General features: G+C 32.1%; 5 protein-coding genes and 1 pseudogene across 5 annotated transcripts; 1 reads left to right on the top strand and 5 right to left on the bottom strand.

Moving 5' to 3' along the window:
• Positions 1–30848: 30848 nt before the first annotated feature.
• LOC135952386 (putative nuclease HARBI1) lies at positions 30849–33293 on the bottom strand. The gene is made up of 5 exons (XM_065502295.1): positions 33209–33293; positions 32882–33156; positions 32176–32391; positions 31938–32104; positions 30849–31140 (listed from the first exon to the last, which is right to left on the bottom strand). Exons 2-4 carry the CDS (start codon positions 33140–33142, stop codon positions 32096–32098), a joined length of 486 nt encoding a protein of 161 aa, XP_065358367.1. The 5' UTR covers positions 33143–33156; positions 33209–33293; the 3' UTR covers positions 30849–31140; positions 31938–32095.
• A 3909-nt stretch (positions 33294–37202) lies between these two features.
• On the top strand, positions 37203–52318 carry Rab30 (RAS oncogene family member Rab30). The gene is made up of 3 exons (XM_065501526.1): positions 37203–37382; positions 51319–51493; positions 51554–52318. The coding sequence occupies exons 2-3, from the start codon at positions 51323–51325 to the stop codon at positions 52043–52045; spliced, it is 663 nt and encodes a 220-aa protein (XP_065357598.1). The 5' UTR covers positions 37203–37382; positions 51319–51322; the 3' UTR covers positions 52046–52318.
• LOC135950688 (uncharacterized) lies at positions 39998–44691 on the bottom strand. Its single transcript, XM_065500219.1, has 6 exons — positions 44225–44691; positions 43615–43929; positions 43426–43560; positions 41505–43310; positions 40409–40847; positions 39998–40285 (listed from the first exon to the last, which is right to left on the bottom strand). The coding sequence occupies exons 1-6, from the start codon at positions 44689–44691 to the stop codon at positions 39998–40000; spliced, it is 3450 nt and encodes a 1149-aa protein (XP_065356291.1).
• Positions 52319–73353: 21035 nt separating the features above from the next.
• LOC135950687 (uncharacterized) lies at positions 73354–81719 on the bottom strand (annotated as a pseudogene).
• Positions 81720–159015: 77296 nt separating this feature from the next.
• Positions 159016–278615, bottom strand: cta (Guanine nucleotide-binding protein subunit alpha cta). The gene is made up of 7 exons (XM_065501200.1): positions 278521–278615; positions 277922–278429; positions 277684–277822; positions 177823–178028; positions 177636–177767; positions 160979–161118; positions 159016–160058 (listed from the first exon to the last, which is right to left on the bottom strand). The coding sequence occupies exons 2-7, from the start codon at positions 278219–278221 to the stop codon at positions 159701–159703; spliced, it is 1275 nt and encodes a 424-aa protein (XP_065357272.1). The 5' UTR covers positions 278222–278429; positions 278521–278615; the 3' UTR covers positions 159016–159700.
• On the bottom strand, positions 237970–238554 carry LOC135950299 (uncharacterized protein DDB_G0287625-like; the record flags this gene model as incomplete). Its single annotated transcript, XM_065499845.1, has 1 exon — positions 237970–238554. A coding segment is annotated over one exon (585 nt), but the record flags the coding sequence as incomplete, so codon positions are not given.
• Positions 278616–288358: the final 9743 nt, after the last annotated feature.

Genomic DNA, 288358 nt, shown 5'->3' with positions numbered 1-288358 from the left:
TAAAAAAAAAATTGTGGAACCTTCACATGGACAACATTTCTTAGGTTTTGGCGCCATTTATTCCACATCGCTTGTAATGACGCGGGCAACATCTCGTCCCAAAGTACACCAGACTTCTCTCATCAAAAGTTTGGCAGTTATCATAAAATGGCACAAAAAACCAAGTGGATCAAAAATGGACATTACGACACATAATAACTCACGCTTTGTGGGACACCTTTTACCAAGGATGACGTCAGACGAGAAACTGACGTCACCTGAGAAACTAACCTGATGATCTGAACATCCTTCTAGAGCCACAACCACCTCCGATGAATTCGATGTAAATTTACGCATTTCAAAACCAGCAGCTTTATGTATTTCACGAACTTGTATGGCTATTTCAATGGCTTTTGACGGATTTACAAAACTGTCTACAAAGTCATCTACGTAATGATGGTCCAAAATTGACTTCACGGCTCTAGGGAAACGATTTCGATGCTCCATTGCATTTGTTTCCTTCACATAATGGGCAATACAGGGCGAACAGGCAGCTCCAAACGTCATCACAAGCATTTCATACACTTCCGGTGGACCACTAGCATCATCTCGCCACAAGAACCTCTGCGAACACCTGTCTTCCTCAGCAACAACAACTTGATGAAACATTTCCTTTATGTCCCCACAAACAGCTACGGAACCGATTCTAAAATTAAATAAAACTGATGGCAACGGTTTGTATTGCTGAGGGCCTTTCAATAACTTTGAATTCAACGAGACACCTTCCACCTTTGCTGCTGCATCGAACACCATACGAATCTTCCCTGGCTTATTAGGGTTTACGACACCAAAGTGGGGCAAGTACCATGTTCTCGGATGAAACGTATCGACTTCACTCAATGATAATTTGCGTACATACCGCTTCTGCAAATATTCACTCATTATTTGTTTATAGGCCGCACCAAATTCAGGATTATTTTTCATTTTTCTTTCCATTCCAAAAAATCTATTAAGGGCCATGGAATAGCTATCCGGCAGGACTACGTCATCATTACACCATAGTAGTCTGGATTCAAATCTACCGGCAACCCTCTTCGTCGAATTTCTCAATATCTCTCGTGCACGTAAATCATCTCTTGACTCAATCACTGGTAGAGCCTTAACACCAAAATTTTCAGTTTCAAAATAATTTGCCACCAAATTATTTAAATTATCCAACTGTGTCAGCAAACATGTTTGGGTTCCAGGGCGAGCTCCTTTCACGTTTCCAAAAACAACCCATCCAAGAGGAGTATTGGCAGCATATGGACCAGCATCTTCCAAAGGGACTATTTCATCGGGCAATCCTAAATGGCAATGGTCCAATCCAATTAGTACCTTTGGAGCCACACATTCATATGAGTTTAAACGCACACCATGATTCTTTACTAAATTCGCATTAAAACTCTGACTAGGCAACTTCAAATTCGAGACACCATACACATTTTTCAAAGCATATTTCCTCTTCTTATTAACACCGCTCACATGAAGATCCACCACCATAACTGGTTCTTGTGCCGATTTACCACCATACCAACTCAAATTCAATTGACTGTTGAATTTGTCTCAAGCTGAAAGAGCTATCCATCATCGTGACCGAAGAACCTTCATCTAGGAGTGCATAAGTTTCAATACCACAATTTGGTCCATAAAGAACCACTGGGAGCACTCTGAACAACAAATCACTTCTTTCACTAGCACTTGAAACACAACTAAGCACTGGTTCGACTGTTGAAGCTCTCTCTGTTGGCGGCACATTTACGGATCGTTCACTTGGTTCATTAGGTTTAGTTTCATGCAATAATTTATTGTGATTTCTTTGGCACTTTTCCATTGGACACTGCTTACACCGACGACAATCTTTACTTGAATGGCCACCACTGAGACACGAAAAACATAACTTCAATCTCTTCACTTCACTCCATCTATTAGGCAGACTCAATTCTAAAAATTTCTTACAATCAAAAATTTTATGTGGGCCAACACAATAAAAACATTTTAACTGACGTTCTGGGCCATCAGAAGCATATAAAACCACTTTTCGTTTTGGATCACTGTTAGATCTATTGCCACCTGAACTGCTTATTTGCACACTTCTTACCAAATTTGCAACACGCTGGAGCCAGGTACTATAATCCAAAATAGTCGGCAACTGAGGTAAAGTTGAAGCAAACTGGGCCCAATCCAAACGTTTGCTCATTGGCAGCTTCTGTACTAACTCCTCCATGAGTGTTGGATTCGACAAATGTTGATAACCATTGGCAGATTCCAAAAATGTTGCTAAATTTCTGACCTTAATGGAATACGGCACCAATTTATCGATCGCGTTTTCTGCTATGGGCTGAACTTCCTTCATCTGTTGCAATTGGCATCGAATAATCAACTCTGGGCGACCATATTGTAGCTTTAATTGCTCTATAACTGTTGGCACATTATTTGGGTGGATGAGCAACGACTTCACGCACTCTCTGGCTTCACCTTTCAAAGCCTTCTGCAATCTCAAACAATTTTCAAAATTATTGTACGAATATGCCGCTGTCGAATGTTCAAGGGCAGACAAAAACATTGGCCAGTCCTCGGGAGTACCACAAAATTCGGGCAGATCATAAAGTTTGCGTTGTACTGGCATGGGCACTGTAGCAGGGGAAACAATAAGAGGCTGAGATGTCATCAACTGGTCTGACTGACTAACATAGGAATATGGCGTTGGATTCCGGCGATCAACCATGTTCTCAGGGCCACTGCTAATACTTTGGATGACTGGCGCATTATGTCCAATAACATTCGGCGTATTTAAATTTTGATTTGCTCTTAAAGCACGTTGAGCGTTTGCCAATTGAGCTTGCAGGATATCAATTTGTCGTTGCAGGTTCTCATTATCAGACGATATGGTTTGTGGTGGCTGGGTTCTCACATTAGGACCGGGCACTAACGTCGGCAGACTAAAGGGCTCTTCACTTGTTGAACTGAAAATGTTTTGCGTTGATACAGCAGGTGTCGGTTCTCTAGGGGCACTTATAAAGGCACTAGTTACGGTTGTTGTCGTTCCGAGGGCAACAGAACTGACATTTTGTATCGACGGCATTTGAGAAACATTTGCTGAATTATCTGTTCCGGCAGGCGTGGAACTTTTCACATTTTGGCTCGTTGCTGTCTGCAAACGAGAGCTTTTTCTAGATGGCGACCGTTGCATCTTGAATCACAAATATTTTCAAAGGGCACACAAATTCACAAATATTTAACAGCAACACACTCCAAATATTTTACAAAAAATTAATTTGTTCCGGCAGGCTTGGGGCTTCACACAAATTCACAACTTAATTGCTATTCACTGCAGATTAAAATTTAATTGCTCCGGCAGCCAAGGAACTACACAATTTATCACAAATAAAAAACACAATTTGTTCCAGCAGGACAGGTTACAATACACACAAATTCAGCTTAAAGTTTTACTCGTTCCGGCGTGTAAGGAACCACAAAAATTTCATACTTTAGTTTAAACACTTGTACCGGCAGGCATGGGACGGCTTCACAATTATTTCTATTTGTTCCGGCAGCTTGGAACCACAAATTCACATAAAGTACAAGTAAAATGTTCCGGCAGGCAAGGAACCACAAGTTCGCTCAAAGGTTGCGAAATATAATTTGTTCCGACGGGCAAGGAACCACAAGATCGCTCAAAAAATTGCGAAATAAAATTTGTTCCGGCAGGCAAGGAACCACAAGTTCGCTCATAGAGTGCGAAATAAAATTTGTCGCTGGCTGCGACCTGAGCCTATATGTTGAGGACAGCGAATTTAACCAGTCTCAAATAAATGAACCACAAATTTACAATTAATGATGCATATACTTGAGCACCGTTTATTTCTAAAAAAAGAACTTATTACAAAAAAATAACTTATAAATATATTAAGCGACTTACCGCAGTCTTTATCCCCAACAAACTAAATTTTAATTCTAAAGCCAGTTATTACTGAGCCTACAAATTTCTTTTTGTTTATGTACTATTACAACAGTTCATTTCCAAATAAATAAACTGAACGAAAATACTGCAGTATAATTTAGGGACAAAAAGTGCGAGTAGTTCGTAAACAAATATGAACAAAAGGGAATACAAAACAATATAAAAAAATCCTAACGGACAAATGAACCAAACAACAATGATCATACAATTGGTAAATAAGACAATTTAAGTAAACATTAAGGTAGCTCACAAACAATAAATATAAGCAAACCGAAATAATTAAAATTAATAAAAATAAAAATCGTAATAAATTTAAATAAATAAATATATGAGCCATCGGCGACAATAAGTTTGTCATTCCGTTTGTAATTTCTACATTTTTCATTTCCGACCCTATAAAGTATATATATTCTGGATCCTTATAGATAGCGGAGTCGATTAAGCCATGTCTGTCTGTCCGTCTGTCTGTTGAAATCAATTTTCTGAAGGCCCCAGATATCTTCGGGATCCAAATCTTCAATAATTCTGTCAGACATGCTTTCGAGAATTCTGCTATTTAAAATCAGCAAAATCGGTCCACAAATGGCTGAGATATGAGGAAAAAACCAAGACAACATCGATTTTTGACCTATTTTTTTACATATATCTGGATTACTAAGACATTAATATAGACAATATGGATATCTAATGATAGATATTTCAAAGACATTTGCAACGACGTATATAAGACCATAATAAGTTGGACCTACAATGGGTCAAAATCGGGAGAAAAAAAAACAATTTTAAAATTTAAAAAAAAAATTTTAAAATTTAAAAAAAAAAAAATTTAAATTTAAAAAAAAAAAAAAATTAAATTTAAAAAACAACTGGAAAAAAAATTAAATTTTGTTTACCTAAAAATATTTAAAATTTTGAAGTATAATTTGGTGAAGGGTATATAAGATTCGACACAGCCGAATATAGCACTCTTACTTGTTTTTAATAAATTTGTTGCAATTGAATATTTTTTGCAGTCTTAATGAAAATTTAATGAAGAAACTTTTTTAGTTTAAAAAAGTAGTTGTTAGTAATTAAAATATTTTATTTAAGTTTGAAAGCAAATTTTTAATTAGGCTTAAGTTCATTTTTATTATAATTTATTTGTAATAATTCAAAGAATATCACTGAATACTAAAATTTTAGACAATTGGCAAATTGGAATGCATTTTCTACCCTGCCAAGGACGTCATCAACAATCTTCATTGTCAAGGTCTTATTGTAAATTTTACACTAATAAAATAATAAATTTGTAATAATAAGAATACACATATATAATAAAAAATATTTCAAATTTCGTCTAATTTACAAATAATATAAATATGAATTTGGCTTCCCATATTCTAATTCCTAATAATAGTAAGTTAAAAAGATGAAATTTACAATAAGACCTTGACAATATAGATTGTTGTTGTTGTTGATGCTTTGAAAAAATTATTTTTTTTTTTCATAAAATACAAGGCGAATTTATTTTACAGGTGGCGTTAAACTGATCTACTTTTTTTCGCCTTGGGGATTGACTTGTCAAAAGTTGTTTATAAGGCGAATTTATTTTACGTCAAAAGTTGATTTTTCAATTACAAAAATCAGTTATTTTCAAAATTTAATTATTTTAAATTTGATTTTAGTTTTTGTGAAAATAAAATGAAACATTGTTGTATATGCAGAAAAAAACAAAAACCGGGAAACGTAAGCTTTTTGCGGGTACCTAACGATGACCGCCGGCTTAAGTAGAGCAAAATTTGCAGTCTGGACTTCTCCCGACAAGCCCTAGTTTGTTCGGACCACTTTGCGCCATCACACATGTTGAAACTGGAAAAAAGTATTTCCTTGTTGCCATCATTCAACCTGCACCCCTAACAGCACCCATGTTATCTTTTTTAGATGCCAAATACAACTACCCATGACAACCAATTGCCCTTTTCAGGGCTACCAAATAATTTAAAAAAGAGATAAATTTCAACAAAATAATAACCGATGTAGTCAAGTGAAAGTCCAAAATCATTTTATTAAGTTATTATAGTGAAGAATTTACAAAATATTATAAGTTACAATATATTAATTAACTCCATTCTTGTAATAAAAAACCTTATGTAATACAAACTGTTATCTAAAACATAATTGGTATTTATAACATGCAAAAATGTTAACACTATGCGACAAATGGAAAGGTCAGTGATCGGCAGGGTTTCTGCCCACCGGGAAATGTTTGATCGGTAACATAACTTTGCGATATTTGGACATTTAGATGATCAAAAAGTATAATAAAAGGCAAAATTTACAATTTTTCCTATACGATACATACTAATTTCAAATCGAAATACGCCTTGATATATTTCTAGAGCAGAGCCCGGCAACACAATAGGGTTCTATAAAGGTAGGATCACACGATTGCCGCAATGCACCAATTATTGGTCTATTTTATACGTCAATCGTGTGATTTCACAACTCATTGGCTCATATGTCAAACCACAACAATATTGTGCTTATTTGGCCCAATCAAATGCAACACTGGTGCGGCAATCATGTGAATGCTTGATAGGCAACATGCACCAATAAAAAAGTTAAAAATACAACAATATTTATTGTGTTCTAGTGCGGCAATCAAAGGAGACAATTAGCGCCAATATTAATTTTTGTAAAAGAAATATTCTTTTTGTGAGCCACTCTTTGACCCACATACATCTTTTAACATTTCTTTATTAATTTTTTATACGATAATTAAGGCCGACGCAATTTTCTTTTTTTTATTTAACAAATAATTTTTTCACAATTAGATTTTTTTACATTTATGTAAACAAAACAAAATTTAACATCTAGACAACAGCTGTTTCTCTGAGTTGCCGCAAACTAGAACAATCGTGTGACTGGAATGCGACAATTATTGCCACTATATCGCTTTGCGCCAATTAACGACAATCAAATTTATATAAAATGAGGCAATCATGTGACTGCAGAGAATTTGATTGGGACAATTTCTTTATTGGGCCCCAATTCAGCACAATAAAAATTTTATTAAATTGGTGCATTGCGGCAATCGTGTGATCCTACCTTAAGTCGATTGTTCGAACTATCGACTTTTTGCTGAAAAAAGTTGAAAAGTCGAAATCGACTTTTGGTCAGAAAAAAGTCGAACAATCGATTATGTTATCTCAAAAGTCGAATAGTCGATAAAAGTCGAAAATAGTCGATAAAAGTCGAAAAATTCGAATAGTCGATAAAAGTCGAAAATAGTCGATAAAAGTCGAATAGTCGATAAAAGTCGACTTTTTAGATTGTTAAAAAAAAATTTAATTGCAACATTATACTAAAACTATAGCAATTTGGTACACTTGCATTTTTTGTAGTATATGCTAATATAAATAATAAATAAATGTTTATAAATTAAAGCTTTTTTCTACACAACATTCTTCTAACTATTATCGCCTTGATAAATTTCATTTTTATTGCTAAACATTACAAAAGGCGCATCAATAAATGTAGAAACTATATATTTTTAACAAGAAATGGCAAAAAGTCGGAAAGTCGAAAATAGTCTGAAAAAGTCGATTTAACTAAAAAGTCGAAAGTTCGAAAAGTCGACTTTATAAAAAACGAAAAAAGTCGAAAGTTCGAAAAGTCGACTTTTTAAAAAACGGAAAAAGTCGAAAGGTCGACTTTTTGTTTCAGCTATAGAACACTACAACACATGTGATTGGTCAGTTCAAGGCGAATTTATACAAGGTGGTGGTAGTTCTACAAAAACAACAAATGGTCTTAACAAATGTTAAAAAACAGAAATTAAAAATTAAACAAATATTTATTAAAACTAAATATAGTGTAGATAATTGAATAGTGAGGGCTTTACTTATTTATGCAAAATATAAATATTTTGTTAATTAGCTTAGAATATGTAGATATTGAAGTATAAAAACAAGCTTTGACAGGTGTTAGAACTAAACAAGCGAAAAAAGAGTAATCAGCTGATTGACTGACTCCACCTTGTATAAATTCGCCTTGGGTCAGTTGTTGCAAGAGCGAAAAATAAGAAAAGAGAAAAATGTATACTCTCATATTCACTACAACACAGACATGGACATTTTAATTTTCAAAAGGGTGGTATTTTAATTAAAAATAATATTTGTTAATTTAAAATTTCTGTTAGACTTCTTTATTTATATCGATTTAAGAAAGCAATTAGATTAAAATTCGTTAAAAATAAGTTTATTTAGCAAAAGTTTATAATTCTAAAAACGTATACCATTCTTTGATGTTAAAAAATATTGTTTTCCATCCCTGGAGTAGTAAAAAGCACAACCTTCTTTAATGAACTAGGGTTCTACAGATGAAACAAAAAGTCGACTTTTCGACCTTGCGACTTTTTCCGTTTTATAAAAAGTCGACTTTTCGAACTTTCGATTTTTTTCGTTTTTTAAAAAGTCGACTTTTCGAACTTTCGACTTTTGGTAATTTATAAAAATCGACTTTTCGAACTTTCGACTTTTTAATTAAATCAACTTTTTTCGACTTTTTTAGACTATTTTCAACTTTTTTAGACTATTTTCGACTTTTTTCAACTTTTTACCATTTGTTGTAAAAAATACATACATGATGCTCCTTTTGTAATGTTTAGCAATAAAAATGAAATTTATCAAGGCGATAATAGTTAGAAGGATGTTGTGTAGAAAAAAGCTTTAATTTATAAACATTTATTTATTATTTATATTAGCACATACTACAAAAAATGCAAGTGTACCAAATTGCAATAGTTTTAGTATAATGTTGCAATTAAATTTTTTTTTAACAATCTAAAAAGACGACTTTTATCGACTATTCGACTTTTATCGACTATTTTCCAATTTTATCGACTATTCGACTTTTTTCGACTTTTATCGACTATTTTCGACTTTTATCGACTATTCGACTTTTGAGATAACATAATCAATTGTTCGACTTTTTTCCGACCAAATGAATTTCGACTTTTCGACTTTTTTCAGCAAAAAGTCAATTGTTCGAACAATCGAACAATCAACTTATAGAACCCTAGCTTGTACTAGGGTTCTATAAGTCGATTGTTCGAACATTCGACTATTTCCTGAAAAAAGTCGAAATCAACGTTTTGGTCGGAAAAAGTCGAACAATCGCTTTTGTTATCTCAAAAGTCGAATAGTCGATAAAAGTATAAAAAAGTCGAATAGTCGATAAAAGTCGACTTTTTAGATTGTTAAAAAAAATATTGCACTTGCATTTTTTGTAGTGTATGTAATAATAAATATGTAAATAATAAATAAATGTTTATAAAATAAAGCTTTTTTCTACACAAAATTCTTACAACATTATTCTAACTATTATCACCTTGATAAATTTCATTTTTATTGCTAAACATTACAAAACGCGCAGCAATAAATGTAGAAACCATGTATTTTTTACAAGAAATGGTAAAAAGTTGAAAAAAGTCAAAAATAGTCGGAAAGTCGAAAATAGTCGAAAAAAGTCGGTTAACTAAAAAGTCTAAAGTTCGAAAGTCGACTTTTCATAAACTACCAAAGTCGAAAGTTCGAACAGTCGACTTTTTAAAAAACGGAAAAAGTCGAAAGGTCGACTTTTTGTTTCAGCTATAGAACCCTAGCTTGTACTGAGCCACTTCCCACGTTTCCCGTAATAAATCAGAAACGATTTTTTTTGGCCATTTTGGAGAAAAAAATCACACGTATTTTAGCACGATTGGCACATTTTGTTCCAAAAACGGTCTACTTTCATAATATATACGGCTTGAACCAAGCCACTACCCATATTATTTATAAATGTGTATTTTTACTTCCCGATTTTCTTAATTCGACGCAGAGTTAAAAATACCCATTAATTGGGTATTTTTACTTCCCGGTTTTTTAAATACCCAAAATCGATACTATCTCGTCGACGCTATCTTGGCTCACGTAACATGAGTAGAGCAAAAGACAGTCAGCTGGCCATGGCGTAATGATTATAAGGTGTATGCGTTACGGCAACAAATACAACAATACAAAAACAAATAACTTTTATAGTGTCAAAAACAACTGACATAATGTATACAAACTAAAGCAAAAAAAAATTTTGACAAGATTGAAGTTGTAAACAAACTCGAGCAAAAAAATAATCAGCTGTTTGATTAATGTCACCTTGTATATCATTACACCATGCAGCTGTCGTTACGCCGCCAACTGGTTAAATACGCCTTGATTTGTTGTGTTTTGCAACTAACTTCACTATTAACCCATTTCTTAATAATAAAATGTATGAGGCGTTTATATTAAGGTTTGGTCTCTTACCAACAATAAAATATTTTTGGAAAATTTTCTCAAGCCTGGCAAGTGGCATAGATGGTGGTAGTGCACTAATTTTGCAGTTTGCACTAATACTTAGTGATAGTGCAAAATTAGTGCAATCATTTTGTTCACTAAACATTAGTGATAGTGAGTTAAAAAATTTTTTCCCCTCAAAATTAAATTAGTTGATTTAAAAAATGCAATCATCAGTTTATTGCAACTTTTTTGTATGTACTAATTTGAGTGCAACTTCAAATTGTGCACTAAATTTTTAAGTTCAAAATGGTTTACGTTTATTTCTGTGCACTAATTTAAAACTTAAAACTAAAAGACCCATCAGCCTATTGTCTAATATATCAAAGCTATTTGAGAAGATACTTATGAACAAGTTGTACCCGATGTTAACTGAAAACAATTGTATTCCGAATCATCAATTTGGATTTAGAAGAAAACACAGTACTATCGAACAAACCCATAGACTTGTAAATATGGTGAGAAAAGCGTTTGAAGAAAAGAAATACTGTTCTGCACTCTTCATCGACATCTCTCAAGCGTTTGATAAGATATGGCATGCTGGATTAATATACAAATTGAGTCAAAATTTACCGGCAAACACACATAAGCTGTTGGAAAGCTATTTAACTGGTCGAACATTTAAGGTTAAAGAGGGAAACTTTTTAAGTACTGCACAACCCATTGAAGCTGGAGTCCCCCAAGGCAGTATCCTGGGACCTTTTTTATATTTGATGTATTCGTCTGATATGCCAACTAACAATCGCACTCATACATCAACATTTGCTGATGATACTGCTATTCTAAGCATTCATGAGAACCCTCAAGAAGCGTCTCGTTACTTACAAAACCACATATTTGAATTAGAAAAATGGTTAAAACAATGGAAAATTAAAGTCAACGAGCAAAAATGTACACACATTACATTTACATTGCGTAGAGAATCATGCCCCCTATTCATATCAATAACCAAACAATAATTCAACAATCGGAAGTGTAATACCTCGGAATACATCTCGATCGTCGCCTTACATGGAAAAGTCATATAGATGCAAAGTTGACTCAAATGAAATTGAAATCAATTCAAATTAATTGGCTTATTGGCAGAAACTCCACGCTTAGTTTAGATTGTAAACTTCTACTTTATAACATGATCATAAAACCGATATGATGTTATGGCATACAGTTATGAGGCACGGCCTCAGCGTCAAATGTAGAAAAGATCCAAAGACGCCAAAACAAGTTTCTAAGAATGATCACAGTTGCCCCCTGGTATATCAAAAACGCGAATATACACAAAGATCTAAACGTGCCCATTGTAAAAACTGAAATCTCGAAAAACGTACAAAGATATTTAAAAAAAACTTGAAGTTCACCCAAACCCGCTGGCCCGCAACATATTAGATAACCGTGGCCACACTCGATTAAGAAGGAGGGACACAGCAGACCTAATCTAGAAGGAAGAATGCCAATTTAACCAAAACAACCATGAACACAAAATTTTTTCGTCCGGCACTGGCTGGACTAATTAAATAATAATATTAGATATAAGATTTGAACCACTTATTGTTAGTTCATTAAATAATGAAGATACAATAAATAAATGATGAAAAAAAAAAAAAAAAAAAAAAAAAAAAAACTTATATTTCATTAAAAATAATAAAAAAATTTTAAAATTTTTATTTTTCGATTTAACAATTTCATGACTACTCATTTTTGAAAATTTAGTGATAGTATGTTTAATGCAGCCTTTTTTGATTTCATTATCACTAAAAGCCTAGTACTCTGTTCATATTTGCGAAAAATTATGGTTTTTTCATTCGAAAAAATTTATATGCTGTTTGACAGCTAGCTGTTAGTTTTAATTTCGTGCGAAAGAAGTGCTGCATATGTTATTTCGTGTGGAAAAATAAGGTTGCCAGATGTATTTCACATGTTTTCCACAATAAAAACAGAGTACTGCTTTTGCGAAATTATATCGCATATATTTCATTCCAAATATTTTATATGTAGTTTGACAGCATTTCGCACGCAATTTTGAACAGAGTACCTAGCTAAAGCTGATAAAATAGTGCAAACTAAATTTTTTGCAATTTTAGTGAGTGATAGTGCAATGCTGATTTCAATCAACATTTAGTGAACTACCACCAAATATGATAAGTGGTGATTGAAAAAGGGTCCAAAAATGGACTCTTTTTAAATTAATTATATAATATATATAAAACAAGTAAGAGTGCTATATTCGGCTATGCCGAATCTTATATACCCTTCACCTTTGTTGTGGATGCATTATTATTTATTATAATTAGTATATATTGTTACGTTTTAACCTTTTCAAAACGTTTGGTTTATTTCCTTTAAATAAACCGGATACTTTTGATTGCAAATAAAAGCCGTTTAGTAGTTTACAAATTGTAACAACTCTTTATTTATTTAAAATGTACAACAACCACAGAATTAAATAGCCACTCAATGTTTTTTATACAGGTTTATAAATTCTCAGAATTACAGACACAATTTATAATGTACACTTGAAATACACAACACACTTTAAGGCACTCAGATGATGTTTATTCGAAAATCGTCTCTGATCAACTCACTCACGACTGCAACCTCTGCTACTATTTATAACACTGCATTACCATATAGAAAGCTCTTTAACTGTCTAGAGGTTTCTAATACATACGCCATCTGTGGTGTACTTTCTACAATGTTCTTTAACTGAATATTCGAAATCGAATACAGCGTTGCCAACTTACGATCAAATCAACTGAAAGCTTTTATTTAATAATGCCCACAGATATGTTACAGTTCTACAGCACTGTTATTTGAAAGCATTATGCTACTTTTAAATCAGCCGTTAAAATCGTTATATTTGAATTCAAGTACAATTTCGTAACAATATGTGTGTACATTGCCCACTTTCAGCGTACAGCATCCTAAATTTATCAAGAACACAAAAAATAACAACAACGCCAAACGAAACAAAACACCAAAAGAAAAAACAAAATACGCAAGGCAATGAAACCAACACACATCCAAACATACGTTTAATTGTATAAAAAACAACAACAACGCCAAAAGAAACAAAACACAAAAGAAAAACAAAATACGCAAAGCATGCACATTAGGGTGGGTCAATTTTTTTGAGTACTAAGCGTATAGCAAATTCCTAATCTACGAAAAATTCTAAGAACTTTTCCAGAAGAAACCATGGTTCTAAAATCAAAATCGAGCTTCCGGTTTTTTACGAGAAGATTTGGAGCTCAAGACCTCTTTTGCTAGGAGACCTCGGGTATGTTCAATTTTAAAAATAATAATATTTCTTCGTTTGTGTTCCGATTTCAAAAAATTACATATATATAGAATCTTCTCGTCGAGTACTATATATAACACCTCGTAGCTATCAATTATCTCTTATAGCGTAAGAGATATTGGCATTTGAATAATACATTTTTAACATTTTTACCCACCCTACTCCAGTTTTTTGATGACCGCGGTTTCAAATATTTTCCGATTTTCTCTATTTTTAATTTATAGGACTAACAAGAAATGTATATATAACATGAAGAAAAAATTGATTAAAAATCATGACTGAGTCCAAAGTTATGCTTAAATTTCAAACAAATTAAAAAAGGCGATTTTTCGTTATTTTTTTGGGAAAAAGGTGCTTTTATTCTTTTTAAGTTATCTAAAAAAATTTCTAAGAAGATGTATAAAGAATATATAGCTACGAGATGTTATATGTAGTACTCGACGAGAAGATTCTATATATATGTAATTTTTTTGAAATCGGAACACAAACGAAGAAATATTATTATTTTTAAAATTGCACATACCCGAGGTCTCCTAGCAAAAGAGGTCTTGAGCTCCAAATCTTCTCGTAAAAAACCGGAAGCTCGATTTTGATTTTAGAACCATGGTTTCTTCTGAAAAAGTTCATAGAATTTTCCGTAGATTACGAATTTGCTATACGCTTTACAACGTTTTTTGGGCCCGAACAAATTGACCCACCCTAATGCACATCCAAACATACGTTTTGTTGCTTTTTTGTCAAAAAAACCAACACATAACCAAACAAACGTTTAGTTGTATAAAAAACAACAACAACGCCAAAAGAAACAAAACACAAAAAAACAAAATACGCAAAGCATGCACATCCAAACATACGTTTTGTTGCTTTTTTTGTCAAAGCATGCAATACATTGTGTTTTTTGATGAAATTTTCAGAGGTTGTCTCGGATTTTTGCTCATATCTCCGTTATTTATGGACGGATTTTGCTGATTTTAAATAGCAAAATTCTCGAAAGTATGTCTGACAGAATTGTTGAAGATTTGGATCCCGGAGATATCTGGGGCCTTCAGAAAATTGATTTCAACAGACAGACGGACAGACAGACAGACATGGCTTAATCGACTCCGCTATCTATAAGGATCCAGAATATATATACTTTATAGGGTCGGAAAATTATATTGTGGAAATTACAAACGGAATGACAAACTTATATATACCCTTTTCACGAAGGTGAAGGGTATAAAAATCAGAATTATTATATATGTATTGCCGTGTGTTACTAAATCTCCAAAAAGGAACCTAAAGCCATTTACCCAGCGTACTGGTGAATATACAAGCCGCTAGGTGGCAGCAAATACCGGCGTGTGTTTCACCACACGTTGGTACTGATAGTGACATTGGTAATTAAATATTTTTTGTAATTACGACACAATCGATCTAATGGTAACCTTGGTTTACTTCTAACTACTTTGAAACATTAATTTCTAATATACTTTCCAAAATACATACCATAAACAACATAAATAACTAAAAAAATTGTACCGAACAAATGATTTCAAAACACTTAACAGTACCAACGTGTGGTCAAACACACGGCAAAAACTATGCGTCAAAAACAAAATTTTTTTTCCAAAATTGGATTTTCCAATTTCAAAGCGTTGCCATAGCGTTGCCGCCGCGTTATTTCGGTATGGTACATACAAATTGTATGGGCATAAAAATTTTTGACAACTAAAAAACGCTTGCCGCCCGTGTTTAGATATGCCAGTAAAGAAAAAAAGCAAATTGTGGTGGAAAAATGGAAAAAAAAATTAATATCATAATTAGGATATTTTGGGTCTAATTTTATTGATAACTGTTCAACAATTGTAAAATCTCTGCCAATATCTTGCATCATAAACATTTTTGACTTTTTGTCGAACTTTTTTATTTGGTGATGCTGTTGTTAAATGAGGTAAAAACAGCTTCAGCTAGTTTTATATTTACAGTCGACTTTAACGTCAAAAGTATATTATATCTTGTCTATGGTAGACCTAAAGTCCACTCTTAATTAAAGACGACTTTATTTCTCTTAAAATATACTTTATTTCTGACTATGATTATGGGCCATAGTAATTATTTTACCATAATCCAGGAAATTTTTATTGGACAACTCTGTTTCTTTTTTTCATTCTTTATTGCAGAAAGTGTAATAAATTTAAAAAAAATTATTATTTTTAATGTATAATCAAATTGAGAGTAGGTAGGATTCTGTAACGGAATGAATAAATAAAATAAAATCACTGTACAGCTAAATCCACTAGACAGTGAGCTGCAGGTGGCTGCATATGTGATTGGGTTAGTATTAATGTTATGATTTTTTCCAACTGTTACTTGCTTGTGTAAAGTTCCCTTTTACAATGCAGAAATTGAAAGGACATATTTCTCATCCTCTTTTGAACTAACCTAAACCTGTGCAATTTACATTAAGACTTTTCAGACGTCTGTTTTATCGAATTCCCTTTTGAGAATCTTCCAAAAAATCATGAAATTGGCGCATATTCATAAACGATCACCAAGTGTTAACTTTTTTAAGTACCTATTTAAGTTATTCACAATTGGTTACTTTCAGCACAATTAGTTAGCACTTAATCATGGGTAAAGTTGTAACTAAATGCCAACTAACTAACTAATCCATTAAAAAAAACAGCTGATTGATTTCATTTTAATACATCTATACAAAAAGAAAATAATCTAGAGATGTGTTTTTTTTTTGTCAACAACATTCTATTGAAAAATTTAATTTTACATGCCCTTATTTTAATTGATTTGCATACATACTATAACTATACATTTTGTATGTACTTTTTATACCCTCCACCACCATAAGTGGTAAATGAGGGTATATATAAGTTTGTCATTCCGTGTGTAACATTGAGAAATATTCATCTGAGACCCAACAATGTATATATATTATTGATCCTTATGAAATTTTAAGTCGATTGAGCTATGTCCGTCTGTCTGTCCATCTGTCCGTCTGTCTGTCTGTGTAAAACACGCTCACGTTCAAAATAGACAAACAAAATGGTTTAACTTGCAAGAAAAATGTTTATTGCTAAGCAGTTTGGTATTGAAAATCAGCAAAATCGGTTCAGTGAAACCAGAGTTATGAACCTAAATGTGAGACAACCTAAAAAAAACCATAGCCCCCATATAAAGTTCAATTCCGAAAATCACTTAAATAAGTATAAATGTCTTGTTAATATCGCTATTAAGTTTAAATTCGTCATAAATAGTCCCAATATATACCAAAATCGATATACCTAATTCTATGAAGATCGGCCAATAATTGGTTATAGTTCCCATATATATGTACATAAATATCTGAAAAATATCAATATCAAAACAAAATTTTATACAAATCTCTAATTTATATTTTGAAATCATACTACGGGATTTTGTGAATATCGGTCCATATTTGACCATAGCTCCCATATAAGGTCCACTTCTTAAAATCAGTTCAGTACTCATAAGTCTCTTATAAATAGCTTTATCATGCTAAAATTCGACAAAAATAATAAGCATATATATATAGAAATTACTGTACCAAATTTTACACAGATTGGCCGATAATTGGTCATAGCTCCCTATAAGGCCCATTTCCGAAAATGATATTAACCTTAATAAATATTTAAAACAAATTGATATCAAAATGAAATTACGCACAGATCAGTAATTTGTATCCAGCAATCATACTACTAGATTTTGTGAATATCGGTCCATATTTAACCATATAAGGTCCACTCCCGAAAATCACAAAACTCCTCATAAATTTCTTACAAACATAGTTATCAGGTTGAAATTCGAAACAAATTTGTTCTATATATGCAAAAATCGATGTACCAAATTTTATGATGATAGGCCCATAATTGGTCATAGCCTTCATATAAGAATCACTTCAGGAAAACACATTAACCTGCACAAATATCCAAAAAAATCTATACTGAACCAAAATAGTACACAGATCAGTAATTTTTAAAATGATACTACAGAATTGTGTGAATATCGGTCCATATTTGGCAACAGCTCCCATATAAATACATAAAAATCACGTTAAAATATTTTATGACAATCGACTCATAATAGGTCATATCTTCCATACAAGTCCCACAACCCAATATCTTGAAATTTGTCTAAATATATTTGTATACCCTTTTTATACCCTCCACCACCATAAGTGGTGAATGAGGGTATATATAAGTTTGTCATTCCGTGTGTAACATTGAGAAATATTCATCTGAGACCCAACAAAGTATATATATTATTGATCCTTATGAAATTCTAAGTCGATTGAGCAATGTCCGTCTGTCTGTCTGTCTGTGTAAAACACGCTCACGTCCAAAATACGCAAACAAACTTAGTAGAGTTGCAAGAAAAATGTTTATTATTGTCCTAAGCAGTTTGGTATTGAAAATCAGCGAAATCGGTATAGTGGAACCAAAGTTATGAATGAAAATGTGGGACAACCTCAAAAAAAATTTATAATTTTCACATATTTTTGGACATTTTTTGTAAATATATTGCAGCTAATATCATAAAATTTTGCACTCGTTACTTTTATGATAAAAGGGGTTACTCTGGTGAAAATATTAAGAATCGGTTCATGATTTCTCCTAGCCCCCATACAAATTTCTTCCCGAAATATGGTTCTATGGTCTATAAATGCCTACAGAATAGGAATATCCACATAAAATTCAGCAAAAATAAGTTTCGTGGTAAAAGAAAATATATTGCAAAATTTTTCGTGGATCGGCCCATATTTGACCCCCATATAAAGCACACTTCCGAAAATCTCTTAAATAAGCATAAATGTCTTATAAATATCACTATCAAGTTGAAATTCGACTTGAATAATCCCAATATATACCAAAATCGCTGTACCTAATTCTATGAAGATCGGCCGATAATTGTTTATAGCTCCCATATAAGGACCACTTCCGAAAAACACAATAACCTACATAAATATCTAAAAAATATCAATATCAAAACAAAATTTCACACACATCCGTAGTTTATATTTAGAAATCATACTACTGGATTTTGTGAATATCGGTTTATATTTGACCATAGCTCCCATATAAGGTCCACTTCCAAAAATCAGTTAAGTACTCATAAATCTCTTACAAATACATTTATTATGCTAAAATTCGACAAAAATTATACTCCTATATATAGATATCACTGTACCAAATTTTATGGAGATTGGCCGGTAATTGGTCATAGCTCCCCTTAAGGCCCATTTCCGATAAAAGATATTAACCTTAAAAAATATTAAAAACATATCGATATCAAAATGAAATTATGCACAGATCAGTAATTTGTATCCAGTAATCATACTTTTGGATTTTGTGAATATTGGTCCATATTTAACAATAGCTCCCATAAAAGGTCCACTCCCGAAAATCACTAAAATCCTCATAAATTTCTTACAAATATAGTTATCAGGTTGAAATTCAAAACAAATTTATTCAATATATACAAAAATCGATGTACCAAATTTTATGATGATAGGGCCATAATTGGTCATAGCCTCCATATAAGACCACTTCAGGAAGACACTTTAACCTGCACAAATATCCAAAAAAATCTGTACTGAACCAAAATTTTACACCGATCAGTAATTTGTATCCAGGAATCGTACTAAAAGATTTTTTAAATATTGGTCCATAATTTGGAATAGCTCCCATATAAGGTCCACTCTTGTTAATGGCGTTGTTTATATTAACTTCTACAAAAATAGCCCTCAAATACTTAGGACCATAATAGGTCATAGCTTCCATATATTGAACCAAAATAGTACACAGATCAGTAATTTGTATTCATAATACTGAATTTTGTGAATATCGGTCCATAATTGGCCACAGCTCCCATATAAATACATAAAAATCACGTTAAAATGTTTTATGATAATCGAATCATAATAGGTCATAGCTCCCATATAAGTCCCACAACCATTTTTATACTCTGTTTCTTCAGTTGAAGTTAAAAGGGAAAAATGTTGATCCAAACGTATTAACTAATTACACTATGAGACAATAAAAACTAAAGTAGAAATACCTGGTAAGTAATACAATTTTTCTGATAGGCTTTATCGAGTACAATAAGAATATGTTTTTGAATTTGCAAAACACCTCCAAAATCTTGAGTTACGGGTAAAAAACCGATTTTTCATACCTTTAAGCACTTATAAGCCATTAACTAAGCTGATTCTCAATTGATTTTATTTTAAAGAAGGAAACGTGGCCTTTCCAATGGAATATATATAGTATTTCGTTTTAAATATTCATTTATTTATTAAAATTACATTTCTGGCTCAATTAAAATAAAAGGTATTAATACAAATTTAGTGGATGGTAGATTTTGTCGCGCACCTACAATGTTGATCGGACTAAACTGCGTACAAGACTAACGTTCTGAGGGAGTTACTTGCAACATCCGCTCTCCCTTCAATAAAGCTTTCTACAGAAGCTGCAAGTTCGCTCCCACATCTCGGCCATCCTGCGGGTTATCAAAATCATAATCATCATAGCACTCATTAGGCCAAGGCTTCATGTACTCAGCACAAGTGGTTGTTCGTTTTGGACCCTCACAATCACCATACTTTAGCACATCGTAAGTGTCATTTGGCTTCATCTTGACAACTTTATAGGGTCCTAGATATTTGGCCTTTAGTTTCAGTCCTCCTCCAAGCTGGGTTCTTTTAATGGCTACAAGGTCGTCAATTTTGTACTTCAAGGCAGGTTTCCTCCTTCGATTAAAAGTTTTGCAATTCTCGGACTGGACCTTCAAAATCTGTTGCTTGGCTGCGTCTCGTAGCTCATTACGCCGGTCATCAAAATTAGCTATCAACTCCCTTTCAAGTAAATCTTTCAATTGGATGTCATCCTTACTTCGCATCTTCGAACCGACCAATAGCTGAAATGGCGTCGTGTTGATACTTCGATGATACGTCGAATTAATCATCTGCTGAACCTTGTTGACATATCTGTACCATTTGCTGGGTTCCTCAATACTCAATTTAGCTAAAACGGAAATTATGGAACTGTTGAGTCTTTCGACCTGTCCGTTAGCTCGTGGTAAACCGGTAGTGATCAATATGTGGTTAATGTTCTCATCCTCACAATAAGTTCTGAAGTCATCACTGGTGAACGCCGATCCACGATCAGAAACTATTTGGAACGGGTTCCCAAATATGGCACTTTGCATCTGCAAGCGTGTAATAGCGTCCTTAGCTGAGGTTGTCTTAGTTGGGTATAGCCAGCAAAACTTCGTAAATGAATCTATTGCCGCAAAAATGTGCCTATAAATTTTACTCGTCGATTCAAGTGGACCCAGATAGTCCACATGGTAAGTATGTAGGGGTACGTCCTCCTTCGGTATGGGGTGAAGTTCTCCCTCTTGCTTACCCCTCTTACGATTGGCTATAACACAAGGAATACAATTTGCAATGCACCTGTTGATTTTCACATCTAATTTGGCTATAAAATATTGGCTGCAAATTAACTCTGCAATCGGTAAATAACTTTACAAACTCAATGAGTAACATGATGCAAGAAATGCTTAAGATGCAATCAATGTTATTGCAGGCTGTGCTTAACAGACCATGAACTGCCTAAGAATATGTTTTTGGAATGCAAACGGCATACGCCAATACAAAAACGAACTCGAATATTTTTTAAGAAACCAACAAATTGATGTAATGCTGGTTTCTGAAACTCATTTGACGTCCAGAAGTTCCTTTCGAATAAATGGATATGTAATATATGACACCAAAGATCCCAGAGGTAGAGCATGCGGAGGCTCGGCAATTTTAATAAAAGCTCGGATAAAACACTACTTAATGTGTGATTTTTGCGAAGATTATCTTCAAGCTACTACAATCTGTCTTGAAGATTTTCATCGAAACTTAGTGATTTCATCGATATACTCACCCCCAAGATTCTCAATTACAGAAAGTCAATATAATCGATTTTTTAAATCACTAGGCCCCCGTTTCCTGGCTGCTGGCGATTATAATGCTAAGCACACATTCTGGGGATCACGACTGATTACCCCTAAAGGTCGTGTTTTGTTCGACTCAATTTCTAAAATGGGTTTGCATGTGCTTTCGAGCGGCCAACCTACTTACTGGCCTACTGACCCACGAAAAATACCGGATGTTATTGATTTTAGCGTGATGAAAAATATCCCTAGAGAAATGATTCAAATTGAATCCTCGCTGGAACTATCTTCAGATCACTCACCCACTATTATTACTTTATTGAGCCCCCTAGAAATTGTATCCCCGACTGGTAATTTAGCGATGGCAGGCACAAGAATAAATTGGCTCAAATATAAAAAATACCTCAGTACACATTGCTCGGAAAACATACCGCTAAGAACACCAGAAAACATCGATCACTCTCTTATCAATTTCGATAAAAATCTCAGAATGGCTGCTCAACATGCTACCCAAACACCCCGACAACTCAGATATAATAGAATTAATTCTGCAGATGTCGAACGGCTCTTAAATGAAAAAAGAAGATTTCGAAGAGAGTGGCAATTGCACAGATCCCCCCAACTAAAATCGAAGCTTAAATATTGTATAAAAAGACTTAAAAAGCTCTTGGAATTTCGAAAAATGGAATCATTGAATAAATATTTAGAAAGCCTGGACGCAACCCCGCAATCGGATTACTCATTATGGCGAGCAACAAAAAATCTTAAAAGACCCGTTATATGTAAGTCCCCCTTGCGAAATTCAAGTGGTGGTTGGGCAAGAAATGATACTGAAAAAGGGAATCTGTTTGTTAATCATTTAAAAAAAGTATTTACACCGAACACATCAAACGAAGCAATTGAGTTGCCACCTGTTGCACCCTATTTTGGAGCAGCCGTACCCCTACGTTTTGAGATTCGAGAGATCGAAAATGCTATTGCTGATTTAAATCCCAAGAAAGCGCCTGGTATGGATAAGATCAGCAACAAGATGCTTATGGAGCTACCCCGGATAGCAATAAAAATAATTCTTTTTATTTTTAATGCTATATTACGACTTGAATATTATCCTCCAGAATGGAAGGTTTCACTGGTTACCATGATACCCAAGCCGGGAAAAGATCACACAAAAGTAGAATCATTCAGACCCATCAGCCTATTGTCTAATATATCAAAGCTATTTGAGAAGATACTTATGAACAAGTTGTACCCGATGTTAACTGAAAACAATTGTATTCCGAATCATCAATTTGGATTTAGAAGAAAACACAGTACTATCGAACAAACCCATAGACTTGTAAATATGGTGAGAAAAGCGTTTGAAGAAAAGAAATACTGTTCTGCACTCTTCATCGACATCTCTCAAGCGTTTGATAAGGTATGGCATGCTGGATTAATATACAAATTGAGTCAAAATTTACCGGCAAACACACATAAGCTGTTGGAAAGCTATTTAACTGGTCGAACATTTAAGGTTAAAGAGGGAAACTTTTTAAGTACTGCACAACCCATTGAAGCTGGAGTCCCCCAAGGCAGTATCCTGGGACCTTTTTTATATTTGATGTATTCGTCTGATATGCCAACTAACAATCGCACTCATACATCAACATTTGCTGATGATACTGCTATTCTAAGCATTCATGAAAACCCTCAAGAAGCGTCTCGTTACTTACAAAACCACATATTTGAATTAGAAAAATGGTTAAAACAATGGAAAATTAAAGTCAACGAGCAAAAATGTACACACATTACATTTACATTGCGTAGAGAATCATGCCCCCCTATTCATATCAATAACCAAACAATAATTCAACAATCGGAAGTGAAATACCTCGGAATACATCTCGATCGTCGCCTTACATGGAAAAGTCATATAGATGCAAAGTTGACTCAAATGAAATTGAAATCAATTCAAATTAATTGGCTTATTGGCAGAAACTCCACGCTTAGTTTAGATTGTAAACTTCTACTTTATAACATGATCATAAAACCGATATGGTGTTATGGCATACAGTTATGGGGCACGGCCTCAGCGTCAAATGTAGAAAAGATCCAAAGACACCAAAACAAGTTTCTAAGAATGATCACAGTTGCCCCCTGGTATATCAAAAACGCGAATATACACAAAGATCTAAACGTGCCCATTGTAAAAACTGAAATCTCGAAAAACGTACAAAAATATTTAAAAAAACTTGAAGTTCACCCAAACCCGCTGGCCCGCAACATATTAGATAACCGTGGCCACACTCGATTAAGAAGGAGGGACACAGCAGACCTAATCTAGAAGGAAGAATGTCAATTTAACCAAAACAAAAACAACCATGAACACAAAATTTTTTCGTCCGGCACTGGCTGGACTAATTAAATAATAATATTAGATATAAGATTTGAACCACTTATTGTTAGTTCATTAAATAATGAAGATACAATAAATAAATGATGAAAAAAAAAAAAAATTAACTCTTTTGTCTTCTTCGTAGAAAAGTGACCTTTCTCATGGGCCTTTCGGATCATCTCGTTCTGCATACCCTTAGGTACGACCAACAATTCACAGTCATCAACAATTCTATACAAAACATCAGACTTCAATAAATAATCCTTGTATGTTGACTTTTCCTTCAAAATTTCCTTGATGGTGTTTAACTCTTCGTCCTGGTCTTGCAATCTTACAATTTTGGGAGGCAAGTCGTCCTGCGTTATCATCATTATTGGGTTTCGACTTAGAGCATCGACGTGCCGCATCTGTGTTCCGGGACGATGTTCAACAACATAATCGTACTCCTGCAGGAACAATATCCATCTTGCCACTCTCGTGGAAAGATCCTTTTTATCCAATGTTTTGGTAAAAGCATTACAATCCGTAACTAATTTAAACTTAACACCAATAAGATAAACACGAAACTTCTTAAGGGCTTCTATGACTGCCAAAACCTCAAGTTCGTAGCTGGTATACTTTCGTTCAGGATCTGTTGTCTTTCTACTCATATAATTAATGGGGTGTAATAGGGTGTCATCTGGGATTTTCTGTATCCGTATCCGTGAATTGAGGCGTCTGTGTGCACTTCTCGTAATTCGGGTTGTAAATTCCCAAAACTGGGTTCTTACTCATGGTCGTCTTCAAAGCATCAAACGAAATCATCTGCTCATCTCCGAATTTAAACTTAGCGTCCTTCTTCTTCAAATCGGTAAGTGGCTTCGCAATTATAGAAAAGTTTGGGATAAATTTCCTGAAGTATCCGGCCAAACCAAGAAAACTTTCCAACTGCTTCATATTTCGCGGTACAGGGTATTTTATCATAGCTGTCGTCTTATCCGGTGATGGGGATATTTTCTGGTCTTCTATTACGTGGCCTAAGAATTGAATTCTTCTTTTCAAAAAATGGCACTTCTTCACATTGATGTCAAGACCATAGTCTCTACATAGCACCAAAACCTTTTGTAAATTATTTAGCGCGTCGTTCTCGTTTTCAGCTGGTATTATGACGTCGTCAACATAAGGTAAGGCTATACCTTCTCGTGTCAGGTCTCTAAAAATCGCATTCACGTGCCGTTGAAATACGCCTGGAGAATTTGAAAGACCGAAAAGTACTTTCTTAAATTGGTACTGTCCATTATGGGTTACGAAGGATGTATATTTCCTACTATCCTCGTGCACGGAAACATGGAAAAATCCATTACGTAGATCTATCGTACTAAAAATCTTCGCCTTCTGTAAACGATCTAACTGGTCCTCAATTAATGGAAGCGGGTAACGATCCTTCACTATGACCTTATTCATTCGTCTGAAATCTACACAGAGTCTAGCTGTTAAATCTCGTTTCCTCGCCAAAACAATCGGACTGCAGAATTCGGATTCTGACGGTTCAATAACGTCTTCACTTAACCATTGCTCGATCTGATCCTCAACAATTGTCCTCTCCTTTAACGGTAGACGTCGTGGATTGCAATAGATCTTTAAGGACTATACGCATTTCCACATTCGTAGTCCTAGTCCTAGCCGGTTCATAATTTTCAATCACTAGCTGTCCCGTCAATATCCAATTCAGGTTTTTCTACGAGGTCTATTTTCATAATCGTGTGTACTTCGTCATCCTTGGTGAATTTCGTAATACTGAGACCTTCGGGTGTAATTCGTACGTCGGCTAATAGACAAAGTGGTTTGCCTAACACTACACTAACATCCATGCAATCATCGGGTACGACATGAAACGTTAGGTCGAAGTCTTCCTCACCAATTGTCACCAAAAAATCAGTATTGCCGATAGGTTTAATCAAATTATCCTTTCTGTCGTGACCAAAACCGCTCAAATAAAAATTAGATTCCGCCAAGGTACAGTCCGGTGATGATCTCTCTAATTCGCTGAATATCGATTTTCGGATAACGTTAAATTTACTGCCGGTGTCGAAAAGAGATTTCGTCGTTACGTCGCCAATTCTAATTATCTTCATCATGATGTCATCGCCGTAATCATTTAATAATCGAATATTACTGGACTCACCTTTTTTCCGCGGACAATCTTTGGAGATATGGCCAAATTTTTCACAATTAAAACATTTGGTACCTTTGGATTTACTATCACAATTATTAGACTTATGTCCTTTTCCGCCGCAGTTAAAACATTTTATTTCGGTATCTTTGTCCTTGGGTAAATCTTTCTCGTTCTTCTTAGTATAAATCGGACGCTTCGTGGATCTGTTCATTGTCTCGTTACACCGCAACTTATCCTTAAAATCCTTGGAATTATCTGCACCATACAAAATCATCTTATTCACGTCGCTATCGTTTATGCCGTCGATCACGTACTGTATCAGTGACATGTAGTCAATATTGCCCCTAGCAGCTAATTCCCTCATTTTCAGGTAGTACTCATGAACATTTTCATCTTTTCCCATCTTGCGTTCGGTTTCGAATTCATCAAGCAATGCGTTCTTCAATATATCGTATGTTGTTATTCCCTTTTCACTTGAGATAAATAATTTTGCCACACCTTTCAAAGATTTCTTCGCAAATACAAATCGTTGTAATTCATCCCATCCCATTACAGCTGCTGTTTCCTCGAACTCTTCTATCCAGGCATGAATTGGTAGAACACTAGTTCCATCAAAACTACGTATAGAATCTTCTATATCCCTAAACTCATAGTAAAACCTCGTCGGGTAGTTTGTTGCATATAGCCGTCGTTATAATCATAGAAATTATTATGGCGTCGTAAAGTCTGTCGCCCGTCGTCGTCGTTGTAATCATTCAGATTACTCACACGTCGTTGTTTCATATTGCCGTCGTTAAAATCATTATTGCGTCGTTGTTGCATATAGCCGTCGTTATAATCATTATTGCGTCGTTGTTGCATATAGCCGTCGTTATAATCATTATTGCGTCGTTGTTGCATATAGCCGTCGTTATAATCATTATTGCGTCGTTGTTGCATATAGCCGTCGTTATAATCATTATTGCGTCGTTGTTGCATATTGCCGTCGTTATAATTAATCAAATCATCCTTGCGTCGTAAAACATTCCTTGAGTATAAGCAGTACTCTTCATTTGGTATCGCCTGTCGTTTGCCGCCGTCGTTGTGTTGATAAGCATCAACAGTCAAACCACTTGTACCACCTGCACACATTTCCAACATATTATTTGCTGCCGTCGTTTGTCTATTGTTGTTCTGCACAATCGTGTTCTCTAAAGCATCATTATCACCGTCGTCATGATCATCATCTTCGTCGTCAACGTCATCAACACTTCTCGTACATAACAACTGTCCCACACGCAAATTCATATATATGTGTTCAAACAAGTTGTCTGCGTTGTAGTCTATGACAAGCAAATTACATATACAAACCAAATCTGCTGCACTCAAATTCTCCTCAACATACTTTTTCTTGGTCTTGTACTTCTCATCATTGTCTGCAAACCCGTCAAATTCACGCAGACGTTGTCTGTTGCCACGATCACCCTCGCCTTCAAATATAAACTTATGCAGAGCAACCACTGCTGCACGACCATTTGTTCTCAATTTCTCACGCACACAATCAAAATCATTTAAACACGTCATTGTCTCTACTTTATTTTCTTTTTCTTCCACGCTTAGTTACCGAAATATACGTTACAGTCTTTTCAATGTTCAAACAGTCACTTCCAACGTTCATGAAAAATACGTTAAACTTCTTTCCCCTTTTTCCTTTTCCTCAACAACAATGAATGTGTTTTTTGCAAATGTTCTATATCGAAAGCTCAGTCTCTCTCACTGGGGTTGTCCTCATACATGCAACATGTGTGTTCATCAAAGTTCTTCCCCCTTTTTACACATATACAATAACAAGAGCTTTCGTTTCATACACAATCAAACACAATGAGACGATCAAGAGAGTATTCCCCTCATGCACTTTCCTGCTCACAAACACAATCACTTTTTTCGTATAATTTTTGTTCCGTTTTTTTTCTTTTTTGCACGTAAAAGAAGTTTCTATTTTCACTATTTTGGTTGAGTCCCCAATTTTATGGTATTTCGTTTTAAATATTCATTTATTTATTAAAATTACATTTCTGGCTCAATTAAAATAAAAGGTATTAATACAAATTTAGTGGATGGTAGATTTTGTCGCGCACCTACAATGTTGATCGGACTAAACTGCGTACAAGACTAACGTTCTGAGGGAGTTACTTGCAACATCCGCTCTCCCTTCAATAAAGCTTTCTACAGAAGCTGCAAGTTCGCTCCCACATATATATATTATTTAAGTATTTTCACAAAATTTGTGTGCATTTCATCAGCAAACATATTTATGTTTTTATTTGTTCACCATTTGCCATATTCGGCCGTGCCGAATGTTTATCTATGTTTGTTTTATATATATATCGTTTCCATAAAGGGAAACACGTGTAACTTACAAAAAAAAGGATGTATATATATATATATATATATACATATATATATATCGTTTCCATAAAGGGAAACACGTGTAACTTACAAAAAAAAGGATTTTTAGAACAAATTTCAATACAAAATTTGTTTTGTAAATTTTTTTTTAATAAAATTGTTTATTAAAACAAACATTTCTTTATGAATAAGAGCTTTAATTATTACGTGCTTTCCCTTACACGTAAAATTTTAAAGTTTTTTTCGTTTAGTCTGACGATATGTAGATATAATGCTCGTAATTTCAACAAATATATATCTACGGTGTAAAATACCTGGTAGATAACTTTAGCTAACAGGTAACTATTTATATTTACCCCATATATATATATATATATATATATATATATATATATATATATATATATATATATATATATATATATATATATATATATATATATATATATATATATATATATATATATATATATACTATATATATACTATATATATATATATATACTATATAATTTGGTGGCATGTCACACTGTCCATTGACATAATGTCCATGGACATTATGTCACTCCAAAAGATGACATTATGTCCATGGACATTATGTCATTTTGGTAGTGTCATAATGTCCATGTATAAAGTGTCGTAAAGTCCATGGACATAATGACAATTTTGGAGTGACATAATGTCCATGATATTTAAAAAATAATTTAAGTATTTATGTTTTAATTTAATTTCTATCGAATTTACCGTTGTAAATTTAAAGTAATAATAATACGATAGCTGCGATTTTTAGTTATCTGAATTTTGTGGAGTTCAGACGTCACAAATTTAAAGTTTAAAAAAGTAAAAGTTTTAAAGTGTTAAAATGGGTAATGTAAAATATAAATATGAATTTAGGAATAAATTTGACAAAAAAAGAGAGTTCAATAAAAAATTTAAGAACTTTCACTTCAAAAAAATACTTTTTAATAATTTATTTACAAGAAAGGCTTTATTTAGCGAAGCCGCCTTCCGCGTTATATGGAGAAGAAAGTCCCTAAGAGCGACCGTAGGCAGCCACGTAGAAAAACTTTATTTACAAAGACAAGTTTTTTGCACTCAGTATCCTGGCGAGCAACTATTCGGTATCGCAGAAAAAGGTATTTCTTATTGGCAGCCTGCGGCCGCTTTTAGGGGCTTTCTCCTCCATGGAACGCGGCAGGCGGCTTCGCTACATGAAGTTTTCTAATATATGAAAATATAAACTGTTACTAGGATCAAAAATTTTATAAAAATTAGTTTTTCTGAACAAAATTTGGACATTATGACACTTTCAAAAGTGTCATAATATCCATAAGCAAAGTGACATAGTGTCCATGGACATTATGACACTACCGAAATGACATAATGTCCATGGACATAATGTCACTTTATGGGGTGTCATAATGTCCATGGACATTATGTCAATGGACACTGTGACATGCCACCTATAATTTCAACAAAGTACAAACGCATTTCAAATGAATTATACTATAGTTTTTAAAAAATCAATAAGGGTACTCATTTAAACGCTTAAGTTTCCCATTTGTGCAAATGGGCAAATTTGCGCGACATGTTTCATGAACCCACCTTTTCAATTTTGTGCAAGTTTATACAGAAAATTTATATTTGTCAAATAAAAATACAAAAATTCAACAAAAGCTTTAATAATTTTTTTTCAAATTGTATAAATTTTAATTTTAAAATGTTGAATGAAAGTTAAATCTTTGGAACAAACGGTGGTATACATAGTTTGGAGGACTTTGTTTATGTTCTAGCTGTTGGTTAATGTTTTCATACACAATGTCATTTAATACAATCATTCTGTTCCAAAGTTACACAATTTTCACATGCACAAAATTTTTATATTTTATTTGATTTTTATTTCTTATAAATAAAAGTAAACAAAAGCAACTGATTCATCAAATGCACAATAAATTCAAGTTTGCGAGTCTAAATTGTCGCGCAAACTTATCGGAGTTGTGCAAACGAATTTCCATACATTTTTTGACATTTCATTTGCGAGAGTGTAAAAATGCACAGATTGCACAGTTTGCGAGGCTTTTAAGCGTTTACATGAGGACCCTTAATATAAATTTAAATTTGTTCAAAGTGCAAAAGCATTTACAGTGAATTATTTAAAAAATAATTCTATTAGATGTGTAAATTAATTTATTTTTATTGAATTAATATATATTTATTTTTTATTACATCTGTAAATTTTTTTTTTGTTTTTTACTAAATTAGATATTTTATATTAAATTTAACGAGTTAAGATTTACCAAATGAAGTGTTAACTCCACTATTGATTTAAAGTACAAAACTAATTTAATGAATTACAATATATTAGTATATATGTATTTTATTTAATTAATGTATTGATTTCTTTTTTTAATAAATATACATAAATAACACGAATAGTTAAAAGAAATACAAGTACAGAATTAATGAAATACTCCACTTTGTGTAGTACGAAATAATCTCTAGAAATAAGCATTAATGAAAGCTGTCCTATATGCATTTCCTGAATTTGTTCTGTTATCAGTTTGATTTGAAACGTTGCTGTTTCAAAATTCGAAATATGTGATTCTGGTATATCAGCAGGAAATGAAGCCGAAACTGTAAAAGTAAAAATATACAAATAAATTAGATAAAATAACAAGTAAGAGTTCTATACCAAATTTTTCAATTTGTTACAAACGAAATGACAAAATTAATATACTATATGGTGCTATCAGCGCACCTTATGTAATACCAGAACAGCAACCAAAAATAAGTAAGAAAGTATATGGTCGGTCAAGCCCGACCATATGATACTCTACACCGAGTATATGATTATAAACAGTTTTCTTTTGATATGAAACTTATTTGTATTGAATCTTATTTAAATAGCAAATTTTTAAGAGATTTATTCTCGTCAAAGTCAGCTTCAAAAGTGGGCCTTATATGGGAGCTATGACTAATTATGGACCGATCGGTACTAACTTTGGTAGTGTGAGTTCATCTTATAAAAAACTTATTTGTGCTGAATTTGGTTTGGATATTATCATCTTATAAAAAACTTATTTGTGCTGAATTTGGTTTGGATATTAAGATATTTATGAGAGCTTAATTATTTTCAGATAGATATGGGGGCTAGGAAAAATAATGGACCGATTTAAACCAAATTCAATAGGTTTCCTCCTTTGAAATTGCGACCTGTAGTTTAATTACAAGGTTTACATGGACGGACGGACATCGCTTAATCGACTCAGAAAGTGATCCTGAACAGATTGGTATACTTTTAGGTGGGTGTTGGGACAATATTTTTGTACGTTACAAACGTTTGCGCAGATGGCCTCATATAACTTTTTTGGTGGTGAGTATAACAATAAAACGGTTTGAAATTTTAAAATGTTCTATTTTACTAAACTTACATGAAAAATTTCTTTCTTTTGCAACATTGTGAAGTACAGCAACTACAATATTTTTTGCAGTATCCAGGTCAACACGAAGCCTTTCGAATATAGAACGAAATTTTGATTTTAACTGCCCATTTAAACATTCAATTTTGCTTCTAGTTGCGATTTGACTTTTATTGTACCTATAAAGGATTTATTTAAATATATGATAACAATAGGTCCTGCATTGCATCGATTTTTTACAAAAACTCACTTTTCTTCTTTGGGTGTAGAGGGATTTCGAACCGGGTGTTAATAAAATTGGTGACAAAGGGTAACCACCATCCCCCAGTAGAACTCCATTGTGTTGCCTTTTACTGAGCTCTAACTTATTTTTGAGTTGACACTCACCCCAAATTCTAGCATCGTGCTTAGAGCCTCTAGATCTTGCTACAATATCTATTATTTTGCAGTCTGCATCGCATACGATCTGATGTAGGTACATATCGATGGCTTAATATAACAAGTAAGAGTGCTATATTCGGCTGTGCCGAATCTTATATACCCTTCACCAAATTATACTTCAAAATTTTAAATATTTTTAGGTAAACAAAATTTATTTTTTTTACAGTAGAACTCCATTGTGTTGCCTTTTACTGAGCTCTAACTTATTTTTGAGTTGACACTCACCCCAAATTCTATCATCGTGCTTAGAGCCTCTAGATTTTGCTACAATATCTATTATTTTGCAGTCTGCATCGCATACGATCTGATGTAGGTACATATCGATGGCTTAATATAAAAAAGGCGTAACTAATTTTATTTTATTATAAAATTTTAAGGATATTATAAAGTTTTTTCCTTCTCCTGTAAAGTAACACAAAATCGAGTTATGCCTTTTTTATATTAAGCCATCGATATATAAGAATTTATTTAAAGTATAATAATATCGAAACTTAAAAAATCACACAATAACTTACCTGAATATTCAAGGAATAAAAACCTTTTCTGTTAAGAAAGTGACCTGCCATTTCTTGACCCACATTTTTTGCGGGACATTTTATGCGAACGTGCGTGCAGTCGATAGCTCCAATTACTCTTGGAAATCCAGCCAACTGATAAAATTTCCTCTTAACTTCAGCGAGTTCAGAATTATATGGAAATTTGATAAAGTGTGGGAGCAATAAAGCAATTTTTTTTGGAATGCTTTTGATTATTCTTCCTACAGTGGCCTGAGACATACCATGCAGATCCGCTAAAAAAGCATTTTTAAGATTTCATATGTAATGGGTAATAAATTTACTTACCAATGTCACTTTGATGAGCATTTCTTCCAAGAAATCGTAGTGTTGTTAATACTTGGAGGCTTATTGGAATTGGTAATCCTCTGTTGTTTTTTGGTTCCTCTGTTGTTTTTTGGTTGGCTTATTAAAAAGCGAGTAGTGATTTTGTCGAATCTATATCTGGAAAAAAACTCCCCGTCATCAAGACAAAACGGACTAAACCTCTCTTTGTATATTTTAGATTTTCTTTCTTCCTGTAGCAAAAACAGCTGATGAGATAACTTTAAGTAACTTAAAACCAACTTCAACTAGTTTTAAATTTAAAACAGGTTTTTACGCATAAAGTATATTTTTGCTTGTCTATAGTAGACCTAAAGTGTGAATTTTTCAAAAGTACATTTTAAAATTCTTAAAGTATATTTTGTAGTTGACTATGATTATGGGCCAATATCTTTTGCGAAAACTAGTCTTTCTAACAATTGTTATATTATTTCAGTTGTTATACCATCATATTTAGGTGGAGGGTATTTAAGATTCGGCACGGCCGAATATAGTACTCTTACTTGTTTATAATCTGTTTCTTCAGTGAAGAATCTTCACTTGAGGTTAAAAAGGAAAAATGTTGATTAAAACGTATTAACTTATTATTAAGTATATAAATTGTTAAATTTCATACGTTCTAATAGGAATTTCAATTATAAATTGCTGAATTAGAGCTGCGTAAACTAGTCTTACTATCAATTCTTTTATTATTTCAGTTATTATACCATCATATTTAGGTGGAGGGTATTTAAGATCCGGTACGGCCGAATATAGTACTCTTACTTGTTAAGAACAAAATTAGTTTTTAATAGCTTTATAAGCCTTTTAATTAATTACAGTACATATCGATCAAAATATTATCGACATTTTGTTTTCTCTACTTGTGAAAGCAGTAACTAATTTAGTTATGAATTGTGAATAAGATCTACAACTATCTATGAACTATTTTTTAGTTTCTGTTTTACTAGTTCCGACTTTAGTTATGATTTATGAATATGCGCCATATGCTTGTCTTGTTTTTGACATTTAATTGTTGATTCTCTTTAATTGTTTATTCGTAATATTTTTTTTTAACGAAAACATCTTATTTGATAATGGAAAATAAATTGGACAATTTTTTAAATTTTTAAAGTAAATTCAAAATGTGTGATGAAATAATTGAAGAAATGTTTGATTTAACTTTAAAACAAATTTCTCTTTTAATATAAATGATGTTTTCACTTCAACAAACGAAAAATTATAAAACATAATAAGAAGAATACGAATGAGTGTAAAGAGGAATGTCAAAAAGAAACATGAAATACCGAAATCATGTTTGTTCTTCTCTACCCGCGCACCAGCAATCATCGACAAACATGAAAACATACGTCTGGGCAAACATGAAAAAAATCATCATGAAAATTGCGTGTATACATACTCTACCTCTTCAACCCCTCGCAAACAAACTTCGTCCGTCTGTATGCCTTTCAATTTCTACATTGTTAAAGGCGACAAAGTAAATTACCAAAAGTCGAAGGTTCGAAAAGTGGACTTTTTAAAAGTCGAAATGTTGAAAAGTCTACAGTGAAGGCCATTTAAAAAATAAGACGTGGTAACACTACACCTGATTAAAAATTGTTATCAAAGTAAATTAATAAAGTAGCGACAGTACTACAACAAATACAACATTTACAAAAACAACAAGCAATTTTGTTTTTGGTTTAAGGTCTGAGCCAAGGTGCATTTAATAAGGTGCCATCGGCAGCACAGCTGATTATAGAAATAGCACGCACAAATGTCAAACTACATATATAAAAAATATCCGCCCGTACGCCCGTATGTCAAACTCTATATATAAAAAATAAGTGAATTCGCCTGAATTTATTTCAATTCGCCACTGCTGTCACCTTGTTAAATACGCCTTGGTCTGAGCTGTAAAAGTTGCCTGTTGTTGTTTTTGCTTTTGGGCTTGTTGTATTTTTCGCCACAACAACCACAAGTGAATTGACAGTTCAGACTGAATAAAAAAATAGTCAGCTGTTCTACTGCGTCAACTTTATTAATTTACTTTGATTGTTATTTTTATTTAGTGTTTATATTTGGCCAAATTTAATTATTTTAAAGTTGTTGAGTTTCTTATACCATGTTCACACGACGGCATTATTCGTCATTCAACCCCCAATTACGAACTGAATTACATGATTCGCCATACAAAATTTCAAGTGCGAATTACCTTGTTCGTACGTAATTCAGTTTGAATTATAGGGTTTTTACACTAGCGCACATCTAACATCTACCATCAATTTGCAAAGATGTTAACATCTTCCTATAAGAATTATAGGCTTTTTACACTGAGCTTCATCTTTCATCTCTCATCAATTGGCAAGATGACAACATCTTTCCATAAGAAATATACAGAGCAAAAAAGCGTCATCTTTCATCATCTTCACAAGATGTTCCTATCTCATTTTGTTCCAATCATCATCTTTCGATAATTTTAGTGTCATCACTAAAAAAATGACATTTGTTTATATGTATAAAAAATTAAACGTCACTGTGGAAACCCCAAATCTTCGAATCCTTGGACGCACTCTTCAACCTTCGCAGCTGTTAGAAAATTTGTTGGAAGGAAATCATTTGCCAGATTTTCAATCACTGCCCTACAAAACTCATGCAAAATAATGCAAACACTACTAGTGGAAATACCAAAAAGTCTCCCTATAGTGCGATACTCAGATGAAGACCCCAGCGTATATAGAGCTATGGCCACACGTTTTTCTAATGGAATAGATTTCCGACAGTTTGTGTCCTTTTTTCTTAAACACTCCAACCGATTGACCAGTAATAAAAATGTTGTCTTATCAACCCGAAAGCTTTCTTTAAAAAATTCTGGACTACTATTTGGAACGTCTTTCTCCCAGAAAGTTCCATACCGAATCTAAAGTTATAAAAATATATGTGTATTTAAAAACAAATTTAAGAATTGCAGATATAAAAAAAATTATTACAAATGACCAAAAACTTCGTCGATTTGAGGCACGTGCAATTGGTAAGATTTCTTCATCTTCCATAATAAAGTCATTGTCCATAATAACATCAAGCAGATCTATATATTGTTTTAATAATTGATTTTGCTCTTCAAGTGCAATTATTAATCCGATAATTGAAGAATTTTCCATTTTATTTTTTTTCATTAATTATAAGCAGATTTTATGTATTTAAAATGAAAGATGAGAGATGATACAAGTGTAAACAACTTTTTTCATTTTCATCATCTTCCACTCATTCCTCTAATACCATGTTCACACGACGGCATTATTCGTCATTCACGCTCTCATTCGTCATTCAACCCCCAATTACGAACTGAATTACATGATTCGCCATACAAAATTTCAAGTGCGAATTACCTTGTTCGTACGTAATTCAGTTTGAATTACCTTATGAATTACGAACGAATGACTGTCATCTCTAATTTTTATCGATTATTTATGTATCAATATCAGCTGTCCAAACAAAAATGTCAATACAAAACAAAATAAAGTAAAAGATTTTTGTATTAAATAAATAAATTAAAAGAAATAAAAAGTCTGATTAAAGTTAAATTCATTTGTAGAAGTAGCAGCTCTGCCATTCTTTCAGCTCACACCTCTAATAAAGCCCGCTCGCTGCCCTGGTCCCACTTGCTTGCACTTTTCTTTTTTCTAATAATGAAAAAAAACAAAACGTGTAAACAGAAGAAAAAAACAAGAAGAAGAAATAAATGTCAAACTGTATTACGAATGTTGTCGTGTAAACAGGTTGATTCGCAATCGTAATTCAAAACGCGAATTAAGTAATTCAGACTGCCGTGGAAACATGGCATTAAGGGCCTGAATTTCCTTAATGTAAATAATTTTTGTTCATACATTTCTCTATGTGTATCGGACAATTACCAAGTTATCGTCAATTACATCAAAATAATACCATCTCGAATTATTTGTCATTAAAAGTTTTTGTTTACCAATAGACGAAAGTGTATGGTGCTGTATCTTATAATTTTATATATTATTGTAATGTAACAATATTATTAGAAAAAAAAGCTAAGAAGTCGAATTGAAAACAATTATTTAAAATAATATTGAAAAAGGGAGACTTATTAGATTGATTGTGTTGATATCATCATTGCCTACGGTTATAAGTGAGTCATAAACCATTTGTATTTTAGATGTAAAACTATTTATCTTCCTGAAAGTTAAAATTGTTTGGAGTTCATAATATAATAAAACCCTCTGCGCAATAAAAAGGTGCGACTATAAAGAGTAGATGGCGTAATTCCTTTTTGGGGAGCATCATAGTTAATTTTTAATTAACATGCATGAGCGAATATGAACTGGATTTCAACAAAAACGAATGTGTCTTCAGTGTACTTCAGTTTGGCTTTATATTACTAAAATTAATAAAATGCTTACATATATAAAGATAGCTTATAATTTAAAATAATTTGTATAAAATTCAGATTTTATTTTTGTCGTAAAATGTTTGTTCATTTAAACATATGTATGTATGTGTAGGTATTTGCTCATATATTTGTTTGTTTATTACATGTTTAGATTTAATAGTCCAATATATAATTAATGAATGTGTTCTTATTGTTTGCAATAATTTAAAGTATTGGCTTTGCCAGGCACAAGGCGAATTCATATATGAATTCGCCTTGGCCAGGCACTTGTTAGTCGTCATTAAAACTCCAGTCAATATTGTCGGATTTGCCGATTGTAATCATAATTTAAGAACATACTTAAGGTAGGGTCTCACATGAGAAATATTTGACGAACAAGACGTAACCACTAAATTAAATACATTTGAAGTCATTTATTTATTTCAAAAATTTATTTTACTTAGGATGACTCAAAACAAAATATTTTGTTTTATTTGATGCTGTTTGATCTTACAAAACATTTGTAAGAGTAAACACGTCAAACAAATTTGTGATAAAAAAGTGGTTACGCTTTTTTGAGCAAATATTTGCCATGTGTGAACCTACCTTTAGCCTTTTTATACCCTCCACCACCATAAGTGGTGAATGAGGGTATATATAAGTTTGTCATTCCGTGTGTAACATTGAGAAATATTCATCTGAGACCCAACAAAGTATATATATTATTGATCCTTATGAAATTCTAAGTCGATTGAGCCATGTCCGTCTGTCCGTCCGTCTGTCTGTCTGTGTAAAACACGCTCACGTCCAAAATAGGCAAACAAAATTGGTAGACTTGCAAAAAAAATGTTTATTGTTCTCCTAAGCAGTTTGGTATTGTAAATCAGCAAAATCGGTTCAGTGGAACCAGAGTTATGAACCAAAATGTGAGACAACCTAAAAAAAAACTTGATAATTTTAACATAGTTTTCGTTATTTGTACAAATATATTGGAGATACCATAAAATTGTACACACGTTATTTTTATGTTAAAGGGACTATCTCTGGCGAAAATTATAAGAATCGGTCCATGATTTCTTCTAGCCCCCATACTAATTTCTTCCCGAAATATGGTTATATGGTCTGTAAATGCCTACAAAATTGCAGTATCCGCACAAAATTCAGGAAAAATAGCCCCCAATATAAAGTTCATTTCCGAAAATCACTTAAATAAGCATAAATGTCTTATAAATGTCGCTATTAAGTTGAAATTCGCCATAAATAGTCCCCATATATACCAAAATCACTGTACCTAATTCTATGAAGATCGGCCGATAATTGGTTATAGCTTCCATATAAGGACCACTTCCAAAAAACACATTAACCTACATAAATATCTAAAAAATATCAAAACAAAATTTTACATATGTAGATCCATAATTTATACTTAGAAATCATACTACAGGATTTTGTGAATATCGGTTCATATTTGACCATAACTCCCATATAAAGTCCACTTCCGAAAATCAGTTAAGTACTCATAAATTTTTTATAAATATCTTTATCATGCTAAAATTCGACAAAAACAATACTCATATACATAGAAATCACTGTACTAAATTGTATGCAGATTTTCCGATAATTGGTCATAGCTCCCCTATAAGGCCCATTTCCGAAAAAGATATTAACCTTAAAAATATTTAAAACATATCGATATCAAAATGAAATAACGCACAGATCAGTAATTTGTATCCAGTAATCATACTTCTGAATTTTTTGAATATCGGTCCATATTTAACCATAGCTACCAAAAATCACTAAAATCCTCGTAAATTTGTTACAAATATAGTTATCAGGTTGAAATTCGAAACAAATTTATTCAATATATACAAAAATCAAATTTTATGATGGTAGGCCCATTATTGGTCATAGCCTCCTGTTATCGCTGGCTGCGATGGTCGTCCATAAGGGGCGAATTTAACAACACCAAAAAAGAGACACAAACAATTTTCAATAATTTGCAGTAATGTGCGGTGCGACACGGTGCGTTTATTTCTATTAAAAAAAATTAATTAAAAGAAATACAAATAATGTTCAACTACTTTAGGCCTTCTAAAAGGCATATTTACTCATTCTAAAAGATCCGATACTCATTCCACACTGCCTGCTCTTAGAAGGCGTTCAAGAAGCCCTATGAATTCCCTTCTAATAACAAGTGAGTAAATGAAAAATTTAAATGATTTTGCATGCGGCTAGAAGTCCTTGTGTCTGCAAAATGAGGCATTTAGGAAGGCCTCTTTACTGCATATTTTTATTACAAAAACAATTAATAACATTTCTGCTCGATTATGAGCCATTCGGCGACATCCCCACCCCCGTGGATTGGCTACGATTCACTACTCCAAATCAAGGACAGCAAGTTTGGAAACAGGGCGCTTTAGTATTCCTGTACAGGTACGTACATCAGCACGACGAATAACACCATCTCTACCTTTAAACACCTCTTCCACTCTGCCTCGCTTCCAATCTCTACGGAACACGGCTGGATCACAAATTAGAACCAAATCACCAATAGCAATAGGCTTCGTACGTTGACACCATTTGGAGCGTCTAGTCAACGTGGGCAAATATTCTTTTATCCACCAGTTCCAGAAGTGATCGCGTAGCTGACGGGAAATGAGCCACTGCTTTTTTAGTACAACAGGCTGTTCTTTTTTTGCTCCGAGTTTGCAGGAGTTTGTGTTGTATTAGGGCAACCCAACAAAAAATGTGTGTGTTCACGAGGGGCGGATTCTTTCACATTGTACCATCCGTTCCCATATACCACCTTCTGCAGGATTATGTGGACAATTAAACTGCCAGTCTATACCTTTAGATGTAAGTTCATCTTGAATTTGAGCCACATCAAATACTTCATTGAACCTCTTGGCAACTTTATCAGCACCAACAAAATTTGTACCATTATCGCTCCTCAGTCTTGTAGGCAGGCCTCGTCGATTTATAAAATTGCGTATGGCAAGAATACACGCATCGGTTGACAAATCGAAAGCGACTTCCAAATGAATGGCCCTTATGGTCAGGCAAGTAAATAAGGCCACCCACCGTTTTTCATGGCGACGACCAACGGTTACAATAAGTGGACCAAAATAGTCCAATACAGTGTAGGAAAATGGACGAATATATGGCGTCAATCTGTCTTTTGGCAAAGAACCCATAAGTGGTGGCACCGGCAATGTACGACGAAATCTGCAAATATAACAATTAGAAACACGTTTACGTAAAATTTTTCAATTTTAATCATTTCAATTTCAGGGCTAAATTGATCTCGTTGGGCTTGACGACAAATGTAAATTTCAGCAGTTTCTAATTCTGCATCAGTTAAACCATTTCCTTCTTCAGGACCAATCTTCTTTTGGCAACGATTTATAAAACGTAACACCCAGGCAATCGTACGTTTTAATTTCAAATATGATGAAAATCTATTGAATTCAAAAACAACAGGGATATTTACCAGCAATGCAAATTTCGGGCGAAGTTCTTCTGTATCTAGGCTACAAGTAGGTATTTCCTTCGTTTTTGGCCATTCATCTTCAAAATCGTATAGAAATTTAGGTCCCTTAAACCAGCGACAATCATCTGAAAAATCAACCTGGCTTTTCATTCTGGTAGTTTCATCGGCAACATTAAGATTTGTTGGCAGCCATCTCCAATCTGCTGGGCTATTAGAATCAAGAATCTCAGTAATTCTATGGGCAACAAAAGGTTTATATCTTCGACTTTCAGATCCAATCCAACTAACTACGGTGGTTGAATCACTCCAGCAAACGATTCTTGATACCTTAATGGAATGTTCCTTCCGTTATCATATAGTAGCTCAGGAAACCAAGTGGATCGAAAACAGACATAACCACACTTAACAGCTCGCGTTTTGTTGGACACTTCATACCTTCTATAACATCAGCATTCACATTGTGGAACTTCAAATTGAACCTGAAAGTATCATCTTTAGGTTGCCAATACATACCAAGTATCTTCTCTGATTGTAGCTGGTTGACATCGCTGGAAAAATTCACCGGACTTTTCACTGTACCTTTAAGAGCCACAATTACTTTTGAAGAGTTCGACGAAAAATTACGTAGTTCAAACCCAGCTGCTTTATGAATGTCGCGCACTTGTTTGGCAATCTCAATGGCCCTTGCTGGCGTCGGAAAACTATCCACAAAATCATCTACATAATGATGATCAACAATCGACTTCACTGCACGAGGATATTTATCACGATAGCTTAGGGCATTTGTTTCTTTCATATAATGGGCTACGTAAGGCGAGCAAGCAGCACCGAAAGTCATGACGAGCATTTCATAAGAAATAGGTGGTTCTCTAGTGTCTTCGCGCCAAAGGAATCTTTGAGAGCATCTATCTTCAGGAGCTACAATAACCTGGTGAAACATTTCTTTGATGTCCCCACACACTGCTACAGCACCAACTCGAAAATTAAATAAAACCGATGGCAGAGGCTTATATTGCTGCGGGCCTTTTAGCAGTTTAGAATTCACGGAAACACCTTCAACAGTTGCGGCAACATCAAACACTAAACGAATTTTTCCTGGCTTATTAGGATTAATCACTCCAAAATGCGGAAGATACCAAGTCCTGGGGCACAAATCAGCAGCTTCAATAGGCGACAATTTACATACATATCTCTTGGACAAATAATCCTTTATAATGGATTTGTAGGCAGCACCAAATTCAGGACTTCTTTTCATCTTTCGCTCAATACCAACAAGTCTATTTAGAGCCATGGAGTAGCTATCAGGCAACACAACATCATCTGCACGCCACAAGAGCCGAGTTTGGAATCTACCATCAATCTTAACTGTAGTTTCGTTCAATATTTTTCGAGCCCGTAAGTCATCCTTTGATTCTATGACCGGCAATAATTTCACACCAAAATTCTGCGTTTCAAAATAATTTGCCACTAAGTCATAGAGGCTTTGCTCTGGCTGAACTGACAAAAGACACAAATTTTCGATAGATTGCTTACACATCATTTTCCCAAATACGACCCATCGTAATGGGGTGTTAGCAGCATATGGACCATTTTCATCCAGAGACACAATTTCATCAGGAAGTCCCAGAAGACAATGATCTAATCCAATCAGAACTTTGGGAACAACATCATTATATAATTTAATGAGCAAACCAGGATGGCGACTTAAATCCATATTGAAGCTTTGGGCCGGCAATTTTAAATTTGAAACTCCATAAACGTTTCGCAAGGCATATTTTCTCTGCTTACCAATTCCACTTACGTGCTTATCAACCACTGTTGCCGTTTCTTGTGATGCCTTACCAGCATACCAATTTAAATTCAATTGACTTTGATGCCCCTGAAGACCAAGTTTCTTCACCAAGGAGCTGTCCACCATAGTAACCGACGAACCTTCATCCAACAACGCATAGGTTTCAATTTTGTAACTGGGACCATAAAGCACAATTGGCACCACTCGGAACAACAACACACCTTTATCTGCAGCTTTAGACACACAGCTAAGAACAGACTCATTTTCATTTGTGGAACCACTTGGAGAAGGCGACTCAGACGAAAGCTCATTTTTTCCACCATCATTAATCTTGACATCATGTAATAATTTGTTGTGTTTTCTTAGGCAACCATCTACGGGACACGTCTTTCGATAACGGCAAAATCTACTCGAATGTCCACTACCGAGATTAACCTCATTTTTTCACTTCACTCCAACGATTAGGCACACTTAATGAACCAAATTTTCTACACTCAAATATTTTATGATTTGCCTGGCACATAGGGCATTCTTGTTGTTTACGTTGGCCATCAGCAGTATGAAGGACAACTTTTCTTTTTGGTTCATTATTTTGACGATTTCCACTTGTAGTTTGCACCATTCTTACCAAATCAGCAACATCTTTGAGCCATTTGCTAAAATCCAAAACGGTTGGGCATGGCTTTATTGTTGAGGCATAACGGGCTCACTCCATTCGTTTGCTCATTGGAAGCTTTCCGACCAATTCTTCCATTAATGTTGGATTAGCTAAATGCTGTTGTCCATTAGCAGTTTCCAAAAAGGCGGCAAGATTCCACACTTTAACAGCAAAGGGCAGAAGTTTATCCACAGCACTTTCACTAATGGACGCAATTTCTTTCACTGGTTGTAGCTGGCAACGAATAAGCATCTCTGGGCGACCATATTGAAAACACAATTGTTCCATAACCATACCCACGTTATCTGAATGGATCAGCAACGACTTCACACATTCACGGGCATCACCCTTCAAAGCTTTTTGGAGCCTTAAACAATTTTCAAAATTATTATAATTATAAACAGCAGTCGATTGGTTAAAAGCCGTTGAGAACATGGGCCAATCTTCAGGCGAGCCACTAAAATCCGGTAAATCATAAATTTTTCGATGCATCAATAACGAACCACCATTTTGAGACAATCGGAAATTTGGCGGTAACGGTTGACTTCCACACAAATTCGAAAAATTATTTTCATTGCAGCTTACCGAAGAAAATGGCGTACGACGTTCAGTGCAGTCAACGTTGGCTAAGGCAGAATTGTCAACGTTGACTTCGCTGGTACCCGTTGGATGGCTGTGGCATGGCGGCTGAAGAACTCGGCGTCGAATTAGCGTTTGTGGCAATCGACAACGCTCGCTGAGCATTTAACAACTGGGCCTTAAGAATGTTGATCTGACTTTGAAGGCCTTCCAAATTAAGCTGTGCAGAAGAGCTTAAATTATTTTCAGCAAAATGTTGTTGGTTATGTTGAACATTGGCAACTGTGGTAGCTATGGCATAAGTTGTTCCGGCGGCGGTGGAACTTGTAGGCACTCCGGCGACAGAAGGAGCAATTACAATTGGTTGATTTGTTGTGACGTCAATGGTACTTACGTTTTGTGGAGGCACTACAGCGGCGGAGGGAGTCAAAGATGTTCCGGCGATATGGGAACTGGCAGGCAAAGAAGAAACTCCGGCGACCGAGGGAGCCACTTCTTGAGAAACAATTTTTGTTCCGGCAGGCGAGGAACCACTACTAGGCTGGCTCATTGTTGACTGTAATCGCTGGCTTTTTCTTGCTGGGGAGCGATGCATTATGAACCACAAATAATCACAAGCGTTTCTCAAAGAGCACACAAAAATCACAGCAAATAAGCACCAAAATGTTTTAAATATATTTTTATTTGTTCCGGCAGAAAAGGAACCACTTAAAAATATTTCAGATTTAATTTTATTTGTTCCGGCAGACAAGGAACCACTTTAAATATTTTTAAAAAATGTATTTTATGTTCCGGCAGGCTAAGAACATCTTTAGGAAATTTTTAAAAAAATTATTTTATGTTCCGGCAGACAAGGAACCACTTTTGGAAATCTTCAATTCAATTTTCCAAATTTCCAAATTAATTTGTATTTGTTCCGGCAGACAAGGAACCACTTTGCACAAAAATCTGCAAACTTTGTTTTATTCCGGCAGACAAGGAACCACAAAAATTTAGCAAATATCAGCTCAAAAAGTGCGAAATAAAATTTGTTATCGCTGGCTGCGATGGTAGTCCATAAGGGGCGAATTTAACAACGCCAAAAAAGAGACACAAACAATTTTAAATAATTTGCAGTAATGTGCGGTGTAGACTTGCCAACCGTCCAGTTTTCGTCGGGACAGACCAGTTTTAGAGTCGAATGTCCCGTGTCCCGGCGATACTCTGGACGGGACTCCATTTGTCCCGTTTAAAAAAAACATAACTTTTTCATTAATTTCCACAAAAAATATAAAAAGTCAAAAATTGGAAATACCGACAAGGATGCTTTATTTTCTGAAATATAGTATTTTCTAAAAACTGAATATCACTATTTAACAATATAAGTACATAGGTACTTAGTGCATTAACTTCTATGAGTTTCAATAAACTCATTAGTAAACATTATTTAACTTTCATGAAAAATAAATGGCACGATACTCGCTCTAGGATGCTTGTACCTTTAGTTAAAGGTGGGTTGTTGGTCCATTGAAATGGACTGAGTTTGTTGAATTTATTACTTCAAATAATAATAATAAAAAAGCTGATAAATGCGATTAAAAATATAAATTTTAAATTAGGGACTGAAATAGGTAAACTTTATTAAATAACCCGTTGCGCTTCGTTACCCCTACGTAGTAAAATAAAAAAATGTTAAAGATTTTATAAACTATTTTTTAATGAGGTGAAACAAATTAGTTAAAATTATAAAAAATAAATTTTCAGACAAAGTTTGAAGAATCTCGCAATTTTAATTATCCGGATATTCAAAATTTGCTATGTACTTTGAATGGAAAGTTTCAAACCCACTGTTCCGATCTAGACCATTTTAGCTAAACTCATTACAGTGATAAGAATTTGATTCATACAAAGTTTAAATACATTACAATTATAGTACTCCAGATATTCGAAATTATCTATATACTTTGTATGGGAGGTGTCACTCCCACTAATCCAATCCCGACCATTTTACAGCCAAAATATGTAAAATGATAAGTGAGCTAACGGACAAAGTTTGAGGAATCTCGCACTTATAGTTCTGAAAATATTTATTTTCCTTTGTTTGGTAGGTGACTTAAACCTTGTTCCGATTCTTCCCAATTTGGTTAAACTTCATGTCGTGATATGAAATTGATTCATGTAAAGTTTGAAGAATTTCACAATTATAGTACACACACATTTTCCTCGCACATTTTCCGACAATCCACGATGGGGCCAATGACCAGTTTTTGAGGCAATAAATCACAGGAAACAGCTAGACCTTTCAAATTTCGTACAGATGATAATAAGAAGTTTCTAAATCTTCAGTAAAAAATGTAAGTCAATCGGACACGCCCATTTCCAGTAGGTGGATTAAAGTGCAACTGCGGATGCAGATCACTGGAAAATAATGAGTTTCTGACTTTCAATTAGGTCACATAAATGCTCACCAAAGACTTTAGTAATCATTTCAAGTCAATCTGTCTACTGCCACACCCACTCTCCTGACAGGAGATATATGCATGGCGATAGGCGGATCTTGAAATTAAGCGAGAAGCTATCACTAGTTATGGACAAATCGCCCTAAAATTAGGTGGCATGTTTTCTGTGTATATGAAACTTATTTGTGTTGAATTTTATTTTAATACGAACATCTTTAAGAAATCTATGCTCTTTAAAATGATTTTTGGAAGTGGGCCTTATATGGGAGCTATGATTAATTATGGACCGATCGTTATAAAATTTGGTGACATGATTTTGTATCTATAAAACTTATTTGTATTGAATTTTAATGGAATACCCACATTTTTAAGAGATGTATGCTGGTTAAAGTGATTTTCGGAAGTGGGTCTTATATGGGAGCTATGACTAATTAAGGACCGATCGTCACAAAATTTGGTGGTGCGATTTCGGCTTATATAAAACTTATTTGTGCTGAATTTGGTTTGGATAGATATCCAACTGAGATTTTTATGAGAGCCTAACTATTTTCAGATAGGGCAATCGTATGGGGGCTAGGAGAAATAATGGACCGATTCTAACCATATTCAATAGGCTTTGTCCATGGGACAAGAGAAAAGCTTGTACCAAATTTTGTCCAATTAGCTTTATAATTACAACCTGTAGTTTGATTACAAGGTATACATTAACAGAAGGACAGACGGACGGACGGACATCGCTTAATCGACTCAGAAAGTGATCCTGAGCAGATTGGTATACCATAAGGTGGGTGTTGGGACAATATTTTTGCGCGTTATAAACATCAGCACTAACCCAATATATCCTCTCCACTATGGAGGTTTTGGGTATAAATATCCAAATTTTTAAGTTATACGCTATCTGGAAATAAATTTTTATAAACAGCGGCAGATGGCGGCAGATGTTTTTTCCAAAAAATTATAGTAGACATTAGTACCTTTCTCCACATATAAATTGTTTCACGGATACGCTCGGATAAACAAAGTTCTATTCCAAAGAATATATGGTTGACAAGTTGACACAAAAAATTATTTACCACATCTAACTTATTTTTAAAATTTTTATAACATTTTAATTTACATACATTTACAAGTGTTTTCCATTTTACAAAATTTTTATAAACTTAAAAGTTTTTGTTTGACGACTAAAATTCCTTTGTTTTTTCATTAGCTCTGTTCAATAACTAAAAGTTGTTACTAGTTAGTAACAATTCTCACTGGAAAAGCGTTCATTAACTCAAAAACTTGCAAGTAGAGAAAAAATCAAGAGCGTATAAATTTTAGAGAGTGTTCTCTCGTTGCAAACTATTACAAGCAGGGCTGCCAGATGAATTTGGGAAAAATCGTCAATATCCCGATAAAAAAGAAAAAAATCGTCATTTCGAATTTTAAAAATCGTCAAAAAAATCGGAAAATTAAAATGGTCGAGATTTCTAACAAGAATTTTACATTTCTATATAAATAGTGAACCAAAACATCACATTTATCAAAAAACATTTCTTAAAATTGAAGTTTATAAATAAGGGATTACTAAAATAAAAAAGTAAATCTCAATTTAATTATAATATAAGGTTTCATTCAGAATTTTTTTTTAAATAAAACATACATATAAAATAGAATTTAACGTCTAAATCTTTATTATGACCCGAAAGAACAATCTCTGACATTACTTTTTAAAGATAATTTCATTAAAATATAGCAGTACGCTGTAGGTGGTCCATTCGGAAGGTAATAATGTCTGAGATTAAAGCATAAATTCGAGCTTGGCGGCTTCAATTGAATGGGGTAATGTCATTATATTCTGAATAAATTTTGTCAAAATAGAAAAAGTAGCTTTAGAATTTTTCCGTTTTATTTCAGTAATTTATTTACAAAAATTGATTTAAAATCTAAAAATTTTAATAGACAAAATTCAAAATCTAAATATTCACTAACAAAATGAGAAAATTCTTTACTATTCATAAAATAGTACCATATTTTCATAATGCAGAAAATCGTCATTTTCGAGAAAGAAATCGTCAAATCGTCAAATTGCTATTTTTGAAACCAAAAATCGTCAAAATGACGATAAATCGTCAAATCTGGCAGCTATGATTACAAGTTCTATTTTGAACTCGTAATAGTTAGCAGCTTATATCTTATATGTTTTGTGTTATTGTTTATTTATTTAAAATTTTATTTTTGTGGTGAAAAAATGCCAAAACAAAAGAATTTTCAATAAAATTAAAGAAAATGTGAGTATTTATACATTTTAAAAGGAATAAAATAAGAAAATTGTGTGTATAAAACAATTGTTACTGGAAAAGCGTTCATTTACTTTTTACTATTTTTGAGAAATTAAGAGAGTAATTTTGTAAATTTTGATTTTATTCTCTCGTTTCAAGTATTTACTGGGAAAGTAAATGAACAGACCTATTATGATTGAATGTCAGAAAATGTAGCAAAGCAAAAATTGGCAACTTTGGCAGCTCGGCATGTCGTCATGAGTTGCCACCTGACTTTAATTTTTTAATATTTGTGTGTTTCAAAGTGTTAAATATGAAATTCCGTTATTATTTTTTTAAATGGTTGACATGAAAAAAGGACTTTTTGCCTCAAAACCTGTCATTGGCCCCATCGTGCAATCTCCGTATAGTGACAAGAATTTGATTCATACAAAGTTTAAATACTTTACAATTATAGTACTCCAGATATTCGAAATGCCTAGGTGAGGACATGCTAAAACCGTTTTCAAAGATTTTGAACACCCTCAAAATTTTGAGTTATTTTGAAACAAGTGTTTTAGGGTAGGTAGTACTTCAATACCTCTAACTCAGACATTTTGAAACCGATTTCAAAATTTTAAAAAATTATGGATAGGTAAAAAATTAAGCTTTCATGCTATGCATGCTAGAGATGAGCGATCCCGTAATTTTTGAAGAACGTCGTTCTCAGTGAACGTGATTTATAAATCACTGTTCTTTTAAACCGTGATCACGTTTTGTCTATTTTAAGCATTCTTAAATCTGCTCGTATGTTAACCAAAAATTAATATTTGCTGACATAAAAACGTTTTTTTAAAAAAAATTGGAAAATAACAGAATTAAGCAAATGCAACACAATTTTAAGAGAATTAACTGATATGGTACTTAACATTTTATTTTATACACTGTGTTGGAGATAAATAAAATTATGCGCCTAAAAATAGGTTGTTGTTACCAGTGAATGTTGAAAAATATAAAGGAACGACATTTAACAGTTTGTTGAAATACGTAAAAGAACGATATTAAACGTACCTGTTACTTTCTGGTTTTGTTACCAGTGATTTTTTAAAAACGTTGCCAATGAATGTTGAAAGATATAAAAGAACGACATTTAACAGTATGTTGAAAAATATTAAAAGTGCCTGTTACTACAGTTGTTCCAGTGATTTTTCTAAAACGTTATCAGTGAATGTTGAAAAATATAAAAGAACAACATATAACAGTATGTTGAAAAATATAAAAGAACGATTTAAATGTACCTGTTACTTGCAATATTCAGTAACTGTTGTTACCAGTGATCACAGTGATTAAATCACAGGTATGGAAATATCGCTCATCTCTAATGCATGCATACAATGCATAATCTAAGAAATTGTTTAAGTTATTAAAAAAGTTAAATTTTTTTCGTAATTTTTCAAATTCAACAATAGTTATTTTAATTTTTGCTATGAAAACCAAATTTTTTGGCACAGTGCTTTAAAGACAATTTTATATAGACAAAAAAAATCGGTTTATATTTGCAAAAGTTATTAAACTTTTTCGAAAAAAGTTCGAAAATATTTACCCTGTTTTTTTTACATTTATATGCGTTGGGGGAGAAAATACTCAAAAAGGTATTAATGAAAAGTTGAATAACTTTTCATTAACGAAAAAAACGACTCAAATCAAAAAAGATCGTAACAAAAACAATACTTATAAGTTATAAGTATTGTAATTTAAATTTAAAGGCCCCGAGAGGTATTTTTTGATGATATTTTATATAAATATAAAGACACTTCTTCAATTAAGGTTATTATTTTCAAATAAAAAAAGTTTTCAAAAAAAAAAAAAAGGTTTTTCATTAAAAAAAAAAAAACGAAAATTACACTCTGATTTTTTTTACACTTTTACACCACAAAAACATATTTTGTTCATGTTTTTGTTGTGTAAAAGTGTAAAAAAAATCAGAGTGTAATTTTCCTTTCCACAAAAAAAAATACAATTTATTTTTGAATTTTTTTCTTGTGTTTGTTTTTTGAAATGTAAAAAAATCAGAAAAACAAAAATACAAAATTTTTAATATGTACTTTTTTCCGAAATCTAAAACTTTTTTGACTTTTTTTTCTCTGAATAAAGCTTAGGTATATTCCTTTAAGAGCTTTTTGGTCTTGTAGTGGGATGCGAGTGGGATATATATCAAAATAAATGTTTTAACTCAAAAATTGTATGCAAGGATATCATTAAAGAATCTGAGATGGATTTTATGATATTCGTGTTGGAACTAGCGATTTCAGAAAAGTTTCAAAAATTATAATTATGTACTTTAAAATTGAATCAAATAATTATTTTATATAAATTGTTTATTTTTATTAAAATGGCAGCATCAGCATTTATACTGATTTATTGCCATATTTAAGCCACAATTCGAAAAATTCAAAATTAAAATCAATTAACTCAATCAATTCTATTTTTTGTTTTCAGCGATATGGAGGACTATAAATTCCTATTTAAAATTGTGCTTGTTGGTAATGCTGGGGTGGGTAAAACATGTCTAGTTAGACGTTTTACGCAAGGTCTTTTTCCTCCTGGCCAAGGGGCTACGATTGGGGTTGATTTTATGATAAAGACAGTTGAAGTCGATGGTGATAAAATAAAGGTATTAATGTTAAATAAAATATTCCCGCCAATTGAACTTTAATATAATTCCTAATTTCAGTTACAAATTTGGGACACTGCTGGACAAGAGCGATTTCGATCTATTACGCAAAGTTATTACAGATCAGCGCACGCTTTGATTCTAGTTTACGACATCAGTTGCCAGCCTACATTTGATTGCCTTCCAGATTGGTTACGAGAAATTCAGGAGTATGCCAACTCTAAAGTATTAAAGATTCTAGTGGGTAATAAAACTGATAGAGACGACCGGGAAATTCCAACACAGATTGGTGAAGAATTTGCCAAACAACACGACATGTATTTTTTAGAGACATCGGCAAAAGAAGCTGAAAATGTTGAAAGATTATTTTATGAAATTGCTGCTGAATTAATTGATCAGGCCCGATGTAAAGACGGTTCATCTATCACTAATAAAAATTCTGGTGATTCTATAGGTTTGTCTTCTCTAGGTGCTAAGGCGTCTCAAAGCAGCTGTTGTAGCGGTTTTACCAATAACTCTAACGTCAATAATGTACCAAATAATATAACATAAAATATTAACAATTAATTCATTTTTACATTGTTCACTAATCACACTGTGAAAACGGGGAATCGCAATAACACATAGTAACTACATTATGTTAATTTTATTTAATTTTTATTGTTAAATACACTCCAGATTATTTTATGCGGTAGATGAGTTCGAAGAAAATCGTATAAATAAAATCTGCTTAAAAACTCAATCAGCATACACAAAAATCATCAGCATTCCAAATGCTAAATAAAAAAACGGATAACTGGAAAGCAATATGTCAAATTTCAAAAATATTTTTTTTTCTTTAACTATTCAATTATTTTTAATACCTACATATGAAAAATATGTTATTTTCACAAAGCATGTATCCTCGTTCTAGTTTAGTGCTAAGACCAGTGATTTTAGTTTAATATTGTAGCCATAGAATAAACACATAGAACTGAAGGAGAGAGTAATATATATGGAAAAATTACTCTCTTTTCACACATACGGGTGATACAATAACAAAATACATGGAATACATTCTCATGAATTAGGTTTTTGACAACAGACTTAGGTTTTTGGCTCTCAGTTACCTATCTAGTTGTTGTCTATGATTGTAGCCTTCAAAAGTACTTCTAGAGAAGCAAAACTGGAAAATTTACATAGCAAACACATATTTGGAACTAGTTCATTTATAAGTGATGATTTGTATTATTTATTTTCTTCAATCATAGACTTATTTTTAGATGATACATTAGTATGTATATTAGAGTTCGTTTGTGACCAGGTCAATTCATTTGTTTTTCGGGTATCATCATTTTTCTGAAGGTTTTTGCGCAAATAAATTTTATTTTTTTTTAATATTTTATTTGTATCTTCACAAAATAATGTGAACTATCAATAATTTGTTCAAATCTTAAATCTAAATATTAATTTTTATTTGCGTCCCACCACAGTTGGACGTAAAATTATGTTTAATTTATAGATCCTATCATCAGCGCAGGTCTGTTGGATTCCTTCTTATTAGTCGGATGTAGCCATTACTTCTCATTAATGTTCGTGCAAGTGGGTTTGGGTGAACTTCTAACTTTTTCAAATATGACTCCGCTTGTTTTTTTATTTCATTTTTCACCAGGGAGGCACCTAGGTCCTTATGAATGTTAATATTTCTCAAATACCAAGGCACTGCTGTTATCATTCGTAATATTTTATTTTGTAATCTTTGAATATTTTCAATATTAGAAGCTGAGGCCGTGCCCCATAATTGAATTCCATAGCACCATATGGGTTTTATTATTGAGCTGTACAGCAAAAGTTTGCAATCTAAACTCAATCTCGAGTTTTTACCAATTAGCCAGTAAATTTGTAGTAATTTTAACTTCATTTGAGTGAATTTCGTATCTATATGCTTTTTCCAGGTAAGACGTCGGTCTAGATGCAGACCTAGATATTTAACTTCAGTTTGTTGAGGTATTATATGATTATTTATTAGGATTGGAGAGCACGATTCTCTACGCAATGTGAATGTAAGCTGTATACATTTTTGCTCGTTTACTTTTATTCTCCATTGTTTTAACCACCTTTCTATGTCGAGTATATGGTCTTGTAAAAGTACAGATGCTTCTTGGGGGTTTTCATGAATGGCTAGTATAGCTGTGTCATCAGCAAAAGTAGATATGTGGGTTCGACTGTTTGTAGGCATATCACAAGTATATAGCAAATATAGGAAGGGACCCAGTATACTTCCTTGGGGTACGCCTGCTGGTAAATATTGTTTTATTTTTATCGATAATCCTTCATGCCATACTTTGTCGAAGGCTTGCGAAACGTCGATGAAGAGTGCAGAACAATATTTATTTCTTCAAATGTCTTGGATATGATTTCTACCAACCTGTGAGTTTGTTCTATGGTGTTATGTTTTTTTTCGAAATCCGAATTGATGAGTTGGAATATAATCAAAATGATTCACTATCGGCTTTAACTTGTGCATTAACAGTTTTTCGAATAGCTTTGATATATTTGACAATAGGCTAATGGGTCTATATGATTCTACTTTACTGTGATCTTTTCCCGGCTTAGGTATCATTGTAACTAAAGAAACCTTCCATTCTGGTGGATAATATTCAAGGCGTAATATAGCATTAAAAATAAATAGGATTATTCTTAATGCAATTTGGGGTAGCTCGAGTAGCATCTTGTTACTGATTTTATCAATACCAGGTGATTTTTTGGAGTTTAAATCAACAATAGCCTTGTCAATCTCTGAAATCTCAAAACGAAGTGGGTCAGCTGCAGTAATATGGGGTAAAGTAAGTGGTAACTCTATTATGTCGTTTGACTCGTTTGGGGAAAATACATACTTTAGATGACTAACAAATACGTTTCCTTTTTCAGTATCGTTTCTCGCCCAGCCTCCACTAGTATTACGTAGAAGGAGATCTGCTCAAAACAGGTCTTTTTAATTTTTTTGTAGCTCGCCATAGAGAGTAATTTGTGTACTGGGGCGTTTGCGACATTTTCTAAGCTCAGTTTTAAGTTGAGGTCATCTGTATAGTTGCCACTCTCGACAAACTCTTCTTTTTTCAGCTAATAACTGTTCAATGTCTGCAGAATAGAGTCTATTGTATCTTATTTGTTGGGTTATTTGAGTGGCGTGTTCAACAGCAATTTTTAAGTTTTGTTCAAAATTGTTGAGTGAGATATCGATATCTTCTGGTGTTCTTAGCGATATATTGGCGTCCTTTTTTTTTGGAAAATTTTCACTCCTTGTGGTGGTTCAACGCACCTAAAGACGCGCATTTTGAGCACATTTTTCTGTAGAGCAAAAATCTGATTTCACCAGTCGATTGTGCATCAAAAATTAATACAATTGATGTTTTTTGAATCCTTAAAAATAATTCCAAACCCCACAACAGGAGGCGCAAATTTCATAAACAAAATAAAAAAAGTATTTTAGATTTTTTAAATATACACGATGAAAGGGCGTTTTAAGCTTAAAATGGCTTTGCATCGTACATGTTTAAAAAAACTAAAATTCTTTTTATAATTTTTTATGAGATTTGCGCCCCCTGTTGTGGGTTTTTGGAATTATTTTAAGGATTCAGTTGTATTAATTTTTGATTCAGAATCGACTGGTGAAATCAGATTTGCAATATATTCAACCGTTTTTGCTCTACAGAAAATTGTGCTCAAAATGCGCGTCTTTATGTGCGTTGAACCACCACAAGGAGTGAAAATTTTCCAAAAAAAGGACGCCATTATTTTTATTTACGCTAAAACCTTCAGAAAAATCATGATACCCGCAGATCAAATTTTTTAAATTAACTCTAATGTATATATGTTTTTAACAAAAAACATACAGTCTAACTACAAGGGTCTAACTACTTTCCGAACATCGTTCATCGGCGTCTATGTCAAAACTTCAACCACAAAGTATACAGAGGCGTCACGAGACAGAAAATAATCTCGTTTTTTATAAACTGCCCTTTTCAACGTTTTGTTTTGTTTATTTCTTTGTTTTAATTTCATTACATAGTCTACTATATTCGCGTTGTGTATAGCGTTTTGCTTTAACACATCACTGATATTGTAGTACAAAATAGTTGCTATCCCTTTTTAAGAGAACTGCCCTATCATATGATTTTGAATTTTTGAAAGGTCAAATTTGGCATCTCTGTATACCTTGTGCTTCAACTAAACTAAAACATTCAATTGCCTACCGCACTTGTCTGTCTGTTCTCAAATTCTCACTCAACCCAAAACCACTCAATCGTACGCTCAATCATCTGCACGCCTGACTGATCTTCTTAACCCTTGCACGACCGATCCTACATATATAAAAATGGATGGACCGATTTTAATGTAATTTTCAGGGAATCTTCAGAATAGCCTGGCGGGTAACAATTTAAAATCAGATTTTTGATTTTCGGTCTGTGGGTTGAGGGGCGTGGTAAAATCAAATTGTAACATTATACCGCTATGCCATCTATATACACCGTCTCAAAAATTTGTCCGTACCACATACAGCTGAAAATATATTTGATTATACAAATTGCCAATTAATAGTAAAATACAAAAAGGTTCACATTTATTTTTAACAACAAAATTAAAACTAGTTCAAAATATTAACTCAAAAAATTGTCCGTACCCTATAAATAAATTTACATATCTATTTATAAAATGCATATTATAATAATGTATGATGTCCTTAATATTAAATGTGCCGCAATTACGTCTTCTAAGTGATTTTTCATCGACAAAGCCAGTTTTTCTGTAGTTTTTCCACCAATATTCCACAATTCTTGAACGATGACATCTTTCAGCATTTGCTTATTAGTTATTTTATGCTGGCGAATTTTCTTCTCCAAAATAACTCATAGATGTTCTATGGGGTTTAAATCTGGGCTATGGGGAGGGTGATGCACCACTTCCTGAACGTTGTAGAGGATCCATTCTCGCATAACCATAGAAGTGGGCTTTATGTCGTTGTCGTGCAAGAACTGATAGTGATAACACTGTAAAGTCAGATTTTTTATATTCGGTCTGTGGGCGTAGGGTCGTGTAAAAATCAAATTTTTACATTATACCGCTAATGGCATACATTTCATAAAAATGGATGTGTGTATGTTCCTAATGGTGCCGTGAAATAAGGCCATAGGTAATAAGGCCATATGGCCTTATTACATATTGTGTTGAGAAATAAGACCATATGACTTTATTACCACCGATGGAGTGAAATAAAGTCATATTCAATTATTGGTTAAAGTGGAAATAAAGCCATATCAGTGCAAAGTAGCTTGTTATAATTACATACATACATATGTATAGTTATTATAGTGACAGGCTTCATTTAGCGAAGCCGCCTGCCGCGTTCCATGTAGGAGAAAGCCCCAAAGAGCGGCCGCAGGCCGCCAATAAAAAAACCCTTTCCTGCGAAACCGAATAGTTGCAAGCCATACTACTGAGTGCAAAAAACTTGTCTTCGCAAATAACGCTTTTCTGCATAGCGGCCTGCTGCCGATCTTAGGGACTTTCTCCTCCATGGAACGCGGCAGGCGGCTTCGCTAAATAAAGCCTTTCTTGTAAATAAATTATTAAAAAATACTTTTTTTTGGAGTGATCTTCTTTAATTTTTTATTGAACTTTCTTTTTTTGTCAAATTAAATAAATCATTTAGCCAAACAAAAAATTTTCTACGATGCAATAATGCCATAATGGCTTTATTTCGCTCCTACCATGGGAAATAAGGCCATATGGTCTTATTTCCCAACTAGTTGAGCAATAGAGCCATATGGTCTTATTGCCTATGGCCTTATTTCACTGCACCGTTCCTAATGGACTCTGTTATGTTTTCAGTAATTCAATATATATACATATTCACTTATTAAACTATAGTATACATCAAGAAAGCTAACTGTGTAATAACGTATTTGTTATAACTAGCAAAGAATAAGAATAAGAGAATACAAAGGAAAGAAAGATAATGAGCTTTGGTGTTGCCAGATGGTTGACTTCGTAACCATTGTTAGGGTTATCGTAACATCTCCCTTCTCAAGTTGAAGGCGGGCTCCCGGATTGAGTCTCCACTGGTTGTCTTCTAACAGTAATGCGTTTCGGAATGAAGTTTGTAGCAGGAGTAGATGGTGGTGTCAAAAAGGTTTCCTCAAGTGGTGAAGTAGATATATTAAATTCTCCCAGCAGTATATCCAGAGCTAAATTATCACTGGTCATTGTTCGCTGGTCGACATCATTCGGAACTCTTGGTCGTAATTGGTTGGCGTGTGCTCTGATAAGTTAGCGGTGGTCTTTAAGCTGGATACTGGTGTTATAAATGACATTTCCCACTCTTTCTATGATCTCACCAGGCACCCAAAAACTCTTGTTGTTTCTAAATTCCTTGACGAAAACAGTATCGCCATTTCTAAAGTTCTTCGACTTCGTTCCATGTTTCCTATTGTATTGAAGCTCCATTTGTTCATTTCCCCTGGTCGATGATGGTTGAGGTTTCTTTATAGAGTCCATGATGATGAATTATTCGGCTGGTGGGGCTCCATTTGGAGAATTTGTATTCGGGGTGGAACGATACACCTCCAGGAAAGTGTTAAGTATTTCTGTCATTGTACCTTCTCCCTCACATTTTTTTAAAGCTCGTTTCAATGTATCTACGAACCGCTCGGCCTGACCATTTGAGCTTGGATGGAAACGGACGGTTCTCGTGTGTTGTATTTCACGACTGTTACAGCAATTTTCAATATTCTCGGAACAAAATTGGGTTCTGTTGTCAGATACGAGCTGCTCGGGGTTCCCAAATTGACTGCAGTACTCATTAAGAAATTTCAGAGTGGCGAATGTCGTTATGGTCTTAGTTTCATATATTGCCGGGTACTTAGAATATGCGTCTATAATGATCAGGTAATAAGTACCCTTTACTGGGCCTGCATAGTCTATATGAACCCTTTCGATGCTTCGGACTGCGACTGGCCAGGAGTGTAAATCCGTCTTAACGGGCATGACTATACCAGTGTTAAGAAGTAAACAACCATCAACGAACGATAAGGAGTCCTTTCGATTAAAATATGGTGCGATTCCTGGATCAAAATTACTAGATTTATGTGGCCAACCAAAATTCATGTGATGTAAAATCTTCTGAAGAATTTCGTCGTTCTTTGTAGATTGAACAATCATGTTGTGCGTAATAGGAAGTGTCGATAAAGATTCGTTGAGATTATCCTGAAAATCTTTTTCCAGATTAATGGATTCGATAATGTAATCATCAGATGGCTTTTCGTGAGAGCTTATGAGTCGCGATAGGACGTCTACATGTCCAAAATCCAGAGTGTTTGCATATTTGATATCGAAATCGTACGCCAATAGTGTTAGCGCCCATCTCTGTAGACGATTTGCTGTATATACAGGAATACCATTTTTCGAACCGAAAATCGTCAGTAGGGGCTTATGGTCGGTATGTAAAGTGAATTTACGGCCCAGAATCATGCGGTGAAATTTCTTGACAGCAAATATAAGGGCAAGACCTTCCTTCTCTATCTGGCTATAATTTTTCTCTGGAGCAGTTAATGATCTTGACACATGGTATATGGCTTTAAAACTTCCGTCTGGAAATGTGTGATAAATAATTGCGCCAATCCCGTGGCTGGAAGCGTCGGCTGCTACGTGTATGGGCAGGGCAGGATTATAATGAGTAAGAAGCAATTCCGAAGTGAGAAGATTTTTAAACTCGTTAAGAGCTTTTTCGCATTCTGGTGTCCACTTAAAAGCATTATCCTTTTTAAGAAGATCGTCCAACGGTTCTCGCAACTTTCTCATGTTAGGTACGTATTTTCCATAATTATTAATGGATCCCAACAGTGATCTTACTTCTGAAATATTTTCAGGTATTTTTAGATCCTGAATGGCCTTAATCTTCTCTGGGTCTGGAGGAATACCAAATGTGTCTATTATTTGACCAAGATATCTAATTTGGTCTTTAAAAAATTTACATTTCTCAAATTTAAGTCGAAAACCAAATTCGTGAATGCGCTGGAGTAACTTCATTAAATTCGCCTTATGATCAGATAAGTTCTTGCTGACCAACATGATGTCATCGATGTAAGCTCTTGCCCCTTCTATGCCTGCACATAACTGATCCATGATGCGCTGAAAAGCACCAGGTGCAGATTTTATCCCGGGTGTTGGACGGTTGAATCGGAATAACCCCTTGTGTGTATTGACGGTTAATAACTCCTTGCTCTCGTCATCAATTTCTGCTTGTAAATAAGCGTCGGATAGATCCAGATGGGTGAAAATCTTGCAGTCATGTACTTCAGAAAGTATTTCGTCAGGTGTCGGTAGTGGATATTGATTTGACTAAATAACGTTGTTTAGACCTGTGGAGTAGTCTCCACATATTCTTATTTTACCATTACGCTTACTGACGACAATAGGTGCTGCCCATTTAGATGTGTCTACTGGAGTAATGATACCAGCGTTTTGTAGACGGTGTAGCTCTTCTTCAATTTCTGCCCGCGCAGCGTATGGGACTGGTCGTTTTGGAATAAAAATCTCCTTGGCTTGTGGTAGCAATTGGATGTGTACCTTTGTCTTGGTGCAAAGGCCTAAAGACGAGTTGTCAAAAATTGTACTGAAACTGGTTTTCAGTATTGCTATGTCGTCCTCAAAATTTATTTGACGGCACCACGAGGTTATAGGAGTGTCCCATAAATTGAATGCTTGAATCCAATCAATACCCATAATGTTGAGTTCGCTGACGTTGGAAATATAACAGCGGAGTGATTTGACAGAATCTCCAATAGATACTTCCGATGTAAATTCTGCTACAAGTTGAATTGAGTTTGAGTTAGCATCGTTGGCCGTATCCTTTGTGTCCATGATCTGAGGTTGGCCAATACGTTTCCACGTTTGTGTTGAAATTATTGTTATGTCGGATGCCGTGTCGACTTGTAATTGGACAGAATGATTATTAATTGAAACTTTGACGTACTTACGCAATTCCTTAAAATTTATAGCATTCGTAGAAAATACTGTCTTTGTGTGATAGTTCTTTTGTTGTTTAAACGATTTCTTCCTTGAATTGGTTGGTTTCCGTTGATATGAGGCAGCACAGTACCCATCCTTATGACCTGTTTGCTTGCAGTTGGTACATGTGTGATTAGAATACGGACAATCTCTGACGTAGTGAAGGTCGCCGCAAAACCAACATGGTGTCTTCGGAATCCTTTTGTGTTGTTCGGGAGGCTGAGCTATAGCATGAATAGCGTGTGGTTGTTGTTCGATCATCGTTGTGTCGCTTTTTAAATCTAGAATTTTCTGTGTCTCGTCAACCAGATTATCTAAATTTGTTGTATCATTTCCATCGTTGAGATATCTTAACAAACGTGTGCGAATGTCATTGTCCTTGATGGATTTCAATCCCAACACAAAAATCAAGCACTTGAATTGATCAACATTGAATTGACCTAGTTTGAATAGTTCGCATTGAAGGTTAACGCGGCTGGCGTATTCCTTAAAATCCTCGGCGTCTGATTTTGTGAGTTGGAGGCACTTGTAACGTTGGCTGACTTCAGTTTCCGTTCTGCCGAAAAGTTTGGTTAACTTTGCAATTGTCTCCGCGAGCGGTATGTCCTTCGGTTGTTTGGGCAAAACGTAGTTTTTGAAACGCTCATGCACTTGGTTCGACATCTTCCTCCATAGCAAAGATACCTTATTCGACTCATCGAGTGTATCTGCTTCCCGGTCAAATACATGATTGTATCGATTGTACCACGATTCAAAAACTAGGCCGCTTTCTGGTTCATATATGAAATCAGTCATTGAATTCGCCAGAGAATTACATGTGTCATTTTTGGGAGTCATTGCTCCTTGTGCAACGTAAAGTTGAGTAAGTTGAAACAGCAATTCCGTTTGTCTGTCCATAGCCGTTTGTTGGTCGGCGAGCAATTTCACAATTTTCTCATCAGACATTGCAATAACTTATTTTACGTGTGTTCATTAATGAAAAATTCGACTGGAATTTTATTCATTCACTATCCTCGTCGCCACAATTGTTATGTTTTCAGTAATTCAATATATTTATTCACTTATTAAACTATAGTGTACATCAAGAAAGCTAACTGTGTAATAACGTATTTGTTATAACTAGCAAAGAATAAGAATACAAAGGAAAGAAAGATAATGTGCTTTGGTGTTGCCAGATGGTTGACTTCGTAGCCATTGTTAGGGTTATCGTAACAGACTCAAAAATGGCTGGACCGATTTTGATGAAATTTTCACGATATCTTCAGAACAGCCTTTTGTGTAAGAGTATAAAGTCAGATTTTTGATTTTTGGTCTGTGATAAACAATTTTGTTTACTCTTGCATATTTGGTGCATGAATAAGAAATTTCAATATGAAATCTATTAAAACAAACAATATTTTAAATAACTCTCCGCATTTAATAAAAAACAAGCTCAATGATCAAATACAAATGAAAGTGCCTGGCGAAACAATAAACTCGATTGACACAGTAATGAACGAAGAACAAGCCGTTAATTATCATATTGAATTTTTGAATTCATTGGATCCACCCGGAATGCCACCACATGTATTAACATTGAAGGTTGGATCACCGACTTTGACCGACACTGTATATTAAAATCGAGATCGAGATGCAATATAAAACATATGTTTTCTATGGGTCAGGAATGCGGACCGGGTTCAGCTAGTTGAATATAAATTCGTTGTTGTTTTCCTTTGAGAATTGCCAATGAAGATCACGAAATGTAAGATCTCTCAGTCTTTCGGATCTTCAACTGTATTGCGAATGTTTGAAGATAGATTGACATGAAGGGGGTATACTATAAGAAATCCACTCGGAACTCAATGAGTAACATGATGCAAGAAATGCTTAAGATGCAATCAATGTTATTGCAGGCTGTGATTAACAGACCATGAACTGCCCATGTTCTGAAAAGCGCGTAAGAATATGTTTTTGGAACGCTAACGGCATTCGCCAACATAAAAACGAACTCGAGTATTTTCTTAAAAGTCATGAAGTTGATATAATGTTAGGTTCGGAAACCTATTTGACGTCAATAAGTTTATTTAAGATAAATGGATATGTTTTTTATGGCACAAATTATCCAAGAGATAGAGCATGTGGAGGCTCTGGAATTTTAATCAAAACCCGTATCAAACACCATTCAATGTGTGATATTTTCGATGATTGTCTTCAAGCTACGACAATCTGTATGGATGATTGCTATATAAACCTCTTAATTTCGTCGATATATTCACCTCCAAGGTTTTCGATTACTGAAAAGAATGGAACTAATTCAGGTTAAATCTTCATTAGAATTATCCTCGGATCACTCACCCACCTTCGTTACTCTATTGAACTCCCGAGAAATAGTATCTCCGACTGGTCACTCTGCAATATCAAGCACGCAAAATAAATTGTTCGAAATATAGAAAATATATTAGCATACACAGCATACCATACCTAATCTGGAGAGCTTAGATGCCACCCAGTACTCAAATTACTCTCAATGGCGAGCTACAAAAAAATTAAAAATACCTTCTCTACAGACCTTCTCTACGTAATTCAAGTGGAGGCTGGGCGAGAAACGATACTGAAAAAGGAAACCTGTTTGTTAGTCATCTAAAGAATTTATTTTCCCCAAATGAGTCAAACGACTTAATAGAGTTACCACTTACTTTACCCCATATTACTGCAGCTGAACCACTTCTTTTGAGATTTCAGAGATCAACAAGGCTATTGTTGATTTAAACTTCAAAAAAGCACCTGGTATTGATAAAATCAGTAACAAAATGCTCCTCGAGCTACCTCAAATTGCATTACGAATAATCCTATTTTTAATGCTATATTAAGCCTTGAATATTATCCACCAGAATGAAAGGTTTCTTTAGTTACAATGATACCTAAGCCGGGAAAAGATCACACTAAAGTAGAATCATATAGACCCATTAGCCTATTGTCAACTATATCAAAGCTATTCGAAAAACTCTTACCCCCATATGCATAAACAGTTTATAAATTTATCAAAAGTGCGTTCTTAAAGAGGGGGACTTCATAAGTTCACTACAACTGGGTCCCTTCCTATATTTGCTATATACTTGTGATATGCCAACTAACAGTCGAATCCACATATCAACATTTACTGATGACACAGCTATTCTAGCCATTAATGAAAACTACCAAGAAGCATCTGTACTTTTACAAGACCATATACCTCAGGTCTCGTTTTATGCGGATTCAAATTTATGCGATTTTTAAATTTTTTTAGAATTTATTTTTTTTTAATTCTTCATTTACATAACCGAGCCCTTAAGGTCCTTACCTTTTTACCATTTTAAACCAATTTTGCATCACTGATATAATGGTTATAAAATTCTTCGATTTCGTCCCCTACTCACTAGATTAATTCTAGTGATGAAAATGATATTTTACCATATGATGACAATATGATTATATCATCTAGTGATGAAAGTGACGTTGAACCAATTCCAAACCGATGCAGACAATTATTCAGTGATTCAGATTAATCAAGCATATTTACAGAATTTCCTTAAAAATGTGTTAGCTCATTTTTTTTGGATAATTTTCACCTTTTCTGTAATTATAAATGTTTTTGTTTATTTTTTTTAACGTATTTTGTTTTTATTGTTTAAGTAAATTAAATAAATATATTTTTGTTGATTTTTTTTATGCGACTTTGTTCTGATTTTTTAATTAAAATTTGAATTTATGCGGTTTTTCAGAATTTTGGAACGAATCATTAGTTTTTATATGAAGCTAGAGTATCGTTTTATGCGAATTAAATTTATGCGATTTTTTTGGGAACGCATCTATCGCATAAAACGAGACCTGAGTGTACTCGACATAGAAATGTGGTTAAAACAATGGAGAATAAAAGTAAACGAGCAAAAAGATATACATCTTACTTTCACATTGCGTAGAGAATCGTGACCCCCAATCCTAATAAGTAATCATATAATATCTCAACAAACTGAAGTTTAATATTTAGGTCTGCATCTAGACGAGGGATGCCACATTCAGATTCGCAAAAAGCTGGACATTGGGTTTTAAAAAGCTGGACAAATCAAAAAAAAAAAACTGGACATTAGAAATATGACCGAGAAAATGTTAATTTTGGTTTTGTGTAAATATTATTTTTTAATATCGAGGGTTTGTATTCAAATAGTGCTATACGACATTTTCTCGAAAATGAGTTTTTATAGCAACGTATTCCCTGACTAATTTGTCATCTGTCATTTTAATTTAAATAAAAAAAAATATTTCCAATGGTTTTTTTTATAAAATTTGTATTGTGCTATCTAACACACAATTTCTTTTGTTAGTAAAAAAGTGTTATATGCATATTGTTACGAAATTGTACTTGAATTCAAATGTAACGATTTTAACGGCTGATTTAAAAGTAGCAGAATGGTTTCAAATATCAATGCTGTAATAGCAAACTGTAACATATCTGTGCGCATTATTAAAATTGAATAAAAGCTTTCAGTTGACCATTGATCGTAAGTTGGCAACGCTGTTTGCTGCGGCCGTATATTCGAATTCGAATATTCAGTTAAAGAACATTGTAGAAAGTACACCACAGATGGCGGATGTATTAGAAAACTCTAGACAGTTAAAGATAAATCTAGAGTGCAGTCGTTGTGAGTTTATCAGAGACGCTTTTCGAATAAACATCAACTGAGTGCTGTGTTTTTTTCAAGTGAATTCGTGTACATTATAAAGTGTGTTTGTATTTCTGCGAATTTATAAACGTGTATAAAAGACATTGAGTGACTATTTAATTCTGTTGTTGTACATTTTAAATAAATAAAGAGTGGTTACAATTTTCAAACTACTAAACAGCTTTTATTTACAATCAAAAGTATCCGGTTTATTTAAAGGAAATAAACCAGCGTTTTAAAAAGGTTAAAACGTAACAATTGGTGTCAGAAGTGGGATTGCAAAGGTAATAAGGCAGAATTGCAGAGAAGGCTAATAGATAAATTTAAGCGGCGTGATATTGACATTGGAGCTTATGAATTCGAGTATAGAGAAGAAATGGAAGTTTCTGCACGTATAACAACAAGCAGCATGGATTTAAGCCCAATGTTTGCTGCTATGATGGAAAAATTTAAGGAAATTAAAGCTAAAGTTCAGGAAAATTCTAGAGAAGTTCAAGAAACTTCTAGAGTCAACAATGAGAAACTTCTTGCCGACAACGAGAAACTTCGTGCTGAGGTTAAAGCTGAAGCAAAGAAACTATCAAACACTTAGCTGAAATGGAAGCTAAACTTCAAGAATCCTCTCGAGCTACAGATGAGAAAATTCAGGAAATGTCTGAGGTTATTAACAGCAGAGTGGATATCATTGACAAAAAGGTGTCAGATTTAGAAAATGGTGTTGATCAAAAACTGCATGACCTAGAAACAAAGGTTAATAATCTTCAATGCCAAGATGTTATATCAGAAATATCGAGTAGAATAAAGGCTCCTAGTTTTGATGGCACCACACCATTTAATGTGTTCAGGTTCCAGTTTGATACAGTTGCCATTAGAAACATGTGGAACAATGAAGAAAAAGCTATAGAATTGATATTAGCCTTAAAAGGGAATGCTGTAGTAGTTCTTGAAAGCGTGCCAGCAAGCAACAGAAATTGTTATGATGACATAATGGAGGCGCTACAACGTAAGTACGGTGGCGAACATAAAAAAGAATTATACCGAATGGAATTGCGTGGTAGAGTGCAGAAGGCTAATGAGACACTACAAGATTTTGCGTTGGAAATCGAGCGTTTGCTACAGCTCACTTATCCAGGGAAAACAATCCATTTTTGGACCATAACAAGATAGATGCATTCGTGATCCTGAAATAAAACATGCGGTTTGTACTACACCTAAACCATCGTTTGCTGAAACAGTCTCATTTGCACAGGCGCAAGAAACGACGAAGATAATTTCAAAGCCCCAGATGTGTAATGTGCGGAAAATCGAGGTTGTCGCTGAAAATGATATAAGTATGGTCAACGAATTAAAGGAATTAAAAGAAGCAGTTTTAAAGGCTTTAAGTAAGAGACAAACGAAAGACAAAGTTAAATGTTATAACTGAAAGAAATCGATGGAACCAATTTGCAATGTAAGTCTACGCACCGCTACTGGAGAGCCTGCCGCTGTCCATGGTAAAGTTAATGTGAAACTAACTATTGGTGGTATTAGCGTAAATCATGTCTTTGTTGTTGCCGTTATTGTCCACGAAGTAATCATTGGTGCAGACTTCATGATTAGTCACAGCATTACTTTGGATATGGGACAAAAAGTCATATGACGTCGGATATGAGAGAAAGTCTAAAGTAAGAAAGTTAGTTTATGTTGAGCACAAACGGTTGCCACCGCAGTCAGAGGATTTGATTTGAACATGGTTTATAGAATACGGAAATGTGGAAGACCAATATCGGGAATTAAGGTTGAACATCTAAAACGACTAGCTGCCTATGAGAGAAGTGAATCTATGCCTATTCGGGACGAACAGGCTTAAGCGGGGGGCAGTGTTACGAAATTGTACTTGAATTCAAATGTAACGATTTTAACGGCTGATTTAAAAGTTGTTAGAAATATACTTTAAATATAAAACACTTCATAATTCAACATATATATTTTTAGTTTACTTTGAAATTTATGATATTGTAATTTGAAAACGTTTGAAAATTTTCTTCACACAACTTTTAAACTTTGTTCAGAATAGTTTTAACTTTATTAAATAAATATAATTTTGTATAAAAGAAAATTTCTTGAGAGGATTTTCATCAGGTTATGGGCCCAGACAGAGCGTTTGGGATAGAAAACTATTTGCTGAAATTATAAATTAAAATAAAGAAGTTGTACGAGATTCTTAAGATGGCATCGTCATCATTATACCAGATAGAAAAGCTGGACGACAAGAATTATGAAACATTCCGGTTTTTGGAAATACGTGAATGGTGAAGAACAAATAGATTCAACATGGAGTCCCGATAAAATATTGGAATGGGAAAACAATGATGAAAAAGCCTTGGCAACGATCATGTTAAGTGTGAAGTCCTCACAGCTGAATTATATCAAGAATTTAAGAAAATCCAAGGAAGCTTGGAACAAACTTAAAGAAGTCTATAAACCTAGTGGCCCAATGCAGAAGGTTTCCTTATACAAAAAATTGTTGAACCTGAATATGAAGGAAAATAAAGATATGGCTGAATACTTAAATATTTTTTGTGATACTACTGAAAAACTCGCTGATGTTGGAATTCTCCTACAAGACGAATTACTAGTCATCATTTTATTATCAAGCCTGCCGAAAGAATTCGAAAATTTTGTTGTAGCAATGGAAACAAGAGATGCCTTGCCTGTATTAGGAACATTAAAACTTAAATTATTAGAAGAGTACGAGCGTCGAAATCAACAAAATGAACCATCAACAGTGCAGCAAGCTTTCGGTGCTACTAAAAAGGAAGTAGGAAACAAGAATTTTAAAAATAATGAATCTGCAAAGGTAACAAAAGGAAAATGTTTCATATGTGGTAAGAAGGGTCATTACGCCAATAAGTGTAACTCAAAACGGGATCATCAAAAATCTTACTCCTTAATTGCAATGGCAAAATCTGAAAATGTAAGTACACCATTATCCTGGTACATTGATAGTGGAGCTACTAGTCATATGTGTGCAAATCGCAAATTATTTACGAAATTAGAAAAATACAATGACAATATAATGTTAGCAAATAAAAAATCAATGGTTGCCGAAGGAATTGGAACTGTTAATATTTTTGTTAATAATAGCACAGTTGAATTAAAAGATGTTTTTTATTCTCCAGATTTGAATGGGAATTTTCTGTCCGTCAGCAAAATTGTTCAATATGGTGGTAAAATAATGTTTAATGAAAATGGTGCAGTTTTTACTGATGTTCATAATGATTTAGTTCTAATAGCTAGAAAAGAAGACAACCTATTTGTTTTTGATGTTAAAGAACCAAAGGAGAAAATATGTGCAGTAAGTTCAAGCAATGAAATTTGGCATCGTCGGTATGGACATCTAAACTATCAAAGTCTGTATGAATTATCCAAGAAAAATATGATAAACGGTATGAATATAAATAAACAATCTGGAGAATCATGCCAAACATGTATGGTTAGCAAAATTCATGCAATTAAATTCCCAAAACAGTCAGAAAGTAAATCTGGTGAGTTATAAGAATTAATACACTCGGACGTGTGTGGTCCAATGAATATAGATTCAATTGGTGGTTCAAAATATTTCCTGATATTCATAGATGACAAATCCAGAAAAATTTTTGTATATTTTCTAAAACACAAAAGCGAAGTTTTCGAAAAATTTAAAAATTTTAAAGAAATGGTAGAGCGACAAACAAATCGTAAAATAAAATGCATTCGCAGTGATAACGGTGGAGAATACGTTAGTAATGAATTTAGTCAGTATTTAGTACAATATGGAATACAACGTCAACTAACTGTACCTTATACGCCACAACAAAACGGTGTGGCTGAAAGGGCTAATCGCACTATAGTAGAAATGGCTCGTTGTATGTTGGTAGATTCTGGACTTAATCAAAATCTTTGGGCTGAAGCAGTGGCAACAGCAGTTTATTTACGTAATAGATCTCCATCAAAATCTCTAGATGACAAAACGCCATATGAAATATGGACTGGTCGAAAACCAAGTGTCAATCATTTAAAAGTTTTTGGTTCGAATGTAGTTGTTATGAATAATAAAAAGAAAGGTAAATTTGACCCCAAAGGTTCACCTATGGTGATGGTAGGATATTCACGTGTATCCAAAGCATATCGAGTATATGATACGAAAAATCGTGAAGTAATTGAACGTCGCAACGTTTTGTTCGATGAACTAAATTTACCTGGTGAAGAAATTAAAAACAATAATGAATGTTTTGTTAATTTCGAAGAAATTTTAAATAATAAAAACACCAATAAAGCAGAACAACAGACACAGAATATTGATTGTTTAGAAACATACGATAGTTCTGATGAAGAAGACTTGTTATATTTTGAAGCAGAAGATAGAGATAGCGATAGTTCCATCGGTGAAGTGTCAAATGGTACAGTTAAACGTGGTCCAGGTAGACCAAAAATTGACAGAAATGGTAGACCAGGAAGACCTCGAAAAATTTTTCAAACACTGAATAATGCGGTGGAGGAACTGGTTCCAAAAACATTTGAGGAGGCATTATCCAGTCCAAACAATGAAAAATGGAAAGAAGCTATGGCAAAAGAAATACAATCTCTAGAACAGAAGGGAACTTGGTCATTGGAAGAGTTACCAAAAGGTGTAAAAGCAATCAAGAACAAATGGGTATATACTTTGAAGAAAAACAGTGAAGGCAAAATTGAACGATATAAGGCAAGACTGGTAGCTAAAGGGTGCAGTCAGAGGTATGGTTTAAATTACAAGGAAACATTTTCACCTGTTGTCAGATACGAGACAATAAGAATGGTTTTGGCCTTAGCTGTTGAACACAAGATGCACTTACACCAGTTAGATGTTGTTACGGCATACTTAAATGGTGATTTACATGATGTAGTTTATATGCAACAACCAGAGGGATTCGAGAATGAACAATATCCAAAGAAAGTTTTACGTCTGCATAAATCACTATACGGTTTAAAGCAAGCTGGTAGGGAATGGAACTTTAAATTAAACGAAGTTTTGTGTCAAATCGGATTTAAAAGTTGCATAATTTAATTATTGTTGCAGTTTACGTGGACGATATAATTGTTGGATGTAAAGATAAGAATGAAATCTTAACTTTTAAATCACAAATAAGCAAAGTGTTTGAAGTGACAGACAAAGGTTTAATGGAACATTTTTTGGGTATGAAGGTTAATCGCGATGGTGAAACTGGAAATATTGAAATCAGCCAAGAACTTTACATCAAAGATTTGTTGCAAGAATACAATATGGAAAATTGTAAGCCGTCATCAGTACCCTTAGATCCTAATTATCAAATTAAATGTGACGAAAAATGTGAAAAAGTCGATAGCACTTTATATCAATCTCTTATTGGAGCTTTATTATATTTGGGATTAACCACAAGGCCAGATATATTACATTCTGTATCGAAGTTAGCTCAAAGAAATGTAGATCCACATGTAGAACATTTTAAAGCTGCGAAAAATATACTACGATATCTAAAAGCAACACAAAAATTCAAATTAAAGTTTTGTAAAGGTAGCAGTAAATTGATTGGTTATGCAGATGCTGATTGGGGTGGATGTACAACCGATAGAAGATCGTATTCTGGATATATATTTTATCTAGGAAACTGTGCAATATCTTGGGAATCGAAGAAACAAACCACAACAGCTTTAAGCAGCACTGAAGCTGAATATATGTCAATTTCTAACGCGTCCAAAGACGCAGTCTACTTGAGAAGATTGTTACAAGAACTTGGATTTTTAAATGAGGATAGTATTGAATTAAACGTTGATAATCAAGGTGCCTTAAAATTAGCAACGAATCCAGTATTTCATAATCGTAGCAAACACATAGACATAAAACACCATCACATTAGAGAAGTTGTAAACAGGAAAGAGATCAGTTTGAAATATTGTCCAACAGAAGAAATGGTTGCAGATATTTTTACGAAAAATTTAGCTAAAGCTAAACATAATAAATTTATTAATTTGTTAAATTTGAAAGATTAATACTAATTTGTAAAGAATATACATGTTGAGGAGGAGTGTTAGAAATATACTTCAAATATAAAACACTTCATAATTCAACATATATATTTTTAGTTTACTTTGAAATTTATGATATTGTAATTTGAAAACGTTTGAAAATTTTCTTCACACAACTTTTAAACTTTGTTCAGAATAGTTTTAACTTTATTAAATAAATATAATTTTGTATAAAAGAAAATTTCTTGAGAGGATTTTCATCAAAAGTAGCAGAATGCTTTCAAAGAGCAGTGCTGTAATAGCAAACTGTAACATATCTGTGGGCATTATTAACATTGAATAAAAGCTTTCAGTTGACAATTGATCGTATGTTGGCAACGCTGTTTGCTACGACCGTATATTCGAATATTCAGTTAAAGAACATTGTAGAAAGTACACCACAGATGGGGTATGTATTAGAAACCTCTAGACAGTTAAAGAGAAATCTAGAGTGCAGATGGCAGTGTTATAAATAATGGCAGAGGTTGCATTCGTTAGTGAGTTTATCGGAGACGCTTTTCGAATAAACATCAACTGAGTGCTGTGTTTTTTTTTCAAGTGAATTCGTATACATTATTTCTGCGAATTTATAAACGTGTATAACAAACATTGAGTGGCTATTTAATTCTGTTGTACATTTTAAATAAATATATGGTCAATTCACAAGGTCTCTTAATTTGTCATATTGTCATAATGTCCTAATATTTCACAATGGTTTTTATTGTTTTTCAAGCAAAAAATGTTCTAATATAATACTACTCTGTATGCTATGTTTATTGTGTTATCGTAACTAACCAGCAGATACATTCGCCGAATGCCTAAGAGTCAGTTAAGCCAAGCTGCCGAGTCGTGATATATTAGGACATTATGACAATATGACTGATAAAAGACCTTGTGAATTGACCAATAGAGTTGTTACAATTTTCTACTATTTGCAATCAAAAGTATCCGGTTTATTTAAAGGAAATAAACCAGCGGTTTAAAAAGGTTAAAACGTAACAATAAGAACTACTCGTGTATATAATAAAATATTAAAAGTGTTTTTTATAAAATATAATATATATTACACCGTACGACACTCAATGCTAGACACGAACCGGTTGATATACATACGTCTAAAACTATAAATTAAATGGAGAAAAACTGTGTTTTCAGTTTTTAATTTCGTGATCCTGTTTCTTTTTAAAAGGATTTAAAATTTTCAGAGCAGTAAATTATTGAAAACATGTTTTAAAATACTTCTGATCATCCTACAATACCAAATTTGATGTCAAATGATCAAAAAGGGTTGTAAAATATTTCATATTATTTTGATTTTATCCTGTCAGGATCAAAAGATGTTAGAAATGTCCTTTCAAATTTTTATCCTTGAATATCCCTTTAGATTTCCAATAATTTTTTTCCAAAAAATAGTGAGTTAAAGATCCAAATATTGAATACCACATGACAAAATTTCATTAAAAATTTTCTATATTCACTACTTAGATGTTAAATAATATTTTAAATTTGCATTTGATTTTTTATATTTTACTAGTTGATCGCCCCGGCTTCGCCCGGTAGTATTTACTAATGTTAGTTCTTCAAGTTTCTCCAACCCACTCACACCAGCCAGTTCTTATTTATTTGCTAATAAAATATCTAAATTTTTATAGTTGACTGGACTTACAAAAAAAGAATTTGCGAGTTTTACCTGGAATTTTTGAATTTTTTTTCTTTACAAACCATCTCCTGAAAATTTCGAATCGAATAAAAAAAATCAGCCAAATCGCTCCAGCCGTTCTCACGTGATGACATTACATGTCAAAATTTCATTAAAAATTTTCTATATTCACTACTTAGGTGTTAAATAATATTTTAAATTTGCATTATTTGATTTTTTATATTTTACTAGCTGAACGCGGTCCGCGTTGCTGGCCCTTAGAAAACATCTCTTTTATATTGCATCTCGAATTTAATATACAGTTTCGGACAAAGTCAGTGATTCAATGAATTCAAAAATTCAGTAGGATAATCGACGGCTTGTTCTTCGTTCATTACTGTGTCAATCTATTTGTATTTTATTGTTTTGCTAGGCAGTTTCAATTGTATTTACTTATTGATCTTGTTAACATCATTATTTGTTGGTGTCAAAATTGTATGTTCCCACAGACAATGCGAATTGTTGTAGTTCGTTGTAAGACTTGGGAATACTTTGTTGACAACGTCTTGAATATTCATTTGCATTTGGCAGAATTCCGGAAATGAAATCTCATTTGTGGAGGGATCAATTGGAATTTTTCGTATCGTCATTGGAAAGCAATGATCCAAATCTGTGGTACATTTGGTCTTGAACTTTAAAGGTGGGCATGAAGCCGACATCATTTGAATGCATGTGTTGTACTTTTGGATAATTTGAAGGAAGTGTTTGGAAATAGGATTGGCGCCAGAATCGAGTCATTCGGGAGCAAACAACTATATGCTGTTGAGGTGTTTCTGCAGCACTCGATGAAGATGTACTGCGACGCATTTGCTGAAGCCGTCAATCTCGTTCTCTTCCCGTTTCTGCGACTCTAGACGTATATGCCCTTTCGAAAACAAATTTTATTTGAATAAAACCGTTATTTTTTAATAAAAGTGATATGCGGAGAGTTGTTCAAAATATTATTTTTTTAATAGATTTCATATGGAAATTTTTTAATCATGCACCTAATTTGCAAGAGTAAACAAAATTGTTTATCATCGATTGATAATATAAAAGAACTTCTATAGTACCGGACATGTGTTGGAATGTATTCCTTTTTTCTTTTACACCAAATCATTAATTTTTAGAATGATGTTAAGCAACAAAATTAAAATTGTCATTGTTTGAACGTTGGAAATAAAAAAAAGTATTTATGTATATGTGTTACAGTGTTACCCGCTATGCTTTTCTGAAGATTCCGTAAAAATTTTATCAAAATCGGTCCAGCCGTTGAGTCCATATGGAACATACATACGCACATCTGTTTTTATATATAATGGCATTAACGGTATAATGTAAAAATTAGATTTGTACACACCTCTCCGCCCACAGACCGAATATCAAAAATCTGACTTTACAGTGTTACCCGCTGAGTTATTCTGAAGATTCCCTGAAAATTTCATCAAAATCGGTCCAGAAGTTTTTTATACATATAGATGGTATTAGCGGTATAATGTAAAAATTTGATAATGGCACGCTCCTCCGCCCACAGACCGAAAATAAAAAATCTGATTTTACAGTGTTACCCGACAGGCTATTCTGAAGATTCCCTGAAAATTTCATCAAAATCGGTGGAGCCGTTTTTGAGTTCATTCGGAACATACATACACACATACATACCCACATACAAACATCCATTTTTATATATATAGACTAGCTGAACCCGGTCCGCGTTTCTGGCCCTTAGAAAACATATATTTTATATTGCATCTCGATTTTAATATACAGTTTCGGACAAAGTCGGTGATCCAATGAATTCAAAAATTCAGTAGGATAATCGACGGCTTGTTCTTCGTTCATTACTGTGTCAATCTATTTGTATTTTATTGTTTTGCCAGGCAGTTTCAATTGTATTTGCTATTGATCTTGTTAACATCATAATTTATTGGTGCCAAAATTGCATGTTCCCACTGACAATCCGAATTGTTGTAGTTCGTTGTAAGACTTGGGAATACTTTGTCGACAACGTCTTGAATATTCATTTGCATTTGGCAGAAGTCCGGAAATAAAATCTCATTTGTGAAGGGATCAATTGGAATTTTTCGTATCGCCATTGGGAAGCGTGAGCAATGATCCAAATCTGTGGTACATTTGGCCTTGAACTTTAAAGGTGGACATGAAGCCGACGTCATTTGAAAGCATGTGTTGTACTTTTGGATATTTTGAAGGAAGTGTTTGGAAATAGGATTGGCGCCGGAAATGTAACTTAGTAGCAACTCAGACGGCTCCATAACTGGTGGCAGAATAATTTTACCGTTCGAACAGCACATTCCCGGGAATTCCTTAGGGAACTTCAAAATGCTGCAATGTAAGTAATGTTTGTTCATTGCGCCAATTAGTACATCCTTGTGATGCCTGTAGCCATCATACTTATTTTAATAAAACCCGGGCAACTTTAAATCGATTCTTTCTCTTGATCGAGTCATTCGGGAGCGAACAACTATATGCTGTTGAGGTGTTTCTGCAGCACTCGATGATGCATTTGCTGAAGCCGTGATTCTCGTTCTCTTCTCGTTTCTGCGACTCTAGGCTTAGATGCCCTTTCGAAAACAAATTTTATTTGAATAAAACCGTTATTTTTTATTAAAAGTGATATGCGGAGAGTTATTCAAAATATTATTTTTTTAATAGATTTCATATGGACATTTTTTAATCATGCACCTAATTTGCAAGAGTAAACAAAATTGTTTATCATCGATTGATAATATAAAAGAATGGAATGTATTCCTTTTTTCGCTTACACCAAATCATTAATTTTTAGAATGATGTTAAGCAACAAAATGAAAATTGTCATTGTTTGAACGTTGGAAATAAAAAAAAAGTATTTATGTATATGACTTTACAGTGTTACCTTTTCTGAAGATTCAGTGAAAATTTTATCAAAATCGGTCCAGCAGTTTCTGAGTCCATATGGAACATACATACACACATCTGTTTTTATATATAATGGCATTAACGGTATAATGTAAAAATTAGATTTTTACACGCCCCTCCGCCCACAGACCGAATATCAAAAATCTGACTATATAGTGTTACCCTCTGGGTTATTCTGAAGATTCCCTGAAAATTTCATCAAAATCGGCAGAGCCGTTTTTTATATATATAGATGGAATTAGCGGTATAATGTAAAAATTTGATTTTGTCACACCCCTCCGCCCATAGACTGAAATTTAAAAATCTGACTTTACAGTGTTACCCGCTAGACTATTCTGAAGATTCCCTGAAAATTTCATTAAAATCGGTCCAGCCGTTTTTGAGTTCATTCGGAACATACATACCCACATACAAACATCCATTTTTATATATATAGATGGCATTAACGGTATAATGTAAAAATTCCCTGAAAATTTCATCAAAATCGGTCCAGCCGTTTTTGAGTTCATTCGGAACATACATACATACCCACATACAAACATCCATTTTTATATATATACAGTGAGTGTCACTCAAAATCGTACAACATATTTTTTTTTAAATGTTATGAAATTATACAGGCAATAATAGGTGATTATATAAAAAATTAAAAGTCATTTTATTAATTGGAACAAAAAATATGTATTTCAACAAAAAAGTTAACAAAACCTCAATTCGTTAAAAAAATATTGATGAAAATTAAAGAACATCACAAAATTCATATTTCACTTAAATTCGTACAATTATAATAAAAACTTTAAAAATTAAAAAAAATGTTAATATTAAATAATCCTAATACTTTGTAGGGTATCATTTGCTATTTTTTAGTGCCTTTACGGTTTTAAATGAAGCGTTGATATTCTGATTGTACCAGTATGATTGAATCGAGTGTTGTAAAATTTCCTCATAAAAGTTAAATAAAACCTAGATTTCCTTTGTTTTCTAGCAATTCCTTCATCCAAACGCGTTTTGTTTACTACTTTTTCGTTTTAGGATAATAGCAATAATAAATGCATTACAAATTTTATCGTTATTCATTACAACCTTTTTCACACAATTTTTGGTAAAAAATTTATTTTGTACCAGCTGGCTGGTGTTGTTGTTGTAGCAGCATGAACAATTTACAATAATCAATCTGGATGTTCTGGTGGTTCTGCATGTTGTTCAAGTCCAAGAAATTGAGCTACTTCAACAGGATGAGTCCATAAATCCATTGGACTGAGTGAAGTAGGGTTGGCTGAACAGTTAAATATGTGGAGGGTGTCATGAGGACCTTGACCACATGCTGGGCATAAGTTAAGGACGGCACGGTTTATGCGGGATCAAAAGGCATTAAGCCTGTTGCTCCATCCTGATCTAAGTTGTGCCAGAACGACTCTTCTCGGCGTCTGCTATGGGTGGTGGGCGACCTCCAAGTACGACATTCATACGGTATCCTGCTACCGCGGAATTGATGGCGTCTCTGTGAATGTCGTTCAAAGCTGTCATATACGAGCGGCGATCAAATGGATCCTGCACATACCTCTGTATGTTCTCCTCGTATTTCCGAAGGTCCTGTCGGACATGCCTCGGGGGAGATTCCAACTGTGTGATGTTGAAGTTTGGATGACTCCTCCGATGACATCCCAGAAGGAACTGTTGCGTCAACATGACATTGTGTTCCTTGACCGGTAGAACCTTGGTTTCCTCGTGAAGGTGGTGTTCGGAGGTTATTTGAAGGCAGCCTGTGACGGTCCTTAAGGCTGCGTTTTGACAGCTTTGAATATTTCTCCACTGAGTATCACTCAACGAAGGCGACCACACTGGAGCAGCATAATTGACCACTGACCGGCCAATCGTCTTGTAGGTAGCATGCAAGGTTTCTTTGTCCATACCCCAAGTACTGCCGGCTAGTGCTTTGAGGACCTTGTTCCTATTTCGCAGTTTATGCGTGATTGCAGTGGCGTGTGCTGAGGAGGTAAAAAGGCTATCAAAAGTGACACCCAAGATTTTCGGGTGGTTCACTGTCGGAATTTGTACGCCGTCGACCATGATGCCTAAATTCAGTTTTACCTTCTTCGTCCAGGTGGTGAAGAGTGTTGCTGATGACTTCGTTGGTGATAACTGCAGGTTACGTGCAGTGAAGAAATTGTGGATTTCATTGAGATAACCATTTACCATACCGCAAAGCTCATCAACGTTGTGACCTGTTGCCAATATAGTGCAGTCGTCCGCATACGAGATTATCTCTACGCCCTGTGGGGGCACTGGGAGTTTAGAGAGGTAGAAGTTAAACAGGAGCGGCGACAGGACCCCGGCCTGAGGGACTCCTTGTTTAACTCTACTGGGTTTTGAACATTTGTCTCTAAACTCCACGAACGACTGCTTGCCACTCAGATAGTTCACTATCCATCTCTTCGTGTTGTTGGGCATTGTGGACTGCAGGATGTCCTGGAAGAGTGTGGCGTGACTGACAGTGTCGAAGGCTTTCGACAGGTCAAGTGCCACTAGGATAGTTCGTTCACAAGGCCTCTGCTGGTTTAAGCCCTGTGAGATCTGAGTGACTATGGCGGATAATGCTGTGGTGGTACTGTGCATTTTACGAAATCCATGCTGGTGACGAGCAGCTGGTAGTTGACGGGTCAGCTGGGGGAGGAGAAGAGCTTCGAGTGTCTTCGCTACAGGTGACAGGAGGGAAATCGGCCTGTACGATTGTCCCTCATTCGCGATTTTCCCAGGTTTTAGCAATGGGATCACTCGACCCATTTTCCAGACATCGGGTATTGTTAAGCTCCTCACTGACAGATTAAAAACCATTGTCAGGTACTCGACTCCCCGCTCGCCTATTGTCCCTCATTCGCGATTTTCCCAGGTTTTAGCAATGGGATCACTCGACCCATTTTCCAGACATCGGGTATTGTTAAGCTCCTCACTGACAGATTAAAAACCATTGTCAGGTACTCGACTCCCCGCTCGCCTAGGTGTTTTAGCATCAGCATGGATATCCCTTCAGGTCCTATTGCCTGTGAAGGCTTAGCTGTGTTGATGGCTTCTGCAACTTCAGTTGGCGTGTAAAGTTGTGGTGTGTCCGAGACTGGAAGATCGTGTAGTTTGCGGACAATACTTCTTTTCGCCTTGTCTCTCTCGGGGTGCTCAATGAGTTGTCGGCAAAAAGCTCGCGCGCACCGTTTAGGGTCGGATATGGTGGTATCTGCAAACTTAATCGCGACCCTATCATCCTTCTTAGTCGGATTGGAGAGAGACCGAACTGTGGACCACAACTTGCCAACTCCAGAACTTAAGTTGCAGTTCTTCAAATGATCCAACCATTTGTTTCGCTTGTCCTCATTTACCAACCTGCTGATATCGCGGTTCATCCTAGGGTCGTCATGGTTGGTACTTCGGATGTCATCACGCTCATCTGCGAGTCCCGCTGCTTCTGCTGGGAAGTGCGGTCGCACTACGGATATTCTACCAGCGGGAATGAAGCGAGCGGCTGCTGCTGTGATGGTTTCGCGAAACTTCCTCTCTGCTTTGTGTACGTTGGAGGGAATCGGTAGACCATTGAAGATACGGTCGGTAAATTCTCTGAAGCCGTGCCAGTCTGCTTTCTTTTGGTTGATGTAAGTTCGGCACTCAGAGACGATGAAATCGTTGGGTCTATCCAGACAAACGATTATGGGTAAATGGTCTGATCCTAGAGAAATAACCTCACGCCAGGTTGTGCAGTTAATCAGACCAGGACTCGCTATGGTGATGTCTGGCGAACTTGCGCAATTGCCCATACTCCGTGTGGGGGCATCATCATTTAGTGTGCAGAAGGTGGATTCGTCAATCTGTTCCGCCAGTGACGCTCATCTCTGGTCTTCCCCAAGACTTGAGTGCCAGAGCTGATGGTGAGCGTTAAAATCCCCTAGGACCAAACGAGTATCACCATCTAGTAAGGTCCTAATGTCGGGATGGTAGCCTGTTGGACAACTGGCTACTGGCCAAATATACAACAACAGAATTAAATAGTCACTCAATGTTTTTTATACACGTTTGTAAATTCTTGAAAAACGCAACACACTTTAAGGCACTCAGTTGATGTTTATTCGAAAAGCGTCTCTGATAAACTGACTCCCGACTGCAACCTCTGCCACTATTTATAACACTGCCATCTGCACTCTAGATTGTTCTTTAACTGTCAAAATTCGAATATTCTAGATCTTACTAATACATACGCCAACTCGGCCGAAGAAATAGGATCGTTTTAAAAATTCCCTTCTTTAGGGAACCCTGACCGCACACCTCGTGGGCCAATGCGGTCAAAATTCAAAACTTAAACTCGACATCACTTCTTCTTTGCGCCTGTCAAATTTCATTTAAATTAGACTAAGAGCCAGTTTTTGACTTCGTATTTAAATATGAATTATATTTAAGTTCTATTTAAATACGAAAACGAGTTTATCAGTGCTTTTTTAAATGATACTTAAATGGCCAACGTTGGCCATTTAAATTCTATTTAAGTTTCATAAACTACCATATGTTTTTGACAGCTGACTTTTGTTGTTTGGTTTTTTTTCACTCTATTGTAGTAAAAAAAAAAACAAACAACAGCGTCTTGCTAAAAAAAGCGTCTTGCAAAAACTACAATTCCGATGCGGGGCAATTGGAGCTTCTTTTGTGCATTTTCCTACCAATAATTTTATTGTTTAATAAACTTTTATTTCTTATTGAGCAAAATGTATCAATTTTTGTTTTGGTTGAACAGCTGTTTTAAGCAAAACTATCGATAAATTTTTGATATTTAGTAGTGCTACCATACTTTTATCTTATTTAAATAAGACAAATTATGTAGCACTGAAAAACTCAAACTGTATTTAAATACAACTTAATTTTAAGTTAAAATTAACTAAATACGTATTTAAATAACAAGTCAAAAACTGGGCATAAGGGTATAGAAGTTACAGAAGTTCTTTGCGCCTGTCAAATTTCATATAAATTGGACTAAGGGTATAGAAGTTACAGATTTATTTCCCTTTTTTTTTCGTACCACTGTGTGGTGCTAATAAATATTGTTACGAAATTGTACTTGAATTCAAATATAACGATTTTAACGGCTGATTTAAAAGTAGCCTAATGCTTTCAAATAATATTGAATAAAAGCTTTCAGTTGACCATTGATCGTAAGTTGACAACGCTGTTTGCTGCGACCGTATATTCGAATTCGAATATTCAGTTAAAGAACATTGTAGAGTAGTACACCACAGATGGCGTATGTATTATAAAGCTCTATACAGTTAAAGATAAATCAGATGGCAGTGTTATAAATAGTGGCAGAGGTTGCAGTCGTTAGTGAGTTTATCAGAGACGCTTTTTGAACATACATCAACTGAGTGCTGTTTTTTCAATTGAATTCGTGTACATTATAAAGTGTGCCTGTATTTATGCGAATTTATAAACGTGTATAAAAAACATTGAGTGACTATTTAATTCTATGGTTGTTGTACATTTTAAATAAATAAAAATTGTTACAATTTTTAAACTACTAAACGGCTTTTATTTGCAATCAAAAGAATCCGGTTTATTTAAAGGAAATAAACCAACGTTTTGAAAAGGTTAAAACGTAACAATTGGTGTCAGAAGTGGGATTGCAAATTAATAAGCATGAAGTTTGAGGAAATAAAAGTTGAACAACTCTAGAAAGAACTGAGTAAGTTGGAGCTACCAACAGCAGGTAATAAGGCGGAATTGCAGAAGAGGCTCATGAATTCAAGCGGCGTAATATTGACATCGGTACTTACGAATTTGAGTACAAAGAAGAAGCTGAGATATGTACCCGTTCAAAAACGAGCAACATGGACTTAAACACAATGTTTGCCGCCATGATGGAGAAAATGAACGAAAACTCGAAGCTTCTAGCTGAAGTTCGAGAAACTTATAAAGTAAATAACGAGAAGCTTCTAGCTGAACTTCGAGTAAACAACGAGAAGCTGTTAGCTGAAGTTAAAGAAACTTTCAGAGTAAACAACGATAAACTTCTAACAAAACTTCAAGTATCTTCTAGAGCCACAAATAAGAAAATTCAGAAAGTGTCTGATGTTATTAACAACAGAGTGGATGGCGTTGATAAAAAGGTGTCGGACTTGAATAATGTCCAATGTCAAGAAGAGGCAGTTGTAGAGGCTTTAAATGAGAAACAATGTAAAACCAAAATTAAATGTTATAACTGTGGTAAAATTGGTCATATTTAGAGAAACTGTAGAGCACCAAGAAAGCGAACCAGATATGTTTCACCATCAAGAAATAACCAAGAAATAAGCCACCTTTAAAAAGAGCTAGCACTGAGGCAGAGGATTTGGTATGAGCCCGTGAGGAAGTGGAGGATTGTATAGACAATGATTTGTTGGTGTTGGAACCAGCGGATGTGAGAAGTAGCCATGTAACAATGGAGGCCCTCGTTGAAGAGTGTAACGACAGAATGGTTCCTGTTGGAGTGCTTGGTCTGCCCCGCAAGGAAAAGATCATCAGGTCGGGTTCCAAGATGGGTGAAGGTGCTTCAGCAGAAAAAGAAATGCATGAACTCGTTCGGAGACGAATTAAAATGACAAATGACCAAATGAAAACCAGATATAGCTCACAACGTAATAAGGACCACATAGGGTAGTTAAGAAATTGGACGACATGGTTTATAGAATACGGAAATGTGGATGACCGATATCGGGAATTAAGGTTGAACATCTAGAACGACTAGCTGCCTATGGGAGAAGTGAATCTATGCCTATTCGGGACGAACAGGCTTAAGCGGGGGCCAGTGTTACGTTATATTGTCAAATATAACGATTTTAACGGCTGATTTAAAAGTAGCCTAATGCTTTCAAATAACAGTGCTGTAATAGCAAACTGTAACATATCTGTGGGCATTATTAACATTGAAATAAAAGCTTTCAGTTGACCATTGATCGTAAGTTGGCAACGCATTTTGCTGCGACCGTATATTCGAATTCGAATATTCAGTTAAAGAATATTGTAGAAAGTACACCACAGATGACGTATGTATTAGAAAGCTCTAGACCATTGGTAGGCAAAAAGAGGCATTTAATTTGTGTGCTCTTTTGGGTAAAAAATAAAATATCCACAACAACATCAAGAAACTGAATGAATTGTGTGTATTTTTACGCTCTATTACGCTCTTTTGTTCACATTCGGGTTGTTTGACGAAAATCATCATAACCTGAACAATATGAACGCATACTGTGACTCTAGACAGTTAAAGAGAAATCTAGAGTGCAGATAAGATAAATAGTGGCAGAGGTTGCAGTCCTTAGAGAGTTTATCAGAGACGCTTTTTGAACAAACTTCAACTGAGTGATGTGTTTTTCAAGTGAATTCGTATACATTATAAAGAGTGCCTGTATTTCTGCGAATTTATAAACGTGTATAAAAAACATTGAGTGACTATTTAATTCTGTGGTTGTTGTACATTTTAGGTTAGGTTACGTGGGTTGATCGCAATTTAGCGAGTTCACTCGGAGGCCGTGTGGCCCATTGTGGTACCCTTAGAAATACTATACCTTTATGTTGAAATTTCGTACATAAAGTGAGAATAGTTTCCCTCCCTAATTTGGTTGACTATGTGATTCCTGTGGTCCCCGTGGGAACCAACCGGTACTTCTAATAAATCTGATCATATTTACTAGTGACACATCTCTGAGACAGTCCAGATCATGGAAAAGAGCTCTACCAAGATGTAGTAGTCTATGCTCTTGTAAGGCTGGGCATTCACATAGAAGGTGCTGTACCGATTCCTCCTTCTCTTCATCTAAACAACTTCTACAATAGCTATAACGTGGGTAGCCCATACGTTCCGACATATGTCCAATCATACAGTGCCCAGTAACTATACCCGTAAGAAGCCTAATCGAATTCCTGCTAAGAGACAAAATAGTCATAGTTCTATCCTCTGTCAGATTGGGTCAGAGCATTCTGGATATTCTACAAGTGATGATATTTGACCACCTGAGTTCCGTCTCGCTCAAAGCCCATTCATCTATCAATTTCGATACTGTCACCAGGGGAGTGTGAATATCCCTTTGCTCTAGAGATACGTCCAGGGACGATCCTCATTTCCCCGGATGCCCTCGTGTCCTGGAACCCAAATCAACTCGACGTGATGTTGTGTCAGTTGTGCCAGTGATTTGATATAATTGAGAAGACATTTTGACCTTTGGAGTTAAGAGCCTTGATTGATGCAAGGCTGTCAAAGTAGATATGTATGGTCGAATTTTCGAGATTGAGTTCCCGGATTCTTCTCGCGGCTGTATCGATGGCATAAATCTCTGCCTGGAAAACCGTGCAGGTATCGGGTAATCGAATAGACATCAAAAGGTCCAGCTCATCTGAGAAGATTCCCGAGCCCGTGCCTCTTTCTGTCTTTGAACCATCAGTGTAGATTGAGATCACGTCATCCCTTAGGACAGAGTTCGCGGCCCAATCATCCCTTGTCGGTATTCTGATCTTAAATGTTCTGTCAACATTCGGTGTAGGTATTATGTAGTACGTTTCCCGCCCTATGAATGGCCTGCCTATCTTTTTTAGGATGGTGCCATGACCAATACGATCATGCTTCAGTCCGCTCGACTGTTTAAGTCGTAGAGCAGACCTAGCAGAAATGCATTTGATATATACATATATCAAGGGGAGTTATATTTAGCATCGTCTCTAGACTGGCCTGAGGGGTGGAATTCATAGAGCCAGTAATTGCAAGACATGCTAATCTTTGCACCTTGTTTAGAATAGAAAGGTGAGTCTTAGTGTCTACCAATCTCCACCAAATAAGAGCCCCATAGGTCAAAATAGGTCTTATGACCGCGGTGTACATCCAGTGTACAATGTATGGTTTAAGACCCCATCTCTTCCCAAAGGTTTTCTTGCATATATAGAAGGCACATAAAGCCTTCATCATTCGACTCTCAGCATTACGTTTCCAAGAGAGCTTAGAGTCCAAAATTACGCCAAGGTATTTGGCTTCGCTTGAAAACTTCAGAAAAGTACCATCCAGTCGTGGAGGTCTGAATTCTGGAGTTTTATATCTCCTGGTGAAAAGAACCAGTTCGGTCTTGGCAGGGTTAACTCCTAGACCGTTTTCCTTGGCCCATGATAGCAGAACGCTGAGAGCTGATTCCATGAGTTCACTTATTGTGGGAAGAAACTTCCCTTGAATAAGAAGCACAACGTCGTCAGCATATGCACTACTTTGGTATCTAACCTGCTGAGCCTGAAAAGGATTTTATTTACGACGAGATTCCACAGAAGTGGAGAGATGACACCACCTTGTGGTGTGCCTCTTGTCACAACTTCCCTTGTCCTACCAATGCCCATATTAGAGTTAAAGGCCCTGCTCCTAAGCAATTTCTTATCCGCTGATCAACACCTAAGTCACCCAAAGCATCAACTATTGCGGATATGTTCACATTATTAAACGCACCCTCTATATCCAAGAAAGATGCCATAACATACTCCTTTTTGTCAAGTGTCCCCTCTATAGTTCCGACAACGTCATGCAAGGCAGTCTCGTGCTGTGCCCTACAGAAATTATCAGGGGAGAGGATGTTCCTGACATGGATATCGACCAATCTTTCCAGTGTTTTCAATAAAAAACGATGACAGACTGATCGGTCTATAGTCCTTGGCGGTACTGTGGTTTACCTTTCCCTCTTTGGGGATAAATACCACTGTAACCTCTCTCCATTCTTTAGGAATATATCCTGTTTCCAGGCTGTACCTAAATATAAGCCATGGCATGATGGTTAAAATCGATTTTTGGAGTAACGATGGGAATATGCCATCTGGCCCGGAGATTTATAGGCCTTAAAAGATGACACCGCCCACGAAATTTTCTCCACGCTAACAATGGAGCTAACTAATTCACTTATGTAGATTTGAGAAGCTGCAAGGTGCTCTGAAGCGGAGCCCTCATTTTCATCATCCCTGCAACCTGGAAAGAGAATGTCTCCATAAGCAGTGCCAAAGTTTCGGTACTACTTTCAGTAAAGTTACCATCCGGCTTCATCAGGAATCCAGGCGTACCAGGATCTTTGGATAGTACCTTTGGTAGACGCGATGCCTCCGTGGTATTCTACAGTTCCTCACAGAAACGCTCCCAAGATTCCTTCTTTGCCGTCTGGTTTCCCTCTTGAAAGTGTTGAAGCTTTGACGATAATCGTCCCAACTCAACAAGTCTTGGTCCCTCTTCGCCTTATTAAAAAGTTTTCTACATTCCTTCCTTAGCTGCGTTAGTCTAGGATTCCACCATGGTTGCCGGAATTTCCTAGGTCCTTGCCGCTCCCTACACGAAGCATAGTAGGCTTCCCTTAATGACCTGGATAGAAAATCTCCAAGTCCCGTGTGCCATTTAGTCCATCCATTGCTGGAGGTGGTATGGTGTCACTAAGATTACTGAATTTGACCCAGTCGGTTTTCCTAGGATTTCTAAAGGGTTTTTCCCTATCCAGTGTAAGCTGTATCGTAAAAACTATCCTGTGGTGATCGGAGAATGAGCACTCGAGTGAAACTCTCCAATCAAGAATTCTAACTGAGTCAGTGTTCCCTACCAAAGTAATATCAATGACCTGCTCCCTGATCCTATTGAAGAACGTTGCACAGTGGTATGAGAATAAAAAAAGAGGGAAATAAATCTGTAACTTCTAAACCCTTACGCCGATTTTAATGAAATTTCACATGCGCAAAGAGGAAGTGGTTCCCAAAGTAGGACGCCTCGGGTATGTTCAATTTTTAAAATGATCCTATTTCTTCGTTTGTGTTACGATTTAAAAAAAATTACACATATACAATCTCTTCGTCGAGCACTACATAAAGCTATCAATTATCTCTTATAGCTTAGGAGATATTCGCATTTGAAAATTTAATTTTCAACATTTTTACCCACCCTACTCCAGTTTTTTGGTGACCGCGGTTCCAAATATTCCCCGATTTTATCCATTTTTCTTTTATAGGATTAACAATAGATCTATATATCAAATAAAGAAAGAGAAATCATGGCTGAGTCCAAAGTTATATTCATTTGAATTTAAAAAAATTAAAAAAGGCGATTTTTCTCAATTTTATTGGGAAAAAAGTACTTTTATTCTTTTTAAGTTATCTAAAAAATTTCTAAGAGGATGTATAATGAATTTGTACTTTTTGAAAAGCTAACTTTACGCCAAATATTTTGAATGTAAAAAACATTTATAATTTTTGATACCGACGCGATCAGGTCCATTCAAAAAATGCATATTTTTTATGTAAAATTCAACTTTAGGGCAAAAATTCTCAAATCGCATACCCGATATCAAAATATAGTAACCTATTTTACATGGCCCAATAAGTTCTTAATTATTTTGTAAAGGGTTCCGATAACCCCGCCCCTGGTATGGATATTGTAGCCAAAAAGCGAAAAAATCCCATTTTTGGGATTTTTCAAGAATTTTTGGGGAATTGCGGGATACTTGATAACAAATTTCAAAATTTGTTTTCATTTTGAATAGAAAAATCTACATAACTGTGAAATTTTATTAAAAAATATTCATAAATAAAAATTATATTTCAAATTTGAAAAATTTGTATCTATGCAAAATTCAATAAAAAGCATTTTTTGTCATATTTTTCAAAAAAGTATTCCATGAATTTTTTAATTGTCAAAATATATATAATTTTTTGAAAAGTAGACAAAATCCTCTATCCATTGATATATAATAGACATCTGCAGCGAGTAAGTTTTTTTCTTCATGTGTGAAATTCGCCGTCGAATGTAGTATTTATTTGTACTCTTACTCAGAGCACAAGTAGGGAAGTGAAGAGGATGTTTGCTTATTAAATACGAATAAGTAAGTAGCCGAAGTTAATAGAGTACCGAAAAAAAAGAACATATGATATGTGAACAACAAAAAAAGAAGTACCTTAAAATTCATGTTCTCTTCATGTGGTACTGCAAGTATTTTTGTGTATTATACAGTAGAGATTATAGTAATGTATTAATGTAATTAACGGCATTTACATTTGTATATTGTGCATTAGAAATAAAACAATCCAAATTTCATTAAAATCATCAGATAAATACATATTTTATTCTTGATAAAGTAAAAATAAAAAAGAAACAATTCATTTGTAATTCACACGTCACAAAAGTTTCTACTTCTATTCCGCTGTCATCTAAAATTCCTGCGAATACCTCCCACACCTTACTTTTTCCGTTTTTATTAAAAGTTGTGTATTCACCTTCATATTAAATAAACCTCTGCATGAATGGATTTGTAGTTAAGTAGTATATGTGTACTTGTAAAGTATGTGCTCTTACTCGAACTATATTTAAAAATAATGTTCATATTTTTGGGAACAACAAAATTATCGAATATGTGTTTGTTTACTAGTTAATTACAGGTTTGTTTTACACTCGCACTCTCCACATACAAGAAGAGAACATATCGAGTATCAAGCTACAACCAAACTTCTCGAGGTACTTGCAGTACTACGTGAAGTTTGGCAAATACAATTTAAATTTATTATTTTGTTTACAGTGCAGTCTTCTTCATAAGAAATGGAAATAAATGAGGCAAGTTTATAATCTATTTAGTTATTTATTCACTTATGCATATTTTAAAATTGTTATTTATTAAAATTATAGAAATAAATATATTTATAAATCTGTAATATTTTTGATTTACATTTTTTTAACTAACGGGGTGTATATGTATGTATACATTTTTTTAATATTAGACATCTGCATATTAGACATATATAACATGTCTACCTTATGTTTTTTACGTATCAAATAAATTAGGGAAAACTAAACAACTGGCTGAGAATTAATTTTTTTTAAATTCAAATGAATATAACTTTGAACTCTGCCATGATTTTTAAACACTTCTTTCTTTATTTGATATATAGATCTATTGTTAATTCTATAAAAGAAAAATGGATAAAATCGGGGAATATTTGGAACCGCTGGAGTAGGGTAGATAAAAATGTTGAAAATTAAATTTTCAAATGCGAATATCTCCTAAGCTATAAGAGATAATTGATAGCTACGACGAGGTTTTATGTAGTGCTCGAGGAGATTCTAAATGTGCAATTTTTTTAAATCGTAACACAAACGAAGAAATAGGATAATTTTAAAAATTGAACATACCCGAAGTGTCCTACTTTGGGAACCCCTGGTCCCGCTCCTGGTGGGCTCATGAGGTCCAAATTCAAAACTTAAATTCGACTACACTACCTCTTTGCGCATTCAAATCGGCGTCACCGGTTGTACCAAGCTATATCCAGAAACCCTGTGGTAGATGGACTCTGAATAGTAAGGAAACACTTGAGGTCCTATTAGATACTCATTTTCCAGGTTGCCTTCCAGTCGATGATGAGACTATGAATGGGGCTGCCGATTCTGTTGCTCCGGGTGATAACTCTGTTCCGATAAACAGGGATAGAATCCAATGGGCAATCAAAAGCTTCGACCCGTTTAAATCTCCTGGGCCGGATGGCATTATTCCTGCTGATCTTCAAAAGAACGAAGAAATAGTTGTACCATGGCTCATTAGCATATACACAGCGTGTATTAGATGGACCTATATCCCCACATGGTGGACGAGATGCAGAGTAGTCTTCATTCCTAAAGGTGGTAAGGCGACTCACACTAAACCAAAGGATTATAGGCCAATTAGCCTTGCATCCTTCCTGCTGAAAACCCTAGAAAGGGTGATTGACGTATATCTGAGAATGACCATTCCGTCGGAACTCATCTCTAAATCCCAACATGCCTACACCAAAGGCAGATCTGTGGAAACAGCTCTACATTCGCTAGTTGGCTCCATTGAGGAGTCGCTAATACATAAGGAGTATTCACTTGTTGCCTTTCTCGATATTGAAGGAGCTTTTAATAATGTCAGGCCCGATGCCATCCTATCTGCGATGGATGAACTGGGAATTGATCTATGTGTTCGCCGACTAGTCGAAAAGATACTCGGTTATAGAGTCATTTGTGCTACTTTAGGTGGTGTAAGTGTTTTAAAAGTGGCCAATCGTGGAACCCCGCAGGGGGGTGTTTTATCACCACTTCTGTGGAATTTGGCTATGAATTCCCTGTTGATCAGGATGGACAACAGAAGGATCAAGACAGTCGCATATGCTGACGATGTTGCAGTTTTTATATCTGGTAAATTTCTGGATACAATATCCAGTTGTATGGAATCAGCATTAAGTACACTGAGTGAGTGGAGTATTTCATGTGGACTTAGTGTGAACCCACAAAAAACGGAACTGGTTCTCTTCACTAGGAGGTATAAGATCGATGACTTCAGACCACCTAGACTGAATGGAATCAGTCTTGAGATTAGAGATAATGCGAAGTATCTTGGCATCATTCTAGATAAAAGATTGTCCTGGAATTTGAATATTCAAAACAGGATTAACAAGGCTTATGTAGCCATCTACTCCTGTAAGAAGGCAATTGGTACAAAATGGGGTATTATGCCGAAGGGTATCAGTTGGATCTTCAAAGCAGTTGTTAAACCCATCTTGTTCTATGGAGTGTTGGTGTGGTAGCACGCCTTGGATAATGCTACTCACCGTAAGGCTGTGGAACGAGTTCTCAGGACTATTGCGATACTGATTACAGGCGCTATAAGGACTACCCCCTCTAAGGCACTTTTTACTATCCTGAACTGGTTACCAGTTGATTTGATGGTGATACAAATGGCTCTCAACTCTGCTGTGAGACTAAATGCTGGATGTTCGTGGTATGGTAAAGATCATGGGCACTCTAAGATACTGAACTACTATGGGTACTTACATAGTAATGTCGATTACTGCATCGCAAAACCATTTTTCGATATGCATTTCCATATTAAGATCCCGAATAGGGATTCATGGCAGCGCGGACTCTTACCCCCTGATGATGTCATAAGGGTATTCACTGATGGCTCAAAGAGGGGCAATAGGGTCGGTGGTGGTTTCTTTATTGAGAACTATGGGATTAAATCCTATTTCAGGCTACCTAACTTCTGTACGGCTCTTCAGGCGGAAATTACGGCCATTAAACGTGCATCCAACTGGCTGAGGTTTTATCAAATATCTGGTGATATATGTATATTTACCGATAGCAAGGCTGCCGTTAAAGGAATAGCGGGTGTCTTTACGACATCTAGGTTAACCGAGGAATGCCGGGTATCCCTTAATGAGATAGCGAGACATTCTAGGATAACGCTTATATGGGTCCCTGGCCACGATGGTAATCAGGGTAATTGTATAGCTGACGAACTGGCCAAAATGGGGGCGATGATGGATGATGATGAGATCGACCCCTTTTCTGGTATCTCCCTTGCTATATGCAAGATGGCTGTTCAGCGGACACTATATGAATCTGCACAAAGCAGGTGGACCAATGAGTCTTCCTGTGTTACAACGAGGTCTACTTGGCCCGTATATGATGCCAGCAGGACGAATCTACTTATGGAATTTCGTCGTGAGCAAATAAGGCTAATTGTCTCCTTCATTACAGGACACTGTATAATTGGGACACATGCTAGGAGATTGGGCCTACGGTATAATGACTACTGTAGGAGCTGCCATAATGAAGAAGAGGATGAGACGGTGTCACACCTATTCTGTCAATGCCCGGCTCTGATAAATCTGAGGGAACGTATCTTCGGAACACCATTCCTATCATGCTTAGATGAGCTATCAAGGATAAGTCTTAGACGAATCTACTCTTTCATCAGAGAATCTGGTTGGTTTAGCCTGGAAACAACGGACGTATAATTAATACCAAGATGTTTACCCCTTGGGTATCACAATGGGATCAGTTTTGAATGGACCCAAGTGAGCTGCTTGAAGAGTGGCTACCCATGGAACCTAACCTAACCTAACCTAACCTAAGGGTTTAGAAGTTACAGATTTACAGATAACAGACCACTGTGCGTTGGTCTGTTACCCCTATTGCAAACACTTAGGTTAGTAGATAAAAGATATTGAAGTAAACACTCACCCCTGTCATTTATATCCGAGCTCCCCCACAGAGTATGATGGGCATTAGCATCGCATCCTATGATGAGATCATGGCCCCTTGTGTTACACCAGTCTACAAGTGTGCGTACGGCACGTGAGGGCGGATTTACTTCGTCGTATGGTAGGTACGCAGATGATATGATTAGGGTTGGTAACCCTTGTCGCTCTAGTACAACTACCGTTAAATCACCAGAACTGTGAGTTGACTAAAATACAGCTCCTTACTTTACCTTCAGGGGTCGGAGAAAGGAGCACATAGTTTCGTGACCGGACGCCTCGAACTTTACTGGCTACAAGCCAGGGTTCTTGGATTAAGGCCACGTGGATAGCTTCCTTCTTCATGAAGCGCAGCAAATCGTCCGATGCTGCTTCGGAGTGGTGCAGATTAATCTGTACCACTCTCAGGCCGCTTGGGTTCATCACTGCGCTTCACCGCCCGTACTTAATGACACCTTGCGAAGAACGCAGGAGTCGGAGGGATTCTGAACCGATTTTGATCCAGAGATCCTTGCCTTCTCCTTTGTCCCTCGAGCGTCCTCGTTCGATCGTCCAGTCCTCTGTGCCAAATTCTTTGTTCTGACGCTTTATAAGTGTTAGCGCGGCTTCGTCCTCCAAAAGATTAGGAGGAACCCACACTCTCATCGTCGTACGAAAAGGTACTTGATCTCCAGTGGGACGATTTCGATTCTTGCATTGGGCCAGAGTTCGCCAACTCCTCGGATACAGTTTTTGAGAAAGCCTAGAGCCTTCTCGTTACCACACCCAATGATCTTGACACCCTTTAACCATTTGGCGCCGTCGAATGCAGTGAAGGAATCATCCTTACTGCATGCGAGTTCGTCAACTAGTGCCGGCAAGAACTTCTCCTCCAGAAGCAGCCATCTGTCCGTAGTCATTTTCCCATCAGGTTGACTACGATCTATGATGGCTACTTGTAGCTAAGGTGCTGATGTTAAGCTAGTTGATGGTTTCAGCCGCTTACCCTCAGACACCTGCGTTTCACCTGACCTTTGCCGCTTAATACTAGGCCTGCTTGCTGGACCTTTGGCAACCGCCGCGGTTACTCAAGTAGAGGAGATTGCGGACAGCACCTTCGGTGTTGTGCTAGCAGACTTCGTCGTGCCGCATTGGTCATCACCTCTCTTTGGTCCAGACGTGACTCTCTTTGATGTAGATGGGCGTACGTCAAGATCCTCCGAGACGGTGATCGTGTTCGGTCCAGTGCTGGCATGGGGCACATGTTTAGATGTGGTCACCTGCCTGCTCTCGTTTGGTTCGGTCGTAGTCTTGGCTGGCCTGACCTCCACAACAGTAGTTTTTAGATTAACTTCTTACTTCTGTATGTGGTAGGTATGTTTACGCCGTAAACGTTTTCCCTGGTGGTCAAAGACGCTGGATATCGTGAGTCCAACGTCCTGACATACCGGAGAGAGCGTTTGTAGCCCGCCAACTTTTTCCGTTCGTCCTGTTCTGAGTCCTGTTTCTTGTTTTTCTGTTCTGTGTCTCCCTTTGCAGGGTCATGGGCCTCCGGATTATGTTCACCTTCCTTCGCTTTTAGCGGCTCGGAGGACACGATGAGTAAGTCCTCCTCATCAGTCTCATAAAGGTTTAACCCTTTCAGACCTGAGAGGTTGTCGTCGCTGTCGTCCAAAGTCACTCTTTCCTGTCTTGTCAAAAAACGGTACGGTTTGTTGACCCCAGTAGCATCACCGACTACCTGACCCGGGGTATTCGTCTGATTCGTCGCAGTCACAGTAGCTCCAGTGGCACTCAGACCTGTGGCTTCCGCCTGAGTACTCACGTTACCCTTGGAGATTTTAGCACCCTCGACCAAGGACATAGGGCCGTCTTTTTTGTCTGACATTTCATGGGGGGGTCTACTATAGGTAGAGGTATAACCTCTACCGAAGATGGTCATATACCCAACAGCTGCTCTTAACATAGAGGACAGACGCTGTGAGGTATGGGGAGGGTAGTTCTTAGATCACATCCTTAGGATGCTTAAGCCCCTGCACCGTGCCTGAAGACTCAAGGTGACTACCCACAGCAGGGGCATTTTAAATAAATATAAATTGTTACAATTTTTAAACTACTAAACGGCTATTATTTGCAATCAAAAGTATCCGGTTTAAATAAACAAACGTTTTGAAAAGGTTAAAACGTAACAATATTTTAAGCAAGTTGAAAGTTTTATTTTTGGAATTAGGCGTTAATAGTTTGGACAAAATTAAATTCGTGACAGATAGGTGATCGAACGTTGTAAAGGCGTTAGAAAATATTGTACGTTTAAACTCTAGCAGCCACTTGTTCGCAAACGTTTAAAAGAAATTGTAGAAGCGTGCAAAAAAATTGTTAAATACTTTAAAAAAGCAAATTTACAGCACCACTTAGCAACATCTTTAAAAAATGAATGTCCCACAAGATGGAATTCAAACTTCAATATGTTCAAATCAATCGTGATTAATTGGTTTCAAATCAATGAAATTCTAAAAAAAGAAGAAAGTCAGAGATTGCTACTAATAAGTATTTCCACTCTTAAGCAACTAGTGGACTTATGTGGTGATTTTGATATCATATTTAAGAAATTACAACTTTGTAGCACACCTTCTATGTGTTTTATAATACATTCAATTACAAAAATAAAAAGACTATAGTAGTGTTCGCGTACTTGATAATTTGTAATAATTTGTACAAATTATCAGTGGATGTTACGGGATTCCATTCGTTTACTTTTAAAAACTTGTAACGAGAGATCAAGAGAGTGTTAAAAGTGACAGTTCATAGATAGAGAACATGATATTTTTTACTGGACATTTTTTGTCCAGTAAAAACATATTGTTACGTTTTAACCTTTTCAAAACGCTGGTTTATTTCCTTTAAATAAACCGGATACTTTTGATTGCAAATAAAAGTCGTTTAGTAGTTTGAAAATTGTAACAACTCTTTATTTATTTAAAATGTATAACAACCACAGAATTAAATAGTCACTCAATGTTTGTTTATACACGTTTATAAATTCTCAGAAATACAGACACTTTATAATGTACACGAATTCACTTGAAAAATACAGCACACTTTAAGGCACTCAGTTGATGTTTATTCGAATAACGTCTCTGATAAACTGACTTACGACTGCAACCTCTGCCACTATTATAACACTGCCATCTGCACTCTAGATTTCTCTTTAACTGTCTAGAGGTTTATAATACATACGCCATCTGTGGTGAACTTTCTACAATGTCCTTTAACGGAATATTCGAATTCGAATATACGGTCGCAGCAAACAGCGTTGCCAACTTACGATCAATGGTCAACTGAAAGCTTTTATTCAATTTTAATAATGCCCACAGATATGTTACAGTTTGCTATTACAGCACAGTTATTTGAAAGCATTAGGCTACTTTTAAATCAGCCGTTAAAATCGTTATATTTGAATTCAAGTACAATTTCGTAACACTGCCCCCCGCTTAAGCCTGTTCGTCCCGAATAGGCATAGATTCACTTCTCCCATAGGCAGCTAGTCGTTTCAGATGTTCAACTTTAATTCCCGATATCGGTCTTCCACATATCCGTATTCTATAAACCATGTCGTCTAATTTCTTAACTACCCTATGTGGTCCTTTGCAGTGATTCCTTAATTTGGATGACAAACCCTTATTACGTTGTGAGCTATATCTGGTTGTCCTTTGTCATTTTAATTCGTCTCCGAACGAGTTCATGCATTTATTTTTCTGCTGAAGCACCTTCACCCATCTTGGTACCCGTCCTGATCATATTTTCTCTGCGGGACAGACCAAGCACTCCAACAGGAACCATTCTGTCGTTGCACTGTTCAACGGAGGCCTCCATTGTTACATGGCCACTTCCCACATCCGCTGGTTCCAACACCAACAAACCATTGTCTATACAATCCTCCACTTCCTCACGGGCCCATACCAAATCCTCTGCCTCAGTGCTAGCTCTTTTTAAAGGTGGCTTATTTCTTGGTTATTTCTTGATGGTGAAACATATCTGGTTCGCTTTCTTGGTGCTCTACAGTTTCGCTGAATATGACCAATTTTACCACAGTTATAACATTTAATTTTGGTTTTACATTGTTTCTCATTTAAAGCCTCTACAACTGCCTCTTCTTGACATTGGACATTATTCAAGTCCGACACATTTTTATCAATGCCATCCACTCTGTTGTTAATAACATCAGACACTTTATGAATTTTCTTATTTGTGGCTCTAGAAGATTCTTGAAGTTTTGTTAGAAGTTTATCGTTGTTTACTCTGAAAGTTTCTTTAACTTCAGCTAACAGCTTCTCGTTGTTTACTCGAAGTTCAGCTAGAAGCTTCTCGTTATTTACTTTAAAAATTTCTCGAACTTCTTTAAATTGTGCCATCATAGCAGCAAACATTGTGCTTAAATCCATGCTGCTCGTTGTTGAACGTGTAGAAACTTCCATTTCTTCCTTATACTCGAATTCGTAAGCATCGATGTCAATATCACGCCGCTTAAATTCGTCTATCAGCCTCTTCTGCAATTCTGCCTTATTACCTGCTGTTGGTAGCTCCAACTTACTCAATTCTTTCTTGAGTTGTTCAACTTCTAGTTCCTCAAACTTCATGCTTATTATTTTTCAATCCTACTTCTGACACCAATTGTTACATTTTAACCTTTTCAAAACGTTGGTTTATTTCCTTTAAATAAACCGGATACTTTTGATTGCAAATAAAAGTCGTTTAGTAGTTTAAAAATTGTAACAACTCTTTATTTATTTAAAATGTACAACAAACACAGAATTAAATAGTCATTCAATGTGTTTTATACACGTTTATAAATTCTCAGAAATACTGACACTTTATAATGTACACGAATTTACTTGAAAAATACAGCACTCTTTAAGGCACTCAGTTGATGTTTATTCGAATAGCGTCTCTGATATACTGACTTACCACTGCAACCTCTGCCACTATTTATAACACTGCCATCTGCACTCTATATTTCTCTTTAATTGTCTAGAGGTTTCTAATACATACGCCATATGTGGTGTACTTTCTACAATGTTCTTTAACTGAATATTCGAATTCGAATACACGGTCGCAGCAAACAGCGTTGCCAACTTACGATCAATGGTCAACTGAAAGCATTTATTTCAATGTTAATAATGCCCACAGATATGTTACAGTTTGCTATTACAGCACTGTTATTTGAAAGCATTAGGCTAATTTTAAATCACTAATTGAATATTTTAATGAAGAAACTCCTATACCAATATCAACAAACACTGTGTCTGATCCTGTACCTTTTCGGAAATGCATCACTGCACTGCATTTGATGCGTATCTGTGTTTGCGATGCTGATGCAAATCAGCTGATGCTGTTGCACAGACAATGCATCAGCAATTTTTGTGATGCTTGTTTGATGTTTTTTTTGCGCATCATCTAATTCTCTGTTGCTTTTTAGAACTCAAGACATTTGCAGTGTTACCAACTTTTGCATTTTAGAACGTACTGCGCATCAGATGCAGCGCTGTGATGCATTTCCTAAAAGGCCCTAATTTCCAATTGTCATTGACCGATGACAATATTTCATCAGATTCCGAAGCAGAATCTACCAAAAAATCATTAAAAATATGTAGATACCCAGTTTTTTCCCTGATTTATTTAAAAAACCAATATCGAGTATTATAAAAACACCTGCAGAGGAGATAAATAGATATTCACCCTTATCGTGGTTGGCGTAAACGTCTTACGCCTACGACTGTTTCGTACTAGAATAAAGACAAAATGCAAACTGTGTCTTTAATCTAGTACGAAACTGTCGTAGGCGTATGACGTTTACGCCAACCACGATAAAGGTGATTACAATGAAACTGTTGATATTTCTGAGGACTTTGATGTACTTAATTTATTATCTAAACTTCCATACAAATCCATTCTATTCCTTCCAGCAGTGCAGCCGCCGAACGAGCTTTTTCATTGGCAGGATACATAATTGAGAAAAGAAACCGACTTGGACCAAAATCTGTTGACAGTTTGTTATTTTTGATGTACTTAATTTATTATCTAAACTTGCATACAAATCCATTCTATTCCTGCCAGCAGTGCAGCCGCCGAACGAGCTTTTTCATTGGCAGGAAACATAATAACTGAGAAAAGAAACCGACTTGGACCAAAATCTGTTGACAGTTTATTTTTTGTGCACTCATATTCTAAAAATTTCTAAAAATATTAATTTTGTTTGCCATGAATACATTTTTTTGTCATTTTATTTTTTGGATGAATATTCGTTGTCAGAAATAGAACACTTGTGAATATAAAAATTTACACAAATTTGCTGAAATTTTAAGGTTAGCCCTTAAATGCATTATTTTTAATTTTATTTTTCTATAAAGTATCAAATATTTACTTGTTCTAAAAATTCGAACTCATGTTCGAAAATATTTTAAAGCTGCTGAAAACTTTTTTTCGCAATATTCAAACTAATGTTCTATAATTTGTTAAGCTCCCAATTGTGTGTATACCATTATGTTAAAACATTAAATTTCAAATCATATACATATTTATATAATACTTTTGTATAGTATGTAAATTCCCAGCAAAAAAAAGCAGTGGTGTAGTGAGTAGAACAGCAGACTAGCAAACGGCTAGTTCTTTGTTCGACTCTTGGCAGCGACTTATTTTTTTATTTTTTGTTTGCAATTACAAAATTCTATAAATAACTCTACAACAAAACAACTTATTCAACTGCCTATTTCTAAGCGAGGGTGGTAAGTACTTGCCTCCAATGACATCACCGTGTTAAAATAATGAGTTAAAAAGCTATTGTGTAAGTAGTGAATAGTAGGTATATTAGCTTTTCAACTCATTACTTTTCATTGTAAGTTTTTGCTGGGTTGTTTTGCATTTTCTTTATAAAAGCAAAATGTCATACCAGTTGGTTATTGTCTTTTTTGAGTTTTTTTAATCAAAATAATCATTTTTGAATCGAACGAACCAAAGCCCAAAATAATTAGAATAAAGCCATGGTAGGCGTTCATATTGTTCAGGTTACGATGATTTTCGTCAAATATCCCGAATGTGAACAAAAGAGCGTAATAGAGCGTAAAAATACACACATTTCATTCATTTGCTTGATGTTGTTGCGAATATTTTATTTTTTACCTAAACATGCACACAAATTAAATGCCTCTATTTGCCTACCAATGGAATAAAGCATGATATAAAAAAATTACAAGGTAGTTTCATTTATAATTTTTTGACAAGAAAGGGGATTTTTGAAGTCTATTTTAATTGTAAATATTCAGGGAATCGTTGCCACATTTAGATAAAGGTTACAATACTCCGAGAAATTTTCAATGAAATATGTGTAGTATGTAACAATTCTCAATACTGTGTAATTTATCTTTAAAATAAATAAAAAACTGATTAATATCACATAGGCCATTAAAATGAAGAGCTGCCCGATGACAATGAAAGCTTTTTCCATCAGACTTTAAAAAAATGTATGGTTTTAAATTTATCCGAGGAATACTCATTGTAACGTTGCCCCAATTGTTGCATGAAAAGGATTATGTAGTCGACTTACTTTTATAAAACTAGCCTGTGCTAAAAACTTGTCACTGCTGTCTTTGCTGAAACTACATTATCTGTTGGCTAGAGATTTTAAACTTAGAATCTAAAGCCAGGGCACACTTAGAAAGGTGACTGCATCACTACAACAATACAAAAACAACAGGTACTTTGTTTTTGTTAAAAGGTAGATGAACTGTCAAAGTTGCCTGTTGTTGTTTTTGCTTTTGCGTTTGTTGTATTTTTCGCCACAACAACCACAAGTGAATTGACAATTCAAACTGAATAAAAAAAAATAATCAGCTGTTTCATCGCAGTCACCTTTCTAAGTGTGCCCTGTCTAAAGCCTTATTTGAAACGCAATATAGGCGCTGTCTTCAATTGTATACTACCCTTGCTGGGCGAAAGACGTTAGAACATGTTAGTTTATATGGAAACTATAGAGCGTGAACATGTTGATAGTGTGCAGGGCTGTGGACGTTTATTGATCGAGATAATGCGCTGCGTAAAGGGACAATTCCATTACCGGAGACTTTTTGCAGTTTATTTTCGAATCTTTGGTGAAGGATAAGAAAAAATCACAACAGAGCCAGCTGATGAATGATATAGGTTTGTTGCCGATATAACCAGAATCAAGCATAAACAAAATCCTTCTGCTAACGATACCCAATTTTATTTATGTTTGAAGTATCTTTACTTCAATAAAGGCAAAAATGGGATTAATTTTTATTAATATGGTAGCTTTATTTTATACATAAACTTTAAATCTCCTTTATTGTCAAATGCTTGAAAAAATTAAACTACCTTGTATTTGTTTATATCATGGAATAAAGTATGCAATGATTTTAATCAGAGAGCCAACAAAATGTACATGGCACAGTGGGGTAGAATTGAAATTTTTTGGAAATAAACTTGGCATTTATAAACGGCTAAAATTTGACGTGACCGTAGCCAAGGAGTATTCGAGTTTAAGTTATTAAAATGGATCCTACAAATGGTCCCAGTACGGCGTTATGGGAGCTCAAAGTATGGTACCTTCGACATGTAAAATTTTTAAACACGTGCCATTTTTTTGTTTCACATCCTATTTCAAAGATTTTTATATTTTTGGAAAGCGCTTTTATATTTAGGTCTCAATTATATTCAAAAATATGCCACTTTAAAATTAAGTCTATCAAAAATATTGCACTTTTTCATACTAAAGAATTTTTATAAATTTTCTTAATATTTTAATCAACACAAGTCATTGGTTCTGACTCAGTCACATTAAGAAAATTTATACAAATTTTTATACCCTACACCACCATAGTGAGGAGGGTATAATGCGTTTGTGCAGATGTTTGTAACGCCCAAAAATATTAGTCTAACACCCACCTTAAAGTATACCGATCGACAATCACTTTCTGAGTCGATTAAACGATGTCCGTCCGTCCGACTGGCTGGCTGGCTGTCCATGTAAACCTTGTGCGCAGAGTACAGGTCGCAATTTTGAAGATATTTTGATGAAATTTGGTACATATTGTTACGAAATTGTACTTGAATTCAAATATGACGATTTTCATGGCTGATTAAAAGTAGCATAATGCTTTCAAATAGCACTGCTGTAATAGCAAACTGTAACATATCTGTGGGCATTATTAACATTGAATAAAAGATTTCAATTGACCATTGATCGTAAGTATGGCAACGCTGTTTGCTGCGACCGTATATTCGAATATTCAGTTAAAGAACATTGTAGAAAATACATCACAGATGGCGTATGTATTAGAAAGCTCTAGAATATACGAGCTTTGACAGTTAAAGAGCAATCTAGAGTGCAGATGGCAGCGTTATAGATAGTGGCAGAGGTTGCAGTCGTTAGTGAGTTTATCAGAGACGCTTTTCGAATAAATGTCAACTGAGTGCCTTAAAGGGTGTTGTGTTCGTGTACATTATAAATTGCGTCTGTATTTCTGCGAATTTATAAACGTGTTTAAAAAGCATTGAGTGACTATTTAATTCTGTTGTTGTACATTTGAATAAATAAAGAGTTCTTACAATTTTCAAACTACTAAACGGCTTTTATTTGCAATCAAAAGTATCCGGTTTATTTAAAGGAAATAAACCAACGTTTTGAAAAGTTTAAAACGTAATAATATTATTTTTTCGGCTCAAGGACCAAGCCTATTGAAACTGGCTGAAATCGGCCCATTTTTTCACAAATGTCCTCAAGAAATTGGACTTAATCGGTCATAAATGTTTAATTTATATAAGTATATTCACAAATTCCGCTCCAAATAAGTTTTATATACACAGAATTCATGTCACCAAATTGTGTTACGATCGGTCCATAATTAGTCATAGCTCCCATAAAGACCCGCTTCCGAAAATCGCTTAAAAATGTTGGTATACACACAAAATTCGACATAGTTAACTTTAATATAGACATAAATAACACGACCTAATTTCATGGTGATCGGTCCATAATTGGTCATAGCCCCCATATAAGGCCCACTTCCGAAAATCACTCAAAAATATAAATTATTGAAATTTTAAAAGAAAAATGTTTTTGCTCTTTTACTTAGTGTAGGGTATTATATGGTCGGGCTTGACCGATCATACTTTCTTACTTGTTTAGTTTGAAAAAGTGGCATATTTTTGAATCTAATTGAGATATTGACTTGAAATTTTTTTTGTAACACCAAAAATTTACTTATCTAAACAAAAAAATATAGCTCGGAAAAAATGTGGATCAAATTGTTCCTAATATTTGCAATCCTATTAAAATTTTTATATAAATTTTAGTTTTAGAAACTCAATAAATATGTAATATGTAATAAAATCTTTATTTATTAACGAAACTCAATGAAATTTTCAACGTTTTTTAAGTTTGTCATTCTAAATAACAAGGTGTAAAAAAACTTGTCAAAAGGTCAAAGGGAATCCGGCAATTCCTAAAAAATGGAGCGAAAATCCCAAAAATTGTATTTTTTACAATTTTGCCTATATGGTCCACATTTCTTTCGGGGCTGGGAAAATACTTTGGCGATAAATAGGGAACATACCAAGGTTTCCAAAGCTGCTTTCCGTTTTCTGATCGCAGCTTTGGGATTTTAGAACATGTGACCCAAAGTAGAAATTTTGATAAAAAATAGGTCAAATTCCGAAGGACGTAGGGGCGAAATATTTGAAAAGTGGGATATCTTACAGAAAAACATAAAATTGTAATATGTTCTTAAAGAAAGTTTTTTTTTAATAAAAAAGAGTTAAGTCACCTTTCGCCCAAAAAACAGCAAAAATCTACTATTTTTTTAATATTTCAATTGAAAATCATTTATTTTTGGATCCATAAGAGATATTGACCTGTGTATTATTGGTAATTTAGTTGTCTAACAAACAAAAATCGAGTCCATTCGGGCCAAAATTACGCCCTATAAAATAGCGGGCCAAGGTATGGCCAAATTTTAAAATTTCAATTTTGAAATGCCTATAACTCGAAAATTAGAAGAGATAAATAGCACATGCAAGCATGTGCCTAGCCGAGCGCTTTCTAAAAATATAAAAATCTTTGAAATAGGATGGGAAACAAAAAAATGGCACGTGTTTAAAAATTTTATATGTCGAAGTATACTCTACTTTGAGCCCCATAACGCCGCCCCTGGAGCATTTGTAGGATCCATTTTAATAACTTAAACTCGAATACTCCTTGGCTACGGTCACGTCAAATTTTATCCCGATCAGGCGAGCCGTTTAGAAATGCGAGATTTATTTCCAAAAAATTTCGATTCTGCCCCACTGTGCATTGCAGTTCTCTGATACATACATATTGTTACGTTTTAACCTTTTCAAAACGTTGGTTTATTTCCTTTAAATAAACCGGATACTTTTGATTGCAAATAAAAGCCGTTTAGTGGTTTGAAAATTGTATCAACTCTTTATTTATTTAAAATGTACAACAACAGAATTAAATAGTCACTCAATGTTTTTTATACAAGTTTGTCACTTCGCAGAAATACAGACACACTTTATAATGTACACGAATTTACTTGAAAAATATAGCACTCAGTTGATGTTTATTCGAAAAGCGTCTCTGATAAACTCACTAACGACTGCAACCTCTGCCACTATTTATAACACTGCCATCTGCACTCTAGATTTATCTTTAACTGTCTAGAGGTTTCTAATACATACGTCATCTGTGGTGTACTTTCTACAATGTTCTTTAACTGAATATTCGAGTTCTAATATACGGTCGCAGCAAACAGCGTTGTCAACTTACGATCAATGGTGAACTGAAAGCTTTTATTCAATGTTAATAATGCCCACAGATATGTTACAGTTTGCTATTACAGCACTGTTATTTGAAAGCATTAGGCTACTTTTAAATCAGCCGTTAAAATCGTTATATTTGAATTCAAGTACAATTTTGTAACACTTCACATAGATTCACTTCTCCCATAGGCAGCTAGTCGTTCTAGATGTACGACCTTCATTTTAGATCTAGGGTTCGGATCCAGTGGAACACCATAGTTTTAGCTTTCTGATTGGGTATTGCATATACCTCTGGCCATTTGCTGAAATAATCCATAACCACTAAAACGTAACGGTTTCCAGCATCACTGACAGGGAAAGGGCCTGCTACATCCATCGCAATCCGCTTGAATGGCGCACCTGAGTTATACTGTTGAAGTTGTCCACGACTTTTTCTTACTGTGCCCTTCGCTGCTATGCATTGTGGACAATTGGCTACCCAATCGGCTACTGCTTGCTGACAACCCACCCAATAAAAACGTTGTTTTAGCTTCTCTAAGGTTTTTGTCACACCAAGACGACCACCACTGGTACCGACATGAAACTCTTTCATTACTTCGTTTATTTTAGAGGATGGTACAACAATTAGATTTATTAGTGTTTTACCGTCAGCACTTTCCCATATGCGGTATAAGCAGCCATTTAGCAATTGTAGACTATTCCATAAGGCCCAATATGATTTCATCAGTGGACTTTCGGCCGATATTTCATTGCGTTCTGGCGTTCTGCCTTCTTCTTTTGCCGATATTATTTTTGATAGTATGGGGTCATTTCTCTGCAATACAGACCAATCTGCACTATGCATTAGTCGAACGTCAATGACACATTCCTTTTTCTCGACTTTTGCGCAATGCTTGCATTCCAGGTTGCAAGGCCGTCTTGAGAGCGCGTCCGCATTGTTGTGTTTCAAACCCTTCCGGTGCTCGATGCTAAAGTCATAGCTCTGAAGCCGCCCAATTCAACGAGCCAGTTGCTATTCAGTTTTTTTAAATTGCAACAACCACCTGAGGGCAGAATGATCGGTTCTCAGTTGGAAGTGCTTACCATACAAATACTTGTGGAAATGCTTCACACACTCTAATACTGCCAGGAGTTCACGTCGCGTTACGCAGTAATTTCTCTCAGGCTTGGAAAGTATTCGGCTGTAGTAGCCTATGACCTTTTCCGTCCCGTTGATCACCTGCGAAAGCACACCGCCTATTCCGTATCCACTCGCATCGCTGTCTAGCACAAACTTCGCCCCTGGGATGGGATATGCCAAAATTGGTGCTGTACATAACAATTCCTTTAACTGAAGGAATGCCTGTTCTTGAGATTCACTCCACAGGAACGCTCGCGACTTCTGCTTTAGCTCATGTAGGCTTGCGCTAAGTTTTAGTCCAGCCGCAGCTATTCGTTTAAGAACTTCTTCAAGGTTTTTCAAGTGTTCATTGAAAGACTTCCCCATGACAATTATGTTATCGAGGTACACCAAGCATGTCTTCCAGTGAAGTCCTTTCAACACATGTTCCATTAAACGCTCGAATGTGGCAGGGGCATTGCAGAGTCCAAAGGGCATCACAAGGGCTCCAAGGACTTGAAGATGGTTCCATTACTCCATCCCGCTCCATTTCGTTAACCAGCTCCTTCACCTCACTTCGTTTTGCTAGAGGAATACTTCTGGGCGCCTGCTTTATGGGCCTCGCTTCGCCAGTATTTATTTTATGCTTTACAATTGCCGTTCTACTTTCTCCCATATCCAAAGTAATGCCGTGAGAAATCATGAAATCAGCACCAATGATTACTTCGTCCAAAATATCTGCAACAATAAATACATGATTGACGCTAACATTGGCAATGGTTACTTTCACATTTACTTTACCATAGACAGTGGCTGGCTCCCCAGTAGCTGTTCGCAGACTTACCCCACGTAATGGTTCAATTGTGTTCTTGACTAAATCGGGCTTGACGATGGACTGCGACGCTCCTGTGTCTATAGTAAAAATGTGCTTCTGACCGTTGATGTATCCACTAGCCGTAAGATTGCTATTTTTCTACTGCAATACTGATATGGAGATTGTGGGGCCCTCAGATGTGGGAGCTAGTTCTTGCCCCATAGTGCTAGCTCGTTTTAGTTTAAAGGTGATTCTTGTGACGATTGATGATTTGACGGCTGGTTGTTTCTTGGAGGCGAAACAGATCTGGTTCGTTTTCTCGGTGCTTTGCAGTTTCGCTGAATATGACCAGATTTACCGCAATTATAACATTTTACTCTGGCTTTGCTATGCTTATCATTAAACGCCTCCAAGACCTTTTTTAATTCGTCGACTATATTTCTCTCATCTTCAGCAACAACCTCGATTTTGCGCACCTTGCATATTTGCGGCTTTGAAATTATTTTCGCCGTTTCTTGCGCCAGTGCAAATGAGACTGTTTTAGCAAATAATGGTTTAGGTGTAGCACAAACCGCATGTTTTATTTCAGGATGGCGAATGCCATTGACGAATGCCTCTATCTTGATATGGTCCAAAAATGGGTTGTTTTCCCCTGGATAAGTAAGCTGTAGCAAACGCTCGATTTCCAACGCAAAATCTTGTAGCGTCTCATTGGGTTTCTGCACTCTACCACGCAATTCCATTCGGTATAATTCTTTTTTATGTTCGCCACCGTACTTACGTTGTAGCGCCTCCAATTTCCTTGTAAGGCCAAAATCAATTCGATGGATTTTTCTTCGTCTTTCCACATGTTTCTAATGGCAACCGTATCGAATTGGAACTTGAACACATTAAATGGTGTGGTGCCATCAAAACTAGGAGCCTTTATTCTACTCGATGTTTCTGAAATAACTCGCACCGGTACGTCTTGGCATTAAAGATTATTAATTTTCATTTCCAGATCGAGAAATTTATTATCAACTTCTTGGGATTGTTTTTCTAGGCCGTTCACTAATTCGGACACCTTTTTGTCAAATTTTGATACTTGCATTTCAAGGTTATCTACTCTGCTGTTTATAACCACACAAAGTTCTTGAAGTTTCTCGTTTGTAGCTTTAGAAGTTTCTTGCAATTTCGCTTCCAGCTTCTCATTGTTGACCTGAACTTCACTTGTTTCTTTGAATTTTTCCATCATAGCAGCAAACATAGTGCTTAAATCCATGCTGCTTGTTGTTGCACGGGTAGAAACTTCCAATTCTTCTTTATACTTAAACTCGTAAGTTCCAATATCAATATCGCGCCGCTTGAATTCATGAATTCTGCTTTGTTACCTGCTGTTGGTAGCTCCAACTTACTCAATTCTTTCTTCAGTTGTTCAACTTTTAGTTCCTCAAACTTCATGCTTATTAATTTGCAATCCCACTTCTGACACAAATTGTTACGTTTTAACCTTTTCAAAACGTTGGTTTATTTCCTTTAAATAAACCGGATATTTTTGATTGCAAATAAAAGCCGTTTAGTAGTTTGAAAATTGTAACAACTCTTTATTTATTTAAAACTAGTTGACCTCCCCGGTTTCGCCCGGTAGCATTTACTAATGTTAGTTCTTCAAGTTTCTCCAACCCTTCCTGTTCTTACTTATTCGCAAATAAAATATCTAAATTTGTACTGCATACTTTAGGGGCTTTTTGATTACAGTTGACGGGACTTTTTTGGTTTTAGCCGTAATTTTTAATTTTTTTTTTCTTTACAAACCAACTCCTGCAAATTTCGAATCGAATAAAAAAAAAATCAGCCAAATCGCTCCAGCCGTTCTCACGTGATGACATTACATACATGGACCATTTCATTTTTATATATATAGATGTACAACAACAGAATTAAATAGTCACCAATGTTTTTTATACACGTTTATCAATTCGCAGAAATACAGACTCACTTTATAATGTACACGAATTCACTTGAAAAATATAGCACTCAGTTGATGTTTATTCGAAAAGCGTCTCTGATAAACTCACTAACGACTGCAACCTCTGCCACTATTTATAACACTGCCATCTGCACTCTAGATTTCTCTTTAACTGTCTAATAAATACGCCATCTGTACAATGCTCTTTAACTGAATATTCGAATTCGAATATACGGTCGCAGCAAACAGCGTTGCCAACTTACGATCAATGGTTAACTGAAAGTTTTTATTCAATGTTAATAATGCCCACAGATATGTTACAGTTTGCTATTACAGCACTGTTATTTGAAAACATTAGGCTACTTTTAAATCAGCCGTTAAAATCGTTATATTTGAATTCAAGTACAATTTCGTAACAATATGTACTTATTCCGTAATTTTTCTTTTGTAATACATATATTTTTATTGGCCTATTGAGTAGGGTATTCGAATTATTCGATTTTTCTCTTGTTCGAATAAAACGAATAATTCGAATAAGAGATTTTAACTTGCTCGAATAATTCGATCACACGTTTAAAATTAATCGAATTATTCAAATAATTTAATTTTTTTTAAAAAGTAAAGAATGAAGCTTTGAGTCGGATTTTTAATATTTTATTGTTAAAGAAAAACCAAAATAAAACGTTAAAGTTAACAATTCAAGTATTGATATCGAAAACAAAGTCCTTAGATATTCAACAGAAATATTCTGATAAGATTAACTTCCGAACAATCTACAAAACAATTGACTAGCAAACCCTTTAGTTTCCTGTTTTGAGGTTATGCTTAAAAAAATTTGAGCTAGTTGGACATGATCCTGAATTCAAATACAATATAGACGTATTAAGAACTTTTTTATGTCGTTCATTAATTCGGGGTTTAAATTGAGTAACTAATTCTTTAGTAAATTAATTATTCACTATTTCTAAATTATTTATAACAAATTGTATTATACATCAAGCTCTATCAACGTTGCCGAATCTTTGCTTAATAAAGTCGTTTTGGGGAATTACAAAATAAAGGGAATCTGTCCAATGTTTGATATCATTGCCAGTGAACGTGGCTAATTTGAAGTCAGGCAGTGCATGATTGACGCATTTACAAATACGCAAACAGTTTATTACTATGTTAGACAAAGATGTTCAAAATCATGTATAAGACGAACTCCATGCTTTTCTTGCAACAAAACGTTAGTATGCAATATTTGTGTTTATCATTCGATTTATTAAATATTTTGCAACACTTACATGCGTACGTGGTTAATAACATAACTTATATACATATATTTTAAGATCATGGCCTTCATCTATTTCAATGTAATCATTGTTAATGTTATCCTCAATATCACTTTCGACGACCGTTTCAAAATCACATTCAACTCCACTTTTTTTTTATATAATGTTTATTTAACCAAAATTTATATACATTCTTAAACTATAAATAAACAAATAGTAATACTTAAATTAATTTATACAGTCTGCTTTTACACACAGCAAGTTTACTTGAAGCAAGTCTCTTCGATTCCCTTTTAAATTTAAATTCAATTTTGTATGTCAAAACCTAATAGACGCCATAGTGAAAATGAGAAAACAAAAGAGAATTGAAGAGACTTGCCAGTACAAGCAAGTGTGTACCCATCTTCTTTCTTCTTGCCTCTCTCTCCTATAAACTCTAGACTTGCGCAAGAAAACTTGCCCTGTGTAAAAGCAGACATACACTGTCTCATAAACGGGATCACAAGTATATTATATAAATTAATACTATCATTTTAATATTATGTAATTGTGTAAGTTTAACAAAAAAAAAAAATGTTAATTTATACAACTTATTGTAAAGAAAAAATGGCAGAAAAAATCCTTACAAAAAGACAAAAAAATTAGTTAAGGGATAAAACAAGAGAATGGAAATTATTAAGTGAGCCACCAAAACTTTGCATTAATATTAAGATTTCTATCCTCTGAAAATAAACTAGTATCAAATCTGCTATTGTCCGCTGTCAGTTGGTTTTCATAAATATTTTTTGTAGTGTCTCTTCTATAAACATGGTAGAATATAGGAATGCCAATTTCGTTTTTTATAAAACCATTTCTATCTAGGTATAAAAACGCCTCTGGTGGTACATATCCGGTTTGAAGACTTTTCTCAATGTATTCATGATTGGCGTAATAAGGTGAAATAATCAAATTATTGTCGTAGCATTCTAGACTTTTTGTAATGTGGTTTCTTATTACATGAATTATAAAGTTGTCAATTCTACTAACTTTTGCATAATTATATAACTTCTTGTTAGATATATATTTTAAGTAGTTACTATTTTGTGATCTATAAAGAGAAGTACAACTTCTCAAACATTTTCTTTCAAAAACTCTTAGTTTTTCCATATATGCTGGGGAAATGTTGAACCATATTTGGCAACCATATACTAAAATTGGGCGTATTAGAGATTGGTACATAATTATCTTAACTTTTGTATTTATATATTTTGAGATGAACAGTTTCCTATACATGAAAAAAACCTTTCTGGCTTTTATTATTTGAGCGTTAACATGCAAATTAAAATATATAAATTTATCTAAGTAAATGCCCAGATCTTTATTTGGGATATTTTTGATGCCAAAAGATTTCCAATTATTTTTGATGTTAAAATTACACTTCCCTACAGGAGGGCGAAAAAGAATGGTTTCACATTTGCTAGAGTTGATCTTCATTTGCCAGTCAAATGCATACTTTTGTACTACATTGAAATTATTTTGTAGGTTTTCATTAATTCTTGAAATATTGTTATCAGCATGATATATAATGATATCATCAGCAAAGCCAATTATATTATCAATTTTATTTAAGAGGTCAAATATAAATAAGTTAAAAAGAACAGGAGAGTTAACAGTTCCTTGTTGTATTCCATTAACAATATTAAATTCCCTTGTACTAATCTTATCCTTATCACATACTATAAAGGTTTTGTCATTTAGCATATTATGTAAAAGAATAATAAAATGGATAGGAAATTTGTAACTTAACAATTTATATATTAAACCAGGTATCCATATACTATCAAACGCTTTTTCGAAGTCTATTAGACAAGCACCTGTACACAGGGATTTGTTTAAATTCCAGTAGATATCTGAAACTAGCAAATGTATCGCATGAACTGTTGAGTGTTTATGTTTGAACCCGAATTGTTTATCATTGTTTAGGTTGTTCTTTTTACAAAACAACATTAAATTATTGTTGATACAAGTTTCAAAAACTTTGGAAATATTAGGGAGCAAACTTATTGCCCTTAAATTTTTGGGGTCACTATTGTCTTTATCTTTCTTTGGTAATACTATCACTTTAGCCGTTTTCCATGCCACAGGGAAATATGAATTGTTAAGTATATTATTAAAGAGAGTGCAATATTCATAAATGATCTCCTCTGGAATATATTTTAAAATAACATTGGGAATTTTATCAATACCTGATGATAGCTTTTTCCTATCATCTTTACTTGTAAAAAAATCTTCATTCAATTCATTGGACTTTTTGTGGAAGCTATATGTAGTTAAAGTTGATTTATTGTATTCATATTCAGTTTTATTTACCAAAACTCTGGAGAAACAATTATCAATTTCAACCTGTAAACTATTTCCTTCATCAATTTCCTTGTACGAGTGAATTTTTTCCAAAAAGATACCAATTATATTTAATTTTTGTTCATCATCTTTTACAATAAATTTATTACTATCATTTTCTCTTTCTAAATCTTCAGGATTAATCCCAGCATTTCTTATCCACACTTCATTCTCTGGAGCAATTTTAATTATATTTATGTCAGAGTTATTAGTCTTAAATTGTATTCTAACCTCACTGAACATATTTGATGAATTTTTGTGATCTAAGGCTCTGAGTTTCCGTTCAAAATGGCTATTCTGTAATCGAAAAATTATCATTTATAAGTTTTCTTATTAATTTTAATTTAGTTTTAAGAAAATTAAAATCTGTCTGAGACAAGGCACATTCTAATCTATTAAATCTTTTGATGATAGTTACTATTTTGCTTTTCTCCGAATAAAGTTTTTTAATAATTGGATTTAAAAATTTGTCTACAGTACTATTGTCCTTGAACTTAGGAACAGATTTTTCTATTGAACTTGTTATGGCATTATTTAATCTAAGTAAATAAAAATCTATTTCAGTATTGCTAAAATTTCTATCATTAGATATTTTTCCAATATCATATAGTTCAGATATCATATTATTTCTGAATTTTTTTCCAGTTGGTTTTTTTGAAATTATATTTTAAATTAGGCATTTCCTTAATGAAACTTAAAGGATGATCATTAGAAACACTCAAAACCTGAATTTGCACAGCATTATGATCACTATCATAGTCAAATGTTTTTAAACAATTTAATGTATTATTCTCCCTTTGAATATACAAACGGGAGTCAGCTATACATATGACCAAATATGAACCACAACGAGGGTATGAGGGTGATACAGAGGCGTATAATACAAATCTGAACATAATTTCATTAGATAGAAGCCACTCTCTTAACATATTTCCCTTTGAATTGGATGAGTTGTTACCCCAGTCATTATGTTTGCAATTCAGATCTCCGGCGAATATATAAAAGTGGTTTGGATTTTGCAAATCTAAGGATTGATAAAGTTGTAATAATTCTGTCTTAAAAGGACCGCTGTTATTCCCAGAGGGATAATAAGCTGAAATAACAAACAATGTACGATTGGCTAATAATGGTATTTTTATTATGCAAGTTTCCAGTTGTTTAAACGAATTAATAGTATTATTATTATATTTATTAAACTTGATACAATTTTTTATTAAAATTGCAGTACCACCACCAGCTTTGTCATTTTGTCTATCCTTACGTATCATAATATAGTCCTTAAAATTTAGTTTATGTCTAATGATCAACTTTGTTTCATTAAGTAATACTGAGGCCCGTTTTCTCAATGTACCGATAAACTGCCTGTTACTAAATGTCGACATAAATTTATTAGGCCGATAAACTGTCCGTTAACAATTTTGTTTTTCTCAATATACCGACAAAAAAGATTATTTTCAGTTGGCAATACCTCTCAAAATAGATGTGAAAGTCGGGAACCCTGCCTTCAATTGACAACATGTTTACATAAATCAGCTTTGAAATATTCATTATCCTCCATGTCTGCCAGGTAGTTAGGCCTGGCATGATAAAATTTTTCAGCATTCACTTGGAACTCATGTTCTTCGTGTTCATCCTCCATCAAATTAATGTTAATTCCTCTATTATACTTTTGTTTTTATAAAATATATTTAATTTCGTTTACAAAAACACAAACACATATGTACAAAATATGAACAGCAGTCAGCTGATTGAATTTATCTATACGATAAATAAATAATTGGCAGATGAGGTCGGGCTAGCTTTGCGACAGAATAGAAGCAAATGAGACATAGAGAAAACCAAATTTCATTAATCTGCAGTTTTTCGTTGGGAAAAAAGATAATCACCTAATGAGAAAACGGCCCTAAGTCTGCATTACATTTATTATAGAGTTAACATTAATTTCAATTATATTTAGATTTTTCTCGATTATTTCTGCCATTTTGATTACTTAAGTTTCTAAGATAGAAAAAATTGTGTCGATTCTAGCAACTTGTAGTTGCAATTGTTTATTTAAATTTATAATTTGATTGGATAAATTTTACATGGATTGGTTTAGTTGTTCCAAAACGTTTTGAATGGAGTTAGTGTTGTTTACATTTTGTAAGTTATTGTCTTTAACTACGTTAGCAAAACTCATATTGGTACTTATTGGTATTGAAGTATTATTTTTTCGCATTTGAGACAACTCTTGGTTTTTAGAACGCAGCTTTTGTTGTAGATCCTTATATCTTTCGCATCCTTTATATGATGCTGGATGGCCGTATTTTTTGCATAACACACAATATAGTTTTTCATTTTCATTTGCAGGAATATTCTGAAGGGAACATTTACCAATATCATGTTTTTCGTTACATTCAACACATCTATGAGGTAAAAAGCAATTAGATGCACTATGAAAGAAATTCTGTCAGTTTCTGCATTGCGGTATTTCCGGTTTTCTTAGATTTTCCCAATGTACACATCGATAAAGTATACATTTAACTGATTTAAGTTCGCTAACTTTACTTTCTTTAGTTATTTGTACCAGATAAATTGGAAGTGAGTATTTCTCTGATATAGATTTCTTCGTTGTAAAGGGGCTAACCTTCACGAATTTCAAATTTGTATTCTAAAATTTATATAGCTCATTTAAAATTTCGTTTTCATCAATATTGGCACATAAGCCTTTTAGTAAATAAGTCTTTGTTTTAACATCTTTTGGGGTATATGTAAAAAACTTAGTTTTGCTCTTTTCAAGAAAAGCTTTAACTCTAACATAGTCATCCATACATAACATAAATAATAAATTTTAAATTTGGAACCGAATGAACTCGGTTCCACATCAAAAATATTTAGATTTTTACATTGGTTATTATTATTTGTGTTTTCTTTGTCATTGTTATTTTCATTACTTGTAGTATTGTTTGAGATAGCACGTGAAGATGTTGTTGGTTGTTCGTGCTCTTGCACATGTTTTTCAAATATCTTTAAACATTCTTGATCACAGTTTGTATCATTATCAAGAATTGCCCAATAATGTTTTTTTTGTTGTTTAGCTATTTGTTCGCATTGCTTTTTCTCTTTCTCACATTCTCAGTATTTTGAATTGTGTTTTTAATATAATCATTATTGTTTACACAGTCATTATTTGCATCTTGAGCATTACGCTCACTCATTTCTTTTTTATTATTTTTTTTTAAGAGTCTATCTATCGGAACACTCATCTATAGTGATCGAAAGTGCCTTTGTCTTTAGTTATTTGTCGAATTTCAGAAACAATACAATTTTTGTGAGTCATTATTACTTATTTAAATTTGAAATTATGAAAAATTTTAAGCAATTTAATAAATTTAAATATATATGAACATTTATTCGTTTTATTCGATTATTCTACATAAAATTGTTCGAATTATTCGTTATTCGAAAATGGCAATTTTTAAGTTGTTCGAATAATTATTCGTTAGAAATTATTCGATTAATCGAACGATCATTAGTCGACTGAATACCCTACTATTGAGGCTTTTTTACATAGAGAATTATACATAGAAACGAGACATTCCGTATTGTTAAACAAAAATACAACAAATCATATTTCTGATACAAAAACAAAATACATTGACTAACATGTATTTTGTTGTTGCAAGAGTTAGGTTTTTGACAACACACTTAGGTTTTTGACAATTCCGTCTCGTCTCTATGTTACCCTAGGCTTTTTTATATTACTGGAATTTAAATAAATAAATTATTGAAATACCTTTAAATATTTATTATTTATAATATTGAATTCAAATATATCGATTTTAACGGCTGATTTAAAGATGCATAAAAGAATAAAAGCTTTCAGTTGACCATTGATCGTAAGTATGGCAACGCTGTTTGCTGCGACCGTATATTCGAATTCGAATATTCAGTTAAAGAACATTGTAGAAAGTACACCACAGATGGCGTATGTATTAGAAATCTCTAGACAGTTAAAGAGCAATCTAGAGTGCAGATGAGTTTTATCAGAGACGCTTTTCGAATAAATATCAACTGAGTGCCTTAAAGAGTGCTGTGTATTTTCAAGTGAATTCGTGTACATTATAAAGTGAGTCTGTATTTCTGAGAATTTATAAACGTGTATAAAATTAAACATCGAGTGACTATTTAATTATGTGGTTGTTGTACATTTTGAATAAATAAAGAGTTGTTACAATTTTCAAACTACTAAATGGCTTTTATTTGCAATCAAAAGTATCCGGTTTATTTAAAGGAAATAAACCAACTTTTTGAAAAGGTAAAAACGTAACAATATTGTTACGAAAGTGTACTTGAATTCAAATATAAGGGATTTAATGACTGGTTGCATAATGTTCCTCAACTGCTATTAACATAGCTGTGAAACATAAAACATTGAATAAGTAAAAGCTTTGAGTTCATCATTGATCGTAAGTATGGCATCGCTGAATGTTTACTGCGAACAATAATATCGAAAGCTCTAGAATTCGAATATACGAGTTATGACAGTTAAAGAACATTGTAGAAAGTTCACGAGAGATGGCGTGTGTATAAATAGTGGCCATGGTTGCAGTCGTGAGTTTAGTTTATCAGAGACACTGTTTGAGTAAACACCAACGCTGTACAGTGGTATGAGAATAAAAAAGAGGTAAATAAATCTGTAACTTCTAAACCCTTACGCCGATTTGAATGAAATTTCACATGCGCAAAGAGGAAGTGTAGTCGAGTTTAAGTTTTGAACTTGGACCTCATGACCCCACCAGGAGCGGGACCAGTGGTTCCCAAAGTAGGACACCTCGGGTATGTTCAATTTTTAAAATGATCCTATTTCTTCGTTTGTGTTCCGATTTAAATTTCACACGCGCAAAGAGGAAGTGTAGTCGAGTTTAAGTTTTGAATTTGGACCTCATGACCCCACCAGGAGCGGTACCAGGGGTTCCCAAAGTAGGACACCTCGGGTATGTTCAATTTTTAAAATGATCCTATTTCTTCGTTTGTGTACCGATTTAAAAAAATTACACATACAGAATCTCCTCGTCGTGCACAACATAAAACCTCGTCGTAGCTATCAATTATCTCTTATAGCTTAGGATATATTCGCATTTGAAAATTTAGTTTTCAACATTTTTACCCACCCTACACGAGTTTTTTGTTGACCGCGGTTATAAATATTCTCCATTTTTCTTTTATAGGATTAACAATAGATCTATATATCAAATAAAGAAAGAAGTGTTTAAAAATCATGACTGAGTCCAAAGTTACATGCATTTGAATATAAAAAAAATTAAAAAAGGCGATTTTTCGTAATTTTTTTGGGAAAAAAGTACTTTTATTCTTTTTAAGTTATCTAAAAATTTTCTAAATGGATGTATAATGAATTTGTTATTTTTGAAAAGCTAACTTTACGCCAAATATTTTAAATGAAAAAAACATTTATAATTTTTGATACCGACGGGATCAGGTCCATTCAAAAAATGCCTATTTTTTATGTAAAATTCAACTTTAGGGCAAAAATTCTCAAATCGCATATTCGATATCAAAATATAGTAACCTATTTTAGATGGCCCAATAAGTTCTTAATTATCTTGTAAAGGGTTCCGATAACCCCGCCCCTATTATGGATATTATAGCCAAAAAACGAAAAAATCCCATTTTTGGGATTTTTCAAGATTTTTTTACATAACTGTGAAATTTCATAAAAAAAATATTCATAAATAAAAATTTTATTTCAATTTGAAAAATTTGTATCTTTGCAAAATTCAATAAAAAGCATTTTTTGTCATATTTTTCAAAAAAGTATTCCATGAATTTTTTAATTGTCAAAAGTTATATACATTTTTGAAAAGTAGACAAAATCCTCTATCCATTGATATATAATATGTCTACCTTATGTGTTTTACGTATCAAATAAATTAGGGATAACTAAACAACTCGCTGAGAATTAGCTTTTCAAAAAGTACAAATTCATTATACATCCTCTTAGAAAATTTTTAGATAACTTAAAAGAATAAAAGTACTTTTTTCCCAAAAAAATTGCGAAAAATCGCCTTTTTTAATTTTTTTTTATATTCAAATGCATGTAACTTTAGACTCAGTCATGATTTTTAAACACTTCTTTCTTTATTTGATATATAGATCTTTTGTTAATCCTATAAAAGAAAAATGGATAAAAATCGGAGGTGTAGGGTGTAGGGTGGGTAAAAATGTTGAAAATTAAATTTTCAAATGCGAGTATCTCCTAAGCTATAAGATAATTGATAGCTACGACGAGGTTTTTTGTAGTGCTACGAGGAGATTCTGTATATGTAATTTTTTTAAATCGGTACACAAACGAAGAAATAGGATCATTTTAAAAATTGAACATACCCGAGGTGTCCTACTTTGGGAACCCCTGGTACCGCTCCTGGTGGGGTCATGAGGTCCAAATTCAAAACTTAAACTCGACTACACTTCCTCTTTGCGCATGTGAAATTTCATTCAAATCGGCGTAAGAGTTTAGAAGTTACAGATTTATTTCCCCCTTTTTTTATTCTCATACCACTGTGCGCTGTGCCTTAATGTGTGCTGTATTTCCAGTGAATTATTGTACATTATAAAGGCCCTAATTTTGTAAATCACGTCACCAAAGTGACATTTATGTGCAAAGCAAAAACAACATTTAACACATTTCAAAAATTTGTTTTTGTTTTATGTACAAATTCTGAACCAAACAAACGCACAAAAATTCAAGCGTTGATTTGCCTTTCATAATTTGAAAATTGTGTACACAAAACAAAAACAAATTTTTAAAATGTGTGGAATGTTGTTTTTGCTTTGCACATAAATATCACTTTGGTGACGTGATTTATAAAATTAGGGCCAAAGTGTGTGTGTGACAATTAAAATTGTTGTTGTTGTACATTTTAAATAAATAGTTATTTGCAATCAAAAGTATCCGGTTTATTTAAAGGAAATAAACTAAAAGGTAAAAACCTAACAATATGGAATCTGGCACTGGAGTCGCAGTTTATGTAGTAGATAGACACTGCCTTACAGACTCCCGGACGAATGCAGCGTCTTACAGGCAGATATCTTAGAGATATGGAAAGCCACGGACTTGATAAGGGTGCCACAACGGGGTCTGCAGTGATAATTTACTTATATATAGGTATGTTCTGTAATCCACGTGATTTCAAATCACATACCGTTTTAAAATCACACGTGTGATTTGTGCCTGTTCTGTAAATCACACTGTTATTATATTTTTCGGTGATTTTAAATTTTCGAAAGCACAAGAAAAGAGCTGATTCGTTTATTTTAAATGTTTTGTTTTGCTAATAATTTTGTAGAAATATTAAAGTGAAAATAAAAAATGCCTAGAGCTTCTGTTATATCTTTAATGGAATTAAAAAGAATGGAACTACATTTTATAAAAATTTTGCAAAAACTATGACGCAGCAAAGCTGCTACAATTGCTTTTGGTTACCACTTGCTTCAACTTTGTTGCATTTTTTTCCATTTAGCGCAAAAAACTTAACTTAATAGAATTTAACAAATATTATAAATTTTATGACGAATTCTATAATTAATTTAAAGATATTGAACATATTTTAGACAAACATTAAAAAATTTTAGTCCGGCAAGCTTCCATGTATTTTCGAAAATCATAAACATCTGACAACTGAAAACAAACCTGAAACCACAAAAGAAATCACAAAAGCAAATAAACTTTTTACAGCAGAAAAGGTGTCTCTAGATTTTTATTAAATTTTAGGTGTTTTTTTAATAAAACAAGTAATTCTATATGAAAATTAATAAACCAAGTGACTTGAAAACATTAGTGACTTTGTTGAACGTTTTAAAATCACAAAATGATGTACTCAGAACACCTTTTATGTGATTTCAAACCACTTTTTTAAAATGTGATATGCAGAACATACCTGATAGTCAGGCGTCACTCAGGGCTTTGAAATGTCATCTAGAGGCGTTAGTAGAAGAAGCTCTAGGGCGTAATAGAACTAAGCAGGGAACACTTAGAAAGGTGACTGCATCACTACAACAATACAAAAACAACAGGTATTTTGTTTTTGTTAAAAAGTAGGTGAACTGTCAAAGTTGCCTGTTGTTTTTGCTTTTGGGTTTGTTGTATTTTTCGCCACAACAACCACAAGTGAATTGACAATTCAAACTGAATAAAAAAATTAATCAGCTGTTTCATCGCAGTAAGTGTGCCCTGGAACTAAGTATACACAATAAGGTTGTGTTGGGTACCAAAGCACTGTAACACTGAGTAATGATGTAACAAATGAACTGGCCAGACAGGGTTCGGATATGGAACTTATTAGTAGGGAACTGGGGGTATAACTCTACAACCAATCCTGGAACAGTAGGACGGGTTGGCCAAGGCTATTTGGCCAAAGTTGGATGCAAATGCAACCAAAATACAAAAAAACAAGTAAGAGTACTATATTCGGCCGTGCCGAATCTTAAATACCCTCCACCTAAATATGATGGTATAAAATCTGAAATAAATTGTTAGAAAGACTAGTTTACGCAGAAGATATTTTATTTCAAATGTACAAAAAATTGTATCTAATTCAGCAATTTATAACTGAAATTCCTATTAGAACGTATGAAATTTAACAATTTATAAACTTAATAATTAGTTAATACATTTTTCCCTTTAACATCAAGTGAAGAAACAGAGTATAAAAAAGGGTATACAAATATATTTAGACAAATTTCAAAATATTTGGTTGTGGGACTTATGTGGGAGCTATCACCTATTATGATTCGATTGGCATAAAATATTTTTGCGTGATTTTTATGTATTTATATGAGAGCTGTGGCCAATTATGGACCAATATTCACAAAATTTAGTATTTTGATTTTTGAATACAACTTACTGATCTGTGTACTATTTTGGTTTAATATATGGATGCTATGACCTATTATGGTCCTAAGTATTTAAGGCCTATTTTTGTAGAATTTCATATAAACAACGCAATTAACAAGAGTGGAGCTTATATGGGAGCTATGCCGAATTATGGACCAATATTTAATAAATCTTGTAGTACGATTCTTGGATACAAATTACTGATCGGTGTAAAATTTTGGTTCAGTATAGATTTTTTTGGATATTTGTGCAGGTTAATGTGTTTTCCTGAAGTGGTTCTTATATGGAGGTTATGACCAATTATAGGCCTATCATCATAAAATTTGGTACATCGATTTTTGTATATATTGAATAAATTTGTTTTGAATTTCAATCTGATAACTATATTTGTAAGAAATTTATGAGGATTTTAGTGATTTTCGGGAGTGGACCTTAAATGGGGCTATGGTTAAATATGGACCGATATTCACAAAATCCAGAAGTATGATTACTGGATACAAATTACTGATCTGTGCGTAATTTCATTTTGATATCGATATGTTTTTAATATTTTTTAAGGATAATATCTTTTTTCGGAAATGGGCCTTATAGGGGAGCTATGACCAATTATCGGCCAATCTGCATAAAATTTGGTACAGTGGTATGATATGATATATATATGAGTATAATTTTTGTCGAATTTTAGCTGATAAATAAGAGATTTATGAGTACTTAACTGATTTTTGGAAGTGGGCCTTATATGAGAGCTATGATCAAATATGGACCGATATTCACAAAATCCAGTAGTATGATTTCTAAATATAAACTACGGATGTGTGTGAAATTTTGTTTTGATATTGATATTTTTAGATATTTATGTACGTTATTGTGTTTTTCGGAAGTGGTCCTTATATGGGAGCTATAACCAATTATCGGCCGATCTTCATAGAATTAGGTACAACGATTTTGGTATATATGGGGATTATTTATGTCGAATTTCAACTTGATAACGACATTTATAAGACATTAATGCTTATTTAAGAGATTTTCGGAAGTGTACTTTATATGGGGGCTATGGTCAAATATGGGCCGATCCACGAAAAGTTTTGTAATATAATTTTTTTACCACGAAACTTATTTTTGCTGAATTTTCTATGTATAGTGCTATTCTCTAGGCATTTATAGATCATAGTACCATATTTCGGGAAGAAATTTGTATGGGGGCTAGGAGAAATCATGGACCGATTCTTATAATTTTCACCGGAGTTACTCCATTTATCATAAAAGTAACGAGTGCAAAATTTTATGATATTAGCTGCAATATATTTACAAAAAATTTCCAAAAATATGTGAAAATTATCAATTTTTTTTGAGGTTGTCCCACATTTTAATTCATAACTTTGGTTCCACTATACCGATTTCGCTGATTTTCAATACCAAACTGCTTAGGATAATAATAAACATTTTTCTTTCAACTCTACTAAGTTTGTTTGCGTATTTTGGACGTGAGCGTGTTTTACACAGACGGACAGACAGACAGACGGGCATGGCTCAATCGACTTAGAATTTCATAAGGATCAATAATATATATACTTTGTTGGGTATCAGATGAATATTTCTCAATGTTACACACGGAATGACAAACTTATATATAGCCTCATTCACCACTTATGGTGACACAAATAGTTGTTTGGTTTTGTCAGTAATCGAATAGGTAACAAAAGCAAGGAGTTTATTTATAATGCAATTTTGGCAGTCAATAAACAATTTGAAAATCAACTCTGAAAAGTGTGATGTATTGCCAAATAAAAATACTCTCTGAGAATAATTTGCAGCAGAGAAAATTGAGTTTTCTGCTTAACAGATCGAATTTTCAGTGCTGCCAAGTTTAAATACACACAATACTACTGAATTAATAAGAACTTATCAATTAACAGTGAATGCCTGTTCTTCTTCATTTTTGTGCATGGGAGAGGATTTTCGGCATAGAGAATAGACATAGAGCAGAAACTCTCCTGTCAAAAACCTAACTCAGTTGTCATAAACTTAAGTGGTGACAATGCATGAATGAAATAAACAGGATTGCGACATCGACAATTCCGTTATTTTAGTGTACTCTTTTTTCGTGACGTCAACAGTGACCCTTTTCTTATGTTTAGAATGTAAAATACTTATATGTATAATTGTTAATCGACCTTTTCTTTAATTTTCATAGATAGTTATATAGTTTCCTATATACAGGCTTTCAAAGTCAGTGATTTGATGTAAATAAAAGATTATTTATATCATTTTCAATATAATCCGACGTTTCGTTGGTATTATTTCCAACTTCTTCAGGGATTGAATTTTATTTTAATCTGGCAACATTATAAATATACAAAAGGAAAAAATTCTGGTCAATAACAACAATAATTATAATCTACATATTCAACAAATTTACTTACATATAATCTTTTTTGTCAAGTTTACATCATTTATAAAATATATCACAGTTTTTTGTCTAAGTGGACAACACAACACAAAACTTAAAAATATTAAAATAAATGTATGCAAAAATAAATAAAATATCACAGTAAATTTGTCTTATTCGATCACAGTTGTTGTTATTACTAAAATATTGCAATGGTGTAGTTTGCATTTGTATTATCTTTATCCTCTTTTGTATTTATTGCACTTTTTGATTTTTGCTGTATTCTCAAGCTCTCCAACGTATATCTCTTATTTTCCCTTTTTTCCTTATCTAAAATCTTCACTCTTTCAAAGTTTGGTTTGTGTCCGTTTTCAATGCAGTGTTGTGCTAGTGCAGTTGATTGTTTACCTCTCTTTATGTCCGCCTTATGTTCATCTATTCTCACGCCTAAATTTCTCTTTGTTGTGCCAATGTACACTTTCCCACACACCTCACGGTCTCCGCCATCACATTCAATTTGATACACAACATCACCTTGTTCTCTGCATTCAATCTTCGTCTTTGTTTGTGTAAATAAGCTGTGTATTGTTCTGTTTGGTTTATGTGCAAATATTATTTGTTGGTCTTTTATCATCTCTCTCAATTTGTTGTTCTCAGTTAAGGCCCAACTATAATATGCATACAGGGGTGCCAGATAATTTTGAAGGAAAATCGGCAACTTTATCAAAAAAAATCGGCATTTATCGGCATATAGATTTAAAAAATCGGCAAATTATCGGCAATTAAAAAAACACTTGTTATAAATGTATGAAATCAAACATTATTATTAAAAAAAAATATATATCAAAACAAATGAAATCAATTCAGCAATCAACATATTAATGTTATGTTATACAAAGATAAAATTTTATGTCTAAATTTTCATTATTTTAAATTTTTATTTATACATACATATGTACATTAGGGTGGGTGATTTTTTTCACAAAAAAACGTATAGCAGAAACGCATTCTACGGAAAATTCTATGAAATTTTCCCCAAGAAACCACAGGTCTAAAATCAAATCATATCTTACACATTTCGTCTTTTATCCAATGATATTTCAGTATTATTTTTTTTAATGTATTTTTATTGGATAATAGACGAAATGCGCAAGATAGGATTTTATTTTAGACCTATGGTTTCTTGAGGAAACATTGTTAGAATTTTCCGTAGATTGTGTTTCTGCTATACGAATTTTTACTTTTTAATCGTCCATACAATTCGACCCGGCGTAATGTACATACATATATAGTAAATATATACTTTAATTATATGAGATATGTTCAAGTTTTTTAGTTAAATATTTAAGTAAAAATAATGATGAAATGAAAATTGGTTTTAATTTTTTAAGAATACATGCTTGAGTCTGTCAAGTTTAAAATATCTTTCTTAATATCTATATCAAAACAATTTGAATTGTTATATTTTAAAAAATCTTTAGAATAAAGAACACCTTCTAAAGGTTTAACATTCACAGAAGAATGTGGCAGTATCATTATTTGTTGAATAAATTTTTCTAACAATGGGAATGCAGATGTTTTACCGCCACGCTTTTGTCCACAAACTGTTTTTCAAAACGTTGGTAAATTAATTTCAAAATCATCATATATTTATATTTTCCTTCCATAATAAATTGAAGATTAATCATATTTAAAGATTTAAAATTGTTATTTCCTTTTCACTATCGATTAAAATAACATACATATTTTGCAAATAGTTTTGTTGAAGTATTTAGAGTTGCGAAAATATTCGAAATATATAAAGTAACCAAGTTTTTAGAATTAGGTAAAAAATCGGCATTTTTGGAACAAAAATCGCGAAATCGGCACTTTGCTATTTTTAAGGTATAAAATCGGCAAAATGCCGATAAATCGGCAAATCTGGCAGGCCTGTATGCATACACTAGCTTAAGTCAGCTTAAGCAAATGTGCGAATACATATAAAACGTATGTGACAAACTATAATGTACTTAAGAGAGTTTCGTCAAGTTTCGTAGAATTTTATTTGCTTAAGCAAAGTGCGAAGCTGGTCGCACATTCCGTACGGAATCAGCTGTTTATTTATTTTATACAAAGAAAATAAAGAAATAAATGAAAAGGATGAAGAAAATTTATATATTTTGATAAAATAATAAGAAATACGTATTTTTTTAATTGCAAGTTGCTCATAAATGTTCAAATGGGGCTAAATAGTTTTGAATACACGTAAGTACATTATATCCACCTAAAAGTTTCTTTGAATTTCCTTAAGCATTTGACAGACTTTTCGTTCGGTTTTGACATTACCTTAAGCTAGCTTATGCATATTATAGTTGGGCCTTTAGTCTTGGAAAAAAAACTTTTTATATGAAATTTAAAAACAAATAGTGAAAAACAAATAAAAAAATTAATTAAAAATTAAAATGTGGTGCTCAATCAAAAATTGCAATAATAATAATAATAACTAGGATCGCCCACTTTTAAACGCTTTTTACCACTTTTATGGAAAGAATTTAAAAAAAAAATTATGTTCTGCAAATCTAGAGAAAATAAACTTTTAAACCAAATATGTTTCATCAATATTGGTGGACAATAACATACTTAAAAGTGTATCACAAAAAAACGTGTGACCTATTTATATATAAGATAATAATAAAAAATCAAAAATATTGAAAATTTATAAAGTAAAATATGTCTAATAACATAAAACCTAAACTACATTTTATTTTATTAAACATAAATAACTTTTAAACATAATTATTGACTTTTCCATTCTAAATCACATACAATTATCATATAATACAATCAGTTAGGGTTACTGTTGACGTCACTGAGCTTAAGAGAGCCATGTCGCCATCTGTGTTTATTTCTTTATGGTGACATTTATTAGACGAAAAAACTATGTGAAAACAAAAACAACACTTTTTTTTTGTCTAACAAACTTTTATTTATTTTCTAACAAACTTTACAGTCACTTTAACTAAATTTTTAATTTATTTAAAAAGATAATAAAAAATTAAATAAATTACATTTTTAATTTATATATTAAAAAATGTTTTATGTTAAAAAACACTCATATTATGTATGCTTCAAAAGCAAATAATAACCTTTATACCAAAAAATCACTCAAACCACTTTTTAGCATATTGTTTAAAAATGGGGACTTGTGCCAAAACTTGGAAAACGGTGTGTGATAGAGGAAGGTCTTGGCTACATTCTCCCATACCAGATTTTTTCCTAAACGAATAAGTGTTCGAACAAATTTTTCAAAAAACTGTTTTTTGAAAAATCACTCAAACTATTTGGGGACGTATAGGGCAAAAATGGTTATTTGTGCCATAATTTGGAAAACGTGGTATGATAGAGGAAGGTCTTCGCTATATTCCCCATACCAGGTTTTTTCCTGTATGGATAGGTGTTTAAAAATTGTTTTTAAAAAACTGGCTACATTTAACCATACTTAGTTTTTTTCCTGTACTGATAGGTCTTTGAACAAATTTTTCAAAAAACAATTTTTTGAAAAATCACTCAAACTATTTTGGAACATATAGGGCAAAAATGGTTATTTGTGCCAAAATTTGGAAAACGGGGCTTGATAGAGGAAGGTCTTGGCTACATTCCCTTAAGAAAATCAACTGATTTAACTGACTTTCTTAAAAAAATCTTTTTGTACATCAGATTTTCTTAAGAAAATATTTTTGAAAATCTTGAAATTAGAAAATCTTTTATGAGATTTCATAAAGAAAATCTTGTTGTACATAAGATTTTCAATGGAAAATCTTGTTGTAATTTTGTAATTTCTACATTTTTAATTTCCGACCCTATAAAGTATATATATTCTGGATCCTTATAGATAGCGGAGTCGATTAAGCCATGTCCGTCCGTCTGTCTGTCTGTCTGTCTGTCTGTCTGTCTGTCTGTCTGTCTGTCTGTCTGTCTGTCTGTCTGTCTGTCTGTCTGTCTGTCTGTCTGTCTGTCCGTCTGTCTGTTGAAATCAATTTTCTGAAGGCCCCAGATATCTCCGGGATTCAAATCTTCAACAATTCTGTCAGACATACTACTATTAAAATCAGCAAAATCCGTCCATAAATAACGGAGATATGAGCAAAAATCCGAGACAACCTCTGAAAATTTCATCAAAAAACACAATGTATTGCATGCTTTGACAAAAAAGCAACAAATGTGCAAGCTTTGCGTATTTTTTTTTTTTTTTGTGTTTTGTTTCTTTTGGCGCTGTTGTTGTTTTTTATACAACTAAACGTTTGTTTGGTTGTGTGTTGGTTTTTTTGACAAAAAAACAACAAAACGTATGTTTGGATGTGCAAGCTTTGCGTATTTTGTTTTTCTTTTGTGTTTTGTTTCTTTTGGCGTTGTTGTTGTTTTTTATACAATTAAACGTATGTTTGGATGTGTGTTGGTTTCATTGCCTTGCATATTTTGTTTTTGTTTTTTCTTTTGGTGTTCTGTTTCGTTTGGCGTTGTTGTTGTTTTTTGTGTTCTTGATAAATTTAGGATGCTGTACGCTGAAAGTGGGCAATGTACATACATACCTATATACTAATTATAAAAAATAATAATGCATCCACAACAAAGGTGAAGGGTATATAAGATTCGGCATAGCCGAATATAGCACTCTTACTTGTTTTTCATTTTCATTTATTTATTGTATCTTCATTATTTAATGAACTAACAATAAGTGGTTCAAATCTTATATCTAATAATTATTATTTAATTAGTCCACCCAGTGCCGGAAGAAAAAAGTTTGTATTCATGGTTGTTTTGGTTAAATTGGCATTCTTCCTTCTAGATTAGGTCTGCTGTGTCCCTCCTTCTTAATCGAGTGTGGCCACGGTTATCTAGTATGTTGCGGGCCAGTGGGTTTGGGTGAACTTCAAGTTTTTTTTAAATATTTTTGTACATTTTTCGAGATTTCATTTTTACAATGGGCACGTTTAGATCTTTGTGTATGTTCGCGTTTTTGATATACCAGGGGGCAACTGTGATCATTCTTAGAAACTTGTTTTGGCGTCTTTGGATCTTTTCTACATTTGACGCTGAGGCCGTGCCCCATAACTGTATGCCATAACACCATATCGGTTTTATGATCATGTTTAGACTTGCCACCTTTTGAAATTTCCAAAACGGGACACCACTAAATGATCAGAGAACGATGGAAAAACATGGAAAATGACCTAGCGTGGGTTATAGGACTTGCTGAGTACATTACAAATTGTGTCAAAAAATTTCAGAAACACCTTCAAATTCAGAAGTTATTCTGAAAAAAACGTTTACAGTGATGTTTTTCAACTTATCGATCTGTAACTCAGTCAGTTTTTGTTCAATTTTTATTTTTTTTAACGTGTTGGGAAAGAAAACTTATTACGCTTCAAAATGACATGCATTTATTGATACATTTGTAAGTTATAAGTGAAAGCTTATAAAAATTTATATCAATGTATAAAGAAAAGTTTTTAATAAAACATGGTTTTAATTTTTCAAATCGGATGAAAACTGTAAAAGTTATTCAACTTTTCATTAATACCTTTTTGAGTATTTCTCCCCCAGCGCATATAAATGTAAAAAAAAACTTTTTTCGAAAAAGTTTAATAACTTTTGCAAATATATAAACCGATTTTAATAAGTAATATATCCTTTTTGTCTATATAAAATTGTCTTTAAAGCACTGTGCAAAAAAAATTTGGTTTTCATAGAAAAAAATTAAAATAACTATTGTTGAATTTGAAAAATTACGAAAAAAAAAAATTTAACTTTTTTAATAACTTAAACAATTTCTTAGATTATTTTTTAAAATTTTGAAATCGGGTTTAATATGTCTGAGTTAGAGGTATTGAAGTACTACCTACCCTAAAACACTTGTTTCAAAATAACTCAAAATTTTGAGGGTGTTCAAAATCTTTGAAAACGGTTTTAGCATATCCTCACCTAGGCATACAACCTCCATTAGGTCGCTTTTCAAGTTCTGACAAAAAGTGTTATTTTGAAGCAGTGTTATTATCCTATGTATTTTATTTATTAAAATCAACAATAACACATTAATTTTAATTGTGTGAAATCTGGAGAACTATTACTGTGAAAGTCTTTGAACTTTATACAGGAGTAAATAGTTATTTTCGAATATCTGGAGAACTATAATTGTGGAAGTCTTAAAATTTTGCCCTAATATCTACATTTTTTGGGTGAAAATGTTATTGTGTTAGTGGGCGTGGCATCTCTCATACAAAGTAAATAGTTAATTTCGAATATCTGGAGTACTATAATTGTGAAGTATTTAAACTTTGTATGAATCAAATTCTTGTCACTATACGGAGATTAGCTGAAAATTGGCGAGACTAAATTTTTTAAAGTAAATAGTTATTTTCAAATATCTGGAGTACTATAATTGTGAAATTCTTCAAACTTTATATGAATCAATTTCATATCACGACATGAAGTTTAACCAAATTGGGAAGAATCGGAACAAGGTTTAAGTCACCTACCACACAAAGGAAAATAAATATTTTCAGAACTATAATTGCGAGATTCTCAAACTTGTCCGATAGCCCACTTATCATTTTACATAGTTTGGCTGTAAAATGGTAGGGATTGGATTAGTGGGAGTGACACCCCCATACAAAGTATATAGTTAATTTCGAATATCTGGAGTACTATAATTGTAATGTATTTAAATTTTGTATGAATCAAATTCTTATCACTGTACAGAGTTTAGCTAAAATGGTCTAGATCGGAACAGTGAGTGTGAAACTTTCCATTCAAAGTACATAGTAAATTTTGAATATCTGTATAATTAAAATTGCGAGATTCTTCAAACTTTGTCTGAAAATTTTTTTTTTTATATTTTTACCTAATTTACCTCATTAAAAAAATAGTGTATAAAATCTTTAAAAAAATTTTATTTTACTACGTAGGAGTAACGAAGCGCAGGGGGTTATTTAATAAAGTTTACCTATTTCAGTCCATAATTTAAAATTTATATTTTTAATCGCTTTTATCATCTTTTTTATTATTATTTGAAGTAATAAATTCAACAAACTCAGTCCATTTCAATGGACCAACAACTCACCTTTAACTAAAGGTACAAGCATCCTAGAGCGAGTATCGTGCCATTTATTTTTCATGAAAGTTAAATAATGTTTACTAATGAGTTTATTGAAACTCATAGAAGTTAATGCACTAAGTACCTATGTATATTGTTAAATAGTGATATTCAGTTTTTAGAAAATACTATATTTCAGAAAATAAAGCATCCTTGTTTATCGGTATTTCCAATTTTTGATTTTTTTATATTTTTTGTGGTAATTAATGAAAAAGTTATGTTTTTTTTTAAACGGGGCAAATGGCGTCCCGTTCAGAGTATCGCCGGGACACGGGACATTCGACTCTAAAACTGGTCTGTCCCGTCGAAAACGGGACGGTTGGCAAGTCTAATCATGTTATAAAGTAGAAGTTTACAATCTAAACTAAGCGTAGAGTTTCTGCCAATAAGCCAATTAATTTGAATTGATTTCAATTTCATTTGAGTCAACTTTGCATCTACATATATGACTTTTCCATGTAAGGCGACGATCGAGATGTATTCCGAGGTATTTCACTTCCGATTGTTGCATTATTGTTTGGTTTTTGACATGAATAGGGGGACATGATTCTCTACGCAATGTAAATGTTATGTGTGTACATTTTTGCTCGTTGACTTTGATTTTCCATTGTTTTAACCATTTTTTTAATTCAAATATGTGGTTTTGTAAGTAACGAGACGCTTCTTGAGGGTTTTCATGAATGCTTAGAAAGCAGTATCATCAGCAAATGTTGATGTATGAGTGCGATTGTTAGTTGGTATATCAGACGAATATATCAAATATAAAAAAGGTCCCAGGATTCTGTTTTGTGTTTTTTTGCTAAAAACATGTTTTTGATATTTTTCTACTTGAATGTGCTGTTTTCAAACAATTTATGTGCAAATAATCAACGTAAGAGCTAATGCGACCGATTGTGTAATTGTAGGGCAAGAGTATGTGTTTTATGTTTGTAAAAATTCAACAATATCGATTCGCACCGAATTACAGTTCCATTTTTTAGACAATTTTGATATGTATGTACTTACAATGTAGTGACCTGCATTAATACCATTAAAAGAGAAAACTGTGAAAAGTATTTTCTCCACAATATTATTTACATTATTATCTACAACTGAGGAATGCAGAAAGCATGTTTTTTGAAAGTAAAATAAAAATTTTCGTTTGGGAATTTACATTGAAACGACAATAAAAAACTAAAATTTGTTTTTGTTTTCAATATAAGTTTCCAAATGAAAACTTATAACTAATTATAATATTTCATACAAGTCATTTTATATAATTATATTCAATACTAATACAATTCATTATTAATAAAAACAAAATTCAATATTTAAAAATATATTTTGGTAATTTATACACATAATTAATAATGCAGTAAATTTCGTGCATATGTTTACATTTTGTGGCTGATAATCATAAAATATAGAAAATTTTCCCAGGAACGATCCGATAAGAAGGGATTTTTGGAAATTCGAACGTTTAGGGGGTAAAAAATGGTAAAAAAGTGTTTTATAAAATAGTTTCATTTTAATTTTTTTGAAAGGAAAATTGTTGAGTATGAGTTGTTTTTCTTATTGTATGTTCGCAATGAGTTGTTTTTCTTATTGTATGTTCGCAAAATTGGTCATTAAGATATTGTTTTATTATAACCCATTCAAATAACTGAAAAATATATCATGCCTGTAAAAATTATTTAAAAATTAAATTTTCATTGAAAAATTTAGAAAAAAAAAACATCTTGTTTATGATGAGAAACACACTCGCTTATTAGACAATAAAAGACCACAAAATGTTGGGAAAACCTTAATTGCTTAAAAATCAGATGCACTATAATTTCACTGCCTGGTTTTGAAAATAAAAATTTTCATTTGGAAACTTATATTGAAAACAAAAACAAATTTTAGTTTTTTATTGTCGTTTCAATGTAAATTTCCAAACGAAAATTCTTATTTTACTTTCAAAAAACATGCTTTCTGCATTCCTGAGTTGTAGATAATAATGTAAATAATATGTGGAGAAAATACTTTTCACAGTTTTCTCTTTTAATGGTATTAATGCAGGTCACTACATTGTAAGTACATACATATCAAAAAACACACACACACTTTGTGGATTTTTGCTCTCTTCAGTTCTCTAAGTAACAACATAAACCAACAACAAATTGTCTTTGCAAAATTTGTGAGAGAAATTATATGAGAGCGGGTCGTAATGATACAACCCGCCATAAGAAATTTTGCTTCTACATGACGCGCATTCTATATTATTTATATTCTTTCATTTAAGGTTAAAGAGGGAAACTTTTTAAGTACTGCACAACCCATTGAAGCTGGAGTCCCCCAAGGCCCCAGTATCCTGGGACCTTTTTTATATTTGATATATTCGTCTGATATGCCAACTAACAATCGCACTCATACATCAACATTTGCTGATGATACTGCTATTCTAAGCATTCATGAAAACCCTCAAGAAGCGTCTCGTTACTTAGAAAACCACATATTTGAATTAAAAAAAATGGTTAAAACAATGGAAAATCAAAGTCAACGAGCAAAAATGTACACACAAAACATTTACATTGCATAGAGAATCATGTCCCCCTATTCATGTCAATAACCAAACAATAATGCAACAATCGGAAGTGAAATACCTCGGAATACATCTCGATCGTCGCCTTACATGGAAAAGTCATATATGTAGTTATTAGATATAAGATTTGAACAACTTATTGTTAGTTCTTTAAATAATGAAGATACAATAAATAAATAAAAATGAAAAAAAAAATATATTTTCTTTAGAAAATCTTGTTGTAGATAATATTTTCATTGGAAATTGTTGTTGTTTCCAAAGAAAATCTTCTTGTACATAAGATTTTCTAAAGAAAATATGGTGTACAACAAGATTTTCTTTAGAAACAACAAGATTTTCCATTGAAAATCTTATGTACAACAAGATTTTCTTTATGAAATCTCATAAAAGATTTTCTAATTTCAAGATTTTCAAAAATATTTTCTTAAGAAAATCTGATGTACAAAAAGATTTTTTTAAGAAAGTCAGTTAAATCAGTTGATTTTCTTAAGGGAATGTAGCCAAGACCTTCCTCTATCAGGCCCCGTTTTCCAAATTTTGGCACAAATAACCATTTTTGCCCTATATGTTCCAAAATGGTTTGAGTGATTTTTCAAAAAATTGTTTTTTGAAAAATTTTTTCAAAGACCTATCAGTACAGGAAAAAAACTAAGTATGGTTAAATGTAGCCAGTTTTTTAAATTTTTTTTTTAAACACCTATCCATACAGGAAAAAACCAGGTATGGGGAATATAGCCAAGACCTTCCTCTATCATACCCCGTTTTCCAAATTATGGCACAAATAACCATTTTTGCCCTATACGTCCCCAAATAGTTTGAGTGATTTTTCAAAAAACAGTTTTTTGAAAAATTTGTTCGAACACCTATTCGTTTAGGAAAAAATCTGGTATGGGAGAATGTAGCCAAGACCTTCCTCTATCACACACCGTTTTCCAAATTTTGGCACAAGTCCCCATTTTTAAACAATATGCTAAAAAGTGGTTTGAGTGATTTTTTGATATAAACGTTATTTGCTTTTGAAGCATACATAATATGAGTGTTTTTTAACATAAAACATTTTTTAATATATAAATTAAAAATGTAATTTATTTAATTTTTTATTATCTTTTTAAATAAATTAAAAATTTAGTTAAAGTGACTGTAAAGTTTGTTAGAAAATAAATAAAAGTTTGTTAGAGGCCGAAAATCATAGAGAACATAGAGCAAAAACTAGAAAAAAAACTCAAACAAAAAAATTACTCAAAATAATCACACATACGTGTGTTGTTTTTGTTTTCACATAGTTTTTTCTTCTAATAAATGTCACCATAAAGAAATAAACACAGATGGCAACATGGCTCTCTTAAGCTCAGTGACGTCAACAGTGACCCTAACTGATTGTATTATATGATAATTGTATGTCATTTAGAATGGAAAAGTCAATAATTATGTTTAAAAGTTATTTATGTTTAATAAAATAAAATGTAGTTTAGGTTTTATGTTATTAGACATATTTTACTTTATAAATTTTCAATATTTTGTAAAATTCAAAGTGCCAAAGATTAACTAATTAAAAGAAAAATTAAAACAAAAAAAAAATTTTTTTGGTCTGAAAAAAAGTGCTATTAAATTGCCGAAAATATTAAAAATATAATTTATTTTCCTAAAAATGTCAAAAAAATCCAATAATATTTCCAAAAAGTGAATAATTTCTTTTATTTAAAATTGCATAAAAATTTTGTTTGTTATAAGAGTGCATAATAAGTACAAAAAACCACCACCTTTTTTCAATATAAACATATATGATCAAAGCTAAGATTAACAAAAGAGAATAACCAACGTATAGAATATACATACACACTCACACACAATTGTTTACTCTTAAATACAACGGCTGAATAACAATACTCATACTCTCTTCAATCAGCTCCTAATATAACTGTGAAAGAAGAAAAAGAAAACAACGAAAACAAGCACAGTGGGTTATATCAATAAAAAATTTGGTGAAAATTTAAAAATACACAATTATCAATAAATTACTGATAAATGAATAATAATTACTGGTACTAAAGAATTTTAAACGAATTAATTGTTCTCAATAAATACAGCAAGTAATTTAAACTCAATAAATAAAAATATAAAAAACAAGTAAGAGTGCTATATTCGGCTGTGCCGAATCTTATATACCCTTCACCAATTTATACCTTAAAATTTTAAATATTTTTAGGTAAACAAAATTTAATTTTTTGGAAAAAAAAATTTTGTCGATTGTTATTTTAAATTTTAAAATTTTTTTTTTTTAAATTTTAACATTTTTTTTTTAAATTTAAAAATTTTTTTTTTTAAATTTTAAAAACTTTTTTGTCTTTTAAATTTATTTTTTTGAAAAAAAAAATTCGGTAAAATTTTTTTTTCCGATTTTGACCCATTGTAGGTCCAACTTACTATGGTCTTATATACGTTGCAAATGTCTTTGAAATATCTATCATTAGATATCCATATTGTCTATATTAATGCCTTAGTAATCCAGATATAGGTCAAAAATCGAGGTTGTCTTGGTTTTTTCCTCATATCTCAGCCATTTGTGGACCGATTTTGCTGATTTTAAATAGCAAAAATCTCGAAAGCATGCCTGACAGAATTATTGAAGATTTGGATCCCGAAGATATCTGGGGTCTTCAGAAAATTGATTTCAACAGACAGGCACACAGACGGTCAGGCAGACAGACGGACATGGCTTAATCGACTCCGCTATCTATAAGGATCCAGAATATATATACTTTATAGGGTCGGAAATGAAAAATGTAGAAATTACAAACGGAATGACCAACTTATATATACCCTTCTCACGAAGGTGAAGGGTATAATTACATAGCAGCGAAAAATATGTATATGAGCAGTGGAAGGGAGTCAGAATTAAGAGAAACTAATAAATTATTTAAAGCTAAGCGGTTGGTTTAAGCTCTTCGGTGGTGTGTTTTACATTTTTATGTGAGCTAAACGAAAAATAAAAGAAATTATTTGCAATTACAGTCAAACTCGTTTATAACGAACTCGGTTATAACGAATTCTCGGTTATTACGTACATATTTTCAAGTCCCGACGTTTTGATAAACATTTTCATATAAAAAACATCTTTTATTACGAACTCGCTTATAACGAATTCTCGGTTAAAACGAACTACTTTAAATGGTCCCAATAATTAAATTTAATACATTTTACTTTTTTTATAACGAACCATCAAAAATATGTTTGAAGTGTGGCAATAGTGTTTACTTTTATGCAATATGGTAACATTAAATTTTAACATCTTCAATCAGCTGATACGTACATAAAAAATAATTAAAACGTCAGTTGCAAAATCATTTCAAAATGTCTAATAATAAGAAAAAACTGCTGTCTGTGCTTCAAAAAATTAAAATATTCAATGAAATAGATGATAAACAGAAATCGAAGTCAGCTATTTGCCAAGAATATAATACCAAAGTCAACATTATCTACAATTTTAAAAAACAGAACCAAAATTTAAAGTTTTTATAAAAAAAATCAAAAGTCTTCAACCAAAAAAATGCGTGATTCAAAGTATGGAGTGGCGGAAAGGGCTCTGTTGATATGGTTTCAGCAGATTCGGGCTTAATGATGGAGAAAGCCAACAAATTGGCAAAAGACCTTAATATCGAGTTTAAGGCAATAAATGGCTGGTTGGACCGCTTCAAAGCTAGAAATGAAAAAAATTGATTTTTATTTTTTTAATTTCTTTTTCTATGACTTCACCCCGTTTATTACGAACTTTGCCTATAACGAACTATTTTCTCTGGTCCCACGGAGTTCGTTATAACCGAGTTTGACTGTATTTAGAATTAATTTGATCAATAAAAATTCAACAGCCAAATCTCTTTGGAAAAATTTTTAAAATTAAATAAAAGTGAATCTCTTTCAGAGTGGCAATTTAAAAGCACAGTGAAAAAAGAAATTAACAAATTAAAATTTGTGCACATTTAAGCAATTCCTTGCTTATACAAAATTTTATAAAATTCAACAAAAGTTATTTTTTGGCAATAAAGAAAAATTTAAAATAAATCAAATTCTTAAAAAACAAAAACTTTATAATAATTTTGGCAAATTAATAAATTTTGAAAATAAAGCAATTGCTTGCTTCTAAAAACAGCGAGTGAAAAAAAAAATTTTTATCAAAAGCTTTTTTTAATAAAGCAATTATTGCTTGCTTCTCAGTATAGTGAGTGAAAAAATTTATGAAAATTTTTGTCAATTTACAAAAGTCAAATACAGTGACTAGAAAAAGTTACGAAAAATGTTTGGCAATTTACAAATTTTAAAATTAAAGCAATTGCTTGCTTCTCAGTACAGTGAGTGAAAAAATTTATGAAATTTTTTGGCAATTTACAAAATTCAAATACAGTGACTAGAAAAAGTTACGAAAAAATTTTGGCAATTCACAAATTTTAAAATTAAAGCAATTGCTTGCTTCTAAATACAGTGCGGAAAAATTTATCAGAATTTACGAAAATTTTTGGAAATTAATAAATTTTAAAAATAAAGCAATTACTTGCATTTAAATACAGTTTTTTTTTTTTTTTTTTTTTTTTTTTTCAGTATCTTTTTTCTTTATTGAATCTTTCTTTTTAGAAATTTACAAATAAGTATTCAAATCTTAACCTAAACTAAAACTAAAGTTGTTATTGCCGCTGCAATATCCAACATGAGTGCTCGATGATTATCTGGCCAGATCCAGTGTTTCCAATCGCCTCAGTCGTCTATGACCCTCAAATGACAGCAACTCCCTGGCGAGGGGGTTTGGATGATCCATTAGTTTTGAAATGTATTTTAGACTGGAGAGTTTGATCTCCTCGCGTATTATGGGGACATTGAGATCCCTATGGATATTACTATTGCGAATGTACCATGGGGCACCTGTTATTGTCCTTAACAGTGCTGACTGCTTTCTTTGCAATTTTTCAACGTTAGATGAGGAGGCTGTTCCCCATAGCTGAATGCCGTATAGCCATATCGGTTTTATAATTGTTTTGTACAAAAGCACTTTGTATTCCAAGTCTAGAGCAGACCGTGGGCCAATTAACCAGTACAGTTGGACTGACTTTAATTTTATTTGCGTAACCTTGGCTTCAATATGGTGGGACCATGTTAAACGGCGATCAAGATGGATACCGAGATATCGCACATGGCTCTGTTCTGGGATTTTGATATTATTTATCTGTATGGAAGGGCAACTTTCTCGTCTTAAAGTAAATGTAACGTGAATACATTTTGTTGCATTGACCTTAATTTTCCATTTGTCCAGCCATTTTTCCAAATCGCCGATGTGAGACTGGAGTTGTTCAGAAGCTATTACGGGATTTTCATGTGTACTTAAAAAAGCGGTATCATCCGCAAATGTAGATGTGTGAGTCAGTGCGCTCGTGGGCATATCTGCAGTATATAAAATATATAGGAACGGCCCTAGAATACTTCCCTGTGGTACACCAGCGGATATTTTTCGACGTGTTGAGATCACATCCTTTGATCTGATTTGGAAAGATCTTTCTTGTATGTAATTTTTAAGCAGTTTATGTACGTTCGCAGGTAGTAATCTAGTAATTTTGCGTATTAGTCCATCGTGCCAGACTTTATCGAAGGCTTGAGATATGTCAATAAATAATGCGGAACAATACTGCTTGCTCTCGAAGGTTTTCCGAATAAGTGTAGTTATCCGATGTACCTGTTCGATAGTACTATGTTTCCTTCTGAAACCAAATTGATGGTCAGGAATAATGCAATTTTCGTCAAGGTGCACTATAAGTCTCTCAAGTAACAACTTTTCAAAAAGTTTTGAGAATATTGACAATAGGCTAATGGGACGGTATGATGTCACTTGAGTGACATCTTTTCCCGGTTTCGGTATCATAACTATATCAGATATTTTCCATGAGGATGGGAAATATCCAATACGTAGTATTGAGTTAAATATGAACAAAATAATTCTCAGTGCTGAGTTGGGCAGATTACTTATCATCGTGGTAGTAATTTTATCTATACCAGGTGATTTTCCAGCCTTAAGACCTTTGACCGTCGTCCTCACGGCAGAGAACCGGAATTTTAGTGGGGCTGGCACCACATTATTTATGACATTATCTCTAATATATGAATTTGTATCATTTGGGGTAAATACATTCTCCAAGTGATTGGCAAATGCTTCGATTCTTTCTGAAGTATTTTTTGCCCATTCTCCGTTCTGAAGGCGTATGGGCGACTCATATACAATAGGGCATTGCATATTTTTCACAGCTTTCCAGAGACTATATTCTGTGTTCTTAGTAGGGTCTAAGTTTCTAAGATAATTTCTCAGGTTAGATTCTTTATTAATCTTTAAGGCGACGTGAAGTCTTCTTTGGCACTGATTAAGTTTAGCCTTTACGTTCGGAGATCGCGATTGTTGCCATTGACGTCTGAGGGTTCTCTTTTCTTTGATAAGAGAATCAATGTTTTTAGGACATTTTGAATGTCTGTAATTCCCCAGGGTGACTGGGGGCGTGGACACTTTAACGGCGTTTGTTAAAATGTCTGTAAATATATCGACAGCGGATTGTATCTCATACTCATTTTTCAATGAGATGTTTTGTGGCAAGTGTGAGCTAACATACATTTTATACTTTAACCAGTTCGTTTTCTTGTTAGGGAAACAAGAGTAAGAGTTTTCCAATTTACTTGGAACTGCTAATAACGTTAAAACTGTAGGCGAGTGGTCTGACGAGAGGTCCAGCGAAGGGATCACTGAAATAAATTCTCTTTTTATATTCTTGATTACAGCGAAGTCAATTAGATCGGGAATCTTATTGAGGTCTGTAGGCCAATAAGTAGGTTGGCCACTAGATATGGCATCTAGTCTGTTAGACGGTATTGCTTCTAACAGTTGCCTCCCTCTAGGAGTAATAAGGCGAGAGCCCCAAAATGTATGTTTTGCATTGTAATCACCAGCTGCTATAAATCTTGGACCTAGAGTCCTAAAATATTCGAGAAACTGCTCTCGATTAATATTATACCTAGGAGGACAATATATTGAAGATATTGTAACTCTACCATCAGGTATATTTATAGATGTGGCCTGGATGTGGTCCGTTTTATATTCTGGCATTGGGAAATGCCTAATATCCTTTCTCACTAATATAGCTGTTCCACCACAAGCTCTACCACTTGGATGTTTTGTGTCATAAGTATAGTATCCGTTAATTCTGAAACAGTTCTTTATGGTAAAGTGTGTTTCAGAAACGAGTAGTACATCAATTTCCTGAAGGTGGAGAAATTGTTGTACATCATTCTTATGTTGGCTAAGGCCGTTAGCATTCCAAAAACCAATTCTTAGAGAATTCATTTTTTATTTAGCAGGATCTGCATGAGCTTGCTTTGATTCTGCATCTATTGTTGAAACATATTTTGCATGTTCGTCATGAAACTGTTCATGGTTTGAATTAGATTCTCAATAGAGCTTTGAGAGTTATTGTCGGGTACTGGTACAACCTCTTTTAATGCATGTGCATATGAAAATAATGGGGAATTATTTCCATTGCTTCTTTTCATTTGGGTAACTGAACCCTCATTTGTCGTATTGGCATACGATTTGTTTTGATAATTATCATTTATGATGCCCCTATATTGAGCACTAGAAGCACCTGTGTTTGTTTTCATTTGGGTAACTGAACCCTCAATTGTCGTATGGGCATACGATTTGTTTTGATTATTGTTTTTTATGATACTTCTATATTGAGCACTAGAAGCATCAGGAAGGCTTGGAAAGTTAGAAGCCGTATATTGAGCATATAAAGGTCTTCTTGCCTTCGTTGATTCCTGTATGCGTAGGAATACTGGGCATCCACGGTAGTTTGCGGTGTGATTTTGACCACAGTTACTACATTTTCTTATATTATCTGTTTTTGAGTGGGGGCATTCTTGACTTTTATGAATATCTCCACATCTTACACATACAGAAGGTAATTTGCAGAATGTTCGGGTGTGACCGAACTCTTGGCAATTAAGGCACTGAGGTGGACCTTTGCGCTTAATTGGTTCTTCTACAATTATTTTACGATTTAGAAGATATCTTAAACCGTATATTGGATGAGTGTCACCCTTTTTCTTTAATTGAGAAGAGTTGAAAGTGATTTCAACTCTAAAAATTGGTTGAGGAATTTTATTTTTATTTATTATATTGTGAATGGACTTCACTTCAAAGCCTTCAGACTCTAGCGCCTTTTTAATATCATCAGTTGGCTCAGAACTATCTATACCTTTGATGACTACTGTCAAACCTTTTGCACTTTTCAGTTGATATGTATAATAGTTTCTTTTCTCGGAATCGAAATTATCAACAATCATTCTGAAATTTTTTTCCGAATAAGTTTGTACCTTTGTCTCTTGAATATTTCCTTTACGTAGAGAGACCACGTGGAAATTCTCCTTACCTACAAGTTGGGACAATTTGTTCACCAAAACATTTGTAGTAGGTTCGCGCAAATAAAGAGGAGGTGGCTTATAGTCTTTTACAGGCTTTGCGGGTTTTTCTTTACTTTCATGATTGTCAAGAATTGCAAAACGATTTTGACTTACCGGATTTTTCTTCGCCTGTTTTGGATTTGGTTCCAATTTTGATGTCCTAGGACTGGACTTGCGTTTAGTTATAGTGATGTAACGGTCCATTCCTGTTAGGATTTTTCCCGTATTTTTCACTATACTATTTTTTGGTATGGCACCAGTATTTTTTAATGTAAAACTCGATTGATTTTGCTTATCATCACCGGTTTTTATAGAGTTAATATTTTCATTACTACTATTTGTGACATTGATCACAGTATCATTACTTTTTTCAGCAACCATTTGAGTTGTTGTTTGTTTTTCTATAATTTCTTTTATGTTGTCTTCTACACAATTGTTTTGTTTTGGCGCACTAGAGAGTGGAGATCTCTCGTTTGTTGTTGTTCTTACACTTAAATAATTTTTGTGATCTTTTGGATCATATGTATTATTATTGTTGTATGGAGAGCTCACAACAATGTATGCATTATTTCCATTGCTGCTGAGCCTCCTTTCACTTGTTGGAGAGTAAGAGAAACTCATACACAAACATTACACTCTTTATTTAGGGTTTTATTTATGTTGTTGTTTTTTTTTTTATTACTTTTGCTTTGTTTTTTTTTTTTAAATACAGTGAAAATTTTTTTTTGGCAATTAATACATAATAAAGAAAATACTAAGCAATCTCTTGTTTTTAATACAACAAAACATTTTTTATGAAAATTTACGAAAAACTTATACAAAGTTTTGAAGGTCAAGCAATTTCTTGCTTTGGTATACTATATCAAATTTTTACGAAAAATTAAAATATTTAATAATTCAAAATTTTTAAAATAAAGAAATTTACGACTTTACAATAAGTCAATTAAATCATACATAAAACAAAAATTTTGAAAAATACTGTTTTTGGACAAAACAAAATCCGAAATCTTGTAATTTTCATAAAAAATTGTTTGTCTATTACTAAGACAGTTTATTGCTGCAAATTTATTACTTATATTCCACATAATCTATATTGAAAAACTTATTCGGAAGTAACCTCTTGTTCCGTTTATATAAACATTTTTTCTTCGAAATTTATTTTGCGGTCATCTTTAAAGAAAATCTTTTCTTTAAAGTCATTTTTTGCTTTACAACTAATCAAAAAATATTTTTTTTTACACTTTCTTACTTTTAACTCACATTTTACAAAACAGCTATTTACTTGCGTCCTTTATGAAACGTCTACTTAATTGCGTTAGTAAAGTTTAGACATCCATTTACTATCACGTAGTACAATTATACAGTCCCCTTTTTATACTCAAAATTATTACAATTACTAGAAAAAAGGGAAAATCCGTAACAAAGGATTTCTATTCTCTACAAAGTGTCCGAATTACAAAGGATTTACTTTTAAAAATTATTGAAATTCGAATTACAAAGAATTCAATATTACTCAGTGAATTTCCGATTCACATAAATACAAAGTGCTTTCACAATGCAAATAATTTGATTATCAGTCTCAATTGGTCGACATCCCAATTAAATCTATTTTGAAATTCGAATTACAAAGAATTAAAAGGTGCTTTTACGAAGCAAATAATTTAATTACAAATCCATTTTGATTAAGTAACACTTTAAAACTTAATCGTAAAAATGAAAAACCTTCAAAATCATTTGATGCAAAAACCCTCATCTCACTTTGTAAGAAAAATGCCGATCAAGATCTCTCGAATCAAGCAGATGCTCTTTTAGACATCAGAATGAAAGATATTGATTCTCGCTGGGAAAAAGTAGAAAAATCTTACGAAGAACTGATGCTTTCCGAGCTAAGTGAAGAGATTAAAGCTACTGCCCAAGAGCAATACGACTCGTGTGTTGATATATATTATTTAACAATATCGAAAATCCTAAATCTGGTAAAACCAACGAAAATTAGTATCGAAGCGCGTGAAAGTATAGGCCCAACATTTCCTAATCCCCCTAATAGTAACTTCAATTCTGGACTGAAGCTTCCACCATGTGACACTCAAATTTTCTCTGGAGGTTATGAGGACTGGCCTGCATTTCGCGATATGTTCACGGCAGTTTACATCAATCACCTAAGGCTCACAAACGCTGAAAAACTCTATCATCTTAGAAACAAAACAACTGATACTGCTGGGGCAATTGTAAAAAGGTTCACACTTACCGACGACAATTTCGAATTAGCCTGGAACGCTCTGAAGTTGCGATACGAAAACGTTCGTGTACTGGTAAAAGAGGACAGCGAGTCTTTACAAAGGATCCACAGCTCCGTAACTGATAGCTTAGCAATGCTCAAAGGTTTAGGCGTTTCAACAGATGGTTGGGATCCAATGTTAGTTAACTTAGTTTACTCGAAATTACCTCACGAAACTTTAGCGCATTGGGAGCAATCTTTAAATGCCAGTAGGAAATTACCACCTTGGTCAGATTTAAGTGATTTTCTCTTAAAAAGATGTGAAGTGGTAGAAAGAATTTCTACTATAAAGATTACGAAACCTCCTTCTCTCAACAATAGTGATTCTCAATCACCGATTCAGATGTACGCATCTCAGGAAAAAATCAATTTAAAGTGCAAAATTTGTGAAAAAGACCACAATTTAAGAGTGTGTCCTCAATTTAGGAAACTTTCTATTCAAGAAAGATTAGATTTCATATTCAAAAATCAATTTTGAACAATTGCCTTTCACCATCCCACACTAAAAAACATTGCACAAGCAAGAATACTTGTCTAAATTGTAACAAACAACATCATACATTGCTTCACATGCGTGCATTTAATCCTTTTCGGAAAAATAATAACGATCAGTTTAAAAATGGTCAAACGAATCCGGACAATAAGTCTGATCCCAAAAACTCAAAAAATCGCTCTTATGATTTAAATGAGGCGGATCCAAGACCGTCCACTTCGCAGGCAATTAAACCTAAAATTAACGCAAATTATGCTACAGACAGCACAAATATTTTATTACGAACTGCATTAGTTCAGATTGAATCCATCACAATCCGTGCGCTGATAGACCCCGGTTCAGAAAGAACTTTTCTCTCGGAAAAAATTCAAAAACGACTCAACTTACCATCAAGAAAATCTTATTCTGAAATTGTCGGAATTGGAGGCCAATGTCAAACAGCAGAAAAAGAATGTGACATAGTCTTGGTATCAAAAATAAAAAATTTCAGATTTTCGGTAACAGCCATTATCCTACCAAAAGTAACGAACCAAATTCCCTCCACCTCATTTGATGTTACAAGTACGGCTAATCTTTCTGATCTTGATCTAGCCGATCCTCACTTTAACATATCGTCACCTATTGACTTAGTTCTGGGAAATGACAGCGAACGCTTTATAAATCTAGATGGAATTAGAAGAGATGTGTGTGGTTCGGCCACAGCATACAAAACAGTATTTGGATGGGTTCTCAGTGGTTCGGTTCAAACAAAACCTATATTTTCGTTTTCAACAAGTGTCATCAAATCAGCAGAAGATAATAATTTAGATAAATTGATCCGGAAATTCTGGGAGCAGGAAGAGATACCTTCAGCCCGTCCAATCTCCTCTGAAGATGAATATTGCGAACAATTCTACAGCCAAACGACGAAACGTTTACCAAATGGTCGTTATATGGTCAGATTGCCATTCCTACAAGATTTTCCAGAGACTAGATTCCTTGGACCATCAAGATTTGTCGCTCTAAGTCAATACGTTCGGCTGCAGCAAACTTTAACAAAAGACCCTCTACTACAGAATCAATATAATGAAGTTCTCAAAGAATATATTACCTTAGATCACATGGAAGAAACAACGTCAAAGGAATTCTTTTCAAATGAGAAATGCGACTCTTTTTACCTCCCACATCATGCAGTAGTTCGTCCCGAAAGCAAAACGACCAAAGTTAGAGTAGTGTTCAATGCGTCCCGTAGAACAAAATCTGGGTTTTCACTAAACGATGTTTTATACACAGGTCCCACACTGCAAGCAGATCTAATGACAGTAATAATAAATTGGCGGTTTTATAAATTTGTATTTAACGGTGACATACAAAAAATGTATCGTCAAATATTAATACATCCAATAGACAGACCATTCCAGCGAATACTTTTCCAAAAGTCCCCCCGGGAGGCTGTCAAAGATTACCAAATGAAAACTGTTACATTTGGAGTTAATTGTGCACCTTTCCTTGCCATTAGAACTTTACTTCAATTGGCCTCAGATTCTCAATATCAGTTCCCAAAAGCAGCAGTAATACTGCAAAAAGAAACATATGTCGATGACATTCTTACTGGAGGTCATTCGATAGAAAGCGCATTAGAATCACAAGCTCAGCTTATAAAAACGCTAGAATCCGCTGGTCTTTTACTCAAAAAGATCACTGCAAACAACTCCCAGTTGTTAACTTCTTTCCCCAAAGAAGATTTATATGATTCAGACTTTCTTAAATTCCACGACGCTAGAACAATGAAAGCTCTCGGCATTCTTTGGAACGCATTAACTGATTCCTTCAGTTATTATTTTGAGCCTATCCCTCAGGCATCACAAATAACAAAAAGAAAAATCGTATCATCCGTTGCCAAGTTGTTTGACCCCGCTGGCTGGATCTCTCCAGTAGTTGTCAAAGGAAAAATTCTAATTCAACAGCTTTGGCTAGAAAAGATTGATTGGGACGATTTGGTAAGTCCAGATTCTCTCCGAATCTGGAATGAAATTATAAATGATTTACAAAAAATTCAAGAAATCCAAATTCCTCGTTGGATTCAGTTCACTCCCGTGGACAACATTCAAATACATGGGTTCTGTGATGCCTCTAAATTAGCCTATTGTGCTGCCATATATATCCGTATAGAAACGTCTTCCTCAGTCGTGTTCTCCAATTTGTTAGTAGCCAAAACTAAAGTAGCGCCATTAGCCTCAATCACTCTACCTAGACTGGAACTTTCTGGCAGCGTTATGCTCGCAAAACTAGTACATCATACAATCACGTCACTTAACCTGTCTAATGCCGAAATAATTCTATGGTGTGATTCATCAATTGTCTTAGGATGGCTCGCAAAACCGCCAGCTACTTGGAAAGAAATTTATGTGGCTAATCGTATTGGACAAATTCATACGCTACTTCCAAATGCAAAATGGCGTCATGTACCAACACACTGTAATCCTGCTGACATAGGCTCAAGAGGTTGTAGACCTCAGGATCTCATCGGTAACACTCTTTGGTGGAATGGCCCTGCTTGGCTAATAAATCCAAAAACTGAATGGCCACGGAATAACCCATTAAATTCGTTTAAATCTTATGAACAAAGTCCCAATAATGTTGTAGAAAATGGAAACTTACAGGCTCCCACCAGTAGTTTTCATATTTCTCTTCTCCCTGAGGATATACTTAAAAGATTCTCTTATACTAGAGCTTTAAGAGTTTTAGCCTACGTCTTTCGATATATAAGACGTCTACGTCTTTCAATATATTCAAGAAGAAATTAAATCAGTCAAATCCAGACTAATAATGCTTGCTCAGAAAAGGTGCTATCAGATAGAATATGATGCTCTTTTAAAATCCGAGCCAATTCCAAAAAATTCTTTCTTATTCACCCTCAATCCATTACTGGACCAAGAAGGTATTTTAAGAGTTAATGGTCGATTAGCCAACTCCTCACTACCCTTTAAGAAACGATTCCCAATAATATTACCACGAGATTCCATACTTTGCGAATTATATCTATTACGTACACGAATTTACACGAATTTCTAGTTCATGGTGAATGCAGTCTAATGTGCCGCATGATACAAACGGAATTATATATCTCTCGTCTAAAACTTCGGGTAAAAAAGGTAATCAGATACTGTAAGACATGCATCATATATAAAAAACAGGCTTCCTCACAAATCATGGCGGCTCTTCCTCCTGATCGCTGTACATTTTCGTTCCCTTTTAATATTACCGGCATTGACTTCGCTGGGCCCTTCGAACTAAAAAGTTCCACTCTCAGAAGAGCAGGCTATGTCTGCGTTTTTGTATGCTTTGCAGCAAAAGCGATCCATTTGGAACCTTGCTCAAGCCTGTCGACTCCAGCTTTCCAAGCAACATTTTCTCGTTTTATAGGACGACGAGGTCTTCCACAGAGAGTATTTTCCGATAACGGACGCAACTTCGTTGGCGCAAACCGAGCTCTACGTCGAGAATTCACAACATTCATCAACACTACTTCCCAAGATATAGCGCAGAAGTACATTTCCCATGGCTTTGACTGGTCTTTTATTCCCCCGCAGGCTCCTCACATAGGAGGAAGCAGCCGTTAAGAGTTTTAAATTCCACTTAAAACGAGTGGCAGGAGCATATCGCTTCAATTTTGAAGAGTTCACAACTTTATTAGCACGAATTGAAGGAGTATTAAATTCTAGACCGATTTCCTCTTTATCTGAAGACCCTAGCGATCTAACTGCCTTAACCCCCGGACATTTTCTTCGAGGTGGTCCAATTATGTCTTTCCCTGAACAAACAAGTGATAATCTATCTCTAATTAACAGATGGGAAAAACTCAAAGCTATCCATCACAAACTCTCCCTGCAATGGAAAGAAGAATATTTAAAATCAATGCATAAACGTTACAAATGGAAGTTTTCCACTCCCAATTTAAAAATAGGCGACTTTGTGGTAGTAATGGATGATCTTTTACCCCCTTGCGAGTGGCGTCTAGGACGAATTGAAAAAGTCCATAGTGGGTCTGATCATCACGTACGGGTAGTAGACGTTCGGACACAAAATGGGACTATAACTCGTGCCATAACAAAATTATGCTACTTGCCCTATAATAATTCATAAACCACTTAATATTTCTCATAATTATTTGGTTGGCGGTATGTAGAAATTAAATTGTAAAATTAATCTTACATACAATTTTTCCCAAATATCTCTCATATGTTTCAGATATATATCCATTTATCAACTTTCCATAGTCCATCTCACTTATATTTATTTTATTTCCAGCATGCCAAATCAACGTCCACGCAACCCAGCAGTTCATCAGTGCCAACTGTGCTACCGCTACCACTCCCTCCGATTCTGTCGGAGCTTCCTAGCGATGGGGCCAACTCAGAGAAGTCAGGTGGCTCGCAGTCTTAGGTACTGCGTAAACTGTTTGGCTCGGACCCATGTCGTTGCAGAGTGTGACAGCAGTGACACCTGTCTCTACTGTCAACAACTACATCATACACTGCTTCACCCCAATAGTCGCAGTCGCACAGTGCACGAACGCCTGGGAGAACGGCCGAGCAACAGTGGCTCACCCGTCCGAAATAGGATGTCCGTAGTGCGTGCCACTACCATGCGAAGAATACGCCCCACCACTACTGGCCACAACGGCAACAACAGCACCCGACGTCGCTACACCAACCAACATCAGACACAACACCATCCGCCGCCGCAATCGCAACCGCAACACCAGTCGCAACATCAACCACAACAACATCCGCAATCACATCCACACCCAACCACCGGCTCCAAATCAACGTATCCTTTCCGAGGCAATCCGTTCATTAGCCGTGGTCCTATACGCTTCATCCTCCAAAAACTAATTTGCACAAGCGCAACGAGGGGCGCCATGTATAAATTACCAAAATGTATTTTTAAATATTGAATTTTGTTTTTATTAATAATGAATTGTATTAGTATTGAATTTAATTATATAAAATGAATTGTATGAAATATTATAATTAGTTATAAGTTTGAATTCTGTTTCCTCTATTTTAATGAAAATCGCGATATATTTAATGAATTGTCAACACAGAATTAACATTGTATAAAAAATCTATGTTAAACTTAACGAAAAAGAATTAACCGTTATAACGTTGTGAAAAAAGCCTTCAAGGCATAAAACATAAAATAATAAAATTAAGTTTCAACACATCATCCAAAGGGTAAGCATCTCTTGCTACAATAAAAATCTCTTTTATTTTAAAAACTAATTCCTTTTGGTTTTTTTATTTTCTCATTTTTCCCTTTTTTCTCAAGCACCAAATCCTCGTCAACTTATAATTTCTCATAAATATTTATTTTAAACAAATTCCCTATTTGTACATTATGTTTATTGATATTTTTACGTTTTGTTGATTAATCTTGAATGATTGGTTAATATAGGGCTATTGTATATTTGCACAAAATCATTATCCAATGCAATTGTAATGCAATTTATTATAAAATATCAACAAATTTATGTTAAAAAGCAAAAATTTCGGTCAAGTACAATTTCATATTTTATAATTTTATGTTTCATTTTAATCTCTATTTAAAAATCTTTAATAAGAATATTTATACTGCACAGCTGTGAAATAAATATACAACATGGTTTGCAAAAGACCCCAAAAGCATTGTGTGGCCATGCCGATTTAATAAACATAAAATATTTTTTATGAACAAGGCAGTTTATGTTGTTATTTCTATATTCCTATAATCCTTTATTTTTAGATAAAAACAGCATCTCAATTTCGGTGCGAATTGATATAGTTTTATCTGTACAACAATAAAACACATACTCTTGCCCTACAATTACACAATCAGTCACATTTGCTTTTAAGAAGGTTATTTGCACAAAAATTGCAAGAAAAAAAAATTCTGTTGTTAGGTTTTTGTTTTATTTGTACGTTTTTTTTTGTTTTATTTTTACTCACATACATACATACACAAGCACATATATGTATAGGCTGATAAATGAGAATTAAAAGATCTCATAAACAACAAGAGAACTAGAGCATTGTTACGCTCTTTGTTTCTGTTTCCTTTGCTTCTATCTTTCCCCCCGCGACGTGAAATATTTTTGAAAAATATTCCAATATATGTTAAAACGCACATTCTTTATACTTTATATTCTTTGCTTAAATGTTCGACCAGTTAAATAACTTTCCAACAGCTTATATGTGTTTTCGGGTAAATTTTGACTCAATTTGTATATTAATCCAGCATGCCATATCTTATCAAACGCTTGAGAGATGTCGATGAAGAGTGCGGAACAGTATTTCTTTTCTTCAAACGCTTTTCTCACCATATTTACAAGTCTATGGGTTTGTTCGATGGTACTGTGTTGTCTTCTAACTCCAAATTGATGATTCGGAATACGAAATACAAAAAAATCGCTTTGATATATTAGACAATAGGCTGATGGGTCTGTATGATTCTACTTTTGTGTGATCTTTTCCCGGCTTGGGTATCATGGTAACCAGTGAAACCTTCCATTCTGGAGGATAATATTCAAGTCGTAATATAGCATTAAAAATAAAAAGAATTATTTTTTTTGTTGCTATCCGGGGTAGCTCCATAAGCATCTTGTTGCTGATCTTGTCCATACCAGGCGCTTTCTTGGAGTTTAAATAAAAAATAGCATTTTCGATCTCTCGAATCTCAAAACGTAGGGGTACGGCTGCTCCAAAATGGGGTGCAACAGGTGGCAACTCAATTGCTTCGTTTGATGTGTTCGGCGTAAATACTTTTTTTAAATAATTAACAAACAGATTCCCTTTTTCAGTATCATTTCTTGTCCAACCACCACTTGAATTTCGCAAGGGGGACTTACATATGACAGGTCTTTTAAGACTTTTTGTTGCTTGCCATAATGAGTAATCCGATTGCGGGGTTGCGTCCAGACTTTCTAAGTATTTATTCAATGATTCCATTTTTCGAAATTCCAAGAGCTTTTTAAGTCTTTTTATACAATCTTTAAGCTTCGATTTTAGTTGGGGGGATCTGTGCAGTTGCCACTCTCTTCGAACTTTTCTTTTTTCATTTAAGAGCCGTTCGACATCTGCAGAATTAATTCTATTATATCCGAATTGTCGGGGGGTACGGGTAGCATGTTGAGCAGCCAGTTTGAGATTTTTATCGAAATTGATAAGAGAGTGATCGATGTTTTCTGGTGTTCTTAGCGGTATGTTTTCCGAGCAATGTGTACTGAGGTATTTTTTATATTTGAGCCAATTTATTCTTGTGCCTGCCATCGCTAAATTACCAGTCGGGGACACAATTTCTAGGGGGCTCAAAAAAGTAACAATAGTGGATGAGTGATCTGAAGATAGTTCCAGCGAGGATTCAATTTGAATCATTTCTTTAGGTATATTTTTCATCACGCTAAAATCAATAACATCCGGTATTTTTCGTGGGTCAGTTGGCCAGTAAGTAGGTTGGCCGCTGGAAATCACATTCAAATTTTAGAAATTGTATCGAACAAAACACAACCTTTAGGGGTAATCAGTCGAGATCCCCAGAATGTGTGCTTAGCATTATAATCCAGGAAACGGGGACCTAGTGATTTAAAAAATCTATTATATTGACTTTCTGTAATTGAACATCTGAAGGTGAGTATATCGATGAAATCACTAAGTTTCGATGAAAATCTTCAAGACAGACTGTAGTAGCTTGAAGATAATGTTCGAAAAAATCACACATTAAGTAGTGTTTGATTCGAGCTTTTATTAAAATTGCCGCATTACATCAATTTGTTGGTTTCTTAAAAAATATTCGAGTTCGTTTTTATGTTGGCGTATGCCGTTTGCATTCCAAAAACATATTCTTAGGCAGTTCATGGTCTGTTAAGCACAGCCTGCAATAACATATGTCTTTGTCATATGTCTGTTGCAACGGGGGGTAGTTCAAATTGATGTTATTTAATGGCTGAGCGGAGAAATTCTTCGGTTTCTGGCTTTGTGATTTTTTAACAATTGAAAAATCATGTTTTCTAAAGAAATCTTTTTGCACATGGAATTTTCTTTAGAAAATCTTGTTGTACAACGAGATTTTCTTTAGAAAATCTGATGTATAACTAAATTTTCTGTACAATCTGTTGTACAAGATTTTCTTCAGAAAATTTGCTGTATAACAAGATTTTTTTTGTGAAAAACAAGTTGTACACCAGATTTCCTCAAGAAAATCTTGTACAACAGATTGTACAGGAAATGAAGTTATAAATTAACGAAAAACAAGTCTTTAATTAAAATTCAGGAGAAAAAAATGGAGATTAAGGTAGCTTCTGCTGCCCCTGTTGCACCGGCTGCCCTATCTGGCCCTGCTGACATGGTGCATATTTATACTGCGGAGGGGCATACTGTGGCTGGGCGTGCTGTGGCTGGGGGTACTGCGACGGGGCGTATGGCTGCACACCTTTTTTATGTGGGCACTTTGGGAAGTTCTGTAATATATAAAATGTCCAATTAGAAATAACCGCAGCGTAAAATATTCTTGGTGAAGCTACGCTCCAAGGCGAATTCATACAAGGTGGTGTCAGTTCTACAAAAACAACGATTGGTCTTAACAAATGTCAAAAAAAAAATTAATCAAATAAGTATTTAAACTTAATATAGTGTAGATAATTGAATAGTGAGGGCTTTACTTTTTTATATAAACAATAAATATTTTGTTAATAAGCTTAGAATATGACATAAGCGTAGCTAGACTATTACTCTGGGGTGGGCAAGTGCACTTCCCAAATAGTAAAAATAAAACTAAAATCATAGAGAAACATAGAGCGAAAACTAGAAAAAAACTCAAACAAAACAATTACTCAAAATAATCACACATACGAGTGTTGTTTTTGTTTTCACATAGTTTTTTCTACTAATACATTCTCACCACTTAGGTTTCTGACAACTGAATTAGGTCTTTGACAGGAGAGTTTTCGCTCTATGTCTATTCTCTATGACTAAAATATCACAAAAATTGAGTTTGCTAACATAACTACTGCATTTTCAATATTTAAAACTGCTAATTTATTTTATAAATTATTTTTATATTTAAATGGGGTTTTTTTTAGTTTTCCTCTTGATCTAAACTGTTATTTGTTCCTTATTATATTAGTTAGACAAAATACTATTTTTGAGTTGAAAAGATTTATTTATATCTAAACTCTCTATATTTAAAAATGTAATATTGTATACATACATACATATACAGTGGTGGCCACCAATTTAAGACAAATACTTGAATTTTTTCCATCAACTGAATTTTAAGTGCGTTAGAGCAAAAATAAAAGGACCTCTAAGGGTATGCAATTTATTATTAAGGTTTCTAGTTTCTCAAAAATGTTTGGAAAAATCGGTAAAACATATATGGACAAATATATGTGGAAATACGTTGACCCACCTCAGCGAACATCCGCTGTTAATAACATGATATGACCGAAACTAATGGAACTAAAAATACGAAATTTGGTCCGAATATTTTATAATAATAAAAATATAATGATATAAATGTGAGAAAATATGTTTATTTAAAAAAAAAAAATTTTGGTCAAGTTGTAGAAAAATCTTATGAGTTCGTGGTGAATATGTATGAATTGTTACAGTCGAATAAAACACACTTGTGTGTTAAAGCAGTCTTCATGCATACATATTTGTGGAAATATTTGAAAAAATAATTGACAATTACATGGAATTTAGCAAACAATTTTTGTCTTAATTACCTGGCCACCACTGTATATATATATATATATATATATATATACGCCTTTATACAAATATTATTATAAATAAAGAATTGAGTTGAAAAAAAACTGCTAAATTTGAAAATCGTTCCTGAAGCATTACACTACGTAACCATTGTTTTATTCTATGCATAGCTGAGAAACTTCTTTCGCAACTAGCAGTACTGACAGTAAGGCTTATTGCCACTTGTAAAAGTATGTAAATGCTTGGAGAGATATTCTTGTCAATTTTGGATTTTATCATATCAATTATCATGCAAAACATGTAATTAATAATGAGTTCATCGGCGCCATCCAAATCTAATTTAAAGAAATTGTTAACAGCTTTAGGTAATGGAATGTTTTGGAATCGGTATTCGATATTAAAAATTATGCTATCTGTTACTGGATTATATATATTTAACTTCCAATAATCAACTGAATGAATAGAATCCGGTAAATCCAGATTTTAGCTTTTACCTAATGTTGAAATCTTCAAGATCACTTTTATGTGTGAACACGAATCCACAATAAATAAGTTTAGCCTGTCGGATAAACAATGAACCAAAATGGCTTGCGGATTTGACTCCTTTATGTTAGCTTGTAAACCGTTTTTAAAACCAAACATTTCATGTGCTCCGTTGAACGATTGGCATTTTAAACTTTTTGGGTTCCAAAAAGCCCATGATTAATGTAATAGGGCACTGGAATCTCTTAACGGAACAATCTACAAATCAAAAAAATCTTTCTGCGACTTTCCAAATTTTTATCTGGGGTGGGCAGATGCGATTCTGCCCACCCCAATGTATTTTATTCACATATGCAAAATTTTACTTAGTGGTCTGAAAGAAAACAAAAATGTTAAATTTTAGTAAGGACAAATAAAAATTAGGTATACATAGCATTAATTAGTGCCACGGGAACAGCAATATCTCCCATATAGCTGTTCCCGTGGCACTGAGCACGTTCCATGGAATATTAAAATCCATTTTTTTTCTGACCAATTTGGAGGAACTTAATTTTCTCTGAAATGGGTCTTCCGATTTTTTGCACGGAAAGCGTTTTTTAATCTATACCATGTATACTTTAATCTCTAATATAGCTGTTCCCGTGGCACTGACGACGTTCCATGGAATATTAAATTCTATATATTTCTGACCACTCTGGAGGAACTCAATTTTCTCAGGAAAAGGAATATAGAAAAAAGAGGGAAATAAATCTTTAACTTCTAAATGGTTAAATTGGTTTGAATGAAATTTCACATGCGCAAAGATGAAGTGTTGTCGAGTTTAAGTTTTGAACGTGGACCTCATGGGCCCACCAGGGGCGCGACCAAGGGCCCTCAAAGTCGGACACCTCGGGTATGTTACATTTTTAAAACGATATTATTTCTTGGTTTGAGTTCCGATTTCAAAAACATTATACACGGAGAATCTTCTCATCGAGTACTACAAAAAACCTCGTTGTTGTTGTTGTAGCAGCATGAACAATTTACAATAATCAAGCTGGATGTTCTGATGTACTTCAACAGGATGAGTCCATAAATCCATTGGACTGAGTGAAGTAGGGTTGGCTGAACAGTTAAATATGTGGAGGGTGTCATGAGGACCCTGACCATATGCTGGGCATAAGTTAAGGACGGCACGGTCTATGCGGGACCAAAAGGCATTAAGCCTGTTGCTCCATCCTGATCTAAGTTGTGCCAGAACGACTCTTGTTCCACGCAGCAGAATCTTCTCGGCGTCTGCTATCGGTGGTGGGCTACCTCCAAGTACGACATTCATACGGTATCCTGCTACCGCGGAATTGATGGCGTCACTGTGAATGTCGTTCAAAGCTGTCATATACGAGCGGCGATCAAATGGATCCTGCACATACCTCTGTATGATCTCCTCGTATTTCCGAAGGTCCTGTCTGACATGCCTCGGGGGAGATTCCAACTGTGTGATGTTGAAGTTTGGATGACTCCTCCGATGACATCGCAGAAGGAACTGTTGCGTCAACATGACGTTGTGTTCCTTGACCGGTAGAACCTTGGTTTCCTCGTGAAGGTGGTGTTCGGAGGTTATTTGAAGGCAGCATTTGATGGTCCTTAAGGCTGCGTTTTGACAGCTTTGAATATTTCTCCACTGGGTATCACTCAACGAAGGCGACCACACTGGAGCAGCATAGTTGACCACTGACCGGCCAATCGTCTTGTAGGTAGCAAGCAAGGTTTCTTTGTCCATACCCCAAGTACTGCCGGCTAGTGCTTTGAGGACCTTGTTCCTATTTTGCAGTTTATGCGTGATTGCAGTGGCGTGTGCTGAGGAGGTAAAAAGGCTATCAAAAGTCACACCCAAGATTTTCGGGTGGTTCACTGTCGGAATTTGTACGCCGTCGACCATGATGCCTAAATTCAGTTTTACCTTCTTCGTCCAGGTGGTGAAGAGTGTTGCTGATGACTTCATTGGTGATAACTGCAGGTTACGTGCAGTGAAGAAATTGTGGATTTCATTGAGATAACCATTTACCATACCGCAAAGCTCATCAACGTTGTGACCTGTTGCCAATATAGTGCAGTCGTCCGCATACGAGATTATATCTACGCCCTGTGGGGGCACTGGGAGTTTAGAGAGGTAGAAGTTAAACAGGAACGGCGAAGGACCCCGCCCTAAGGGACTCCTTGTTTAACTCTACGGGGTTTTGAGCATTTGGCAGATAGTTCACTATCCATCTCTTCGTGTTGGGCATTGTGGACTGCAGGATGTCCTGGAAGAGTGTGGCGTGACTGACAGTGTCGAAGGCTTTCGACAGGTCAAGTGCCACTAGGATAGTCCGTTCACAAGGCCTCTGCTGGTGTAAGCCCTGTGAGATCTGAGTGACTATGGCGGATAATGCTGTGGTGGTACTGTGCATTTTACGGAATCCATGCTGGTGACGAGCAGCTGGTAGTTGACGGGTCAGCTGGGGGAGGAGAAGAGCTTCGAGTGTCTTCGCTACAGGTGACAGGAAGGAAATCGGCCTGTACGATTGTCCCTCACTGGCGATTTTCCCAGGTTTTAGCAATGGGATCACTCGACCCATTTTCCAGACATCGGGTATAGTTAAGCTCCTCACTGACAGATTAAAAACCATTGTCAGGTACTCGACTCCCCGATCGCCTAGGCGTTTTAGCATCAGCATGGATATCCCATCAGGTCCTATTGCCTTTGAAGGCTTAGCTGTGTTGATGGCTTATTCAACTTCAGTTGGCGTGTAAAGTTGTGGTGTGTCCGAGACTGGAAAATCGTGTAGTTTGCGGACAATACTTCTTTTCGCCTTGTCTCTCTCGGGGTGCTCAATGAATTGTCGGCAAAAATGGTGGTATCTGCAAACTTAATCGCGACCCTATCATCCTTCTTAGTCGGATTGGAGAGAGACCGAACTGTGGACCACAACTTGCCAACTCCAGAACTTAAGTTGCAGTTCTTCAAATGATCCAACCATTTGTTTCGCTTGTCCTCATTTACCAACCTGCTGATATCGCAGTTCAGCTGGGCGATCCTAGGGTCGTCAGGGTTGGTACTTCGGCGAGTCCCGCTGCTTCTGCTGGGAAGTGCGGTCGCACTACGGATATTCTACCAGCGGGAATGAAGCGAGCGGCTGCTGCTGTGATGGTTTCGCAGCTATCAATTATCAAAAACCTCGTCGTAGCTATCAATTATCTATTATAGCTTAGGAGATATTCGCATTTGAAAATAAAATTTTCAACATTTTTACCCACCCTACTCCAGTTTTTTGATAACAGCGTATCTAAATATTTCCCGATTTTTTCCAGTTTTCCTTTATTGGACTAAGAACACATGTATGTGTCAAATGGAAAAAGAACTGTTTAAAAATAATGACTTAGTTCAAAGTTATATGCATTTGAATTTAAAAAAATTTTAAGAAGCGCTTTTCGCTATTTTTTTGGGGAAACACTTTTTTTCTTTTTAATTATCGGAAAAAATTTCTAAGAGGATGTATAAGGACTTTCTACTCTCTGAAAGCTAAGTTTTGATAAAATATTTTAAAAGAAAACCAATTTCAAAATTGTTGTTACCGAAGGGACCAGGTCCTTTCAAAAACCACATATTTTTTATGTAAAATAAAACTTTAGCGCAAAAATTCTCAAATCGCGTATCCGATATCAAAATATAATAACCGATTATAGGTGGCTCAATAAGTTTCTAATTATTTTGTAAAGGGTCCCGATAACCCCGAAACTGGTATGGATATTATAGCCAAAAAACTAAAAATTAGCATTTTTGGAATTTTTCAACACTTTTTTGGGAATTGCGGGATTGCTGATAATAAATTTCAAAATTCGTTTTTATTTTTCCATTTTAAATAGAAAAATCTACATAACTGTGAAATTTCATTAAAAACTATTTATAAATAAAAATTTAATTTCAATTCAAAAAATTTTTATTTATGCAAAAATCCAATAAAAAACATTTTTTGTCATATTTTTCTATAAAGTATTCCAAGAATTTTTAATTGTCAAAAGTTATAAATATTTTTGAAAAATAGGCAAATAGCTTGAACGAAATTATATTATATCGCATCATAACATTTTTAATTCTATGTATAAATTTCAAAATAATCAAAAAAACCTTCTCCTGTAAAATTTGTGTTTTGTCGCTTACGATAATTTGGCGCTAAGGGCTCGATATAGCTGATCCCGTGGCACTACCCACGTTCCATGGAATTTTAATTTTCGTTTTTGTAAATTTCCATAAAATTTTTCATTTTCATTTCCGGCGTTGCTAAATATTGTTGCTATCTTGACACACTAAGAGCTAGTTTCTGGGATAAAGATAATCGACATTCTTCGCTTAAACCTAAATTAAACTAAAAATTGTGTTTCTCACTTATTTATTTTATCTATATATATAAAAGTGAATGTGGCAAAAATGGGAGTAGTAGCCATAGAGGGCGTGGCACCTCCCATATGATGATAATTAAAAAAATTTATATATGGGAAACAATAAGATATATGGTACGGTTATTCTACCATCAATATTAATATTTAGGACAAGAATGTGCGGACTATCAATAGTGGGCGTGGCACCTCCCATACATATGATGACAAATTATAAATAGGGAAAGCTATATCATCTATCAATATTAATATTTAGGACAGAAATGCGCTGACTACCAACAATATTAAGTAAATGTTAAAATTTGTATACATTTGAAACCCTTATTCTATATATATAAAAGTGAATGTGTGTCTGTATGTATGTATGTTTATTATTATTAGTTTGGGATCTATAGACGGCTAAACGGCTGAACCGATTTGCTTGAAATTTTTACAGTATATTTATGTATGTCTGGAAGGAGCTATAGGCTACTTTTTGTTTTGAAATTTTAAGTGGGCGTGGTACCTCCCATACAAAGTTAATTTTAAAAATCTAATATTTAGGAAACTATAATAGCTATAGTCCTCAAATTTTGCATGAGCAATTCCACTGTTTGTTTAAATATTTGCGGCAAAAATGGGAGTAGTAGCCACAGAGGGCGAGGCACCTCCCATATGATGATTATTTAAAAAATCTAATATATGGGGATACAATAAGAGATAGAATCCATACATTTTGTACGGATATTCTACCATCAATTTTAATATTTAGGACAAGAATGGGCGCGGCACCTCTTCTTTTATTGTTCGTTGACATGCGTTTAGCAAGTGGATAAGAAATACATTTTAAATAAATCGTATGTTAAACCCATGCTAAATTTTGGTTATAAATACGGCTGTATGGGGAGAAATAAAAAAATATGACCAATAATAATACGGGGTTTTTATTAAATTTATTTTTAGCACATGTGCATATTTCTCTATGAGAAAATGAACATCTTTAAGATATACAAAATATATATATTTAAGATATATAATAATATACATTGTAAATTTTAAATGTTACCACAACTATTAATAATATAAATAAGTAAAACATCATCATATACTCGAATAAAATGTAAGTTTACAGTGCAGAATATGATTGTTAATATATAGTTTTTTGGTGTATATTAAATAATAAAATATAATTTTTTTTTAATTGACAGCTTATATAAAAAATACGTGTGAGCTATTTTTTCATTAAATACTTATACATACACTTAAATGCGTGTAAACATGATATAAAATATTTCAATTGAATGTTAAAAATATATACATTACAAATACATAATTGTTGATCATCGGCATTATCAATTTTATATATTCGCGTGTTATTCGTTTATCTAATACAATATAAACATTGTTAAAAGCATTTGGCACTGCATTATTCAATTTAAATCTTTAGAAATTATTAAAAAATAAGATACATAATTGAAATGAAACAATTATCTAATGTACGAACCAAATCTGAATTTTAAAATAATATTGCCGAGATTATTCTTTTAACAGTTAGTGAAAATCATAACTGTAATTATTATTAATATTGTTTATTTTTTGGTAAGCGATACATTAAATTATTACTGCAACATTAATGCATTTAAATTTCGTTGTAAAATTGTATCTTTGACGGAATTAAATACAACATTTATGTTACGTGTGTCTATGGCAGTTGTAAAATGATGATATGTACGACTCTGTTGACTTTTTCGAACGCTCATAAACATTTGCAATATAAAATTTTGCACGTCCAGAAGTGAATGAGGATTACCGTTGAATTGTGGATAAAACCAACGGATATCAGTCTCTGGATTTTTAACTTTTTGTTCCAACAGGTCCATCTTATTTAAAAACAGAATTATTGAAATACCTTTAAATGTATTATTATTTACAATAGTATCGAAGATATTTCTAGATTCTTCTAGCCGATTTGTCATTCTGGAAAATGTGTACATATAAATATTATTAGATTTATTTTTTATTAACAGTTCATTAGCTTAGAGTGCAAAGGCTCTATGAGTACTTTTTATAAAATTTGAGTTTTTAAAACGAAAACATTAAGTAAAAATACATTTCGAATTACAAAATTACTAGTTTTTAAAAGCACTATTGCCCAATTCAAAATCTATTTTGTATCTTTGTATATATCAACTGAGAGAAGTCAAATTGATGTTTTTTATTATTTTTTTTAATGAAAACACTCTCTCATTCAATACCTTAATTTATAACTTAACTTTTTATCGTCCTTTGGAAAGACGATATATAGAATTTCTACTGGTGGTAATTTATTAATATAACTTAACAAAAAAACAAATACAAATATGTAGCTCATAATTTTTTCAGAAAGTTTCAGTATTGATATCTACAATTCATAACAATTTAAAAAAAATAAACAAAAATGTTACAAAAAAATAATAGAAAATAAGTTGTTCTCCGAAAATTCACCAATATATTTATTATAAGTTGTATATGGGGGATTTCATGTCCACCAACTTTTAAAATCGATGTCTTCCTATCATCAGACACAATTTTTCAACACGATCGGTGGAGAACTCTCTGAGTTAGAGGGGGTCAAAATTTTACATTTTGGCCAAGCAGGTCTTTTTTCTCATCCATGTAACTTATTAGAAAATAAAAAATGTTTGACAATTTTTTTTCCAAAATCAAAAACAACAGAAATCTTAGATATTTCCCTTGAAGACCTATTTGGTCGCTTAGTGGAATGCGAGTTGGATATCTATCAAAATAAATGTTTTGTTAATTCGTAAACAAAATGTTGTCTCTCCTGAATATTTTTCAAAAAGACGCTTAGCTATTTAGTACTCTAAGCTAACGATTTGTCTCATGAGGATACTTACCTATCTTCAGCTAGAACTTGATCAAACTCAGAAGTCGAAACTAAAAATATGATTGATGTAACAGAAGTGTCAAAACATCGAGTCCATTTTTGTCTCTGAGTTCGTTGTCCACCGACATCAACAAAAACAAATGGGATATTCTAAAACAAAAATATAAATATATATTTAACAATAGTTAACAAACAGTGAGTGACAAGACAATGGAAACTATTTGGAAATTGTATAATAATATGTAACACATTTATAGAATGTGGTAATACTTCTTAGCATTAGCAAAACAATGGAAACTTTTAAAATTCTGCAAGAAAGAAGGCCAATACCCGTAATTTCAACAAATAGATACATATCTATCAGCGCTTAGGTACTTATGGAGTAAAAATACTTGGTAATTTTTACCCGTAGATTTTGAATTGAAATTTGACGTTAATTTAGATAAATTTATCTACTGGGCATTTTACACCGTAGATATCTATTTGTTGAAATTACGGGCATAAATAAATCAAAAATAATTGCTCAATTCACAAGGTCTCCTATCATGTACTTTGTACAATTTATACTTTCAGCCCAATTATGAAAAAAAAATTCTATGTTAAAAAAAGAAATGGAAAAAAACTCCCAGGTAATTTTTTTCATAATCATTTGTGGTTGCCCTCTGGCAACGCAACTGAAGTTTGGTTGTCATCCATAATCGACCCATAAGATATACAATAATGTCGAACTCAAGTTTTTAAATAGATAAATTGAATGCTGAGAATTATGCGAAGTTTATTGATAACGCAAGATTGTTGGGACCGTTCAAGAAAAAACTTCGTGGAATGTTAAAGATAATAAAGCGTTGGAATATAACTGTGACGGTGAGGACAAATGAACTGATTCAAATTCAAAATAAATGTTAGAATTGCAAAAGAAGCTTGGTGTAAATTGGAAAACATTTATAGAGCTAAGGATCCTGCAAGAAAAGTTCATTTATTCAAGAAATTTGTGCGATTCAAGTTTTCATCTGATGAAAAATATAGTGTTCAATTAAACTGATTTTATTCAATACCAGATGATTTGAAGAATGCTGATATAAATATTCCTTGCGAATTACTTTCTATATTTTATTGTGTAGTTCGCCTCCTGAATTAGAAAATTTTGTTATTGGAATTGAAAGTCGCGATTTATTACCAAGTTTGGAACAATTAAAAAATAAAATATTAGAAGAGAGTAAGTAAGGATCAAGGTTTTGCAATCAAGAACAGAAATAAAAAATTCAACAATAAGTGTATAAATCCGAATAAACAACAAAAATTTGAAATGTTTTGCATGCGGCCCAATAAGCATTTTTACTGGAATTCATGTTAAAAGCAAGTGTAATTCAAGCCTTGAATTTAGGGATGCCAGATTCAGATTCTCAAAAAGCTGGACATTGGGTTTTAAAAAGCTGGACAAATCAAAAAAAAAACTGGATATTAAAAATATGACCGAGAAAATGTTAATTTTGATTTTGTATAAATATTTCTTTTAAAATATATGTTTATCCATTGTACATGGTGCTACAGTAAAAAAAAACTAGGAAAATGAGCGAATTCACTTAATTGTGAATAAATTTGAAGAGAATCCATCGATTTTTATGATCGATATCTCATTTTGTTTCTATTACATGTGGCTTTGCGATAAAGCAATAAATCTAACCAATTTCTCCCGTTTTCGATTTTTCATGATTTTCATGATGGGGAAAATGTTTTCAAAATTCAATCAATCGAAAGAAGAACATTAACTACTCAATCGAAAGAAGAACATTAACTACTAAATCGAAAGAAGAACATTAACAAAAATGTAAATTTTTTTGAAAATGAACGAATTTACTTAATTGTGAATAAATTCGAAAATAATCAATCGATTTTTATGTTCGATATATTATTTTGATGCTATTGCATACGCTTTTGCGACAAAGTAATAAACCTGAACAATTTCTGCCATTTTAGATTTTTCATGAGTTGTTTAAAACACAAAAATTTGCTATTTTCACTTAAAACATATTTTTTGCTTCAATTTGTTATTATAATTTCGAAAATACTAAGCCGATTAAAACGCAATATATAACTTCAATAATATCGGACTAACCCTTTTTGAGTTATCATATGGTGTTTTCTTTTCTGGCATAAATGCTGCATTTATTCTGCCTTTTACCTTTCTTTGTGTTCTTTTCTGAAAAAAATGTAGTTTGGTCGTGTTCTTTTCTAATAATGTTACCCTAAAACCCTGAAGATATGCTACATGTTTCACCCTCAATTTTATCAAAGGGTTAGAAATGCACCACTTTTTTTGTAAGCAAAAGTATAGTTTTTTAATATTTAGTAGCTACATAAAAGAAAATTGCATAAATGGTAATGATTTTGTTCTATTGTGATCAGTGCTGCCAACTTTTTTTTGGAGAAATCGTCAATTTACAAAAAAAAAATCGTCAAAATCGTCAAGTTAAAAAGAAAAAATCGTCAAGACATTTTTTTATTAACTTTTTAAATATTTTTTTTTTATTTACCGGCAAATAAATTTATTATTTAATAAAAAAAAAATAATTTAATTTTGGTATTATGTGACTTTACTCTGGTAGATTTCTGTGTGACATTTTTTTAATAAGTCATTTTTAATTGCTATATTAAAACATTGAGAATTATTTAACTTAAGATAATCTTTTGAAAACAATATTCCTTGTAATGTTGAAGAATCCAAAGCATTTCTGATTTTTGTTTTATTTAAATTTACAGTATTAAAAATTCTTTCAACGTTGTTCATATTACGTAATTCTCGAACTTCATTATCAAGTTCTTGATATTCTTTTCCATTTAATAAATTTGGAATAAGTTTGGCCAATTGTAAAATTTAATAATTTTTTTTGTTCATAAACCTTTATAAGGATTAACTCCATTCTAAAGGTTTATCGCCAAAATCAAAATGTTTTAAAATTTGTGAAACCAATTCAATATAAAACTGGACGCTGTCTGCCTTTCAATTTGTACATTGCAAAAGGGGACTTACAAAATTTGAATTTTAGGAAAAAAGGTTACCATATGTTTTGCTTTTAAAAAATCGTCATTTTTGTTCGCGCGAAAAATCGTCAATCGTCATTTTAATAAATTTGACTTAAAAAATCGTCAAAATGACGATAAATCGTCAAAGTTGGCAGCGCTGATTGTGATCGTTAAAAATGCAACACATTATGAGGGTATGGGTAACATTTAGGCCCTAATTTTGTAAATCACGTCACCAAAGTGATATTTATGAGGAAAGCAAAAACAAAATTTCAAAAATTTTAAAAATTTGTTTTTGTTTTATATACAAAATTTTCAAATTATGAAAGGCAAGTCAACGCTTGAATTTTGGTGCGTTTGTTCTGTTAAGAATTTGTATATAAAACAAAAACAAATTTTTAAAATTTTTGAAATTTTGTTTTTGCTTTCCAAATAAATATAACTTTGTGACGTGATTTACAAAATTAGGGCCTTAATAAATGGTACACAATATATAGGCAACATTTTGTGTCAGAAAAGAAAACACCAATAAATTACAGTGGTTGACAAAACAATGGAAACTTTTCCAAATATTTCATTAGTGGACTAAAATCTGAAATAATTTTTTAAAAAATTTTAAAATTTTTCTAGATTTTATTTGTATACTTTTATTAACTTAATTTAACAAAAAACAAAGGACATAATTATTTTCATTTATTTAAAGTATAATACAAAATTAATTTATAAAATACAATAATGAAATGTGGGCTACTAGACCATTACACTATGTATGTGTATGTAAATATTTAATTTCATTTAGAACATTGGCATTTGTCAGGATATTTTTTATTTTTGTAGCTGTATTCCTTTTAGCAGTTTAGTAAATCCTGTAGTGATTCAGTGGTTGAGGTTAATGGACATTCTTTTAGAATATGTTTTATTGTCAAAATTTCAGAGCAGTGTTCACACGATTTAGGGTGAGTTTGTTCGTAATAATGTTGTGTACTGAATCTTGTTGTTCCAACTCTAGTTCTACCAATTATAATGCAAGTCTTTTCGGCTGAAGTGTTTACAGTAGGGAGGTCGTGCTATGGTCTCGTTATCCGATATTAGAAAGCTAGTTGATGTGCTCCATTGATTTTCCTGCTGTTCCCGTTGAAATTTTTTGTAAAAATTTACTATTACTGGAAGTCGTGGTACTTCGGTAATTAATGGGTATTTTACTGCATTTTTCGCAGCTAAATATGCGTATTCATTACCCTTAATTCCTAGATGCCCAGGAATCGAAAGAATGATAATTTCGGCAACTAGTATACAGTTATTTAGAACATATTTTCTATTTTCACCTTCGTATTTTAGGGATTTGGTTGCGCTTAAACTGTCGGTACAAATCAAAGTATTTTCTTTCTTTAGTGATGCATAGGAAGAGCTGCTAATTCCGCTGGGAAAATACCGGCATTGTTTGGCAGTAATGATTGTTTGATGATTTTATAGTTTTCATCATTTTGTCGGTTTTTCTAATAGAATTTAAGGATGTGTTGATTGTAAGCATGGAGTTCGATGAAATTCTTATTGTTGGCACAGTTGATAGTTTTGGTAGTGGTATTTTCATCTCCTTTGCACTTTTAATGATGTTTTGAAGTCCACAAGAATAGGATGTGTCATCTTTGTCCATTAGCTCCCAGATTGTATTATGCAAGCCATGGTTAACATTTGTCATACCTTTTGCCAATAGTTTTATAGATTGGTTTGATAAAATGGTTTCAAAGTTATTTATTTTTGCTTCTATTCTTAGTGCATCGTTAGGAGTGGCTTGAAGGATCCCAGTGGCTGTGCGGAAACATTTGTTTATACTGGCATTTACTTTCTTTATGTTAGTTTTTGTTGTCCAACCATATATTGTTATACCGTGTTGAATTAATCCTTCAGTTAAATCACGGCAAATTGATATCACAAAGTATACAGAGGCGTCACGAGACAGAAAATATTCTCGTTTTCTATTTCTCTTTCTTTATAAACTGCCCTTTTCATCGTTTTGTTTTGATTATTTCTTTGTTTTGATTACATTACTTTGTCTACCATATTCGCGTTATGTATAGCGCTTTTTCTTTAACACATCACTGATATTGTAGTACAAAATATTTGCTATCCCTTTTTAAGAGAACTGCCCTATCATCAGATTTTGAATTTTTGAAACGTCAAATTTGACATCTCTGTATACTTTGTGTTGATATTCCAGTTTCCATATGAGGGCCTTTATGTTTAGTGCAAATTATTTTTAATAGATTATTTATTATTTTTAGTTTGTCGATGTTAGTCTTAATATGTTGGTTCCAAAGAATTTTTTTTGTGAAAGTGATTCCTAGGATTCTCATTTCAGACTTAACTGGAATTTTAAATCCACTTAATGTAATAGGCGTAAGGTTGCACTTGTATTATCTGCAGATGTGGATAGCTTCACATTTGTTTATGGGGATTACAGCAGCTCCTGTTTGATTTGTCCATTGATTTATAACAGCGTCACAATTATTAAGCGATGAGCTTGTTTCCTCGTGCGATCCTGAGGCTATTATGAATATGTTGTCTGCGTAAATTGATATGTGGTATATGCCTCTAACAGTTCTCAGTTTATCAAAACGTGTGTTTATATAAGCAGTATACAATACCACAGACAATGGCGAGCCTTGAGGGATCCCATTGTCCAATCCACAAGACTTTGAAACAAAACCATCTACTCTTACAGATATTTTTCTGTTTGAGAGAAACGATTTTACCAACTTTAGCAGATTTTTGTGTAGTTCCCCTATTACAGCAAAGTTAATGACTTTGTCAAAAGCTTTTTCTAGATCTTCTGACAAGATCGTAGAGTGCTTTTTTCCCCCTCATATTTTCTTTTAGTTTACTCTCCATTTGGTGACACAATGAGAATACGCCCCTGTTTGGTAGGTATGCGTGTTGTTCTTGTGCAATGTATTTTTGGCCTTTGTAAAATAATTTTGTCAAACACTTTTGATATAGCAGGCAATAGCAATATAGGTCCATATCCGTCTGTGCTGTTTGGGTTTTTGCCTGGTTTTGGGATTGGGCTCAAGATAGCGTGTTTCCATTTGCATAGTCTTAACTTAAGTGTAGATGAAGAGTTTTTTATCATTGAATAACAGATTTTGTCTAGACCAGGTGTAGATCCGCTGCACTTTTTAAGTACATTTTGAAGGTCAAGTATTGAAACAGGGTTGTTTAGCTCTGTAATTTCATTTGGTGTGTTTTCAAGAAAGTCGATGTTGAGCTGTCTTTTTTCTCTATTATCAATGAATTGAAGGAATTATCTGATCCTATTAAGCACCAGGTCTTTGCGAAGGCATCTCCTATTTGTTGAGGATGGGATAGAATTTCATTGTCATTTTTGAGTCGGAAAAAGGATTTAAGGAATTTTGGAAGTTTTCCCAGGTTTTGCGTTTGGCTTCTTTACACGTTCTTCGTACTAATGCACAATTTCTTCTGTAGTTTATGGCATCTAAAAGGTTTTTCCTTCTTCTAAAAAGTTTCCAGCTATCATTTTTTGCTTGTATGAGAGATGCTATATGTGAGTTGAACCAAATGGGATTGTTCTGGCTGTTATGTTTTGGACCTTGGCTTACCGGCATTGATTTGTTTGCAGATGTTCTAATTATTTTACTTATTGTGGCCGCTTCTTTATTTATATTGTCAGAAATTGGATTGTTATTTGAAAGCTCATAAGTGTTTCTCGAAAAAACTATCCAGTCAGCTAGATTGTCAATAAATCTTTTGACGTATTTTTGTGACAGGAGTTACCGTTTGCGTTTTTGATGAAAATTGGAAAATGGTCGCTCATTTCGTGACTAAAGCTTGCCAGCTTAAGGAGATGCCTAAATTCACTGTGGCCATGGAAACATCTATTGCTGTGAGAGATTGTCTCGTACTTAAGAGTGTTGGAGATCCATCATTTAAGAAAGTTAGGTTTCTTTCATTGGCAAAAAACTTCCATAGATTTCCTGCTTGTGAAGTGTACTGTGAGCCCCATATTGTATTTTGTGTGTTTAGGTCCCCACATATCAAGTGTTGGCCGGAATTAAATTTTGGTATGGTGTTTATTATATCTTGGTTCACTGTAACATTTGTTTCTTTATATATATTTGTAATGTGTAGATTTTCTGTTCCACGAAGGGTTAGAGGTTGATGTTAAGTGATGAGTAACATTAATAGAACTTTTTACTAATATTGCTATTCCGGATTTGCAGATTGAGTATTCTTTGTTGTGGTGGAAGATTTTATAATTTGGAAAATGTAAAAATTGTTTGTTTTTTTGTATAATATGAGTTTCTTGAAGGATAATTATGTTTGGATTGTGTTTTTTTATTAATAATTCTAAAGCAAATTTATTGTTTAAGAACCCTTGTATGTTCCATTGTATTATGGATAAGTCAAGACCAATGTTCATGAAATTTTGTAAAGATTGAAGAATTGTGAGTTGTTATTTGTGATTATTTTTTTTCTTTGTTTTCTTTTCGGCTAATGTTTTTTCTATTTGGGTTTTAATGTCGCAATAAATTGCACGAGAATATGGACATAGATCATCTCCTGGAGACCGTGTATCAATTTGTTGAGTTGTTCTTTTCGGAATCATATGATTTAATTCAGTTTCAGTTTCCATTTCTGTTGTGGTGTTTTCTAGTGGATGATGTATGTATATTTTTTGAGGGTTTTGTTGTTGATTTTGTGTTTTGTTTTTCTGAGAGGCTTGTTGTTGGTGTGATTGTTAAAGTTTGTTTTTGAGTATTTTGTTTTACTGTTTCTTTATTTAAAGTAGTGGTTTTGTTGCTTTCATTGTTCTTTGATTGTTCGTTTTGTGGTGTTTCTTTTTCTTTCGTTACATTATTTATTCCTTTGGTAATATTTGCAAATGTGGATTTGGGGTTATTTTTTGTAAAAATTTTATGTGCTTCTGGATTGGAGTTATATGTTTTCCATGCTTCTCTGATAGTGCATCTTCTGTCAATTTTTATTTTCAAAACAGCTTTATGTTTTAGGAATGATGGACAATTATATTCATATGAAGCATGTGTATCTACATTACAATTTACACAAAATTGCTTTTTACATGTTTCTTGCTGTATAGTTTCTCCGCATTCTCTGCATAGTTCCACATTTTTGCAACGATTTTTTGTGTGGACGAGTTTTTGGCAGTTTTTGCACCTCATGGGGGTTTGGATGTATTCGTTGATTTTGACTCTTTCCCAGCCAAGTTTGAGGTATTCCGGACGTCTTATTAAATCAAAGGTTATTACTGCTGCTCCTGTTGGAACTAGCGTATCATTTTCTTTTTTTCATAATTTTTCTTATTTCAACTACTTTTTGATCTTTTAGACCTTCCAAAAGTTCTGATTCTGTGAGGTGGATGATTTTCTTTGAAAAAATTTTTCCTTGTATATAATTTAGGGTTTTATGATAAGTAATAGACACCGGTATTGTGTCGATGTAGTTGGCTTTTCTGAATTTCTTAACGGTCTTTAGGTTATGAGTTTTGAGTATAAGGTCTCCTGATTTAAGCTCAACAACGTCGGTGTAGTCCTTTGAAATGAAGTTTAATCCCTTTTGTATCTGAAAAACATTGTATGCCGAATTGGTTTCGATGTTAGTTCTTTATTAATATTGGTTGATATAACAAGGTATCGTGGAATATGATCATCGCATTGTCTTATTTCTGGGAGAGCTATAAAGTCATCTACACGAAACCTTTTGCCCCTGTTGGTTAGGTCCTCATTTGATCCTAGTTCCCTGAACCTATTATGGTTCAGGGGGTGTGAACCATTCATATTTGGTGATTCAGTCCTCAGAAAGAGGTTGAAACTTTTTCTTTAAAAAATTTTTGTTTTCGAATATTATTCAAGCAACAATGAATAAGAAAAAAAAAGAATTAACGTTTCTGTGAGTTTAAAGCAGGGTTTACAATTGCTACTATATTAGCCGCCAATTGCAGTAAATATACATTTTTATCAATCTGCATACTAAAAATATAGTTAATATTATAATTTTGTATAGCTCTGCTAATATAAATTGCTGTTACTATTCATATATTACTACACAAATTGCAATGTTAGTTTGCAATTTCTAGTAGCAGATACAAACAGTTGTCAACTCGTTATTGTAGCACAAGAACCAAAATATATCTTCGTGCTATAGTAGCATACACACTTTTTTGCCGAACTAATATTGCGCGTCAGCATTCGTTTTTGTTTTGTTGTGCTAGCAATTTTCTCTGGCAGCAATTTACATTTCTTTGGTTGCTCTGCTATGGTTGCATTGATATTTCTTGTTTTTTGGCTATCTGGATGCTGCTAGTTATTTTATTGTCAAGTATGTAATACGAAATAACGATTATTCATTAGTGTAAATATTTTTGAATATACTTGAGATATTGACTTGAATTTTATTTGTAAGACCAAAAATTAACATATCTAAACAAAAAAATATTCGGAATAAATGTGGAGCAAATTGTTCCTAGTATATATTTGCAATCCTATTAAAATGTTGATACAAATTTTAGTTTTAGAAACTCAATAAATATGTAATAAAATCTTTATTTATTAACAAAACTCAATGAAAATTTCAACGTTTTTTAAATTTGTCATTCCAAATTACATAGTGTAAAAAAACTTGTCAAAATGTCAAAACGAATCCCAAAATTCCTAAAAATTTAAGCGAAAATCCCAAAAATGGTATTTATTACAATTTTAACCATAGGGTCTACATTTCCTACGGGGCTGGGAAACTACTCTGGCGATAAATAGGGAACAAATGAAGGTTTCCGAAACTGCTTTCCGTTTTTTGATCCCAGCTTTGGGATTTTAGAACATGTGGCCCAAAGTTGAAATTTTGATAAAAAATAGGTCAAAATCCGAAGGACGTAGGGCAACATGTTCGAAAAATAGGACATGTTTTTTATACCGAAATGTTCTCTGTAAAGCTACCTTACAGAAAAACATAAAATTGGTATATGTTCTTAAAGAAAGTTTTTTTTTAATAAAAAAAAAGTGTTAAGTATTTTTGGATCTATAATCGATATTACTCTGAAATCTTTTGTATATTACTGATAATTTAGTTGTGTAACTAAAAAACGAAATTCGAGCCCGTTCGGTACAAAAGTACGATCTATATTTTTAAAAAAGCGGACCAAGGTATGGCAAAATTTAAATTTTTAAATGCCTATAATTCGGAAATTGTAAGAGATACATAGCACACGCAAGCACGTTTTTTTAAGACATAGACGAGCGCTTTATAAACATATAATAACTCTTTGAAATCGAATGGGAAACAAAAAAAATGGAACGTGTTTAAAAATTTTACATGTCGAAGGTACCCTACTTTGAGCCCCAATAGCGCCGCCCCTGTGGCATTTGTAGTGCCCATTTTAATAATTTAAACTCGAATACTCTATGGCAACGCCCGCGTCAAATTTTATCCTGATCGGATCTGCCGTTTAGAAATACCAGATTTATTTCCAAAAAATTTTGATTATGCCCAACTGTGCATTGGGTGTGTTTACTGATATGTTGTTATACACTTAGCAATAACAGCAACTAATAGCAGCAATTGCAGAAATGTCAATTGTGCTATAGCACAACCAAATAAATGTGTATTGTTGCTAGAAAAGTTTGCCAGCACAACAAAATAAAACGAATGACGTGCAATATTAGCACGACAAAAAACTCTGTGTGCTACTAAAGCACGAACATATATTTTTGTGGATATGCAATGGATTGTGTTTGCTACTAAAAATTGCAGACTAGCATTGCAATTTTAATAGTAATACAAACGAACAGTATGAATATTTATATTATTTGATTGTGATGATATGAGATAATTTCATATTTATTGTATAGTCAAATGTAAGAAATATGTTGCTAGAGCTGAATATCGAAACCCTGGTTTAAAGTAAAATGAGAAAACCGTTATAGCTTATTAAGAGAGAGAAAAAAAGACCGACTTAACACGGCAATTGCTTAAGCAAGACTGACTGAAAGGACATAATTAATTAAATTCTAAAAATGAGAAAACAAAATTAAAAGATTTCTTTACGGCATTGACAAAAAAAATGGAAACTTAGGTATTATTTTAACAAATATGGTCTAAACTTTGCAATAACTCAATATTTTGTTGGGTATCCCTTATTTTTTATAACTGCTACACATCGACGATGCATTGAACCAATTAAAGAGTCAATGGTCTCCTTTGAAATATTTTGCCATTCCCTTATAACCCCCTCCCATAAATCTTCCTTCCTGGTGTAATTTTGGGTCCTTATTTTACGATCTACAATTTCCCATAGATTTTCTATGGGATTGAGATTTGGCGATTGGGCAGGCCACTTCAAAACACGTACCTCGTTGGATTGTAACCACTCGGTTACAACTCTATAGGTGTGTTTCGGGTCGTTGTCGTGTTGGAATCTCCAAACTAGGGGCATATTTTCCTCAGCGTATGGATACATAATATCGTTTAATATGATTCTGTATCCTATACCTGTCATGGTATCTTTTATAATATGCCCATACCTTGCCCTGAAAAACATCCCCATACCATAATATTGAAATCGCCATACTTTAGTCTTATTTGGATCTAATCTTTTTCCCTTTGGTCGTCTTACAAATGTTCTCCCATCACTGCCTCTTAAATTGTATTTGGATTCGTCGGAAAAGAGGACAGTATTCCATTTCTGTATCGACCAGTTTAAATGATCCCTGGCAAATTGTAGACGAGCAGAACGGTTCTTTTTAGAAATGAGTGGTTTTTTCACAGGACGATAGCAACCAAGACCAGCCTCATTTGCCCTGCGACTAACTGTTCGGGTACTTATTTCTAATTTTAGTCTATTAACAACCTCTCGAGGAGTTATTTTTGGGAATTTCTTGAACTCTCTCGCTATTAAATTACCTTGTCTAGGAGTTGTCTTACGAGGTCTTCCACCTAAATGTTGAGTTTTTACAGAACCGTTCTCACGAAATTTCTTTATAATTTTTGAAACTGCTGATTTATTTATTGAATATTTGTCACAGATACTTTTTTGTTTTAAACCAGCTTTAAAATCGTTAATTATTTTATTTTTTAAGTCTTCACAAATCTTAACTTTAGCCATTTTCGTTAACTTTGAAAAAAAGCAATTATGCGAAAAACTTAGAAAAAGAAATTGTGAAAAATTACCAGAATTTAAAAATAAAATAACTGTAAACATGATGCATTTTACATCGTTCTTTTAAATATTATTTTCTTTTTACACTTCTTTCTTGCAGAAGTTTAAAAGTTTCCATTGTTTTGTCAGTAACGAAATAGTTAATATTTTTAATTTTGTTCCCTTTTTTTAGAATATAATTATGTTGTTTGTTTTTCAGTTAATTTATAAAAATAAAACTATACAAGTAAAATACTAAAAAAATATTATTTTAAAAAATATATTTTAAATTTTGGACTACATATGGAATATTTGGAAAAGTTTCCATTGTTTTGTCAACCACTGAATGTGGAGAAACATCCAAAATAAATTCACAATTTTAGAAAAAAAAATCTATCCATAGAATTAGAAGTACTTAGGTAACCATGATGCATCAAATCAATATAGTGAAGCCTTTTTTCCTGTTGACCTGTGTTAGAGTAAATTTTCATTTATTGTCGAAAATTTCTATTTATCTGGACAAATTTAATTTTAGATTGAAACTGGACAGGCTTCAATAAAGCTGGACAATCCAGCCAAGTCCAGCCGGGCTGGCAACCCTACTTGAATTATAGTCATGCAATTGAATTACAGTTGTATTACACTTTATTTCAATAGCATCTCCAGCAAAAAGGAAACATAAATTCAAGCTATATATTTTTTGTTTGAAAAATATTTTTATTTTTTTAAATATTTTTCATGTTTAAAACATAATTACATTTGCATTCAAGTCAAGTCAAATTCCAACAAAATGTTCAAATGCTTGAATTTTCGGGGTTTTGGTGCTTATTGGGGTAAGAATGTTTTGTCAAGAATAAGACTGTTGGTAATCAAGAAAGTGCAATGTTTATAATCAATTCATGTCTTAATGATGATGATTTAAATGAATGGCTCTGCGGTAGTGGAGCATCAACACATGTATATTGAGAAAAATAATTATTCCCAGTTATGAAAGAATATAATTGTGACTGGTGATAAATTTAATATCAAGCGAATTGGTGAAGTTAAAGTTAAAACTGGAGTAGGGTGGGTAAAAATGTTGATTTATTTCCCTCTTTTTTTCTCATACCACTGTGCACTGTCAAACATGGCGGAGGAGGGGTCATGATGTGTGGTTGTATGGCTGAAGTTGGTGTAAGAAACTTAGTTTTCTTCAACAGTACAATTGCGGCAGAAATTATTTCCAAGGGAGCTAGCATCATAAAACTTTGTGTAGATACACCTGTTGCTAAAATAAGCATTTTAAAAAATTGGAAATAACCGCCCCCTCTTTTCAGATAACCTCCCCCCACCGACTGACCAAACATTTTCAAAAAAGATTTCAATCTATATTCTCATAGCTCTTTCCACAAATACCATTTTGAAAAAGTTGCCATTAACCCACCCCCCTCACTTTTCTTATAAACTTTCAATTTATATTCTCATTGCTCTATCTACAAATAGCATTTCTTAGTTTGTTTGGCGATTTCATGGGGCTCCGCTATAAGTAAATTTTGGGTAATCAATTGTGTAGACTTTGACATTCGCTATAGCGATATATCGTTATAAAACTTGCTACATTAAGCTCTCATGCTTCGCTACAAGTAGTTACTAAAAATTTTAATAGCGGTATTCACTGTTAAGTGCGAATGGTCTAGCATCATTGCAAATGCAAAATTTTACCGTAATCCAATAACAAAATACACACAAAAACATTTACAATTTTGCATTTGCAATGATGCAATACCATTCGCACTTAACAGTGAACTCCGCAAATATGTTTCTAGAAAAAAGAAAATTATTTGCTTCGGTACAAGTAGTTGCGGCATGAAGCCTGGCCTTCTAACATATAACCACATATGTATCATTCCTTGGGCAAATGCAGGCAACGTAAGTTACATTCTACAGAAGACAAACAACTTTTTCGCAACTCGCAACAAAAATCATGACTAATAAAAACACGAAATTTTACACATATTATAAATATTTAGTAAAACATTTTAAGTTTTCCATTTTGGTAAAATCTTAGTTATAACAATTTTTTTTTACAAAAAATCACTTTTTCCTTAATGCTTTTTTTTAATTTTTTCAACTTGAAAAATTTATTTCAAAAATGTAAACTTTCACAGCTATTTATATATAAACTGAGTGGCCAATTGGCATACATTTCTGGCATTTATGTCGTCGAAGTGTTAGGAATTGAACCGTAATTATTTTTTCAAAAAGCGAAAATTGGAAATGGGCACATAGTGCAATGGATAAAACTGTGTCCTTTAATATTTTAAAAGAAAACTTACTACAAAGCGCTCTAAAGTTAAATCTTGGGGAACATTTCAATTTTCAACAGGACAATGATCCCAAATACACAGACCTTGACGTCTGAATATGGATAGTGCATCATATTCCCCACATTCTGTCGACTTCTCCTCAATCACCTGACATGAATCCCATAGAACATCTATGGTATGAATTGGCAAAACTAGAGTATCCAAAACCGAAACTGAAAACCGGTCAACCGGTTTTTTCATCTTTGTAAACTCGACCGGTTTCGGTTTTCTTTAACATTCCGGTTTTTTGAAAAACCGGTTTTTGTAAGACGGTTAACCGGTTTTAATGAAATATATTTTCAAAAGCTCATTTCAACATATTTTTGAAAAAATTTGATACCATTTTTAAAAATATTGATTCATTTTATGGAAAATTGTAGCATTTAGCAATATTTCGAAAAATATATAAGACAATTGCATTAAGAATTCCAAAATTTTAAATTAGCGTATTTTTCATATTGAATAAAAATTTAATATAAACCGGTTTTTTTGAAGACAAAAACCGAAACCGGATAATCGGTTTTTTTAAAAGATAAAAATCAAAACCGGTTTTTTCAAAAACACACTTTTTCGATTAAACCGGAAACCGGTTTTTTAAATTTGCCGGTTTTTTGGACACTCTAGGCAAAACGTATAGGAATTTTTAGTTTATAAATCGATATATTTTTTTTTAATTTTTAAGAAAAACAACATTATGGTCCAATTTTGTCAGGTTACATCTGGTTAAAACGTTAATATGAACACACAAACGGCAACACACAACTAAAATAATACGTAATAGGGGGGTCAGACGGCATGTATTGCTTGTGTATTGGGACATGTATTCGATACATATGGAATTCCATGTGTATGTCAAAATTCACATTATACATACGATTCATAATTTCCACGTTCAAACGTACATATGTAATTGCATGTGACATAACCTCTATAAGTTTATATGTTTATTGTTTTTAACAATATATTTATTTAAAACATTTTTAAATCACAATAAATATATTTAATGCAATGAAACTTATTTTATTATGATTTTTCTTTACTCGCTTTTGTTTTGTTTTTTTTATTTTTTATACACACGAAAATAGAACATGCTCTAATTGCGATGCTGCTTGTAATTTTAGAAGCTAGTTCACAAAACTTTGTCAGTTATTAAAACAATAATCGGTCTATTCATTTAGAAGTTACAGATTTATTTCCACATTTTTTCCAAGTTCAACCACTGTTAGAGTTGTCAAACCGGCTTTCGAATTATTCGAAAACCGGGTTTATTTCCAATTTTCCGGTTTACTGCGATTACTTCTAATAATTATCTATTCCCCTTTTTAATTTTAAACAAATTTTAATACAAAAATGTCATACATATTTAAATTAACCAATGTTAGTAAACTTTAACAGATAGAAGTCAGAAAACATATCGAGCTAAAAATAATCAGATGGCTTTTTAACGTCACCTGTAATAAATTCTTTTTATTACAGGAGTTCTGACTTTTTGGTCAGAACTAAATGAAAGTTCATCAAACTCTGATTTAGAATATATTGAAAGTGACTCGCAAAATTTAGAAGCTCAGCTCAGTTTAACATTAAAAGAAGTTCAAAATCTACACAAAAGAACTAATATTGCAACAACGAGCGACTTAAAAAAAAATTTTAATTATTTGGACAAATTTTAAAAACTATCGAATTAAATCTTTTATACAATGCAATTTTAACAGATAGTCCATGTTTCTTCTTTAATAAAAAATAATTTAAGAAAAAAATACAATTAAAATTAACTATTATTATATAAAATATCTATTAATATACATCCTTTCTTTTGACTGAACGATTTTTTAATTTGTTTTAATAAAAAAAATAATTTAATATACCTTAATTCTTAAATTGACAAAAAAGACTAAAAACCGGTTATTCGAACCGGGTTTTGATAGAAAAACCGAAAACCGGTTTTTAAAAAATTAGCCTTTTCGAATTATTCGGAAACCGGTTTTTAGAATATGTCGAATATTTGACAACTCTACCCACTGTGCAATGGTTCTATTAACTCGCAATTTAGATTTTTTGAATTGTGACTTTGTTGCAGCAAAAGATCTTTATATTTTGTTTTTGAAAAATAAATATGTAATTGAATTACTTACTTGAATTTTTACAGAAAATTCATAAACACCCTTTGTAGCTTTTCGACAATGCAAAATATCTTTATGTGTTGGAGTGTAATCATTCATTGCCAAGCGATCAATTTCGTCTAAGAAGTAGTTTACTGAATCGCTCTAAAAATAAAATGATTGTTTATTATAGTAAAAATTGATTTTTACGCAAATTTACAATTTGAAATTCTCTCCGTCGTTCATAAGCTCGTCTAATCCCACGGTCTTGCCAAAGTCGCCTTATTATTGCTGCGTACTGAACAAATTTTTCCGCTTCTAACGTGCTACATTCCATTGATTTCGTTTCGTTTGCATCTTTATCTCGATCATTATTGCCCCACGGAATTTCAAGTTTTTCTCTGGCATCAATTAAAACTTGCATACCTGGAAATAATTAAATCAATAGATCGTTTTTATTAAAAATGTATTATTTATAGATGGTCATAGCTGTTGTAGCCTATTATTAAATATATAAATTGATAAAATGGAAATTTGTAATTAAACCATTAAATATTAACAAAATTTACAATAATCATTTTGTTTAAGTCCATAAATCCATAGAACGTAGTGAAGTAAGGTTGGCTGAACAGTTAAATGGGGCATAAGTTAAAGACGGCACGGTCTATGCGGGACCAAAAGGCATTAAGTCTGTTGCTCCATCCTGATCTAAGTTGAGCCAGAACGACTCTTGTTTTACTGGCATACCTAAACACGGGCGGCAAGCGTTTTTTAGTTGTCAAAAATGTTCATGCCCATACAATTTGTATGTAGCATACCGAAATAACGCGACGGCAACGCTTTGCAATTGGAAAATCCAACTTTGACAGCGCGTTTAATAGTGAAGTTAGTTGCAAAACACAATAAATGTAAACACATACATACAAAAGGAAAAACAAATAAGCAAAAAAATATATATTTGTTATTAGAAAATGGAGGTAAGTGTAAATATTTAAAATAGTATACATATATTATTTTCTTTTATATTTATATATTTTATATTATCAGAAATATGGTTATTGTCTAAATAATCAGGGTTGTTATATTTATTTTTTTGATAACCCTGTTTTTATTATTTGACGTAGCGTTGCCGCTGTTGTTTAGGTATGACATTTCAGCGTTAAAGCTAAGAGCAAAAAAACGTTCCGTCTTACGCTTTTGTTTAGGTAGGCCAGTTACGCGGCAGAATCTTCTCAGTGTCTGCTATCGATGGTGGGCGACCTTCAAGTACGACATTCATACGGTATCCTGCTACCGCGAAATTGATGGCGTCTCTGTGAATGTCGTTCAATACTGTCTTATACGAGCGGCAATGAAATGAATCCTGCACATACCTCTGTATGCTCTCCTAGTATTTCCGTAGGTCCTGTCTGAGGGAGACTCCAACTTTGACTCCTAAGGCTGCGTTTTGACAGCTTTGAATATTTCTGCACTGAGTATCACTCAACGAAGGCGACCACACTGGAGCAGCATAGTTAAACACTGACCAATCGTCTTGTAGGTAACTAGCAAGGTTTCTTTGTCCATACCCCAAGTACTGCCGGCTAGTGCTTTGAGGACCTTGTTCCTATTTTGCAGTTTATGTGTGATTGCAGTGGCGTGTGCTGAGGAGGTGAAAAGGCTTCAAAAGTGACACCCAATATTTTCGGGTGGTTCATTGTCGGAATTTGTAATGTAAGGTTGTTAGTTTTGAATAAAATGACTTTTATCAAATGTAAAAAAATTATTTTTACCAAAAAAAAGAAAATTACAGATGAGTTCAGAATGGAGCAACAGGCACAATTCTTACTGGTCCCCGTCCCATCTTGTAGTCAGGGTTCCAAGATGATACCCCAACAATTTCATCTGACCAGCCAACTCTATATCACTGGATATGTGTACTAACCCAGTAGAAGTAGCAAAATTCCTTAACCCTCCGTTAGTCGCAACTGATCTGGTACAGGCAAACAATTTTTATACTAAACCCTAAATTTTAAGCTATTTTTTGAAAAAAATATATTTTTACCGCAATTTTATGTTTATTACTCTTTTAAATACAGTGAATTTAATATTATTTTTATGTTTTCGAAATAAAAAGTGCGGATATTATTTTCAGACGCGCCTTTTATTTATTGATATCAATTTGGAGACTTAAAATCAGTTATAACGAATATTGGAAAATATCCTGAAATAATTGTTTATCAAGAATTTTAAAAAAAGGTCTCTGAATAACAGTTAAAAATAACCAATATATTTTGATCTTTGACAACCATTATAAAAGGACTAATTATGGACTAATCTGCATAAAATTAGGTGACATGTCTTTAGTATATATGAAACTTATTTGTGTTAAATTTTATTTCAATACCAACATTTTTATGGGAGCTATAACTAATTACACTCTGCTACAAAATAACACTTTTTGTCAGAACTTGAAAAGCGACCTAATGGAGGCTGTAGACCTAGATGAGAACATACTAAACCGTTTTCAAAGATTTTGAAACACCCTCAAAATGTTGAGTTATTTTGAAAAAAATGTTTTAGGGTAGGTCGTAGTACTTTTGTACCTCTAACTCACACATTTTTAGACCGATTTAAAAATTTTAAAAATGTATGCACACTAGGGTGGGTCACAATTTTTTTTTTTCTAAAATTTTTGAAAGCGTCAGCTAATATGTATCTAAAATTTTGTTGCATTATTTTAAGTTTTACTGCCTCCGGATCGCGATTGAATTTTTAGAAAGTGAAATACCCAGCAAAAACTTCGCTTACAAAGCTACAAGTAATGTCTTTTTTAATAACTTACTTTTTAAGTATACTGTTTTTGTTTTTTAGACTTTACTATAAAATAAACAAACAAAACAAAAAAACTGTTACTTTTTTTCAATTTTCCCATTTTTTTATTGCATGTTTATTTAGAAAAACAGAAAAGAATATTGCATAACTGTGTGAAAATCATTATTAGACGCACAATAAAGTAACTAAGCAGTGGTGTAGTGAGTACAATAGACTAGCAAACGGATAGTTGATGGTTCGACTGGTGGCTGCGACTTATTTTTTATTTTTTTATTTTTAGTTTGCAAATACAAAATGCAAAGCCAAAAAATATAGCTTACTTTTGGGATATCGCGAACAAAAATAAGTACTTATTCCGCCGAAAAATAAGTAGTATAATCGTCAAATTCCCCTTATTTTTCAGCTTATTTGTAAGCAAAGTTTTTGCTGGGTAATAATATTTAACTAGTGGTACCAATATAAAATTGTACATATTTACATATTACTTGATTGATATACTGAAGACCCTACAATTTTTTAATATAGTTGTCTACATATTTCGATAGATTGCGAGATAATCAATCGATTGAAAAATGAGTTAAGTAGCGACATACAGCACTGATTTAGTCCAATACAGCCAAAAAGTCATTAAAAGAAAGATAATATAAAATTCAGCTATTTTATAATACAATTCAAGGCAAATATACGGAAATGCCCGTACAAATTCTTTGTTTCTTACCTAGCGTTTACACATGCAAGTAACAGTTGCACAAACTCAACACATTCATACTTTTGCACTAACCCAATTGTGTAAATTTACACATGCATAGTGATTGAGTTAGTGCAAACGTATTAATGTGTTCAGTTACATGAACTGTTACTTGCATTTGTAAAGGCCAGGTTACAACACGGAGTTAGATAATACAAAGTGCTATTTGTTTTTCATAATCAGAAAAATGGTGCGTACTAGGAATAGTTGAAAGTTGAAAAATTTGAAAAATAATGTATTGCCAACCTATGCAGATCTGATGAAATTTTATAAGCGGACCCGTCAAAGCCTTAAATATTGCAATGATTTAAATATGAGAGGGAAACTAAAAAGGATTTTTAGTCGGGATTTCCGGGAATTAAAAACTGACGAAACTACAAAAAGAAAACAAGTTAGAACTCGTTTTTTTTAAAAAAATTTGAAAAGTTTTTCGTTTATATTTCGACAATAATAGACCGATTATTATTATTTATTTGGGGTTTTTCGAATGAACATTTATAAAGATATATGGAAAACTGCACGCTCTGGAAATAAAGGTGACTAATCTTCAATGCAAAGAAATCGACACATATCATCTGTTCGTCGACTACAAAGCATATTTTGACATCCCGATACGAGCAACGGTATTCAAAGCCATGTCAGAGTTTGGCATACCTGCAAAGCTAATACGCTTATGCAGAATGACGTTAACAGACACGAGATCATCGGTTAAAATTGGAAAAGACCTCTCCGAGACGTTTAATACCAAACGAGGTTTTAGACAAGGTGATAGCATATCCTGTGATCTATTCAACATTTTGTTGGAAAAAATCCTGCGAGGTGCTGCAGTTAATAGAACAGCCACAATATACAACAAGAAATATATGCTACTCGCTTATGCCGATGATATTGATATCATGGGGCGAACTCTGCGAGAGGTAACAGCAACATTCTCTAGTATCGAAAAGGAGTCGGTGAAGGTTGGTCTGGTAGTAAATGAGGATAAAACAAAGTTAATGGTATCAACGAACAAGGAAGCAAGAAGACTGGGTCAGTATGTGAACATTGGTGACTAATTAAAGGGGTAATTAAAGAACTCCATTGTGATCATGGTAAGCTAATTTATAATTCAAGTGCGATGAGGCCCAGAGCGACACTTTTTGTAAGGAATAATCTAACATATTTACCTGTTTCAGAATTCCTACTTGGGGATCTTGTAGCGATACGGGCAAATATCTCATCGATAGCAGGAAAGCACGAGGTAATTATTGCTTCTGCCTACCTGCCAGGTGATGATGCAGTAGCACCTTCATTAGATGTTTCAAAACTGGTAGAATATTGCCAAAACAGAAACCTGGGATGGATTATCTACTGTGATGCCAATGCTCATCATACGGTTTGGGGAAGTAGTGACATCAACAAACGGAGTGAGTTTTTATTTGAATTCATTTGCGAGAATAATATATTTATAGCAAACAAGGGTGATGAACCCACATTTAGGAATATTCACCCTTATCGTGGTTGTCGTATTTGTAAGCGTATTTAAAATTGAACAATTTTCGACTACGCCAGCAAAGTAAAATAATCATATTGTAACAGATTACCTAATTTTATTTGATTCTGAAGCAGCCTGTTATAACAACTGTCAAAAATCACAGATGTTTACAAAAATTCATTTAAATTTTATTAATGCGGCATAAATAAAAATTAATTTATTTTTTAAATAAATCTTTAGAAGATGATGACAATTTTTTAAAAGTGACACTAGAACTTATTTTACGCCTTTTAGCAGTAGAAACACATAACGGTCGCTTGAAACCGAAAGGTTCTTTGTGTTGTATAATAGTGTGCATATCCAATAAATTTACTGCAGCCTCTTCTAATGGTGATAATATAAACTGTTTCAAATTTCCACTACCTGTTGCATGACTTTCGGCTACTAAGTTCGGATACTAACTTTCCTGGTTCAATGCCCTTCAGTCCAACTCCGATTCAAGTACGACATTCATACGGTATCCTGCTACCGCGAAATTGATGGCGTCTCTGTGAATGTCGTTCAATACTGTCTTATACGAGCGGCAATGAAATGAATCCTGCACATACCTCTGTATGCTCTCCTAGTATTTCCGTAGGTCCTGTCTGAGGGAGACTCCAACTTTGACTCCTAAGGCTGCGTTTTGACAGCTTTGAATATTTCTGCACTGAGTATCACTCAACGAAGGCGACCACACTGGAGCAGCATAGTTAAACACTGACCAATCGTCTTGTAGGTAACTAGCAAGGTTTCTTTGTCCATACCCCAAGTACTGCCGGCTAGTGCTTTGAGGACCTTGTTCCTATTTTGCAGTTTATGTGTGATTGCAGTGGCGTGTGCTGAGGAGGTGAAAAGGCTTCAAAAGTGACACCCAATATTTTCGGGTGGTTCATTGTCGGAATTTGTAATGTAAGGTTGTTAGTTTTGAATAAAATGACTTTTATCAAATGTAAAAAAATTATTTTTACCAAAAAAAAGAAAATTACAGATGAGTTCAGAATGGAGCAACAGGCACAATTCTTACTGGTCCCCGTCCCATCTTGTAGTCAGGGTTCCAAGATGATACCCCAACAATTTCATCTGACCAGCCAACTCTATATCACTGGATATGTGTACTAACCCAGTAGAAGTAGCAAAATTCCTTAACCCTCCGTTAGTCGCAACTGATCTGGTACAGGCAAACAATTTTTATACTAAACCCTAAATTTTAAGCTATTTTTTGAAAAAAATATATTTTTACCGCAATTTTATGTTTATTACTCTTTTAAATACAGTGAATTTAATATTATTTTTATGTTTTCGAAATAAAAAGTGCGGATATTATTTTCAGACGCGCCTTTTATTTATTGATATCAATTTGGAGACTTAAAATCAGTTATAACGAATATTGGAAAATATCCTGAAATAATTGTTTATCAAGAATTTTAAAAAAAGGTCTCTGAATAACAGTTAAAAATAACCAATATATTTTGATCTTTGACAACCATTATAAAAGGACTAATTATGGACTAATCTGCATAAAATTAGGTGACATGTCTTTAGTATATATGAAACTTATTTGTGTTAAATTTTATTTCAATACCAACATTTTTATGGGAGCTATAACTAATTACACTCTGCTACAAAATAACACTTTTTGTCAGAACTTGAAAAGCGACCTAATGGAGGCTGTAGACCTAGATGAGAACATACTAAACCGTTTTCAAAGATTTTGAAACACCCTCAAAATGTTGAGTTATTTTGAAAAAAATGTTTTAGGGTAGGTCGTAGTACTTTTGTACCTCTAACTCACACATTTTTAGACCGATTTAAAAATTTTAAAAATGTATGCACACTAGGGTGGGTCACAATTTTTTTTTTTCTAAAATTTTTGAAAGCGTCAGCTAATATGTATCTAAAATTTTGTTGCATTATTTTAAGTTTTACTGCCTCCGGATCGCGATTGAATTTTTAGAAAGTGAAATACCCAGCAAAAACTTCGCTTACAAAGCTACAAGTAATGTCTTTTTTAATAACTTACTTTTTAAGTATACTGTTTTTGTTTTTTAGACTTTACTATAAAATAAACAAACAAAACAAAAAAACTGTTACTTTTTTTCAATTTTCCCATTTTTTTATTGCATGTTTATTTAGAAAAACAGAAAAGAATATTGCATAACTGTGTGAAAATCATTATTAGACGCACAATAAAGTAACTAAGCAGTGGTGTAGTGAGTACAATAGACTAGCAAACGGATAGTTGATGGTTCGACTGGTGGCTGCGACTTATTTTTTATTTTTTTATTTTTAGTTTGCAAATACAAAATGCAAAGCCAAAAAATATAGCTTACTTTTGGGATATCGCGAACAAAAATAAGTACTTATTCCGCCGAAAAATAAGTAGTATAATCGTCAAATTCCCCTTATTTTTCAGCTTATTTGTAAGCAAAGTTTTTGCTGGGTAATAATATTTAACTAGTGGTACCAATATAAAATTGTACATATTTACATATTACTTGATTGATATACTGAAGACCCTACAATTTTTTAATATAGTTGTCTACATATTTCGATAGATTGCGAGATAATCAATCGATTGAAAAATGAGTTAAGTAGCGACATACAGCACTGATTTAGTCCAATACAGCCAAAAAGTCATTAAAAGAAAGATAATATAAAATTCAGCTATTTTATAATACAATTCAAGGCAAATATACGGAAATGCCCGTACAAATTCTTTGTTTCTTACCTAGCGTTTACACATGCAAGTAACAGTTGCACAAACTCAACACATTCATACTTTTGCACTAACCCAATTGTGTAAATTTACACATGCATAGTGATTGAGTTAGTGCAAACGTATTAATGTGTTCAGTTACATGAACTGTTACTTGCATTTGTAAAGGCCAGGTTACAACACGGAGTTAGATAATACAAAGTGCTATTTGTTTTTCATAATCAGAAAAATGGTGCGTACTAGGAATAGTTGAAAGTTGAAAAATTTGAAAAATAATGTATTGCCAACCTATGCAGATCTGATGAAATTTTATAAGCGGACCCGTCAAAGCCTTAAATATTGCAATGATTTAAATATGAGAGGGAAACTAAAAAGGATTTTTAGTCGGGATTTCCGGGAATTAAAAACTGACGAAACTACAAAAAGAAAACAAGTTAGAACTCGTTTTTTTTAAAAAAATTTGAAAAGTTTTTCGTTTATATTTCGACAATAATAGACCGATTATTATTATTTATTTGGGGTTTTTCGAATGAACATTTATAAAGATATATGGAAAACTGCACGCTCTGGAAATAAAGGTGACTAATCTTCAATGCAAAGAAATCGACACATATCATCTGTTCGTCGACTACAAAGCATATTTTGACATCCCGATACGAGCAACGGTATTCAAAGCCATGTCAGAGTTTGGCATACCTGCAAAGCTAATACGCTTATGCAGAATGACGTTAACAGACACGAGATCATCGGTTAAAATTGGAAAAGACCTCTCCGAGACGTTTAATACCAAACGAGGTTTTAGACAAGGTGATAGCATATCCTGTGATCTATTCAACATTTTGTTGGAAAAAATCCTGCGAGGTGCTGCAGTTAATAGAACAGCCACAATATACAACAAGAAATATATGCTACTCGCTTATGCCGATGATATTGATATCATGGGGCGAACTCTGCGAGAGGTAACAGCAACATTCTCTAGTATCGAAAAGGAGTCGGTGAAGGTTGGTCTGGTAGTAAATGAGGATAAAACAAAGTTAATGGTATCAACGAACAAGGAAGCAAGAAGACTGGGTCAGTATGTGAACATTGGTGACTAATTAAAGGGGTAATTAAAGAACTCCATTGTGATCATGGTAAGCTAATTTATAATTCAAGTGCGATGAGGCCCAGAGCGACACTTTTTGTAAGGAATAATCTAACATATTTACCTGTTTCAGAATTCCTACTTGGGGATCTTGTAGCGATACGGGCAAATATCTCATCGATAGCAGGAAAGCACGAGGTAATTATTGCTTCTGCCTACCTGCCAGGTGATGATGCAGTAGCACCTTCATTAGATGTTTCAAAACTGGTAGAATATTGCCAAAACAGAAACCTGGGATGGATTATCTACTGTGATGCCAATGCTCATCATACGGTTTGGGGAAGTAGTGACATCAACAAACGGAGTGAGTTTTTATTTGAATTCATTTGCGAGAATAATATATTTATAGCAAACAAGGGTGATGAACCCACATTTAGGAATATTCACCCTTATCGTGGTTGTCGTATTTGTAAGCGTATTTAAAATTGAACAATTTTCGACTACGCCAGCAAAGTAAAATAATCATATTGTAACAGATTACCTAATTTTATTTGATTCTGAAGCAGCCTGTTATAACAACTGTCAAAAATCACAGATGTTTACAAAAATTCATTTAAATTTTATTAATGCGGCATAAATAAAAATTAATTTATTTTTTAAATAAATCTTTAGAAGATGATGACAATTTTTTAAAAGTGACACTAGAACTTATTTTACGCCTTTTAGCAGCAGAAACACATAACGGTCGCTTGAAACCGAAAGGTTCTTTGTGTTGTATAATAGTGTGCATATCCAATAAATTTACTGCAGCCTCTTCTAATGGTGATAATATAAACTGTTTCAAATTTCCACTACCTGTTGCATGACTTTCGGCTACTAAGTTCGGATACTAACTTTCCTGGTTCAATGCCCTTCAGTCCAACTCCGATTCATACGTGGGTTCCCTCAATATCCAAAAGTAATCGCAGGTTGGTAGGTAGAATCTTTGGTATAGAACGGATAAAGTGGGCGTTATCTAAAGTTAGCCCATTTAAATCCCCAGGAACAGAGGTGACATTATTGTCCCTTAACTATCGAGAATCTTCAAATCAAGTCTACTGGATTGTCATGTGCCAGCGACTTGGCGTGAGGTAAAAATGGTCTTTATACCAAAGGCTGGGGGCAAATCTTAACAATTGCCAAAGTCGTATCCAATTAGTAGAAAACAATGGAGAAACTACTCGATAGTTATATAAGGGATACATATCTTTTGATGAATCCAATACACCGCTTAAAGTTTGCTTATCAACCTGGTAAATCTATGGTGACTGCAATTCACCATGTGACGACGCTAATTGAGAAGGCCATTGGTGCAAATTACCAGTGTTTGTATTGCTTGCTTGAAATTAGCAAAATCACCTAAAAAGATGCTTTGCTTACAGTTTTTCAGCAATTGCGTCCAAGTTATAGTCAAACAGCAAAAGTAAAAAAATAAAAAAATGCTTATTAGCTTATAGTGATTCAGTGAGAAGTTATCTGCTTGCGCAGCCAGTCACAGCGATTAAATTCATATGCTTTTGCTGTGCTTTTTGCTGCGCTCTTTCACTTAAAAACAACTGCTTCATGTTTTTCTTAATGTTCATAAATAATGTACGTATGTGTGTATGTATGTACATTTCAAAGAGAATGTGCAAACACACATTTAATTTCTGAATATTAAAAAACCTTAAGCAGTTATTTGTAAGTGAAAGAGCACAGCAAAAAGCACAGCAAAAGCATAGGTAAAAACAAAAATACTGAAATGCTCACATCAGCAAGCAGATAACTTCTCACTGTATCACTATAAGCTAATAAGCAGTTTTTTATTTTTTGACTTTGCTGTTTGACTTTGTTTGTTTATTTTCTCGTAGTTGTAGTTAAGCAAATAAGTAAAACTGAAACACAGTGAAGCAAAAACAAACTCTGCAAATTACATATCGCTTTGTGCGTTTATTGACATTCAGGGGGCATTCGACAACACGTCATACAGTGCTATTGATATAGCACTGCATAGAAAAGGGGTTCCTTATATTATAAGGAAATGTATTTTGGAAATGCTGTCATCCAGGGTTAAGTTGGACTTAGGAGGATCATCGAAGACAATTAGGGCAACCAGGGGATGTCCACAAGGTGGCGTACTATCACCTCTATTGTGGACTCTTGTCAAAACTTAGGTTGCCGCACATATGGTTACGCCGACGATTTAGTAATCTCTGTTACTGGGTGGGATGACGTAACCATATATATATATTTTTTTTTAAATCAAACACAAACTGCGAAGCGTTTTGCTTGTCTGCAGCTACACTCAGAGTCTCTGGCGGGAATCGAACCCGGAACCCTCAGATTAATAGTCAAGCACACTATTGACTAGTCTATCAGGGCACCCTACATCGGAAAGGATGCAGACTGTTCTGAATATAACCACCAAGTGGTGCTTGCCAATCCAACCAAGACAATTCTAGTACCATTTACAAAACGTAGACTCATAGAGCCTACTGACTGGCTCATCTATAGGGTTTTCTAAGGAGGTAAAATATCTTGGGGTTACACTTGATAGGACTCTCACTTGGAATTCTCATTTATTCAACACTATCAAAAAGGCCATTAGGGCAATATATGCCTGCCATCGTCTTTATGGTAGAACGTGGGGGTTAAAACCGACGATGATTTACTAGTTTTTTATTACGGTAATTAGGCCAATAATTACATATGCTGCATTGGCATGGCGGAAGATGGTAGAACAGGTGACCGCGAGAGCATTACTTGACAAGGTATATAGCCTCATCTGTCTCCATTACTGGGTCCATGAGGACTTTTCCCACTCATGCTTTGGGTGCAATCCTACACATCCCACCTTTACACCGGGAATATCCCGTGTAATGCCGGGAGATCTGGTTGGGCACATGCGCATTCTAGGCATCTTTGAAAATGATCCTAGTATTGCAATATCGGACTATATGTCACCAACTCTGGTGTTAAATAGGAATTTTAGGGTCCTTATACCTGAAAGGGACGAGTGGTTAAATCAGACATGGTGGAAAAATAATGCCGATCAAGTATGGTTTACTGATGGTTCCAAACAGGCTAATGGTGACACTGGGGCTGGGATCTATTGTCCCAATTTTCAAAGGGGTATCCCAATGGGTACATTCCCATCACTATTTCAAGCGAAGATTTGCGCCATCCTTATATGCTCCAATGAATGCTTAAGAAGGAGATTAAGGAACAATAGAATATTTGTTATGTCTGATAGTCAGGCTGCTCTTAGAGCATTATCATCATATGAAGTGTGGTCTGGTGTTGGTATGGACTGCTGAACATCCTTGCATGAACTCGACGCACACAATGAACTTACATTTTGCTGGGTACCTGGCCATGAAGGTCACGCTGGCAATGAACGCGCTGATTGTCTTGCCAACAGGGGCGCTCGACGCTCATTTATAGGTCCTGAACCGTTCTTTGGCATCCCTCGTGGATACACTATGGAACGTATTCGTTCTTGGGTTGAATCGGAATTTGCCCAATTTTGGGATAATTTACCAGGACTAAGACAGTGCAAACAATTCATAACCCTATCCAGACGCAGATCCCAGTCGTTGCATTCGCTCGGAAAGGGTGACTTGTGGATACTTACTGGATTATTCACCGGACACTGTGGTTTAAAATATCACCAATTTTTGTTAGGTAACGTTGAGAATGAACAGTGCAGATTTTGTGGACTCCAGGCCGAAACCTCTGGACATGTTCTATGCGACTGCCCAATGCTGGCAATATGCAGAACTAAATGGCTCGGAAGGGCCTTAATGGCCCCGGGGGACATAATTGATATCTCACCAAATGGAATACTTGGCTTTATACGTAGCCTAAATCTGTTAGGATGAAAAATTTAAGGCTGCACAAAAGATCCTTTGGGTCGCAGTGCGTAGAGCCTCACTAATAATAATAATACTGTATCTGTTAAACGAATGTAGGTAATGCTACGAATATATCATTTAAAATGTACAAATCTTTTGAAGTCTCACCCGAAAATTCCTAATGAAACGTTGGAAAAGTTCCTTTGTGAAAGCCAGACTTTGTTTGATATTTCGGCATGTAAGTGCAAAGATTTTCTTAAATGTACTTGCATTAAAAACAATACCTGCAAGATAACGAATTTTTAAAACAGACCAGAGAACGGTTAGACAAATGGCTATAAGTACCGTAAATATTAGCATAACAGTAGTTGAGTAGTTATAGAAAAATACAAGCTGGCCAGAATGAAAAAAACAGATAAAATATAACTTTATACTTCGATGGAAGAAAAGACCGAACTTCAATCATATCGGAAATAGATGGAAGGAAGTACAGGCAATGTATAGTTGAGGAGCACATTTCTTTGATAAAAGAAACTGGCTCGAAGTTTTTAGGGTATGTTGCTCCTTCTTATGACACTGCAGAGTACATAGAACAAGAAATATTCAACTTGTACAAAATAGTTGAAACTGTTTCAAGTGGTAAAGCTTCAAACGACTTGGCAAATAAATCACCAGACAAAATGTCTCATGCTCGATGGCTAACACGTGCTAAGAGAATTCTTCGTGTATATATTTCAGTTGAGAACCCTTCTGCAAATCTAACAATTCTTGCAATATATATTTTAAACGTTCCATTGTGGTTTTCTATAAAAACTCTTCTCAGTTATAAAACGGACCTCGACACCTTTTTGAATTAAGCACACTTAGCAGATATTTACCAACAACTTTGAAGGCCGTTGTAGAACCAGTGATTCAGAAACAGTTATTTTGCTCCGTTGAAAAAACGGAGCAATTGTGATATTTACCTAACTCCCTTTCTCCCCTGTCATACTCAATCGGTAGAGAGAGTAGTCAAAGCTGTGAGTGCAAAACAACAAAACAACAAGATAAGGATTCATTAAAGTTCAAATAGAATCAAGAAAATCAAAGCCAAAATTTTATAGCAAAAATAATTTTTTCGCTATTGATTATCCTTTCTCTCTTCTGTAAACATTTTAGTAATACTTTTTTCTTTAAATATTTAATATGTTATATGTAATTACAATTGATTTATATTCTTACAAATAAATACAGTTACCTTCCAATTAACCTTCCATATCAATTCTATTGTCTTTTTGAAATACATTTTAGAAAGATTAAACATGAAACCGGAGGCAGAAAATAAGTTCCGATTGTAGCCAAACTTAGTGACATGAAAATATTTATAACTAGCTGACCCGACAGACGATTAGAAATAGTTCGATTTGTGATTTTGTGAAAAGCTGTTTAAAATGTGTAAAAATAGTTAAAAATAGAAAACGTATTTTTGAATGACAATGTTTGATATACATTTGAGTCAAATATGTATGTATGTAGTAGAGCCCTGCATGAGTAAATAATATTTTAATTTTTTTCAAGTACTGTTTTTGACTCACTTATGGTTTTTTGAATGAATATAATAATTTATTCAAAACAAAAATGTATTTGACAAAAAACTCAAATAAAATACATGAATGTAAAGAGTATAGCATTATATGAGTATTGAGAGTGTTTCTGTGTTTCAAATCGAGTGCAAAACAGTGAATCGAATCATAGAGGGATTTATTATGTGTTTTAATTAGAATGCAATTCTTTGAACGAATTACCATTCTTATGAATTTTTATAGCGAGATTACAAATAAAACGCATTATTATTTACATGTATATTTTATTAATGTAACTCATGTAATAATTATATTTAAATGTTATTTAGAGATGTAAACAAAACTACTGTAAAGTGAAAAATATGAAATATAAGGACTTTTATAATTATATATTAGCACTGAGAGCATCTACTTCTTGTGGAACTGTGTATTTTTTGTGATTCATGTGTAAAAAAATAATTTGATTGACCACAATATCATTTGAGGCAATGGAGCATCTTTTTTCAGAAATTACGTTACGGGTACAAGAGAAACCCCGTTCTGAAGGTGCGCTACTTGCAGGTATTGCTAAGATTCGGCAGCTCAATTTGTGTAAAAAGGGGAACTCGTTCTTATGCGAATCCCACCACTTAAGTGTGTCGAAATCATCAAAAAAGGACACTTGTGTTTTCGTATCGTCTCAACTCTGAGGCCACTAAATCCTCGTTGGTTTGAAAATAGGATGATCGAATAAAATCTGAAAACAGTTCTAAATTTTTCGATGAGATTGGGGCTACTGATAGTTATTGTGGTTCTGTCATATGCTCACAATTCCGTATTAGGCTTTGTATCAACTCAATACATTTCAATTTTATAAGATTTCAATCTTCTTCAGAGAAACTTAGCAATTTGTTTGCAGATGGGAACAGAAATAGTGCAACTCGATGCCAGATGGTCAAAAAAAAAGAACAGTTTCCAAGTAGTGCCTAAGCTTGCTTTTCAAAGCCTGGGCAATACTTATATCCTCATTGTTTTCAGCGCATTTCTTTAGAAGGCTGTTAACATAAATGTAGACCAAATGAATTGTTGGATATTTCTCTCCCTCTAGTATCTTCGAGGCTTCTTCAAAAGGTCGAATTATGTCCAAAACAGCAGTTATATTTCTTAAATCAATATTCTGTATACGATTTTTATTATTATTATTTTTCTTTTGGCATTTAAAACTCGATTCACTCGGTTCAGAATATTTAATTTGTATTCTTTTAATATACTGTTACGAAATTGTACTTGAATTCAAATATAACGATTTTAACGGCTGATTTAAAAGTAGCAGAATGCTTTCAAATAGCAGTGCTGTAATAGCAAACTGTAACATATCTGTGGGCATTATTAACATTGAATAAAAGCTTTCAGTTGACCATTGATTGTAAGTATGGCAACGCTTTTTGCTGCGACCGTATTTTAGAATTCGAATATTCAGTTAAAGAACATTGTAAAAAGTACACCACAGATGGCTTATATATTAGAAAACTCTAGACAGTTAAAGAGCAATCTAGAGTGCAGATGGCAGTGTTATAAATAGTGGCAGAGATTGCAGTCGTTAGTTAGTTTATCAGAGACGCTATTTGAATAAACATCAACTGAGTGCCTTAAAGAGTGCTGTGTTTTTCAAGTGAATTCGTGTACATTATAAAGTGTGTCTGTATTTATGAGAATTTATAAACGTGTATAAAATAAAACATTGAGTGACTATTTAATTCTGTTGTTGTACATTTTAAATAAATAAAGAGTTGTTACAATTTTCAAACTACTAAACGGCTTTTATTTGCAATCAAAAGTATCCGGTTAATTTAAAGGAAATAAACAAACGTTTTGAAAAGGTTAAAACGTAACAATTGGTGTCAGAAGAACTAAAAGTTGAACAACTCAAGAAAGAACTGAGTAAGTTGGAGCTACCAACTGCAGGTAACAAAGCAGAGTTGCAGAAGAGGCTCATAGATGAATTCAAGTGGCGTGATATTGATATTGGAACTTGCGAGTTTGAGTATAAAGAAGAATTGGAAGTTCTACCCGTGCAACAACAAGCAGCATGGATTTAAGCACTATGTTTGCTGCTATGATGGAAAAATTCAAAGAAACAAATGAAACATCTAAAGTAAACAACGAGAAACTTCTTGCTGAAGTTAAAGAAGAAAATAAAATAATGGAAATAAAATTTCAAGAAATTTACTGAAGCGACAGACGAGAAGCTTCAGCAAATATCGGAAGTTATAAACAGCAGAGTGGATGGCATTGAAAAAAAGGTGTCCGACTTAGAAAGCTGTTTAGAAATACAAGCCATAGAAGTCAATAAAAAACTCTCCGACTTAGAGATTGGTGTCGACAATAAACTGCACGATCTGCAAATAAAAGTTAATAATCTTCAATGCCAAGATGGACCGGTTCGAGTTATTTCAGAAGCATCTAGCAGAATAAAGGCCCCTAGTTTTGATTGCAGCACACCATTTAATGTGTCCAAGTTCCAGTTTGATACAGTTGCCATTAGAAACATGTGGAAAGACGAAGAAAAAGCTATCGAGTTGATTTTGGCCTTAAAAGGAAATGCAGCGGTAGTTCTTGAAAGCGTGCCAGTGAGCAACAGAAATTGTTATGATGACATAATGGAGGCGCTACAACATAAGTACGTACGGTGGCGAAAAAAAATTATACCGAATGGAATTGCGTGGTAGAGTGCAGAAACCCAATGAGACGCTACAAGATTTTGTGTTGGAAATAGAGCGTTTGCTACAGCTTACTTATCCAGGGGAAAACAACCCATTTTTGGAAAATATCAAGATAGAGGCATTCGTCAATGGCATTCGCGATCCTGAAATAAAACATGCGGTTTGTGCTACACCTAAACCATCATTTGCTGAAACAGTCTCATTTGCACTGGCACAAGAAACGGCGAAAATAATTTCAAAGCCGCAAATATGCAAGGTGCGCAATATCGAGGTTGTTGCTGAAGATGAGAGAAATATAGTCGACGAATTAAAAAAGGTCTTGGAGGCGTTTAATGATAAGCATAGCAAAGCCAGAGTAAAATGTTATAATTGCGGTAAATCTGGTCATATTCAGCGAAACTGCAAAGCACCGAGAAAACGAACCAGATCTGTTTCGCCTCCAAGAAACAACCAGCCGTCAAATCATCAATCGTCACAAGAATCACCTTTAAACTAAAACGAGCTAGCACTATGGGGCAAGAGCTAGCTCCCACATCTGAGGGCCCCACAATCTCCATATCAGTATTTTTTTTTTATCATCATTTATTTATTGTATCTTCATTATTTAATGAACTAACAATTGGTTCAAATCTTATATCTAATAATTATTATTTAATTAGTCCAGCCAGTGCCGGACGAAAAAATTTTGTATTCATGGTTGTTTTGGTTAAATTGGCCTCCTTCTTTGCCATTTTCACAATGTACGATTAAAAGTTAACGTAAACTTTAACCGCAAGTTAGGCTAATATGAATTTCACAATGTACGATTAATTCTTAACTGACACTATTTAACAACAAAGTTGCTGTTAAATATAACCGAATAAATTTCGCCGGTTAGCATCTTAATTGTAAGAAATATAATAAAAGAACATGGAAAAACATTTATATTTTTGTAATATTTATAATTTTTAAAAGTGTAAAGCGAAGAAAAGTAAATTTTGCACGGGGTGATCCATATACCACCTTACAAACCATATTGCACTTACAAACCAAACAACAAATGTGCACTTTTCCTTGTTGGTTTTCAGTAATTGTTGTTCAGTTTGTTCTGTAAATTTTACAGTTAGGTACCTTAATATTTTTGAGTTTTATACTTTTTTTTATTATACCACTAAGAAAACAAAAATTATTATTTTTTATGCCGTCTTTTAGACAATTTTTTATATTTCAATCTTTCATTACACTATTTTTCGTAAACAAATGTATGCATTATTGCCATACTTTCTACTGAATGCTTTGGTTAAGTAATCAAATGATGGTGAAACGTAAATCGGTAACCGTTGGTTAAATGGTCCCCGTTAAACAAACCGACAGTTAGTTAATTTTCCGGTTAAAATGAAATAATCGTACATTGTGAAAATGGCCGTTAATCGAGTGTGGCCACGGTTATCTAGTATGTTGCGGGCCAGCGGGTTTGGGTGAACTTCAAGTTTTTTTTAAATATTTTTGTACATTTTTCGAGATTTCAGGTTTTACAATGGGCACATTTAGATCTTTGTGTATGTTCGCGTTTTTGATTTACCAGGGGGCAACTGTGATCATTCTTAGAAACTTGTTTTGGAGTCTTTGGATCTTTTCTACATTTGACGATGAGGCCGTGCCCCATAACTGTATGCCATAACACCATATCGGTTTTATGATCATGTTATAAAGTAGAAGTTTACAATCTAAACTAAGCGTAGAGTTTCTGCCAATAAGCCAATTAATTTGAATTGATTTAAATTTCATTTGAGTCAACTTTGCATCTACATATATGACTTTTCCATGTAAGGCGGCGATCGAGATGTGTTCCGAAGTATTTCACTTCCGATTGTTGAATTATTGTTTGGTTATTGACATGAATAGGGGGGCATGATTCTCTACGCAATGTAAATGTTATGTGTGTACATTTTTGCTCGTTGACTTTGATTTTCCATTGTTTTAACCATTTTTCTAATTCAAATATGTGGTTTTGTAAGTAAGGAGACGCTTCTTGAGGCTTTTCATGAATGCTTAGAATATCAGTATCATCAGCAAATGTTGATGTATGAGTGCGATTGTTAGTTGGCATATCAGACGAATATATCAAATATAAAAAAGGTCCCAGGATACTGCCTTGGGGGACTCCAGCTTCAATGGGTTGTGCAGTACTTAAAAAGTTTCCCTCTTTAACCTTAAATGTTCGACCAGTTAAATAGCTTTCCAACAGCTTATGTGTGTTTGCGGGTAAATTTTGACTCAATTTCTTCTAAATCCAAATTGATGATTCGGAATACAATTGTTTTCAGTTAACATCGGGTACAACTTGTTCATAAGTATCTTCTCAAATAGCTTTTATATATATTAGACAATAGGCTGATGGGTCTGTATGATTCTACTTTTGTGTGATCTTTTCCCGGCATGGGTATCATGGTAACCAGTGAAACCTTCCATTCTGGAGGATAATATTCAAGTCGTAATATAGCATTAAAAATAAAAATTATTATTTTTATTGCTATCCGGGGTAACTCCATAAGCATCTTGTTGCTGATCTTGTCCATACCAGGCGCTTTCTTGGGATTTAAATCAACAATAGCATTTTCGATCTCTCGAATCTCAAAACGTAGGGGTACGGCTGCTACAAAATGGGGTGCAACAGGTGGCAACTCAATTGCTTCGTTTGATGCATTCGGTGTAAATACTTTTTTTAAATGATTAACAAACAGATTCCCTTTTTCAGTATCATTTCTTGCCCAACCACCACTTGAATTTCGCAAGGGGGACTTACATATAACGGGTCTTTTAAGACTTTTTGTTGCTCGCCATAATGAGTAATCCGATTGCGGGGTTGCGTCCAGGCTTTCTAAATATTTATTCAATGATTCCATTTCTCGAAATTCCAAGATCTTTTTAAGTCTTTTTATACAATCTTTAAGCTTCGATTTTAGTTGGGGGGATCTATGCAATTGCCACTCTCTTCGAAATCTTCTTTTTTCATTTAAGAGCCGTTCAACATCTGCAGAATTAATTCTATTATATCTGATTTGTCGGGGGGTTTGGGTAACATGTTGAGCAGCCAGTTTGAGATTTTCATCGAAATTGATAAGAGAGTGATCGATGTTTTCTGGTGTTCTTAGCGGTATGTTTTCCGAGCAATGTGTACTGAGGTATTTTTTATATTTGAGCCAATTTATTCTTGTGCCTGCCATCGCTAAATTACCAGTCGGGGATACAATTTCTAGGGGGCTCAATAAAGTAATAATAGTGGGTGAGTGATCTGAAGATAGTTCCAGCGAGGATTCAATTTGAATCATTTCTCTAGGGATATTTTTCATCACGCTAAAATCAATAACATCCGGTATTTTTCGTGGGTCAGTAGGCCAGTAAATAGGTTGGCCGCTCGAAAGCACATGCAAACCCATTTTAGAAATTGAGTCGAACAAAACACGACCTTTAGGGGTAATCAGTCGTGATCCCCAGAATGTGTGCTTAGCATTATAATCGCCAGCAGCCAGGAAACGGGGGCCTAGTGATTTAAAAAATTTATTATATTGACTTTCTGTAATTGAGAATCTTGGGGGTGAGTATATCGATGAAATCACTAAGTTTCGATGAAAATCTTCAAGACAGATTGTAGTAGCTTGAAGATAATCTTCGCAAAAATCACACATTAAGTAGTGTTTTATTCGAGCTTTTATTAAAATTGCCGAGCCTCCGCATGCTCTACCTCTGGGATCTTTGGTGTCATATATTACATATCCATTTATTCGAAAGGAACTTCTGGACGTCAAATGAGTTTCAGAAACCAGCATTACATCAATTTGTTGGTTTCTTAAAAAATATTCGAGTTCGTTTTTGTGTTGGCGTATGCCGTTTGCATTCCAAAAACATATTCTTAGGCAGTTCATGGTCTGTTAAGCACAGCCTGCAATAACATTGATTGCATCTTAAGCATTTCTTGCATCATGTTACTCATTGAGTTTGTAAAGTTATTTACCGATTGCACAAGAGTTTCTATTGTAGATTCTAGTCGGGTAAAATTGAAAATTGGCGTTTGCTCTCTTACCTCTGGGTTCATATTTTCGTTTTGGGGTTGACGGACTTGCGGCTGAGTTTGGTAGTTTCTAAGTACATTTGCATATGTTACTTTGTTGTCATATGTCTGTTGCAATGGGGGGTAGTTCAAATTGATGTTATTTAATGGCTGAGCGGGGAAAATCTTTGGTTTCTGGCTTTGTGATTTTTTAACAATTGAGTAGACAGGACAACCCCTGTAGTTTGCTGTGTGGTTACCTCCGCAATTGCTGCATTTTTTTATTTTAGGATCATCTTTAGATTTGTTACATTGGGATGTGTTATGCAACTCCCCGCAAATGACACATACTGGTGGCAATTTGCAATATGCCTTGGTGTGTCCATATTCTTGGCAATTCATACATTGAACGGGGCCAAATCGTTTGTGTGGTTCTTCTACCGTAATTTTACGATGCAATAAGTACTTCAAGTTATATATGGGATGTGTTTCATTTTTTTCAGGTTTATGTCACCTGGTTCAAGTTCAATACGGAAGAGTGGTTGAGGTTTTTTTTCGCGATATCTAATATTTATCACATTTTTTGTCTTAAAGCCTTTATTTTCTAAGCCTTGCTTTATTTCGAGTGGTTCAACATTACAGTCAATACCCTTTATTACAACTTGTAGACCCTTGCTTCCTTTCAGCTGATAAGTGTAAAAACTTTTCTTTTGAGTTTCAAAATATGTTACAATCTTTCTATAATCGTTTTCACTATTGACCTGTATTTTAGTTTCATGAATCGTGCCTTTCTTGATAGGGATAACGTTAAAAGAGTTCTCTCCTATTAATGAGATCAGGCTCTAAACCAGTGAATTTAAATTATTTTCTCTCAAGTAAATAGGGGGTGGTTTTGTAGAGGTAATTTTATTTACTGGTTCATCTGTTTCACATTCCAGAATAGAAAAATGATTTTCATTGTTTAGTCTAGCAGGTTCAATATCCTTATATAATTTAGCCAAGGGTGCCGCTTTCGAAGACTTGGGACTTCGTGCCCGTTTTAATACTGTAACATACCGATCCATTCCAACCTGTATTTGGGATTTATTATCTTTATTTAATGGTTGACTAATCTTGGGTATAGCGCCGCTTAATGGGTTAATTTTAATTGTTGTCGGTGTGGTGGATTTCGTTTCTGAAGCTGATATTGCTAGCATACTTTCAGGCGTAAATAAAGTATTTGTATTTTTGGTAACTCCAGATTAACAGCTGTTGGGTTTTCTTTTGTTTGACAATCATTAGTTGTTGACAATGCGGGGGAACAAGAACGAGCACGGTTAACAGGCTTGGCGGTTAAAAACAAGTTGTCATCTATTCTTCTGTTTGTTTTGTTTATATTTTTTCATCTACATTAACTGTAACGTATGCATTTCTGCGGTTTACACTTAACCTTCGCTCACTGTTTTCGTTAAATAGACTCATTAAAGAGGATTTGTAATTACTTTCGTTAACACTCTTGATCTTTATTTAATTGTCAATGCACAAAAAAGTTAAAAAAAAAATAAAGGATTTTCTTTACTTATTTGTCTTTTAGTTGTTGTTTTGATTTTTTTATTTAATAATATTATTAAAATAAAAGCGTCTTTTCGCGTAAATAATAAACAGGTGATATTTATATTTATTTTCCGATAGATACATTAAAATAACGAATTAACTCGGAGTAAAAATAAAACACGTCCAGTTTCAATCACGATCAATTTACTTGTCATATCAGTAATGCAGCAGAAAAATAGCAATCTTACGGCTAGTGGATACATAAACGGTCAGAAGCACATTTTTACTATAGACACAGGAGCGTCGCAGTCCATCGTCAAGCCCGATTTAGTCAAGAACTCAATTGAACCATTACGTGGGGTAAGTCTGAGCACAGCTACTGGGGAGCCAGCCCCTGTCTATGGTAAAGTCAATGTGAAATTAACCATTGCCAATGTTAGCGTCAATCATGTATTTATTGTTGCCGATATTGTGGACGAAGTAATCATTGGTGCTGATTTCATGATTACTCACGGCATTACTTTGAATATGTGACAAAAAGTTATGATTTGGCGAAATGTGGAAATGCCCCTTGACGTCGGATATGAAAATAGGACTCAAGCGAGAAGGCTAGTTACCGTCGATCATCAGAAACTGCCACCACAGTCAGAAACTTTAATGTGGGCTCGTATGGAGGGAGATTGTGAGGACAACAGTTTGTGCGTGGTAGAACGAATAGAAATAAAATGTGATCTTATAACAGCAAAAGCCCTCGTTAAGCCCTGCAACAACAGAATAGTTCCGGTAAGAATGCTTAACCTGTCCAGCTCTGAAAAGTCGTTAAGCCAAATTCCGAAATATGTCGATGCACTTCAGCAGAGGCAGTAATCAATTGCGAGAAAAACCCGGAACCTGTCAATAAATCCACCAAGGAACACGAGCTATTAGCGGAATATGTGGGGAAATGGGTAGGAGGATTAGCGTCTCCTGATTGAAATACGGCAAAACAGCTTCTGAAGAAACATACCTCGGTCTTCGCATTAAAAAGTCAAAGCCAAGGTAGAACGGCGAGGCCCATAAAGCAGGCGCCCAGAAGCATTCCTCTAGCAAAACGAAGTGAGGTAAAGGAGTTGGTTAACGAAACGGAGCGGGATGGAGTAATCAAACCATCTTCAAGTCCTTGGAGCTCGCCTGTTGTGTTAGTTAAAAACACGGCAGCACTAGGTTTTGCGTCGATTATAGAAAACTGAACGACGAATTGACGACACCCTGGACACATTAGCTGGAACAAAATAGTTCTCCACATTGGACTTGCAAAGTGGTTATTGACAGGTAGAGATTGCAGAAAAAGACAAAGAGAAAACTGCGTTTAGTGCTAGTGATGGATTAAGGCAGTTTAATGTGATGCCCTTTGGACTCTGCAATGCTCCAGCCACTGGAAGACATGCCTGGTGTACCTCGATGAAGTCTTTCGAAGAACACTTGAAAAACCTTGAAGAAGTCCTTAAACGAATAGCTGCGGCTGGACTAAAACTTAGCGTAAAGAAATGTGCATTGTTCCAGAAAGAAGTTCTGGCCGTAAAGGACTGGTCTCGTCCGAGAAATCTTCACGAATTGCGCAGCTTTCTAGGCCTTTGCACGTACTACCGACGATTTGTACCGAATTTTGCCAGTGTTGCCGCAAGCCTACATGAGCTAACGCAGAAGTCGCGAGCGTTCCTGTGAATCTCAAGAACAGGCATTCCTTCTGTTAAAGGAATTGTTGTGTACAGCACCAATTTTGGCATATCCCATCCCAGGGGCGAAGTTTGTGCTAGACAGCGATGCGAGTGGATACGGAATAGGCGGTGTGCTTTCGCAGGTGATCAACGGGACGGAAAATATCATAGGCTACTACAGCCGAATACTTTCCAAGCCTGAGAGAAATTACTGCGTAACGCGACGTGAACTCCTGGCAGTATAAGAGTGTGTGAAGCATTTTCACAAGTATTTGTATGGTCAGCACTTCCAACTGAGAACCGATCATTCTGCCCTCAGGTGGTTGTTGCAATTTAAACAACCTGAAGGGCAACTGGCTCGTTGGATTGAGCGGCTTCAGAGCTATGACTTTAGCATCGAGCACCGGAAGGGTTTGAAACATGGCAATGCGGACGCGCTCTCAAGACGGCCTTGCAACGTGGAATGCAAGCATTGCGCAAAAGCCGAGAGAAAGGAATGTGTCATTGACGTTCGACTAATGCATATAGAGTCCAGCGCAGATTGGTCTGTATCGCAGAGAAATGACCCCATACTGTCAAAAATAATATCGGCAGAAGAAGAAGGCCAGCCCGCAATGAAATATCGGCCGAAAGTCCACTGATGAAATCATATTGGGCCCTATGGAGTAGTCTACAATTGCTAAATGGCTGCTTATACCGCATATGGGAAAGTGCTGACGGTAAAACAGTGACAAATCTGATTGTGGTACCATCCTCTAAAATAATCGAAGTAATGAAAGAGTTTCATGACGGTACCAGTGGTGGTCATCTTGGTGTGACAAAAACTTTAAAAAAGCTAAAACAACGTTTTTACTGGGTGGGTTGTCAGCAAGCAGTAGCCGATTGGATAGCCAATTGTCCAGAATGCATAGCAGAAGAAGATTAAGAAAAACCAGAGCAACGCCAATGTATCCTCAATCTGATGGCATGGTCAAAAGATTCAATCGCACCCTGGAGGAATATTTAAGAAAACACACTAGAAGGACTGGGATGAACACATACCAAAAGTTCTATTGGCATACAGGTCAGCTGTTCATGACTCGACCTCTCGAACACCTGCAAAAATTGTCTTCGGGACAGAACTCAAGTTGACTGGTGATTTAGAATTCGGTATTAAGCCCTCAACAAATAATGAAAACACTTCCCAAGAGCAAGATGACCTTAACGATCTTCACGAATTCGTACGCAGACGAATAAAAATGACCAGCGACAAAATGAAAGCCAGATACGATCGAGCAGCGAATTCTGAGGGATTTAATGAAGGCCAACTTGTACTGCTGTATAACCCACAACGTAAGAAAGGAATGTCTCCAAAACTACAAACCCATTGGGATGGACCATACAAGGTGATTAAGAAATTAAACGACGTGGTGTACAGAATACAGAAAAAAAAGAGCCCGAGATCTAAAATGAAGGTCGTACATCTAGAACGACTAGCTGCTATGAGAGAAGTGAATCTATGCCTATTCGGGACGAACAGGCTTAAGCCGGGGGCAGTGTTACGAAATTGTACTTGAATTCAAATATAACGATTTTAACGGCTGATTTAAAAGTAGCAGAATGCTTTCAAATACCAGTGCTGTAATAGCAAACTGTAACATATCTGTGGGCATTATTAACATTGAATAAAAGCTTTCAGTTGACCATTGATTGTAAGTATGGCAACGCTGTTTGCTACGTGTATAAAATAAAACATTTAATCGGTTAACCGATTAATTTTGGACGGTTAACTGTTCGAATAATTTGAAATTGCCGATTTTCAAATAACAAATAAATTGATTAATTTGTGTCGATTAACCGATTAACAGAAATTCCTTTTTTTTTGCACTTTAAACATTTAATATTATAAATATCGTGAGTTAGAATATCCTGTTTAGATTTTGAATTCTTGTGTTTCATGCAGGTTTCACAGTTAGATACTAAGTTTAATATATCAGTATAGATATTTGGCCAATACACTGATTGTCGAGCCAGGCTTTGGCACCTTTGTATACCCATATGACCCTCATGGATACTTTTCAATATTGACTTACGCATACTATGTGGAATTAATATCTGATTATTTTTTTTATTTAAGATGATGTCATCAATAATGTGAATATCATCCTTTATTTTATAGTAAGGCATAATTTCTTTTTGAACTAGCCTTTTATGATTTGGCCATCCGTTATATACGAGTACATAAAATTTTATTTTCTGAAAAATGGGATCATTATTCATGTGTTCTTTAATATCATTAATATTAGAAAATGGGATTTCCATGTGAGACATTACAAGATTGCAATGAAGTATGACATTCTCATGAGTATCAATAAGTGTGTTAGTTTCTAATGGACATCTTGATAATGTATCGGCTAAATATAAGAACTTTCCAGGCTTATATACTACTGTAAGATCATAACTTTGAAGACGCAACATGAAACGCTGAAGTCTCGCAGGAATTTTATGTAATGGTTTACTGAATAAAGAAACCAACGGCTTATGATCTGTTTCCACTAATACCTTTGCTCCATATACATATTGGTGGAATTTTGTGCATCCAAAAAGGATTGCAAAAAGCTCTTTCTCTATTTGAGAATAATTTTCCTGGCCACTCGTAAGCGTCGCCGATGCATATACTATGGGTTGTTTATCATTTAAAATGGCAGCCCCAACTGCGAATTTTGAAGCATCTACTGTCAAAACTAATTGCTTATCGGGATTATAATATGTAAGAACAGGACTTCTCGTAATTTCAAGCTTTAAATTTTTGAATTCATCGTCATGGACTTTATCCCAGTGCCAAATAATGTCCTTTTTCAACAACTCCCTAAGATGTCTATTCTTAGATGACAAATTCGGAATAAAGCTTCCCAAATAATTTATTACTCCAAGAAATCTTTGCAATTCTGCCACATTCCTAGGTATTGGCATATTTAAAATTGCCAATATTCTATCACTATCAGGTTTTACCCCATCTTCGCTAAAAATGTGACCCAGAAATTTAATTTCATTTTGCATAAATTTGCACTTGTTCTTATTAAATTTAAAACCAACTTCTTCCGCTCTCTGAAAAACGTTTTAGAGAATTTTATTATGTTCATCAATTGTCTTCGCATGTATTAAGAAATCGTCAATATAAATAATTAATCCCTCAATGTCACCGAAAAGTCTTAGTATTTCCGAATGGAAGATTTCAGGCGCCGCGTTAATACCAAAAGGAAGGCGCAAGAACCTGTACCTAGAAGAATACTCGTTTAATGGTATCATCCAAAAGCCACTGTTGGCATCAAGACAACTAAAATATTTGGATCCAGCTAACTTAGCCTTGCAATCATCTATATTTGGAAATGGGTAATGCGGACGCAAAATTGTATTATTTAAATTTTTTGGATCTAAATTGACCGTTTGGTTTTGTAACTACTACTATGGAGCTTACCCATTAAGTTGGCTCCATAACAGGAGTGATTACACTTAATTTAATCATCCTGTCCAACTCAGCTTTCAAACTTTCATGAAGACTGAATGGAATTCTTCTTGGTGGATCCACAATTGGAGCAATTTCATGTCTAATTTTTCAATTACATTCCCTTTTAATATGTCCTAATCCATTAAATACGTTAGAATATTTTTCAGTTATTTTATTTGAAGATAATACATTAATATTTTTAATTATATTCATTTTAACTGCTAAATCTAGGCCAATTATATTCTTACAATTCATATCCAATACAAAAAATTTACTTGTATAGTTAGTACCATCAAAAGAAAAAGTTAAATCTACTTTACCTAATAATGGAAGCCTTTTGCCACTAAACGTTACAATATTTTCATTACATAATTGTAAAAGCTTATCTAATTTCAATAGTTTAGCCGTCTCCTTCGATAATATGTTCGTTTGAGCTCCAGTAACAACTTGTAGTGTTATCTGTGTGTTGTTTATAAATACCTTTACGCTCCATATGTGGTTTGACTGACTATCATTGAGAGTACCGACAAACAGATCCTGAGCAATTTCATCATCATCTTCTTGTTCTATTTGCTTTACATATTTTTTTGATTGCTGTTGTCCCGATAATTTAAAAAAACACATAATTGCAAAAGGACCTTTTCTATTGCAAATATGGCAATTAAGTTTCTCCGCCGGACACTTTTTCTTGTGCACTTGACCGCAACGGCTGCACTGTTGTTGTAAATTAAAAGGTGTTGTATTTTTTGATGGTGTTTGATAGCTGAAGGACTGATGGTGATTTACATTAGTTGGCGGCATGAATTGATACGAAGGTGATCCTCTATAATTGTTAACATTGGTGTTTGTTTTATTCAAAGCCGCAATGAAGTTATTTTCTTCTTGTAATTTACATGCGTTTTCTTTTGCAGAGTTGATGCTTTTAGCTATATTTATAGCTTTGTCTAAGGTAATTTCACCTTCGCCCAACAAACGTTCCTTTATATTTGAAAAATTTGGTAACAAGCCGCAAATAAAAATGTCTTTTACCAATCCTTCACGCAAATCTCCAAAGTCGCATGAAAAACTAAGGTTTTTTAAAACTGTAAGGTATTCCTCGAGAGTTTCATTGTCAGCTTGCTTCCGTGAAAAGAAAATATGACGCTCCATTGATATATTTGCTTTTGGAATAAAATATGCATCTAACTTTTGAATCAATGTATCATATTTCACAGTATCCATATCCAGATCAAATGAGTTGAAAATAAGTAGACAATCCGGCCCGAGGAGATGCAATAGTAAAGCAACCTTACGTTGATCTGCCTGCTGTTCCAAATTCGATGCTCGCATAAAAATCTTAAATTGGTTTTTCCATGTAACGCACATGTTTCGTTCTTTTAGGTTAAGTGGTGCAATTGTAGTTGCCAATGACATTTCACGTTCTTTTGAATCGCTGTCACCAGCTTCTATTTTTTCCTCACTTTCAGGCATTTAATTCTTTAAATAATTGCTCTGAATTTCAATTATATATTTTTTATTTTGGCTTTAAACTTTTATTATAGTTTATTTTCAGTTTCTAGTTTCAGTGTCTAGTATAACTCTAAGCTTTAATGATATATATAGTTACATGATAACTTAATATCTAATTACAGGGTGATTCTTATTTACATTAGTAAAGTATCTACTTTACACAACAGATACATGACATTTTTTGTTGTTGTCTGCGTAAACAAATAATGCTGATGGTGTTCCAATACACCATCAGCAGGCGACATATGGAGCCTAGGGTGGCCCTTAATAAACGAAAGTTGGATTTTGGCCAGCCTCACCCCCCAGTTTGGTAAACATTGGTAAAAAAATATCATCCTGAAAAAATTTTAGGTAAATCAGTTGGTGTTAAGACGTGTCGCAAGCCCTCTGAAGTTTTGAGATGCATTTACAAGGGGAAAAAATGCATTTTTTTTCAGTTTTTGTTAAAATTTTGCCATTAAAAAATTACGTTTGCAATTTAATTTAGAAGAATTGAAATGTGCCCTTTCCCTGTCAGTGATGCTGGAAACCGTTACGTTCTAGTGGTTATGGATTATTTCAGCAAATGGCCAGAGGTATATGCAATACCCAATCAGGAAGCTAAAACGGTTATATGCGAATTTGTGAACAACTGGGTGTGTCTCTATGGTGTTCCACTGGAGTTGCACTCGCATCAGGGTAGAAATTTTGAATCCGCCGTATTCAAGGAAATGTGTGATTTATACGGAATAAGAAAAACCAGAACAACGCCACTGCATCCTCAATCTGATGGCATGGTCGAAAGATTCAATCGCACCCTGGAGGAATATTAAGGAAAAGTGGTCCGTGCACACCAGAAGGACTGGGATGAACACATACCAAAATTTCTATTGGCATACAGGTCAGCTGTTCATGACTCGACCTCTCGAACACCTGCAAAAATTGTCTTCGGGACAGAACTCAAGTTGCCTGCTGATTTAGAATTCGGTATTAAGCCCTCATCAAATAATGAAAACACTTCCCAAGAGCAAGATGACCTTAACGAATTCGTACGCAGATGAATAAAAATGACCAGCGACAAAATGAAAGCCAGATACTATCGAGCAGCGAATTCTGAGGGATTTAATAAAGGCCAACTTGTACTGCTGTATAACCTACAACGTAAGAAAGGAATGTCTCCAAAACTACAAACCCATTGGGATGGACCATAAAAGGTGATTAAGAAATTAAACGTCGTGGTGTACAGAATACAGAAAGAAAAGAGCCCGAGATCTAAAATGAAGGTCGTACATCTAGAACGACTAGCTGCCTATGGGAGAAGTGACGAACAGGCTTAAGCGGGAGGCAGTGTTACGAAATCGTACTTGAATTCAAATATAACTATTTTAACGGCTGATTTAAAAGTAGCAGAATGCTTTCAAATACCAGTGCTGTAATAGCAAACTGTAACATATCTGTGGGCATTATTAACATTGAATATGTATGGCATTGTAAGTATGGCAACGCTGTTTGCTGCGTATATAAAATAAAACATTGAGTGACTATTTAATTCTGTTGTTGTACATTTTAAATAAATAAAGAGTTGTTACAATTTTCAAACTACTAAATGGCTTTTATTTGCAATCAAAAGTATCCGGTTTATTTAAAGAAAATAAACAAACGTTTTGAAAAGGTTAAAACCAGGGTTTCGAAGAACTACTAAAAGCAGTGAATAGTTAACTTTTTACAGTCTCATACTTAAAAAAAGTAACTAGTTTCAGTTTTTGATCACATGGTTACTGAAAACAGTTGACTGTGCACACTAGAGTGCTCCAAGATTGTATGGCAGAAAAAAATTTCTAGGTACAGGCCGCCCCCGCCCTAGAATGGTTCTATGTATTGTAGAAACTCGTTGTGTAAAATATTAGGATGATAGGATAACGCTAACTGGTGCCGCAATGACGCTGAAGTTTTTTTCAGATTTTGTAAAAATGTTGGCATTAAATAATTACTTTTGCAATTTAATTTAAAAGAATCGAAATGTATCGTTCTAATAAGATATAAAAGACAAAAATTGGTTAAAAAATGTTAAAGTTATTAAAAAATCGCCAGGCCATTAACGTGTTTCAGGCCACTAGAACAAGAAATGTAGAAACAAAATTAACATATTTTGATAAATATTATAATAAAAGTACATTTTTACTTAAAATATATCCATATTTACTTGTATATGAGTTTTTGCCTTCGTTGGATACCGTTAACCTATTCACAGGTATGACCAAACAAATTTAATATTTTTAAAGGCAGTTTCAAAACTCCAATTTCTAATTTTTAAAAATTTTGTTAAACAAATTTCAAAATTTTTTGATCATCACATTGGGATTTATTGAGAACATAATAGGGAATAAAAATATAAAAAAGTATGAAAATACCTCCTATAATTTTTCGGTACCAGCGATTTAAATTTTGAGATTTTCAAGAAAAACTATTTTTTTGGCCATATTTTGACGAATGAGCCGAATTTCTTTATTGTTATGATTTTTAAGCAAAAGCTATTCAGAATATTATATTCCAGGTAATTTTAAATATAGTCTGAAAGTTTTACTAAAATCGGAAAACGTTAACCCTTAAATCGTGATGGTCAAAGGTCAAATTTTTCAATATTTGGAATTTCTCATGGAAAGATAGCAAAATGTTATATATTTTTGGGCCGATTTTGATGAAACTTAAGAAAAATATAACACATAGTCTAGTATTTACAAAAACTGCAGACAATTATTAAATAAACCCTTAATAGCACTTGGGGTTAAAATTAACCTCAACTTTTAAAATCACGAAAAACACAGTCAATATGAATGGTGCTAACTTTAATGTTTTTCAGAATTAAATAAACTGAATCATTCGAGTTATTTTTTAAATCTAATGAATCAAAAGTGCAATAAAGGGTTAAAATCAATTTTATTATTCAAAAATCCTCAATAAAATATTAAATACGTTATTAAAGCAAAAATCAGGTATAAATAAAATATTTTGTCCTTTGAAAAATGTGTGGTCAAAATTGAACAAAAATGTGAACATTTTTCACAGTACTATTTTCTAATACACAATACAATATTTTAAAGTTTGTTTCCTATAAAAAACAATTTTTGATCAGCACTATTGAAATTGACAATTTTTTTTATGGTTTTAGAAGTTTGGGGTCATTTTAACCCCAAGTGCTATTAAGGGTTAATATTAATTTTTCTGCTGTTTTTGTAAATACTAGACTTTGTGTTATATTTTTCTTAAGTTTCATCAAAATCGGCCATAAAATAAATAACATTTCGCTATGTTTCCATGAGAAATTCCAAATATTGAAAAAATTGACCTTTGACCTTCACGATTTAAGGGTTAACGTTTTCCGATTTTAGAAAAACTTTCAGACTCTATTTAGAATTACCTGGAATATAATATTCTGAATAGCTTTTGCTTAAAAATCATAACAATAAAGAAATTCGGCTCATTCGCCAAAATATGGCCAAAAAAATAGTTTTTCTCGAAAATCTCAAAATTTAAATCGCAGGTACGGAAAAACTATAGGAGGTATTTTCATACTTTTTTCATATTTTTATTGCCTATTAAGTTTTCAATAAATCCCAATGTGATGATCAAAAAATTTTGAAATTTGTTTAACAAATTTTTTAAAAATTTTAAATTGGAGTTTTGAAACTGCCTTTAAAAAAATTAAATTTGTTTGGTCATACCTCCGAATAAGTTAAAGGTATCCTACGAAGACAAAAACTCATATACAAGTAAATATGGATATATTTTAAGTAAAAATGTACTTTTATTATAATATTTATCAAAATATGTTAATTTTGTTTCTACATTTCTTGTTCAAGTGGCCTGAGACACGTTAATGGCCTGGCGATTTTTTAATAACTTTTACATTTTTTAACCAATTTTTGTCTTTTATATCTTATTAGAACGACAATTACGTGTACATTTCGATTCTTTTAAATTAAATTGCAAAAGTAATTATTTAATGCCAAAATTTTTACAAAAACTGAAAAAATTGCTTTTCCCCTTGTAAATGCACCTCAAAACTTCAGCGTCTTTGTGGCACCAGTTAACGTTATCATATCATCCTAATATTTTTCACAACGAGTTTTTACAATACATAGAACCATTCTAGAGGGGGGGACGGTCAAAATTCGCAATTTTATTTTTTTGGAGCACTCTAGTGCACACACATTACAACAGCAAGCAGCAATCGATTTTGTTTTTTTCCAGCAGCCAAACGAATCTGCAGCCGCCATGTTTCAGTTTTCAACTCTATCGAACTGATTACACGCAGCAAAAACATTTCTGTGTGTGCTGCTTACGCATTGTCAGTTTTGAGTTTTGTTTTTCGTACTATGCAGCGTAACAAAAACTGCTAGCTCGACTGAATAGTACGACTGCACTATAGGAAATTTTCCCCATTTGTTGGCCATAATTAATTACAGCCAAACGGCTGGACCGATTTAAATAATTTTTTTGGATTCGAATTTTTGAAGACTCTTAAAAGGGAGGGAGGGACCATTAAAACTTTTCCATACACTGAAAAAAAATTTCAAAGATAAAAATAAAATTAACTAAAAATGTCTTCCAAACTTTACCGGGTTGTATGTTTCTTCTATTTTGTTTTTTGAGTGTAAACTAACTTTTGATAATAAAACAAACTTAGTTATGTTTAAAATTTTAATTTATTCAAATTATCAACCATATTTAAAAAACAAGGATTCAAAAGAACACTCGATTCTATTTATTCATTTTCACTTTCCGATTGCTCTTCATCTGTTTGGTAATTTTCCAAAGAAATAGGATAAGATTTCAGCATATTAATTACTTCTGTAGGAAGCTTTAATTTCTTCTGTTTTTAATCCGTTTGTTCAGAGAAATACTGGAAATGAAAGGATCAGATGTATCCAATGCTGTATTAAAAACGTCTGTCAAATTATTCACACGGCTGCTTTTTCGTGCATGCAACAATCTATCAGATTTATATGTTTTATGACGCCGAAGCATCCAACGGGAAGCACAGTTGATTCAATAATTTGCCTTGAATGCACAAAACATTCGTGACTGCTCCTATAAACATTGATTTAGATTTTCTGAACAATCACTTCATCAATATGTGACAAGAAATATGCATGTATAGCGGCTCTTTTTTCATTTTCACCATATTTCTCATGCCATACATTAAATAATTCTGAGTTTTTCACACTGTATTTACCTGAAAAAATGCGTTTTTTGAAAAAGTATGCAAATATATGCAGCTGAAATATGAAAAATTCTGTAGGTAATTGACTGTCCTAAAGAACTGTTATGATGTTATAACTAACATCTGCTAACATTTTTTTGTAAGTCCAAATAAAATTCAGTTTCATAATTTTATTATTTCATCGTAAGGTCACTTTAATTTTTCCAATTTAATCGGTCTAATAGCCGAGTTCACCAAGATTTCTCTATATATTAATAAAGTACTCACTTTCAACATTATTTTCCATTTTTTAATTTTTAAAAACTCTATATATTTAATATGAAAACTTTTATTAGAAATTGTATCAAAATTTGCTGCACTCAATCGTTATATAAAAACTTATTTAGAAATCGAACATAAAACAACTGATAAAGGGACAAATAATCAACTTTTTTGCAAAATTTAAAAATATATATTTACTTTGTTATATTTTTATTTATACTAAAGCATAAAAAATGTATTTTTCAAAAATTTAAATTTTACATTTTGGCCAAGAAATGGGGAAAATTTCCTATAGTGGACTGGCTAGTTTGGCTGGTTGGTTAGAATTTGTTGTTGTATACACTTTGTGAAGCTAAGTTGTATCATATGGTTTTTGTGTTTACATTTCACAGAGAAAATTTAAGTGTTGTCATTGTTAATAGAGATAAATGCAAAATTCTTATTTTTTCAGAAAAAAATTTAATATGCATATATATATTCGATTAACATTAAATTTGATTGCATTACATTTATAAATTTCATAATTTTTCATTATAAAAAATTAAATTATTTTTTGTTACTTTACTGGAGAAGGAAAAAACTTAATAAAATCTATAAAATTTTAGACACAAGAAAAGTTTTAATGCTATTTTGAATAAGAAGAGACTTCACATTTTATTTCTCATTTAAAATGTATTTATTTTTATTTCAATGAAGTTATTTAATATACCCTTTTTACATTGATATTTTTGAAAAAAAAAAAACAAGTAAGATATATAATATAGTATAATACCCTACACCAAGTAAATGAGTAAAAATATTTTTCTTTTAAAATTTCAATAATTTATATTCGTGAGTGATTTTCGGAAGTGGGCCTTATATGGGAGCTATGACCAATTATGGACCGATCACCATAAAATTAGGTCGTGTGATTTGTCTATATGAAAGCAATTTATGTTGAATTTTGTGTATATACTAACATTTTTAAGTGATTTAAGCACGTTAAAGTGATTTTCGGAAGCGGGTCTATATGGGAGCTATGACTAATTATGGACCGATCGTAACAAAATTTGGTGACATGAATTTTGTATATATAAAACTTATTTGGAGCGAAATTTGTGTAGATACATATATAAATTAAACATTTATGACCGATAAAGTCCAATTTCGTGAGGACATTTGTATGGGGGCTAGGTGAAATAATGGACCGATTTCAGCCAGTTTCAATATGTACCAAATTTGATCGAAATATCTTCAAAATTGCGACCTGTACTCTGCGCACAAGGTTTACATGGACAGCCAGCCAGCCAGACGGACGGGCGGACATTGTTTAATCGACACAGAAGTCTAAGACGATTGGTATACTCTAAGTTGGGTGTTAGACTAATATTTTTGGGCAATAAACCCCACTTTGATACCATTTGAACCCAATGTACATCGCTAAAGTTTTTTGTAAAAGTAAACAAAGGTTATAAAAAGTTTTTATTTGTTGGTCTGTCGAATTATTGAAAATATAAAATATGTATATATTTGAAAGTGGTAGGTTTTTAAAATAGAAAACGAACGGTTAACCGGTTCCAGAATATTTCTCAAAATAAGTTAATTTGTTCCAACCTTTATTATTTAAGTGGCCTAGGGAATATGTAATAACTTTACAATTTATTTTATTGAGTTTGGTGTTTTATATTTCTTTAGAACGAAAATTGCGTTTACATTACGATTACTTTACATTAAAATAAAAACATACTTATTTAATGAAGAAATGTTTGCTAAAACGGGAAAAATATACATTTTCCCCTCCAAAAAAAAGACATTACGGCTTTATATTTTTTAGAACATGTTTTTGCAATCCCAAGAATAATTCTAAATAATTATAGTTGAACTTAAAGTATATGAAAATAAATAAAAATAAAGCAGTTGTTTTGTTTATTGTAACATAATCTTAATACGCATTCGTTTATCGACCCAAATTGGCCAGTGCTCATAGGTAGTTTCGGAGAAACGTGTTGAGGCGGTCTACTTCATTAGAAGATGCTCCTAAGTCTAGCTCGGCGGTTGCCTTTTGTTCGATTCCTCTATTAACGACCAAATTTTATACAATCGTTCAGAATCATCGTGAAGTAAAGTAACTGCCTAAGTGATTCAAATCGTTTCGACGACATTGTGTCTCGTTGTCATCTTTATGAATAGAGTATAAATTAGTCTGGTATCTTATGAGATTAATAATGTTCCCAGTAAGTAAATATGAGATCCAAGGAAACGTAGTTGGCCATCATTCAAACTTTGAATTTTCATTTTCCATGTAGTCTAAATCCTAATCAAATGGATAGACAACATTGGAGATGCTTCAATGGGAGTACTGGGAGGGGCGGTAAAAGAACATAAATCCTTTGCAGTAACAATGCTCTGATTGATCGTGGATGCAGTTGATATATTGTAAGTGAAGTAAAGTAACTGCCTAAGTGATTCAAATCGTTTCGACGACATTGTGTCTCGTTGTCATCTTTATGAAATTAGTCTGGTCTCTTATGAGAATGATAATGTTCCCAGTAAGTAAATATGAGATCCAAGAAAACGTAGTTGGCCATCATTCAAACTTTGAATTTTCGTTTTCCATGTAGTCTAAATCCTAATCAAATGGATAGACAACATTGGAGATGCTTCAATGGTAGTACTGGGAGGGGCGGTAAAAGAACATAAATCCTTTGCAGTAACAATGCTCTGATTGATCGTGGATGCAGTTGATATATTGTAAGTGGGCTCATGTTCATTTTTTAAGTCAGGTAATGCCTCTAATTCCTCATCTGAGCTTTCATCATCATTCGCCTCTACGTTGGATCAACAGCATCATCGCCATCAGAAAAGTCAGGGACATCTTCACTATCTTCCCATTCTGCTAGCATATTTTCCAGATCCTTAGCAGTTAAATTATGCAATTTACGACTTATTTTGATACTGAAGAGGAAGCATTCACATTGGTTAAAAATTGTAAATTAATACATCTCAACACGCAATGTTGCATATATGCAACAAACCTAAATCATTACAAAACGTAACCAAATTGGTTTTGCAAAAAAATAACATAAATGATTATTGAAATATACTCTCTTACCTTTCACTCACACAAATTTTAATAACTAAATATCAGGGTTTAAAATTAGTTAAACGTTTTTTACATTTGACTACCGACTGCGCAATAAATATGAATCGTTTTCATATTAATGTTCACAAATACTGAAAATATACAAACTATAAACCAATGCCATATATGCACAAGCTTCATGGTAGAAATATTTGTCGCAGTTTTTCCAAAAATATTTTGCCTTACAAAATATTTTACGTTGCAGCTAGAAGACAAAATGAAAATTTTGCATTTTTAAATCTTTTGCTGCCTAAATATATGTATATTTTTGGTTAGCAAAAACAAATGAAATTGCTTGTGTATAATATACAAAAAAATTACTACAAAAACATCATACATGCAAACAAATTGCAGCGTGAAAACCATAAACCACAAACCATACGAAGTTGAAAAATGTAAAATACGAAATTGTGCAAGGTTAAAAATGTTTAAAGCGAAAATGTTTATTTTTAAAATATTTCCGCCGCATATATGGTTTTGTTTTGCCGCATATAGTCATTGAGTAGAAAAATGTGAAAAAAACTATGAAGTTGATTTGGGTGTACAAAATAAAAATTGTATTGAAATGTGTGTTAATAAAGAATTTTAGTGCAATAAAATAGAAGTTTTATTTTTTGAGGTATGTAATTGTATGTATTGTGAAAGATAAATTAAATTAAATAAGATTCTGGAAAAAGGATAGCTAGCGGAGGATATTATTATTGAATTTTTTTATTGATTGGATTTTTTAATACGAATTCAAATGTATTCATGCTGGTGGTAATAGGAGTCCAGAAAAATTAGTAAGAAAAAAAATAATTTTGTATGTAAAGCGGTTAAAAAAGGATATATAATGCAACAACAAAATGTGACAACAACAGCCAAATACCATAAATAACAGGAACATTCATTTTATGAATAAAATCTATCATAATAAAGTGTTGTACATTCAAATGTTTCCTTTCGTAAAATTTGTAACAGGAGAACAAACAAAAAAATAAGCAGCATAGAAAATAATTGTGGAAGAACAATTTTATGTGTAAGATATAATGCAAAAAAGGCACAGGTATAATTACAACAGTAGTAAAAGGAAATTAACTGCAACAACATCAACTTATACACACAAGTAGGTAATTATGATATAAAATTGCTGTATGTGTGTACATTAGAGTGCTCCAAAAAAATAAAATTGCGAATTTTGACCGTCCCCCCCTCTAGAATTGTTCTATGTATTGTAGAAACACGTTGTGTAAAATATTAGGATGATAGGATAACGTTAACTGGTGGCGCAACGACGCTGAAATTTTGAGGTGCATTTACAAGGGGAAAATATGCAATTTTTTCCATTTTTGTAAAAATTTTGCCATTAAATAATGACTTTTACAATTTAATTTAAAAAAATCGAAATGTGTTCGTAATTGTCGTTATAATAAGATATAAAAGACAAAAATTGGTGAAAAAATGTTAAAGTTATTAAAAAATCGCCAGGCCATTAACGTGTCTCAGGCCACTAGAACAAGAAATTTATGAACAAAATTAACATATTTTGATAAATATTAAAATAAAAGCTTATTTTATATTTATATCCATAATTACTTGTATATGAGTTTTTGTCCTCGTATGATACCGTTAACCTATTCGCAGGTATGACCAAAAAAATTAAATTTTTTTAACGGCAGTTTCAAAACTCCAATTTCAAATTTTTAAAAATTTTGTTAAACAAATTTCAGAATTTTTTGATCATCACATGGAGATTTATTGACAACATAATAGGGAATAAAAATGTGAAAAAAGTATGTCAATACCTCCTATAGTTTTTCCGTACCTGCGATATAAATTTTGCGATTTTCGAGAAAAACTAATTTTTTGGCCATATTTTGGGGAATGACCAGAATTTCCTTACTGTAATGATTTTTAAGTAAAAGCTATTCAGAATAATATAGTCCAGGTAATTTTAAATATAGTCTGAAAGTTTTACTAAAATCGGAAAACTTTAACCCTTAAATCGTGAAGGTCAAAGGTCAATTTTTTCAATATTTGGAATTTCTCATGGAAAGATAGCGAAATATTATATATTTTTGGACCGATTTTGATGAAACTTAAGAAAAATTTAAAATGAAGTCTAGTATTCACAATAACAGTACAAATATGGAAGGGTTAACCCTTAAGAGTACTTGGGGTCAAAATGAATGTGTTTTTCGTGATTTTAAAAGTTGAGGGTCATTTGGACCCCAAGTGCTATTTGTTTAACAAAATTTTTAAAAATTTGAAAATGGAGTTTTAAAATTGGCGTTAAAAAATTTTATTTTTTTGTTCATACCTAAGAATAGGTTAACGGTATCCTACGAAGACAAAAACTCATATACAAGTAAATATGGACATATTTTAAGTAAAAATTAGCTTTTATTTTAATATTTCTCAAAATATGTTAATTTTGTTCCTACCTTTCTTGTTCTAGTTGCCTGAGACACGTTAATGGCCTGGCGAATTTTTAATAACTTTAACATTTTTTGACCAATTTCTGCTTTTTATGTCTCATTAGAACGACAATTGCGTACACATTTTGATTCTTTTAAATTAAATTGCAAAATTAATTTTTTAATGGCAAAATTTTTATAAAAACTGAAAAAAATGCATTTTTTCCCTTTGTAAATGCATCTCAAAACTTCAGAGGGCTTGCGGCACGTCTTAACCCCAACCGATTTACCTAAAATTTTTTCAGGATGATTTTTTTACTAATGTTCACCAAACTGGAGGGTGAGAATGACCAAAATGCAACTTTAGTTTATTAAGGGCCACCCTAATGTACATAGTCTCATTGACCAACAGGCATATCTTGCAATTCCAAAGCGCTTTGGTGCTCTACTGCAATCTCCAGTAGTTATACAGGACTTGGAATCGTTTATTAATTCTTCAAGATATAAAATCCTCTGCTCTCCTACATTAGGAGGATTTACGGTTGGTATATTCATCTTTGACTTCACAATACTTTTGATTTTGGACCAAATTATTTCAATAGGGTAAAGCATTGGTGAATAGGGACTCGTAACAGTGTTGCCGGTGAGTTGTCGAAAATTTCACTTAAACGACTGTGGCAAGGGGCATTGTCACATACCAGAACGAGTTCAGATAACTGATTACCCAACTCTTGCCATCTATCAAGAACTCTTTTGACCCATTCGTTTGCACTTTCGGCAGTGATCGAACCTCTACGACTATTCATTTGAATAATGCCTGCGGTACCAATTACACCTATCAGGTAGATGTTGGGTCCACGGGAAGTAGGTATCGAAAGAACTGTTCGGGATCCAACACAGGACCAACCATGTTTTCTACGACAAAATAAATTGAAATTGGTCTCGTCTATCCAGACAACCTGCTTTCCACATCTAATATAATCGTTCATTTTGTTAACGTAGTCCGCTCGTTTATCTTTATTAATTTGTGTATTCATGGAAATTGGTTGTAAATGAGCGGCCTTTATGGAATACATCTTGCCGCGAATAGTATTTCCTATGGTCGTAATGGAAACACGTTTGTTGAATTTAGAATTAATTTTTTCAGATATTTCCCGAAGGGTTAACGCGGTCTTTTTTCTATCCAACTTATAATAATGTTAATTTCTTCCTGTTCCAACGACTGTGGTTTTTTGCCACCTCTTTTCATAGCAATTGAATTTGGTTGGGTTGCCCAACGATGGGCAGTTTTATAACAAATATTAAGAGAAGCCGCTAACTCCACCCAATCGTTTCCTCTACTGGCTGCATCCACAATACGATGACGGTCAGTATCGGAATATTTTTTGTAGATTTTACGTACAATACGTTCTTTGTCTGGATCAGAAAGTAGGTTTGTAAGATTTTGTAACATATGTAAATTATTACGGTTGATTTTTAAACTTATCTTCAATTTCCCCTCTACATAAAGGACAGTTTGACCTAACTGAAGTTACACATTTGTCGTGGAAAATGTGACGACAGGGAATAAGCCGTATTATTTCTCCACGGGTCATATTGCTTAAGCATATCCCACAATTATCTTTTAAATTCATTTTGCTTCGTTCAAATAAAATGTTAAATTGTAATTTCTTATTACATACGTTTGTTTGACATTGTGTTAAATGCATGCTTGACCAAAACAAAATACATTTGTACATAATTGCAGGTGTTTGTATGTTTCTAAATTATACATACATATACTTTTTATGGAATTAATTGAGTGTTTTTTTAATTTAAAATAATTTATATAATGTTTCTCAATTTTATTTAGAATTTTCCCATTTTCATTTGGAATTTTCTCAATTTCAACTGGAAATTCTCAATTTCAATTGGAATTTTCTCTACTTCAAATGGAAATTCTGAATTTCAATTGGAATTTTCTTAATTTCAAATGGAAATTCTCAATCTCATTTGGAATTTTCTCAATTTAAAATGGAAATTCTCAATTTCAATTGGAATTTTCTCAATTTGAAATGGAATTTCTCAATATCATTTGGAATTTTATCAATTTCAAATGGAAGTTCTCAATTTCAATTGGAATTTTCTCAATTTGAAATGGAATTTCTCAATTGCATTTGGAATTTTCTCAATTTAAAATGTAAATTCTAAATTTCATTTGGAATTTTCTCAATTTAAAATGGAAATTCTCAATTTCATTTGGAATTTGCTCAATTTAAAATTGAATTTCTCAATTTCATTTGGAATTTTTTCAATTTCAAATGGAAATTCTCAATTTCGATTGGAATTTTCTCAATTTAAAATGGAAATTCCCAATTTTAATTGGAATTTTCTCAATTTGAAATGGAATTTCTCAATTTCATTTGGAATTTTCTCAATTTCATATTGAAATTCTAAATTTCATTTGGAATTTTCCCAATTTAAAATGGAAATTCTCAATTTCATTTGGAATTTTCTCAATTTCAATGAAAAAAGGTGGCCTTATTTATCAATTAAAATAAGGGCATGTAAAATTAAATTTTTCAATAGAATGTTGTTGACAAAAAAAAACACATCTATATATTATTTTCTTTTTGTATACATGTATTAAAATGAAATCAATCAGCTGTTTTTTTGAATGTTTAGTAGTTGGCATTTAGTTACAACTATAAATTTTGTATGTACTTTTTAGAGAACAAAAATAGTTTTTTAATAGCTTTATAAGCCTTTTAATTAATTACAATATATATAGATCGAAATATTATCGACATTTTGTTTTCTCTACATGTCAAAGCAGTAACTAAGCTAGTTATGAATTGTGAATAAGATCTACAACTATCTATGAACTATTTTTTAGTTTCTGTTTTACTAGTTCCGACTTTATATATGATTTATGAATATGCGCCATAGTTTCTAAGTATCCTCTCTCTATTCTAGGATTTGATATGGCATGGAGCAACCTTAGGACTGCTTATGAAAATCCTCGTATGTTGGTTAACAACCAACTAAAAATACTTTTCAATCTTCCTATATTAGATAAGGAAACTTCTGTAGGTCTAAAGACGATACAAAGGGGTATATTGTCTTTTGGCATTATCGATTTATAAATTGTCAACGGAAAATTCGTATTGTCTGTTTGGAAAGATCTGGGTGCATTTCTGACGGAAAGAATTCAGACTTTAGAGTATCTATGCGACATTAGGAAAGTACCACAAACGAATAAATCAGTAGTTCAAAAGGTGAATACGCATCATGCTACTTCATCTTCTTCGCATTCTTGTAGTCTGTGCAAGAATCAAAGCCATTTTCTGCGTGATTGTAAAAGATTTAACAAGCTTTCGGTAATGGACAGATTTTCGACAGTAAAGACAAATAATTGGTGTATTAATTGTTTATCACGAACACATCAAGTGAAAGAGTGTAAGAGTATTCATAGTTGTTCTATTTGTAAGAAGACGCACAACACTTTATTACATAGAAATGAGTCTTCAGAAGATTCAAGTGGAAGTTCTAGAACTTCTTCTTCGAGCGTAGGTACTAGTGCTATATCACAACCTACTCACTCCAGACCAGGGCACACTTAGAAAGGTGACTGCGATGAAACAGCTGATTATTTTTTATTCAGTTTGAATTGTCAATTCACTTGTGGTTGTTGTGGCGAAAAATACAACAAACCCAAAAGCAAAAACAACAACAGGCAACTTTGACAGTTCACCTACTTTTTAACAAAAACAAAGTACATGTTGTTTTTGTATTGTTGTAGTGATGCAGTCACCTTTCTAAGTGTGCCCTGCTCCAGACCTATAGAATCATCTCAAACAGCTACTACTAGCGGTTTTAGCCCTTCTGCACCTCTTAATCGACAGGCGTTTCACATATCACGAGACCAGACAGTATTGTTAGGAACTGCGATGGTGAATATTCATCATCAGGGTATGACATACCCAGCTCGTGCTATAATTGACCCTGCTTCGGAAATTTCGTTTATTTCCGAACGATTACAGAATCGTTTGAAAATTTCTGCGCATTCGACGAATGCCAAAATTTCTGGTATCAACCAAGCGATTTCTGTAACAGCAAGGAAATCGTGTTCCATTTATATTGGCACGTCCTTGGATTCTTTAATTATTTTGAGTAGCATAGTAGCACTTGTTCTACCAACCATATCGGGTAATTTACCTTCTTTCATTATATCAAATGATCTTCGCAAAGATTTGCCTAATATACGTTTGGCAGATTCTCAATTCTTCGATTGCAGACCAGTTGATCTACTTTTAGGAGCAGATTTATTTCCGCAAATTATAATGGGTTCAGTTAGAAACGTTTTAGGAACATTAGTGGCTCAGGAAACGATTTTCGGCTGGATTATCACCGGTCCGGTTCCACAGTCTTCGGTTGAAGTATACAACACTAGAGTTGACTTTTCTGAAGAGAATAACTTAAACCGTATTTTACTTAGGTTTTGGGAATTAGAGGAACCGCCAAAACGAAAAATTATGTCCGCACATGATCGTATGTGTGAGGAAAATTATAGGAAAACTACTCGTCGAGATTCTGATGGTCGATATATGATAAAATTACCTTTTAAACCGGAATTTCCTGACACGCTTTTTCTAGGTCATTCTAAACAGAATGTTAGAGCTCAGTTTTTAAGGACTGAATCTTCGTTCTTGCGGTACCCTCTTATCAAGAATATGTATGATGACGTTGTTAGGGAATATTTAACTCTAGACCATATGCGACACTTTAGAGAAAAATCGATTTCTTCTTGCTATCTACCTCATCACCCAGTGATAAAATTAGATAGAAAAACAACTAAATTGCGAGTAGTTTTTAATGAGTCCAATAAAATGTCTAATGGCAACAGCCTAAATGATTGTTTGTTCGTGGGACCCACATTACAGGCAGATCTAGTTCTCCTGATTTTACGTTGGCGTTTCTTTAGGTTTGTGTTTAATTGTGATATAACACAGATGTATAAGCAGATAAGACTTGATAGGTCTCATACTCCATTTCAGCGAATTTTGTTTCGTGATTCTCCGGCGGAGGAAATAAAAGAGTATGAGTTACAGACTGTAGCTGTCGGTGTCAATTGCGCACCATATCTTGCCATTCGTACTTTGTTACAATTAGCTGATGATGTAGAATGTAAATACCCATTAGCGGCGGAAATTTTAAGAAAATGTATGTACGTCGACGACGTACTAAATGGGACTCATGATATCCCAACCGCTTTGATCGCTCGCGATCAACTTATAGCGGCTTTGTCTTCAGCGGGTTTTGAACTTAGGAAATGGACTTCCAATGAGAAAGCCATCTTAGCCAGTCTGAATGAAATTGATATCCCGTTATGCCAAATTTATTGTTGGACTGATACTACAATCGTCCTAGCTTGGTTGAAAAAATACCCTTGCTCATGGGCAACCTTTGTCGCCAACCGAGTATGTAAAATACAGGAAATTGTCGGAAGACCTAATTGGCACTATGTCAAATCAGAAGAAAACCCAGCAGACTTGGGAAGTCGAAGCATTTCGCCTTCTGATTTGTCACATTGCGATCTTTTGTGGCATCTCACAAATTGGCTTCGGGAGAAAAGCACTACCTGGAATTTGGGTAATTTGTCTTTATTGGATACGGATTTGGAAGCTCGTGCAGTAAAATCGCATGCTTCATTTTAAACCAATTATTAAAATACAAATGTCTTTTGGAAAAAAGGCCGCTATCTTCGAAAAGTTCACTTTTAACATTGAATCATTTCTTGATAATGAAGGTGTCATGAGACTCAACGGTCGCTTGGCTAAATCACCTTCATTAGATTACACCGAACGGCGTCCCATACTGTTGCCATATTCTTGTCGCTTTACACTTCTTTTGAATGAATTTGTTCACATGATTTCTATCTATGGTGGAAATCAATTAATGCTCAGGATATTGAGGATCGAATATTGGGTACCTCGTTTGAGAACACTTGTTCGAGCGGTTATTAACCGCTGCAAACGCTGTATCCTTGATCGTAAACGTACATGTACGCAAATAATGGCTGCGTTACCACCTGAAATGCAAATAATGGCTGCGTTACCACCCTTTGACATGAAAAATTTAAGTGGTAGGTCGGGTCAAATTTTAAAAACCTACGTCTGCATTTTTGTTTGTTTTGCACCCACGGCCATTCATTTGGAAATAAGTTCGGATTTATCCACGGATAAATTCTTAGCCGCTTTCAATCGATTTATATCGAGAAGAGGTTGTCCAACTACTATGTTTTAACATAACGGAACAAACTTTGTTGGAGCATCTCGTCAGTTAGAAAGAGATTTCAAGACATTTTTAGCAGAAAGTCGTGCTGGGATGTGCTCAATTTATGGTATTAATGGAATGACGTGGCGATTTATTCCAGCTGTCGCTCCGCACATGGGTGGATCGTGCGAGGCTGGAGTTCGAAGTTTTAAACTTCATTTTCGAAAAGAAACCCAGTCAGTTAAACACACATTCGAAGAACTGTCGACAGTTCTCGCAAGAATAGAAGCTTGCCTTAATTCGAGGCCGCTTTGCCCCATGAGCGAAAATCTTAATGGGACAGTAGCACTTACTCCGCGTCACTTTCTAATCGGCTCATTAACTCCTCCGGAACGATGGAAGGAAGAATATCTATCGAATCTTCACAAAATATACAAATGGATATGGCCGGAACGAGACATAGCTATCGGCGATTTAGTAGTTCTGAAAAATGAAAAGATGTCTCCGACTTCATGGATATTAGGTAGGGTTGTGAAAACATATCCTGGAAGTGACGAACACGTTCGCGTACGAATCACAAAGTTAGTCGTTTTGGCTAATGAAACGTTTTAAAATAAAAATATTAAATAATTTTCCTTGTTCCTAGCAATATGGATGCATTAACTAATTTATTTGAAGATGCTCTATTAGAAACGGACAAGGAATTCCACTTGCACAATATACGCTATTTGGATGGGTCATTTGTGGTCAATCCCCATATTTAAAAATAAACCATTTATATTTGACCTGTGAATCTTTTTATTCATGGGTATAGTCGAGGGACTTAAAAAACCTACCTGCGGGACTTCGGTTCTGTGGGGAAAGTCGAGAGACTTCTAGAAAAATCTGCCTGTGGGACTTCGGTTCTATGGGGAAAGTCGGTAGACTTCTGGCTAAATCCAAGGTCACTAGACCTCTTCGTAATATTAATATTGAATTTTGAAAAAAAAAATATAGATATGTATTTTTTTTTTTTCTAAAATTTTTGAAAGGCTTAGCGATAAAAATGTGCCAAAAGGTGTAACTAATATGTATCTAAAAATTTATTGCATTATTTTAAGTTTTACTGCCTCCGGATCGCGATTGAATTTTTAGAAAGAGTAAATTTTTTACATCACATTAATAGTACTATTTTAAGCGAAATAATATTAACTGCAGATACCAATATAAAATATTATCATTCAAATCCGGATTCTTACTGTTACATTGTTACAAATACCCAAAAAAAATTTAATTGAGTTTTCTACATATTTCGATAACTTAGGAAAAAATTGCTATTATTTATTTGGTTTTCATAATCTGAGAAATGGAGCGTGACAGGAATAGTTGGATGTGTCCCTTATTTTTTGTTTTGTGTGATTTGAAATATAATATATTGCCAACCTATGCAGATCTGATGAAATTTTATGAGTGGACCAGTCATAGCCCTAAATATGAGAGGGAAACTAAAAAAAAGCCAACATATAAAGAAATTTAAAAATAAAATGTGTAAAGAATAGACGTGTTTTTATGTGCTCCACGCTATATCGCGTTTTTATATGTTAAATTAAATTTGTCACTTATTGTTTTCTGTACAACAACACCTTTTTGTCAATTACGGAGTGAATAAAAACATAAACAATAAAGCAAGTTGTTTTTATTTTTTTTGTTTTTTCTTTACTCACTTACACACTACAGTTTGTGCCGGCAAGAAACCTACCAATTGTAGTAAGGAAATGTAAGAAAAGATAAATCACGGTTTATTGTTGGTGTTTTGTTTAGCTTTGATATTTTTACAAATAAAGCTTGAGTGTCTGTAATTCTCAAACACTCTATAGTTTTATTTGTATAATATCTTTAGTTTTTCTAAAGCCTTTTGGGAAAAGGTTTCCTGATGATCTGGCCTTAGCAACCAGTGAAATGCGCATAGGAACTAGCTTATCCCCCAACAATAAATTTCAGTGAATTTATCAAATTAAAAATTGGGAATTTAGCATAAAACAATTTTACTAAAATACTAATTTTGTATTCCCGAATAACCTTTTAACGATAAATTTGCAAGTTGCTTGTGCATTAAGACTAAACTGGCAACTCGCTTTATTTTGATTTTCTTGCGAAAACAATAAAGCAAGTTGTTTTTATTTTTTTGTTTTTTCTTTACTCACTTACAGTTTGTGTCGGCAAGAAACCTACCAATTGTAGTAAGGAAATTTAAGAAAAGATAAATCACGGTTTATTGTTGGTGTTTTGTTTAAGCTTTGATATTTTTACAAATAAAGCTTGAGTGTCTGTAATTCTCAAACACTCTATAGTTTTATTTGTATAATATCTTTAGTTTTTCTAAAGCCTTTTGGGAAAAGGTTTCCTGATGATCTGGTCTAAGCAACCAGTGAAATGCGCATAGGAACTAGCTTTTATCAAATTAAAAATTGGGAATTTAGCATAAAACAATTTTACTAAAATACTAATTTTGTATTCCCGAATAACCTTTTAATTAAAAATTGGGAATTTAGCATAAAACAATTTTACTAAAATATTAAGTATTGTTTAATATCGTTTTTTGCTGAAAGTTAATTTTGCACTAATTCCATCAACAAGAACTTCATTATCTATCTATCATCATTATTCTTGCAATGGGAAAGAATGCTCGCAAACAACAACTTTCACCCTCTCCTCCTCAGAAATCTAAAATTCAACGCACTGAGTACCCCTCTCCCACTAATTGGTTACAGTTAATGGATGAGAGACTTGAGAATCAAAAAAAAGAAATCATTGAATCTCTCACACATAAATACTTCTCTAGTGAGAAAAAGATTATGGAGCGTATTGATACATTGAGTGGTGAGTTGACTAACTTGAAAACAATAATTAATGAAATCGATGAACGAGTAAAACTAATTGAAAGCACTCAAAGAGAAGATATTAATGCATTAAATAATGAAATATCAACTTAAAACTCAAATTTGAAACTCTTCAGAACAATGCTGTTGCTTCTGATTTAATTATAAGTGGTGTTCCTGAATCAGAAAATGAGAATATTGTAGAAATTTTCTCTAAAATATGTCACACAATTAAATTGAAACCACCAAAAATAAGAGAATCTTTTAGACTCAAATCTAGAACAAACTTATCCACCTCGCTCATGATTAAACTTCACTCACCATATGAAAGTAATCAGCTGTTTAGGTCTGTAGCAGGGTTCTGCAAAACTCGTAAAAGATCGATGAATGTAGCTGACATTGGTGGGGAGTCAGACACTAATATTTATGTTCATGAGTGTCTTACTGATCATAACAGGGAATTAATGTTCTACTGTTCTAGGCTGAAACGTGAGAGAAAATTAAAGTCTTCCTTCTCAATACGCGGAAAAGTATTTGTTAGAGTTGGGGAAAATGATAAAGCAGCTCAAGTTGACGATAAATCGAGCGTTGATGCCCTGATTGCACATATTATTTAATTTTTTTTCTTTATTTTATATAATGTATAACAATATTTGTTTATGTTCTTTTAGTTTATTGTCTTTATTATATTATTTTTTTAATTTTTATGTTTTATTATTGCTGCCATTTTCAATAACAATCACGATGTTTTTGAATAAATTTAATACAATAAAATTAATTAATTATGATAGTTAATTCGAGTAGTACTATATGCAATTTAAGAACAATTCTTGATATTATCTGTAGTAACTACAAAGGTTTTCAAATTTGTCATATGAATGCTAGAAGCTTAAATAACACTAAAATTGACAACCTTAACTACTTTTTTTCTAACTGTAAAGTTGATGTTCTTTGCGTAACTGAAACGTGGATTGATCCTGAAAACGATGATGATATGTACACATTCTAAACTTTAATTTGATACGTCATGACAGAAGAACGGGTTCAAGAGTTGGAGGTATTGCAATCTATTTTAGAAAAGGTTTAAGTTCAACGATTATTTTAAAATCCGAGACAGACAACATGGTTGAGTATATTGGCGTTGAATTTGAAGGTGTTAACAATACCAAATGTTGTGTGGTGTGTATATATAATCCTCATAAAACCAATTCATTGATGGTTTTTTTGAAAAACTTAATCAATTTATTATGAATTATGAAAACATCATAGTGTGTGGAGACTTCAATATTGATTTGTCTTGCGACAATGTGAGATCGGTAAATCTTTTGGATATCATGAATTCGTGTGGATTGAATATTGTTAACTCCTGTTATACCAGATTTGCACCTAATGTCAAACCATCTTTACTACTTTCATTTTGATCAGTTATCATTAACTGGAATCTCTGACCATGATATGCTGTTTTATGTATGCAATATTAATATGAATTATAATTATAATCAGATGTTAACACACTTTTACTTATACGATTTTAAAAGAATTAATTTTCACCAGTTAAGTATTGACGCTGCGAACAGTAATTGGAATGAATGTTGGTTTTTTGCAGATGTCAATGATAAACTAAAATGCTTCATAGAAAACATTTCTTTTTTGTTTGAAAAACATGTGTCCAAAAAAAGATAACCGTTAACACATTTAAACAGCCGTGGTTTAATAATGAAGTTAAGTCAGCTATTAAAATGCGAGAAAATCTCTATTCAGTGTGGAAAAGAAGAAATAATGATTATAATTGGCTGAAATATTGTATAGCGAGAAATAAAAGTGCATGTAGTTACAAAGTGTATGAAACGCTTATATTACCAAACTAAACATAACACTAACATTTCGGCAAAAGACTTGTGGAAGAATCTTGGACATATTGGTGTCAAAAAGAGAAAAATTTAATGCGATATTGACCCTGAAATCATGAATGACTTTTTCCTAAAATCATGTGTCAGAAGTGATAGACAATCCTTTCTTATTAACCATAGCAACTTGTATCATGGTGACTTTTCAATTTTAAATCTTTACTGTTGAGGAAGTAGGAAAATCAATTATGGCTATTAAATCAACGGCAGTTGGTTATGATGGAATTAACATTAAGTTTATTAAACTGATACTTCCTTTTGTGTTACCAACTATAACACATATATTTAACCATATAATTACCACATCTAACTTTCCAACTTACTGGAAGATTGCCAGTGTTATTCCTGTTGGATAGAAAAATCAACCTACTGTACAGGCAGATTATCGACCAATAAGCATTCTTTCACCAATCTCTAAATCATTTGAACGCCTGATTTCCAATCAGATTGTAAATCATTTTACACAAAAAAATCTTCTAAATGATGCTCAGTCGGGTTATCGTGCTGGAAGGAGCTGTTGTACGGCAATGCTTAAGGTCTTAGAAGACATTCGACCTGCATTCGATAAGGGTGATCTCAATATTGTGTTTCTAATCGATTTTTCTAAAGCGTACTGTTAATCACAAAGTTTTACTGCAAAAACTTGAAAAATACTTTGGTTTTATTAAATTTGCGGTTAATCTTATCAAATCATATCTATTGAATCGCCAACAAAGAGTTAACTCTAAGATGGCCTTCTCCTCCATTAAGCCTGTTTTATCTGGTGTACCACAGGGATCTATTCTTGGACCTTTACTTTTTAGTCTATTCATTAATGATATTGTTTGCAGTTGTAATAGCTCTAAAATCCATCTATATGCCGATGATGCCCAAATATACTTATCTCGTCCTATTGGACTTGTGGAAGATCTAGTGTTTCGTCTAAATGAAGATTTACGTGAAATCTGTTTCTGGACTTTCAATAATAACAATTAATGCCTCCAAAACACAAGCTCTTGTTATTCATGCAGGTAATATTACATATGATATCTTACCAGACATTGTTATGCAGAATGAAGTAGTAAAATTTACTAAAGTTGTAAAAATCTCGAATTTGTTATCAATTCCGCACTAAACTGTAAGGATCACATTAATCAAACTATTTCTAAAATGTACTTCGTTCTTCGCAAACTTTGGAACTCTGACATAAAACTTAAATTGGTAAAAACATTAATAATTCCTATCATGATATATGGATCCATCGTTTTTGTTGAACTTGATACGGTATCGCTACATAAATTACAAATGATAATTAACAATTGTGCAAGGTATGTATTTAAGAAAAGGAAATATGATAGAATATCTCAGTTTTCTATACTCATTTTTGGGGAGTAATTTAACAACATATTTAAAAATTCGTAATTTAGTATTTTTACATAAAATCATTAATACAAGAGAACCGGATTATTTATACTCCAAATTAACCTTCTCTAGATGTAGCCGTACATCCAACCTAAATATACCTGACTACAACTACTTATCATAATCAATAATGTTCTTTGTAAGTGCTGTGAAATTGTGGAATAGATTACCTAATCAAATCAAATCACTCATGATTATTTTTGATGAAAAATCATCTTCCTCTTGGTGGTGATTAAGGATGGCTTGAGCGTATGTTAGACGCGATTGGCGGTCAGCAGCTAACAGCTGATGCACCGTCTGGAGTTTGTACGGAAACATCTTCAAATCATGTACCAAAATTTGCTGTAAAGATCGTTCACACTAAGTCCACTCAACTAGATATTGTATCCAGAAATTTACCAGATATAAAAACTGCAACATCAGCATTTGCGACTGTCTTGATCCTTCTGTTGTCCATCCTGACCAACAGGGTATTCATAGCCAAATTCCACAGAAGTGGTGATAATACACCTCCCTGCGGGGATTCACGATTGGCCACTTTTAAAAAACTTATGCCATCTAGAGTAGCACAGATGACTCTATAACCGAGTATCTTTCCGAATAGCCGGCGAACACATAAATCAATTCCCAGTTCATCCATCGCAGATAGGATGGCATCGGGCCTGACATTGTTAAAAGCTCCCTCAATATCGAGAAAGGCAACAAGTGAATACTCCTTATATAGTAGCGAATCTTCAATGGAGCCAACTAACGAATGTAAAGCTGTTTCCACAGATCTGCCCTTGGTGTAGGCATGTTGGGATTTAGAGATGAGTTCCGTCGGAATGGTCATTCTCAGATATACGTCAATCACCCTTTCAAGGGTTTTCAGCAAAAGGGATTCCACACTATTTGGCCTGTTATCCTTTGGTTTAGTATGAATCGCCTTACCATCTTTAGGAATGAAGACTACTCTACACCACGTCCACCATGTAGGGATATAGGTCCATCTAATACACGCTGTGTATATATTAGTGAGCCATGGTACAACTATTTCTTCGTTCTTCTGAAGATCTGCAGGAATAATGCCATCCGGCCCAGGAGATTTAAACGGGTCGAAGCTTTTGATTGCCCACTGGATTCTTTCCCTGTTCATCGGAACAGAGTTATCACACGGAGCGACAGAATCGGTAGCCCTAGTCACAGTCGCATCATCGACTGCGAGGCAGCCTGGAAAATGAGTGTCCAGAAGGACCTCAAGTGTTTCCTTACTATTCAGAGTCCATCTACCACAGGGTTTCTGGATATAGCTTGGTAATCGGTTAGTCTCAGAGGATCCTTCCACGCCGCTACAGAAGTCTCCCCAGGCTTTCCTTTTCGCGTTCCTCGTAAGGTTCTTAAAGTGATTCACAGAGGACATATATTTCGGCCAGTTACCCAGTCTCTTGCCTCGTTGAACAGTTTACGACACGTCCTTCGTGAGAATGTATTAGTACATAGTTTTGAGGTTGTATTGGTGCCTTTTTAATTTTCACCAGACACACAGAGTTCTATAAAAATGTATAAATTTTAATTTATTTAAATTTTGTTCTATTTTCAATACCAAAAATTGAAACTCTGTTCTATAAATTAAATTCTACCACAATAAAATTAATTGTCAAAAATTAATAAAAAATATTTTTTTTCATTTGAGCAAAATTAATGTGTTTCGGAAATAAAAGTGTCCTGCAAAGTATTCAAAAAAATTGCCAAATATTGTGTAGAAGTGTAATAAAGTGGTTCGGTCTGTATTTAGTCGGAAAATCAAAGTTAAAATATGAAGTATTTTGATGTGTTTAATTCTCTCACAAGTATGTTGAATTCACATATCACAAGTACGTGTGAAGAGAATAATTATTGTTACTCTCAGCTTACTCTCAGTTGCGCCTCTAGTTGTACCCTATGGTGTTAATACTCAGTGTTTAGGTTGCATACTTTGGTAATAACTACATTAAACGTATTATACTATTTTTAACAACGTTAGAATCTATTGTTGCTTCATTTTTTTTGCTACTTTGCTGGAAGTAGTTTACTAGATTCTAGCGAGTAAACCGTTAACGGGTACTTAAATATTGTTTGCCACCAAATTATGCTTGTTATTTTAGCATTAAAAAACACTTGTCAAATTGTCTTCGACATAAGCACTACGTGCATTTTACTAAAAAACGCAATATATTCCATCTACGAGGTAATATTTATTAACAATAAAAAGAGATCTTCGTCTCTAATTTAAACTTGAAATTTGTTTGTTTTATTTTTATAACAATTTTGGAAAACATGGATTGATGCCAAACATTTGGTCCTAGCGGACCGGATTTTGAAACGAGTACTGGATCTTTAGGCATCAATGAACTCCATCATCCCTTGGCAACAATACAGACCACCGGCAATATATATTTATTACAAATTTTATTTTTCATAAAATAAGGTACGTAAATATATTTCAATTTGAGCAAAAGTGAATTGATTAAAATTATTTTGTTTTTAACGCGAAAAAATACATATTTCATTTGTGCTTTATTTTAAATATAAAACTCTTCGATTTTAGATATATTTTCACTATTTCTTGTTTTGTTTGTTTAGCCGTATTATAAACTAACGTGATCATTGTCGATATTATTATTATTATCATTATCATTATCATTATCATTATCATTATCATTATCATTATCATTATCATTATCATTATCATTATCATTATTATCATTATTATTATCATTATTATTATCATTATTATTATTATTATTATTATCATTATTATTATCATTATTATTATCATTATTATTATCATTATTATTATCATTATTATTATTATTATTATCATTATTATTATTATTATTATTATTATTATTATTATTATTATCATTATTATTATTATTATTATTATTATTATTATCATTATTATTATTATCATTATTATTATTATTATTATTATTATTATTATTATTATTATTATTATTATTATTATTATTATTATTATTATTATTATTTATTATTATTATTATTATTATTATTATTATTATTATTATTATTATTATTATTATTATTATTATTATTATTATTATTATTATTATTATTATTATTATTATTATTATTATTATTATTATTATTATTATTATTATTATTATTATTATTATTATTATTATTATTATTATTATTATTATTATTATTATTATTATTATTATTATTATTATTATTATTATTATTATTATTATTATTATTATTATTATTATTATTATTATTATTATTATTATTATTATTATTATTATTATTATTATTATTATTATTATTATTATTATTATTATTATTATTATTATTATTATTATTATTATTATTATTATTATTATTATTATTATTATTATTATTATTATTATTATTATTATTATTATTATTATTATTATTATTATTATTATTATTATTATTATTATTATTATTATTATTATTATTATTATTATTATTATTATTATTATTATTATTATTATTATTATTATTATTATTATTATTATTATTATTATTATTATTATTATTATTATTATTATTATTATTATTATTATTATTATTATTATTATTATTATTATTATTATTATTATTATTATTATTATTATTATTATTATTATTATTATTATTATTATTATTATTATTATTATTATTATTATTATTATTATTATTATTATTATTATTATTATTATTATTATTATTATTATTATTATTATTATTATTATTATTATTATTATTATTATTATTATTATTATTATTATTATTATTATTATTATTATTATTATTATTATTATTATTATTATTATTATTATTATTATTATTATTATTATTATTATTATTATTATTATTATTATTATTATTATTATTATTATTATTATTATTATTATTATTATTATTATTATTATTATTATTATTATTATTATTATTATTATTATTATTATTATTATTATTATTATTATTATTATTATTATTATTATTATTATTATTATTATTATTATTATTATTATTATTATTATTATTATTATTATTATTATTATTATTATTATTATTATTATTATTATTATTATTATTATTATTATTATTATTATTATTATTATTATTATTATTATTATTATTATTATTATTATTATTATTATTATTATTATTATTATTATTATTATTATTATTATTATTATTATTATTATTATTATTATTATTATTATTATTATTATTATTATTATTATTATTATTATTATTATTATTATTATTATTATTATTATTATTATTATTATTATTATTATTATTATTATTATTATTATTATTATTATTATTATTATTATTATTATTATTATTATTATTATTATTATTATTATTATTATTATTATTATTATTATTATTATTATTATTATTATTATTATTATTATTATTATTATTATTATTATTATTATTATTATTATTATTATTATTATTATTATTATTATTATTATTATTATTATTATTATTATTATTATTATTATTATTATTATTATTATTATTATTATTATTATTATTATTATTATTATTATTATTATTATTATTATTATTATTATTATTATTATTATTATTATTATTATTATTATTATTATTATTATTATTATTATTATTATTATTATTATTATTATTATTATTATTATTATTATTATTATTATTATTATTATTATTATTATTATTATTATTATTATTATTATTATTATTATTATTATTATTATTATTATTATTATTATTATTATTATTATTATTATTATTATTATTATTATTATTATTATTATTATTATTATTATTATTATTATTATTATTATTATTATTATTATTATTATTATTATTATTATTATTATTATTATTATTATTATTATTATTATTATTATTATTATTATTATTATTATTATTATTATTATTATTATTATTATTATTATTATTATTATTATTATTATTATTATTATTATTATTATTATTATTATTATTATTATTATTATTATTATTATTATTATTATTATTATTATTATTATTATTATTATTATTATTATTATTATTATTATTATTATTATTATTATTATTATTATTATTATTATTATTATTATTATTATTATTATTATTATTATTATTATTATTATTATTATTATTATTATTATTATTATTATTATTATTATTATTATTATTATTATTATTATTATTATTATTATTATTATTATTATTATTATTATTATTATTATTATTATTATTATTATTATTATTATTATTATTATTATTATTATTATTATTATTATTATTATTATTATTATTATTATTATTATTATTATTATTATTATTATTATTATTATTATTATTATTATTATTATTATTATTATTATTATTATTATTATTATTATTATTATTATTATTATTATTATTATTATTATTATTATTATTATTATTATTATTATTATTATTATTATTATTATTATTATTATTATTATTATTATTATTATTATTATTATTATTATTATTATTATTATTATTATTATTATTATTATTATTATTATTATTATTATTATTATTATTATTATTATTATTATTATTATTATTATTATTATTATTATTATTATTATTATTATTATTATTATTATTATTATTATTATTATTATTATTATTATTATTATTATTATTATTATTATTATTATTATTATTATTATTATTATTATTATTATTATTATTATTATTATTATTATTATTATTATTATTATTATTATTATTATTATTATTATTATTATTATTATTATTATTATTATTATTATTATTATTATTATTATTATTATTATTATTATTATTATTATTATTATTATTATTATTATTATTATTATTATTATTATTATTATTATTATTATTATTATTATTATTATTATTATTATTATTATTATTATTATTATTATTATTATTATTATTATTATTATTATTATTATTATTATTATTATTATTATTATTATTATTATTATTATTATTATTATTATTATTATTATTATTATTATTATTATTATTATTATTATTATTATTATTATTATTATTATTATTATTATTATTATTATTATTATTATTATTATTATTATTATTATTATTATTATTATTATTATTATTATTATTATTATTATTATTATTATTATTATTATTATTATTATTATTATTATTATTATTATTATTATTATTATTATTATTATTATTATTATTATTATTATTATTATTATTATTATTATTATTATTATTATTATTATTATTATTATTATTATTATTATTATTATTATTATTATTATTATTATTATTATTATTATTATTATTATTATTATTATTATTATTATTATTATTATTATTATTATTATTATTATTATTATTATTATTATTATTATTATTATTATTATTATTATTATTATTATTATTATTATTATTATTATTATTATTATTATTATTATTATTATTATTATTATTATTATTATTATTATTATTATTATTATTATTATTATTATTATTATTATTATTATTATTATTATTATTATTATTATTATTATTATTATTATTATTATTATTATTATTATTATTATTATTATTATTATTATTATTATTATTATTATTATTATTATTATTATTATTATTATTATTATTATTATTATTATTATTATTATTATTATTATTATTATTATTATTATTATTATTATTATTATTATTATTATTATTATTATTATTATTATTATTATTATTATTATTATTATTATTATTATTATTATTATTATTATTATTATTATTATTATTATTATTATTATTATTATTATTATTATTATTATTATTATTATTATTATTATTATTATTATTATTATTATTATTATTATTATTATTATTATTATTATTATTATTATTATTATTATTATTATTATTATTATTATTATTATTATTATTATTATTATTATTATTATTATTATTATTATTATTATTATTATTATTATTATTATTATTATTATTATTATTATTATTATTATTATTATTATTATTATTATTATTATTATTATTATTATTATTATTATTATTATTATTATTATTATTATTATTATTATTATTATTATTATTATTATTATTATTATTATTATTATTATTATTATTATTATTATTATTATTATTATTATTATTATTATTATTATTATTATTATTATTATTATTATTATTATTATTATTATTATTATTATTATTATTATTATTATTATTATTATTATTATTATTATTATTATTATTATTATTATTATTATTATTATTATTATTATTATTATTATTATTATTATTATTATTATTATTATTATTATTATTATTATTATTATTATTATTATTATTATTATTATTATTATTATTATTATTATTATTATTATTATTATTATTATTATTATTATTATTATTATTATTATTATTATTATTATTATTATTATTATTATTATTATTATTATTATTATTATTATTATTATTATTATTATTATTATTATTATTATTATTATTATTATTATTATTATTATTATTATTATTATTATTATTATTATTATTATTATTATTATTATTATTATTATTATTATTATTATTATTATTATTATTATTATTATTATTATTATTATTATTATTATTATTATTATTATTATTATTATTATTATTATTATTATTATTATTATTATTATTATTATTATTATTATTATTATTATTATTATTATTATTATTATTATTATTATTATTATTATTATTATTATTATTATTATTATTATTATTATTATTATTATTATTATTATTATTATTATTATTATTATTATTATTATTATTATTATTATTATTATTATTATTATTATTATTATTATTATTATTATTATTATTATTATTATTATTATTATTATTATTATTATTATTATTATTATTATTATTATTATTATTATTATTATTATTATTATTATTATTATTATTATTATTATTATTATTATTATTATTATTATTATTATTATTATTATTATTATTATTATTATTATTATTATTATTATTATTATTATTATTATTATTATTATTATTATTATTATTATTATTATTATTATTATTATTATTATTATTATTATTATTATTATTATTATTATTATTATTATTATTATTATTATTATTATTATTATTATTATTATTATTATTATTATTATTATTATTATTATTATTATTATTATTATTATTATTATTATTATTATTATTATTATTATTATTATTATTATTATTATTATTATTATTATTATTATTATTATTATTATTATTATTATTATTATTATTATTATTATTATTATTATTATTATTATTATTATTATTATTATTATTATTATTATTATTATTATTATTATTATTATTATTATTATTATTATTATTATTATTATTATTATTATTATTATTATTATTATTATTATTATTATTATTATTATTATTATTATTATTATTATTATTATTATTATTATTATTATTATTATTATTATTATTATTATTATTATTATTATTATTATTATTATTATTATTATTATTATTATTATTATTATTATTATTATTATTATTATTATTATTATTATTATTATTATTATTATTATTATTATTATTATTATTATTATTATTATTATTATTATTATTATTATTATTATTATTATTATTATTATTATTATTATTATTATTATTATTATTATTATTATTATTATTATTATTATTATTATTATTATTATTATTATTATTATTATTATTATTATTATTATTATTATTATTATTATTATTATTATTATTATTATTATTATTATTATTATTATTATTATTATTATTATTATTATTATTATTATTATTATTATTATTATTATTATTATTATTATTATTATTATTATTATTATTATTATTATTATTATTATTATTATTATTATTATTATTATTATTATTATTATTATTATTATTATTATTATTATTATTATTATTATTATTATTATTATTATTATTATTATTATTATTATTATTATTATTATTATTATTATTATTATTATTATTATTATTATTATTATTATTATTATTATTATTATTATTATTATTATTATTATTATTATTATTATTATTATTATTATTATTTTATTATTATTATTATTATTATTATTATTATTATTATTATTATTATTATTATTATTATTATTATTTATTATTATTATTATTATTATTATTATTATTATTATTATTATTATTATTATTATTATTATTATTATTATTATTATTATTATTATTATTATTATTATTATTATTATTATTATTATTATTATTATTATTATTATTATTATTATTATTATTATTATTATTATTATTATTATTATTATTATTATTATTATTATATTATTATTATTATTATTATTATTATTATTATTATTATTATTATTATTATTATTATTATTATTATTATTATTATTATTATTATTATTATTATTATTATTATTATTATTATTATTATTATTATTATTATTATTATTATTATTATTATTATTATTATTATTATTATTATTATTATTATTATTATTATTATTATTATTATTATTATTATTATTATTATTATTATTATTATTATTATTATTATTATTATTATTATTATTATTATTATTATTATTATTATTATTATTATTATTATTATTATTATTATTATTATTATTATTATTATTATTATTATTATTATTATTATTATTTTATTATATTATTATTATTATTATTATTATTATTATTATTATTATTATTATTATTATTATTATTATTATTATTATTATTATTATTATTATTATTATTATTATTATTATTATTATTATTATTATTATTATTATTATTATTATTATTATTATTATTATTATTATTATTATTATTATTATTATTATTATTATTATTATTATTATTATTATTATTATTATTATTATTATTATTATTATTATTATTATTATTATTATTATTATTATTATTATTATTATTATTATTATTATTATTATTATTATTATTATTATTATTATTATTATTATTATTATTATTATTATTATTATTATTATTATTATTATTATTATTATTATTATTATTATTATTATTATTATTATTATTATTATTATTATTATTATTATTATTATTATTATTATTATTATTATTATTATTATTATTATTATTATTATTATTATTATTATTATTATTATTATTATTATTATTATTATTATTATTATTATTATTATTATTATTATTATTATTATATTATTATTATTATTATTATTATTATTATTATTATTATTATTATTATTATTATTATTATTATTATTATTATTATTATTATTATTATTATTATTATTATTATTATTATTATTATTATTATTATTATTATTATTATTATTATTATTATTATTATTATTATTATTATTATTATTATTATTATTATTATTATTATTATTATTATTATTATTATTATTATTATTATTATTATTATTATTATTATTATTATTATTATTATTATTATTATTATTATTATTATTATTATTATTATTATTATTATTATTATTATTATTATTATTATTATTATTATTATTATTATTATTATTATTATTATTATTATTATTATTATTATTATTATTATTATTATTATTATTATTATTATTATTATTATTATTATTATTATTATTATTATTATTATTATTATTATTATTATTATTATTATTATTATTATTATTATTATTATTATTATTATTATTATTATTATTATTATTATTATTATTATTATTATTATTATTATTATTATTATTATTATTATTATTATTATTATTATTATTATTATTATTATTATTATTATTATTATTATTATTTTATTATTATTATTATTATTATTATTATTATTATTATTATTATTATTATTATTATTATTATTATTATTATTATTATTATTATTATTATTATTATTATTATTATTATTATTATTATTATTATTATTATTATTATTATTATTATTATTATTATTATTATTATTATTATTATTATTATTATTATTATTATTATTATTATTATTATTATTATTATTATTATTATTATTATTATTATTATTATTATTATTATTATTATTATTATTATTATTATTATTATTATTATTATTATTATTATTATTATTATTATTATTATTATTATTATTATTATTATTATTATTATTATTATTATTATTATTATTATTATTATTATTATTATTATTATTATTATTATTATTATTATTATTATTATTATTATTATTATTATTATTATTATTATTATTATTATTATTATTATTATTATTATTATTATTATTATTATTATTATTATTATTATTATTATTATATTATTATTATTATTATTATTATTATTATTATTATTATTATTATTATTATTATTATTATTATTATTATTATTATTATTATTATTATTATTATTATTATTATTATTATTATTATTATTATTATTATTATTATTATTATTATTATTATTATTATTATTATTATTATTATTATTATTATTATTATTATTATTATTATTATTATTATTATTATTATTATTATTATTATTATTATTATTATTATTATTATTATTATTATTATTATTATTATTATTATTATTATTATTATTATTATTATTATTATTATTATTATTATTATTATTATTATTATTATTATTATTATTATTATTATTATTATTATTATTATTATTATTATTATTATTATTATTATTATTATTATTATTATTATTATTATTATTATTATTATTATTATTATTATTATTATTATTATTATTATTATTATTATTATTATTATTATTATTATTATTATTATTATTATTATTATTATTATTATTATTATTATTATTATTATTATTATTATTATTATTATTATTATTATTATTATTATTATTATTATTATTATTATTATTATTATTATTATTATTATTATTATTATTATTATTATTATTATTATTATTATTATTATTATTATTATTATTATTATTATTATTATTATTATTATTATTATTATTATTATTATTATTATTATTATTATTATTATTATTATTATTATTATTATTATTATTATTATTATTATTATTATTATTATTATTATTATTATTATTATTATTATTATTATTATTATTATTATTATTATTATTATTATTATTATTATTATTATTATTATTATTATTATTATTATTATTATTATTATTATTATTATTATTATTATTATTATTATTATTATTATTATTATTATTATTATTATTATTATTATTATTATTATTATTATTATTATTATTATTATTATTATTATTATTATTATTATTATTATTATTATTATTATTATTATTATTATTATTATTATTATTATTATTATTATTATTATTATTATTATTATTATTATTATTATTATTATTATTATTATTATTATTATTATTATTATTATTATTATTATTATTATTATTATTATTATTATTATTATTATTATTATTATTATTATTATTATTATTATTATTATTATTATTATTATTATTATTATTATTATTATTATTATTATTATTATTATTATTATTATTATTATTATTATTATTATTATTATTATTATTATTATTATTATTATTATTATTATTATTATTATTATTATTATTATTATTATTATTATTATTATTATTATTATTATTATTATTATTATTATTATTATTATTATTATTATTATTATTATTATTATTATTATTATTATTATTATTATTATTATTATTATTATTATTATTATTATTATTATTATTATTATTATTATTATTATTATTATTATTATTATTATTATTATTATTATTATTATTATTATTATTATTATTATTATTATTATTATTATTATTATTATTATTATTATTATTATTATTATTATTATTATTATTATTATTATTATTATTATTATTATTATTATTATTATTATTATTATTATTATTATTATTATTATTATTATTATTATTATTATTATTATTATTATTATTATTATTATTATTATTATTATTATTATTATTATTATTATTATTATTATTATTATTATTATTATTATTATTATTATTATTATTATTATTATTATTATTATTATTATTATTATTATTATTATTATTATTATTATTATTATTATTATTATTATTATTATTATTATTATTATTATTATTATTATTATTATTATTATTATTATTATTATTATTATTATTATTATTATTATTATTATTATTATTATTATTATTATTATTATTATTATTATTATTATTATTATTATTATTATTATTATTATTATTATTATTATTATTATTATTATTATTATTATTATTATTATTATTATTATTATTATTATTATTATTATTATTATTATTATTATTATTATTATTATTATTATTATTATTATTATTATTATTATTATTATTATTATTATTATTATTATTATTATTATTATTATTATTATTATTATTATTATTATTATTATTATTATTATTATTATTATTATTATTATTATTATTATTATTATTATTATTATTATTATTATTATTATTATTATTATTATTATTATTATTATTATTATTATTATTATTATTATTATTATTATTATTATTATTATTATTATTATTATTATTATTATTATTATTATTATTATTATTATTATTATTATTATTATTATTATTATTATTATTATTATTATTATTATTATTATTATTATTATTATTATTATTATTATTATTATTATTATTATTATTATTATTATTATTATTATTATTATTATTATTATTATTATTATTATTATTATTATTATTATTATTATTATTATTATTATTATTATTATTATTATTATTATTATTATTATTATTATTATTATTATTATTATTATTATTATTATTATTATTATTATTATTATTATTATTATTATTATTATTATTATTATTATTATTATTATTATTATTATTATTATTATTATTATTATTATTATTATTATTATTATTATTATTATTATTATTATTATTATTATTATTATTATTATTATTATTATTATTATTATTATTATTATTATTATTATTATTATTATTATTATTATTATTATTATTATTATTATTATTATTATTATTATTATTATTATTATTATTATTATTATTATTATTATTATTATTATTATTATTATTATTATTATATTATTATTATTATTATTATTATTATTATTATTATTATTATTATTATTATTATTATTATTATTATTATTATTATTATTATTATTATTATTATTATTATTATTATTATTATTATTATTATTATTATTATTATTATTATTATTATTATTATTATTATTATTATTATTATTATTATTATTATTATTATTATTATTATTATTATTATTATTATTATTATTATTATTATTATTATTATTATTATTATTATTATTATTATTATTATTATTATTATTATTATTATTATTATTATTATTATTATTATTATTATTATTATTATTATTATTATTATTATTATTATTATTATTATTATTATTATTATTATTATTATTATTATTATTATTATTATTATTATTATTATTATTATTATTATTATTATTATTATTATTATTATTATATTATTATTATTATTATTATTATTATTATTATTATTATTATTATTATTATTATTATTATTATTATTATTATTATTATTATTATTATTATTATTATTATTATTATTATTATTATTATTATTATTATTATTATTATTATTATTATTATTATTATTATTATTATTATTATTATTATTATTATTATTATTATTATTATTATTATTATTATTATTATTATTATTATTATTATTATTATTATTATTATTATTATTATTATTATTATTATTATTATTATTATTATTATTATTATTATTATTATTATTATTATTATTATTATTATTATTATTATTATTATTATTATTATTATTATTATTATTATTATTATTATTATTATTATTATTATTATTATTATTATTATTATTATTATTATTATTATTATTATTATTATTATTATTATTATTATTATTATTATTATTATTATTATTATTATTATTATTATTATTATTATTATTATTATTATTATTATTATTATTATTATTATTATTATTATTATTATTATTATTATTATTATTATTATTATTATTATTATTATTATTATTATTATTATTATTATTATTATTATTATTATTATTATTATTATTATTATTATTATTATTATTATTATTATTATTATTATTATTATTATTATTATTATTATTATTATTATTATTATTATTATTATTATTATTATTATTATTATTATTATTATTATTATTATTATTATTATTATTATTATTATTATTATTATTATTATTATTATTATTATTATTATTATTATTATTATTATTATTATTATTATTATTATTATTATTATTATTATTATTATTATTATTATTATTATTATTATTATTATTATTATTATTATTATTATTATTATTATTATTATTATTATTATTATTATTATTATTATTATTATTATTATTATTATTATTATTATTATTATTATTATTATTATTATTATTATTATTATTATTATTATTATTATTATTATTATTATTATTATTATTATTATTATTATTATTATTATTATTATTATTATTATTATTATTATTATTATTATTATTATTATTATTATTATTATTATTATTATTATTATTATTATTATTATTATTATTATTATTATTATTATTATTATTATTATTATTATTATTATTATTATTATTATTATTATTATTATTATTATTATTATTATTATTATTATTATTATTATTATTATTATTATTATTATTATTATTATTATTATTATTATTATTATTATTATTATTATTATTATTATTATTATTATTATTATTATTATTATTATTATTATTATTATTATTATTATTATTATTATTATTATTATTATTATTATTATTATTATTATTATTATTATTATTATTATTATTATTATTATTATTATTATTATTATTATTATTATTATTATTATTATTATTATTATTATTATTATTATTATTATTATTATTATTATTATTATTATTATTATTATTATTATTATTATTATTATTATTATTATTATTATTATTATTATTATTATTATTATTATTATTATTATTATTATTATTATTATTATTATTATTATTATTATTATTATTATTATTATTATTATTATTATTATTATTATTATTATTATTATTATTATTATTATTATTATTATTATTATTATTATTATTATTATTATTATTATCGCATACAAATTAGTAATTCTTACATTTTCTTTTGGGGGATTATTTGTTTACAGATTTACATCTGTAAATTACAATAACAATAATATATTCCTCTTACATTGTATTGGTCACCCTACGGTGTCGGTCAGTTTGACTACAACATAGTTTCGGGATATATTTTTTATACCCTTCACCTTCGTGAGAAGGGTATATATAAGTTTGTCATTCCGTTTGTAATTTCTACATTTTTCATTTCCGACCCTATAAAGTATATATATTCTGGATCCTTATAGATAGCGGAGTCGATTAAGCCATGTCCGTCTGTCTGTCCGTCTGTCTGTCTGTCTGTCTGTCTGTTGAAATCAGTTTTCTGAAGACCCCAGATATCTTCGGGATCCAAATCTTCAATAATTCTGTCAGACATGCTTTCGAGAATTTTGCTATTTAAAATCAGCAAAATCGGTCCACAAATGGCTGAGATATGAGGAAAAAACCAAGACAACCTCGATTTTTAACCTATTTTTTTACCTATATCTGGATTACTAAGACATTAATATAGACAATATGGATATCTAATGATAGATATTTCAAAGACATTTTCAACGACGTATATAAGACCATAGTAAGTTGGACCTACAATGGGTCAAAATCGGGAAAAAAAATTTTGAACCCGAATTTTTTTTTTCAAAAAAAATTGAAAAAACAAAAAAAAAATTTTTAAAATTTAAAAAAAAAAATTTTTTAAATTTAAAAAAAAAATTTTAAATAACAATCGAAAAATTTTTTTTTCAAAAAAATTCAAAAAACAACTGGAAAAAAATTAAATTTTGTTTACATAAAAATATTTAAAATTTTGAAGTATAATTTGGTGAAGGGTATATAAGATTCGGCACAGCCGAATATAGCACTCTTACTTGTTTTAATTATTTTTATATTTTTATAATAAATTTTTATATATTATCGAAAATTGAAATCGAAAATACCAGTTTATTGCTTTTGAGGCAAATTTTAATGATTTTCCTGAGGACATTCATAATGTTTATACCTTGGAGGTTCAGAGCACTGAAATAAAAGTGTTATGGGAGAAAGTTAAGACAACATATGAGGCCTATTTAGATTTTTTTGGAGAATTCTGATACAGAGTGATGTAGATGTAGCTGCGTCTAAATATCAGGTCACATATGTAGCCTATATGAAATGTTTAGGTTCGCTTAATGAGAAGGTGAGCAAATTTAAATCGGTACCGAACGCAAGTGATTCGCCAGCGGTGAATTCTGATTCTGGGCATACTTTGACTCTACCCCCTTGCGATGTCGACGCATTTGGAGGGGATTATGGTTCTTGGCCGGCCTTTAGAGATTTATAACAGCTCGAGCCTTAGTAATGTAGAACGTCATTGTCATTTAATAAGTAAGACCGAAGGTGAAGCTAAGGATATTGTTTTGAAAAGTCCGTTGTGTAATGAGGGCTTTGAAGTAGCCTGGCGGGATCTTATGATTGCATATGAGAATCCTCGTATGTTAGTAAACAACCAACTGAAATTTCTGTTTAGTCTGCCTTCCTTTGACAAGGAAACTAGTGTCGGACTTAAGACCTTACAACGCGGAATTAATAGTTGTCTTACATCCCTTTCTATTTATAAAGTGTCTACTGATAATTGGGACTCAATTTTATGTCCTAACCAATCCCACTTTTTACGCTCTTGTCGACAATTCAAGAGTCATCCAATAACAGGATTTTAGCTGTGAACGAAAATAACTGTTGTTATAATTGTCTTTCACGGACACATCATGTCAGCAATTGTATAAGCAATAATAATTGTTTAATTTGCGATAATCGACACCATACTATGCTTCATCAAGAGCCAATAGAAAATTCAAACTTGGAATGGCCTACGACTTCTTCCGGTCAGAGTTCTGCTGAGGTTCTTCTACCCACTAACTCAACAACGAGTTATCATCAACCTTCTACTTCTACTAATGTTACGCAAACTCGACAAGTATTTCATACAGGTCAAAATCAATCTGTTATCTTAGGAACTGCATCAGTAAATATCATACATAATGGCAATAGGTATCAGGTCCGAGCTCTTATTGATTCAGCTTCGGAACCTTCATTCGTTTACGAAAAAGGTTTAAACTTCCCACGCGTTCTGCAAATGCTAAAGTTTCTGGCGTAAATAATACGGTTTCTGTAGTTTCGAGAAAGGCTTGTTCTCAGAAGATCGACTCTGATTTGGATTCTTCTGTAGTACTGAATACCACGGCCTTTGTTTTGGCAAAAATATCGGGGAATTTGCCTTCGATTTCTGTAAACGCCGACATTAAAGGATTATTGCAAAATCTTCATTTGGCAGATTCCTGTCCTTTCGATAGCCGGCCTGTTGATATTCTTATTGGGACTGATTTATATCCGCAAGTTATGTTACCGGAAATTCGACGAGACGTATTAGGGTCATTATTGGCTCAGAGAACAATTTTTGGCTGACATGTCCAGTTAATTCGATATAATTATCAGTTAATGATATTTCAATAACTCAGGATTTCCTAAAAGACCTAATGCTGTCATTTGATTATTCCTCTTTTTATTACTATGGATCTACATCTATGAATTAAACACAAATGAATTCAACATTTTAACTAACATTCGAATTGTATATTTACATTATCATTAAAAAAGCTCATTGAAATATATTTACGATTTACCCTAGTATGTATTATTTACTATATTTACTATATTCTTTATAAAAACAATGCCTTTAATGGTCAGTTGATGGATCTGTCTAAAAACCATTCAGTTGATGGATCTGTCTAAAAACCATTCAGTTTATGGATCTGTCTAAAAACCATACCTATGCTATTAACATTACAACATACATTAGTGTTGCAAGGTGGCCGGCAATGTTTAGGTTGCATTCCTTTGGTAATAACTACATTAAACGTATTATACTATTTTTAACAACGTTAGAATCTATTGTTGCTTCCTTTTTTTTTGCTACTTTGCTGGAAGTAGTTTACTAGATTCTAGCGAGTAAACCGTTAACGGGTACTTAAATATTGTTTGCCACCAAATTATGCTTGTTATTTTAGCATTAAAAAACACTTGTCAAATTGTCTTCGACATAAGCACTACGTGCATTTTACTAAAAAGCGCAATATATTCCTTCTACGAGGTAATATTTATTAACAATAAAAAGAGATCTTCGTCTCTAATTTAAACTTGAAATTTGTTTGTTTTATTTTTATAACAATTTTGGAAAACTTGGATTGATGCCAAACACTCAGTATTGTGGTCTATAAATACCTTTATATGTATGTAATTATAATTGATTTCTATTTTTACAAATAAATACAGTTACCTAGAATAAAGTTGCTTATAATGCTCTATTGTAATTTTTAATTAAATTTTTGAAAAATTCAACATGAAACCTGAGGCAGAAAATTATTTCCGATTGCAGCCAAACTTAGTGACATGAAAATATTTATAATTTGGCACATTTTTGTCACCAAACAAAATTTTTCTTCATACAGTGGTGACCCACCCTAATAAGTATATGGGGGATTTCACGTCAAGTGAACCAACTTTTAAAATCGATGTCTTCCGATCGGGATGAAATTTGGATAGTATGCAGACACAATTTTTCAACAAAATCGGTCAAGAACTCTCGAAGTTAGAGGGGGTCAAAATTTGACATTTTGGCCAAACATGTGATTTTTTTTCATCCATGTAACTTATTACATATTGTTCTTAGCAAAATATGTCAAAATAGTTACATAGCTATTTCTTCAATCTTTCGAAAAAAAATATTTAAAAAAAAAAATTTAATATTTTTTTCCGAAATCAAAAACTTTTTGATTTTTTTTTTCAAAATGTTTCCTTTTTTCTTAAAATAAAGCTTAGATATTTTCCTTGAGGACCTATTTGGTCGCTTAGTGGGATGCGAGTTCTATATCTATCAAAAAAAATGTTTTGTAACTCAAAACATGGAATTTTTGACTTTTTTTGCAAAATCAAAAACTTTGTTGACTTTTTTCGAAATGGGCCCTCTTTTTTATTTTTTTTTGCACAACAGAAAGCTCAGATATTTTCCTTGAAGACCTATTTAGTCGCTTAGTTGGATGCGAGTGGGATATCTATCAAAATAAATGTTTTGTAGTGGGATGCGAGTGGGATATATAGCAAAATAAATGTTTTGTACAATTTTTGATTTTTTTTGGCAAAATAGAACTTTTTTTTAAAATTTTTTTTTGCTCAAATGAAAGCTTAGGTCCATTCCTTTAAGAGCTTTTTGGTCTCTTAGTGGGATACGAGTGGTCTATCTATCAAAATAAATATTTTGTAACTCAAGACATACAATTTTTGTGTTAAAACATTTATATTGATACTATCCCACTTAAGAGACCAAAAAGATCTTAAAGGAATGGACCTAACCTTTCATTTGAGCAAAAAAAAAATTAAAAAAGTTCTATTTTGCCAAAAAAATCAATCAGTTTTGTTTTGATGCGTTTACCGATATTTTCAATTTCGAATTGAGATAATTCGTGGTTTAGTGCTTTAACCCAACATAATTTGACATCGGGACACAAAACTGATGCCGTTATGGCAAAATCTTTTTCTTTAGGGGGTCATAATTTATATCTTCAATTGAGTCTTCGGAGGAAAAATCACATTCGCTCATTTTTTTAATTTTTATACCCTTCACCTTCGTGAGAAGGGTATATATAAGTTTGTCATTCCGTTTGTAATTTCCACAATATAATTATCCGACCCTATAAAGTATATACATATATTCTGGATCCTAATAGATAGCGGAGTCGATTAAGTCATGTCCGTCTGTCTGTTGAAAAAAATTTTCTGAAGACCCAAGATATATTCGGGACCCAAATCTTCAATAATTCTGTCAGACATGCTTTCGAGAAGTTTGCTATTTAAAATCAGCAAAATCCGTCCATAAATAACGGAGATATGAGCAAAAATCCGAGACAACCTCTGAAAATTTCATCAAAAAAAGACTATTTATTGCATGCTTTGACAAAAAAGCAACAAAACTTATGTTTGGATGTGTGTTGGTTTCATTTCATATTTTGTTTTCCTTTTTTGTTTTGTTTTTCTTATTGTCATATGCTTCAGCAATGTAAAAAATAGTAGTAGGTAATATAAATTACGATCGAGTACCGTGATCCAAAACATTGCAGCCATCGAAATTTTTCTCTACACGAACATGCACTCGTTATCGAATGCCGTGATTTGCCCCCAGAATGTACTAAACAAATCAAAATTTTTAAATTGTATTGTAAATGAGCAAAAACAAAACAAAAGCTTTTTTATTTTTATTTTATTTTTTATTCACAATTTATGTAATATAAGTCTTTAAAGGCCCTAAAATTATATTACAAAGTAACAATTCCTGAGTATATATAACATAAAATTAAACTGAAATAAAGAAAATTTAAATTGAGAAAAAAAAAATACAACAATATGTATTTTAAATGGCTCCCCAGCCGCAATATAAGTTTACAATGAAAAATAAAAATAGCAGTAAAAAAGATAACAAACAGTCCATTATTAGAGGTAAGCAATCAATTTGCAAGAAATAAAAGTAAAAATGGATAAGTAGTTAAAAATTTAGTAAACAGTAAAAGGTAAAAATTATTTAAGAAGCATTCTGTTGAAAATGTTCCAGCAATTTAAGCCTAAAGGTATTACAGTGAGAAAAAATACGCAATTCACACGGCAACACATTCCAGCAAGAGCAATTTTTACAACAAAAGATCTTTCATAGAATGAATTTGAGATTCTATGAATTAAAATTTGAGGATTTCTAGTGGAACGAAAAAAAGTAAAAATTCTATATAGTGGCAACGGTTTGCACTTTCTTATAATTTTATAAAATAGAAACAAGGAGCGAACTTTTACAAAGTTATAAAAAGAGCTGCCCAAAAAAGTTGAAACATAATTTTAAATATGTTCACGTCTTTTAATATTATAGACGAATCGTACAATCATGTTTACAATTAGTTTTAACTTATTAAGATTAGAAGCATGTGTGCAAGAAAAAACCTCAAGACCATAAAAAATTTGAGGCATTAGAAGAAAATAAGCTAGTTTATATCTGATATGAAGAGGCAAATATAGATTTGTATAATATATCTTACGCAATGTCATTAAAACTTTACAGAATATCAAATCAATATGACCATCAAATTCCAATTTGTTATCTAATGAAATGCCTAAACATTTAAGTTGGTTTACAAAATCAATTCTAACACCATCGAAAAAAATATTATGGTCAACAAAAAAACGAGTTGAAGCGCCAAATGTTATGGCTTTTGTTTTTGAAGTATTGATTGATAAACAATTATCTCTAGTCCAATCAGAGACAGGCCGGAGACAAAAATTTATGTTATGTTCCAATTCATCAGTAAAGTCACGAGCACAAGAAAAGAGCAAAATAACATCATCCGCAAATATAAATGATTTGCACAAATTAGAGTTAACTTTAGAAGGAAGATCATTGACATAGAGTATAAATAATATAGGACCTATAACTGAACCTTGAGGATTACCTGAACTCAGAGGGAGCGAGGAATCTATACCGTTTATTGAAACATATTGCGATCTACCACTAAGATATGATAATATAAGCCTACAACTAGTTCTGGAAAATCCATATTGATCCCTAAGCTTTTCAATCATTCGAAAATGATTCAATGAGAGAAATTAGAAAAATCTAAAGAAACAAGTACATTTAGCATCTCATCATTATTACAATGCCTGACGTGTTCAGTGAGACTTAGAACAAGCGACATAGCATTATGTCCACTACGGTAAGCATGCTGCGACTCATAAATGCTCAACGATACAGCTTCAAGAATCTGTTGTATAAGCAGATGCTCCAGTACTTTTGAGATTGCAGGCAAAATTGAAATAGGGCGAAGATCATCCGGTCCATTGATTCTTTAGATTTTGGGATGGGAACAACACGTGCAACCTTCCACATTGCAGGAAACTGGGATAGCATAAATATAGTATTAAACAAATGTGTCAAAAATGCTGAAATATGAGGAAACATAATCTTAATAAATTTAATAGAGATACTATCAGTACCAACAGAAGATGTCTTTATTTTATCTAAAGCCTCTAATACCTCAATTTCACTTACACTACGAAAAGACACGGCATTTTCTATTAAAAAATTATTAAAATTAAAATAAAGAAATACAAATAAAATGCATCTACTTACCGCAGTGCTTTTCCCTTATGAACTGACTTTACTTAAAATATTATTTTGTTTTGGACCACTAGTTATTTATGTGTATAACACATTAAAATAACGGTACCAACTTAACGAAACAAAAGCACTGCAGTGAGATCAATGTAAAAAAGAACAACAACTAATACATAATCTTCACTAACAAATAGGTAAATAAGACAAATAAACAAAACATTAAGGCGGCTCACAGGACGCCATATAAATTCAAATAAATATTTTAAATGAAATACAAAATTATACAATGACAAATAATAAAATAATAAAGACAAATAATAAAATTTCAGCTCGCTTATGAGCCATTCGGCGACATGCTGTATCAGAAACTTATTAAAATCAAAAGCAGCGCATACTAAGGCATGGTGTGAAATTGCCGGACATATAAATTGATCGGAGAATGTAGGTCTTGAACTGTCACTAAATAGCATAAAGTCGATTAACGACGTTGAACCATGTGACACATCAAAATGAGTAGGCATCGAATTATGAAGAATATTAAGATTAAGTCTCATGCATAAAGAGCGAACATAAGCCGAATAAGAAGTGTTGAATAAATTATAAATTATAGTTGAAATCACCAACAATTACAACGTTGAATAACTTGATAGAAATTGGAAATGATAGTTTTCAAAAACTGTCAGATCACCATAAGGCAGATATACCACTCCAATTACAAACTTCACAATATCACTACAAAATTCCAAAAATAATGCCTCGCAGCTACCAACAACAGAAGTCTTGAAAACAATTTTAGGTTTCAAAATAGTAGAAACGTAAAAGCCAACACCACCACCTCTGGAACCAATACGATCATTATGAAAAAAAACTATATCCAGGTATATTTACAGCACGATTCGAAATATAGGGTTTGAGCCAGGTTTCGGATATAGCAAAAACATCAATCGTGGAAGATCTCAAGATATTTCTGAGTTCATCAAACTTGCAACTATTTGCCGAGGATTTAATGCTCTGACAATTCAAGTGAGCAATTTTTAGGTCATTCTTATAGCTTTGAAAAAAATTACTAATTTGCTTGCCACCACTAATTATTGGACCAATATTAACGTTAGAAGACATCAAAGTAAAATAAGAATATTACGGGGGGAACCAAAACAAATAGATGTTATAGTTACTAAACATTAAAAAAAAATCTTTAAATTATATACAAATTCATATAGCATAGCTAGTCTTAAACTATTAATGAGATCAATTAATAAATATATAAATGATTGATTATTGATACATGGGAATAATAATTGCATGAGAGATTTCTTACAATATTTTGCAAATCAATCTATAATTTAAGTAGTGTTATTTCAAAATTAGTTTTAAGCCAATTTTGTTGTAAAAAAAGAGTACAAAAAAGAAATTCAACAAATAACATTGCCATAATTTCAATAAAATTCAAGCTAATTATAATTCCCATGTATAGAGATTCATTAAGAAAAAAAAAGAAATAAATCAGTACCAATAAAATATAGAATACATTAGGGTCTTCCAGCTGCATCGTTGTTATGATCAACATTAAGCAATCCAGCACATTCCTCAGCACCATAGATTACTTCATTGCCACTGGGAAGAGTCAGCTTTACTTTAAGTCTATCCGAATTCAGTAATCTGAATTTCGTTATAAGTTTTGGTCGAAGTAAACGCCTGCACAAAGAGTTCAGCTTGCCAGCAGCTGGAGAATAATGCTCATTTAGATATATCCGGCTTTCAATATCACCGCCCATAACATCTGAATCAAAGTAAATTAATAAAGTAGCGACAGTACTACAACAAATACAACATTTACAAAAACCACAAGCAATTTTGTTTTTGGTTTAAGGTCTGAGCTGTCAAAGTTGCCTGTTGTTGTTTTTGCTTTTGGGCTTGTTGTATTTTTCGCCACAACAACCACAAATAATTGACAGTTCAGACCAAAGTAAAAAAAAATAGTTCTACTGAGTCTACTTTATTAATTTACTTTGATCTGAATACAAAGTAACAAACAAACAAAGTACACATATATTCATTTGTGTTCTCTTTTATATTTTACACTACACCATATGCATTTTAAACACTCTCTTTATGGCCACCTCTGAATTATAAGGTAGTGTTATCAGAACAGCTGATCGTTTTTTGCTACTATTTTCATTTTTCGCCGTTGTGCAGTATAAATGTCAAACTTTGTTTACATTTTGTAAATGTCAAACTTTGTTTTGCTGTTAAATTCGTTTATGTTTTAAAAACAATAATAATACTACACGAGATTAGTTTTATTTTTAAAAACATCAATGACAGCCAATTCGCCTTCAAATGCAGGCACAATGTCAAACTACATATAAAAACAAGTAAGAGTGCTATATTCGGCTGTGCCGAATCTTATATACCCTTCACCAAATTATACCTTAAAATTTTAAATATTTTTAGGTAAACAAAATTTAATTTTTTAATTTTTTGGAAAAAAAATTTTTCGATTGTTATTTAAAATTTTTTTTTTTTAAATTTTAAATTTTTTTTTTTAAATTTTAAAAATTTTTTTGTCTTTTAAATTTTTTTTTTTAAAAAAAAATTCGGGTTACAAATTTTTTTTTCCGATTTTGACCCATTGTAGGTCCAACTTACTATGGTCTTATATACGTTGCAAATGTCTTTGAAATATCTATCATTAGATATCCATATTGTCTATATTAATGCCTTAGTAATCCAGATATAGGTCATAAATCGAGGTTGTCTTGGTTTTTTCCTCATATCTCAGCCATTTGTGGACCGATTTTGCTGATTTTAAATAGCAAAATTCTCGAAAGCATGTCTGACAGAATTATTGAAGATTTGGATCCCGAAGATATCTGGGGTCTTCAGAAAATTGATTTCAACAGACAGACAGACAGACGGTCAGACAGACAGACGGACATGGCTTAATCGACTCCGCTATCTATAAGGATCCAGAATATATATACTTTATAGGGTCGGAAATGAAAAATGTAGAAATTACAAACGGAATGACAAACTTATATATACCCTTCTCACGAAGGTGAAGGGTATAAAAATATAACCAATTCGCTCGGTATTCTGAATTCGCCGATGACACTACCTTATAATTAATCAAGGCGAATTCATATAAGGTGTACTCATCCCTACAACAAATACAACAATACAAAAACAACATACATTTTGTTTTTGCTTTTTACCCAATCTGTCAAAAAACGCAAGTAAGGCGAATTCAATATTAAAGTGGAATTTAACAAAAAACTGGTGTAATATATATTTTTATTGCTTTATTTCATGCGGTGGATGTTAAAATTTTCGATGATAAGTTCAAACGCGTGAAGAAACAGAAGAAATTGAATATAAAACAACATAAAAAAGTGGACGCATTAAAAACACACAAATACAAACACACACATATATATGGCGCGCACCAACACAAACATAAATTTTGACAGTTTGGATAAAACAGATGATCAGCTGGGCTAATGAGAACACCTTATATGAATTCGCTTTGTAATTAATATACCTTGAGAAAACGAAACCATTAGCATTTCATTCATCTGCTTTATTTAATTTACCGTTACAATCGTACATTTGAGTACAAAACAGATAGCGAAATGTATTTTTTGAGTAATTAATTTAGTTCTTGTTTGGTTGCTTTAGTGAAAAACAACAAGTGCAAAATCAAAAATGCCTCGTCCAAAAAATTATTTATTGCGTAGTTTTTTTGAAGCTGTAGATGATAAAAATGTTGTTTGCAATAATAAATTATTAAGTAAACATGCTGGAAACTTGGAGCGTCATTTAAAAACTGTTCACAGTAGTGTTTATGACAGCTACCTTCAACAAAAAAGTACTGATATTTTGAACAAAATAAAGTGACACAGTTAAATTATCTTGTACTGTGAATAAAAAACATTTACAAAAGGCTTTAATGGAACTATTTACAAAATGCGGCAGACCCCTTCGTTTGGCGGAAGACCGGCCATTCCAAATCCTTGTAAATCCAATACTTAACGGTCTAAATATAAAATTAAATGAGCACAATATTATGAAAAATATTGCTGTATTTTGAAAATAAATTCATGTAAAATTATGAAATATTTTGCAATTTTTTGACTAATATAGTAGAAATTTTAAACTCTGGTATTTTCAATAAATTTAAAAAGTGAAGAACTTGGCGGAAGATTAATTTCATTGAAAATTGATGCAGCCTCTAGGTTATAGCCTAGTACTCTGTTCATATTTGCGAAAAATTATGGTTTTTTCATGCGAAAAATTTTATATGCTGTTTGACAGCTAGCTGTTATGCATGGAAAACATTGAAGACAGCAGGCTACCAACTACAATCTGTCAAAATTAGAATACACACGTTTATATGAAGACGATTCTTTTGACGACAGCACAGCTACACGACCACACGATTGCTTTTGCCGAATTAAACTAATTTCTATTTCTGTCAACTACAAAGCAGAAATAGTGTTGCTAATATAATAAAAAATGTAAATCAAATGAGTGCTTAAAAAAATATATTTTTTTACTTAATTAAGAGAAGTTTTTGATAACCATATTGATGTAAATTAATAACAGGTACATAATTAATTATAACCATACATATATGTTTACTCAAAATAATTGTTTAAATCTTAATTACTTTGGAATTTTGTACGGTTATTTTTTTATTGAAGTGGCACCACTGAATTATAAATCAGCTGTTTACTTTGTAGCTGTCGTCTTTAAAATAATTCAGTAGCTGACACACGACTACAACTCCAGCCAGCAGAATTTGTGTTCGTGTAGTCGTGTAGCCTGCTGTCTTCAATGTGTTCAATGCATCAGTTTTAATTTCGTGCGAATGAAGTGCTGCATATGTTATTTCGTGTGGAAAAATAAGGTTGCCAGATGTATTTCACATGTTTTCCACAATAAAAACAGAATACTGCTTTTGCGAAATTATTTCGCATATATTTCATTCCATATATTTTATATGTAGTTTGACAGCATTTCGCACGAAATTTTGAACAGAGTACCTAGCTTATCTGTAAGTGTTCTAGGTGTCAATGTCCAATTTATTAAGAACAATATTAAAGAACAATAAAAATATTAATAAAACACTAGCCATAAAACAATTAACTCAACGGCACACAAGCGAGTATTTGAAGTCCTCACTGCTTACGGTATTAGTTTAAATCAAGTGATCACAATAACAACTGACAATGGAGCTAATATGGTGAAAGCCGTTAGTGATTTAAATGACGGCATAAACAATAGCTCAGATGAAGTTTGTCGTGAGGCTGATTTTTTTTGTTAATTTTTTCTCCACAGAACATACTACAAATACCACAATGCACTAGCACAACATTGTCAGCATCATCTCCATCTGTCCCTACATCCAGCAGTACAGAAGATGCGCTTGAGGAATATTACAAGTCTTTCGATGAAGTTTCTAACAATGAAATGCTAACAACAGCCCATCAAATCGAACGAGATCTTTTAATATATGAGAGGCAAAGCCGATTGGGGATCAAGGAAAATATTATAGATTTTTGGAGCAAGCAGAAAAATAATTTAACCGAAATAGCTCACGTAGTATTAGGAATAACATGTACTCAAGTAAGTGTTGAGAGACTATTTTCGGCCCTTAAATACATACTAGCCGATCAGCGCAATAAGCTAAGCTCCAAAAATTTAGAGCATATTTTGCTAGTAAAGTCGAATGCCGAGTTTATGTATGAGTAATATTTTTAGTTTTTCTTTAAATTAATTTTTTTTTTCATATTTTTTTGAATTACTTTTTTTTATTGTGTCTTTTTTAACTACTATAGTAAGTAGTCTCAATAATTATCAATAAAAACAAATACCTTAAAACCTCTCTTTTTATTTCACTTATTAACAAAAGTTATGTATGTATACAACACTCAAATAGCTAGAGTATAGTACATTCTCTATTATCTTATATATAAATAGGCCACACGTTTTTTTGTGGTACACTTTTAAGTATGTTATTGTCCACCAATATTGATGAAACCTATATGGTTTAAAAGATTATTTTCTCTAGATGTGCACAATATAAATTTTTTTTTTTAAATTCTTTCCATAAAAGTGTTACAAAGCGTTTTAAATTTGCTTGAAAAACAACAACAACATGTTTATGCACATCTAAATACACGTGTATTTGTACACAAACGTGGAAAATATTTTTGCGTATACTCAAAGTAACTGTATAATTTTGTTATTAGTGGTCGAATTTTGACCACCAAGCGATCCTAGTAATGAGTAAATCATTTACGAAACGTTTGTTTAACGTTTTTTCTCAGAATGTTTCAATATTGTTCTTACCCTTTTCTTCTTTAGCTGCGTACGTTTATATTAAAGTACAATTTGCGCTCACGAGCAACAATACAAAACAAAATGCCACAATCATTCTCATTGCTTTTGTTTGGTTTTTTGTTTTACTCACTGCTAAGAATCAAACGAAACAAAAGCAAACGTTTCGAATTGTTTATTTCCGTACTCTGAAGGTAACTAACGCTATATAACCAGTATGTAAATCCAATGCGTTGCCTACTTTGGACCAGGTATAAGACAGTCCCATTGTAATAAAAAAGAGACAATTGACCCCCGCTTAGGACATGCCCGTGTTAAAATGACTAGTCACGTGGCTATTGAAGTAACTAGCTCCCACCTTAAAGGATGGGTAAAATCACTAGTTCGGCACTGTCTCCTAGAACTGCTGGGTGTTTGCGCATTTTTTTGTATTGTTTTGTTTTATCGTTGTTGTTGTTTTTTATACAACAAAACGTATGATTAGATGTGTGTTGAGTTTTTGCTTTGTGTATTTTGTTTTTTGGTGTTTTGTTTCGTTTGTAACTTCTACAATTTTTAAAAGTGTTCTTGATATATTTAGGATGCTGTACGCTGAAAGTGGGCAATATACATACATATGTATATTAGGGTGGCCCTTAATAAACGAAAGTTGGATTTTGGCCATTCTCACCCCCCCAGTTTGGTGAACATTAGTAAAAAAATCATCGCGAAAAAAATTTAGGTAAATCGGTTGGGGTTAAGACGTGCCGCAAGCCCTCTGAAGTTTTGAAATGCATTTACAAGGGGAAAAATGCATTTTTTTCAGAAACAGAAATTGGCCAAAAAATGTTAACGTTATTAAAAATTCGCCAGGCCATTAACGTGTCTCAGGCAACTAGAACAAGAAAGGTCGGAACAAAATTAACATATTTTGATAAATATTAAAATTAAAGCTCATTTTTACTTAAAATATGTCCATATTTACTTGTATATGAGTTTTTGTCTTCGTAGAAAATTAAAGCTCATTTTTACTGGTAAAGGAAGAGTTCGAGAAAGTCCGTGAGAAATATATTGTGAAGCTGCGAAACCATCCCAATACGCTTGCAAGACAACTTGTGCAGACCCAAACCCGATCCAGGCTCCGTAGAGCAGATCTACCACCCCGCTAAGATGAGTGACAGTTTACCATTATGGCTCTCTTGCTGAAGAGCAAATAGTTTTAATTTTAGTTATAAGATTTAAATACTTATTGTAAGGTCAAAATAGACAGATTCAATAAATCAATAAAGCGTTAAAAAAAAAAATTTTACTTAAAATATGTCCATATTTACTTGTATATGAGTTTTTGTCTTCGTAGGATACCGCTAACCTATTCTTAGGTATGAACAAAAAAAATAAATTTTTTTTAACGGCAGTTTCAAAATTCCATTTTAAAATTTTTAAAAATTTTCTTAAACACATTTCAGAATTTTTTGATCATCTCATTGGGATTTATTAAGAATATAATAGGGAATAAAAATGTGAAAAAATTATGAAAATATCTCTTATAGTTTTTCCGTACCTGCGATTTAAATTTTGAAATTTTCGAGAAAAACCAATTAAGGAGTGAGATCGAAAAATTCTTAACACACGTTTTTCATTACATTTTTTAACCCAAGTATTATTTGAATTTTTTTTTGATCAAGTTACCTTTGAAAAACATGTCAGTTATTATGTGTAATGTCAATTATATTAATTTTTTTGTTAATCTGATTAAAATGAGTGACCAGAAAAAAGTGCGTACTGAAATTATTAAATATTTTCAACAAAACCCAACTTGGTCTTACAAAAAGTTGGCCAAGCATACAAAGGTCTGCCGTCAAACTGTTTCCAATGTTATTAAACAGTACCGGGAGAACTTGTCAGTTGATAGAAAACCTGGTTCAGGTAGAAGGAATGGTCCACATGATGTTTCTAAAGCCAAAAAAATAGAACGCATTTTCAAAAGAGCTCCCAACACATCCGGTAGGAAAGCAGCCCGGTTAGCTCAGTGCTCGGACTATTTGGTACGAAAAGTTAAAGCTAATGCAGGTTTAAAAACATACAAGGCTCAAAAAGTTCCTGACAGGAACGCTACTAAAAATTTAGAGGCCAAAAACAGAGCACGGAAATTGAAGTCAAGTTTTATAAAAAAATATTCTTGCTGCATAATGGATGACGAAACGTATGTTCTGGCAGATTTTTCGCAACTTCCAGGTCAAAAATTTTATGTTGCTGATGCTCGAGGGAATGTTGAAGAAAAGTTTAGGACCCAAAAGCAGACAAAATTTCCCAGAAAGTTCTTGGTATGGCAAGCAATATGCAGTTGCGGCAAAAGAAGCCACTCATTTGTTACAACGGGCTCTATAAATACCGAAATTTACATCAAGGAATGTTTACAAAAAAGGCTGCTTCCATTCATAAGACTTCATAATGTGTCCACTTATTTTTGGCCTGACTTGGCATCCTGTCACTATGGCAAACAAGCCCTTGAGTGGTACAAGAACAATAATGTGGTATTTGTACCAAGAGAGGCAAATCCTCCAAACTGCCCGGAGCTAAGGCCAGTGGAGAGATATTGGGCTCTTGTTAAAAGAGAATTGAAGAGTACAAAAAAGGTGTCCAAAAGTGTGGTAGATTTTAAACGGAGATGGACTACATGTTCGAGCAAAGTGACAGAAAGCACTATAAAAACGTTAATGGAAGGGTTTCCGAAAAAGGTTCAAAATTTCATCACTAGTGATTAAAACTATAAAAATAATTTTTTTTGTAAATTGTAATAATAATTTCAATCAAATAAAAAAAAAATTAAAGCTGTAAGTTTAGTGGTTTCTTTTTTATAAACATATATGTATGTTAAGAATTTTTCGATCTCACTCCTTATTTGGCAATTTTTAGGCGAATGAGCGCTATTTCCTTACTCTTATGAATTTTAAGCAAAACTTATACTTTAACTAAAATCGGAAAACGTTAACCCTTAAATCGTGAAGGTCAAAGGTCAAATTTTTCAATATTTGGAATTTTTCATCCCTTTTCCCATTATATTCTTAATAAATCCCAATTTTTAAAAATTTGAAGATGGAGTTTGATACTGCCTTTAAACATTTTTATTTTTTGGTCATACCAGCGAATATTTAAACGGTATCCTACGAAGACAAAAACTCATATACAAGTAAATATGGACATATTTTAAGTAAAAATGAGCATTAATTTTAATATTTATCAAAATATGTTAATTTTGTTCCTACCTTTCTTATTCTAGTAGCCTGAGACACGTTAATGGCCTGGCGAATTTTTAATAACTTTAACATTTTTTTACCAATTTCTGTTTTTTATGTCTCATTACAATTGCGTACACATTTCGATTATTTTAAATTAAATTGCAAAATTAATTTTTTTAATGGCAAAATTTTTACAAAAACTGAAAAAAATGCATTTTTTCCCTTTGTAAATGCATCTCAAAACTTCAGAGGGCTTGCGGGCATGTCTTAACCCCAACCGATTTACCTAAAATTTTTTCAGGATGATTTTTTTTACTAATGTTCACCAAACTGGAGGGTGAAATTGCCAAAATCCAACTTTCGTTTTTTAAGGGCCACCCTAATGTATATACTACTTATTATAAAAAATAATAATGCATCCACAACAAAGGTGAAGGGTATATAAGATTCGGAATAGCCGATTATTTAATTTTTTCCTGGCAGTTTTGTTATATAATGAAAGAAATAGATTTGCACCGTACCAACTTAAATTATTAAAAGTTCACAAATGATAAGATATGATGATATTATGGCAAAAAGAAATATGTTAATATATATATCCTAACAAATGAATATATTATGAATATTTTATGATTTTCTCTCTAATTACAAAAATTTAAATATTCAATTTAGAAAAGTGTATATGGGCATTTCCATTATGGCGTGAGGTTATATTTGTACGACAACTTTTAAAAAAATTTATGATAAAGTTAAATTTGTAAAAAGTTTTTTTTACATTTGCGAAGTAATTAAGTACCTCTATATTCAGTAAAAATATTAAAACAATTGACCTTAGCAAAAATATGCGATGGCGTTACGTTACCAAAAACAGAAATACGCTTTGAGTTGTATTACATAACTCTGCGAATTGGGCAAGACTTTTTGTATTAAACCTTTTGTAGTAGGATTTGGAATGATATAAATTTATTTTCCAAATCATAAAATTTAAAAACCGTTGCTCGTTTTTTATATTTATTAGCTTTAGTATGTGGCGTATATATATAATAATTTTATGTTTTATTTTAGTTAAATTATATTTGGATTTCAACATTTTTAATATATAGATGCTCGTTAAACTAATATTAGGAAGTGAGCCTTATATGGGAGCTATGACCAAATATAGACCGATCGTCACGAAATTAGGTCGAGTGATTTATGTTTACATTATTTATGTTGAATTCTATGTGGATAACTCATTTTTTAAGAGATTTATGTTCGTTAAAGTGATTTTTGGATATAGGCGTTATATGGGAGCTATGACTAATTATGGACCTATCATCATGAAATTATGTGACATGACTTCACTATATTTAAAACTTATTTGGAGCGAAATTTGTTAAGATACCTATATAAATTCAATATTTATTACCGATAAAGTCATATTTCGAGAGGACATTTGTATGGAGGCTAGGCTTCGTCCTTAAATTCGTCCTTGCATCTGTATTGCTGATTGCCATGCGGTCTGCCTTCATTATTATTTTTCAAACTAAATTTTTCTTGCCTTTTACGGTTTTTTACATATAATCTGCCGTGACGTTACACACTTTTAAAAATTAATATAAAATTAACTATTTATTTAATAACCTATTTTTTTTAAATTAGTTTATTTTATAAATCTTTGTTAAAATACAAAATTTCACGCACTTGCGATCGTCAGCGTAGAGATAAAGAGAATATACGTTTGTTTGTCTGGCATTTCGTTATCTTAAAGTATCATTAAAAGCAAATCAAAATTTTACCGTTAATTTTTATTTGTTTGCTCTTTTGGATTTATATTACGGTAGCTGTTGTTATATCAAAGGTTTTTCGGTAAGAGTGCTTTAGAACAATTACTCCTAGAAATGTAAATTGTAAAGAGAATATGCCCTTTGAAATAAAACACAACTGACCAAAACAAAGACTTAACTTTGTGGACCGGTATTTCGCCATCGCAACTCAGGAAAGCTTTGAACTCTTTTATTTAGTTAATTTTAAATATTTATCTTAAATAATACAAGAAAGGAAATACTGTTGGTTAACTTTTAATTTTTCGGTCTGGATGGACTTTTCGCTGGAAATGCCCATATATATTTCGTGTTTGCCGAATGTATATTGATTTTAATATTAAACTATTACAAATTGAATTAAAACTTTTTAAGGGGCCCATAGACACATACTGTTCATGCAATAAGCATGTGCTGGTAAATTTGAAATATTTGTTTATGTATGCGACACACAGACAATGCAGTATGAAAAATCAAAATAGTTTTGATTTTGAAATTAATTCATACTGCTGACAGTTGTTCAAATGAACAATAATATGAGTTTATTATGGCCTCATTTTGTTTCCGTTTGGAACGAAAAAATAAAAATTTGGTATTTTATGAAACGAAACTATAATTGCGTTTCAATTCAATTATTTGACGTGGTACCAAGTTTGAAAACATCGTTTTTATGTCAACTTTCTGCCAAATAAATTAAATTATTTTTATTTATTTTCCAACAAATAAAATTTATTGAAAAAATTTTGAAATGTTTGATTGTTTTTTAAATTTATTTGGAAAACAAATTTTTTTTGTTATATTTTTTACGTATGAAAAGAAAAAACACATAATCAAAAAAATGTTTTTTCTTTAAAAATTTAAAAATCTATGAAAAATGTATTGAAAAGAAAACAAATTCTCAACGTTTGATTTTGACGTTTCATGCGCTTGGGACCATTTTGTTCTGTTTTATAAAATTCAATTTTATATACAGAAACGAAAAATACGTTTTCAAAAATATGAAAATTCAAAAATGACAAATTTTTTCGAAAAAAACGTTTCGTTACGTCTTACAAAATTAGGGCATTAATTTTTCTAAAAAATTTTGTTTTAAATTTGACGTTATAGTTATTTAAGAAAATAAAATAAAAGAAAATTAAAATTCATTCCTTATAAGAATGAATTCTGTTGTGAATTCATTTTATTCAATGTACAGTGAATTCATTTGAATTCATTCAATGTCAATTGAATTCATTCATTCACAGCTTTGCCTGAGATACGTTAATGGCCTGGCGATTTTTTAATAACTTTAACATTTTTTAACCAATTTTTGTCTTTTATATCTTACTAGATGACCGCATTTACTAACCGCATTTACTGTCTTACTAGCATTTACTAATGTTCTTATTTATTTGAAATAAAATATCTAAATTTGTACTGCATACTTTAGGGAGCTTCTTTTATTACAGTTGACTGGACTCAAAAAAAAAATTTCAGAGTTTTACCCGGATATTTTGAATTCTTTTTCCTGAAATTTTCGAATTGAATAAATAAAAAAATCAACCAAATCGCTCCAGCCGTTCTCACGTGATGCCATTATATACATGGACCATTTAATTTTTATATATATAGATTAGAATGACAATTACGTACACATTTCGATTCTTTTAATTTAAATTGCAAAAGTAATTATTTAATGGCAAACATTTAAAAAAATGCATTTTTTCCCCTTGTAAATGCACCTCAAAACTAAATCGAAAAAGTCGGCACGGGTTGTCCTTCTTAGAACAAGCTAAAAAAAATTTTGGTGGTATTTTAGGTCAGCGGGTACCGTTTCAACATTTCAAAAAATTTAATTCTAAGGGACACTCTAAAATGCATGCTTCATTAATATTCAGTTTTTTAGTTTTACCATAAAATTCACCGCTGCACAGTGGTATGAGAATAAAAAAAGAGGCAAATAAATCTGTAACTTCTAAACCCTTACGCCGATTTGAATGAAATTTAACATGCGCAAAGAGGAAGTGTAGTTGAGTTTAAGTTTTGAAGTTGGACCTCATGACCCCACCAGGAGTGGGACCAGGGGTTCCCCAAGAGAGACACCTCGGGTATGTTCAATTTTTAAAATGATCCTATTTCTTCTTTTGTTTTCCCATTTAAAAAAAATCACTTCTTTCTTTATTTGATATATACATAAAAGAAAAATAGATAAAATCGGAGAATATTTGGAACCGGGGTCACCAAAAAACTGGTGTAGGGTGGGTAAAAATGTTGAAAATTAAATTTTCAAATGCGAATATCTCCTAAGCTATAAGAGATAATTGATAGCTACGACGAGGAGATTCTGTATGTGTATTTTTTTTTAAATCGGAACATAAACGAGAAATAGGATCATTTTAAAAATTGAACATACCCGAGGTGTCCCTCTTTGGGAACCAGGAGTGGGGCCAGGGGTCCATGAGGTCCAAATTCAAAACTTAAACTCAACTACACTTCCTCTTTGCGCGTGTTAAATTTCATTCAAATCGGCGTAAGGGTTTAGAAGTTACAGATTTATTTCCCTCTTTTTTTATTCTCATACCACCACTGCGCTGTAAATCTGCATATTTAAATAAATTGTCTGTAAAATTGGGATACACTCATTAAATAACATCAAACAAATAATGTTAGCTGAATAAACATTGTCATCCGATCACCAATATATTGATTTCAATATTAGTGAAAGTTATAGGAGGGTTAATACCATTCTAACTAGGAAAAATACCAATTGGGAGAGGCAGTGTGATGTACTCTCCCGGTCTTTACCAAACCCGCCCTCTATTGAAAGTAGGGAAGATATTGAGGTAGCAGTTGAGACCAGAGAATGAAAACAAACAAAACATTTCGCAAACGTTTGCAGAATGTACAAAACAAATAAAAAATTTTAAATTGTATTGTACATGAGCAAAAACAAAACAAAAACTTTTCAAGTGACAAAGAGAGAAAACGAAACGATTAGCTTTTCACTCATCTGCATTATTTAATTTACCGGTACAATCGTACATTTGAATACAACACAGATAGAGAAACGTATTTTTTATTCGTTTTGTTTCTTTTGTACTGTGTTCTCTATTATAATGAGTAAATCAATTACCAGACGTTTCTTAAACGTTTTTTATCAGAATGTGTAGTAGATTGTGGTAATATATTTGTTATGGTATCCACGGGTTATTTTTGTGAGTGTAGGTTCTTTTGTTTGACGTTTATTATTATGACTGACTACCCTTATCTCTTTCTATTTTATTTCGTATGCTTTAACCTAACGGTTTTGATTTTTTTTGTGAAGTTACATTTTTTTGTAAAGTTACTCTAGTTAAGTATATCTGTCTCTTTTATTATCATTATACAGCATAACATGTATTATTAACGGCTTCTATTTTAAGTTTATGTTAAGTTCTAGTTGTTAAGTGACAATTTTGTAGGAACATGATCAATTTTGAATAAACTGTCGAAGCAAGAAGACGTACTTATATTTTATTTAATAGACGCCTACAAATTCAGAAGTGGGATCGAATAAAATTTTTTTTTTTTAAAAAGAAACCGTTGAAGGACAAACCTAAAACGAACAGTAATTGTGAAAAGTTGATAATGGAAGCAGATAAAATATGTGGAACAAAATATACGTCATTGCAATTGCGTCTTTGGCTGCAACGGCTTGGCCTACCATCATCAGGCACAAAAAGTGCGCTGTTAATCCGTTTAAATGATGTGCCGGCTGACAAAAGAGGCGAATGTCCTGTGGAGACAGGTGAGCCTTCAGATGTAATGAACATCGAAAGTGAAGATGACTGTGCAGAAATGATTAATGAAAGCCGGTCAGGAAAATGATGGTGTGTTACAAAGGAACAACGAGTGTTACCAGGCTAATGATAGACCCCAAGAAAATGAGCGTCAACAAACACAACGAAATGCCGAAAGAATTGGTGGGCGTGATTTTGTAAATGAGCTGTTAAAGAAGGAGTTAGAGTTGATAAAGAGAGAAAAGGAGTTATTATACAAGGAAAATGAAGTGTTAAAATTGATAGCAGAATCCGAAAAAAGACGTCAAATTACTGAAGAAAAGGGTGCAGAAGGAAATTCATATGAAGAAGGAAAATTACACCAAGGCTGTAGTTCCAGTAAGCTAAGTGTGTCATTTAATATTCTAAAGGAAATTATTCCTGATTATGATGGTGGAATACTTCCCGAAATATGGATAAGCCAATTTAAGAATATAAGCAAGGCATACAATGCAGACGAGTATACAACGAAGACTTTGCTTATGTGTAAATTAAAAGGAAAGGCACAGACATGGTTGCATCTAAAACCAAATTTTATTAATGATACTACAGATAATATTTTGGGGGAAATGAAGGAAAATTTCTGTACAAAAGAAAATAAATTGGTAATGCGTCGAAATTTTGAAGCGCGTAAGTGGAAATACGACGAAGCATTTATCGAGTATTATAATGAGAAGATAATGTTATCCAATAAAATCGGTATCGAAGAAGAAGAACTCATTGACCAGATCATTGAGGGTATCCCTGACAGCCAACTTAGAGTGCAAGCCAATTTACAATGCTACACCAACAAAACGCAGCTACTACAAGCATTTTCGAGAATTCAGTTGAATCAACCAAAACAATTCCGAAGAAAGAGTGACCAGACATACGAAGAGAAGGAAAATAAATTTAGATGCTACAATTGCAATTCTATTGGACACTTTGCTGCAGATTGTCAAAAGCCGAAGCGACAAATGGGAGCGTGTTATGGGTGTGGCAGTATGGATCATCGTGTTGCTGATTGCCCCGATAGGAAGACAACTGTACAACTTGTAACTAATGATGAATATGTAAGGTATTTTAAGTTTTCTTTTGATTCTAGTTTTAATTATCAATTTTCTTTAGAATGCTTAATGGATTCGGGTAGTGTGGTCAGTTTTGTGAGGAGGTCGAGTATTTTGAAGTTTATGAATTTGGACGATCTTTTATGTTCTGGTAATAATTTTTTTGGAATAAATGAATCTAAGTTAAATGTTTATGGGAAATTTAAGTGTTTTGTGACTGTTGGGAATAGGGTTATCGATTTTGAGATGCTTGTCGTGTCTGATGGGACTACATCATATGAGTGTGTATTAGGGAAGGATTTTCTGAGGAAGGCTGGATATAGGTTAGTGACTTGCCATGGGGGTATTGACTCGGGGGATGATGAGGATTTTGGGAGGGCTATTTTGTCTATTGATATTGGGGTGACTAGTGAGGCTGACTTGATTGTGGGAGATGTTATTGGGGGTGATGATAGGAATGAATTGAGTCGCATGTATAGTGATTATTATTTGCGACCTGCACGTCGTCCTGAACCTAGGGTGTATAATGAGATTAAATTGAGATTAAGTAGCGACATTTCTTTTAATTGTGGGCCGAGAAGATTGTCTTACGCTGAGAGAATGGAACTACAGAAATTGTTGGATGAATACTTGGAAAAGGGGTACATAAGGCCGAGTGAATCGGAGTATGCTTCACCGATCGTTTTGGTTAGGAAGAGGACCGGGGATTTGAGGATGTGCGTTGACTACAGGACTTTGAATAAGGTAACTGTGAAGGACAACTATCCAATTCCTCTAATAGACGATTTGTTGGATAGGCTTTCGGGACGTAAATTTTTTACGAAATTGGATTTGAAGAATGGATACTTCCATGTTTTCGTTCATCCCGATTCGGTTAAATATACATCATTTGTGACCCCTTTGGGTCAATTTGAATTTTTGAGAATGCCGTTTGGTTTGAAGAATGCGCCGTCAGTATTTCAAAGGTTTGTCAATAAAATTTTTGCTGATATGATTAGGGATGATAAGGTGATAATTTACTTGGATGATATCATGATTGCTACGGTAGGTATGGACGAGCATTTCGAAATTTTAAGGGAGGTCTTTATTCGGTTGGTCGATAATAATCTGGAATTGAGGACCGACAAGTGTGAATTTTTTCAGACCTCGGTTAAGTATTTAGGATATACTATTGATGGCGATGGAATAAGGGCTGACGATAAAGGGTTGTGTGCGATTAGGGACTTTCCGATACCAGATAAGCGACATTCGGTGCAAAGTTTTCTGGGATTATGTTCTTACTTTCGGAGGTTTGTTAAGGATTTTTCCATAATGGCTAAACCTTTGTATGATCTAACGAAGAATGATAGAAAATTTGTTTTTGGGAAAGCGGAGCTGGAGGCTTTCGAGTTACTTAAGAAGAAACTTATGGAATCGCCGGTGCTAGCACTTTATGATCCCAGAGACGATACCGAACTACATTGTGATGCGAGCTCTATTGGTTTTGGAGCTGTTTTATTACAGAAAAAGGAGGATGGCAAACTACACCCTGTATTTTATTTTTCGAAAAGAACTACGGTCACTGAGTCAAAGTATCATAGTTTTGAACTTGAAACGTTGGCAATTATTTACGCGCTAAAGCGATTCCGGATATATTTGATGGGAAGGAAATTTAAAATTGTTACGGACTGTAATTCTTTGACGATGACTCTGAACAAGAAGGAACTAAATCCCAGAATTGCACGTTGGGCCTTGGAACTTCAGAATTTTGATTATCAATTAGAACATAGGTCGGGCAGTAGAATGCAGCATGTTGACGCACTGAGCAGATGCACTAACATATTGGTGGTTGCGTCGAATACATTGGAGGAAAATTTAATTATTTGTCAGAATAGGGACCAAAAGTTAAGGGAATTGAAGCATGAACTCGAAGGATCCGAGCACCGTTGGTATGAGATGCGTAATGGAGTATTGTATAGAAAGGACAATAACGGCAATTTATTGTTTTATGTTCCTGAGGAGATGGAGGGTCATATTTTATATAAATATCATGATGAAATGGGTCATGTTGGGACTGATAAAATGACCGAACTCATTTTGAAGAGTTATTGGTTTCCGAAGGTAAGGGCAAAGGCTCTTAAGCATGTGGATAATTGTGTGAACTGTATCGCTTATTCTTTCAAGCATGGCAGGAGCGAGGGCCTTTTACATAGTATACCGAAGTCTGAGGACCCATTTGATATGGTACATATTGATCATTACGGCCCAGTGGATAATGGTAGGGCAATGAAGCATATTCTAGTTATAATCGACTCTTGCACTAAATTTGTTAGACTTTACCCTGCAAGGACGACTAATGCGAGGGAGGCAATTGTCTTATAGTCGACCTAGATGTATAGTAAGTGACCGCGGGGCCTGTTTCACTTCGAAGGATTTCGCAAATTTTCTGGCGGATAGTAACGTTGAGCATATTTTGATTGCTACGGGTTCGCCTCAGGCGAATGGGCAAGTGGAGAGGGTGAATAGGTCGATTGGACCTATGTTGGCGAAACTGGTGGATCCCGAGAAGGGCATATTTTGGGATACGGTGCTCGAAAGTGTTGAGTATACACTTAATAACACCGTGCATAGGTCGATCGGGCAGCATCCGAGTGTCATGCTGTTTGGAGTCCGGCAACGTGGAAGGGTAGTGGATTTGTTGAGCGAATGTTTGATTGATGTTAATGGTATTGGAGGCAATAAGGATATTGGTACGATAAGAACGAGGGCGGCCGAGAAACAGAAGAGATTACAACTCTATAATGAGGGTTACGTCAATGCACGTAGAAAGGCTCCGACGTTGTATAGGGATGGTGATTATGTTATGGTGAAGAACTTCGATTCAACGGCGGGTGTATCACGTAAATTGATTCCGAAATATAAGGGCCCGTATAAGATATCGAAGGTCTTGAGGAATGATCGCTATCTACTCGAAGACGTGGAAGGATTCCAGCAATCACGCACACCTTATAGGGGTGTTTGGGCGGTTTCTAATATGCGCCCGTGGTTTGGAGGACGTGCAGGGTCATGAGAATAGCATGAGATCGGGTGATCTCATGGTCAGGATGGCCGAGTTGTAGTAGATTGTGGTAATATATTTGTTATGGTATCCACGGGTTATTTTTGTGAGTGTAGGTTCTTTTGTTTGACGTTTATTATTATGACTGACTACCCTTATCTCTTTCTATTTTATTTCGTATGCTTTAACCTAACGGTTTTGATTTTTTTTGTGAAGTTACATTTTTTTGTAAAGTTACTCTAGTTAAGTATATCTGTCTCTTTTATTATCATTATACAGCATAACATGTATTATTAACGGCTTCTATTTTAAGTTTATGTTAAGTTCTAGTTGTTAAGTGACAATTTTGTAGGAACATGATCAATTTTGAATAAACTGTCGAAGCAAGAAGACGTACTTATATTTTATTTAATAGATGCCTACAAATGTTTCAATATTGTTCTTACTCTTTTCTAGCTGCGTACGTTTATATTAATGTACGGTTTGCGCTCACGAGCAAAAACAATACAAAACAAAATGGCACAATCATTCTCATTGTTTATGTTTGGTTTTTGTTTTACTCATATCAAAGAACAAAACAAAACCATAGCAAACGTTTCGATTTGTTTATTTCCGGACTCTGGTTGAGACACTTACAGAAGCGTTCCAATCGGCTACTAATTTGGCCTGTAAACCGAACATCCGCAGAGGTAGGAATAAGCCTCCCTGGTGGAATCCTGAGTTTGCACACGCCAGAGGGACGTGTCGTAAATTGTTCAACGAGGCAAAGTGGCTGGGTAACTGGCCGGCATACAAGTCCTCAGTGAGTCACTTTAAGAACCTTACGAGGAACGCGAAAAGGAAAGCCTGAAGGGACTTCTGTAGCGGCGTGGAAGGATCGTCTGAGACTAAACGAATACGTAAAATTTTATCAACCTCACCGGATTTACCAAACTACATTCAGAAACCCTATGGTAGATGGACTCTGAATAGTAAAAAAACACTTGACGTCCTACTAGACACTCATTTTCCAGGTTGCCTCCGAGTCGATGATGAGACTGAGAATAGGGCTGCTGATTTTCTTGCTCCGTGTGATAAATCTGTTCCGATGAACAAGGAAAAAATCCAGTGGACAATCAAAAGCTTCGACCCGTTTAAATCTCCTGGGCCGGATGGCATTATTCCTGCTGATCTTCACTAGAACGAAGAAATAGTTGTACCATGGCTCCTTAACATATACACAGCGTGTATTAGATGGACCTATATCCCAACATGTTGGACGAGGTGTAGAGTAGTCTTCATTCCTAAAGATGGTAAGGCGATTCATACTAAACCAAAGGATAACAGGCCAAATAGTGTGGAATCCCTTTTGCTGAAAACCCTAGAAAGGGTGATTGACGTATATCTGAGAATGACCATTCCGACGGAACTCATCTCTAAATCCCAACTTGCCTACACCAAGGGCAGATCTGTGGAAACAGCTTTACATTCGTTAGTTGGCTCCATTGAAGATTCGCTACTATATAAGGAGTATTCACTTGTTGCCTTTCTCGATATTGAGGGAGCTTTTAACAATGTCAGGCCCGATGCCATCCTATCTGCGATGGATGAACTGGGAATTGATTTATGTGTTCGCCGGCTATTCGGAAAGATACTCGGTTATAGAATCATCTGTGCTACTCTAGATGGCATAAGTTTTTTAAAAGTGGCCAATCGTGAATCCCCGCAGGGAGGTGTATTATCACCACTTCTGTGGAATTTGGCTATGAATACCCTGTTGGTCAGGATGGACAACAGAAGGATCAAGACAGTCGAAAATGCTGATGTTGCAGTTGTTATATCTGGTAAATTTCTGGATACAATATCTAGTTGAGTGGACTTAGTGTGAACCCACAAAAAACGGAATTGGTTCGCTTCACTAGGAGGTACAAGATCGATGACTTCAGACCACCTAGACTGAATGGAATCAGTCTTTAGATCAGGGTTAATGCAAAGTACCTTGGCATCATTCTAGATAAAATGTTATCCTGGAATTTGAATATTCAAAACAGGATTAACAAGGCTTATGTGGCCATCTATTCTTGTAAGGGGAATTGGTATTGGACCATGGGCACTCTAAGAGCTAGTTTCTTACTTGTCAGTTAAACGTAGCTTAACACGCTGTTATATTAAACCTGAAACATATTTAGCCGGGATATAACCAATGATTGTGTATCTCACTAATGAATTAATTTTGTTAGCATTGCCATATTTTTCAGTCAAATCACATGTGCATTCCTCAAAATGTTTCATATAAATATGGGAATACTTTAAATTTTGTAAGAAAAAGCAAACGCTTTTTCTTTGTAAAAAAAGTGACATTAAAGTATATAAAATGTATATTAAAAATTATATTGATGTTATTAAAGCAAATCAAAACAAAGAGCTGCTGTGCTGAATTGTTTATTTTATGTTTCGTCTGTTTGTGCTTTGGCATTTTATACTTAGGTTTAACTCATCAATGATGCTCAGTTAAACCTAGATTATATAGTAAATAAACAATAAGTGAGAAACACAATTTTTAGTTTAATCTAGGTTTATACGAATAATGTAAAATATCTTTATCCCAGAAACTAGCTCTAAGATACTGAACTACTGTGGGCACTTACATAGTAATGTCGATTACTGCATCGCAAAACTTTTTTCGATAGGCATTTTATAATCCCGAATAGGGATTTATGGCAGCGCGGACTCTTACCCCCTGACGATGTCATATGGGTATATACAATGGCTCAAAAGGGGGCAGTAGGGTCGGTGGTGGTTTCTTTATTGATAACTATGGGATTAAATCCTACCTAACTTCTGTTAGGTAGGTTACCTAACTTCTGTACTTCTCTTCAGGCGGAAGTTACGGCCATTAAATGTTCATTATACTGGCTGAGGTTTTATAGAATATCTAGTGATATATCCATATTTAGTGATATAGCGGGTGTCTTCAAGACATTTAGGTTAACCGAGGAATGCCGGCTATCCATTTATGAGATAGTGAGACATTCTAGGCTAACGCTTATATGGGTCCCTAGTCACGATGGAAATCAGGGTAATTGTATAGCAGACGAACTGGCCAAAAGGGGTGCGATGATGGATGATTAGGAGATCGAATCCTTTTATGGAATTTCCCTTGTTAAAAGCAAGATGGCTGTTCCTGTGTTATAACGAGGACTGCTTGGCCAGTATATGATGTCAGCAGGACGAATCTACTTATGGAATTTCGTCATGAGCAAATAAGGCTAATTGTCCTTCATTACATGACACTGTATAATTGGGACACATGCTAGGAGATTGGGCATACTGTACAATGACTATTGTAGGAGCTGTCATTATGAAAAAGTGGAGGACACGGTGTCCCCCCTACTCTGCCAATGCCAGGCTCTGATAAACCTGAGGGAACGCATCCTCGGAATACCATTCCTATCATGCTTATATGAGCTATCAAGGATGAATCTTAGACGAATCTACTCTTTCATCAGAGAATCTGGTTGGTTTAGCCTGGAAACAACGGACGTATGATTAATACCCAGATGTTTACGCCTTGGCTATCACAATGGGATCAGTTTTGAATAGACCCAAATGAGTTGCATGAAGAGTGGCTACTCATGGAACCTAACCTAACATTGTCATTCTCAAGTTTTTTTATAAAAGCCGCAATTGGACGTAAAGGAAAAAATACGTGATTTTCATTACAAAAAAGAAAAATATATAAAAATATTGCTGAAATATTGAATATGAAGCCAAATACTGTCGGTGACATTATCCGAAGAAACTATGAAAACCAGGGCGGCCAAAAAAGCTTACCGAGATGTTTTGTTAGAAAAATCATGGCTAACCCACGCTTATAGGCCCCTAAAATTGTTACTGTTGATAAGGCGGAATTTTCAAAGATAGTTTCAGAAGAAACAATAAGTCACTCCATTAAAAAATAAGGGTTCAACAGGCCGTATTGCCCGAAAAAAACTTTTTGTGAATTTAATGGTTTTTTAGGACAATACGGCAATTCACGTTGGTATTGGCGGATTTAGCCGCAAAAAATAACTGCTTTGCACCTATTGTCAGAGATCCAAGAACTGAAAAAAATATCCTCCGTAACACAATCATAAATAAACAATACAAAGAGGAAATAAGCTTAAAGAATAACATCACCCCCACTATTTCAAAATTAACCTAAATTACACACCGTCTATATATCCCACCAACATATGTAAAAACATGATTAAAATGTTATTAGGACTGCGTATGGTTCATAACATCAATATGCACATTCATCTTATAAAAAATATTCCCAACACTTGTGCCTTTTGTGGATCATCTAATACCGTAATAATTTAAAAGACTATCATGATAAATACCTATCTATCAACGGTATAAACTTGCTCATAATACCTAGAGCACACTCTATATAGCTTCCTTCTATCAATTAAATGTATGACGATGCACTTTCACAAGATATGCATATATAGAATTAACAAAAATATTTGAAATATTAGTCCTATATTTTGTAATATAAGACTTATACAGTTTCGATTTTGAATTAAGGCAAATATGATAAAGAAAATTAAAAAAAAAAGAGACATACCACGTATTACGTTTTGGTAAATTACTCGTTGGTACTCCTTAATCAGTTCTGGTTCAAAATTGACACCATGGATAATACGCATCTGTTTTAAAAATGTTGATTTTCCCGATTCGCCAGCTCCCAAAAGTAAAAGTTTTACCTATAACATTGTAAATAAAAACCAGTGATTAATGTAAGTATAATAAAATTATATTGTTTCTTAGAAAATTGGAATATATTTTTTTATGATAATACATGCCTGACGTCGAAAAGTTTGTTTTTCTTTTTCTAAAAACTTATCAATTTCTTTTGATTTGTAACGTTGCTCTAATTCTTCAGGAGTATTTCTCAAACGTATCAAATAGTTGATTAAGTTGCCACAACACCTCAAGCATGCAAATCTTGATGATTGCAGTCTGCTCGAGTGGCCGTGATTGATTACTTCATTTGTGGCAGCCAAACAGCTGCGATGTTCCTCCATTAATTGTGTCGTTGTTCCAGAGTCACAGGCTGCCACCAAAATCTCACCATGAACAATGCTACTACTGGCACTGGTCATCCTCCGTAGTCTAAAAGCAAAATAGCCAAAGCAACTGCATCAGCCACTTTCCTTTTTACAAAAAAATTCTCTTCCAGAAATATATATTAAGCAATCTTTGTGTCAAGTGTTATTTATTAGCATGTTTTTCAGATGCCCCTCCTCTTTTCAATAATACCAAATATTGGCTTGTTCCAACTTTGTATAAATTTCGGAGGCTATTTTGTACCTTTTAAAAATAAACACATTTATTAAAACTGATTATTAATTGAATTTTTTTAATTATATATTATAGAACACAAAACAATAAACTAAATTACTATTAAAATTCGCAAATCAAAACAATCGCTCATATATTTGTTCAAGTTTCACTTTTATTTTCACCACGAAAACTCCGAAGTCAGTACATTTCAAAAATACATACATAATTAAAACGCCGTCTATAATTCGAATTGACATTGAAATTTCTCATTCATGATCAGTAATGGGTAATCAAATTTGAACATTGTACCATTATGCAGTAAAACTAGTACCAAAACCCTTCTTATTTACTTATTTATTAAAATTCAACTAATACAAAAAAGCCTCAATAGGTCAATAAATATATATTACAAAAGAAGAATTACTGAATATGTACACATGTATGTATGAATATAACTATATAAAAGAGAAAAGAAAAATTATAAATATAATAATTCAGATGATTTCATAAAAAAACACAATATATTTTGGCTTCCCAGCCAGAGATCAATAATATATATCGAGCCCTTAGCGCCAAATTATCGTAAGCGACAAAACATAAATTCTACAGGAGAAGGTTTTTTTTCTCCTTTTTTTTGAAATTTATACATAGAATTAAAAATTTTATGATGCGATATACAGTTGTGGCCACCAATTTAAGACAAATACTCGAATTTTTTTTCATCAACTGAATTTTAAGTGCGTTAGAGCCAAAATAAAAGGACCTCTAAGGGTATGCAATTTATTATTAATGTTTCTAGTTTCTCAAAAATGTTTGGAAAAATCGGTAAAACATATATGGACAAATATATGTGCAAATACGTTGACCCACCTCAGCGAACATCCGCTGTTAATAACATGATATGACCGAAACTAATGGAACTAAAAATACGAAATTTAGTCCGAATATTTTATAATAATAAAAATATAATGATATAAATGTGAGAAAATATGTTTATTTAAAAAAATTTTTGGTCAAGTTGTAGAAAAATCTTATGAGTTCGTGGTGAATATGTATGAATTGATACAGTCGAATAAAACACACTTGTGTGTTAAAACAGTCCTCATGCATACATATTTGTGGAAATATTTGAAAAAATAATTGACAATTACATGGAATTTAGCAAAAAAATTTTTTTTTGAATTTTTTCATAGATACAAATTTTTCGAATTGAAATAAAATATTTATTTATGAATAGTTTTTAATGAAACTTCACAGTTAAGCTAGGTACCAAAGTAAATTAATAAAGTAGCGACAGTACTACAACAAATACAACATTTACAAAAACCACAAGCAATTTTGTTTTTGGTTTAAGGTCTGAGCTGTCAAAGTTGCCTGTTGTTGTTTTTGCTTTTGGGCTTGTTGTATTTTTCGCCACAACAACCACAAGTGAATTGACAGTTCAGACCAAAGTAAAAAAAATAGTCAGCTGTTCTACTGAGTCTACTTTATTAATTTACTTTGCTAGGTACTCTGTTAAAAATTTCGTGCGAAATGCTGTCAAACTACATATAAAATATATGGAATGAAATATATGCGAAATAATTTCGCAAAAGCAGTACTCTGTTTTTATTGTGGCAAACATGTGAAATAAATCTGGCAACCTTATTTTTCCACACGAAATAACATACGCAGTAGGGTTCTATAAGTCGATTGTTCGATTGTTCGAATAATCGACTATTTCCTGAAAAAAGTCGAAATCGACTTTTTGGTCGGAAAAAAGTCGAACAATCGATTATGTTATCTCAAAAGTCGAATAGTCGAAAATAGTCGATAAAAGTCGAAAATAGTCGATAAAAGTCGAAAAAAGTCGAATAGTCGATAAAAGTCGACTTTTTAGATTGTTAAAAATATTGCACTTGCATTTTTTTGTAGTGTATCCTAATATATGTAAATAATAAATAAATAAATGTTTATAAAATAAAGCTTTTTTCTACACAAAATTCTTCCAACATTATTCTAATTATTCTAACTATTATATTAACAAAAGGCGCATCAATAAATGTAGAAACCATGTATTTTTTACAAGAAATGGTAAAAAGTTGAAAAAGTCGGTTAACTAAAAATTCGAAAGTTCGAAAAGTCGACTTTTCATAAAATACCAAAAGTCGAAAGTTCGAAAAGTCGACTTTTCATAAACTACCAAAAGTCGAAAGTTCGAAAAGTCGACTTTTTAAAAAACGGAAAAAGTCGAAAGGTCGAAGAGTCGACTTTTTGTTTCAGCTATAGAACCCTAATACGCAGCACTTCTTTCGCACGAAATTAAAACCAACAGCTAGCTGTCAAACAGCATGTAAATTTGTTCGCATGAAAAAACCATAATTTTTCGCAAATATGAACAGAGTACTACGCTTTATGTAAAATTTTATATTTAAAATGGAAAAATAAAAACGAATTTTGAAATTTATTATCAGCAATTCCCAAAAAGTGTTGAAAAATCCCAAAAATGGAAATTTTTAGTTTTTTGGCTATAATATCCATACCAGGGTCGGAGTTATCGGAATCCTTAACAAAATAATTAAAAGCATATTGGGCCATCTAAAATTATATTTTGATATCGAATATGCGATTTGAGAATTTTTGCCCTAGTTTAACTTTACAAAAAAATTTTTTTTCATTTAAAATATTTTATGAAAACTTAGCTTTCAGAAAGTATAAACTCCTTATCCTCTTAGAAATTTTTGGCGATAACTTAAGAATAAAAAAAGTTCTTTTTCCCCAAAAAATTAGCGAAAAATCGCTAATATATATATATATATATTGTTACGTTTTAACATTTTCAAAACGCTGGTTTATTTCCTTTAAATAAACCGGATACTTTTGATTGCAAATAAAAGCCGTTTAGTAGTTTGAAAATTGTAACAACTCTTTATTTATTTAAAATGTACAACAACAGAATTAAATAGCCACACAATGTTTTTTTATACACGATTATAAATTCGCAGAAATAAAGACACACTTTATAATGTACACGAATTCAATTGAAAAACACAACACACTTTAAGGCACTTAGATGATGTTTATTCGAAAAGCGTCTCTGATAAACTCACTAACGACTGCAACCTCTGCCACTATTTATAACACTGCATTACCATCTAGAAAGCTCTTTAACTGTCAAAGTTCGAATATTCTAGATCATACGCCATCTGTGGTGTACTTTCTACAATGTTCTTTAACTGATTATTCGAACTCGAATACAGCGTTGCCAACTTACAATCAAATCAACTGAAAGCTTTTATTTAACAATGCCCACAGATATGTTACAGTTTTACAGCACTGTTACTTGAAAGCATTATGCTACTTTTAAATCAGCCGTTAAAATCGTTATATTTGAATTCAAGTACAATTTCGTAACACTGCCCCCCGCTTAAGCCTGTTCGTCCCGAATAGGCATAGATTCACTTCTCCCATAGGCAGCTAGTCGTTCTAGATGTACGACCTTCATTTTAGATCTCGGGCTCTTTTCTTTCTGTATTCTGTACACCACGTCGTTTAATTTCTTAATCACCTTGTATGGTCCATCCCAATGGGTTTGTAGTTTGGGAGACAGTCCTTTCTTGCGTTGTGGGTTATACAGCAGTACAAGTTGGCATTCATTAAATCCCTCAGAATTCGCTGCTCGATCTTGGGAAGTGTTTTCATTATTTGATGAGGGCCTTAATACCGAATTCTAAATCACCAGGTAACTTAAGTTCTGTCCCGAAGACAATTTTTGCAGGTGTTCGAGAGGTTGAGTCATGAACAGCTGACCTGTATGCCAATAGAAATCTTGGTATGTGTTCATCCCAGTCCTTCTGGTGTGCACTGACCACTTTTCTTAAATATTCCTCCAGGGTGCGATTGAATCTTTCGACCATGCCATCAGATTGAGGATGCAGTAGCGTTGTTCTGGTTTTTTTATTCCGTATAAGTCGCACATTTCCTTGAATACGGCGGATTCAAAATTTCTACCCTGATCCGAGTGCAACTCCAGTGGAACACCATAGCGACACACCCAGTTGCTCACAAATACGCTTATAACCGTTTTAGCTTCCTGATTGGGTATTGCATATACCTCTGGCCATTTGCTGAAATAATCCATAACCACTAGAACGTAACGGTTTCCAGCATCACTGACAGGGAAAGGGCCTGCTACATCCATCGCAATCCGCTCGAATGGCGCACCTGAGTTATACTGCTGAAGTTGTCCACGACTTCTTCTTACTGGGTCCTTCGCTGCTATGCATTGTGGACAATTGGCTACCCAATCGGCTACTGCTTGCTGACAACCCACCCAATAAAAACGTTGTTTTAGCTTCTCTAAGGTACCGTCATGAAACTCTTTCATTACTTCGTTTATTTTAGAGGATGGTACAACAATTAGATTTGTCACTGTTTTACCGTCAGCACTTTCCCATATGCGCTATAAGCAGCCATTTAACAATTGTAGACTATTCCATAGGGCCCAATATGATTTCATCAGTGGACTTTCGGCCGATATTTCATTGCGGGCTGGCCTTCTGCCTTCTTCTTTTGCCGATATTATTTTTGACAGTATGGGGTCATTTCTCTGCGATACAGACCAATCTGCACTGGACTCTATATGCATTAGTCGAACGTCAATGACACATTCCTTTCTCTCGGCTTTTGTGCAATGCTTGCATTCCACGTTGCAAGGCCGTCTTGAGAGCGCGTCCGCATTGCCGTGTTTCAAACCATTCCGGTGCTCGATGCTAAAGTCATAGCTCTGAAGCCGCTCAATCCAACGAGCCAGTTGCCCTTCAGGTTGTTTAAATTGCAACAACCACCTGAGGGCAGAATGATCGGTTCTCAGTTGGAAGTGCTGACCATACAAATACTTGTGGAAATGCTTCACACACTCTAATACTGCTAGGAGTTCACGTCGCGTTACGCAGTAATTTCTCTCAGGCTTGGAAAGTATTCGGCTGTAGTAGCCTATGACCTTTTCCGTCCCGTTGATCACCTGCGAAAGCACCACCTATTCCGTATCCACTCGCATCGCTGTCTAACACAAACTTCGCCCCTGGGATGGGATATGCCAAAATTGGTGCTGTACACAACAATTCCTTTAACTGAAGGAATGCCTGTTCTTGAGATTCACTCCACAGGAACGCTCGCGACTTCTGCGTTAGCTCATGTAGGCTTGCGGCAACACTGGCAAAATTTGGTACAAATCGTCGGTAGTACGTGCAAAGGCCTAGAAAACTGCGCAATTCGTGAAGATTTCTCGGACGAGGCCAGTCCTTTACGGCTCGTATTTTATCCTCATCTGTTGATATGCCGTCTGCTGTTACACGATGCCCTAAATACTTAACTTCTTTCTGGAACAATGCACATTTCTTTACGCTAAGTTTTAGTCCAGCCGCAGCTATTCGTTTAAGGACTTCTTCAAGGTTTTTCAAGTGTTCATCGACAGACTTCCACATGACAATTATGTCATCGAGGTACACCAAGCATGTCTTCCAGTGAAGTCCTTTCAACACATGTTCCATTAAACGCTCGAATGTGGCTTGAGCATTGCAGAGTCCAAAGGGCATCACATTAAACTGCCATAATCCATCACTAGTACTAAACGCAGTTTTCTATTTGTCTTTTTCTGCAATCTCTACATGCCAATAACCACTTTGCAAGTCCAATGTGGAGAACCATTTTGTACCAGCTAATGTGTCCAGGGTGTCGTCAATTCTTGGTAGCAGGTAGCTGTCTTTCTTGGTAACGTCGTTCAGCTTTCTATAATCGACGCAAAATCTAGTGCTGCCGTCTTTCTTTTTAACTAACACAACAGGCGAGCTCCAAGGACTTGAAGATGGTTCGATTACTCCATCCCGCTCCATTTCGTTAACCAACTCCTTCACCTCACTTCGTTTTGCTAGAGGAATACTTCTGGGCGCATGCTTTATGGGCCTCGCTTCGCCAGTATTTATTTGATGCTTTACAATTGCCGTTCTACCTTGGCTTTGACTTTTTAAGGCGAAGACCGAGGTATATTTCTTCAGAAGCTGTTTGGCCTTATTTCTATCGGGCGGCGCTAATCCTCCTACCCATTTCCCCACATATTCCGCTAGTAGCTCGTGTTCCTTGGTGGATTTATTGGCATGTTCCGGGTTTTTCTCGCAATTGATTGCTGCCTCTGCTGAAGTGCATCGACCTATTTCGGAATTTGGCTTAACGACTTTTTCAGAGCTGGACAGGTTAAGCACTCTTACAGGAACTATTTTGTTGTTGCAGGGTTTAACGAGGGCTTTTGCTGTTATAAGATCACTTTTTATTTCTGCTGGTTCTACCACCCACAAACTGTTGTCCTCACAATCTCCCTCCATACAGGCCCATACTAAAGTTTCTGACTGTGGTGGTAGTCTCAGATGCTCGACGGTAACTAGCTTTCTTACTTGAGTCCTATTTTCATATCCGACGTCAAGGGGTATTTCCACATTTCGCCAAATCATAAACTTTTGTCCCATATCCAAAGTAATGCCATGACTAATCATGAAATCAGCACCAATGATTACTTCGTCCACAATATCGGCAACAATAAATACATGATTGACGCTAACATTGGCAATGGTTACTTTCACATTTACTTTACCATAGACAGTGGCTGGCTCCCCAGTAGCTGTGCGCAGACTTACCCCACGTAATGGTTCAATTGTGTATTTAACTAAATCGGGCTTGACTATGGACTGCGACACTCCTGTGTCTATAGTAAAAATGTGCTTCTGACCGTTGATGTATCCACTAGCCGTAAGATTGCTATTTTTCTGCTGCATTACTGATATGGAGATTGTGGGGCCCTCAGATGTGGGAGCTAGCTCTTGCCCCATAGTGCTAGCTCGTTTTAGTTTAAAGGTGATTCTTGTGACGATTGATGATTTGACGGCTGGTTGTTTCTTGGAGGCGAAACAGATCTGGTTCGTTTTCTCGGTGCTTTGCAGTTTCGCTGAATATGACCAGATTTACCGCAATTATAACATTTTACTCTGGCTTTGCTATGCTTATCATTAAACGCCTCCAAGACCTTTTTTAATTCATCGACTATATTTCTCTCGTCTTCAGCAACAACCTCGATATTGCGCACCTTGCATATTTGCGGCTTTGAAATTATTTTCGCCGTTTCTTGCGCCAGTGCAAATGAGACTGTTTCAGCAAATGATGGTTTAGGTGTAGCACAAACCGCATGTTTTATTTCAGGATCGCGAATGCCATTAACGAATGCCTCTATCTTGATATGGTCCAAAAATGGATTGTTTTCCCCTGGATAAGTGAGCTGTAGCAAACGCTCGATTTCTAACGCAAAATCTTGTAGTGTCTCATTAGCCTTCTGTACTCTGCCACGCAATTCCATTCGGTATAATTCTTTTTTATGTTCGAAAACGTACTTACGTTGTAGCGCATCCATTATGTCATCATAACAATTTCTGTTGCTTGCTGGCACGCTTTCAAGAACTACTGCTGCATTCCCTTTTAAGGCCAATATCAATTCTATAGCTTTTTCTTCATTGTTCCACATGTTTCTAATGGCAACTGTATCAAACTGGAACTTGAAAACATTAAATGGTGTGCTGCCATCAAAACTAGGGGCCTTTATTCTACTCGATGTTTCTGAAATAACTCGCACCGGTCCATCTTGGCATTGAAGATTATTAACCTTTGTTTCTAGGTCATGCAGTTTTTGATCAACCATCCATTGTCAATACCATCCACTTTGCTGTTAAAAGCTTCAGACATTTCCTGAATTTTCTCATCTGTGACTCTAGATGATTCTTGAAATTTCGCTTCCATTTCAGCTAGGAGTTTCTCACTGTTGACTTGAACTTCAGCTAATAATCTTTCATTGTTGACTCTAGAAGTTTCTTCAAATTTCATTTCCATTATTTTATTTTCTTCTTTAACTTCAGCAAGAAGTTCAGTTTTAACCTCCGCAAGCTGTTTCGAATTTTTGTTCAATTTCGCTTCCAGGTTCTCGTTGTTTACTTTAGAAGTTTCTTGAACTTCTTTAAATTTCTCCATCATAGCAGCAAACATTGTGGATAAATCCATGCTGTTTGTTGTTGCACTGGTAGAAACTTCCATTTCTTCTTTATACTCAAATTCGTAGGCTTTGATGTCAATATCTCGCCACTTGAATTCATCTATGAGCCTCTTCTGCAACTCTGCTTTGTTACCTGCAGTTGGTAGCTCCAACTTACTCAGTTCTTTCTTGAGTTGTTCAACTTTTAGTTCCTCAAACTTCATGCTTATTAATTTGCAATCCCACTTCTGACACCAATTGTTACGTTTTAACCTTTTCAAAACGCTGGTTTATTTCCTTTAAATAAACCGGATACTTTTGATTGCAAAAAAGCCGTTTAGTAGTTTGAAAATTGTAACAACTCTTTATTTATTTAAAATGTACAACAACAGAATTAAATAGCCACACAATGTTTTTTTATACACGATTATAAATTCGCAGAAATAAAGACACACTTTATAATGTACACGAATTCAATTGAAAAACACAACACACTTTAAGGCACTTAGATGATGTTTATTCGAAAAGCGTCTCTGATAAACTCACTAACGACTTCAACCTCTGCCACTATTTATAACACTGCATTACCATCTAGAAAGCTCTTTAACTGTCAAAGTTCGAATATTCTAGATCATACGCCATCTGTGGTGTACTTTCTACAATTTTCTTTAACTGATTATTCGAACTCGAATACAGCGTTGCCAACTTACAATCAAATCAACTGAAAGCTTTTATTTAACAATGCCCACAGATATGTTACAGTTTTACAGCACTGTTACTTGAAAGCATTATGCTACTTTTAAATCAGCCGTTAAAATCGTTATATTTGAATTCAAGTACAATTTCGTAACAATATATATATATATATATATATATATATATATAGTGACAGCCGATTTTTTTTTTTAGATTTCAAAGAGTGCCGGGTGGAATATTGTGACACTAGGCCTATATGTTAAGTGCTGAATATTTGTGCCAAATCGGGCAACGATTTCTGGACGCGCATCGAGGTCAAAGTTCAGATATATGCAAAATTGTACCATTTATATGGAATAAATAGGTGAAACTCCTTAACTTTCTGCATTGTTTTCTATAAATATGTAGATTTATTTATATTAATGAATATTACATTAAAAATTTTAGAATTTTTAAAGAAAAATGCAAATTTTTCAGTTTTTGAAAAAATTTTGCTACTAAATAAATACTTTTGCAATTGAATGCAAAAGAATCGAAATATGTACGTAAATATCGTTGTAATGAGATATAAATGACAAAATTTGGTTAAAAAATGTTAAAGTTATTACAAATTCGCCAGACCATTAACGTGTTTCAGGCCACTTGAACATAAAATTAGGGAAAAAAATTAACATATTTCTAGAAAATTTAAAATAAAAGCTAATTTTTATTTAAAATATATCAGTATTTACTTGTGTACGAGTTTTTGTCTCCGTAGGATATCGTTAACCTATTCGCAGGTATGGCCAAAAAAAATATTTTTTTTAACGGCCGATTCGAATCTCCATTTTCAAATTTTTAAAAATTTTGTTAAAGAAATTTCAGAATTTTTTGATCATCACATTGGGATTTATTGAGATCAAAATAGGGAATAAAAATATGAAAAAATTATGTCAATACCTCTTACAGTTTTTCCGTACCTGCGACTTAAATTTGGCGATTTTCAAGAAAAACAAATTTTTTGCCCATATTTAGGCGAATGAGCCCAATTTCCTTACTGTTATAAATTTTAAGTAAAACTTATTCATAATATTATAATCCTGGTAATTTTAATTATGGTCTGAAAGTTTTACTAAAATCGGAAAACGATAACCTTAAAATCGTGAATGTCAAAGGTCAAATTTTTCAATATGTGGAATTTCTAAAGAAAAGATAGCGAAATGTTATATATTTT

This window comes from Calliphora vicina, chromosome 2 (genome assembly GCF_958450345.1).
Source record: "Calliphora vicina chromosome 2, idCalVici1.1, whole genome shotgun sequence".
In the NCBI taxonomy this organism is placed as follows: domain Eukaryota; kingdom Metazoa; phylum Arthropoda; class Insecta; order Diptera; family Calliphoridae; genus Calliphora; species Calliphora vicina.
The sequence above is the reverse complement of the archived record's forward strand: the minus strand, read 5'-3'. Positions and strand labels throughout refer to the sequence as shown.

What these genes read in the sequence shown, in the direction of transcription:
- LOC135952386 (XM_065502295.1), bottom strand. Translation starts at nt 33,142, where the DNA reads ATGTCTCAGGCCACTGTAGGAAGAATAATCAAAAGCATTCCAAAAAAA. An exon ending in TTTATTCCTTGAATATTCAG is followed by an intron (nt 32,392 to 32,881) that starts GTAAGTTATTGT and finishes TACCTACATCAG; the next exon opens with ATCGTATGCGATGCAGACTG.
- LOC135950688 (XM_065500219.1), bottom strand. Translation starts at nt 44,691, where the DNA reads ATGAGCCAGCCTAGTAGTGGTTCCTCGCCTGCCGGAACAAAAATTGTT. An exon ending in ATGCCACAGCCATCCAACGG is followed by an intron (nt 43,930 to 44,224) that starts GTACCAGCGAAG and finishes AAATTGTTTAAG; the next exon opens with GCTCCAAAAAGCTTTGAAGG. An exon ending in GAGCTGTTAAGTGTGGTTAT is followed by an intron (nt 40,848 to 41,504) that starts GTCTGTTTTCGA and finishes TTATATTTGCAG; the next exon opens with ATTTCGTCGTACATTGCCGG.
- Rab30 (XM_065501526.1), top strand. Translation starts at nt 51,323, where the DNA reads ATGGAGGACTATAAATTCCTATTTAAAATTGTGCTTGTTGGTAATGCT. An exon ending in TCGATGGTGATAAAATAAAG is followed by an intron (nt 51,494 to 51,553) that starts GTATTAATGTTA and finishes TCCTAATTTCAG; the next exon opens with TTACAAATTTGGGACACTGC.
- cta (XM_065501200.1), bottom strand. Translation starts at nt 278,221, where the DNA reads ATGACCAGTGCCAGTAGTAGCATTGTTCATGGTGAGATTTTGGTGGCA. An exon ending in AACAAACTTTTCGACGTCAG is followed by an intron (nt 277,823 to 277,921) that starts GCATGTATTATC and finishes ACAATGTTATAG; the next exon opens with GTAAAACTTTTACTTTTGGG. An exon ending in TTACCAAAACGTAATACGTG is followed by an intron (nt 178,029 to 277,683) that starts GTATGTCTCTTT and finishes AATTATTTCCAG; the next exon opens with GTATGCAAGTTTTAATTGAT.